Source organism: Sciurus carolinensis, chromosome 4 (genome assembly GCF_902686445.1).
Source record: "Sciurus carolinensis chromosome 4, mSciCar1.2, whole genome shotgun sequence".
NCBI lineage: Eukaryota > Metazoa > Chordata > Mammalia > Rodentia > Sciuridae > Sciurus > Sciurus carolinensis.
In genome coordinates, this window is record NC_062216.1 from 23,826,650 (window position 1) to 24,115,007 (window position 288,358).

At 38.8% G+C, this 288,358-nt stretch overlaps 2 protein-coding genes, 2 non-coding genes and 1 pseudogene across 5 annotated transcripts in view; 1 reads left to right on the forward strand and 4 right to left on the reverse strand.

Moving 5' to 3' along the window:
* Window positions 1-961: 961 nt before the first annotated feature.
* On the reverse strand, window positions 962-162,705 carry Sh3rf1 (SH3 domain containing ring finger 1). Of its 2 annotated transcripts, none has more exons than XM_047549303.1 (12): window positions 162,530-162,705; window positions 160,512-160,999; window positions 55,762-56,037; window positions 54,656-54,751; window positions 37,794-38,096; window positions 33,868-33,978; window positions 26,862-27,046; window positions 24,894-25,064; window positions 22,193-22,452; window positions 20,336-20,697; window positions 12,037-12,395; window positions 962-3,366 (listed from the first exon to the last, which is right to left on the reverse strand). In XM_047549303.1, the coding sequence occupies exons 2-12, from the start codon at window positions 160,902-160,904 to the stop codon at window positions 3,198-3,200; spliced, it is 2,685 nt and encodes an 894-aa protein (XP_047405259.1). In that variant the 5' UTR covers window positions 160,905-160,999; window positions 162,530-162,705; the 3' UTR covers window positions 962-3,197. The 2 variants fall into 2 exon arrangements, with proteins under 2 accessions (XP_047405259.1, XP_047405260.1); XM_047549304.1 differs by lacking the exon at window positions 162,530-162,705 and adding an exon at window positions 162,081-162,484.
* A 60,833-nt stretch (window positions 162,706-223,538) lies between these two features.
* On the reverse strand, window positions 223,539-224,683 carry LOC124984050 (ribosome production factor 2 homolog; annotated as a pseudogene).
* A 15,556-nt stretch (window positions 224,684-240,239) lies between these two features.
* The window catches only part of Nek1 (NIMA related kinase 1), a 223,133-nt gene continuing 175,014 nt past the window's right edge, over window positions 240,240-288,358 (reverse strand). Inside the window, 9 exon segments of the mRNA XM_047550153.1 lie at window positions 240,240-241,448; window positions 246,521-246,653; window positions 246,808-246,938; window positions 247,894-248,099; window positions 251,955-252,106; window positions 271,457-271,704; window positions 272,310-272,398; window positions 273,236-273,353; window positions 277,477-277,653. Of these exon segments, the coding sequence (XP_047406109.1) occupies window positions 241,435-241,448; window positions 246,521-246,653; window positions 246,808-246,938; window positions 247,894-248,099; window positions 251,955-252,106; window positions 271,457-271,704; window positions 272,310-272,398; window positions 273,236-273,353; window positions 277,477-277,653 (1,268 nt within the window). The 3' untranslated portion in view covers window positions 240,240-241,434.
* Trnat-ugu (transfer RNA threonine (anticodon UGU)) lies at window positions 259,928-260,001 on the reverse strand. The gene has a single exon. It is a non-coding gene; the product is annotated as a tRNA-Thr (tRNA).
* Trnat-ugu (transfer RNA threonine (anticodon UGU)) lies at window positions 274,391-274,467 on the forward strand. The gene has a single exon. It is a non-coding gene; the product is annotated as a tRNA-Thr (tRNA).

Consider the following 288,358-nt stretch of genomic DNA (forward strand, 5'->3'; position numbering starts at 1 on the left):
AGTTCCAGCTACACAGGGGGCTGAGGCAGGAAAATCACTTGAGCCCAGGAGCTTGAGACTGTCCTGGGTAACAAAACAAGACACTGTCTCAATCAATTATAGTCAAGCAATCAGTCGATCAATCAAATGGATGGCCTATTATCAAAGAGTAGACAATTAAAGGCATAGCAGCTGGAAACATCACCTTCATTTGTTCCTTCTGAATGCAATTAGACTCCATTACTATATATCATGTACTCTAATAAAGTGAGATAAAATATTTGAAACTAGAGGTAAGAAATTTAATGCCACACATTAAATGTATTAAAATTAAAGTTTCAAAACAGTGATAATTTCTCCTTTGCCTCTCACCTCACCTAATGGGATAGAGAGGTCAGTAATATGAAGAAACTAACAACTGACTTACACAGGTGATTACAAAGGTGGTTTTTGGTAAAGCTACAATACAACCTGGAATTCCTGATTTTTAATTCTGACAAGTCATTTGAGATTCAGCAAAAATTAATGGAAAAATATTTTTTAACAAGAATTATGTGGTCCTTTTATTTCATGGAAGATTAAGATCATGGTAGGTCTCAGGGTTAGATCCCCAAGCCATGTTGAGACCTAAGGGGCCATAAAGTTGGTTGTAAGTCTGCTACTCTTTCCATGGCTTCTAGCACTTACCAGACTCCTTAGTAACCCTGAAGGGGAAGAGGGAGGGGAGCAGAGGTGCTACGCAGTATCTTGTGAGACCCCACAGACTTTGCAGAAGACTTCAAGCTTCTTGGAGGAACTAAACAAATAAGGTTTGTTAGTTGGAGGGGTAAAGTGTGTTATAACTACCAAACCAATTCTTGCAGATATCTGCTGTTTGAGGTGTATGCAAAGAATTCTTATGAAATAGAAATCAAGTCAAAAATGTCCCAGGTTGAGGGGAGGGAAACGACAAAATTTTAAGGATTGACACGGGGGACTTATAAAGGTTGAACATCAAATTTTAATCTTGAAACATTTTATCTAGTCCTCAAATTGTTAACATGAAAAGGAATGATAAATTATAATTTTATCATTACCATATCACTGTGTAACAAGCCCTTGTTACAAAATCCATCTACTGTCTCCAAAAAACCAATAGAAAACCCATACATTATATTACCTAATGATCTATTAACAGATGAAATTTTAACCAACTTTATACCAGGAAACTATTAACAGAGGTACTTCAATCACAAATAGCTTAAAATATGAAGAAAAGACAGGTAAAAAAAATTATCTTAACCTGTAGTAGTCTTTTTACTTTTTAAAATTTTTATAAAATACACTAATTTCCCAAAATAAAGAATATTATGACACATTGGTGTCAACTTACAACAGATGAAAGCTGGTATCAGCTTTTTTCCTAACTAAAGTTCATTTCACCAACCTTTATATATTACATGAATATCCCAGTAAAGTATTTAAAAAAAAATTCCAACACACAGGAACATAATGTACAGTGTTTTATAAAAAAAAAAAAAAAAATGAACTTAGGAATGATTTCATTTTCAACCACATTCTATATCTTTTTAAGACAATGAAACTTCTTGCTATTGCAAGAAGACTTTTCAGTCCACGTTTCTACTTCCCAGCATTAATTCTTAAAAGTGTAAAAAAAAAAAAAAAAATTTGTTGTTTCTTTACTTAGTTCCCATGAGAAAACTGTGGTAACAACCTCACTACCAGGCTGCCTTCCCTCCCTTTGTTCTCAGGACTCCCCAGACCCACGACTGCGTGGCACCGTAATGAAGTCGGTGGAAGAGGCCAATGACATCAAAGAATGGATATAAATATAAAAAGGCAGGCTCAGCTGGATCCTGCCACAATTGTAAGGTGTGGGCACACTAGCTCCCGCCAAGCCTTCCAGAGCTTCCACGGAACAGCTTCAGGAGCAGCTTTCTAGATGAACTCATCCTTTCCATCTGTTTGCTGGGAGGACACAGAGCATTTTTGCTCATGGTTCCTGCGATGGCTGATGGACACCTTAGCCAGAGAGGGAGCAAGTGTGCTCAGCAGACCTTGGTCAGGAGTAGCTTTGGGGTAGAGAATGCTGTTTATTTTACATCTCCTGCATTGGTCAATTCTGAGTGCAAACTAACCTCAGCAGAAAATTGCAACGAAATACACACACCATGCACAGTCCATATCACTGTGGGAATTGGCAACACATGCAAGGCGGTGGAGAAAGAGCCACAATGGATGAAGGTAAACTTTTCACAGTGTTTCTTACAGCCTTTGACCTGAACACGAGCGCATCACTTACCATCACATCTCACAAACGTTTTACTGTGTCCTGGGCATGCAGATCATGGGGTAAAATGGAAATTACATTTCATAGCCATTCTCAGACAGTGAGTACAATGTCAATGTTCCCCACTTTCCAACCAATGAATTGAGCTGCTTCTGTTATAAAACTAAATATCATTTCTGAATACATTTCCAGGATGCTTGTGCTTTGTTTTTCTTATCACTTCACTGGTTTCATTCTAGGGAAATTAAAAACCCATGAAATTAAATTGAGGACTAGGTCTTCAGGTTGATTCCCGATCAAACTAGAAAGAAAGAATCACTAACTTTTCTTCTCTGGAGTTTTTCTCCCTACCCCAGGCCCTTACTGATACTGACTCAATTGTATGTCTGGTTTCCCAAAGAGGAAATCCCAAATTAGAGAATTGGCAATTCTGTCTTAAAGAAGCAAAATATAACGGCGGGAGGGTAGGGGTGAGGGAGGGAAGATGCATTCTACATCGAAATGAATCTCTCGCTCTCAACAGGAGATAATCCAGCTTCTCCTTGGCTCTCATTTCATAAATTAATAATTTCTTAAAATCATAATCCAAAGAATTTATCTATTATAAGAAAGGTTCAAGTTTAAAAAAAAAGCAAATAAATTAGTTAAGCCTTGTAAACAATTGTCCATTTTAGTTATACATCTTTAAAAAAAAAAAAAAAAAGGTTGCTCAGTACAAGGCACACCTTACAGTCCCAACCGAGTGGAGAAACCCAGACACCTGCTCCGCTCTGCTGGCTGGCGCAGTTGTGCTGAGGCTCTGCAGCCACACCAACCCTCTGCTCAGCTTCTGACCCTCTGGAAGTCCACAGATGTGCTCTTTCCATAAAACTGCTTTGTGCTCTTTTGTCGTGTGATGTGATTTTAAGTCTTCCCTGTGTTTGTCTCCTCAGATGTTTTCCACAAAGCTTCCCGGGAAAAGGCCGGTTTTCCCATTGCGTTGTAATGTGCCCTTGAACCAGCCATCCTCTCGCTTTTTATGAACAAACACAATATCTCCTTCTTTAAGTTCAAGTTCTGCCTCACTTTGAGGAGGATAGGAAACCACCACCCGGTGCCTACAAAAGAGAGGGAGACTTTAGTTAAGGTTATTCAAAGCAGCGGTAAGAATGGTGCACTTTGGGTCTGTACGAGCCTTCAAGACAGACAGAATAGGAAATGGCGTGAATTTGTTTAGAAGGGTCTGTAAAAACTCAAAATATAGCTCTTCTCTGCTTTGTAGAGACTTGTTTGGCTTTAACGGTGTTTGCATATGTGCATCTGTCCACTCCTGATGGCCCAGAGTGGTTTGTTTAAATGACCTATGCAAGAGGGCCACTTTGATCCCTCCCAGTGTTTGTATGTTGGCCAGACAGAAGGAAAGTCCTGTTCTATTTCCCAGGAGGAGAACTGTCCTGCCCTCTATTCCAAGAAGACAGGGGAGTATTTATTTGGTGAGACTGGGAGAAAAGCTGAGCAGCTGGGTTCAGGCCTCTCTGAATTGCCTGCCTACAGGCTGAGTGAGTTCTGCTCTGTCTTATGTTGTAAGCGGAGAGGGGTCAGGATCAGGCCTGTCTGCTGGTGGTACATCTGGAAGCCTGTCTCTTTGCTGCCCTTATTCTGGGGCTTGGCATGGGTGAGGCAGGAATGCTGAGGAAGTTCATCTGCTTTACACAGCCACATTCTCCTTTGGGAAGGTAGCTCAAAGTCCAGACATGGAAGGCAAGACTGTGGCCACAGATTCAATCCACTGCCACCAGTAAAGAGGCTGACATTCTGTTAGTATCAGATCTGTGTCTATTTCACCTTGTTTCTCAACTCAGGTATCAGTGGGAAAAGGTAGAGTTAGCATTAGACACTCCAGCAGCTTGTTGGTTTAATATTACCTATTTCCTGCCTCCTTACTGCTGAGTCTCCCTGCATGGGATTACTGTCAGCGGCCAAGGAAGCCAGAGGAGGGTGAGTTATTTTAGGATCTATATTCTTTTAGTCTTTTCAATTTATCCAGTGATATTTCTTTCCTTTACTCCTTTTGCTTTTTCTAACTAAATGGTGGGGGGTGGGAATGGTGGCATATGGTAACTAACACCCCATGGGACTACCATGATCCTTGCCTTCCTGGATTCTCAACACTTGTGTAGGCTTCTCCCACAATGCACAGGGATGACCTGTGTGACTGATAAAATATTATGAAAGTGACAGCGTGTGATTTCTGAGGCTAGATCATTAAAGGTATGTGGCTTCCAGTTTACTTTCTCTTGGATCATACACTGTGGGGAAAAATCACCTGCCATGTTGTAAGGACACTCAACATCCCTGTGGAGGTCAATATATGGTAAGGAACTGAAGCCTCTTTCCAAAGTCAGATCTAGCCAGCTAATAAGTGACAAGAATGAGCCACCCTGGAAGTGGATCCTCCAGCCCCAGTCATTCATATCCATTTACATTTGCAAAGACGATATATCACACTATTATACTATTAAAAAAATATCTTTACAAAGATTAAGTGGCTACCCAAACAATCACTCAGTTCCTTTGGGCACAGAGACCAAATGCTCTTCAACATCTGAAGCAAAAGCACGACACAGAGGTTGGAAACTGTTTAGAAAGAGTTAGCTATTCAGACACAAGTATTTATAAACACATGGGTAAAGGTTCAATCAAGCACAGACTGGAGAAGGAGGCCTGGCACTGTGAGGGAAGAGCTGGCCTAGGAGGGGGGGGTGATACAGTTTTTTAGGGACACATGAGCTGCTTAACTTTGGGTCAGTTATCTTAGCTTTCTCGGCCACAGTCTCTGCATCTGTGGAATAGGACTATAATGAGATGCTTTGAATGAAGCCCTTAGTATGGAAACTGACACAGAGTTCAACCCCAAAACATGAACATATGGCTTACGCAAGAATAGGCAGTACCTAGCATTTTTTGGAGGTGAGGTTTCAAGGGTGGACCTCTAACCAGGAAACTCAGGCCACAAACTAAAGACTCTCCTGATGATGAGACTTAAAGAAACTTGAAAACGATCAGAGTTTTAGAATCCTTTCTCTGACGAACAAGTTTATTATGGCTTTATCTGAAGAAAAGATGCAGATGAGATTTCTCAGGTCTGATGCCAAGGTGCTAAAAATCCAGGTAAAAAGAAATGATGTAGTTGCCATTTGGGGCAAGTTAAAATTTAAGCAAAGCTTTACAATTCTAGAAAAAAAGTATACAAGTGATTCCAAACACATTCAGAGTATATCTCTCATGAGACCCATTTCTGACTGGTTCTCTGCGAGCTGCCTTAAAGGTAAAATGGAACCAAAATAGTTTGAAAAACTTGAAGTGAATTAGATTAATATCTGCATTTTATAAAATGCACTAAACCAATTTTGTCAAAAAAATTTTTTTTGAACTAGAACTGCTGCAGGGCTAAGAACATAATCTTCCTGCCAAGTTCCCAGTGGGAGCAAATTTTCATTGCTCAGTTATAAACCTCTGGGGGGTGGAATGAGAAACTATGTGCATAATGGAAACTGTGACACAATCTTGATCGTATGAAGACTACCAGGTGCAGCAGCGACAGACTCCACTTAGAATTCTTCCAGCTCAGATCCTGGCCACGGGCCTTGAGAGGTGGTTTGCACAGCGTTTTCTAATACAGACTCATGTGGTCAAATTCTGGGCACAATAGGCCAACTATCTCAGGCATTGAAAAGCTTTGCCAAGTAGAATGTTCACAGACCCACAAACAGATGTAAGGCCCAGCTGTGGAGGTCCTTCACATCTGTGCCCCGCCCTCCGCCTCACTTGGATTAGGCCCGTCTTTATATCAACAGGGCTCTGGGGGCAGTTCTGAACCTCAGGAGTCCGTGCACTCCTCTTCATTGTCCCTGTCACCATCCTGGTTGGTGACCTCATTACCATCTACTTCCTTTCTGTCTTGACTCTCTTCCTGTCTCCAATCTATTCTACACATTTAATATTCTTAAGTGGCAACTCTACTTGTAGCTACCCATTGCTGAAAAATCACTACCAGCACCCTAATGCCTGTAAGGTTAATCCTCAGACTAGTCCAAAAGCCCTCAATGATCTGGCCTTAATCTCTATTGCTACAGCTGCCGTTATCGCCTTGAATGTACCAAACACCTCCCTAAGCTGGAACATGTCTCCCAGATATGGTCTCCACTTCTCCCACTCCATACCTTGCTCACGTGGTTCCTTCCTCTGGGAATTTCTTTAACACCATCTCTACCCATCCACACCCTATCAATCTCTCAAAGCCTGGCTCCAATTCCCCCCTGTGAAATCTCTAGCCCCAAGGCTGGAAGTAATTTCATGCTTGACTAAATCCCAGAGGCCTCCATGTATATTTCTTAAGGCCCTTAGCACAGTCTACATTGTATTATTACCATCTGTGTCCCTGTCTCATTTATTCTACCAGACCATAATCTGCTTGAGGGGTGAGACGATGCTAAATTCACTTTATATCTCACACTTCCAAACACAGTTATATATGGTAATTATTGTTAAGCATGGATCATGATGCAAAGTCCTATTTGTACAGTAAAGCTATTTTTTAAATGTATTTTAACTGTTTCTTATAAAGGAATGAAATCCAGACACCTGCTACCACATAGGAGAACCTTGAAAACATCATGCTAAGTGAAATAAGTCGCACACTAAAAATACTGCGGGACACACACTAAAGGACAAACACTATATTACAAGACACCCAGGATAGTCACTCAGAGACAGGAAGGAGAACAGCAGCTTCACGGTCTATGGAAGCACAGACGGGGAGTTGCTGTTAAAGGATGCAGAGTCTCAGGGTGGGATGATATTTCTGGAGATGGACAGTGGTAAACGGTTGTAAACAATCAACGCACATGTACCTGACGCTGCTAAATTGCACATTGATAAATTGGCAAATTTTATCTGTATTTTACCACAGTTCAAAAAATGAGGTGAACAAATGAATAAAAAGAAAGGAAATATTAAAAGGAAGAAAGGGAGAGAGAGAACAAGCTGACTTGTACCATGGCTGCTGGAAAGTTCCCCTCATCTCTTTGAACAAAGAAATCTGACATAGGTGTGGGGTGTGGGGTGTGGCTCAGACCTGAATGGGCCTCTGCCTCTGCAGGGCTGTGTGATGAACTCACCTTCCAGTGACAGTTACCAGGGTAAAATCAGAGAAACAAGTCTTGTTACTACGTGGAGAAATTCCACTCACATCCAAAGCCAAACCTCCTGGTTTGGGCTATAGTGTTCTAGCTTTCGCCTAGACAGACCCTGGCAATCTTTTATTAGTACACATTTTCTATTTCCTTAGTTTGTCTGGCTTCTCTGGTGTTCTCTGAAGTTCATGCATTTTCATTTCTAATCTCCTCTGGTTTAGCCCAAATTGGCCTCCCTGTAACTCTGGGTGCCACTCAATCCATCACCTTGACCTGGGTGAGTAACCACCACTGCTTTCTGCCAGTTGCCACAGCAATCTAATATCCAATTACACATTTCACTCACAAGACCCTGCTAGCTGGCTTGGGGGCTTGCTCAGAGTCCAAGTAAATTATGTCCATCACTTCACCCAGTGGGTTCATTGTCACTGACTTAAAGAAATTAATCATGCTGGTTAAGCCCGACTGCCTTTCTATAAATCTATCTCTATCCAATGTGTTTGTTTCCAAGTGTTTTCTAGCCTAATCCCTGATCAAAGATCATAGGTTCTTTTCCAATTCAGGAGATGGGCTTATAGGTATTTGATTATCAGTTTAATTCCTAAACTTAAAAACACACACACAGAGAGCTGACTTGCTGTGTCTCCCTAAGCCATACATATGTACATATATGGGGGGAGGGGGTTGGGGTGTCACACATTTGCCACCCCTTCCAAAACATTTTATTTCTACTTTCTCTTTGCAATTTCCTAATTATCTTTTCTCACTCCTCAAATACAGTCTAAAATATTTGTTCTATTATTTCTGCTGTCATCAATTATACATTCTCTGCCTCCAGGATAGAGTGCTATTTCTTGCTTGTTTTTCTTCAGTCGCTCTCACAAACACAAAAGAATCCTTTTGTTCCTTAGAGAATTCCCTCAGCTGACACTGAGACCTGTCAACACACTTCAAGGTTCGTCCTTCCTTATTAAGAGACTGCTTAAGTCTTTACCTCACATGAATGCTTCTTTCCATCGACAGCACTGGCAGCCTCAGTCACGAACTTCTTTCTTTCTTTCTTTTTTTTTTAACTTTACTTATTTATTTATTTATTCCTTTTACTTTAGATTTATGAGACAGGGTCATGATTTGAGAGGTTTGGTGCTCGCTCTCATTAAAATCTGTAGGAATCCCTATCTCATATTGTTCCAATATCATACACTAAAAATATTTCTATGAAATTCTATCAATAAAAGTTCTACCAAAAGAAACCTGGGCTTCTGCACTTTGAGAGGGCAAGGGTTGTTGGTGTTCACATTGTCAATCAAGGAAACATAACATCTTCAAATGCTTTCTGAATCATAGTGATATGAAAGTTGATTCTTCCTTCACGTTAAGCAACAAGTACTTTTTACTGTGCTAAAATTTTAAAAATATGCAAATAGGTCATTCCTAAATTATATACTTGGTAGCTTTATATTTTTATTTGGTTTTCCTGGTGCTGGGATTGAACCCAGGGCTTCACGTGCCAGGCAAGTGATTTATCACTGACTACATCCCCAGCTCTCCCTGGTAGCTTTCTATTAAAAAAATTAATTTCTGGTAGATAATAGCACATTTTCTTATACTAACTTCCTTTTGTTTTTACAGTCGGGCAGACTTAAGAAAATAAGTTAAATAAATACCATTCCCATCATTGTATGAAAGTAAAGGGCTTTGAAAAGTTGGTAGAGCTGGTTATTGTATTTAATATGTCATTGAGCATATGAATTATAAAAATATAAACTTGGGCAGGAATCTTCTCTGAAGACCTATTTCCCACTCCTAAAAATTGAAATGGTTATATAAAAAACCTGTGAGAGAAATTCAGAGTGCCCGAGCCCATCTGTCCCATCATTAAATTCTCCATGTTCCCTGTCTGATGTGCATCCCTTGCTCCCCAAAACGCCATCACCTGTCTTCGTTAGTAATTTCTCCTTTTCAGACCCGCTGAACAGCAGGAGCCTGCTGTTCAAAATGAGCCCCTCTAAGAGGAAAGGGCTGGAACGCAGAAGCCACAGAGATTGAGGACATCTGGCAACTGAAAAGGAATGCATAATGGGGTAGGAGGCTAGCAGTGCCTGACTCAGGGCCTGCGGAGAGTCTGGGCCAGTGAACCATCCCTGGAAACAGTCACACAAATACCAGAATGACAGAGGAAAGAGGAGACAGCCTCAGGGAATGCGGGAAACTGCAGATCAACGCCTGGAGGGAAAGAGGGGGCCTTTGTGACCAAAAGAAAGTACACAAGTGATTGGACTATCTCCAGGGACAGAGCCTCCTGTCCCTGGAAAGCAGAGTAACAGCACTGCAAGAGAAAGCCTGGCTCTCAGAAGAAAAGATCAAGTGAAGTCAGGACACAACTTCAAAGCTTTACCAAGAGCACAACAAGAAAGGAAGATTGCAAGTGGAAGGAGGAGACGCCTTTTCAGGGTAATGTCTCATTTCACAAGTGGTTTTATAAGAATCAGAACTATTACTTCACCTCGCTATAAAAACATAAACCGTGTACTTTGGACTTAACGCACACAGGTTGTTTAAAGTTTATTCTTTCCCATTTTTCATAGTGTTTTCCCACATTTTTAAATTGGTGCATTAGAGCTGTACATAATTATGGGAATCTGTTGTTACATATTAGTATATGCACACAATATAACAATAAAATTTGGCCCATATCACTCCCCAGCACTTCACAGTTTATTTTTAAGTAAGAAAAACGTGCTGCAAAATCACATAAATGAAGACTTTAGATTTTGATGAGTATGAATGTTCACATGGCTCTATCTGGGTGGGTGGCACAATGCTTGTCAGGCATGGGTGAGGCCAGACAATCCCCGGCACAGCAATAAATAAATAATTAATTAAAAAATGCAATGGTGAAGTAATTTGAGTCCTTTTAAAGTATAGCACTTTATCCATTCATCTGTTGAAGGGCATCTAGGTTGGTTTCACAATCTAGCTATTGTGAACTGAGCTGCTATAAACATTGATGTGGCTGCATCATTGTAGTAGGGTGATTTTAAGTCCTTTGGGTATAAACCGAGGAGTGGGATAACTGGGTCAAAAGGTGGGTTCATTCTAAGTTTTCTGAGGATTCTCCACACTGCTTTCCAGAGTGGCTGCACCAATTTGCAACACCACCAGCAAAGTAAAAGTGTGTCTTTTTCCCCACATTCATGCCAACATCTATTATTGTTTGTGTTCTTGACAATAGCCATTCTAATTGGAGTAAGATGAAATCTTAGAGTTAATCTGCATTTCTCTAATTACTAGAGATGTTGAACATTTTTTATATATTCATTAGTCACCTGTATGTCTTCTTCTGTAGAGTGCCAACCCCAAAAAACCAAAGGCTAAATGTTTTCCCTGGTAAGTGTGTACACACACACACACACACACACACACACACACACATAATGGGGATGGGGGTGTGGGGGTGAGAGAAGAATGGAGGAACTTTAGATTATGTAGAAGAAAGTGAGGGGGGTATGCGAAAAATGATGGAATGAGACAGATATCATTACCTATGTACATGTATGATTACACAAATGGTATGAATCTACATGGTGTACAACTATGGAAATGAAACGATGTATCCCATTTGTGTAAAATGAATCAAAATGTAGTCTGTAAAAAATTTTTTTTTTAAAAATATAGCACTTTATAATATGATGTCAGTTCTCTAACACAGAAAATGCTATACAGAAGGCAAAAGGCAAGGTTTCCATGAATTAGAAATTTGCTTCATTTAAGAAATGTGGGTCTAGAGGGAACAAAGCTTACAGAAACAATACAAAGGCACTTCAAGCAAAATGTTTATAGGTTTGTATGTTATGGGAAAATAGCACACCACTTTTAGGGCTCTTCATGATGTCTTCCTGGGTAATGAACAGTATTCCATTTCTCAGTTTGTATAATCCAAGTAGATTTTGTCTCATTAAGTGTATTTTCTTTCCTAACACACTCCTAGAACCCCACTGGCTATATCAAACAGAACTTCTCCCATTTGTAATCATTATTCAAGGGCAGAATCACTAAAACAGAGCTCATTATTCTGAGTGTACTGAACCAAGTCACTGGGTCAGGAGAAGAGTCAGAACTAAGACTGAGGACAGTCACACTCTTCTGAGTCAGAAGGAAGAAGGAAAGAATTCTCTGAGCAGCCGAACTCTCTAGCTGCTTTAAGCCGGCAGGTGAGGATATCAACTTTTAATAAATGCAGAGGTTAAATACAGGGAGTGACTGCTGGTGATGGAACAGAAGCAGGAAGAAGGACAGAAATACGAACGAGTTCCTAGTGACTGACAAATTTCATCTGGATACATTCTAGAGTGGTGGACCAGAGAAAACAAAGAAAAAGATGGTAGGAGACCTACCCCACCGAAGAGGCCTGGGGACAGAGAGGGGAGGAGACCAGAGTACACTGCAGCATATGAATACTCAGAGCTTGTTATTAAAAATTCAGCTGAAAATAAGGACGCAAGAAAATATTTTAGATATCAGACTGTGTTTTCCAGCAAAAAAGCTTGTTCCTCAATTCACAGTTTTCTCCTAGAAGGCCAGGGAACTCACCTTTCGCAAACAACAGGCCTAGACTCATTGATGACAGGACCCAGGGAGGAACATGCCTGGCGAGGAGGTGGAGCGATGGGGACCGCAGAGTCCAGGGAGCTTGTCTTCCGATGGAAAGCATCCTGGGCCAGGGCTGCTCCTGCTGGTGCCGCGGTGACCAGGCCATCCCCATCCACAGGGCAGGAGCCGGCCCTGCCGTGGCCTCCCCCAGACGGTAGCTCAGGACCCACAGCGCCCTGCAGGGGCAGCTCTCCACCACTCAGCTCCACTTCCAGGGTGGGCGATGCGGGAGGGGACACTCGGGGCTTCCGTTTGGTGGAGGCACCAGAAAGCAACTTCAGTAAACCCTTTTTTTCTTTCTAGAAAAAAAGAAATAGGGAGAGTAGTTGGAGATGGATGGTGCTGTTGCTGTTGTAATCTAGGGGTCCCTACAGCTCCTGCTTTGATTGGATCTTTTACAATTGTTCCTTGATACTTGGTTTATTGGTAATCTGGCAGCCAGCTTTTGTGCAGTGTTAACCTGACTGTTTGCTGCTGCTTCTCCCATTCAGCCTGAATGCTTTTGTTTTCGACATCCTGTTGTTCATTATCATCTTCTGTGGAGGTAATGAGATAAGTAGATTAAAAAGAAGACATAAACCACACCAATTTATATCTCAGGTTGATAAAAATGCAAGTAGATATTTAAGAAGAAAATGAAAAATTCAGATTATGGATTGCGTTGTCTGAAATTCTGCTTATCCTGTCTCTATTGTAAGGGAGATGAATGAAATGCAAACCCAACAGTATGTTACTCCACACCCATGGATTTGAGCCTTATCATTTATAGGAATGATACCTTCATCAGAGTGAAGGGCTAAACCACTTCTTATGTATCATTGCCTTGAGGAAATTTAACCAGTCGATAATAACAGAAGTCAAGTCATTTCTATTGTGTAAGCACTTCCTTGATTAGAAACCCCAAATGCCATATTTTAATGAAAAGTTTCAGTATATTAATATTTTAAAATCTTTTTTGCAAACAAATGCAAAAGTAACAATTTTCCCCAACAACCTCATTCCCCAGAGGTCACCTCTTGAATTTTTGCCTCTTGACACTTTCCTGCTTTGCTCTGCTAAGAAAGCCAGAGCTTGAACTAGCTTTTCTTCATTCCCAAACTTGAAGTGCCAGTGTTTTTTGATCACCAAGTTTAACATCATTTTAAAATCATTATCTTAAATTGTTTTACTAAGATGTCAACTACATCATTAAGTCCTCTGTATGGAAACATTGCTTGAAAATGGAACATTTCATAGAGAACTATTTCTTCAGAAAGCTCTATAAGCAAATTGGAACTATTAAGGCCCACTAACAGTGACATGAAATTATTAGGACCCACAAGGAAACAAAACACTGAGGAATTTTTCTTGGAAATATGAGCCAGTTCAGATACAGTAAAAAACCCTTGAGGAAATGAATCTGAATCCACAATAACACAATTCCATTAGAGTCAGAATGGCAGAAAGGGGGAGACCAGAGCAATCATTTATCAGATGATGACTGGGAAATTGCACCACAGTCCCCATTTGCTTAATGCTGCTCACAGTATGCATTCTCCCACGGGCTGGAAATGGGAAGCAGGGGTAGGAGGGATAGGGAGTGAGTGCCAAGGTCATTCTGTACCAGCTTGACTTAGGCTGCAGCTGAGCAGAGCCAGATTCCTTCAAACCCTCCCCAAGGCTGAGCAAAATCCTTCTGCATTTCCCCTCTGTTGTGGTTTGGATGTGAGGTGTCCCCCAAAAGCTCACATGGGAGAAAATGCAGGTAGGTCCAGAGGAGAAATGACTGGGTTGTAACAGTCTTAACCCAATGAGTGAATTAATCCCTAGTGGGATTAACTGAAGTGGTAGGGTGTGGCTGGAAGAGATTGGAACTGGGGCATGGCTTTGGGTGTATATTTTGTATCTGGAGAGTGGAGTTTCTCTCTCTCCTTCCTGATGATGTGAGCTGCTTCCCTCTACCACACTCTTCTGCCATGATGTTCTGCCTCACCTGGTGCCCCAAGGAATGGAGTCGGCCTTCTATGGACTAAGACCACTGAAACTGAGCTCTCAGTTAAACCCTTTCTCCTCTACAATTGTGCTGATCAGATCCTTTTAGTCACAGCAGTGAAAAAGCTGCCTAAAACACTCTCAAAGCATGACTTCAACTCATTTACTGGCTTTTCTTCACATATTTAATGTCACATTATCCCACAGGCTACCATATGCGTTCCAATAAATAAACCCACAAATTTGGACTACCTGCTTGAGTGCAGAAACTGTATCTTACACGCCTCTGTATCTTGTTCAGGGCCTAGTACAGAGTCTTTCACCTATTAGAGTTGAGAGGCCAGGACAATACGGGAAAAGGATAAGACCAGCGGAAGGGAGGTCAAATATTTAGGCAGTGATAGGGCTAAGAAGATAAAAGAGGGTTTTGTATTTCCCCAATCCAGAGGAAATAAAATCTTTCCTCTATCCAAAAGTCAATGAAGTACCCTGACTCAACAACTGCCAGTATTGTGGCCCCACTTCTTGGAAGGACTCTGAGGTCAAAAGAGTTGAGAAATAAGCTGGGAAGAATAATGTCTAACAGCTAACCCTTCGAAGGTAGCTGTCAGCTGCAACTTCTAGCTACCCCTACCATGATGTAAGAGGGCACACTCTAATCCTTGGACCCCCATGGATCCACCAAGAACATCAAGTCCATTGATAAATTACCATCTCAGCAAGCCACAGCTAAAGATGTTGCTTAAAAGCCCAGTACCGGGCACTCAGAAGAATATCAGATAACTGAAATGCACTCAGGGAACAGCCTTTAAAGTGATTAAGAAGAAAGATGACTTGGTTCATTGAAAATGATTAAACACATTAAATACAGCTTGCTTTAATGACTTCTAAGGGATGTGTTATCATCATCAACTGATGCTGACTACCCATGGAGCAGAAGGCAGAGGATTAGGTATCATGGCAGGGTGCAGGGGGTATAGGGAAGGGATGCTAACACAAGAAAGATGCAGCCCTCGTTTTTGGGAGCTGTGCTGTTAATTTCTGGTGTTTTCTCTATTAGCAGAACAACATGCCACTTGGGAGAGATAACTTTGCAAATTCAGACACTTATCAAAGGGCACCTTTGTTTTTCTTCAAAATTCAACAGCAGAAATGAAAACTGGAGGAATTAATGCAGACTACACTTCAGCAAAGCAATTTTTTAAATGCAATGTTAGCACACATGAAAAAGGGTCCTGTCTTTTAACATAAACCTTAATAACTCATCTCCTGTGGGTTTTTCAAGAAATTATTCCCAGATGAAATGTTTTTAGAATCATCATTTTTCCCTTCAGAAGGACTGATGATTGAAAACAGCATCACATACCAATAAAACAAACAAGCAAAAAACCAAAACAAAACAACTCTCTGGGTCAGAAAATGATCACCAGATAATCAGAGGGTTTTTTTTTTTAAATATATGAGATAATTTCTGACCATCAATTTAATTCCCTTCTATCAGTCACATAACAATGAGTCTGATGTGGGAAACACCAAGTTGGAGCTCTTTCCCGAGCAGAAATAAACTTTATTTGAACAATGCACAATTAACATCATTCTTCCAGTGAGTCTTCCTTTTTGTTTTTCTTTTTGCCCTCAGACATATGCAGAAATTAGCAAAAAATAGTAATACTGGCCCTAGGCCATCAATAATCTATATAACCAAACTCCCAAAACTCAGAGTCATTCATTGTTCTTAGGTAAGGAATCTCAAAAACTTATTTCATGTGATCGTCTATAGTAATCACTCACACTTTGAACAAGTATTTACAGAGTGTCCAACAGGAAGAAGGCAAAGTGCTAAACTTTGTGAAAAAGACAAAGAATGGCTCACGCTGCCTAGTAGACACAGGAACCTGGCTATAAAATAGGCCCTCTGCCCAAGAATAAAGCCAGGTAAGGGGAGAGTGATGACCTGGGGTGCCTGAGATACAGGGGACCAGGATAGGGGTCTTTAAGGAGGGGCCCTATGAAGAGAGCCATGTGAAATTATAGACATGATCAAAACACCACTAGCTTCAAGAATTTCATTAAAATGCTTTCAGGAGGATTTCTACATTTATTCACAGCAACCTGATGAGGCAGGAATTCATTACTATTCTCGCTGCCTGAAGCTCTCTAAGCTTGCCTAAAATCACCATGCTAACAAGGGATGTTGGTGAGATTTGAATCAAGCCCACGCTCTTCTCTTCTGTGTGTCCAGCACAGGCAATGTCTCTGGGAGCACGGGGGAGTAATAAGAGCAGGCGCATTTCCCAGTCGCCACAGATCACAAAGGCTGCTCTCAGTTGAACTCTGTGTGCAGATCTGCATTGCGAAGAGCTGGTCTGGATCCCAGTTCTCAGCAAGGGCAGGGCAGAGACTGTTCACTTAACAGAGAGGGTGGGCTTCCCTTCCAGAAAACAGAAAGGCAAAACACACAGATAATCTTATTTCTGAGAGCAAAAGAAGAATGGGGAGGAAAGAAAATGGTTTCAGCAAAGAAACTACTCAGCAGGGACTTCAGGAAAAGGGCTCAGAATAGAAGACAATGAACATTTACAAACTGGATAGGATGCTCTGCTTAAGAAAATGAATGGAATTGGAGAATATCATGCTAAGTGAAATTAGCCAATCCCCAAAAAACCAAAGGCTGAATGTTTTCCCTGATAAGTGGTATATAATAGGGGTGGGGTTGGGGGATGAGAGAAGAATGGAGGAACTTTAGATTATGGAGAAGGAAATGAAAGGGAGTGGGGTATGAAAAATGGTGGAATGAGCCAGACATCATTACCCTATGTACATGTATGATTACATGACTGGTATGAATCTACATTGTGTACAACCACAGAAACGAAAAGATGTGCCCCATTTGTGTACAATGAATCAAAATGCAGTCTGTAAAAATTTTTTAAAAAATAAATAATTAAAAAAAAAAGAATAACAGATCCTCAAATGGTAGCTGACTAAAGAAAACCTGTGGTTGGCTCCCTAAGAGAGAATCTTGAGGAATTTGGGGGTGGAGATTTGAGGTACTAAATGTTGATGTTTTATCCATTTTTAGAAAAACAGTAGATAAAGCTGTTAAACTCATGATTATGAAAAATCAGGGATCTCATAGAAGGAAAAATAAGAATGATAGAAGGGTCAGGATTTCATATAAGCAATAACTGAGATTATATTTGAAAATAGAGTTCCAAATACCTATGATCCAATAGAGTACACATGCCAAGTTAGCTAGAGACTTTAACTCTGGGACAAAAATGTAACTTCTAGATATCCCTAAGATTCTGTGAGGCAGGACATCCAAATAAAATATAGTTCAAAAGGAACAGCCCAGGCAGGAAAAGAGATTCTCATACGCTTTTCCCTTGACTTGCTGATAGTTTAATCTCACAGAAAGCTGAGCACACTGCAATTCTGGATCTGATTCTGATAACTGTGGGAAGACAGAGACCAGCCAGGAGCTGGACAGGCTCTCCCAGAGAAGCAGAAATACCAAGAACTTAGAAGAAAGTGCCCAGAAGAGGCTGGAGGGAGGTTTTAACTCTTCTGTTTAAAAGAACTGATTTTAAAAGTTCAAAGAAAATATATGCATGACATGAAGACGCTTCAAGAGGAAAGGGAGGACTCTCAAAATGAAATCCTACCCATACAATTGCAAATTATTCAGGCAGATTAAAATGTAGAGGTGTCCAAAGGTACTGATGTGATTCCCCAGGAAGCAGTCTAATAGGCTCTCTTTTTTAAAAGGACAGAGACAAAAGATCAAGAGAAGGGCCTGTAACAAAGAATATAGCATGGCCCATAGTGAGTCAAGAAGGCTAAAGATCAGAATGAGTTTAAACTTGCCAAAATGCTGAAGACAAAAAAAAAGGGGGGGGCGGATTTTAAAAGTTCTGTTTGAAACAAAAAGAACAAGAAAGACACAGATCTGCTATCTGGGGTGTACAGAGGTTCTCAGATGGGAGGAGCAAAGGGAAGGATAATCTTCATACTGGAAAGGAAGAATAACCCTTGAATAAGAAGGAAATGGATGAAGAGATCGAATGGATACTCTTGACAGGTTAATTCACCTCTGAATGCAGAGAAAATTAACAGGCAAAGTGTAACCAATCATCTATAAGAGATTATGGTGAACCTGGGGATCAAGGTCAACTCAACAGGCAAAGAAGGACATGTTTCAAAAAGAAGACAAGGCACTCTGCAGACTGGGAAATTCTAGAATAGTATTAAATGAAAGGTTTACAAGCACTTAGGAAAGGAAAGGAGAATCTGAGGAGACTCTTGCAGGAAACATTTGCTACCAGTCGGCAACAACAAAAATGAAGGGACATGTGTTTGGATAGAGCCCGAAAGGCATTTGCTTTCAATGTGGCATCTGGCAAGTGGCCCCGTGATTCCCTAGAGGTGATTCAGAGTGTGGGCTATTGACACATAGTGGTGAGGATTTGTGATTATTTAAGTGATGATGATCATGGAATTACTGAGTTACTATGGATGGACTTGAGAAGGGAAGACTTGGAAATCCATGACATGAGCCATAGGTGAAAACAACTTCAAGAGCATGAGCAAAAAAAAAAAAAAGAAGACACAGGACAACTTTGGGAACACCTCAGGGCATCATGTAAAAGGATCCGTAAGTTCCATGAGGCCACCTATAATGAAGGGAGACAGATGTGTGCTCAGCGACCTTCCTCTGAGTTAGGACTGTCTGACCAGGGACCACCCAGAACTGGGGCACTAGAAGTCACTATGGAATCCAAGCAGAGGATTCCTGGATTAGTTGCTGCTATAACATTGCCACTGACTGTGTGTGGAAAAGCAGGTCTGAAAATCAAGGGCGCTGGTAGGGCCCCATTCCTGGACACCATGGAAAAGAACAGATTTCCTTGCTTTTTTCAGGTCTAGAGGCTGCCGGGATTCTTTGGCTTGCGGCCCCTTTCTCTCATCACTCCTACCTCTGCTTCCCCTTCTGCTTCTCCCCTAACCCTGCTGCCTCCCTTTCAGGAAGATCCTTGTACTGGGTCCACCCAGACAGGCACTCTTAATTTACGCACTTTTGCCAAGTGCTTTTTGCCAGCATGGAAAGCTATCCCCGGGTTTCAGAGATTAAGCGGTGGACATCCCTGGGAGCCATTATTCTGTTGAACCATAGGAAACTTTAAGTTTCAGAGATTTGATGAATGCTATACTGGGAGTCCTGGGAGCCATTTCTCATGAGTGACCAGGGCCCTGGGACACACCATGCCCATGCCTTAAAATCTAAACCATAAAAATAAATCTTTTAACAGATATTAACAAAGTTGAATGTGTCGGCTTGATTACAAGTTTAATGTAGTTGATTATAAACACTGAACAGACACCATCTTTTTCAAAATCATGTTAAAAGTTAAATATTAGCTTTTTAGTAAGCTGTAAAGTTTATTTCCTTATAAATTCCTGTTTACAGGCTCACCTACCCATTTAAATCAAGCAACTTGCATGACCACTGAACCAGGAGCTGAGAGTTTATGACTCCCCTACAGCTTCCCAGGATATGAGAACAGTGCTGGCCGCAGTAGCCTTAGGCAGAAATGTGATGTTATCCTGCCACTCCTGTTCACATTTAAGCACCATCAGTTTCTCTTCCCTTCAACCACCTGTCCCAAAACCCATCCATAGGCCAGTCCTTGGAACAATTTTCTATTTGTATTTTCTTTGATATTCAGCCCCAAGTGAAAGATGTGAAAAATGTATATGAATTTAGAAAATCATTCTTTCCCTCTATTTCCTTCTTTCTCTTAAGGAACCATGCTGATGATGTCAGATGTACTGTGGATTAAATAAAGCCACAAGTTATACTTTTAATCAAAAGTTTCAATCCCCTTGTGTCTTCATTTTTTTTTTTTTTTTTTAATGGAATAGTGAACAAGCAAGAACAAGCGAATGGGAAAAATTGAGGATAGTGAAATGATGCAAGAATGAGTGAGCAGAGGGGAAAGAAGATTCCTCCACGGGGCCACTCTGTGAGAGGCGGCAGGCCCGAGTCTTATTCACCGTGGCTTCCCTAATGCCCACAGAGGGCCTGGTGACTGGCGGGAGTCTGAACGCAGGACAGGGTGGTGCCCGGTTTCCTCCCCATTGCGTTCCTGGCCTGGGCGCAGTGACTCGCCCGTGGTAAGCACCCGAAGGACGCAGGCAAGGAGCATCTATCTGCCTTAGCTAGACACCACAGCACTGGCACAGGCAGAGAGGCGGGAGCTCTTACTTTACTGTCCTTGTCCGGTTTGCTCGCTGAGCTGCTCCCACAAGCCGACGACGCGCTGTCCGGAGACGTGGGAAGTCCAGGGAGAATGGTCACTGTCCGGCCGCCGGGCTCGGTTTCCAGAGAGGCAGCAGTGATGCTGGGGGAGGTCAGCGAGGCGGCCGGGGCACAGGCCAGAGGGGCACCGGCTCGACTGATACCAACAGCAGCGGCGTGGGCAGCAGAGCCTGCCATCGAAGGCAGAGGCTGTGGGGAGGCCAACGAATGGTGGGGCAGGCCCACCGAGGCAGGCCCGAGGCAGGCGGCATTCTGCACCTGGATGGGCGTCACCGCGGCCGTGGGGCGTTCTTGGTTATGTGCTGCAACTGGTAGGCGACAGGAGGAAACAGTAAAAGTCAGCTTCTACCAAATGCTCCTGCTGAAACACGAGTCATTTCACTGCATCAGACATAATGAAAGGTTGCTACTGCTACTTATTACAATGCAGAATGGATAGATAGTAGTTTAAATGCAATTAAAATCTTGGCTGGATCCCTAGACGCTATTTTCCTTCCAGGTCAGCCCTGGATTCTGTTGAGAACCTAGAGATTCAACTATAATCCCAAGACCCTTTCCTTAAAGAGAACACCCTTCACACACAGCAGGTTTTTTGATGATTCTCTACTGTGTGGAACCACATCAGCCTCAAGTCCTTTTTTCTATTAACCATTTCTCCTTTCTTAATTTTTGAGTTGGGGGTCTTGCTATGTTGCTCAGTCTGGTCTTAAACTTCCGATCCTCTTACCACAGCCTCTTGAGTAGCTGGGATTATAGACAGGCACGCATCATCATGCCTGGACCATTATTAACCATTTTTCTTCTTTTTGTTTTTCTGGTAGAATTTACAAGCCTTTAGTTTACCCCGCCTTTGTTACCCAAGACTCTTGGTAGGTTTTCAATGCTACAGAATCAAGAAAGCTATTCAAGATTCTACTGGGTTTAAACAGACTCACAGCTAAGTTCATCAACAATAATCAACAAGACAGCAAAGAATCACGCAGTGGTCATGCAGCTAGGAACAGTGAGATATGAGACAATACAATCTTGATTACATTAGTCATATTTTCTTTTTCTCTTTGAGACACGGTTTTACTAAGTTGCCTTGGCTGGCTTCCAAGTTGAGATCCTCCTGCCTCAGTCTCCAAAGTAGCTGGGGTTACAGGCATGGGCTGTTGCACCTGGCTAGAAATTGTAACTTCAGGTTCTATACTACTCTACTGACATCCTTGGGATTAGTTTAATTTCTTTCAGATTTTAGATCTGTAAATCAGGTTTCAATTAACATACAGAGCAGACTTAGCCTAAATAAACAGATATAAAGTGCTACTGACTAATTTGTACCTACTTCTACTCCACTGTGTGTCTATGTGTGTGTTTGTGGGGGGAGTTGTATACTAGGGATTGAACCCAGGGGCTTTTACCACTGAACTATATCCTTGGCTCTTTTATTTTCTTAATTTTAATTTTTTTTTTTTAGTTGTAGATGGATGCAATACCTTTATTTTACATATTTATTTTTATGTGGTGCTGAGAAGCAAACCCAGTGCTTCACATGTGCTAGGGAAGCACTCTACCACTAAGCCACAACCCCAGCCCCAAGGAAGGGTCTCACTAAGTTATTGAGATTGACCTTGAACCTAGGATGCTCCTGCCTCAGTCTCCTGAGTCACTGGGATTACAGGCATGTGCCACCATTCCCGGCTTATTCTACTCCTACTCCTCATTTTAATGTCATACCTACTTTTCTCAACATTTGCCATAAATGATCTGCTATTAGGCAAATTCTTTCCCTGATGTGTCCCCATCTTCTTTTCCTCTTACCTGTCCTCACTGCATTGCGGGCCTGGTTGACTGTCATCTGTCCAGTCATGTGCAATAGGACCTTAGTCTGAGGACTTGTCTGGATGTGAGCTGCTGACACCACAGCCGTGGGGACAACGCTCGGTGTCCCGGCCACACCGTTTCCCTGGAGCTTCTGGACGGGCCCTCCTGCCGTGGAAGGACTGACCATGGTCACCCCCCGGCTTGCCTGACCCGCAGTAGACATAGGGACTTTAGCTTGGGAAGCATTTGTCACCGCCCTGCCAAGACAGAAACAGAAAGAAAACCTAATCCATCAGCGAAATGGGAGACAGAAAAATTAAAGGCAAGAAAAATGACTCAGGGCCTTGAAGACAGAACGTTGTAAAAAATGAATGGAGTTATTTTTACAAAGTTTTAAGAAGAGCAAACTCAAAGAAATGATGGCCCCAAGGCAAAGAAAGGTCTTGAAATTGCTCTGAGTCACCAGAGACCACATGTCATACCCTCCTAAGAACATACAGTTGCTGGGCTCAGTGCTCCAAGTGTGGCCAAGCATCTTCACTGACTTCCAACATCCTAGATTCTCCTGCTTTCACCCACCAGGCAAGCCAGGTGTGTTCCCTTACAATAGCCTCCTTTCCACAGCTTCTGACCTCGCTCTACTTGCTTCAGATGCATTGTTCAAGTACCTGTGTGTACACACACACACACACACACACACACACACGTACATACACACAAGCATGCGCTCTGGGAATGTCCTTTCTGGCTTCCCTTGACCCATTTCAATCTCATTTATGTTTCAAGACCCAGCCCAAATCCCATCATTTCCAGAAGTCTTGCCTGAGGTCCAAGTTTAAGACCCTGTGGTTCCACTGTTTCATGCAGATTCCTTCCTTCGTTCTGTTTTTTGTATTCCACATAGTGTTTATAGTTTGGCCTTTGATTATAAAATGTTATGTCTTCTTTTTTCAGAAATAAGCCCCATGTTAAATGCTGATGACTCAGTGAAAGTGCCTTGAAAGCAGGGCCAGTATAAAAGGGTATTTTTCTGTTCCTTCAGTATTTGCACAGTTATAGGGGAATGGCTAGCTCTAAACAAATTTATTTACTATGAACTTAATTATACTAGGTACAAGGTGATTTTGTATAATGTATTTTTTTCTCATATTCTAAAGTCATTTAGACAATGACAATTCTGTATAGAGCAATTCTTTAGTGGGTAGGGTATTTTAATAGCCCAAACATACTTATTATTTATCATAACGACTCAGAAAGCACTTACTGTAAACAAGAATTGCTCCAGAGTTAAAGAGAGACTTATAATAATCCGTTTTTGAATCTCAGCTTGACCAACTTCATTTATTTACTATTGTTTGTTATAGTTCCCTTATTTATTACTATTACTTTTTTGCACCAGAGAGATTTTTAATCTGCCATTTTCTGGATGGGCTGGATTCTGAATGTCGATTTTAACATATATAGAAGGTCTGTATTGATTAAAAATTTGCAAGTCAAATTAAAGCTAACATTCTGTCACCATCTGCAACAATAGTGATTTTCATTTGATTAGGCTGCTGGCCAATGTATAAATCAAGGCCAACAGCTGACAAACATGTCAGTTCATTAAGCCATTTGTTTAAAATCAGGACATTTGAACAATGATTTAACATAGTTAAACCTAGACTGTTATTAAAAGTCCAGTGGTCAAAACCTGGGGCTTCTTCCATGTTGATTTCATTACTGGTCATTTCCTTTCATTCCTGGGAATAGTTTCCTCAGCGACCAGAAGGTAAATTATCTTTAAATAAAATAAAGAAAAATTTCATATATATAAAGTGTCTATCATTCTGTAACAGGATTTTATGATCTTGGATCAGATTATTCCTAGGTGTGTGGAGGCAGGGGCTGTCGTGCACACTTGCAGGATGTAATAGCATCCCTGGGCTCTACCTACTAGATGCCAACAGCACCCCACACCTTCAGTTGTGATGAAATGCTCAAAAGTCTTATGAAAACTATGTTCAGTTATTGCCAAATGTCCCCTGGGGAGCAAAACTGCCCTTATTTAAAATGGATCAATGCCATATTTAAGACATTTTTACTTCTGACTATAATATAGAAATTGTCAGAATTTGGAGGTAATTGTCAAGTTAATGAATGGATACAGATCCATACTGTGTGGGCTGGAGTCCTTCGACACTGTCATTTCAGACAAGTTATTTGATCTCTTTATGCCTCAATTTCCTCACCTATTAAGTGGGGGATAATAATAGTAACTACATCGATGAATTGTTTAAGGACTACGAGTTGATAAACGTAATGGGTTTAGAAATCGGCATGCCTGGTATATAGTAAGCATTATATAAACATGAAAGTATTAATGATATAGTTCTTATTTTAAACACTACGCCTTTTATTTTCTAGTAGAAAAACAGGGAAAATGGTAGAGTCTTCTAACACATAAATTAAAGAAAATAACTTCCAACCCAATATATTTATTGGTAGAAACCTATAATTTCACACATATCCATGTTAAAAGTAAGCTAAGATCTTAACATTAAAAGGGGTTTTAGTAGATAAAGATATGAATTTTTACAACTTTGGCTATGTAACAGGCAATTATAATGTGAGAAGGAATCTGAACAGGCTGGAAACCCTGGGAAAGAACAAAGCTGCTCTGTTTAGAACTTAGTAAACCATTGATTCAAAACCATACCTTGTGACGGGTGCCACGTAATTGCCAGGGAAAACCCCAATCTTGCTGGTATGCATTGATGTCCCTTTGAACCAGCCATCCTGGCAACGCTCAAACACTAAAAACATCTCCCCTTTCCTCAGTTCTAGTTCATCCTCTTTCCGGGGAGTGTATGGGTAGATAGCCACATACCTAGAATGGGAAGAAAACTTTTGATCTCAGGCTAACAGACATACCCCAAGACGCTCAAAACTCTTGTTTGTTACAAAATCTTGAATACTGTACAAATGTTACTGAAAGTATAAACTTTTAATCTATAAGTAGCATTAGTAAGTCTCTGTTGAAAGAGGCTTTGCTGTCTACATCTTATTTTACTTATTTATTTTTTAGCATGTTTGTTCCTTTACCTGCAGCAAAAAGTCATGGGCAGTAAAGGATGTGACGATAGATCAGCTTGACCCTCAACAAAAACAATAATTTAATTCCAATTTTTTTTTTTTTTTTAGTTTGCAGCTTGTTATTTATTCATTCTCCAATGCTTTTACTCTTTTTTCATTTTTTTATTTTTACAGACTGCATTTTGATTCCTTGTACACAAATGAGGTACATCATTTCCTTTCTGTGGTTGTGCACGATGTAGATTCATACCATTCATGTGATCACACATATACATAGGGTCATGATGTCTGTCTCAGTCCACCATTTTTCATACCCCCCTCCTCCCTCTCATTTCCCTCTAAGTAACCTAAAGTTCCTCCATTCTAAATGGAGGCAGAGGCCTTCCTTACCAAGAGTTTCTCCTCCCAGTGTGGAAGACAGTATCCCACCAAATGGTATTTGCGAGGTGTAAAAGAATTAATGCTGTTTCTAAGAGTGCCTAACTTGCTGCTATGGATTAGGTTCCCACTGGGAAAATTGGGCACTTCAAATGGCACTTGATAGACTTGAGAAGTCGCCTCAAATGAGGACATATGGTATAAAATCCCACTGAGAAGCACAATATGCTGCCTTCTAGACACAAGCTCAACCCAGAGGCTTGGGCTGCGCCTGCTCGTATATGCTCAGTCAGGAAGGAGACCGAATTTGAAAAAGAGGAAAAGAAAGTCTAGGTCCTAGCGAGTACAAAACAACCTTACAATGTAAAGGGACTATGCCTATCAATACCTGGAAACCAACCTACAGTCTGGACTGGGGCTCTAAACTGGTTCATGTATAAATCCACATATTCAGGATTTACAAAAATCTTATTGCATTCTGCTGCTAATAAACACTGTACAGAATAATTAGCTTTTCTGGATAATTATTGCTGGGGATGTATAGTTTTTTATATGCATACCCCACCTAGATCTGATTTTTTTTAATATATTTTTTATTTGTTCTTGATAGTTATACATGACAGTAGAATGTATTTTGACATATTATACATACATGGAGTATAACGTCCCACTTTTGTGGTTGTATGTGATGTGGAGTTACACTGGTTGTGCATTCATATGAGAACATAGGAATGGTATGTCCAGTTTATCCTACGGTCTCCTATTCCATTGTCGAATCCAATAAACTTCTATTCTTCCTTCCCCCGCCCCCTTATTGTGTTAGCATCCACCTAGATCTGATTTGTGTGGAAAACCTTCCTGTTCCTTAATGTACTACTGCAAGGAATGAAAATGAAGACCAAAAACTCAAACAGGAGTTGTACAAAAAAAGGGCAGTTCCCCACACATTCGCTATTAAAAAGAAGCAAAGGGCAGGTTTCCCTCAACTGTGAAAAGCCGTTCTGCAGCAAGGCACGCTGCTGCGTTAGGCTCACTCTGTTTCAGCAGTTTCCTAATTATATGCGTGACCGGGTAGAGGTCTGCAGAACACAAACCACGTGGTGGGCCATAAGCCTGTCAGCAGCTCATATCAGAAAGGTGTGTTTCCACCTCTGCTGTTTGGGCTGAGTTTTAAATGAACGCTTAAGCAGTAATAAATGACACCCTCACTTACACGCTGGGGCGAGTCTGAGGCCGTAAATGTGCAATCTGGTCAGTGGCTCCTGCTACAGGCCTGGGTCCCATTCCGGCAGCAGCAGCGGCAGCAGCAGCAGCAACAGCAGCAGTAGCGCCTGGCGGTGTGGAGGCGAGGACAGTGGCAGCCAGCAGAGGGGGTGGTGGAAGTGGGGGATTCATAGTCTGGTATGGAAGAAAGAAAAGGAGGGGGCAACAAAATATTTATTAAGATCTGCTATGGAAGGTGGGAGGGAAAAGGCATCAGAAACCTACAGCGTGAGATCTGAATGGAACCCACACAGAGCGGAACCAGCAGGCTGCCTGCTCTGAGAGTCCCTCTTTAAAAATTCACCTTAAAGCCACAGCAGTTTTTTTCACCTAACAGGTAAGTAATCACCCTTGGGAGGAGGAAAAGGGGGCGGGGGGAGAAAGAAATGATGCCATGTAATTTTAAGATTAATAGCACTTTTAAGTTCAAACTGAGATAAGAATTCAAATGCCTGTTGAGGGGGCAGCTAAGTCATGCTGCTTGCTAGGAATTAATTTGTGATTGTTTCTGTAACCTGAAACTTAAAACACAACACAAGACAATTTAGCTGCATTATATCTTGAATCACTCCTTTGAAAGAAATTTTCTTTTGATGCTTGGTCTCCAAAAAGCCCAAACAATAGCTGTGCCACAGTCACTGGGCTTTTGTTGCTACTTTTGCTTATTCTTTTCTTAACTCTGCCAGCTTTTGAAATTTAGGACTATCAAGGCTGGTAATCTTTAACAAGTACACTAGTGAAAAGCTGCTGGTTTCTTTATGGGCACAGCCTAATGTGGTTCTGCCTACAGGACTCCATGTCTTTTGAAAATCAATGGAGCAATTGTTACTTGCTGATCTATAAACCCCAGATGATTCTCTAGGGTCTGCATATTGAAACTCCTGGGAAAATAGGCACACAATGATTGCCTGAATACTTACCTCACCCTCCCCAAAACTTTGAAGTCACTAATCATAAAAATTGAAACCAAATAGAAAAAAGGAGACTAACAGATGTACCTACATAGCATAAACGGCTTCTACGTATCAGCATATTAATGTGAAACATTCAGTGACTTCTAAACATAGCTCATAAGCCATTTTATTTCTATTTTTTTTTTGGAATAAAAATTTGAACCTCATCAACATGCGCTTCATCTATTAATGTACATGCTTCCAGAAACATAAAAGAGTAGGGAAAAAAATGTCAAATTTCTAGACACATTCTGCCACTGTTTCTCATATTTAATTTTTTGCAAGCATGACTTTTGGTAAGGATTTTTCCCATGCTGCAATGTTAAGCTGGACAGGGGAAGAGGTTAGTTTATAAAGTTAGAACGCCATGAAAAATTCACACAAAATTCTACACAAAACATGGCTGCATTAAGACTTATTATAGTTCGGGAATTTGCACGTACTGGGACTTGGAATGTCCAAACATTTAAATAGGAGAGGATGGTCAAGCATTCATCTCTTTGGCCTCCTGCAAGACCAACTAGAGCAAAATAAAGATAATCCTGGTAAAATACTCAGCAAATAGGAGCTGAGTGACTCAAAGATAGTAATGTATCAGTGGCTTCGAGGGTGAGATAACAAATCTGCACTATACATACATACAGGGAGAAACTGTGAAAAAAAAACCCTGATTTCCAAACCCAGTCTCAAAACAGCATGGCTGTGGAAAGGCGGAAGACAAATGGCATGTGTTCAACAAGGAAATTAAATTTATCTGTTGTATCTTAACTTTATAGAAAGAGGCTACACTAAATAGGCCTTAAGGAAAAAAAAAAGGCAAAACAAATCTATGGACCTTATATAAAAATAAGTCTAGATTTTAACCACATGTAAAGAAAAGTCATATCTTTTCATTACAAAATACAATAAGCAAATGCTTCATGTACATTACACTTGCAAAGAATGAGTGAGGCACTGAGATATGGCATAAAAGAGGATATTCTGAAGGACCCTGGAGGTTTTGCCTAAGAGAAAAAACAGTTCTGTCTTTCTGTGGTTGAAGCATAGTCAAGTATAGATGTTCTTAATAAAATTGGATGGATTCCCCCCCCCCCCAATACTGAGTAAGGGTGCATACGACCAAGAGAGAAAGCCTGATTAAAATCAGATTCCTAGATGCTGCTTGGCCCTGTGTGGTTGGTAAAATGATAGGGCTCGGCCGAGCCCAGGGCTGGGACACACAAGGAAGTTCTGTGGGTTGCTTTATAAACAACCTAAGCTGAAATATTCTGGTGATGTGGAAGTTCAAAAGGTAATCCACTGTGTATTGTGCTTCAGGCAGTTTGCTATCCTGCAAGACTTGAAATTTCTACAGAGCAAACCAGAGCCTTTCATTCACCAGGAGCGGACTTGGAGACCTGCCTATTATCTCACAGTCTGGTCCAGCCCAAGCACCAGAGGCCAAGATGCACTCTCCCCCACCAAAAACAAACAAATGAACAAACAGATAAAACAAAACAAAACCCATCATCTATGGATCTGCTAGGAACACAGGTCACATTTTGTTTGGAGTGGCCTTCTAATGTGAAATAGCCATCTTTTGCCATTTCCAGGGTCTGTTCCCCTCACACCCCAATTTTTGAAAGGGATAGTTTTGCTTTATAGAAGCAACATGGGTTTTGCAGCCAGAAAAGAAAACAAATTCCAACCCTGGTCCAGCCTCAGGCCAGTCCCTGACTTCCCTGTTTGATAGAACGAGCGGCCAGGGAAGGGGTATCTTCTCTCTGAGGGCAGCATTCCAAGATACTGACAGGCCTCATTTTCTAGTTGACGTTGTAAGTGAAAAGTTCAAGTACGTGGGTGTGAAGCTTTTTCTTTCTGGCACACTCTCTGTCTCTTGCCCTTTCATGCAACCAGCCCAGAAAGTGGTTAGATCTGGATTTGGCCAAGGATAAGGGGAAACATCCAGTAGGTATCGAGCCTGGGCCAAGGGCTGCAGGCCAGTAAAGTGCTTTGTGTTGGAGTTTCAGGCACAAGCTCAACTGACAATAAAAGGATCATTTCCTTTCCAACTGTCTTTTTATGTATGTATCTCCTTCACAAACTTCCTAAGGTAGAAAATGGGTCTCTTGGGCAAGTACCATTTAACATTCTCAATCTCATCATCATTTCTCTTTAAATGTCTAATTTCCAGTCAACTCACTTTTCAACACTACACATCAACATCTCTGACCTTCTGGGTACTAAACTCAGACACACATCAGAGGTTGATGAGGGAATGGTTCAAGCTACTACATCAAGATGCTTCCTTCCTTCAAGGTAACAGTGTTGCCAATTTCAGCAGCATTGCCATCTGTATGCACAAACTATAATTTACTGGTCCACATTTAATCTACAAGAAAGAAGAGAGATTTCCACCCAATGAATTGTGTAAATTATGGAAGGTCCCTATGCCTTAATATACCAATCTGCAAGACAGAGTTAATAATGAGATGGATGGAACTGGAGACTATCATACTAAGTGAAATAAGCCAGTCCCCAAAAGTCAAAGGTTAAATGTTTTCTGATATGTGGAAGTTAATCCAAAATGGGGGGCAGGCAAGGGGAGAAAAAAAAAAAGAGAGAAAGGGGGAAAAAAGTGAGAGGGAATTCCATCAAATTAGAGGAAAGATCAGGAGAGCAGATGAAGAGGATTGAGGAGGAGGAGGAGAAGGAGGAGGAAGGGATGAACAGTGGAATGAACCTAACTAAATTTTCCTATGTGTATGCATGGATGTGGTAGAGAAGGTCCTGATATCAGGTCTACCTACAGGACACTAATTGACATTAATTTAAAACGTAAACTATAAATGGATTAAAGAGGGAGTGGAGTGCGGGGCAGGTGCTGGGGACTGAATTGGAGTGGGTTGTGTTCCATGATTTGTGATTATGTCAGGGTATATCCTGTGGTGTACATAACCCCTCAAAATTTTAAAAAGTAATTAGAAAGGGTTTACGTAAGTTGCCATTCATACCGGGAAGAACAGCAGAAGCTCACTGAATGGAAGCTATTGTCATGATTCATGACACTTGTAAAGTAAGAGACTGTCTCACACTTCTCTGTATTGCTGGCACTTGGCTTTGCAGCCAGAAGGTAAGAGATCCTCCTTGAGCGCTTCATGAACTGGAACACTCGCTGTGCCTCTAACACAGCTCTCATCTGGCACAGAGGATCAGGGATTGTTAATCACTTGTTCTAAATGTTCTGCCAGTGCACAGAAGATATAAGGCTAAGATCTCCACCCTCCTCATCCACAAAATTAGCCAAAAAACCCACGACTCTTAATGGCTTGATGTCTCAATGAGGTAGTTGTAATGCCAGTGTTGCTTATAATGTTAGATATTTAACACTTTAACTGTTACATGTGAAATGTATGGGACATATGCTCATAACTTCATTCTGCATAAAATATTAAAAAGTCTCCATTTATGAAAAAGTACTAGAAATAATCTTCATTTCCTATTCTAGTAGTAGCATTTATTAGCTATAAATCTACACCATAAGAAGTCTGGTTTCTTTTCTACTGAGTTGCATACTATTGCTGTGATAGTACTCAAAAGTCTTCAGAAATTATTTCAATTTTTAAATAGAACACTTGCCACAATTAATGTAAGATGCAGAGGGCATACGCTGTTGAGATTTTTTCCACTTAAACATAACATATTAAATCTGAAACATTTCTGCCGACCTACCAGGGACTTTGAGATCGAGACATCTCCAGGGATGACAGACAAGTCTGTTTATAATTAGTTTTTCATTAAATGGTATTGGCACACTAAACATACTGTTTAATAAATCTTTCTCTTGCTTAACATGCAAGCTTTCTTATATAATCCTAGGATAATATGGTTGAATATAAATTAATTTTTATATATTCTTGCTCTCTTGTGACCTGTCCCATTGATTTGCCCTAGACTAAACCCCCAGCTGAAAGGAACTGGTCATTTACCATATTGTAAAATTTTCAGCTCACAAGGGCTGAAACTCAGTCAGCCTTAGGTCTTTTCCATTAATTAATTTTTCTAAGATGAAAAAGTCAGTCTTTTTTTTTTTTTTTTTTTACTTCACCTTAAGAAATCATGTTAGAATTTTCCAGGCAAGGTGGTCATCTGGAAATGGAAATACCAACTAGTTATGTGTGTGCACTGGGGGTGGGAAAGGATGGGGAGAGTCTCCCCTGGAGATTAGAGGGCAGGATGCTTATGAAATTTGGCTCTAGTCAAACATCCGGGGCTAATAGATTCTCATGGAAACCACATTTAATAAATGTTAACCGAAATTCATCTTCTCCCCAGATGAATCAAGGCACGATCTCCTTCACCAAACAATTACACCATCAAGGAAGCTGTAACCATCCAGGGAACATTAAAAAAAAATAAAAATGGCAAACTTTAACTTCTAATTGCACATTATGAACTCCATTAAAATGTAAGAATATATTTAATTCTATAAAGTTTTCGAAAGTCTGTGTAAATTAGGTAGTAACTGTATTTATTTGTACCTACCTTGTGTCAAAATCACTTTAATTCTTTATAAAATGTATCTTTATAAAATGTATTGAAAAAATAAATATTAGATAAGAAAAATGAAGCAAATATAAACTGAAGGCAATAAAACCAGATGGAGTCAACATTTCAACTAATATGTTGTGAGAGCCTTTCTGGACAGGGTTACAAATTTGGCTCTAAGCTGTCTCGCAGAGAAAAGTAGAATCTTTACAACATATATAAAATCCGCACCCTAAAGACAAACCAGCTGCTGGGAACCCTCCCCACTGCAGACTGCAGAGGAAACCATAACGAAGTGAGCCAGGCCCTCCAAGGCATTCTTAGGGTAAACCAGTGGCGCATGTCGCAGACCCACCTGGCAAGGAGGACTAGATCAGTAATAGCCATTCCACTCTGTGATCTAGTTCTGTGACATACACACCATCCATCCCAATTTATGAATAGGGACACTGAGGTATACAGAGGCTGAGTCACTTTCCCACGGTCATAAGGGGTTAAGGGGGACTGCACCCCAGGTACGTTTCACCCAGGTTCGTGTCTCCATCTTCAGGACATCCTGCTTCTCTAAGAGCATCACAACAAATTACAGGTGTGGGGTGGGACAGGGTGATGCCGCGGTCCAGAATTGTGGCAATCCAACATTTTTGTCTTTATTCAACTCAGTGATGGAACAAATAGTCTGCATGTACAAGCCAAGGTATGTGCCTGGACAAGAGATGTCTCACCATTGCCAGTTCCTTGCAATCGACTGCCTACAATCTTTGGAAGCAGGGACTATTGATTTTCTCTACTGCCTGAGGTCTTGGCATTTGCTTGTTTCTTCTCTTGGCGTTTTCTCTCCAGTGTTCCTCTTCTCTGTATCTATCTCCATTGGCTATTCTAATTTTCCCTCTTAATTTCTCCCATTCAGAGGTTTTTAAGCAATTAGCAATTATTCTACCTGTGGGATGGTATGTTTTCAGAAGGAAAATCAACATAATCTAAGGGAGCCTTCCATGACAGTCAGTATGTTTGGTAACCATAGCTATACACTAGATGAGAAACTAAAGGAGGAATCCTAAATTCAGAGTTGGTATCAGTTTATCGTGTGACTCAAAGCCATCCATGTAGCCTTTGGGATCCATCTCCTCGGTGTTTCTATAAATGTGTCTTTAAAAGAAATAAGCAGGATCTAGAAACTCTAGGGAAATAAAGGTTAAGCCTTCAGGAAACCAGGTTGAACTGTAATAAAATTAAATGTATTTTTCAGAGTTCCTCTAATAGCTTCAGGCCCATGATACTCATTGTTAAAACAATGTTCAGGTTGCCAGCAAGAGACTGTCTAATTTCTTTTTTTTAAAGATTAGCTAAAGATTAGATGAAAGATAGGGATCCATCAAGTATCGGTATAAACTGCAGGTGACAGGAGGTGGAATGTACCAGACCAACATGACAAAATACATACAAGAAAAATAAAGACAGAGAAGCTATACTCACTCCAAGGGCAGTTGGGTAGGGGACATCCGATGGGAAAGTGAATGAGGGGCCAGTTGTCACTGGGCTGCTTGGGGGTGGGGTCACAATTAACCCGGTGGTACTTATATGAACCTGCCCAAAAAAAATAAAAATAAAAAAATAAAACAAGTTATTAAAAAGAAGGAGGTTATATTTTTAAAAATCTGTACCTTCTGCTGTTTTGGGAAGGCAAAACTCCTTTCAGTATATTCAACCCAAACTGACCAATTACCTATTTATACCAGGCATTTGAGTAGACACTGCAGAGGCATGTGACACGTCCTGAACACTACAACACTGTACATGCAGAGCTGAAACTGCCTGGTTTTCACAACACACTGCCTCATTTTGCATGCTACCATAAGTCACACTGCCCTGTCAGATGGTCAGATATCCGGTGCTCCACTAACCTTCTGACGATTTCGTGGAAGATCCTGCTAAGGTGAGTTGTGGCTGATATCAATATGTTAGATCTAGGCAACATTCTTAAATATTTTGCTATCTTCAAGATCATTTTTTGTGACTTCGAGTCAGTTGGGATGCATAATTAAAATCCAGCTGCCTAGACATGCCTACAGCAGGCAATTATTTATAAAACCTTTAAAGGAACAACGTCAAGCCAAATTAGTTGTTTTCAAAGGTGTCTTATCTAGGATACGGCCCAAGATTAATCTACTAGAAAGAAATTGAGTTATTCGGGTCATTTCGTTGCCTGTGTTCAATTACTTGATCAATTTCACTCATGTTGTACAGCAGGTCCAACTCAGAATGCACTGATGCTGGGTGATGCTGTAGAAATAGGGGAGCGGGAGGGTTCCTGAAGAAATAGACTGGTTTTTCCTCCACCATGTACGGAAGTGATGTAGTTTACTGGAACCTTGTTTCTCCAAAGAAACGATGATACATCAAAAATGCTAGGCTTTCAGTGTTGGGGGTGGAGCTCAGTAGTAGAGCACTTGCCTAGAATGCACAAGGCCCTGGGTTCCACCCTGACCATACTGGGGTGAGAGGGGGAGGCGAGGGAAAGCTTGGTATATAATAAAAATGTAATCCCAGCCAGGAACAGTGGTGCACACCTGCAATCCAAGTGACGCAGGAGGATGGCAAGTTCAAGGCCAGCCTCAGCAACTCAGCAAGGCCCTCAGCAACATAGTGAGATCCTGTCTCAAAGTAAAAAATAAGAAGTTCTGAGGATGCACTTCAGAAATATATAAGAGGAAAAGAAAACTGAAGGTAAAGGTGGGCCTGAGTAAAGAAAAGGAAGACAAATCAGGCTGACACCTAAAGGCAGATTCAGCAATGAAACCTGCACACGGGCTCTTTGCTGGGCAGAGGAAAAGTTCAGCCCTGTTTTAGAGCCTCCCGGGGACGTTCCCCACGATCTCCATGGTTAGGAGGGAGCATGTCACATATGCTACACATACTCAATGCTTTATTGTGGACTGTGGTTCCTTCCAATGTACACAGTGCCCAAGATAAGTGGTGTTTTCTGTAAACCTGGGCGGGAGAAACCGGGAAGCACTTCAAACACTTCCCATCCTCTTCTAGAAATAACTTCTCCCTGAGGCAACTCGCTACCACTGAAAACAGAACTGCAGTATGGGAGGAGAGGCCGGGTGGCTGAAGGGGAAAGTGTTTTAATGGAGCACAGAAAGAGCCTTGTTTCCGAAGCTGCTCAAGCCCAAACAAAAAGCCAGCTCTGCTTTTACAGTCCTTACTCCCAGCTTTGGTGTGGCAGGGGCAGACCTGCTCACACCTGGCTGCTGAGCTCTCTGCAGAAGAGGGAAAGTCTCAATTTATCTTTCTTTAACTTTTTTCTACTCCCCCAAAGGCTCTTCTCAGTCACTGTTGTCACCATTCGTAGCAGAAGCTTGTCTTTCATGTCAAGAAAACCTCACTGGGCAAATGTTGCTGGAACATAAGATGGAAATGCAGGGTCAACTTTCTAATAGTGAATGGCCGTCTTGACTGTCTCCTCCTGCAGAACTTATTAAAAAACCTTCTGCTTTGAATCTTTCAAGATTCACCTCACTTGGCACTCTGACCTGCAGTCCGTGTGTATTTTTCACATGGGGAGGATTAGCTGCATGTAAAATAACATGGTTCCCTCCTCCGCCCATTCTTCAACTGATTCATTCATTCAAATATTGACTGGGTGCTCACTAAATGTCTGCCCTATGGGATGTTATCCAAGAACAAAAAAGACCACTTCCTTCATTGCACTCATGTTTCAGTGTGTGTGTGTGTGTGTGTGTGTGTGTGTGTGTGTGTCTAACTTTTCCTTAAAAAGATTGAAAGTCGTGTGGCCTTTCACTTTAAAAAAAGTCAAAACAGCACACTCCCATTCAAGAGGTGAATGTATGTAACTCCCAACACACAGTATGAACCTACAGAAGCAGTGTTAAATAAATGATAAGGGGAAAGGATTTTCAATAAAACTGGCAAGGAAGACCAAAAATTATGCTGTAAATGTTTACTTTGTGATCCAATATCAAACTTCTTGAGGACCAGGACTACTATAAATTTCTTTCTTTTCTTTAAGGGGAAATTACTTTTATTTTTATATTTAAAAAAAAAAAAAACCCAAAGCTATATTGTAGAGTAAAATGTAAAATCTGCATGAGTCTTAAAAAATGACCCACGACTAGAAAGCAATTTCTCTTGCATATGGCAGGAGGTTCTTTGACCTTTAGGTTGAAGGAAATATAACCGTCATCTAATTGGATAATGCTGGTAGTTCTGTGAGGGGGCAGGTGCACAGTCAGGCTCATTTTATAATCCAGAATGAAGGCCTAAGGTAGGGAAGTCTTCTGTCTTATGTATCTTGACATATACCTTAACTAGAAGGGTACAATAATAAGGTACCAATAAGCACTTGCCAAATGAATGAATGAAAGTTTGTAATCAATTGTGTTTTTATTAACTCAAGAATAATGTGTAACTTCCTCCTCCCTCCCCCTCATACCGGAGATTGTAGCCAGAAGCACTCTACCACTGAGCTACATCTCCAGTCCTTTTCTATTTTGAGACATGGTTTCACTAACTTAGCTGAGGCTTGCCTCACACTTGCAATCCTCCTACCTCAGATTCCTGAGCAGCTGGGATTACAGGCATGTGCCACCACATCTAGCTGTACAGTTAATTTTTAAGACTGTCAAGTCTTGATGAATAATGAGCTTTAAAAAAATGCAAAGTCACCTTTACTCAGGGTGCACACCTGTAACCCCAGCTACTCAGAAGGCTGAGGTAGGAGGACTGCAATTTCAAGGTCAGCCTGAGCAACTTGGAGAGACCCTGTCTCCGAATAAAATTTTAAGAGGATTATGGATATAGCTCTGTGGTGCAGAGAGCATGTGTAGCATGTGTGAGGCCCTAGGTTCCATCCCCAGGAGATGGGGGGAAAAAAAACCCCAAAACCCCTACAAAGTTTGTTTCTAATTTAAATTAAACGTTTCTTTCCATCCTTTCTCTTCTTTCTCTACAACTCTGACTGGAAAGTCTAAATATCCAGGTAAGTTAACACAGACGTAAGGAGCTGCAAATGTTTCAACAAGAATATCTTAAATTTGAGGAGAGATAAAATTTAGGCTGACAATATCTTCCAAAGTAGCACTGTGAGAAGGTTTTGGAAAACTGAGTGGCTGTTTAGTGAAACTGGTATTATTGGACCCATCTTGTAAGTGCTGAGTTTTCCTTTGAAGAAGACTCAGTGGTTCTGGGTTGACACACTCACGTTAATTTTCCATTCTCCATTTTTCCACCTATAAAATAAAGAAAGGTTTCATGTTCCAGGAAAGCTATTACTCCAGAAGTCTGAAGTAAGCTGGATTTCCCAGCTAGTGAACAAACAGGCCTGCAAGCGGATCCTTTGGTGGCCCAAGCTCTTTTCCTCCTCCCTGAGGATTTACCTGAGAAGGGGCACTGCAGGAAAGCCCAGACAGTTCGCTGATCCTCGCGGCCGCGGTGGGGTTGCTGGAGCTGATGAGGACAGGAGGGCTGATCTCCATGGAGTGGCGGTTCTGGGACGCCTGGGAGGACTTGTTTGCCATGGTGAGGGAGGTGAAGGAGTGCCGCTTTTTGGTGTTCTTCTTGGTGTCGGAGTGCTTTGGGGCGGTGCTGCTCTGGGTTGCTGCCGAGGTACATTCTCCAGCATCGACTCCTGGCATGGGAGGCTTATCCCATTCTATCAGCTGCTTAGCAGCCGAGTTAAACTACAAAAGGAACCGACAAGCCAACATGAGGTCAGACAACTCTCAAAGTCTCACTGAGATTCATTTTCAACATGGTGTGTGCTAACAAGCCACCCCTTTACGGTGAGCACATACAAGTTATAATTTGTCCCCACGAGACGTCTTTCCTCTTGACACTGGAATTTCCTTGTATTTCTGTCACAGGTAGATATTAAATCAAGAATAATTCCAAGGCAAGACTTGAAAAGGTAAAAACAATTTTTTTTCCTTGAATTTTCAGGCACTGGGGTTGTTAGCTCAGTGGTAAAGCGCTTGCCCAGCATGTGTGAGACGCTGGGTTTGATTCTCAGCCCCACATGCAAATAAATAAATAAAGGTCATCAACAACTAAAAAAAAAAAAAAAAAGAATGTTCAGAATGTCTCATTTTAACATTTGCCAGAAACAAATGAAGATGTATTTCAGTTTGCTGATGAAGTTTAGAAAACAACCAAAAGGTTATTCAGGAATTTGACTGAACACTCTGCTACTCAGTAATGACTGGACATTTGCTCAGAGCACAAATGAACATTGAAAGAGCAACTGTAGGGGTTAGCAAAAACAAGCAAAATGACAAAGAATGAAACCGTTCAGTATTAATGCACATGCTTGCCTCTAAGTATCTTGGGGGAACCTCACAAAAATGTTGGTAGAAATTCTGGATATATTTTTGTCATGTCATTTTATCAGTTATCTTCACATCTGCTCAAATTTTAAATCATAATAGAGTAAGACATGAAATTTGAGTCCTGTTGGCAAGCCAAGCTAACTTAGTCTATTTGAAAAATCCCAGTGTAAAACTCAAGAGTGTGAGGGGTCAAAACATATGTACTGGGCTGATAAGATCAACAAGAAAGGAAAGAACATTAGCTTTTTGTTTTCCCTGAGGCAAAATAAAACATTTCCGGAAAGCTTTAATGATAACAAGCTGCATGTGACTTACCTAGATATTACAGTAATGGAAAAACACTGGGCACACTGCTTAACCTCTTATAAAAAAAAATCTGAGATAAAAAATAATAAACTGTTTAAAGGTAACGTAGGTTACATTAAGGACAACAGAAATTTTCCCATCTCAGATTTACACACTCAGCACTTCAAAATGCCTTTATATGAAATAGCATCGTCCAATGTTTCTTCCTACCCACCTCAATTCTTCAGACCATGTCTTCAGATAAGTAAGATGCCCTACTAGAAGGGAAATCCTGCTAGTCAATATTTAACCAAATAAACTTGCTTAAGCACACCCAGGCTCCTCAGGAAGCTGTTAATTGCAGCTCAACAGCCCAGGTGCTTCTAAGGAAGATTGCAAATTGACTCACAATTTGTTCCTATGGCTCCCTGGGGACTGGAATTCAGGTGGCCTGTCTGATCCATAATTGGAAGGATAAATCTTTTTCAAACAAGAACATCTCTTCTTTCTCTTCAAAGAGTGTTTCCATGGGATAAACTTTCAAGGATAATAGGCAGCAGTGTTAGAATAACACCTTATCAATGCGTGAAGTACCAATGGCAGGAGACAGAGGATCCTGAAGATTCTTGTGGTATGTGTTTAGTGATGAAGGAATGAATGCTATAAAAGGGTGGCCAGACTACAGCAATAAAAAGATGTTAGGTCAGGAAATCCAGAATTTATAAATCCCACCTTGATCAAGCTTTCCCACCTTCTAGGTGGTCTCCAAGAGAATCAAATACCCAAAGGAAGGTAATGTTTTGTTATTATAGTGGGGGAAGCTCCAAGCTCACAGAAGAGCTCTCATGAACTTTAGTGGGCTGAGGCGGGGTAGGGTCTGGAGCAAACAGGAAGCAAACTAGGCTGCTGAGCTACTTCCTATCCCCATCCCAAGTTCATCATTTCTATTAAATGAAAGTCCAGAGCACCCAGCAGTGCTGGAGGAAAAGGAGACAGAGAAGCCTCCTTATATTTTGATGCCATCTCCCGGCAAGGCACGAGCCCTCCAAGGCTGAAGCTTGATCAGTATGCCAGAATCTGACTAATCGACTTGACACTCTTGAGGGAGTGTGAGAACACTTCCTCCTCATCCAGGCCAAAAATACGCCTAGATGAGACTACTGCATCTACTTGGTATGGTGTTTAGATTAATCTGGGGTCAAACCAACAACTCTATTAGCTGTGCTTGTTTTGAAATACTACCAAACTCAGTCAACCATCACTTACAATTAATATTGTGTTAATATTTCCATAGGCTATCCTCTGATATAACTATCTGAAAATTAAATCATTGTTCCCTGTATTTCTTACTATTTTTCTCATAAAAATACTGGGTGCTTCCTTTGTTTCTCTTTCTATACCATATCCTCTCCATTAAAATAAGAACACATTGAGCATCTATTATATGTTGGATAACAGGCTAGATGCTGGAGATCAGAGAAATAGTCTCTGCCCTTAAGGAGCTTATAAACACATATAAAAATAACACAAGTGTTTTCCATAATTTCTTAGGTCTAGCTACATTTGCTCAGCAATATGCTTTTGGAGATTCATCCATATTGTTCCATGAATCAGTAGTTTTCTTCAATGGCTGTGTAATATAGTCCAACATGTGAATGAACTATGATTATCCATTCAACTGCTGATTGAAGTTTGGGTTTTCGTCCTTCTTTTCTCCTCCTTTTCCTTCCTTCCAATAGACTGGATATTAAGAACCAATACAGCCATGAAAATCTAGTACATGCCTTTTAGTGGACATAAGCACACATGTCGATATATCAAGTACATATCCAGGAGTGGGTCCAGTGGCATAAGGCTGGCCATGTTTAGAAAAATAAAGTCACATGCAGAAGCATGCATCTACAAGAAGTTACAGCCTGGGATGGAAGAATCAGCAAACGGAGAGAAGAAGACCACAATTCTAGGGCTAGTACAGCCATTAACTAACTTTGCCACCTTAACATGGACCATTTACCTCTACTGAGTACAGCCTCCTCATCAATAAAATGAGCATGATGTTGAAGCCAATGATTTTTAGGTCTCTTTTAGCTCTCCAAATGTATAATGCATAATCTCACTTTAAACACAGTTTATGTTCCTATTTTATTTCTATTCCCTTAAATAGCCTAGTGTATTTTTTCTGCATTTCATTTTTACACAGGGTCAGTCATATTAGTTAGCAAGATGTCATCATGCTTTAAAATTACTTTTGATTTCTTCTGAAGCAGCAAAAGTTACTCTGAATAACACTGCTCCTTGCTTCATTTTGTAAGGTCCAGAGAAAATCATAAAGTGAAGATCACTAGGTGGAGGCCTCAGGCCTCAAATGGAAGGTGAAAAGGCTTTTGTTGGTAAGTGTAACCTGGCCTTTGGTAACAACAGGAAAGCAAGGATCTCACAGCTTTAAAAGGGATTTTTGACAAAATTCATTTATGAATGTTTGTTTGAGCTCAGTCGTGTGAGCTTTCTGTGACATTTATCTAACCACAACCTTTAAAGTTTAAAGTGGACTCATCACCCACAAAATAAATTTGTACCCTAAAATACCTACTTCTAAGCATTTGATGAGGAACTTGGACAAGACTTAGGTTGACACAAGGTAAAATTCGGTTTACTGAAGCTGAAGGGACTAGGGATTTATTGATCTTAAAATTCTTGTCCCTTTTTGAGGAAAAGCTGAAAATCTATAAAGATTTGTCATTGGGAATTATCAGAAATTTAAGTAAACATGGAAGAAAATACTGATCAAATAATATTAATAACAAGGCATTTTAAGAAATATTAAAATGAGCTTCCTCTGCATGTGGCTGCCCTCTTGGCTAAAGAGAATATGGCCTTTGTAAAAGATGAGACTTAACATTTTTTAAAGAGAAAATAATTTTAGAGATCTATATTTCAGTCACTATTTCATATAAAGCTTTATGGATGAATTCATTTCTAGCTTTTGAATACCAGAGAATACAAATAATAGGTTTGAGAAGAAACCAGTTTATAATCTACTATAGTGTCACTGAGCTAATTGTTTTTTGGCAAAAAGCAGATAAAACTTGAGTAATATATGTTTGTTATTTTTTAAAAGAAAATTAAGTAGTACAAAATATTATGGGGTAAAAAGTCAAGGGTCTCAACCAGATCCCCACATCTGTCTCCTCTCAACCCATTTCCTTGATGTGTTTGCACTTAACAAATCAGAACAAATCCTTCCATACATTTTCTATGTAGATGTCATATAATGCAGGTACTTTGTTAATTTTTCACATGAATGAAACCAGGAAATACATACTATTCTCTCCCCTAACAATAGCTCATGAATATATTTCCATGTCAAAGGGACATGGTATTCCATTATACAGAGATGTAATCATTTAATATATTTTGGCATGCCTTGTGCAAGTATATCCATGGGATAAGTTCAAAAGTTAATTTGTTATATCACAGTGTAAGCTTCAAGTATTTTTTGAAGCATATAGCCAAATTATATCACCTCCTACAATGCCTACGTCTTTGTTTCCCCAATTGTTAACTCCATTAGTGTTACCAATGACTAGTTAAGCCTCTATTAGTTGGAAAGGTAAGAAACATATAGTATTGTTTAATTCACATTACTCTATTTATTAATGAGATTAAACATCTATCCTTTCTAGTATTTGCCTATTCCTACATCTTATCTGTATTTCTATTGGGTTGTTTGTATTTCTCTTAGAGATTCATATTGTAAGTACTCATAAAGTGATCTTTATGCACTATATTATATATGTATAAGTTAAAATATCACTTCAATTTAATGTTTCTATGAATAAAATTTTATTTTGCTTCAAATTTATCAATCTTTTCCATTATAGCAATTTAACATCAAGCCTTAAAAATCTTACATCATAACGATTTTCAAAAAGAAATCTTTTTCTCTAGTATTTAATGGCTCCTTCCTTCCTTCCTTTCTTCCTCTTTACACCTCAGTCTTTGTACTACATGACTGTATGGCTTTCTTTAAAGAATACAGAGGAAGTGCTGTTTCTTCCACCAGTTGTCCTATCATCATAGAATTAACAGTCCATCTTTTCCTCACTTTATAAAGCCATGCTGTACATGTAGTATTTCAACATTTATTACATTTCTAGGTCCAATGTTTATTCCCCAAACAAGTCAGACATTTTGAAGAAAACCACTGAATTAATACTATGGAATAGAAATTCATGTCCACTTTACATCCTCTTAGCAGAAATGAAAATATTTGGTCCTTTGCAAAATGCTTCTTACAACTTGGCAATGAGGAATTTATATTCCCATTAGTATTTCTATTTTTCCCTGCAATTTAGGTAACAAGGCTTTTGTGTTTGGATGATCTAAATATAAAAGGCAAGCTCAGTCTTCATTTATAATACAAGACTCACCCACAGAAGAGGAATAACTTGAGAGACTAAAAGGATTACTTGGGAGTTTTTAGAACTGATACAAAAGCCTCCCTTAGGCAAAAACTCCATTTAGGTCTCTGTAAATATTTGCTGAATGAATAAAAATATTTGTCTCTTGGAATCGTCAGGGGAAAGTCTGCCTCTGGACCAGTACTGTGCAAACAACTATAATATGAGCAATACATACAACTTCAAACTTTCTAGTAGCCACATTTAAAAGGATAGAAAGAATAGGTAAAATTAATTTTAATGATATACTTGATTAAGCCCGACACATCCTAAATATTCCTTCTACATATAATCAATATAAAAAGTTGAAATAGTAGCACTGCTTCTTTGATTACCAAGTCATTGAAATCCAGTGTGTATCATGTACTTATATCACACCTTGGTTTGGACTAGTCACGTTTGTGGGGGGCAATACTGGGAATTGAACCCAGGGGTGCTTTCTCACTGAGGTACCTCCCCAGCCCTTTTAATATTTTTATTTTGAGACAGGATCTCACTAAGTGTCTGAGGCTGTCTTCAAACTTGTGATCTTCCTCCTCTGCCTGCTGAGTCACTGAGATTACAGGCTGAGCCGCCACGTCCAGCAGTCTAGCCACATTTCAGTTTGCTCAAGGGTGACATGTACATTGATAGCTCAGCTCTAGTCTGTATGCACTTCAAGAGGGAAAAGAATCTAAACCACAAAGTGGCTGTCCTCCTCATGCTCACTAAGCACCAAGAATTTGCTGAACAGAGGAAAGAAGTCTGGACTACTCCCCTGACCTCCTGTGGCCCATGCTGCTGAAGCTTCCTGAGCCCTGAAGCAGTTGTAAGACAACAAACCTTACTCACTAGCAGTAGGCTAGGAAGAACAAGGACTCCCCATGTAACTCTATGTCCTGCTGACGCCAGAATTAAGGACAGGTAGTAAGTGTAGAAATAGGGGATAGGGTCAAATCGAGGAAATGAAGCCATGAAGCCATCTGCCTCTGGAAGTTGGAGACTGCCCCTGGAAGAATGGAATGTGGAGGATCTCCGGAGCCCATTGATCACCAAATTTACCTGCCTTTATCAAGGACTGCAAGCAAGGAGCTGCTAATTAATGCCCCCTGGGCTCTTACCTGCCTGAATCACCTTGGCACTCCCCCTGCCCATGGCTTCTCATTTAATGCAAAACCAGGCCTAGTCACATAGGCAGGAAGGAGAGGTAAGTGGGGAGAGAACTGGAGAACAAAAGAGACTTTAACCTATAAAAGATGTAGGGTGCGCTCACTTCTTGGGACTTTAGAACATCAGCCATGGCCCCCTTCTTCCTGCCGGGAGAAGTCTGTATTATTACCTTTAAATAAAACCTGCTTAATATGCTTGCCTTGGCGTGCTTCTCTAGTGTTCAATCTTCAACATTAGAAGGAGCAGAACGGTAAGTGGCGGTATCACTGCCAAGGGAAAAGGTTTTAGGGACTGCCCCCTGCAGTAGGCAAGGAAGAGGACACATTCGTAACTTAGTTCTTCACTTAGTTATCTTTACCTCTGTTGGCCCTTGCTGTTAAAAAATTAATTAGTGAGAATTTTCCTTTCCAGATTTCTAAATTTTAAATGAAAGTACAAAGGGAGGTACACATCATTGAAAGTCTAAAAAGAATATGAGTTTAGGTAAGCTGAAAAAGATACTGTCCAAGAAAACCATGGGAACAGCCCTGCACTGGAAGTCAAAGATTTGGGTTAGAGTCAGGTCTCCACTGGGTGAGGTGGTACCCTCCAGTAATCCAGTGACCCAGGAGGCTGAGGCAGGAGGATCACAAGCTCAAGGCCAGCCTTGGCAAAGTAACTTCAGTAATGTAGCAAGTCTTTCAGCAACTTAGTGAGACCCTGTGTCAAAATAATTTTTTTTTTTTTTTTAAAAAGGGCTGAGAATGTGACACAGTGGTAAAGCACCCCTGTATAAAAAAAGACTCAGGTCTCTGGCCACACTGGAAGGGTAATCTTGGGTGAACTATTTCCATTCCATAGCTTCCATTTCCTTAGCTGTATAAAACAGGGAAGGCATTATCACTTCTGCATACGCCAGTTGAAATGAGTGTAGGTTCAAGTGCCTTGTAACCTATGAAGCACTATACAAACATGAGTAATTCTTCCTTTCAGAGGTGCCCAAGCTCACCATTCAACAGCTTTGTTGCCTTGGGCAAGTCACTTCACCTTGCCTATGCCACCCAATTTCCCCTAGGTAACATGAAGCTGGTCTTCATGATCTATAAAGTTTCATGCCTAGGTACGCAAATAACTTTTCTCAACTCAAAACAAAAATACCCTATTCAAAAGACTCAATAGGCAGAAACTTCTATGTGAGGAATAGTCCTCAGGTCCACAATGACTAGAATCAAACCAAGGGAAGACTTTTACTCATTCAAGTTTTTCTGAGTGACTGTTGTAAGCCGGGAACCATACTGGATGAGGAAACAGAGACACATGCATTCTAACTTAGGAGAAAAGAGAACCTAGAAAATAGCACAGTGGATCCCTAACATGGGTAGGAGGTGCAAATTCACAAGCCTGCAGAACTCCTACAGGTGAGGTCAGGAAATGAACAGTGAGGTCACTCACTATTTGTCAGTTAGAGAAGAACAGTGAGTTTTGGGCATCCTCTAGTGACCCAGGGAGTGTCTGTCCTCTTTCTAGGGCAAATGGCTTGGCAGTATCAGCTGATTTTTTTTTTTCCCCCAAGGAAAGCTAGAAATAAGTCATACGTAAAATTTCCTGATTTTCTTTCTTTCTTTCTTTCTTTCTTTTTTTTTTTTACAGCTAATTAAAACAAAACCACTTTGAAATTCAAATAAACAAGTCACCTGAGGGTCATACTAGGTAGTGATCTCTGATTTAGGAAGGAAAAAAATCCAGAAGAAACGAGCAAGGGTAGGCAAAAAAGAAGTCTTAGGAGGCCTTGCTAAGTCTCCCAGGTCAACCACTCAACGAACTCCAGAAATGAAAGAGGCAAAGGCTTTCGGGAACATGAGAACAATGGCAGATGTTATCAGGAGGACAAAAGAGGAGAGGGCACTTTTGAGGTCTGCAGGGGCCACAGGCTAGCTACAGGGAATAAGAAAGCAGAGGCAGCAAGAGGGGTAAATGGTTCTTTTGAGAATATGGCAGGAAAAGGAAGGAAAGAGTAGAACTTCAATGAAGAGAGGGTAGTCATGGAACAACTTTTTTGAAGGCAGCAAAAGACAAGATCCTTTTCCTGTATTAAGGGAGAACCAAGGGAAAGAGAGTGATTGACATGCAAAACAGAAAAAGATACAAATGATGTGACCAAGTTCCTGGAGGATAAAAGACCTGGAGGAGAAAACAGCAGCTGCAAAAGGACAGCCTTTCACAGGCATGGATGGAAAATGTGCAGAAAAACTTAAAAGATAGATGGAAACAACCCTGAAAATGAAGGCTCATTACTAGTGCCTGCTACTTCTGAAGCAACAGATCTACAATCTAATTATGGTGCTGGGGCAAGACTCTTTTGGATAATTTTGAAACTGGGCTCAGTTTGTGTAAACATCCAGTAGGACCTGACAATACATGAGGTTTTGTATGTATGTTTTTATTTTATATTTGTGAACCAAATGCACATGATAAATCAGAAATGCCTATTAACGAGTATACATTCCAATGATACACTTTATTTTCCAGAACCTCATTACCAGCTGTAGGAATACTACAGAGGAAATATACACCTATCCCAGGAGGTAAAGAATATGGAATTGTCATTAAATTCTAAGCAAAGCCTTGTCAAATGTGAAATGACACACCGACAGAAATTCCACTGTAATGTGTAATCAGTTAATAAATCAGTGAACAGGTTTTTCCCTGGTCTGGGATAACCTAGAGTGTGTTTTTGGGTCGGGGGTATGTACAGGTAGGTGCATGGGAAGGAAGCTGGCACAGGAGGACAGTGCCGAGGATGCTGACCACCACGACTTTGCACCTTTGTCTGAAATCTTCTCCGCATATGGAGAAAATTTTGCCCAGCATGTATGTTAAAGCCTGATGTGCACATTACCACTAACCTTTACTATAAAAAGTAATGTTCTACAATGCTTAGGAAAAACTTCCATAAAATATTCCATTTCATTATAGAGAAGCTTTTCTCCCATTTCACTATAGAGAAGATTTTCTCCCATTAATTTTTAAATCGAAATGCTTCTTTCAAGCCATTTTTATTTTCCATATGCACACAAATACCCACACAGCACAGAACATTCAGCCTTCTTCACAGGACACTAGACATGACTTAAGAGTTGGTTAAATAAAAGGAACTTACTTTGCTTAGTTTAAAAAAAAAAAAAAGCCTTAGTTCTAGCAAAATTCAGGACATGCACACAACAATATAATAAAATTTTAAACAATAAAATTTAAAAGATACTGCTTATGGCCATGATTAAATTGTGATTTTCTCTTAAGAAGGCAACCTCGGATATTTGAAATTGAGTAATGACTCATTTCTGAAAATTAACCTTTTACACGTTACAACTTGAACTGTTTTCATAACGTTTTATGAAAAATCAAAACATCCCATACACTTTTAAGACAAGCTAAATATAATAGTGATTTCATACACTGTTAGGAACAGTACTCATTGCATGTCCTCCAAGGCAAGTACAGGGCAATCACCCAGGGCAGGATGGAGACTACCATTTGCCCCTTAATTATCGGCTGTGTTCCCTTAAACAAGACACTTGTCTAAAATAAAATGACAAAAATAATTAACTAAATTATGGTTTAGCTACAAGAGGGTTTATTATGTAACTCTAAAAACTGATGGTTAGCAGTACTGCAGTTACGTACAGAAGGGCAAAATCATGTATGTAATGTCATTAATGCATAAGGAAAAAGAATGGAAGGATAGTTACCAAAATTATATGTGTTGAGATCTAGGATTATTTATTCCCTTTTCAAGTCCTCTGGAATGAAAAAAGGGTAAATTTTCTACAGGTACACAAAGAAATATCCCACATGAATTTTTTTTTTTTTTGCAGTGCTGGGGATTGAACTCAGGGCCTTAGTGCTTGCGAGGCGAGCACTCTACCAACTGAGCTATCTCCCCATCCCCCCCACATGAATTCTAAAGGCAGCAATTCCAAGGTATGTTTTGCAGGTACAACCAGAAAACTCAGCTGGGACCCTGGTCTCTGCCTGGGATTCTTGGAGAATCAAAGTGGACATTAGATACCGTCCTAGGTCTCTGGTCAGGCTAGGCAGGAGATCTGCATTTTTATGTCCTATCAAACTACTCAGAGAACCGCAAACTGCCCATTTGGGCAGGGAGAACTCAATAAATGTTCACTGATCTTTACAATCTCAGCTCCCTGAATGTCTTCCTTGTGGGAAACAAAAGGAAACTCTTAAATTCTGCTGAATAATAGATGGAGCATAAACTAGCCTACATAAAGTTCCTTACCTAATCTAGCAACTCCTTTTCAGATGGCGTCTCTGGCAGCTGTTGGTGGAACTCAAAGGAGACGTGTCTTTGCTTTTAGAACTTGAGAAGCCAGAGCCCATTTTTCCTTTTCTCTTTGTGACAGAAAGAGAAGTAACCAATTTTTGTATGAAGCTGATTACATTCAGAAAACATGAAACCTGCACCTTGGGACTTGCCCCACAGTACTAAAGACCAACAGGCAAAAGCTACTCAAAAGCAGGTCCAATTATCATCTGCAGGTCAGAACTGGGGAAGAAAGGATGGTGCTGAGTAACACATATTCTCCTTCAGTGATTTCTCAACAGTATCTCTAAAATTTCACTGACAAAAATGAACTTACTTCAGAAGGGGAAATTTGGGCGTTATGCAATTTAGTACTTCTCCCTTTCCAACTTCCCAACAATTGCCCTAAATTTCTTTTATAAACATTGATTATACTTTTTAATTTTAAAGGAAAAATAGCATTCAAAAATATAAATGATAGAGTATCTCTTTATAGAGTTCAATCAACTCTTTGATTATTAGATCAAAGACTATTATTTTGCCCTTCTGCTATCATTATTCTCTACAGAAAAGACTTTCAAGTTAAAAAAAAAAATCAAGTTAACACCGCTATTCTTAGTTCCTGTGAGGGTCACCTTGGCAACTTCAAACCATGTACCTAAACCTCCACTTCTTATTCTTTGGAACACAGATAATATCTTCCAGGCCCCTTACTCTGTAAAGGAGGAAGCTAGCTCTCCCACTCCTAAGGCCACTTGTACTTTCTGAATCCCGCACATTTGATTTTCCATGATCAAAGCTGATAATGCATTCTATTCCTCAGCCAGAGGAACTTATTCCTTCTATCTAAAATTCTGTACCCTTTAGCCAACATCTCCCCAATCCTGCCCTCCCGGCTGTCTTTTCCATATTACAAAAAAATAAATAGCATGGGTTGCCAGACAGAATCCACAGAGTATGGCTACCATTACTTTAGCCTGGGAAAATTCTAAACTTGGCATAACTAAACACTCCCTCAGCCTGGCATAAAATAAAGAAAGAAAGAAAAAGATCTGAGGTCACAAAGACCCAGTGGCTCTGAGGAATGTAACTTCCTGACATAACATGGAGAAAAACCAGTTAAACACATATCTAGGTAGGGAATGAGGGAAATATGAGCTGGAAAAATTTGAGGTGGGCAAAATCTACAAACCTACAAGTTCTTAGGTTGTTCGTTCATTTAAGCAATATTTATCAAGCATCTACAATCAGCAGTTGCTGTGTGAAAACCTCAGAAACTCAAGGTCAATGACAAAGTACTGGCCACTGGGAGCTTACTTTCTAATGCGGGAAGGGAAGGTGGGGAACAGTTGGTAACCACATTGACAAATAACTAGAAATAATTAGAAAAAGGTGCTATGAAGGAATAATAATAATGGTGGTGGTAATAATCAGCCTGCACTTATGAAGCTCTTACAGGGTACCAGGCACTGTTATTTAGTACTACTGAAATTAATATACCCTATATGGAGATGTTTTATTATTTTAAACATGAGAAGACCAGGCCCGGTCACTCAGATAGTTAATGTTGAGGCCATGACCTGAAGCCTAGCTGTCTCACTCCAGGCTTCAAGTTTTCCGCTATGGCCACACCAGAACGTGTTTGAGGTAAGGCAGTGAAGAGCAGAATATTACCTTAGATAAGGAAGTGAGGGAGAACCTGTCAAAGAGTGAAGTGAGACATAAAGAATGAGAACTGTAGCCCTATTTCTGGCAGTAACTCAAAAATAAGAACAGCTCTCTCCTAGGCCACTTCTACACGTTATCTGCACATAAGGAATACTATGTTACATATTATTGATGGCAAAGAAGCAAGTTGCTAAATAACTTCTAGTTATTGAAAAACCCAAGTGATATTTCAAACAAATGATGAGAAATCAAAATAAAATAAGAAACTTAATAAAAATGTACAGTTCACTATAAGCCTACAATAAATACACAACAATGTTTGGAAAATGTCCAAAATCCCATTTTTAGCACACTTCATTCAAACCTTTTGCATGCTAAGAATCATGTCATCCTTGTCCAAATAATTGCTACAAATGAATGAGTCAGCTCCAAATTAACAGGCTTGTTAAAATCTTCTATTCTATTGTACAGACAACTGGTATTTTTGAACAAAGAAAAAAGCAGGCTACTAATTTCTCCTTCTACTATTTTTTCAAACTGCATTCAGTCTTTGACAAATATACCCTTTTTATACATATCCTGGCATGTTGTCTTCAAGGAAATTCTCTCCACGTCCCAGCTAGCTCAAGCCAAGGCAGAGTTTGTCTAAACAGAACCAAATCCATACAATCCAAGTCATGGCCACAAAGAGATGTGATCAGAGAATCTCCAGAGGGGAAGGGTGAGTGGAATCAAAGCAAAAGAACCCTTGTCATGGAGCTAGACAAGGACTCCAAAGGGACAGAATGCAGGGCCATTTATATAGCCATTTTTTTTTTTTTATTCAGTAACCAAAGACAACTCCTCTTCAATCCTTGAAGAATTTTGTGTTTTATTTTAACAAGGAGATCCATATGCAAATCACAAAACTGTCAATCCTCGTATCACTACAATACAGGTGGAGATCAGAGCCCACAGTTACTAGAGGCCAGGCAGAAGAGAGAGGATCATGGAACACAGGAAGGCAGAGCGACCTATTCCAGCAGCATTTTTCACCATCTCAATCCTCCTGCTGCTCACCTCCAATGCTCAGCTTCTTTCAATCTGCCCTACCTGCTCAATTCCACAGCTCCACATCACCTCTGACTGACAGGTTCCACTTCAGCTCTACCCCCAGGCCCATTCTGTTTAGTTTCTGCCAAAAGCAAAGTCCTAGGACATCTCCATTACTAATGCCAACCAGAAGTAGATAAGGGGAGTCTCAGCTTCTGCAAACACTCCTGTGCAAAGAAAGACGTGGCTCTGGAAATTCGGGAATGCTTTCCCTCATCATGCGTGGTGGTGAGGTTCTCTCATTGGATCACTGCTCTATTTTGGCATCTGGTGTAATCAGAGCTCCAAACTACTCTTCACAAGGCACAGTGGTGCTAAACCCTTTGAGATGAACTATCTCATTCCACCTTCTCAAAGACTCTGGGAGATAACTGCCTTTGGCGGCAATGTGAAAAAGCAAAAGCACCTATCCCTGATGGAGCCTTAATGTCTGTTCAAAAGACATAAGAAAACTATTTACAAGTGAATTTTTGTAACGCGGTCTGCTTTTATTTTGGGGACTATCTGGGCTCTTAATGTGGGCCAAATAAGATTAGGTTTTTGAAGCGGGAGAAAGACCATTATTTAGGAAACAGTTCTGGTTTTGGATTGCTAGAATTTCCTTTTCTGCATCTGATAGTGCCCTGGAAGACATTCTGCACTATTGAAATAGGTGGATTTTGATCGGCTGTGATTGAAATTTGCCTCCACTTCAATCACCTAAGGGCTAACCCAGGTGTCACTAATGCCCAGGTGCTCTGCTCCCCACCAGGCGCGTCAATCTTAACATCAAAGAAATGTTCATAGGCTTCTAGACATAAATGAGTTGTTTACCACAACTAGAAAAGATGTGATTCAAATAAGGAAAATGCTCACTTGGAAGGAAAGTGGCAAAAAAATGAAAATGCTTTCCAGTTGGGCAGAAGTTTACCTTTCCAATTTAAGTCAGAGTCAATAATCCTAACGACTCAAGTGCCTGGGACTCTAGACTTGCGGTGGGTGGAGTGTCTTATGACTATCTGCACAATTCTTCACCTGCCCCATAACAAAAATATAACAATACCTTCTCATGCACCACAAACCAAGTATCTGCATGTGATATTGATAATACCTAACAAGTAAAGACAGGCTTTTATTACTAACCTTGTGCTTACTCATGCTCTTTAGCATAACTATTCACATACTTGGAAATGCTTGTAGTTTTCCATGATCCACAGTCAGAATACATAAATAATGTGCAAAAAGGATTGACCGTTTAGAATTTTTTCCTGTTGTTTACTTTCAAAGGAGGGGAAAAAAAAATGCCAATACACATGAAGGATATGGATAAAATTCAAGACTTATATACATGCTTTGAATTACTTTCCCTTGGATATACAGTAGTGAAACTGATTTTTTATGAAAACTCTGGCAATCTGTGTAAGGAAGAAATTGAATGCTGGCTACAATGACATAATTTGTCATTTTAGTCTTCAAAATCATGCCAAAATAAATGCTTCAGATAAAAAGATGGCAAAATAACCGATTTTTCTTTTTTATATACTGAAGATATATGCTTTAATATTTTACAACAGAATTACTTCCAGAAATGCTCTCTCTTACTTTCTGGCTTTTTGCACATGCTGTCCTTCCTGCGTGGGTGTTCTTCTTGCCATAAAATGCACCCTTCCCATCGCTCTTGTGAACCTCCATGTATCCAGCACACAAAAGACCTCACTTCTTCCCGGAAGCTGTCTCTGACTGCAGGCAGCACTTTTGTATGACTGTTTGGGCTGTGGTTGCTTCATTCTTTGAAAATGCCTTTGATTTTGTTTTCAGCAAGAAATGTTTATTACTGAAGGGCATTTAGTTTATAATACACAATATAATGAAAGCCTACTGTAAATCATAACTTCCTAGTTCATTTTTAATTTCTGCTTGTGATAGTTAATATCCTTCTGTGGTATTTAGTGGGACTGGTTAATTTTTAATAAAGATGTACATACAGCTTAAAAAAAAAAAAAAAAAAAAACCCACAAGTACCTGACAAGAACAACTTAAGGAAGGAAAAGTTTCTTTTGGTTCAGGGTTTCCGAGGTTCAGTTCATAGATAGCTGAGTCCATTGCCCTGGGCCCAAGGCAAGGCAGCATATGGTGTGGGGGAAGGGAGAGATGGAGGGAAGCTGTTCCCCTCATGGCAGCCAGAAAACAGACAGGGCATGGGGAGGGGGCTGCATGGAAGATGAACACTTCCAGGGTCTGACCCAGGACCCACCTCCTCCAGCCAAGCCCCACCTGCCTATGGTCACCACCCAGTTAGTTCATTCCAGTTTGACAACCTAGGTTACAGCTCTTGTAATTCAATCATTTCATCTCTGAATGTTCCTCATTAACACAGGAGTTTTTGAGGGATACCTCATATCCAAACCATAACAGCCTTTCTTTTAAATAACAGAACTGTGTTACTTTATACGTGTTCTTTAAAAAAGAAAGCCTGGCCACAAGCGTTCCGAGTAATGCTGATTAAAAAGGGAGAGGGAAGTGAAGGAGTTGCTAGGATATGATAAAGATTCATTCGTTTATTTAACCAATGTTTACTAAAGGCCTTATCTCTGAGTCACTATTTTGCTCTGATGATATGGCAGATAATGAAAGAAATAAGCACATAAACAAATACATTAATCTTCCACTTTACTCAGGAACTTCATTAACTTTCTGATCCTACAGCTGGCAAAAGGAATAGAACACCTGGAAATAGTACAGATGATTGACAGTAAGTGTACAATATCTTTAACCAACACAGGAATGCTCTGAGCGGGAATATGAAGTAAAGAGAACTGAAGGACAGAATGAAGTTTTCCTAATCCATCCAGTGATCCAGGAGAAGGCATTTCTGAGGCTGCTCTGTGCCAGGATGACTCCGTAAGACTCATATTGCATGATTAATATTTACTTACTGAGCTGAACATTAACGAAACTCATGATTCTACAGATTAACTTACCTCAACGTAGGAAATCGGAAATATTCCTATTTTGTCTGCCAACATTCCTTCAGCCCAGTTTTCGTCCACTCTGCGGATCACAGTCAGAACATCATCCTGGAGAAACAACAATCATCACTCTCCCTGATCCCTTTATCAGTTAATTTTCCTTTGCAATAAAAAAACTCAAGTTTCAAGAGTACATGAGTAAAAATGTTGTGACATATCTTTATACAAATTCCGAGTCTTTATGAATTAAATGATAATCACCAGTCAACCTGATGTTCCATTAGTTGGAAAAACCATAAACTTTGACCTAAAACACTGGCCTCTTATTTTACTGAAATTCATAAACTGCAACCTCAAATTCTATCTGCCTGAGCATCTTGAATTTCTGTTTAAATTGATTCTCAGACGCCAGGCATGGTGGCACATGCTTGTAGTCCCAGTGACTTGGGAGGCTAAGGCAGGAGGATTGTGAGTTCAAAGCCAGCCTCAGCAAAAGCAAGGCCCTAAGCAACACAGTGAGACCCTGCCTCTAAATAAAATACAAAAATGGGCTGGGGATTAGTAGCAAAGTGTCCCTGCATTCACTCTCTGGTAACCAAAAAAAAAAAAAAAAGAACATTCTCAGATGCTTCTCACTTTCTGATAATACACCAAAGGTTCAATCAAATGCAATGCATATCCTACTGCCTTTTTTTTTTTTTTTCCCAAAACCATGATATTTTGCTTAAAATTCCAAACCTCTTCATCAATTCAGTAAATATATTGCAGGTGCTTTTTATGCAAATAAACTTACATATAAAATAAGGAAATAATAATGTCTCATCTGTTATTCATGACTCAGTATTGTAAAATCCCTGAGTGGCCCATACACACTTTAAAGTGCCTTAAAATAAATTTAGGCTCTAAATATGAAAAAGATACCATGTAGAACATTAACCAAAATTATCTTTCATAGAAGAAGTTTATGCACAAAATTACTTTCCTTGTGACTTAGAGCAGACTACGAGGTATTTTTAGAAGCACAGTGAGAGGGTTCACACAAAATTCTTTTTCCAAGAAAAAACATCAGCCACCTTCCACGTATAGAAGAAGAGCTGGTAAATTCATTCTAACTTTACCTTTGCAAATGGAAGGCAATCTTTGTCCGCTTCCTTATCTTTCACTTCAAAGTCATAAAGTGCTTTGCACTGAGGTGGGGGCTGAGGTAATGGTTTGATGATCTGCACAAAGTTGGTGGGGAAAAAGCCATGGATGCCGTTGACTTCCCCGTGGTACCAGTTTTCATCAACTTGTCGTCGCAAAATAATGATGTCACCTTTGCTGAATTTAAGGTCTCCAGGCTCCTTTCCTTCGTAGTTATATAATGCTTTGGCACATGGTAACTGAGGTATACCCTTAAAGAAAAAGACAAATTTCAATGAAAGAACAGTCCAAAAATATACATAAAAATATAACTTTACTATTTTTAAGTCAAGGTCAAATTCACATTTTGCCCTTTGAAGAACATCTTACAAAAAAAAAAAAAAAAAAAAAAAAGAATTATGTATCCCATCAATAAAGAGCAATTACAGCCAGGTATGGTAGCACATGCCTGTAATTCCAGTGACTTGGGAGGCTGAGGCAGGAGGATTACAAATTCAACACCAGCCTCAGCTTTAGTGCAAGGCACTAAGCAACACAGTGAGACCCTGTCTCTAAATAAAATACAAACTAGGGCTGGGGATGTGGCTCAGTGGTCCTGAGTGCTCCTGAGTTCAATACCAAGTACTCACCTCCACACATACACACACAAAAGAGCAATTACAAAACAAATATCCATAGTAAGATAAGAACAGCGGGATATCTATGCAACAGCTACAATGTAGCCTTCTATTCCCAAGTTTAATTTAGTAGGGGCCTTTTCCCTGTTTGTCTGGGAATATTATTACATGAAAATATGAGTTGTGAGTCCAACTCTCTGACATGAAATTCAAAAACTTATAAAAGGTTCATATTAAGTATTTTAATCAGAATAAATGATAAACACTGAGAATAAAATTTAATCAAAAGTATAATTCATCAATTTACTAACTGTTCTTAAGCTTGATTGATAAAAATCAGAGCAGACTATGGGCAAAACTTTTCCTGATGCTGCTTTCAATGGGGACAGGAGATTGTATTCCTTTGTGAATTCAACAATATTTATTTAGGGCTTAGCCCATTCCTGAGTCTGGAATGCAATTGTGAGTAGAACACAGTTCCTGTCCTCCCATAGTTTACAATCTGGACATGTTCAGGCACATGGTCTGGTGTAGTTTAAAACCAGTCAACTTTGCTCTCTCCTCATTAGAGAACACTGTTAGGCTGATAAGATAAGACAGGGGGTCTTAAATGTTACTGCACTGCATTATGATTTTGAATGACAGGTTTTTAATGGCGTGTACCCCCAAGGCAATTGAATCAAATGGGTTCAATATGATACTTCCCGAAGGCATTAGTGGGCCCACTCTTGAGCCTTAGCTGTCATTTTAAGATCTCTGGCCTCTCTGGAACACTGCTGCCAATCATTGAGTCAGAGGATAAATGGCAAATCAAACATGTCTATAACAATTCAACGAGCTAGATTATAGGTTCCTGTTTCTCATGTCCCCATTCATTTATTCACTGGTCTAGAAAACACTCCACTGAACACTTTATGAAGCTTTTACTTCTTACCAGGCGATATGCTGATATTGAGGATTTAATGAAAAATAAAGCACAATTATTTTCCTTAAATATAACGACAACACAAAGTGTGTTAAATGCAAAGATAAAGACATGTGCACTGTTTATGGGAGCAGAGAACGTTGAGGTTTGGGGGATGGGAAAAATCAAATACTTCCCCAGTCTTAAAGGATACATAGGAGCTAACCAAACTAAGTTGGAGTAGGGGAATAAAAAAAAAAGTGAGAACATTCCAGGCAGAGGTGAGAGCCCCAGCAAGGACAGGGAAGTGAGAAGCAGCGTGCTGTGCAGAGGGACTGGGGTTTGGAAAGAATGCAGTAGTGTTCTTGTGCGGGAATCAAGGGGCATAAGGAATGTGAGAGTAGGCAGAGGACAAAGTCCATGGTGGAGGGTCTGGAAAGAGACGTTAAGGACTTTGGATCCAGCAGTGCAGTCACCCATGGGTCCAAAGCACACAGATGGACACGGTGTGACCAGGTGCAGACAGGTAAGCCTGGCAGTGGAATGGAAAGTAAATGGGAAGTGGCAGGTGGGCAGAGAGCCATGTGTAAAGCACAGGCCTAAGACAGGTGATTTTTTTTTTTTTTAAGTTTAGTCTTTTCAAGAAAGTACAGCAATAACATATTACTCCTGTTACTTCTTCATACTCCCCCTTCCTCCAAAAAACACAGATCAAAGTTTAATATCCTTGATGTCAACAGAACTTCACAGTACGGTGTTCAGTTACTATTTGGTTCTCAGTCGGAGATTTAGAGAATGGACTACCCATAAGCCAAACTTTTTTGCTAAATCTTTTTGTTTGGCTTCAGAGGAAGAGTAATTCCCACTCTCAAAATGATAATGGCAGTCATTTTGCCTTGGCTTGGTCCATGCAATGCTGTGGTTGGTTAGTTAAAGCTCCTCGGAGGGGTCAATATCCCAGGAAGACGAGAGTTGAGCCTTTCATAAGTACTGATACCCTCATGTGCCCTCTTGACTGTGGACCCTGCCTTAAGATCTGGTCTCTAATGACATGACACCTGTCATTCAGCCTTGACATGATCTTATAAGCAGTTCTGTTGTGCCCTTTGGTTCCTCCAGCAAGGAACTGCCATTCAGGAGCTGATCCCTCACAGTGCCATGAACTTTGCTCATATTTCATCGAGCATCTGTGGAAGGAAGAATTTTTATTTTTGTCTAACCTCACGTATACTTCGTTCCCATCTCTATTTCTTAAAGCCTGGTTATCACGACTTATCAATATTTCCCAAGATAGGTTTAAGGAAATAACAATAAATACATACCATGGTAAGTACCATTATGGGGGAAGAGCTAGAAAGACAATTGACAAAAGAATTAGAGAGTTAAATTAACTCTTGTTGTGCAGCTAAAGAGGTTATGATCAGGCGATAAAGGGAACTAACTAGTTGGGAGCACAGACTCCGCTGCTTGAATACCATCTCAGTGCCTTACTAGCTGTGATTTTGGGCAGGTTAACCTCTCTTTGCCTTAATTTCTTCACCTGGTTGTTATAAGGATTTAGTGAATTCATGTATATAAACCCCCTCAAATGGCCCAGAAGACAGTAAAGGCTACAAGCATGAACTATCGTCCTCATCATCACCATCACCATCATCATCATCACCCAATGTGAAAGCCTGGTCACCAGTGAAATGGGGCACCTGACAATGTGTTTGTCTCTATGAGGCTGGATGCTTTTCCTTTTGGATGGATTCACACAGCAATTACATTTTTAACATATATTCTCTGTATGACAATGCAAAGAATGTTCCTCCTAGGAAGGGCTCGGGATTTTGAAATGTGCATTTCTGAAGCACACATTTGTTTTCTGAGTAGAATCCATTCATCTTCTGGTTGAACAGAAGAAATTACAAATTCACTGACATGCACCGTTTAATAGGGGATGGCATTTTAGATGTGGCTGTAGTTCATCTTGACAGGGCTAATGTAAGGCATTGGAAGCCTGCATGAATTAATTGAAAATCCTATTACAAACTCGGTGACAAATAACTCTATTCACCATTATGGCCTGTTCTCTCGATTTTTCCCCACCTCAATTAGCTCTATTTGGCCCACTCTGCCCAAATTCATGCCAGCCAGATTCATGCACCAAGATACAGATTTAGCACTCTTAGAAACCATTCTGAACTGCTCCTTGAAGAGATCTGTAAAATTCCAAACGACCCACAGTACAGTTCTTTTGTAATATGCTGATGTGAGAACTGAGGGAAGTTATCTCTTTATAGATCACTTCCACACACCAGTGGCCTAATGGACTTATTAACATTTCCACATAGCAGATCTATGAAGTATTCCTACAATCATCACGTAGTCTTAACAGAACGAGCATCAAGGAGAAAACTTATTATGAGAACAGTGACATACGACATGACCAGCCTAGGATTTTATCTCTGCGATACAACCAAAAAAAATTCATTAATTCACACTGACTTGTTAAATGTTGACTGCTATGGTTATTTCAACGATCAATAACCACAGAAACAAAATCATAAAACTTATGGCAATCGAACCCAAGAGCAGACATTTGTGCATCTGGCAGTGTTTTTCTATGGTGTTCTTTTTCAATTACATTCTAAGAGACGAGAAAGTCAGTTTGTGTCAAGTTTCTCAAAAGAAGGCTTCCCACATTAAATAAAATGAATTCTACTCTGATTTCAAATCAAGCCAAGTTCAGTGATCTTTAGAAGTCTTATTCCCACACAGACTGCAGATGATTAAGGGTAAATGGTTAAACAACTTGGAAGAGCAATAAAAGAACACATTTTCCTCTGCAACATCTGAAGGATAAAGCAAAAACAATTGGTTGGAAAAACCTAGTAGTGCTCTTCTGGGTAAAATACGTCTGGGGCCCAGGGAGGCTATGCCTTCTCATTCATCTCCTTAGAAAGGTCTGGAAGCATGTCATTGCCCGGCCCTCTGCCCTCTATGCCTTTAGCAGGCTTTCGAAACTGCTGCTTTTCTTCTGGACCCTCTCATCAGGCCACGGCCCTGGAGGATCTGCAGAGCTTACATTTCACTTGGAGTCTTTCACTTGGCTACACATGAAAGGGAGGCTTAAGGGAGAGAAAGTCAGAGAGAACCTGACACTGCAGTCTAACCTTGGGGGTGCGGCTGTCACTCATGCTGCCAGCTTTATCAAAAAGCTCGGCAATTCAGGCCAAGTATTAAAACAATTCTGCGTCTAAAATAATTTTGGCAAGCAGTGCATTGTTTTGTTCATTTTTAAAAAAAAAAAGGTGAGGCATAAGAGTGGACCAGATTTACTTTTCAAATATTTTTTTGCTTCTAAATTATACATGCAGGTTTTCCTAAGTATAAGACATAAAAATCCTCCATGTGATAGGCACACAAATATTTTTCATTAAATGCTTTACACTTTCATTTCTGTGCCATCAAGTATATGCCAATATATCTGGCAAAATGCTGCTTGATGTTCTAGCTGCTATCCTAACAGGTAAATAAAACATTCACTGCCAATTTATTTTATAGACTCTAAATGCCAATGCCCAGATACGTATGCAAGACAGCTCCTCTAAATTCAAATTCCTTCATGCATTTCTTACTGCTCCATAAAGTAAAAAAGATTCAATGACCTACTAAAAAGAAAATCTAGAAGACACTCATATAGTGGGAACAGCTATAAAATGTGTATAACTTAATAATTTAGTTATATCTAAATTGACACAAACTCTGCCTGATTTCAACTTGACTTTCAAAAACTTTCCAGAAAGAAATCAGAAATAGAAAAGTACCACACACAGGGTAACAAGCAGCAAGATGGACTGAGGAAAGAATTATTTTAAATGTCCTTTGTGCAACAAAATATATGCTGGTTTTTCCTTACAAAGTAAAATATCTATAAACATATAACAATGGTATTTCATGAAAATACTGAGTCTTTAACAGTTAATAAGTCTTGAATACTGTTCTCAGAATGTCTAGGTCAGATGTTTCAATTTCAATATTAGAAATGTCCATTGATTATTTTAAGTTATTTTTTCCAAAGTAATAGCAGAAGGAACTAAGAATCCCATAATCCCACTGTAGTTCATCTTTTATTTGTTCTTTCCTTTAACATTTATTTGTGGGGAATTTTATCTGATGATCATTTTCTTAAGCTTCCATCTCCCACCCACCCCAAACTTGCCCCATAAAAGTTTCCAATCATATTAACTTAAATCTACCAGCACCCTGGAGACAGCAGTTGTAAATAAATAGCATTTAAGAAAAAACATGTTTCCTCACCGCAATTATTCTTTCCCCCCCTTATTCTATTATCCCAGTGTCCCCTCTTTTATTTTTGTATACTCATTTTCTTCAGCTTTCTCTGGTCTTTGTATCTGGACCAACCTTCTCTATTCCAGATCTGGTTCCAATTTTACCCTGGCTCAAGAATGCGTGAGCTGATCAAGGCCATTCTGAGGGGGCACCCAGGAGCCCCGTTTGAAAGCAGTGCTGTAGGTGAAGATGTGGACTATGGGTCATTGTTTAGGAAATGCCTTACTTAGGAGATGGGGGAGGGGGACTAGAAAGCAGGGAGGTAGGAAGAGAACCAGCAAAACATAACCATAGTTGTAAAAATAATTCTTGTCCACACCACCAGTGTCTATAAGCTGGAGATGGTTCCCAATTACCTCTTAAATTAATGTTCTAAATCATGAGTTTTATGGCCCTCCAATTGGATTGACCGTTCCACCTCATATTTTTCACACTCAGCAAGCAAACCAGTCTTCTGTCATCATCTCCAATCTCAAGCATACCACTCTTCCTCTTCCTTCTTGAAAATTCATTGAGAACAACCCATCTTTCCTCTCTCCTCCTCTCTTCAAAGGTCCCTGGTATCTGTAAATATGTATCATTTACATCTACAGTCGGTAATTATGTGGCATTTCTTTCACTTGCATTTCTATCGGTCTAGGACAGCTGCTTCTGTTGTCTGGAAGCAGATATAAATAAGGTTAAGAGCAGAGATCTGATTCTTATATAGGTCAAAAGGACACACTGTTCCCTCAGATATAAGGGCCACTTGTCCTTCAGGACCCAACTCAGGCACTGCTTCACTGAAGAGAGTCTCCCAACATTCCCCCACCTAAGTCTGATGGGGTGCAGCTCTAACGCAAACCCCAAGTCTTACACATGCTACTACCATTTACAACCTGCTTCCCCCTGCTGGAATGCCACCTCCTAGATATCTGGGATTATATGTTATTCATCTTGACATGCAACGTACCCTACCTCAGCATCTGAACACATTCTTGTTGGATAGACAAACAAAAACACAAATGTTATCTCCAGGAGGCGAGCACTAAGGTGTTGATGAACAAGTGGAAAAAAATTTTATATCCAGAGGAAAAGCAACTAAAAAGACAATTCTACAGATAGATCTGCCAATCATTGAATATGTTGCCATCGATCTATACAATTTATTGCCATCATTGAATATGTTGCACAACATATGTGATCATATATATTGTGCTCCTAGGAATCCCTCATGAGGGCAGACTGTTGGTCTGTTCTTACTGCCTCTGACGTACACAGTGCATGACAGACACTCGATTCTGAAACATTTGAGGAATAGGAAAACCGAAGAGAAATTTTATTCCTATTCCCCGAGGCTTCTGGGAAACTACAGTGCTCCAGGAAAACTCTGGGAGATATGAGCAAGTTCTGCTAATGCAAGTCTACTGCCACGGGCCCCAGACACATAACTGAAAACATAAAAATCCTGGACACGGGCACTTGAGTGTTTTATACTAAGAAAACTGCTGGCATTTGAAAAATGTGAAACAAATTATGGAGTAACCACAGTAAACAAATATTTTCCTTACAAACTCATATGGTGGTTATGAGAAAATAGTCATGTAGCTGATATACAGCTTTTTTTTCCTTGGATGGTCTTAAAAAGGGAGTATCCAACTGACAGACAAATCATTAAAGAAAACAAATCTTATGGATTGCTGTAAGGGAAGAGAGCTGTTGAGAACACAATTCACTGAAGTAAAAATGCAGGAAATTCATGTCATTCACTGCCCTGAATATTAGTTTTCTGTTTCATTACATGTTTAATTACAATAGTAGTTTGCAGGGAACAGGAAATGTCCTTGGGAAAATTCCCTACAGTAACTCAAGTTACCAGTTTGAGGACTCATGCAGGATGGGAGTATTTCCTGGTAAAAGGTCATGTTTCTACCTATTTGGAAACAGTTTGACTCCTGGTAAAGAATTTGCCCTTTTCCTGCCCCCACCCAGTGCTAAGTCTCCCACCTGACCCTGGGGTTCGGGTTGTGCAGCTAGACAGGGCAGAATGACCATGTTTAGAAACTACATGCAGAGTTTCTTACCTAATTCTTACAGAAAACCATGAAGGTAAGGAAAATCAGAAATACACAGGAGAAGGGTGTGTGAGAATAGGTTTTAATATTAAAGAGGTCAGGTGAATTACCTGGTTTCTGGTTTTTTTGTCTAGTGTTTTCTGTTAATACCTTGGAGAAAGAACGCTCATATGATTTAAACATACCATTAAGTGTGAAAGGTAGTTCATAGTTTCAGAATTAAAACAACATTGTAATAGGCCCACACATATATGGACAACTGACCAAAGTGCCCAGGCAATTCAACTGGGGGAAAGTAAACATTTTCAAGGAAGATTCTGGAACAATTAGAAACTCAAAGGGTGGGGTTGACTCCCGTCTTCCACTGTATAGAGAAATTAACATGAGATGAATCACATAATCAAATGTAAAAACCGTAAGTTTTCTAGAAGAAAAAAATGGAAGAATATCTTGAGCGATGGCATCAGCAAAACAAAAAACAAACAAGAAAACCCTAACCATAAAAATCGATGCATTGGACTTCCTCAAAATTGAAAAATTCTGTTCATCAAAAGGCACAATGAAGAATACAAAAATATAAGCCACAGATTAGGAAACTATTTCCAACACTTACATTTGACAAAGACTCAAATCCAAAAATAAAAGGAACGCCCACAACTCAACAACAAGCAAAACTTCAACTTAAAATCAGGCAAAAGATTTGAAAATAGATTTCAAAAAGAAAGATAAATGTACTGCAATGAAAGGGACTCAACATCATTAGTAATCATGGAAATGCAAAAAATAACCACAATGAGGTGTTTGTTCACATCCATTAGAATGATAAAAACTGACAACAGAAAATGTAGAGCACCTGAACTCACATGTACTGCCAGCAGGATTCTAAAACTGTTTGACAAATTCTTATAAAATTATATATACATTTACCCTATGACCTAACAATTCCAATCCTAAATTAGCCCAAGAAAAATGAAAACAGTTTGTCTATCCCGAGACTTGTACAAAAATGCTCATCACAGCAGTATTCTTAATTACCATACTGAAAAGAACCCAAATATCCATCGATAGGAGAATAAACAATGGAACCCCACTCAACTATTTAAAAATAAATAAATAAATAAAGATACGGGGGCTGTGGGTTTTAGTTCAGTTACTACAGTTGCAGAGAATTTGCCTAGATGTGTGAGGTCCCAGGTTCAATCTCCAGCACTACAAAACAACAACAAAAACAAATTACTGATATGTGTGAGTGAAAATAATCAGAATACTATATGATCATATTTACGTGACACTCAAGAATAGGTAAGACCAATCAATTGTGATAGACATCAGAACGGCAGTGGCCCATGTGAGATGGGGAATGAGTGGCAGGGCCTGGAGGAAAATTTCTGAGACTCTGGATATATTCTGGATCTTGACTTAGATATTGGTTACCCAGGAATAGAAATGTCTGAAAAATTATTAGATTGTATATTTATGATCTAATTCCCATATGCAAATTTAGCTCAGTATAAAAATGTTTTAAACACATACACCAATAGCAGCAGTTAGGGGAAAATATGATCAACTATAGCAGATCTGTCACTACGTGTGGGGCACAGACACGAAGATACACAAGTATCACAGTGAATTCCAAGCTACATGGGCGATGAGCAGAATGGAAAAACTGGAGAAAGAAGAAATCTGAGGTCCAAGGGTATGGAGATTACATATCTTAAAGATGGCCACCTTTCTAACAGGAAATGCACCTCTGAACGACCCGGATGTGCACACTGTAGTGTCTCTACTGTAACCTAAACCTGCACCTAGCCCAGTCAACCTCCTACCAGATGTCCAGGACACCTTCTGAATCCACAAACAAAAGGAACAGAAAACAGCAGTGTAGTCGCTGGAGAGAGATAAAGATGATGAAATGTGTTGGAAAATATTATGATGGCTAAGTGAATGGTTAGTAAATTTTACAGTGGTAAAATTAAAATTTCAAATACTATGAAAAGGGCTTACACAAAGAGAGTAAGACCAGTTCATATTCACGGAAGAAAAAAAAAATGCAGGCTTTGACAGATGCATGTATTATTTAAGTTGGATAAAAGAGCTTCCTGGCAGAGAGGGTTGTTAAATATTGCAATGGATTATGATATCTCTTTCACTGGAGACCTTTCAAAACAGGACAGTCTCACAAGTTTGGTTCTGCCCAAAGGCAAAGTAAGAAATTGACTTGTGATCTCTAGTAATACTATGATTTCTATGGCAGTCAAATGATTTGAAAAAAATTAATTCTTGATGATATTGTCCTTTGTTTCTCTTTTAAAAGGTGGAGTCTCAAGAATAAAGGTAGTAATAGAGAAAGTGAACAAGAGAGAGACATTTGGAAAGAAATAATAAGAACATGAATTAGTCTATGGAAGTCAAAAAGGCAGTCTCAATCCTTCAGAACTTATCCCAGCTCCCTACAAGGTCATTAGGAAAAGCAGAGACCATTCAGGGCAGCTGGCAACCAAGATGCCTTTTATCTATTTATTTTTGCAATGTTAGAAAAGGAATACACAGGAAGAATGTATTACTGTTACTACTCTTCAGAGGAGTGTTCTGCTTGTCAATGAAATGTGAAGTTATAAAGTAAAGAATGAATAATTACTTCAGAAGAACATCTTCTCACTTTGACACCAACAAAATCCTCCTATACACCTGCATATGCTTTGAGATTGTGGTTTTTCAAAAGGATTAACAGAAAACACTGTAGAGACAACCTTCTAGTTATTCCATCCAAGGTCTTTCAGCTTTGATTAAGTCTGTTGGAAATGATACTTTTATAAATATTCTGTGGTACTAAAGTTGAGGGTTACATGAAGATACTAATTGCCTATATTCTCTGCTTTCTCTATCACCTGACTGCAAGAAATGCTACCAGAAATAAAAAGATGCATCCATTTGCAATGAATAATTTTACCAGTTGGTATATTATTATTGCAAAGAAACCTGTTTTGTTGAAGCTCCCTTCCAAAAAAATATTACAATTTAAATCCATTGATCATTTAAGAAAAAAAAATTAGAGCAACTTAAAGGGAAAGGTTTACAAACTATGCCAGTTCTGACAGGTCGAAAGCTAACTCATTTTCTTCTAAATAATTAAACAGATATGAATTGCAGATTTTTCAATCAAATGAGACATTTATATAAAAACGACATTAGTTTTATATTACCAGGTGATTAAGTATACAGCAAAGAATATAAAATCAAGTGAGAGTTCATGTGCACATGAGACTATTTTTATTAAGCATTTAATTTATATTGCATAAGAGGATAACAGATCATGCCAATTGTATTCACAGTAGTGGAAAATTTAAGACAATTGGCAATCTGAATATTTTTTGGCCACGGCAATATATTAAATTACAGTTCTGAAACACCATACTAGCATATTTTAACTGCATGATTTTTTTTAAAAAATTACTTAAACATTATAAAATATTACAAAAAGTTATTTTAACTAATTATTTAACTAAATACTTTTTAGACAGTGCAGTCAGGTTTTCGTGTTCACAGACTGTGAGCTTCTTGTGGGCAGGAACTGAATCTCATTCATCTCTGTCACCTGAGAACCCACCATAGGACACAGAATCCAGTGGGCGCAGAATACACTTGTTAGATAACTGCTTTACTGCTGCCTCTTACTTTGTTCCACCTTAGATCTTCCAGATTCATCTTCTTAGCTGATCATCTGTCTGATCCATCCCTTTCTAATCCCCTCTCTATCAAATACAGCATAAACCTTTATGGCACTTAAGATCCCTACAATCCTGCCCTAAACCATTTTCTCAAATACTTCACATTCCTCTCCAATAAATATCCCCAAAGCAAACTAGATTCCCTGTGGTTCCTTGATATGCTCCATCTTTTCCCATCTCTGAGACTTTTTGGAGGAAGTTTCTCTATTCCTGTTTTACATTCTCAGTTCAAATTGTTAGTCTGCATCTCATGTTTTACTCTAAAGAATTCTGTTTAGGAAATCAGTCGGGTGATCTGTATGGTACACTTGCCTATAGGAATAAATAAGCAGGTCCGGTCAGACATGGGCGTCTGCTTGTGTTTGCTGTTATTTTACTTGAATTAGGAAAGGAAATCAAAGGAAACAAATCAAGGGACTTGCTTGCAGTTAGGTTAAACATATTTAAATTGTTTTAGTGACCTCTTGCCCAAAGTTATGTTGAAAATACAGATTTTTAAAAATATCAATCTATAGCACTTCTAAAATATAGGGAGAAATACCCATGATCATGCCAGAAATTTTTAGAGACTTCTAGAAGGATGAAAATAGGTAAAATCAAAAAATTCAATGAGCAGATTGAAAATCTATAGGACAGGGCTGAAGACCAAGGTGGTGACCTACCTCACAAAGCATACCTTCTAATACATCGGGAAAACAGAGATGAAAAATGACCAAAAAGTTGAGACATGAAAAGCAGCTTTAAAAAAGTCCAATATCTATGTAAAGCAAGTTTTATAAAGAGAGACTAGAGATAATGAAGGGGAGAATTGTGAAAGAAATGTAGTAATAGAAGCACATTTTCCTGAGCTAAAGATATATACAGTCTCAGCTAGAATAGTCTCATTAAGTGCCAAGCAGGATTAATGAGGAGAGAAAAGATCCACATTCAGACACAGCTCATTACAATTCAAAACTCCAAATATAAGAGAAAAATTATACAAGACTGGGGTCAGCTGAGTTTACTATCATGGAAACAAAATCTGAATTTTTGGCAGTGATATTGGATAAGAGTACAACAGAGCAATGCTTTTAAGTCTCTAAGGGAACATGACTTAGAGGAACTTATCCAGCTAAACTGTTAAATATGTGTTTTTTGGTGGTGTTTTTTTTTTGTTTTGTTTTTTGGTTTTTTGTACCAGGGATTGAACCCTGGAGTGCTTTACCACTGAACCACATCCCCAGCCCTTTTTAATTTTTTATTTCAAGATAGGTCTCCGAAGTTGCTTTGGGTCTCACCAAATTGCTGAGGCTGGGCTTGAACTTTCAATCCTCTTGCCTCAGCCTTCCTAGCTGCTGGGATTACAGGTATGTTCCACCACACCCAGCAAGACATTTGTCAAACACACAAAAATCTCAAAGTTTATCACCTATGCATTTCAAATGGAAAAACACACAAAAAAACTGTATTACTCAAGGAAGTTTTTCTCAGCCTAACCCCCACGGCCTCCCCACCAAAACACAGAAAACTCCTAGAGAGAGAATAGATGATACAGAAAAGACAGATGGATGAACATATTCTAGAAGACACAAATAAAACAGAAAATAAACTTAAAAGAGAATCCATTGCACCTAGAAGTGGAGCAGGGTCTAGTGACACGGGTCACATTTGCTTCTTCATAGTTCCAACCACCCTGCTGTGACTCATGCTTATATAATCATAATACTGCAAATGCTCTTTTCACAGGACTTCCATTTTTAGACTCAATCTCCACACCTAGCAAAAGAAAAATTAATTATAGCTACAGAATAGAATGTTTATAAACTCTGACAATATCAAAATAACAATGCACTGAACAAAAATCACAAGTTAGGCTGAAGGGAAGTTGGGAGGTAGAAGTCATCTCAGTTTTACTACATGGTATCTGAAATTGACACTGTGCAAGACTAAGAAAGCAAGAAATGGAAACATATCATTTAAGGTTGTAATGGTAACCAGAGGAACTGGAGAACAGAAGACACAGGCATTACCTCTGGAAAGCAGGAGTAGGGAGAGAGGAGGGGCACTTTGTGGTTATAGATTTCTTTCATGAACAGGTATTACTTAAAAATGCATAAGAAAAAGGAACAGTGCACAAAATTCTAATGTGCTTGCTCTGAATTTTAATAATTTGGTTTATTGAATAATTCATACAAAGAAGATAAACAACAATATAACTTGAGAAACAAAACATTTTAAAAGCAATTGAAACCTGTATTTTTCTTCACCAACTACACAGTAGATTAGCTCTAGAAAGAATAAGAAAATTTAGGAAGACCCTGATTATTGTACATAAATCCTCACTCTCCCCCAGTCCCACTCCTACACTCTCTTAACTATTCCTGATCAGAATATTCATGTCCACTAAAAACTTGACTCCAGGACTTCAATACAGCATCAGTAAGACACCAGTGAAAGTCCCATAATGCCTGTGATTCCGACACTTTCTTATCATTAATACAGACTTAGTTTCCTATGGCAAGTTCCTTTATCGATACAAAGAAAAAGCAAATTGTACCTAATACATTGAATTGTTAGAAAAGAAAAACAAGACACAAATTGTCTCCACCATCATGCTCCCTGCTTCTGCAAGACGGAGTCACTCAATTAATTGGTGTGATTTCACCTTGAGTGCTTCAGACCAGGAACGGACAACCCAGGAGCCTGGAGGGTTAAGCATGATAGCTTTGGAGAAAATAATAAAAGCCTGAATACCTTCCCTCGATTCAAGAGGGGTTAGTTTTCTGAACTTGTGAAATGTGAGGAACTCACTTGACATGTCACCTTCAAAAATACCTATTTCAAATACAAACAGGAATCTAAGTGCAATGCTGATGCCCAGCTATCTAGGAGCTACATTTGAAGAGGAGGGGATGGAGCTACATTTGAAGAGGAGCTACATTTGAAGAGGAGGGGATGGAGGCAGTGATGACGACTAGATTCACACTTAAAGCAGCATTGCCCTAATGGCACTATCACAACTGGTGCTTTTCAAACTTTAATAAGGACACAGATAACTTGGGGCTCTTGTTAAACACATTTTTCTGATTCAGTAGGTCCAGATGGGGCCAGCGGATCTATACTTCTAACAGCTCCCAGATCATGGGGAGGCAGCCAGGGGAACCACACTCTGGGCAGAAAGGGAACCAAGATCGTCTCCTTCCCAAATTCCTTTAGCTGGTTCTTTACCAATTTTGCCCCAGGCCTCATCTTCTGATTCTCTCTTCTCTTTAAATTGACTCGGAAGGTGAACTCATCTATTTCCTTTTTTTTTTTTTTTTGGTACAAGGAATTGAACCCAGAGGTGCTTAACTAGCAAGCTACATCACCTGCCCTTTTTTATACTTTATTTAGAGACAAGGTCTTGCTGAGTTGCTTAGGGTCTGGCTAAGCTGCTGAGGCTGGCTTTGAACTCGACATCCTCCTGTGTCAGCCTCCTGAGTCGCTGGGATTACTTACAGGTATGCACCACTGCCCCTGGCTGATTTCCTTCTTTTAAAACTATATAAGCCCTTCGCAACCCCGGTTGAGTACTAGAATCAACTAGGGCATTTCTTTCTTCCTTTAAAGTTTTATAACCCCACAACAAAAAAAATTAAATAAAAATCTGAGGTCAGGTCTGAAGCATATGTATTTTTAAATGCTCCTCAATCATTCTTGTGTATTGGGCTATCACCTGTGAATCTAGACCATGACATCTCCCAGATCTGACCTCAGTGACTTCTCACCTGATCTCCAACTACCTACTCCATATCTCCTCTTGAAAATCTCCCAGGTATCTACAAGTTGACAAGTCCAACACACACCTCTTGATTTCCTCCTGCCCCAACAAAACCTGATCCTTTACCACTTTCCCCCATCTCGGTAAACAGCTGTGTTCACCTAGGTGCTTGGGCCATAAGACTGAGCTTTCCCATGATGCCTCTGTTCCTGTTCTTTCATGACTCATATTCAATTCATCAGCAAGTCTGCTGGATCCCAAATCTGTCTGTTCTTATGACTTCCATTGCTACCAGCCTCAGCCAAGTCAACTGCTATCTCTATATTGCCAACCTTGACCCCAGAGTGTTTTTTCCACAATGTCTCTTACCTATTAACCTCTCCATGGTTTTCCACCCCACTTGAAATAAAAGAAAATCCCTTCCCCTGGCTCCCAATGCTTCCCATCCTCAGGCCCTGCTTATCCTCAGCCCTCTCCTAACTCTGCTTCTACCCATAAACCTCCCGCGTCTCCTACAAGGGCCTTGGTGCTTGTGGACAACTCCAGGCTCTTTCCTATGTCAGGATCCTCCTCTTGTTCCTCTTCTCCAAGGTCACTTCAGAGAAGGCGTCCCTGGGTATCTCCACGTAGCCCCACACACCCAGCACGCACCATAACTCCTCCACCTGCACTTTCTGCCCTGTTCATTTGCTTCATGGCATTTATTTGTACTAGTTATTCATTTGCTGGATTATTGTTTCCACTCTCACCAAAATGCTAGACCATAATCTCTTTATATATACATATACATATATATTAGTTATAAATAGACACAATATCTATTTATGTCTTTATTTTTATGTGCTGCTGTGTGGGAAGCCATCCTTATTTAGCAGAATCAGACTAGGTTGAGCCATGGGACGCAGAGGCCTGGCTTCCAGGAACTAACAGCCACGGAGGTCTGTCCCAGATTGCCAGAAAGCATGTGGTGCTGTGTGGGAGTGATTCCCTGTCTCCTTCTGGAATTTTCCCCTAAGAGAATGGCTTCCCCTAACTCTACCCTAGCCTGTCCATCACAGAAGAAGCTCCTCCCAGTCTTGCTCCCTTTACCTGTGTGTCTATAAATAAAAGAGAGTTGGGTTACTCCAGGTTGTTGTTGGTAGAGGCCAGAGCTGGTATGGCCAGACCACTCTCATTTAAAGAGTAGTGGCTCTTGTATTTATTGAGGTAAGTTTTTTGGGTAAACAGATTGAAAAAGAGTCAACATCATCCTCTGGCAGTTAACTCCTTTTCTCATCCATGCAGGACATGGCTGAGAGACGCCCACACTGGTGAGAATTGAACCCAGTGCCTCCCACGCGTGAGGCAAGCGCTCTACCACTGAGCTACAGCCCCAGCCCTAGACTATAATCTCTTAAAACAGTGAATTTGTCTTGTTCACTGGAGGACCACAAGCATCAATATCCATACCTGGCAAGTTGCAGGTACTTGGTACATACTGGTGTTGTTATGGTTTAGATACAAGATGTCCCCCAAAAGCTCATGTGTGAGACAATGCAAGAAAGTTTAGAAGTGGAATGATTGGGTTTTTGAGAGGTTTCGCCTAATCGGTGCACTAATCCTCTAAAAGGGATTAACTGGGTGGTGACTATAGGCAGGTAGGTGTGGCTGCAGGAGCAGGGTCACTGGGGGCCTGCCTTTGGGGTGTATATTTTGTCCCTTTTGAGTCTCTCTCTGCTTCCTGTCATATCCTGAGCTGTTTTCCTCTGCCACGCCCTGCCACCTTGATGTTCTGCTTTACTTCAGGCTCAGAGTGATGGAGACATCTATACACTGAGTCCTCAGTGGAGTCCTCCACTGAGTGCCAAAAACACTTCTCTTCCTCTAAGATTGTTCTTGTCAGGTTTTGGTCACAGTGATGGAAAAGCTGACTAAACAGCTGTTTTGGACTGAATTTTTGTGTTCCTGTCCCCCAACGCCAAATTCATATTGATAACTCCTAATGGGATGGTATTTACAGGTGGAGCCTTTGGAAGGCAATTATGTTTGGGTAGGGTCATGAAGATAAATCTGAGGGGGACAAAACCATGGGAGTAGAGGCTCCCTAAAGGGATTAGTGCATTTAAAAGAGACACCAGAGTGTTTCTTTCCTCTTCCCCTCTTGCAACATGCACTCACCAAATACACCACAGAAAGGCCATGTGAACACACTGCAAGAAGTGGCAAGCCAGGAAGAAAACCCTCATCAAGAACCAAATCTGGGCTGGGGAGATAGCTCAATTGGTAGGGTGCTTGCATTGCAAGCACAAGTCCTTGGGTTCGATCCCCAGCAAAAAAAAAAAAGAACCAAATCTGCCAACATCCTTGATATCCCAGCCTCTGGAACTGTGAGAAATAAATGTCTGCTGTTCAAGCCACTCAGTCAGTCTTCTTATAGCAGCCTGAGATGCCTAAGACATTGATACAATGAATAAAGTGTCTTGACAGAGTCACAGCTGGAGGGTTCTGTGACATGCCCTGAAGTTCTGTAATTTTACGATGTACAACCATTTTATTAATAATCTGAATGAAGGGATAAAAGGGCATATTTAATTTGCTAGCAACAGAAGTCTAGAAGGGAGCGTGAGCTAGCTTATATGTTCATAAGTATGATTTTAGAAGATTTTCACGGATGATCGCTATGGGCCAAACAAAGCAAATATTTACTGAAATGAGCATAAATTTGTATATTTCGTAAAACCACTTGCACAGGTACAGGAAACTACAGAAGACCTGTCTAAATAGCAGACTGAATGATGAAGACTCCAGGCCTTCTGCTGCTACAAGTTCATCATGAGCCTTAGGTAACATAGCTGCTGTAAAAATTAATAGAGACATCAGACCGCATGAATGAAATGCTGACGACAATGACGGAAGGAGACAGTCTTTCCATGCACTGACGGATCGGTGACATCTGGAACAGCTGGTTCAATTCTGTATAGCCTAATTTCAAGGAATATTGATAAAGTGATCTAGCCTGGAAAGGTGAACAGTCAGTCTAGTGAATGGTCTGGAAACCACGTGAGAATATATGTCTGAAGGAGCTGAAAGAGTTAAAGCTTGTGGGGTGAGAGGGGACACCAGCAGTAACACAGTCATCACCGAGCATTTTCAACGTGCCATACATACACAAGCGCATGAACACCACCTGCTTGAAGAGGGTGTCGTCATCACTGCTATTTAACAGAAACGGGCTCAGGGAAGGTGTGTGAGCGACTCAAGATTAAGATCATACATCTGGTAAATGCTGTGATTGGATTCCAGAGCTCACACTCACAACCAGGAGTCTTTAAAAACGTGTAGAGTAGACATATGGAGCGATATTAGACCTTTTCTAGCAATGCCCCCAGCCCTAGACTTACTCTTTAAAGCTCCAGGGCCTGAAATGAAAACAACAGAAGAAATTTACAAGAACCAAGCTCATTATCAAAATGAGGAAGAACTGAAGAATTTCTCTAATAATAAGCTCCTAGTCAACAGCATGTTCAAGTGGAGACTGGCTAGCCATCTGTCGGTGTGCAGCCCAGAAAGCAGCAGGTCTGGGTGGGGGCGCTGGGTCCTCCCTGCTCTCAGCATTATTCCTCAACAAAACCTGTTTCCTTTTCTATCTAAACATCCACTCCAAATCCACAGCAAAGAACACTGAATGGTAATTTTTCCAACTCTTCCAAGTTCTGTTGGTCAGCTACATTTGAAAGGATCAGAAACTATCTGTAAGTATAGCACTTGTACATAACTCAATTATAATAAAATGGACAAGCGATGCTAGTTCATCGTGCCGACTCCACACACACAGCTGCCTGGTAGACACGAGTGGACTTACGATTATGGTTTTTGCTTATGATCTCTTTTGTCCTCCAGTTCTAAATTCTTTCAGAAAACATAGATGTTTTCCTAAAGATTTCCTCAGCCTGTACACTGGAGGATCTTCACTTCATAAACACCCATTTGTGCCAAAGGAAACATTTTTCATTGTCTAATTAAATAAGATATAAACTAAGCAAAGGCTAATATTTGCAAGAAGAGACAGACATGTTATAAAATTAAGCACTGAAAGATCCCCGCACTTACTTTAATGAACATAAAATAAATCTGTAAATGCTATGAAAGTGTATGAAATAAACAAAGATCCTTCATAATTCATTTTGTTAGTTTTTTCAATTAGGCACATTTTAACTCCATGTCTGACTTACTGTTTTTTAAGTAAATGAAACATTAATTCCAATGTTTTTAAATATCACTGTATTTTCAAATTGCTTGCATATATGTGAATAGGTTTCCATGCGTTTAGGAAATCTATAGTTCCTAATATAGTTTCCTGTATATTTGAATGAAAATATTAATAAGTGTATAAAACATGAACACATACACACTTATAAAGCAGATTAAAGGTGCTAAGACCTTGGTTCTCTCAGGCAAGGTCCTTGAGAGTTTAAAAGTTTGTTTTTATGTTTTGGGTTTTTTTTTTGCCCCCCCCACCCCCTTAAGAAACTGTGTGCCTAGCCTCTGTTTTAAAGAATCACAGGAATTTGAGGCTAAAAGAGACCTTAAGGATTATTAGTCCAATTTCCTCATATCAGGACAGAAGTAAATTGAAGACCCAAAGTCATATAAGACAATTAGCAGTAAAGCCAAGACTTAGGACCACAGGTACTTTGGATCTGACATCTGAGAAAGAGGGGACCCAAAGCAGGACAGACAGTAAACTGGGATTTGTGGTACCAAAATTTACATGGTTTAGGCCTTTATTTCCTGATTGTCTAGAGAAATCAGTCCAACCGGACCCAGACAGTGATTTGTGTATGAGTGCGTATACATAAAGGACACATCTCTGTGTTTCTCCTGACCATCTCTGACCTTCCCCCACTTCCCTTTTCATTAAGTACACAAGCAATACAAAAATCTTTCAAGAACAGGTTGTATCCTTGAAAATTATTTTACAGTACTGAAAATTTTTAAGTAACACCAAGCTAATTTTAATATTAATAGCTCAATACTCAGTACAAGATTGAAGTTCTAGGGAAAAGTATTCCACAGGAATAGACCCCACCCATGTATGTTAAGCAGATTAATGGCTCCAGAGATGTCCACATCCTAATCCCTGGAGACCTGTGAATCTGTTTACCTGATGTGGCAAAAGGAACTTGACGCATGTAAAGATCATCCTGAATTACGTGAGTGGGCTCAAGTAATCACAAAGGTTCTCAAGCCAAAGAACAACCCCAACTTAGTTCAGAGCTGAAGGGAGATGTGACTAAGGAAGAATGTTTAAATAGATGCAATTTGGCTTGCTTTGAAGATGGAAGAAGAGTACCATCAGCCAAAGAATACTTCTTCTAGATGCCAGTAAAGGCAAGAGAACAGGTTCTGCCCTAAGGCCACCCAAAAGTAATACAGCCCTACCTACACCTTGATTCTGGCCCAGTGAGATCTCTGTCAGACCTCTGACCTACAAGTTAATAAATGTATTGCTTTAAACTACTACGTAATTGAAATTTGTTACAGCAGTAAGAGAAAACTAACACACCATGTGCACCAATAGCCAACATTCTCATGTGGCCCAGGATTTGTAGCACCCAAATGCCACATGGAAGAGAGAGGGCCTTACATCATGCCTCTCTCTGAGGGACTTCCCAGTCTCCATAGGTTATATGAGGATAACTTCAGGAGAACAGTGCACAGCTTGGCAATAGAAAAAAAGGCTCTTAAAAGTCCCCATACAAAGACAACACTACACGAACTCCGGGTAAGTCAAATTTCCCTGTTTACTTTAGCTCATTCTTTGAACTACATTTGCCTCCAAGTGAAACAAAATTTACTCTGAATAAATTTTACAGTGTTCTACTTGAAACAGCTGGTTGGACTTTTCCAAAAGCATCTTGTCAGAATTATGTATTTTTTCCTAAGACATATTCCTTCCACTAAGTCATACCAGAAGCCCGGGTAATCATGGAAGATGACAGCGTGGATGTAAATCCCTTAGATTTCCATTCTGCAATAAGCTTCTTAGAGGAAGGTGTGAAGACATCAAAGAGCTTAAATGCAATGCTGAAGAAACCTGCATAAACTGTGGCCACATCCACAGCATGGAGGGGCAAGCAGCAAGGAGAGACTTTTAGTTCTAAGTGCTGAACAACCAAAGCCAGGCCATCTGCATCAAGACAAAGGTCAAAGAAGCCAATGTGTCAAATGCAGGCCAGGCTTTAACTGATTCTTTCCAATTTCTAACATAAAGAGTCAATGTGGAAAGTGATTTCCAGTGAAGAATAAAATTGTATGAAAAAGGAAGGAACAAAAAAAAAAGGAAAAAGGGAGAAAAATGTAAACTACAAACCTATAGAGGAAAAAAATGTGCCCAAACCAGAGTCTAGGGGCTCATGTTCCCAGTCTCCCTTATATAAATACTAAGCCTCCGCCTCAATGCATTGTTGACATTACATAATTAGCCAGTTACAATAATAACACTGCAGCTTAACACACTGCCACAACTGGAGGAATTTTAACTACTCTAGTGAATTGCCTGTCACCAGCTACATCTGTGCTGGTCTTCAAAGCAAAAGTGGGGAAATAAAAGAGATGAACGTTTAGTATGCAGACTAACACAGAAGAAAACAAGAGTCTGGCCCATGTAAGACTAGGGTTCTTGGGAGTTTTTATTCCCCTGTTCATTCTTTGTTTTTATTTAGTTAATTCAGCCTTTGGTCATTGCCTACTTAAGTAAATAAGGCCCAGTAAAAGCACCTCAAATGCACTGTGAAATAGTAAAATAGCAATAATAATAATAATGACTTACCTCAGATTACTATGTACCCGAAACCAACTCAGACATGTTTATTCTTCCACTTCATCAACTAACACACAGAAATACTTAAATTCAGCACTCATTCTTTGATTTTTTTTTTTTAAACTCTACATAAACAAATGAAAAAATACCTTAAAAAAAAATCTTCAGATGGCTTAAGAACCTATGAGCATTCCCAGCTTTAGACAGAAAGGATTTAACCTGCCAGGGGTCCTTCTCGTTTCTCTTTATTCACACATTCACTCTACGGACCAGAGGGTGCTGCATTCTTTCCTCAGTAAAATAAATTACATCTGAAATGCAGCCTAACCCAGGCACTGGGGACATTACAGATAAAATTCTTTCCTTAGACACACTGGGCAGGAATGCTTGGTCCTCCCACAGGGATGCCAGGTATTCTCTCCATTGTTTGAGAACACAGTCTTAGGAACTATTACATTTGGAAGGAAGCTTAGAAATGACCTACTTCACCACTGATGTTTTACTAAAAAGAATCGCAATATCTTTTCTGCACCACTGTAATTAACCCTCAAAACCCTTTCTGGTAAAATTCCAGGGAGGGCCAGTTCCTCCTACCACTGCTCCTGGGAAGGCAAAAACAAAGGACTGTGGTGCCAGCTCTGTCCAAGGAGTCATACTGAAAAGAACGGCTTCTCCATGTAACACACCTGTTTCCTCCCTCCCTTATTTGGTACCTCAGCTTCTCCTCATCCCTGTCTGACGTCTCATATCCAAAGTTCTTTGAGCAAACACACACTTTGGAAAGAGTATAGAGGTCACGCTGTTTCAGTGTGTAAAAGCCCAACATTCGTCCGCCTACATCATGCAGATAACTATTATATTCACGTCAATGTCATTTCTTGCCCAATTTTTAAAACCCAACACCTTCCCCACTCATTTGGAACACGGCTGCTGTTGGTGTGATTTTCAATCTTCTAAGGTCGATGTACCAGAGAAGAGTGGATACATGGTCTCACAAAAATGGTTAATTTAGAGGGTGTCCACCACTATCTAAATCCCGATATCTGGCCTTTTCTTTCTTCATAGTTCTTACATTTACTGTCTCCTTATATATGATAGTTTATTGGACACCTATTTTTACTTATTATTATCTGTCTGTTCCATGTTAATGAGGTGAGTGATCATATGTTTCATTTACTGTTGTATCCTCAGTGCTTAGAGCTAGCTGTACCTGGTGTATACTAAGCACTCAATTTTTGTTGAAGAAATAAATGGAATTTTGTGGCTCATGGGAAGAAGAAAATAAGATATTTTGAAATATTCCAGAAAAAATCCCATCATGTGATTGCCATATTTACACTAAACAGTCTTGATTCAATACAATCAAGTTAAAAATTTTAGAGTTACTTGTGGTTTACTCTACAAAGGAAAAGAAAGATAATACATTATTATAACTGACTTATTAGAAATGGCTGGTTTTTATATCCACGTCAGGTAAAACACAATACAAAAAAGGATGACCAAAACCAAACACTACCTGAGCAGGTGCTGGCATAGGAAGGCACAGCATCCAGAGCACGATCCCTGTTTCCAGGAGTCTTTCTTTCCAGGTATTCCTAATTTCTTAATATCACCTAAGAAACTCAAAATTCCTTAAGAATATTATGATGGAGACAGAGTATGGAAACTAGAATTTAAAGTAAGATATCGATCACAGTCTAGTTTGGGGATTTCAGATCCAGTCGTGCTCTGACATAACTTGCAAAGGGCTTACAGGAAAGGCCTTCACTGAACACAAATGGTGAGTTTCACTGGTAATGATTTACCTCCTCTGTCTTGCCTCTCTTCATTTGTAGGCTATGCTGCAAAACGACTTACACACTTCACTGTCCAGACATGGTGACGATTTTACTGTTTCCTTCAAGAGACTATACTCTGAAACAGAGATGTTAATAGGTAAAGAATTGCTTTTTTCTAACATAAAAAGGAGAAAGGTGGCTTTTAGTAGTTTTGTTTTTGTTTTAAACTCTTGAAATCTAAAAAATAAAATGTTAACAGGAAACAAATGAGTTAGGACATGACTGCCTGGTGTAAGCCTTTGCTATAATAACAGGAATGTGGAAAGGGCCTTACTATTCCTATAAAATCATGAAGTTTACGGGACTACAAAGATAAAGCTGACAGACTACCTCCATTGGAAGGTCGGTTTGTTTTTGAAACAGTGATGGCTTGTGTCATTCTTTTAGTTTAAATCTGTTACCTGGGACATGGCAGTAAGGAGGTCAGAGCATGTGAGCAACAATCCTTGGCCACCAATGGACACTCACTTGCATGAGTACCCGAGCGGCACAGGTGCCAGACCTCAGGGCACATGGGCAGCAGGCCGGCCGGGAGCCCACATCCCACCTCTGCAATCCATCAGAGCAGCAGACCTCTTGCAGGAGGGCTACATTGTCAGAACAAATGATCTACTGACAAATTATCTACTGGCTCTTCACTCTTTCCAAAACGACAGTGTTTCTAGCTCAGCAGCAACTCCAGAGCACATCATACATACACATATCGACACAGTCCTGACCTTTCACACTTGATTCTAGAAAACAAGATGGCGAGGCCACACGGCATGTCATCAACATGGGCAGTGAAGTCAGTCAGACCTGGGCTTCAATTCGGGTTGCTCTACCCAACGCAAACTCCTTCACTTCCCTGAGCCTCACATGGGGACAGGTATTCTTCTGACCCATCAAACTTAACAGTGTAATAATATTCTGAAGAGAACTAAACCTCAGGACCTTTATGTTCCATTCACAGTACTAATTAACCATGAGCCACTGAAAAGGAGATGTCTGTTGCAGGACAAAAAAAAAAACTGGTGGCAAATGATCCCTAACTTCCTAAAGTGTTTTATTACTTTTCTGCACATTGGCAAAGTCTGGGCCTTAATGGGTACCATCTAAACTATACCTTGAAAAGCATCATCTACAACTGAACTGGATTAAGCCAGCAGAACAGGGACAGCACTGGACAAGATGATACTTGTCAGCGACTATCTGTGAGATAAAGGGTTTTATTTCCCGACAGATTCTAGGTGCCTCATCTTAGTTATCAAGTCGTGAAGCTATAGGACCACCAAGATAAGTCTCCTTATTCCCACTGTCTTGGAAATGTGATCAGGAGTTAGAGTCCTTTTAGAATGAAGTTTCAATCGAAAGGGACAAATTATAATAGGAGCTTTAAGATTTCCTTCCCTATGAAGATCTAAAAAGTTTTTTTTTTCCATTTTTCTCATTCATCCCACAAATGTTTATTAAATGTTATTATTTAGCACGTGCCAAGCACTGTGCTAAACACCCGGAATAAAAGATGATCAAGGTAGAACCAGCCTCTGCAGTCAGTCAGGGAGCCCATTCCTGAAGACAGGGACAGTGACAGAGAAGCAGTGGAAGGGAAGGTTATCACTCCACTCCAAACCTTCTCAAACAGCTAAACTCTTCTGGATGTAGTGAGGAGAAAGGAAAGACACCTAAAATTTAAAAAGTGAGTTCTAGTCTCAGGGCAATATTTTAGTTATTGAAAGGTAATTACCATCTTTTAGTACCCACCTTCAAAGCTGGGGACAGAGATAAGGGAAGAAGGGGTCAGGGAAAGATGGGTCTACGCTGGAGGGAGATGAGTCACAATCACAGCCACAGCCCCACACTGGAGGAAGTTTCAAGAGCTAAGGAGGGGCTGGGGTTGTGGCTTAGTGGTACAGTGCTTGCCTCGCACATGTGAAGCACTGGGTTCAATCCTCAGCACCACATAAAAATAAATAAATAAAATAAAGATATTGGGTATAAACTGAGGAGTGGGATAACTGAGTCACATGGTGGGTCCATTCCAAGTTTTCTGAGGAAATCTCCATGCTTTCCGGAGTGGTTGCACCAATTTGCAATCTCACCATCAATGTATGAGTGTGCCTTTTTCCCCACATCCATGCCAACACCTCTTATTGCTTGTGTTCTCGATAATAGTCATTCTAATTGGAGTGAGATGAAATCTTAGGGTGGTTTTAATTTGCATTTCTCTAATTACTAGAGATGTTGAACACTTTTTCAAATATTGTTGATCACCTGTAAATCTTCTGTGAAGTGTCTGCCCAGTTCCTTGGCCCATTTATTGATTGGGTTCTTTGTATTTTGGGTGTAAAGCTTTTTGGTTCTTTATAAATTTTGGAGATTAGTGCTCTATCTTAAGTGGATGATGACACATAACAGGGGAGAGGTGGGGGTAAGAGAAGAATGAACTTTGGATTTTGTAGAGGGAAATGAGGTGGGGTGGAGGAAAGAAAATGGAATGAGACAGACGTCATTATCCTATGTACATGTGTGATTACACGAATGGTGTGAATCTACATCGTGCACAACCACAGAAACAAAAAGTCGTATCCCATGTGTGTACAATGAATCAAAATGCAGTCTGTAAAACTAAATAAAATTAGAAAAAAAAAATTTTTTAAGTAAAGGTATTGTGTCCATATACAACTAAAAAAAAAATTAGCTATAGGAACTTGAAGGACTGGAGTTGTCCCTTATAAACTAAGTTCTAACTCAGCCTCTATCCCCCAAGCCTTCAGTGATGTCTGTTGTAACAACAGCTTTGAAGAATGAAAGGCAGGGAATTTCTCCCTGCTTGAGGCAATGGGATCAGAGAGAGGGCAGCAATCACAGTTAGGAAGAACTCACAAGGTAAAGAGAACCCAAAGAGGAGGCAGGATTCCAAGGTCACAGAGACCTGGCCAAAAGGCAGATCACAAGCTTCCTCACACACCTCCACTTACCTACTCGCAGATACTGCCCCTCCCCAGGATCCTAAAAACACCTGGGAGGACACTGGACCTCCCAAAACATAAGGGATGGGAACACAAGTCATTTTACTTAACTGGAAAGGAAGGAGTAATGTCACAGAGCTGAAAGATTTAAGGACCTAAAGTTAATATAGAAAACTTGGTCCAAGAAAAGGTAACTTCTCCAACAAGAGTAATGCTGGCTTTATTTTCTGAATAGAATGACCTGCAACTTTAAGAAGAGTGGCAACTTGAAAGTGCCCGGGTTTACCATTGATTTATTTCAGCAGTACAGGTAGCTCGCTTTATAAAACATGTTTTACAAACAGAGACAGACTATAAAACGATTGCTTAAATCAAATCTTATTTTCTGTTTTGATTATAAAATAGCCTGTTCCTTCAGGTATGAGAAACAGTGAAAATTAAGCTATTACAAAAGGAACTTTTGAATTCATTTATTCCAGAGTATTGTTTTAGAAAATACAATGTTAATAATAAAATGAAATTTCTGGACATATTTTGAGTATTAAAATATACTATCCTCTCAATAAAGAATTTGTCCTTTCAATTAAAATTATACTATCATCTCTAATCCAACTCAAGTTATGATTCTTTTTAAAAACTCAAGGCCTCTATTTGACATGAAAGGATTCCTTCTGATACCTCAAAATATTAGAACTACTAGAACTGTTCTCTAGTTTTTGGCTGAAACACTTTAATTAGTTTGCCCATATAGTACTTTTTATGACACATCTCTTTCAGGTTGTAAGCAACTTTTCAAGCTTATTCCTTTTTTTCATTAAAGTAGTCTTCAGCAACAGCACAGTAATAAAGGTCTTATTAAGATCTCATTATGTTACCAGGTATCTGAATCTATAAATAAAAATATTACAGCAGGCTCATGTCAGATGTAATAAAGGTAGCAGTAAAGGGAATAAAGGTACTTTTGGAACACACAGGGAAGGATAGTTGTACTGGATTCAACAGTGTCTTCCAAAACTGATACCCACTTGGGACCTTAGAATGCAAGATTCTTTGGAAATAGGGTCTTTGCAGATGTAAGCAGTTAAGTCACATTGAATCCAAATCCAATGACTGGTGTCCTTGTAAGAAAGTCATGTGAAGACACAGAAAACAAAGAAGGCCCCGTGATATGCAGGTAGGAAGTCAAGGAAGCCAAGGAATGCTGGAAACTAGGAGGAAAAGAAGAAAGGATTCTTCCCAACACCCTGCAAAAAGAGCCCAACACTTTGATTTCAGACTTCTAGTCTCCAAACTTCAAGAGAATGTATTTCTGTTTTAAGCTACTTGTTTTGTGGTAATTTGTTATGGCAAACGAACTAGGAAAATAATAATCTTTGACTAAAACAGCTTTCCCGAGATGCACTAGTTCATTAAGTGAAATAGAAAGCAGCAAAGACACACAGTACATGTGCAAATTCCTTAACAACACAATCTACACATTTCCTTCACTACTCCCGTTGCAAATCATGACGGTCATACACTCAGGAAGTTCTTTGTGTCCCCAGACTGCTCCAAGGTAAAAGCAAAACCTAACTACGAAATGAAAGGCCCTGTGTACACATGGCTGTTCTACTAGCAGGACCACTAAGAAACGACATATTGTTTCCCCCTAATCATTTGTGAAAACCCTCCCTTTATTTACAGTATAAAAAGTAACGAAAAGGTAGTTGCAATCATTATAATTCACTGAAAATCTGACAGGGGGTGGCGGGGAAGGCCACATGTAAAAACACTGACGCACTCAAAATCTTGAAAGCTTTCCTGGCTTATTTAACCATTTCAACCTGCCTACCGCAGTTTAATAAATTCTAAATGAAAAGCTTTGTGCAAAAGTGGCCCAAACTGGCAAAATAATTTCTTCCATGCTCCTTGTATCAATTTTGTGCGTGTGCTTCAAGCTTTCAGCAAGGAGTGTTAAACACATGCTCTTTTCTTCTCCAATATTTTGGTGGCTGCGTCACTAAGGAAACAGTTTATCAATGTAACTGACTTTTTCAATGGAATTATGTAGTCACCTTGACATCTTGAAAAAGTTAGATATAGCACAAAAGCAAAGATAAAAACCTGAAAATGGAAATTTCTGGGGATACAATTAAACTGTCTCACTCCAGTACAGATAAAACAGCGTTGGCTTGAATAGTTATTCAGAACAGGCTCTTACTGGTGCAAATGGAAGCTTTTCCAAATGTCTACGCTGAAGCACACAGCAGCTCTCTCAATCCTATCTCCATTGATGCAATATTCAAGTGCACCCAGAAGAAAGCAAATGTTAACCACAATAAGCAAATACAATATCCTCCCCGAGTCATTGAAATCAATTCAGAAGAGACTATCTGCAATTAGTCCACTATGTCATGAAGCAGTAAAGCCGTCAGCACCTCATGCTGATGTTTTGCTGTTATTTTAGTCCCATCAAAATGCTTTCCTTGCCTGGTGCAGTAGTAGCGTTCGCCTGTAATCCCCGCAGCTCAGGAGGCTGAGGCAGCAGGATGGTGAGTTCAAAGCCAGTCTCAGCAACTCAGCAAGGCCCTCAGCAACTAAGTAAGACCCTGTCTCTAAATAAAATATTAAAAAATAATTAAATAAAGTGCTAGTGATATGGCTCAGTGGTGAAGCATCCCTTAGGTTCAATCCCTGGTACAAAAAAAAAAAAACTTTCCTTGAAAAATCTGGCATTTCACTTTGACCCATGCCACAAGGGTGGGTAGAAGCTGTAGTGAGTTAGCCTGAGTTTTCTTACTCCTCCTCATTGCAGTGTTTGGGAAATGCCAGAACAAGATCTATGTTAGGACAGGAAAGAATGGGTGCAAAAGTGGGTATGCTACTGTCTCCTCTTCTCAGGACTCCTCTGTGGATCCTTCAAGAGTCACACAGTTTCTTGTTTCCAGGGCCATTAGTGTAAAGTGATAAGTAAAGAACAAAAAAACAAAAAAAAAACAAATCAAACCAACCAACCAATATTTCCCCCTATTGCTAGAGAAAGTAGGGTGCATAGGAAACCAGCCAGCTTTGGGACAGGGAGGCCCGGCCTCCTACTGGCTCCTCTGCGCTCCCAGCCCAGTGCTGCGCTTCCCTCAGGGTGAGTTTCTTCACTGGAGGCTGAGGGGAGATCAAGTCTGTAAGGCACCTACCACCCCTGAGGTCTACTACACTCAATTAGGTTCGTCCTTTTCTTTTTCTCCTCCTACTGCCAGAAAAGCTCAGGTTTAAATTCTGGCTTTCGGCAGAAACGCTGCAGATGTGTCAGCCTCCACCAGACAAAGCACCAGGACTCCGCCCCCGGAGAGTTATTTGGGGGATTTTTTTTTTTTTTCTTTTAAACATAAACAAATGCCTCCAGCTATTCCAAGACTGTTATGTTCTACTTCAGTATATGAAGACTGCAAGTTAAAACTGTCACTCTGAAACTGTTCCCTTTGGGGCCAACAGACTTGACGCTGCTACGGCGTGTCATGGTTTATGGTATGGCTGGGTGATTACGACAGTGTAGGTCCACTCCGGGGCACAACTCACCCTAAGTGTAATGAGGAGGCAAGGTCTCAGGACACAGCCCTACCACTCTCCTGGATTTGGTCCCTTGGCCTGGGAACTACAGCTCAGTTCTCTAGACAGAAGTTCATTCTCTCAATGATGGAAAAGGACAGACTCCGGGTCTTAGGAACAAACTAGCTGCTGTTACATTCAAAATCTGGACAAAAGGGACTGTATCCAGGTTATTTCTTTGATGTTGTGGTATTTTTTTCCTCAGTTTTTTCCCCTCTCTAGATATTTGACATAATTTTTTTTTTTTCAGCTGTTTTAAAGCAACCTAAAGGGTGGGGATTTTGCTCATGTTTGGGACAGACTGATAAAAGGGGACTAGTCCACCCCTGGTAGCCAGCATGAGAACTGCCAGAAAACTATCAAGAAAATCTTCAAAATACATTTTTTTTTTTTTTTTTTAAATAAAAGACAGAGGCACACACTTGGGGAGCATGAAGTTAAGATATTTCTCCATCTCAAATTTGTTCTGGGTGGTGCTCACAATTGCTTGAGTATCTATTTTAACTTTTTACTGCAAAATAAAGCACACACAGATACATGCACAAAAACAAGATGAGCAGAGCAAAGATTTATCACAAAGGGAAAGGCCTGCGTATCCACCGCCAGGCTGAGACATGGCACTGGCCAGAACCCGCGAGCATCCTTGTGGCTCTAGTGTCACCACATCCTCTTCCTCAAAAGGCAACCACCATCCCGATTTTTATTTAGGCACACTTCTTTAGACATTATGGTTGTTTTGCCTTTTTAAAAGTGTTATTTAAATGAATTATACATTACTTTTGTGAAATTTATCCATGTGAATATCCAGTTTTCAGTGTATTCCTTCTCACAGATGCATCCTATTCCACTGTACAAATATGACATATAAATATATATGCATGTGTGTGTATATATATATGTACACACACACATAAATCATCTTTCTTTTTTTTTTTTTTTTTCGGTAGTACTGGGGACTAAATCAAGGGTTCTGCTACCAATGAGCTATATCCCCAGTCCTTTTTTTGTTTTTGGAGACAGGGTCTTGTTAAATTGTCCAGACTGGCCTCAAACTTGTAATCCTCCTGCCTCAGCCTCTAACAGCTGGGATTACAGGTGTGCACCACTGTACCCAGAAACATATGACAATTTATCCATCACATTTTGGTACACATCTGAGTTCTTTCCAGGTTTTCGTTATTATGAATGTGTCTGTGGTTTACATTTCTAAGTATATTCTAAAGAGTGAAACTGCCGCATCATTGGGTACACATATCATAAATTTTGTAGATTATGTCAGTGTTTCAAAGAGGACGGACCAAATCACATTCCACATCAGCTGTATATGAAGTTCAAGAGCCTCACAACCTTACCATACTAGATGGGTATAATGGTATCTCCCTGTGGGATTCTCTCATTTCCCTCTAACATATAACATTAAGCACCTTTTCTTTTTTTAAATTCATTTTTATTGTAAACAAATGGGATGCATCTTGTTTCTCTGTACATGAAGTAAAGGCATACCATTTGTGTAATCATACATTTACATAGGGTAATAGTTTTTGATTCATTCTTTTATTTTTTCTTCCCTCCCACCTCTCTTATCCCTCTATACAGTTCCTCCTTCCTCCATTCTTGCCCTCCTCCTACCCCCCATTATGTGTCATCATCCACTTATCAGTGAGATCATTCGTCTTTTAGTTTTTTGAGATTGGCTTATCTCATTTAGCATGATATTCTCCAATTTTATCTATTTGCTTGCAAATGCCATAATTTTATCATTCTTTAGGGAGGAGTAATATTCCATTATATATATATCCCACAGTTTCTTTATCATTCACCAATTGAAGGGCATCTAGGTTGGTTCCACAATCTGGCTATTGTGAATTGAGCAGCCATGAACATTGATGTGGCTGTATCTCTGTAGTATGCCGATTTTAAGTCCTTTGGGTATAGACCGAGGAGTGGGATAGCTGGGTCAAATGGTGGTTCCATTCCAAGTTTTCTTTCCAGAGAGGCTGCACTAATTTGCAACCCCACCAGCAATGTATGAGTGTACCTTTCTCCCCACATCCTCGCCAACACCTATTGTTGCTTTTATTCTTGATAATCGCCATTCTAATTGGGGTGAGATGGAATCTTAGGGTAGTTTTGATTTGCATTTCTCTTATTACTAGAGATGTTGAACATTTTTTCATATATCTGTTGATTGCTTGTACATCTTCTTCTGTGAAGTGTCTGTTCATTTCCTTAGCCCATTTGTTGATTGGATTATTTGTATTCTTGGTGTAGAGTTTTTGAGTTAACTTTATATATTCTGGAAATTAGTGCTCTATCTGAAGTATGCATGGCAAAGATTTTCTCCCACTCTGTAGGCTCTCTCTTCACATTGCTCATAGTTTCCTTTGCTGAGAGAAAGCTATTTAGTTTGAATCTATTCCAGTTATTGATTCTTGCTTTTATTTCTTGTGCTATGGGAGTCCTGTTAAGTAAGTTTGATCCTAAGCCAACATGCTGAAGATTTGGACCTACTTTTTGTTCTATAAGATGCAGGGTCTCTGGTCTAATTTCAAGGTCCTTGATCCATTGTGAGTTGATTTTTTGTGCAGGGTGAGAAATAGGGGTTTACTTTCATTCTGTGCATATGGATTTCCAGTTTTCCCAGCACCATTTGTTGAAGAGGCTATCTTTTCTCCATATTTTTGGCCCCTTTGTCTAGTATGAGAAAATTGTATTATTTGGGTTTGTGTTCGTGTCCTCTATTCTGTACCATTGATCTACCTGTCTATTTTGGAACCAATACCATGCCGTTTTTGTTACTATTGCTTTGTAGTATAGTTGAAGGTCTGGTATTGCGATATTCCGTTTCATTCTTCCTGCTAAGGATTGCTGAAGCATCTTTTCAAAAGCCTATTTGTCATGTATTTTAACAATGTGTATTTTAAACCCAAAAATCTTTTAAAATATTGTTATTGTCTGATATAGTCAATAGTTATTTCACTTTCTCCACACAGTCATGTTTACAGATGCATTTCTGACCTTCTACCTGGAATATTTTTTCTCCTACCTACGTAATATCCTGTAATACTTTCCCTGGCTAAATTCTGTTGGTAACAAACCTTTTAATTTTGTTTGGCTAAAAATGTCTTTATTCCACCTGCGTACTTTGCAAAATATTTCTAGTGGGCATCAAACCCTGGGTTAATAGTTATTTTCTTTCTACATGTTACAGTTATCATCCCACTGCCGCTGGCTTCTAGTGTGCGTGCTAAGAAGTTGTTGATAATATAATGCCTAGGAAAGAAGTTTGTCATTTGCCTTGAGGATTTTCTTTTTTTTTTTTTTTTGCTTTTATTATCTTTAATAAAATTAATTATCTTTAATTCCTTTTTATTTATCTCTCTTGGAGTTCATTCGATTCTCCAGTTTGTACATAGTGGTTATCAATGTTAGAATCATCAGTCACTGCCTCTTCAAATATGACTGTGCTCTATATTTGCTCTAAAGTCCTTTTGAAATTTTACAAATAAGTATTTTAAAATCTATGAACACATTCTTAGTTTCTCTTAATCTCTTGTCTGTGTTTTTCTTTATTCTCTGTTTTATTTTATATATTTCTTTCACCTATCTTTCAGGGGGTTAATTCTCTATTTGGTAGTATCTAATCTGTTGTTAAACATACCCAGTGATTTGCTAATTTGGGTCACTGTAATTCGCAGTTCTACAATTTCCATTTCACTTTCTTTTATACCCCATTAGCTCTCCTGAATTCATGTTTTCCCTTAAAAATACTAAGCATCATAATTTTAAAGTCTGTTTCTGTGATGCCAATCTATGATGCTTCTGATGCATTTTTCAATTAATATTCCTCCCCCTGGATTTTGCTAATGTTTCTTTCCTCTGGAAGTGCTTTTTTTTTTTTTTTAAGCATTCTCTCTCTTTTTTTTTAACCTTTATTTGTTTTTTTTGTTTTTTTTTTGTTTTTTTTTTTTGTGGTGCTGAGAATCGAACCCAGTGCCTCACACGTGCTAGGCAAGCGCTCTACCACTGAGGTGCAACCCCCAGCCCCCTGGAAGTGTGTATTTTTGATTAATCATCAGATATTGTTTTTGCAAAACTGTTAGTAGAAATAATTTGAGAACTGGGATAATATTATATATTTCTAGAGCAGATTTAAAACTTAACCCCTGCCACATGCCTCTGGAACTAGCACTCCACATTCACCTTACTCTTATGACTACAGGGAATGGGAAATTAGAAACTGGGCCTCATTCTGCCTAACTTTGGCATCATAACTCTACTATCTTATAATGTGTACAAAAGAAGGTTTTATACTTTCACGTGCTATTCTGGTGTCCCTCAGAAGAAAGATTTAGCCAAAATTACCCAGCCCACCATTACAGGAACATGTTCTCCTGGTCTTGTATTTCATTATAATAAATTGTTCTCTATCTCCTCCATCCCTACCCGTAAGTTAATTCATGAAATTAGTCTAGAATTGTGTCATTTTTATTCAACAAGTCACATTATTCTCCATTTGTAAGTCGTTTAATTAGTTTTGACTATTTTACTGTTAATGAGTATGGAACATTCAAAAAAATAAAAAGGAAAGTTCATCCTTAATTCTATCTCTTTCATTTTTAGTTATACAAAGGCCCACCCCAGAATAACCATGCTTACTGTAAGAAAGATTACATTTGACTGGTGAGCTAATTAACCTTTTAAATATAAAAAAACTTACTGACATTTTATCTTAAAGTCACAAATTAATAGACCTGATACTCCATCAACTAACAAATGATGAAATTTCTTTAGCACTGTTTGCCTCGAATAGTATTCTATCTCTTTAAAATATAATTAAAAGTGGATTCTTGACTACTGGACACTGATCAAGTTCAAATTGCTAATCAGGTCCTATAGTCCCCTGGTTTCTTTGCTGTATAAGCAAATTGCTTTGTGGAAAAGAGCAAAACAAGGTCCTCTGTTCCATCTTTCATTTAGTTTTCATAGTAAGAAATTGGTCTTCAGGTTACTGTAGCTTTCAACACTTTAAAACACAAATGAAAGGTCTAATTATTAAAATACCAGCATCAGCACAATGAACACTTTTAACGACCCCAGTTTTATTTACGCTAGTGTTTTGCAGGAAAACATATACCTCTGTAAATGTCCAAAATTCACAGGACTTGCTTTTGCTCCTACTTTCGATGCTAAGTATAACACATAAATAAGTACCAGTACATGCATGTGATTTGTATAATATTTTGAAACATGTTCATGTTATTAGAAATAATGCATTCTCCCAGTACCGCAAAAGGAAAAAAAAAAGAAATAATGCATTCTCTATGGAAATAATCAAATGATCTTTTCTGAAAGCATCTAATTTATATAAATCTTTACAAATATCTATCAATACCTTATTCAAAAGAATATTAAGGTGGAGAAGTGAAAAGAAACCACACAAAGACACATTATAATGAAACTTCAGAACATCAAAGACAAAGAGAAAACTTTTTAAAAGGAGGAGGATAGATCATCTAACAAAAGAATGACAACTGGGCTAGAAGCTTCACCAGAAACAATGGAGGACAAATGTTTCTGAGAACATTTTTAGGGCTGGGATGTAGCTCAGTGGTACAGCACTTGCCTAGCATGCTCAAGGCCCTGGGTTCAATCCCCAGCACCGGAATGAATAAATAAATAAATAAATGTATGAATGAATGAATGGATATCTTTGAAGTGATGAAAGAAAATAAGTCAATCTAGCCCTGAAACAAGATCAAGAAAATGCAAAATAAAGATCTATGCAGACATATAAAAATAAAGAGAATTTATTACCACCAGGGTAGTTTTACCCACTGCAGCTTCTCATGGATGAACTTTGAGAAGGAAAATGACCTAGAAAGCAAGTCTGAATTTCAAAGAAAAGAAAGGTAAGCAAATACACTGGTAAAACAGAAACAAATCTAAATAGTCAGTAAAACAATGATAATTTCTAAGGTTTTTTTGTTTTTTTTTTTCAAGGGCAGTGTGTAAAATAGAAAGGAAACAACTAGAGTGGTGTTACTTGAGACAGGTGTTAACATCAGGTTTAATTTTAGACTCTGGTATGCATGGACTATTTCAAGGGTACCACTAACAGAATAAAAAGCACATAATTTCTACCTGTATTCTCACAGCAGTCTACTGCTTGGCTGAAAAGTGGTTTTCCTCTACACCGAGATTCAAGGACTCAAGTTCATACGACCTTGTGGGAAGTAACCCTTAGAGTCTTGTCTTTTGAATCTAGAAAGCAGAAGGTGAAAAGGGGCATGGATGAGGTTCAAGCATTTCTCAAAGCCTCGGCCCCAAAAATGACCTGATAGCCTCTGTTCACATCCCCGGGGCCAGAACTCAGTTACATCCTGACCTGTAACAGCAAGTGAGTCTGGAAAATGTACTTGAGCATATGCCCAAGAACCGAAGACGAATAAGTGTTGGAAAGTGGCTACAAGTTTCCATCACAGCTTCCAAACCAGTGGGAATAAGGAAACAAACAGAATTCAAGCAACTAAAAAAGAAAGGCAATTGGGGGGAAGAGAGAAGGATAAAAAGGTGAGACAAATGGAATGGTAGGGCAAGATGATAGAAACAACATCAAACATATCAGTAACCACAACAAATGTAACAATCTGCCAGATTATAATGAATTTTCAAATAGCAACAAAATCCAGCAATATGCTATTTAGCAAGAAACTCAATAAAACAGACATGACAGGCTGAAAAATGTGGGAAAAAATACAAAATATGAACAAAGTAATTACTTACACCAGCACCATTTAAAATGGATTCTGCCCTCCAAAAAGGAATAAAGACAGCACCTACATAATAATTAAAAACTTAACAGGAAATATAATAATTCCATATATGTATATCTATTAAAATAACCTCAGGTGTATATACAAAGGTTAATGAAAACACAAAGGAAATAAATAAACCTAACAACAATAAGAGATTCCAGGTTGGGGACATAGCTCAGTTGGTAGAGTGCTTGCCTTGCAAGAACAAGGCCCTGGTTCAATCCCCAGCACCGCAAAAAACAAACAAACAAACAATAAGAGATTCCAATGTAAAGGACACATGTGAAAACCAAACAGTGACAGTAGACATCATTTTCATGTACATATTTTCCAAAACATGTTTGCAAGTGATGAGCCACAAGAAAAGCCTCAATGGATTTCTAAGAGTAGATATTATACAGACCATGTCCCCTAATCACAACACAATTAAAATTAATATACAAAAATAAAATTTAAACACCCCGAGTTGAAAAATTTTAAAGCACTTCCAAATAACCCATGAGTCAAAGTAAAGATCAGAAAGAAAATTTCTCTATCAGTAAGAATGAACTGCAGCTCACTAAACTATGGAGAAACACAATCTTAAGGTTTAAAAAAAAAAAAAAAAAGCTACAGTTCGTGCATTACCATTTTCAAAAAACTTTTCCTGCTTTGTGGTAAAGTATAAACTCTTTTTACCAGGCGAATTAATGATAAACACAAGTTGGTAGAGAAATGGGACAGTGAGAGACACACATAGGTGACCTCCCTGGTGTTGGTGATACATGTTCTGAGTCTTAAATTGAGTGATAAATTCTCCAGTATACATGCAAATTTATGTCATATAAATAGCCTACACACTCTCACATGTATTAAGTATTGCTATCATGTGATACACTGGCACATACATTGTGACAGGTTCAACTCTGTGCTCCTTTTACCATTTTGTTTTTATTTTATTTTTTGGCTGGTGCTAGGGATGAACCCAGGGTCTCATGCATATTTGTCAATCACTCTACCACCGATCTACACCATCAGCCCCTTTTCACCATCTTAAACTCACCTTAATGGAATATTATTCAGCCATAAAGAAGAATAAAATTATGGCACTTAAGGTAAATGGATGGAATTGAAGAATATCATGCTAAGTGAAATAAGCCAGTCCCAAAAAACCAAAGGCCAAATGTTTTCCCTGATAAGTGGATGATGATATACAATGGGGGTTAGGGGTGAGAGAAGAATGGAGGAACTTTGGATACATCAAGGGAAATGATGGGGGTATGAAAAATGATGGAATGAGAGACACCATGACCCTATGTACATGTATGATTACATGAGTGGTGTGAATCTACATCATGTACAACCATAGAAACAAAAAGTTGTACCCCATTTGTGTACAATGAATCAAAATGCAGTCTGTAAAAATTAAAAAAAAAGAATGTTGTGTTGACTCCCAAGGGGTAACATTCAATGCAATGGTTTGAATTCAAGGGAATGTGTTCTTCAGGATAGAAGAGAGGAGCAAAGGAAATTTTCTTCACTTTTCTTATATATTTAGGTGACCCTAAGTATATTTTCTTTTTTGTAGTTTTTTTTCTATTTATATAATTATGTAACTATGTGGACTTTAGTCTGATTCAAATGAACTAATTATAAAAAGGAAAAACATAGGAAAATTTGAACACTAAAAAAAAGACAAAAAACAAAACAAAACAAACAAACTCCATTGCTATTCATCATTTCCTTCCTAATCACAGATTATGAAGATCCCATAGGAGTTTGGTGAGAAAGGTAAGTCACATCCCAGAGTAATTTGTCTTACTAACTAAAATGGGCAAACTGACAAGTTCCTGGGGCTTAGCCGGCCAGAACAACCATGAGGTTCCCTTCTAGAATACTTAGCCCTTTCAAAGTCAAATGACAGTGCTAAGAGAACGGAAGTCCTTAATGTGCCCTGGAGCCAATCTGACACAATGTCAGTTAAACAAAAACACTAGAGCATTCCAAACGCAAAGAAATGAAGACAGCAAACGGCAATGTAGGATTGTCACCACTTTTGATTACTGGAGGTCTGAAACATCTTTTCTATGACAAGGTTTAAAATGTGACCAACATTTTCTAAATAAATGTTTTCTGAAAGAATTACATTTTGTAAAGAGCAACAGAAACATGAAATTCGGAATTAGAGTTTCTACTGGAAAAGTTACGTTTTGGATGTTACGATACCCTCTCCATCCAACTTCCAGAATTGCCTTTAACAATTAACAAATACGATCGCTAACTTATTCTGTAGTGAATTTGTTGATACAAAAACCAGGAAACAGTTTATCTCCACTGGGAATATTTTGAAGACGGGATTAGAGGCAGGCAGGGGCAAGGAGGATCTGTAAAAAAACAATATTTGTTAAACTAAAATCACATAGGCACACATGGGAATTATTTTACTTTCAACAAGTTCTGAAAGTAGTAACAAAACCAGGGAGAGTTAACAGACTAATTTAACACTGATGTTTCAGGAATGTTGAAAGAGACCAGGCATTTAGACTTCATGTTGCTAAATTTGTTCATCTAAAATCTAAAAGGCATTTTCATGACAAGGACTTTGCTATTCCTCAGCGTTTTCTCTCATTAGGCAGCTTATTTCCCACTCAAAGTTATAATGCTGTATTCATAATACCATAATCATTTCCATGGTAACTTCCTGTGATGTCACAGAGAAAACACTGTTGACTTCTCCCTAGGCTCCAATTTCCCAGCTGAAATCATATGTTGATTTTATTCTTTTCTCAAAGTGAATCAAAGATTTACTATTTCAAATCCTGGGGATGAGGTCTGAAAACCAAAACCCTATCTATCACGACTACAGCCCATAGAGAAACCCAGTAGTGAAGGATGCTGGCTAAAAGTACAAGCCCCAGAGCCAGCCAACCTGAGTTCAGAGCAGGTTCCGCCAGCTAGGAGGATACGGGTCTTAAAGTAGCAATGTTCTCCAGTTTTGACTTACCGTCTCTAAATTGAAAAAGTACCTCATAGGCTGTAAGAATTAAAATGAGACATTGTATATCAGATGTTTAGCAGAGCACCTGGTCAATGTCAACTCAAAAAAAAGAAATCATCTGAGGTTCCCCTGGAATGTTCAGTTATCGCTGACCTCAGGATATAAAGTGGAAGTTATCTTTAGTTATCTTTGTATTCATTCAGCAAATATTTGTTGAGTGTCTGCTTCATACCATGCAGTGTTCTTGGTGCTGGGAAGATAAGGCATGGTATTAGTGCCTTGGCCCTTGCAAAAGCTGTTCCTCTGCCCTGCTCCAGGGTAGCAGGTCGCCTGCCTCCCACCGCAGGAAGCTAGTTCCTGAAATGAGATGGACCTGGCTCCCCAGTCCCCTCTACTTTTCTCTATGCCCACACATCCAGGCAAAGAGAGCACACATTGAACAGCCTCCAACAGTGAGCCTCTGCATGGATGAGAACCAGAGTTCAGGCTGGGCAGTATGATCACGGTTGACCCTCTCATCTGAAAAAGCGGATGCAGTTCTTTTTAAGGAAAAGTTAAAATGAATACAAGTCTCAGCTTGCAGTCCACTTATAATTATTTGGGTTTACAGCACAGGGACAACTCTTTGAACCTCTGAAAACACATGGTAGGGAATGCCTACCTTCAGAAACCAAAGCATTGATTAATTCCAAGCCTGGGTAACTACCGATTTCTATAAAAATAACACGATACCTTCGTCTACCAATTTCATGGCAAGTGGAGAAACTGTTGATGACAAAATGAGATCCCAAATACTTCTGAATTCCTTAGATATGCTGTCATCCTAAACTAAGCTAAATCATCAATTGATCAGTAGAAACTCTGGGGTAGTTTTTAATAAAAGGAAGCATGGAATCCTGACAAATGAATGCTTTCTGAGCAGGACGACAATAAAATAAAGAGGAAACAAAGATTCCTCACGTAGATAGTAATGCAGACTCTCTTGGACTCTATTTGGGATACATGGCTCTTGGAAAGACAGGGCATATAAAAAAAAAATTGGTGAATTAATGACTGAATAATCTCCATCCCTCCACCCCTCAATTCTAGTCAAGAGATAGCTCTTCTTTTTTTTTTTTTTTTATGCAGTTCTTAATCTTTTTTTTTTATTGTAAACAAATGGGATACATGTTGTTTCTGTTTGTACATAGAGTAAAGGCATACCATTTGTGTAATCATAAATTTACATAGGGTAATGTTGGTTGATTCATTCTGTTATTTTTCCCCTTCCCCCCACCCCTCCCATCCCTCTTTTCCCTCTATACAGTCCTTCCTTCCCCTATTCTTGCCCCCCTCCCAACCCTAACTCTAACCCTAAAACTAACCCCTCCCACGCCCCATTATGTGTCATCATTCACTTATCAGTGAGATCATTCTTCCTTTGGTTTTTTGAGATTGGCTTATCTCACTTAGCATGATATTCTCTAATTTCATCCATTTGCCTGCAAATGCCATAATTTTATCATTCTTTATGGCTGAGTAATACTCCATTGTATATATATGCCACAGTTTCTTTATCCATTCATCAACTGAAGGGCATCTAGGTTGGTTCCATAATCTGGCTATGGTGAACTGAGCAGCAATGAACATTGATGTGGCTGTATCTCTGTAGTATGCTGATTTTAAGTCCTTTGGGTAAGAGATAGCTCTTCTGATCTGTTCTTCCTGACTTCCTAAGGGTAACAGAGATCTGTGATTCCATGAAATTACATATTTAGGAGCACACTACAGAAGAAAGAACACAGACCTCAGTGCTAAGGTTTTTTTTTTTTTTTTTTTTTTTTTAGTGCTAAGGTTTAAAATCAGTCTTTAAACAGTCTGGTTGTTCTAACTAGCAGTGTGACCTTGTGCGGTTACTTTTTGCAAAATAGGAATTAAAATATTTTGTCCTACAGACTAGGATAAAGAAAGTGCCTGGCATAATCTTGGCATATGTAAGACATTTAAAAAATATATTAGTCATCTCTCTTCCTCTTTCCTTCATTCCAACTTACCTTGACCTAATTTAAGTTCTGAGGAAAAAGGAACTCAAGGGCTAAGTAAAACTTCACAGGGGATTATCAAATGAGATGTGGTAAACCAAAACAAATCCCACACAGCCCTGATCCCAGCACCCCCAACAGGCATTAGTTTCTAAAGACGGTAATGCTGTATCCCCCTAGTGCTTTCCTAGAGGCCTCGAGCACTGTGGTTTCTTTTGAGGTGTACATCTTCTTTTAATCAAACTAATTCAACAAGACTGCCAGCACATAATTTCATTAAAGTCCTATGTTTTCAAAGATTTTATCACTCAACATCAAAACAGTACATTTTTGGGACAAAATAATAACATCTCTTTCTTCCAGGTTCAAATCTTTCTTCGGCAACCCTCAAACTAACTCCCAAAGCAAGCCAAGTGTGATGTTCCACATACACGAAAACAATGAAAGTATGAAGTTGAGAATTTAATACACAACTTATTTACACAATCATACTCAATCTTGGGTATCCCAGGCATTGACTCCCTGTGACACCTGTCATACAATTCATGTGAATATAGGTTCATGTGTATCTTGTTTCTGGCATTTAAACCAATTTCTAATATTAAAATGTTGATTAGCGGGTTACAAGACTTTGTACGAGCTAAAATTTCTTTCTGTCAATCAGTCATTCGTTAACTAAGGAAGGGAGGAATCGATTGTATATTAAAATGGAAATTTACTAGCAATGTGGAGTTACTTGATGTGCTGACAGAGTAATAAGGGAGACCAGGGAAATAGCTTCATTAAACGCACTATTTACGTTCCAGTAAATCCAGTGTTTTAAATTTTTTGACATTTGTTTTGAAATCAGATTCAAATTTAATACATAGTATTTCCCTGTTGGCAAGAGCTACAACCAAGTTAATGCCCCTAAGTCTAGCTTTTTTTGCACAAGCTTTTTGTGCTTTAAGGTATCAGAAGACCCATGATTCAGGTCCAAATTAATACCACGTGTATGTCATTGGAGAAACAGAGATAACGTGTCCGATTTCTATCATGAAAACTAATTTATATTTTTGTAATCCCTCTGATAAAGCAGTAATACGCATGACCAACTTTCCCAAGTCCTATCTCTTTTAATAACTGAGTTTGTGAAAATCAGATCAAATCATCTACAAGTGCAGGCCAATTTCCGGCATGTCAAACGCAACTATCCTGAATGGTGGCAAGCACAGGGCAGTGCTGAGCACAGGCTTCTTGGGTTATTTTTAAGCCATCTGATGTCATCGAAGTATTGACAAATACTCACCTGTCAGAAAAATCTTCCAGCACATTTTTTTACTTAGTAATAATCACCAATAACTCTCAGGGAAGTCCAATGACATCAACTGGACCAATAAATTTCTATCTTTCCCTTTCTTGAAATTTACCAACATACCATACGGACGCTGAATGCAATTTTTCTTACTCAAAAAAAAAAAAAAAAAAAAAAAGAGGAAAGGGAATTCCAAGAATATTTAAAGAATTTCTTAACCACAGTCACAGACACAAAACACAGACCCTGAATTGAGAAAACAAGCAAACCGCATCTAAAGGAGATCTCAAATCCTCCTTGGCAGGGCAAACTGGGCTCTGAAGAAACAGCTGGGGCTCACTGGGGACATTTATTATTGGTCCTTTCCTTCACTGCCAACATGACGAGACCAATGTATTCACATTTTTAATTCGTGTTTTTAAATGGAAAAAACAGTGGTAAAATGGGGAACATGGAAAACACAGCAGTAGTAGCGACAGCTCCCTAAGAAAAGTCTCTCTCAAGTTTGAATATTTCAAGAGATTTACTGACACTAAACGGCATTTCTTGACTATCAGAACACTTCAAAAGATTAAGAAAACAGGAGAAAATCTATGAAATCTTCACTGCTATAAAGGGTAGCACTTTCAAATATTTGAAAAACATAGGTCTATAGACCACACACACAACTCAGTCTACACTGGAGTCATGGCCCCTTGTAATAATTCAGCAACACAAACCTGCAGATGCACAGGGATCTGCAGGCACTGCCCTAGTATCCAACAAGACTGCTCGAAGGATTCAGTCTAAATTACTCAAATTGACAAACACCTCAGGCAAGTGTTTGCTATCTACGGTGCTCATCACTGGCTCTAGAAGGTAGATTATACAGAGAATCCCTGCCCTTAGTTCACAGGATTCCTCAGCTGCATCAAAGGTGCAAACTTTATAGGGTACACAGTGGAAGATACTCAGGCCATGGGAGATTTGGCATTGCTTTCATTTTTACCAGCAGGAAAGGAAGAACCAGTGAAGCCTGGGATAAAGTGAATGGAGCAGCCATCCAAGAAGAAATGAGATCTGCTAACTTCTGGGTATTACATCATCTACTAAACCAAAATTCCTACATTTTCAAACAAGTCGCGACAATATACAGATACCTTTTAGGAGTGAACCCTGGCTTCAACAGTACCCTAAAAGGAACTGAAGAGCTGAGAACTCGGTCCACAGTCTGTGGCCAGCTCCAGAGTGGCCTTCCACACTCCTGGGCTGCAACCCTCCAGGCTCTGGCTGCTGCCAGTTTTGCCAAGAAGATAAACCCAGCTGCAGAATGGGATGGCAGGCCAATCCCTGCCAGTCTATCTGCAGAGGACACTCATGAGAAAGCTTCCCTTTCCCTTACTCCTTGTCTATGTTAAAAGCCACCAAGACTCAGCAGAGGGCAAGAGATGGGGTTGTTTATACAGCTGCCACTTTGCAGAGGGCTCTATCAGGAGCAGCCCCTCTCCCGCAGAGCTGGACACAGATCACAAGCCCCAGGACACCGTGGGGAGCACCAGTAGGGCCTGGGGGAAGCAAACAAAACACAACGAAGTACAGGCTCTGGTCTGATTTGCTGGGTTTTTTTAATGTGTGGGTAAGATTCTGTGCAGTAGGTAAAATGAAACATACAAAAGTAAAAGAACTTCATTTAGAAATGTAAAGATTGGGCTCAGAATTGCTTAGTTAAGGCCTCATGTTTTCTTTTTTCCTAAAAGGAAACCACATTCCTTCACTAACCCTCCTTCATCCCAACCCCGACTGCCTGACCCCAAGTAATAGCAGTTTCTGCCCAGAGTTAAAATGACCTCTGCCCTTCCACCCACTTTATCTTATATAGGAATTTCATTCATCCTTTTGTTTCCCATGGAAACCCATTGTGCCCTCATTTTCCCTAACACTTTTGCTCATATTCCTAAAGAAACTCAACCAGCAATGGAACCAGCCCTGTGGCAGGGGGGGACAAGAGATGACAATTAAGTCTTATAAAGTTACACTTCTTTTTAGTAGGATGAATACAAAATGTCTTAAAAGATATCTTTTATTTTATTATTATTATTTTTTTTTTGGCGGTACTGGGGATTGAACTCAGGGCCTTGTGCTCGCCAGGCAAGCACTCTACCAGCTGAGCTATCTCCCCAGCCCCTTAAAAGATATCTGAGGGAGAGAGATCATATCCAGTCACATATTGCTCTCCTAATGTTTAGTAAAGCATTCTTCTCATTCCTAATCATTAAATTAAGAACACATAACCTAAAACGCTGGTAAAGAGGCTGGGTATGTGGCTTGGTAGTAGGGCACTGGCCTGGCATGCGTGAGGCCCTGGCAAGGGTCCTTCAGTTCTCAAAGGATCCTCTTGGCTCCGGAAGTTCTCCCTCTGTGTCCTGCTTCCCCTAAGGTGTCAACTCTCCTTCTACAGGATCCTCTTCAGCAGGGATCGCCCTGGACCCTATCTGAATGGTTACTGGTACACTTCCCCGCTGGAAAGCAATCTGTGTGAGGACAGGAACTGTACTGAGCTGGTAACTGGACTATTCTCAGTACAAAGTTCACCCCCTGGTGAGAGTCAGTAAATATTAATGGAAAATTAAATCATGTGAGTTTGAACCCTGGTTCAACCATTAACTCACACTGTGACATAAAGATACTTAAGTCTCCTTACTTGCAAAATGAAGATGATCAGATGGACAATACTATACGTGCCAGGAAGTCATGCAGTAACTGTGCACAGCTTGCCTTCTCGTCAGTCCCAAGTCCTTCTACTCTGATGGGTGCCGTCCTCCCTCACTTCCGTCTGTGTGTTTATGCCATATTACCTTCTCCTCTCTGCTCCCGTCCCCTTCCACTCTTCATTTCTGTATTTCTCCAGCTTATTTTAATCTTCTTACCATGAAGGATCATTTTGCACTGGAAACTGTGAACTTTTTACCTTCTAATTCACATTACAACAAAGCATTTTCTCTGACTCTTTGGCTCATGCTCTCAATATGCTTTAACCTTGGAATATTTGTAGTATGATGTAAAAAATGGAAATAAACGCTAATTTTCCAAATTATAATGAAACAACATACAGACCTTAATTTCTAAGAGGTCTAAGCCTCTTTTAAATTAAAAGAAAACCTTTTGAAATAGAACTGTATTTGTGTAAAATATTTCCTTTATACTATGCAAAATTTTACATAATTTTTAATATTGTGATGTTGCTTCTTTCTTCAGAAAGAAAAAGGAAATAGAAACCCTTTCCTCAAAGTAGAATTACTTTCACAAGATAAGTACTAAAAACAAGAGACAAAACCTTGATAGTCCTAAACCTAAAATTCCATGAAAACTCACTATTCTACTGTCCTGCGCGTGGGACAGTAGAATTAGTATTTCTGTTCATTCTCCGAAGAAGAAACTAAATCAAAGAATGCTGATCAGTGGTGACCTACCACCTCTCACTGGAGAACCCAGAATAGGCAGGTCAGCACCTGTCTACTAAGAATGAGAACAGGCAGAACTGGACCTGATCCAATTCAAGTGAAGGTCTGTGTGCTTCCAGCACTTTTTCCAATACTGAAAGGTGGTAAAATCACCATGAACAATTAAAGTCTAAATGCAAATGTGTGCATGTATTTACATGGTTTGTAGATAAAAATATCCTAAAGATTTGTTTCATCACATGAAGGGAACTTGCCAGGTACTGATAAAACTCACACGACATCTTGCTAACCCTATCCCAAGTCACCATCTGGTGGCTGCCATTCCGGACTCCATGTCTTAAGAGGGGAACTCTCAATGTGGTGTTACCTTATGATCTGTTTTACAGTTTACTACCAAAAGCGAAAGAAAAATTGCAAAACCCAGTGTTATATACTTCTTCCCAAATGTACCTAATCTTAGCCTTTTACTGATAACTGCTGGAAGAAATGCTTCTATGAGATCTTGTGTTTCTAGTTTCCAAAAGAGTCTGTGATATTTAACCAATACTAAAGAAAAAGTTTCTAGTTCAAAGCAACTGAGTGACACAATAACCTCGACACTTTTTACTATCTGATCAAATATACACCTCTATATAAGATGAATATTCCTATCCAAAATGTTGGTTATCAGAAGTGTTTGAGATTTTGGAATATCTGGGCAGAATTTACTAGTTGGGCATCATGCCTGTGCTCAAAAAGTTTCAGATTTCAGAGCATTTCATATTTCAGATTTTCAGATTAGAGATGCCTTGCCTATTTTTTTTTCTCTTTTCATCATTTACTTTTAAATAGACTTTGTTATTTAGAGAAATTCACAACAAAATTGAGCAGAAAGTACAGAGTTCCCACAAAATCCCTGACTGACACAAGCAAAGCCTTCCCCATTAACCATATTCCTAACCGGAGAGGTACATTTGCTATAATCCATGAACCAACATCAATATACTTATCACCCAAAGTCCATAGTTAACAACAGGGTTTACTTTTGATAAAATATGTTATGGATTTTTACACATGTACAATCACATGTACCCATCATCACAGTACCATACAGAATGGTCTAAAATGTCTAAAAACCCTCTGTGCTCTTGTCTATTCATCCTCCTTACCCCTGAGTCCCTGGCAACAGTGATCTTTTTACAAACTCCACAGTTTTGCTATAGTCTTGAACTAATTAAAATGCCATCTTTTCAGATTGGTTTCTTTCACTTGGAAATATGCATGGAAGTTTTCTCCATATCTTTTCATAGTCTGATAGCTCATTTCTTCCTACTGCTGAATGATACTCTTTTGTCAGGTTGTTCCACAATTTATCCATTCGCCTATCGAAGGACATTTTGGTTTCTTCCAAATTTTGGCAATTATGAGTAATGCTACTGTCAACATACATGTGCAGGTTTGGGGATGGACATGGGTTTTCAGCTCATTTGGGTAAATACCAAGGAATACAGTGGCTGGATCACATGGTAAGACTATATTTAGTTTTGTAAGCGACTGCCAAACTGTCCTCCAAAGTAACTGTACCATTTTGCATCCCTAACTGCAATGAAAGAGAGTTCATGTTGCTCTACATTCTCACCAGCACTTGATTTTGATGGCACTGTGAATTTTTTGCCATGCTGGGAGATTGCAGTGGTATCTCGTTGTTGTTTTAATTTCCATTCACTAATGATATAGAGAGCATCTTTTCACATGCTTATTTCTCATCGACATATTTGCTTTGGTGAAGTGCCTATTCAGGTATTTTATCCATTTCTTAATCAGGATATTAATTTTATTAAAAAATGAGATTTAGGTGAAATATTTTCTCCCAGTTTACACCTTGTCTCTCATTCTCTCGACGCTGTCCTTTGCAGAGCAAAAGTTTTTAACTTTAGTAAAGTCCGTCTTACTAATTCTTTCATGGGTTGCGTCTTTGGTACAGTATCTAAAAATTCATCGGCAAACCTAATGCCTTCTACATTTTTTCCTATGGTATCTCCTAGGATTTTTATAGTTATATTATGTTTAACTCTGTGACCCATTTTGAATTAATTTTTGTGAGGGGCATAAGGTGCAGTCTAGATTTTGTGTGTGTGTGTGTATGTGTGGTATGTACATGACCAGTTAGTTGTTCTAGCACCATTAGTTGGAAACACTATCTTTTCTCTATTGTATTTTGCTTCTTTGTCAAAGATAACTCTCTTATATTTATGTGGATCTATTTCTAGGATCTCTAATCCATTCCATTTATCCTACTTATCTATTCTTTCCTTATTACCATCCTGTCTTGATTACTTCAGATTTATAGTAATTCTTGATCTTAAGAATCAGTCCACCTGGCTTGGTGGCACATGCCTGTAATCCCAGCAGCTGGGGAGGCTGAGGCAGGAGCATTTCGAGTTCAAAGCCAGCCTCAGCAATGGAGAGGCACTAAGCAATTCAGTGAGACCCTGTCCCTAAATAAAATACAAAATAGGGCTGGGGATGTGGCTCAGTGGTGGAGTGCCCCCGAGTTCAATCCCCAGTACCAAAAAAAAAGAAGTATCGGTCCTTGAACTTTGTTGGTCTCCTTCAACATTGTGTACACTACTCTGGGACTTTTACCTCTCCACATACATTTCAGATCACTTTGTAACATCTGCCAAGCAATTTGCTTGAATTTTAATTGGGATTTTTATGGAGCTTACAGATTAAGTTGGGAAGAATGCTGAACATTTTGACAATATTGAATCTTTCTGTCCATGAACATGGACTATCTCTCCATTTCTTTCATTCATTTTTCTTTTTATTTCTTGCATCAGAGTTTTATAGTTCCCTCATAAAGACCTTACACATATTTTGTTAGATTTATACCTAAACATTTCATTCTTTGGGGTGGCAAATGGCATTGTATTTTTAAAATTTTAATTCCATTTGTTTGTTAATGATATACAAGAAAGAGATGGGCTTTTGCATATTAACCTGCCATCCTTGAATCTTGCTATAATAACTTATTAGTTCCAGCAGTGTTTCATTTTTTTTTTCCAGATTTTCCACTTAGATCATCATGTCATCTGCAAACAAAGACAGTCTATTTCTTTCTGCTCAATCTCTATATACCTTTTCTTTCCCACTCTGTTCTTGTTAATTAGCTAGGGCTCCCAGTACAATGATGACAAGGAGTGGCGAGAAGAGACACCTTGTCTTGTTCACAATTTTATTGAGAAACTTTCTAGTTTCTTGCCAATAAGCATGATGTTATCTATAAGTTTTTAGTAGATGTTAACAAGCTGAGGTAGTTCCCCTTTATCCCGCCCCCCCCTTTTTTTTAAATCATGAATGGGTATTGAATTATGTCCAATGCTTTTTCTACATCTAATGAAATGATTATGTGAGTTTTTCCTCTTTAGCCTGTTGATGTGATGGGTTCCATCACTTGATTTTCACGTGCTGAGCCAGTCTTACATAATCCTGGTGTATAGTTCCTTTCATATATTGTTGCATTTGATTTGCTAATACTTTGTTGAAGACTTTTGCATCAAGGCTCACAAGAGATATCGGTCTATAGTTTTCTTTTAATGTCTTTGTCTAGTTTTGGTATTCAGCTAGTGTAGGCCTCATATAATATATTAGGAAATATTCCCTCATTTATTCTGAAGGAAATTGTACCAGAATTGGTATAATTTCTTCCTTAAATTTTGATAAAATTCACAGCAAAACCATGCAGACCTGAAGTTTTCTATTTTGGAAGGCTAATCATTATTGATTGAATTTCTTTAATGGATACAGAACTACTCAGATTGCCTATTCATTTCCCTCTGTTTTGTTAATTACAGGTGTTACACTAACCTTCTTTCAGAAACCCCAAACTCACAAATTTATATTCTATAAAAATGTAGGCTACTAACAGACAAGTGATGTAGTATGTGTAATATATGTTAGCTACATCTGTAATAGTGTCCTAAAGTGAGCAAAAGATAACAAATAAATCTTCAAAAGTACATATTCTGAAAAAGTTTTAGGAAAATCTGAAATCACACAGTTTAAAATTAAGAGATCTAAGTTTTTTTAAAAAAACTACTCTTTTATTTATGTTCATAAGTCCTGAATTTAAAATGCTAGCTATTTGGGTAGAAAGGAAGAAAGAAAGTAGATATGTAGGTAGGTAGGCAGGCAGTGTTGGACAATGAATCCAAAGTCCCAACCATACTAGGCAAGTGCTCTAACACTAAGTTACATCCTAAGATCCTGAGATACATCTTTTAGCTAAAATCTCCTATAACTGCCCTTGCTCATTTCACTGTTTTTAAGTAAAAATAAAATTTATGTAATTACTGTTATTATCACTACAGATGTATGCTCAGAATTAAGAAATGATTTCTCCTCATGTTTTCACATCAATGATGTGTATTAAACTATAATATATGTGGAATATCTCACAAGGAAAATCCTTGTAGATTATAGCTACATGCACAAAGCAGGTTGAGCCACTGTGTAGTTATACCCAGCAATAATTCTTTTTTCTAGTTTACTGGACACACACATTGGAAGGAAGGAAGAGGGTGGGGGAGGGAGGAAGGAGCTACCTATTTCAGTAAGCTAATTGGGTTTTTCTTATTTTTGTTTTCTTGTGGTACCAGGGATTGAACCCAGGGGCTTGCACACACTGGGACAGCACTCTATTACTGAGTTACATCACCAGCTCTTTTTATTTTTTCATTTTGAAAAATTGCTAAATTGCTGAAGCTGGCCTTGAACTTGTAATCTCCTGCCTCCACCTCTGGAGTCACTAGGATTGGGTGTGTGCCACCATGCCTGGTAGCTTGACGCTTCTTATATGATCAGATGAGGCCTGGTCAAACACTCTGAGTTAGGCCACATGGACAAGAGCAGCACTAGACCTGATCCGGGAGAAAGGAGGGAGAAAGGCAAAGCCCAAAGCTAGCGGATGAACAAGACAAGCTACACCACCAGGGCTCTGGACACAGTTAGGAACTCCTCCCATTCAGGACAGGCTGCTAAACCAGAAATGTCTGAAAAACCTGTTTCTACAGATGGGCAGCATCAATGGTGGTACCACAATGTGCACGCACCTCACGCCACAGAACTATACCCTCTGAAGTAGTTAAAACGGTAAATTTCATGTTGTGCATATATTATTATCCCAAAGAAGTATTATTTTTCAAATGAAGGAAAAATGTTTTCTAGTATCACTGATCAAAGTCACTGGGTCTTTTCAATTTCCCTGAGCACGTTCCTATGATCTCCCAAATCATAATGATACAAAGAATTCTCTTGTGGACTGAACTTTCAGCAAGAAATAAGCTCAAATGTGAATGCTGTCATTCCTGGGGAGAACAAACACTTAGCCAGAGTTTGGGCCAGAATCAAGTTTGATATAGCCATTTTTTATCTTAAATGTGTATGTACGTGTGAGATTTGTGTGTGTGTGTGTGTGTGTGTGTGTAAGAGAGAATATGTGTATAATATCTGCCCCCAAAACGAAACAAAATACTGGCCTGCTATGAACCCTGTTTCACCCATTTCCCTGAAGCTGGGAAAACCTGGTATTGGGATTCAACCACTCTCCTCACAAGGAGGGAAGGTGGCCCCAAAGGGAGCACCCCCACCCATGATCCAAAATGCAGATGAAGCCAAAGTCCCTTATTGTTAGTTTAAGAATGAGAGCAGCTTTAACTGTCTATTTACATGCTGACTGAAGCTAATATTGAAATGCATTTGTCAGAATGCAGAGTGGGTAGTATTGTGCTTACTAAATACATAAATTCATTAATTAAGGGAAGGCAGCATCTAAGAATAAAAATATTAAATAAAGGTAACCTGGAAGTAAAACTTCCCTTCAGGCTATTAGGAATTAACTATTCTTCCAAGGTACCTTGAATATATAGTAATAGACAGTATGTAGAAGGTAGACCTTTAACAGACCCCACCCTGGAAATCAGTCCTGAGCAAAGAAGCAAGGTTCTGCCACTCCAGTGACCTCCACCACTGGCCACAAAGTCACCATACGTAAACCTCAGTACCCTTACTTACATAACAGAATTCGCAGTAAGCTCAGTTATCTGGCTTCTCAACTCACAGAAATAGAAGGAGCTGATAGACACAAGCACAGGAACAGTGGAAGAGGTGGCAGCTGACCTCCAAGGAGACAGGAAAAGAACCAGACTCTGGACCACACCGAGACCCTGCAACAATGGGTGGGCAGTCCTGAATCCTTAGGGAAGGGCTAGCTTATGCCATGTCATCTCTTTTCAATCAATGAAGGTCAGATTTAATGAAAATTACAAAAGCTTGAGAAAGGAGTGCTGGTCTTTTGCGAGACTCTAGTTCGCTCAACATTCACCCATCAGAACACTTTTTTTCCTCACCAATGAAAAATAAAGGAGTCGCTAGTATATTTTCAAGTTTTTCCTCCTGGAAGAAACTATTTCAAAGCTCTCAGAAATTACATGGGGAGAAAAAAAAAAAAAAAAAACCTGATATGTTCTGCACTGAAATCTAAATATTTGCGCGACAGTGTCTAGGGGCAGCTTGTGTTTGTTCTCCTTTGTCTACTGCTTTCTACTTCCTTTAGGCCTGTTTGCAGGCAGAGGGCCAGGAGACAGCTGCTCCCTGACTCAAAGAACTCACACTCCAGAACTCTGTGTTCCTGTGTTCTCGCTGCTGGAACCAAGGCTTTCTAACCTGGGAAGGGGAGGGCATTTCTTTATCTGTGCTTCTCTCATCAAATCATCACCAGAATCAATTATTCACTTGTCACCCTGCATAAAGTCATTTTCTTCACTTACATGACACACTTTTTACCCCCAGATGTTTATTATCTAAGGTGACTGTAATGATACTTGGATAGACAGTTTGTTATTAGCGATCAACTTTCATGCAATCAATTCAAATCAGCATGTGGCAATCTAAATTAGGGGAAAGACAGAAGGGAAGAAAAAGAAGAGAGAAAGGAGGAACTTTGGGTTTCTGCTTCAAATACTAAAATTACTTAAATCAAAGTGAATCATCTGTCCACCAACATGTCTCATTTCTCATTGCTTATCTAACCAGGAGAAAAGTAATTAATGTGGGGAATAATTTTGTTAAGACGTGCATGATTTTGACTGTTCTAATGATGAAATTGAACTTGACGAGTTTTCTTTCTTTGCTATAAACTTTTGATACCTATGACTGGAAGAAAAATGTCAAGTTGTCCATAGCTAGCTGATTCTTCACATGAACAGTGATGAAGAATAAATTTCATTTTAAATACATGTCATTTCACAAGATCTGTGATTAAATATTTACACGAGCTTTCCTCAGTCAGAAGCGAATGAACCAATTGAACTTCTGTTTGATCCTCTCCTCCACAGAATAATTCTCCCTTTTAATAGTACTTTCAGAGTGGCTGTTTTGGTGAGGGTGGATGGTGGAGTGGGACAGGCACTGGGGATAGAGAATATTTGCTTTGTCCCAAGAGAACAGGCACCGTCTGGCACTTGGAGGTTTCCTCAATTCACAGTCCTGAGAGGCTTCCAGAAGTCTGGGACTGGGGCACTCAGCTCCACGGGACTGTCCTTCACCACACTAGACTCCTCTCACCGCCGAGTGCCACTATGCAGCACAAAGCTCAAACATTCGACCTGCCATTATTTATTGCTGGGTAACATACAAAGGAAACTTGACACTACATGAAACTGCAAATCTGGAATAAGAATTTACAAATTCATAGATTTTATGAGGTTTGTACTTACAATCTTCAAGAATAAAGTCATTGAAGAGGTCTGAAGGACAGACTTCTTTTTTCCCCTGTATTGGGGGTTAAACTCAGGGTTCCCCACCTGCTAGGGAAGCACTCTTAAACCGAGCTACACCCCCCCAGCCAAAGGGGTCTTGATGACTTAAAATCAACAAGACTGAAGGTCAGGCGCAGGTTAAATTTGCCTTAAAGGCAGAAACTTAGTAGGGGAACAGCTCGGAAGTGGTCTTTGGAGGTTGGGAGGAGAATAGCTGAACCACAACTCTCCTTCACACAGGAGGGTCTCAAGTGCTTAGTGAGAAACAAGAGGCCACGCGACACGTGCTGTGTTTTCAATGTGCTGACGCATCGTTCCATGCCCTCCGGTGAGCAAGAGCAATCCACGGTGGCACTCAGCAAGGCCGAACACAACACAGTGGGCAAGTCAAGTGCTGATTTTATCCTTTTTGTCATTTTCCTTTCAAGTGTAAGATTCCTAACACACTCTGCTGCTGACAACGTTGATAAACAGAACTCTGAGAAGCATCCGAGCACACACACAAAAACAGTTCTTTCCAACAAACCATGATAGGCAGTCAACTAGCTGAGTCCTCATCCTGCTGACATGGACGAAGATGTACATTTAAGACCTATGTTCCAAAAAATAAAACTTAAAATTGCTGCATGTACCAAAAGCTCTATACTGATTCAATGCAGACCCCATCAAAATACCGATAACACTCTTCCCAGGGCTAGAAAAAACAGCTCTAAAATTCATTTGGAAGAAAAAAAGGTGCAGCATGGCCAAGGTAATTCTAAGCCAAAAAAGAAAACGCTGGAGGAATCACAACACTTGACCTCAAATGATACTACAGAAACTGGGTGCCGTGGCACACACCTGTAATCCCAGCGGCTCAGGAGGCTGAGGCAGGAGGATCTCGAGTTCAAAGCCAATATCAGCAAATCCTAGGTGCTAAGCAATTCAGAGAGACCCTGTCTCTAAAGAAAATACAAAAAATAGGGCTGGGGATGTGGCTCAGTGGTCAAGTGCCCTGAGTTCAATCCCCAGTTGTCCCCCACAAAAGAATTAAAATAAAATAAAATAAAACTACACTAAGACTTCATCTCACTCAAGTTAGAACGGCAGCGACCAAGAACAGAAAGGACAGGAAATGCTAGAGCGGATGTGGCAGGGAAAGCGGCCCTTCTACACTGTTGGTGGGACTGTAAACTAGCGTGACTACTATGAAAGTCAGTATGGCGGTTCCTCAAAGCTATGCATGAGCCACCACAGGATTCAGCTATACCACTCCCAGCTATTCATCCTAAAGAATTAACTCATCACCCTATAGTAACACATGCGTACCCATGTTTACAGCAGCACAATTCGCAACAGCCAAACTACAGAACCAGCCTAGGTGCCCAACGATGAATGAATGGAAAGCCCCTCAGGACTGTGAACTGAGGAAACCTCCGAGTGTCTTATATATACACAATAGGGTTTTATTTAACCGTAAGGAAGAATGAAATTGTATCGCTTGTTTGAAATGAATGGAATTAAAGAGCACTGTGTTAAGGGACATATGCAAAACACAGAAAGCCAAGGGTTGTACTTTTCTCTCATATATGGAAGCTAGAGAGGAAAAAGGAAGAGAGGGAGGATCTCACAAAAAGTGAAGAGAGAGCAGTAGAGTAGAGGAAGGGGAGCAGGGAGAGGGAAGAGGGGAGGGAAAGGGAAATACTGGGGAATGATATTGGCCAAAGATATTGCTGTATTCTCTGCAGGTATAACTACGTAACAATGAATTCCACTATTACGTGTCATTATGATGCACTGATTTTTAAAAAGGAGGAAAAATGCCCAACTTGTTATGTTTGATCCTCACCAAAGAAAAACAATTTCCATTTAAGACAGATGGTTATCAGTTGTCCTGAGAACTCTGTTCTGAGAGAAGTTAGAAACATTAACATTGGAAAAGAAGGCAGGTTGAATGAGACATGCATCAGTTGAAAACATTCTTTATGACAGCATTTCATTTGAACACCTGAACACCATACTCTTGAGACGCACCTTATAATGTACAATTAAAAGCAACATCTTTCATATCTCACAGTAAAAGATAACTGCTCGATGCTAGATGACACGGTACTTCAAACTTTCAGCGCCTATGTGCCATGAGATTTAAAATTCGTCCTTCAGGTTCCATGAGTTCTACAGTCTTTTTTAGGGGGATCTGAAATCTTTATAGAGTACACATTGTGAGCGGCCGAGCTAAAGGAGAACCTCAGTGCTAAAGTGGGTAAACAGAGGTCAGTAACAATAGACTATATGATACGCCCAGCTAAAAGTAAACTCTCTCCACTCATCCATCAAAAAAACTCTCCTGCTAGTTTTCCTTGTGACATTATCAAGTGTGCCTGTCCACTATGTGACAACAATATTTGGTCAATCCATTTGTGTGGTTTTTCTTTTTTTTTAAAGATTGACTGTTCCCCACCCTGGAGGCAAAGACTACTGCAAGACCAAATCATCAATGTGAGTCGGGCACGGTGGTGCAGGTCTGTGATCCTGGTGGCTCAGGAGGCTGAGGGAGGAGGATCATGAGTTCAAAGCCAGCCTCAGAAAATGAGCGAGGCCCTAAGCAACTCAGTGAGACCCTGTCTCTAAATTAAAAAAGTAAAAATGTCTGGAGATGTGGCTCAATGGTTAAGAACCTCTGGGTGAATCCCTGGTACCAAAAAAAAAAAAAGAAAAGAAAAAGAAAAAAAAAAATCAGCAATGTGGCCATTATTACATGCTTTAAATTGTAAATCACTGGTTCCTCTGTATATTTTGGCAATTTCCTAACAGGAATTTAAGATAATCGAATTTAACTTTAACAACGCTGTTAGATAAATACCATAACAAAATAATGAAGTCTGCTTCAATAAAAGCGGAATAGTAATCCGAGGAGAAATTTCAGTCAGTTTACTGCTTCCCTTGTTAATCTCTCACCTTCTAAAATACATTTTACAACTAAAAGTGAGAAAGAACTGATGTTAACGACTCGCTATTTGGTGACACTTTAACTTTCACGGAACATGTTTGTTCCTTCCTGCTCTTGGCCGCCCTTCCAGGGCGAGTTCAGCTGAGAAAACTCAGTCCTCAAAGGGAAGGTTCTGAGCTGCCTGCCCAGGAGGCCAAGGGGACTACTGTAGGTATCTACGGCCTGGCTGTCTCCTCGGGGACACGGTCAGGGTCACCACCTGGAGCCCTTCCTGAGGTTCAAGGACTGCGATATCACCTCCACCTTCCCAGGCACCTGGACATCAGTCCTAAACACGCAGACCTTCCCTAAGGTGACACCCCCATCCAACCAGCAGGCCACGCAGCCCCCGCGTGAGTCAAGGTGCCACACTCGGCACTCACGGAACAGGACGGAATGATTACTAAGCACGACCCAGCAGGGAAGAGTGTGGCACAGATAATAAGGAACACAGGTGGAGTTCTGAGGGTTGGCAAGATCTGGGAAGGTGATGAGGAAGTGACCCCTAAAAGGGTCCTAAACGAGTCGGGGGGAAATGGGAAGGCAGATCCAGGGCACTCCAGACAGGTGAGGAAGAGGAAGGCGGCCTGGTGGGAGGCAGGCAAGGGTGAGCCCGCAGCTTCTCACTCAGAGAAGGCCCCCACGGAACACGAGGATCACGTGCACGGTTCTGGAGGCTGCGGATCCACTGTGAACAAGACAGGCAGCTACTGCCTCTCGTGGAGAAATGGAAAACAGATCGATGCATGAATACAGAAGTGAACCTCAGGTTGTGATAAGTACAAAGAAGAAAAATAAAGCAGCTTAAAGCACAGCAAGTGCAGAGGGGTTTCTATAAGCACAGTCAGTGGAAGGGTGGTACGTGAACAGAGATCTGGATCAAGTGGGGGAAGTGATCCACAGAGAGGGATGTGGTCAGCACAGGCAAAGGCCCTGCGGCAGAACAGTCCACTATGTTCTAAGAACAACTACAAAGCCAGTGTAGCAGAAGTGCAAATGTCCCCAGTTAAAGGCATCCCAGTATGTGATAAAATGGCCTCGTTTCCATCTGGCATCATGGACAGTAATACTGTCCTTGTAACAGAGAAGCCACCACTGATTTCTAAATATTCATGGTGATAGGAATGGGACAAGATTTCCCACTGAGACAGATCCTGTATGGCCCTGATGTCGTAAATAGTTGACGTGATTTTGTTGTGAGTTGAAGGGGGAAGCCACTAGACAGCTGTCAACAGGAAATGGCATATTGTCTATTTCTGCAGAGCCACAATCTAATCTTTATTTTTGAAAGATATCTGTCTATGGAAAACTGACTCTAAGAGGCAGAAGTAGCTGCAGGGCAACCAGATATAGGGGGCCAATGTAACCCAGGAGATGATGGCAGTTTGGACTAGGTTACTGCAGAGGTGTTAAGAAGTAGCATGACTAGGGATATTTTGAAGAAGGGGCCATCAAGATTTGCCTAAGGTGCAGAATTAGTATTGTCAAAATGCCCATATTCTCCAAAGCCCTATACAGATTTAATGCAATTCCTATTAAGGTTCCAATGACATTCTTCATAGAAATACAAAAAGCAGTCACAAAATTCATTTGGAAAAATAAGAGGCCCAGAATAGCCAAAGCAATCCTCAGCGAGAAAAGTGAAGCAGGAGGCATCACAATACCAGACCTTAAACTATACTACAGAGCAACAGTAACAAAACCAGCAATGGTACTGGCACCAAAACAGACATGTACCCAATGGTACAGAATAGAAGACACAGAGACAAACCCACATAAGAACAGTTTTCTCATACTAGACAAAGGCACCAAAAACATACATTGGAGAAAAGAAAGTCTCTTTAACAAATGGTGCTAGGAAAACTGGAAATCCATATGCAGCAAAATGAAATTAGACCCCTATCTCTCACCGGGCACAAACCTTGATTCAAAGTGGATCAAGGACTTAGGCATTAGGCCAGAGACCCTGTACACAGTAGAAGAGAAAGTAGGCCCAAATCTCCATCATGTAGTCTTAGGAACCAACTTCTCAACAAGACTCTTAAGTGCAAGAAGTAAAATCAAGAATCAATAAATGGGATGTTATCAAACTAAAAAGCTTCTTCACAGCAAAGGAGACAATCAACAACAGGACAAAAGAGTCTCCAGATTGGGAGAAAATCTTTGCCACCTGCACTGCAGATAGAGCCTTAATCTCCAGCACATATAGAGCACTCAAAAAACTTAACACCAAAAACACAAATAACCCAATCAATAAATGGACTTAGAAACTAAACAGATACTTCACAGAAGAATCGGTCAACAAATAAATGAAAAAATGTTCAACATCACTATTAATTACAGAAATGCAAATTAAAACTACACTGAGATTTCACCTTACTCCACTCAGAAAGGATATTAGAGAACACAAGCAATAATAAGTATTGGCGAGGATATGGGGTAAAAAAGCATACTCATATTGCTGATGAGACTGCAAATCAGTGCGGCCACTCTGGAAAGCATTATGGAGAATTCTCAGAAAACTTGGAATGGAACTACCATTTTGACTCAGTTAACTCACCCCTCAGCATATGCCCAAAGGACTTAAAATCAGCATACTACAGTGACACGGCCACATCAATGTTCATATCAGCTCAATTCACAATAGCTAAGCTATGGGACCAACCTAGGTGCCCTTCAACAGAAGAATGAATAAAGAAAACACAGTATAAATACACTATGGAATATTACTCAGCCTTAAAGAAGAATGAAATTATAGCATTTGCCAGTAAATGGATGGAAATGGAGACCACTGTGCTGACTGAAATAAGTCAATCCCAAATAATCAAAGGCCAAATGTTCTCTCTGATATGTGGATGCTGACTCACAATGGCGTGGGGGTAGCAGGGAGTCACCAAATTTGACAGGGCAGGGTGCAGGAAGGGAGGAGGCATGGGAATTAGAAAGAGAGTAGAATGAATCAGATGTAACTTTCCTGTGTTCATATATGAATACTCAACCAGTGTAACTCCACATCATGCACAACCACAAGAATGGGAAGTTATACTCCATATAGGTATGACATGTCGAAATACATTCTATCACATATAATTTTTTTAAATTTATTTTTAATGTATACAAATGGGATACACATTGTTTCTGAATGTACATGAAGTAAAGGCATGCCATTTGTGTAATCATATATCTACACAGGGTAATGGTGTTTGATTCATTCTGTTATTTCCCCCCCCACCCCTCCCACCCCTCTTTTCCCTCTACAGAGTTCCTCCTTCCTCTATTCTTGCCCCCCTCCCAACCCCCAATTTGTGTCATCATCCGCTTATCAGTGAGATCATTCGTCCTTTGGTTTTTTGAGATTGGCTTATCTCACTTAGCATGATATTCTCCACTTTTATCCTTTTGCCTGCAAATGCCATAATTTTATTATTCTTTATAGCTGAGTAATATTCCATTGTATATATATACCACAGTTTCTTTATCCATTCATCAACTGAAGGACATCTAGGTTGGTTCCACAATCTGGCTATTGTGAATTGAGCAGCTATGAACATTGATGTGCTGTATCTCTGTAGTATGCTGATTTTAAGTCCTTTGGGTATAGGCCAAGGAGTGGGATAGCTGGGTCAAATGGTGGGTCCATTCCAAGTCTTCTGAGGAATCTCCACACTGATTTCCAGAGTGGCTGCATTAATTTGCAGCCCCACCAGCAATGTATGAGTGTACCTTTTCCCCCACATCCTCTCCAATACCTATTGTTACTTGTATTCTTGATAATCACCATTCTAATAGGGGTGAGATGGAATCTTAGGGTAGTTTTGATTTGCATTTCTCTTATTACTAGAGGTGTTGAACATTTTTTCATATATCTGTTGATTGCTTGTACATCTTCTTCTGTGAAGTGTCTGTTCATTTGCTTAGCCCATTTGTTGATTGGATTATTTGTATTCTTGGTGTAGAGTTTTTTGAGTTAACTTTATATATTCTGGAAATTAGTGCTCTATCTGAAGTATGCATGGCAAAGATTTTCTCCCACTCTGTAGGCTCTCTCTTCACATTGCTGATAGTTTCCTTTGCTGAGAGAAAGCTTTTTAGTTTGAATCTATCCCAGTTATTGATTCTTGCTTTTATTTCTTATGCTATGGGAGTCCTGTTAAGGAAGTCTGATCCTAAGTCAACATGTTGAAGATTTGGACCTACTTTTTGTTCTATAAGATGCAGGGTCTCTGGTCTGATTTCAAGGTCCTTGATCCATTGTGAGTTGATTTTTGTGCAGGGTGAGAGATATAGGTTTAGTTTCATTCTGTTGCATATGGATTTCCAGTTTTCCCAGCACCATTTGCTGAAGAGGCTATCTTTTCTCCATTGCATATTTTTGGCACCTTTGTCTAGTATGAGAAAATTATACTTATTTAGGTTTGTGTCCATGTCCTCTATTCTGTACCATTGATCTACCTGTCTATTTTGGTACCAATACCATGCTGCTTTTGTTACTATTGCTTTGTAGTATAGTTGAAGGTCTGGTATTGCGATAACCCCTGTTTCACTCTTCCTGCTAAGGATTGCTTTAGCTATTCCGGATTTCTTATTCTTCCTGATAAATTTCATGACAAAATACAACACCCCTTCATGCTCAAAACACTAGAAAAAAGAGGGATAGTAGGAATATACCTGAACATTGTAAAGGCTATTTATGCTAAGTCCATGGCCAACATCATTCTTAATGGAGAAAAACTAAAACCATTCCCTTTAAAAACCATAACAAGACAGGGATGCCCTCTTTCACCACTTCTATTCAACATTGTCCTTGAAACTCTAGCCAGAGCAATTAGGCAGACTAAAGAAATTAAAGGGATACAAATAGGAAAAAAGGAACTTAAGCTGTCACTATTTGCTGATGACATGATTCTATATTTAGAGGATCCAAAAAACTCCTCCAGAAAACTTCTACACCTCATCAATGAATTCAGCAAAATAGCAGGTTATAACATCAACACACATAAATCTAAAGCATTTTTATACACAAGTGATGAAACAGCTGAAAGGGAAATGAGGAAAACAACTCCATTTGCAATAGCCTCAAAAAAAATAAAATACTTGGGAATCAATGTAACCAAAGAGGTAAAAGATCTCTACGATGAAAACTACAAAACATTGAAGAAATAAATTGAGGAAGACCTTAGAAGATGGAAAGATCTCCCATGTTCTTGGATAGGCAGAATTAATATTGTCAAAATGGCCACACTACCAAAAGTGCTATACAGATTCAATGCAATTCCAATTAAAATCCCAATGATGTATGTATAATTTTTAAAAATCTCTTTTTAAAGATTTGCTAAGGTGGCTTCACTGATTTGGAGAAGAGTATGGAGGCGTAGTCGAAGATGAGGCTGGAATGGGTGACTGGAACCAGATTATGGAGGGCCTGGAGAGCTGGCTCAGGAGACGGCAATCTGGATCTGTTGGTAATAGGGTACCAAAGAAGGGCTTTGTGCTTTAAGCAGTGATCCAATAGCAGCTGGAAAAGAGGAGAGAACAAAAGAGGGAGACCAGCTCAGGTGCCCACAGCCCTGTGCAGCACAGGGAAGACAGAACCACCAACACAGCCAGGCATCATGGGAGGAGAAGAGGATGTGGGAAGAAAGGTAGCATGACCAGCTTCAGACATGCTGGGCCTGAGTGCCAGCCAACCTCACGGGCAGCAAGGTCAGCTGAACATGCAGGACCGGTGTCCACTCGCAGGTGAAGGCTGGAGATGAGTATGTGGAGTCATCAGCAAGGGGGTGAGCACTGAAGTCGTGAGACTGAAACAGGATCACCACCAAAGAGGAGGCTGGGCTGAGAAAACCAGGGACGAAACCGTGGGGACAGGAGGAAGAGGTCGATTCAAGAATCACAAGGAGAGCAAGGTCAAGTGCACAGATGCAAAGCAGGTAAAGACAGAGAAGTGGATGGATTTCCTAAGAGGGACCTGGCAACTATCAAGAGAGCCACTCTCTTCAAGACAGGAAGGTGCTCTTGCAGAGTATTAAGGGAAGTGAGCCAGGCCCAGGAAATGTGGATGCGGGGTTACGTTTTCAAGGTTGGGTTATAAAGGAAAGAGAGAAAAGGGGTGGTAGCTTGAGGAAGTTAAGGCAGGGCGGTGTGTGTGTGTGTGTAAAGAATTAACTATACACATGGGGAACTTAAAGCGTCCAGTGGAAAGGGACAGCCTGAAATTGCAGGATGATCCAACCCACTAAGGATCAGGAAAAGGAGAAGGGCAGAGACATTACCCTTGGAAAGAAGGGACTTCTCATCCTCTGGCAGACACAGGAATACGGTCAGGCCTGTGACCTCAGTGGCTGCCAGGTTACTGACAGCACCCTCTGACAGAACATAACAGAGGAGACAAGAAATAAAGCTACAGAGAGCAGCACTCCCCTAACCGTCACTGTGAGGGGAAACAGTTTTCTGACTGATGCCATTATTCCAGTTAATATCGTGACATTAGAACAACCAAATGTTGTGACTCACAATTTGCCTCTTTTGTTTAGTGCACTTCACATGAATGAAAGAGGTAGGTGGTTAATGCCCTTGGTAAATGAATGAAGAAGCACCTTCCAGATAATGCAACTCATACTATATATAAGAGGGTGTATTTTGCTTCCGAAATTAATTTAAACTCCCACTTGGTTTGTCTTTGGCAATCGCTTGACATTTACAATTCAGTTTCAAATTCGTAAATCAGGAGGATTCTGCTTTCTGCTGTAATCTTATCTATGTATCATACCACCACCATTACAGAGCAGTAAAAGGCAGAACATACACAATGCCATAAGAAAGAAAAACCTGGTGAAACTTGCCTTAAAAAAAAAAAAAAAAAAGAGGGACTCTGGTGGTGCAGCTCAGTGGGATAGCCTAGCACATGCAAGGCCCTGGGTTCAATCTCCAGCATGTGGGGGGAGAGAGGAGAGAGAGACGAGAGAGAGACAAGAAAGAGAGAGAGAGAGAGAGAGAATGCAGAAGAGATAGAATATGTGAACTAAGCGGTTAATGAGATGATCCATCAAAGCCCAGGCTAACCTCAATTTAACCACCCAGTACTCCCACAAAAAGGGAGATAGAGAAAAGGCACACACCAGCAGTACACGTATTTAGGTCAGTAGTTTTTTTAAATAATTGGCCACAATGAACCATCAATTTTATAAGAGACTACTACAGATAATGAAAACCTATCTTTCTAAATCTATTTTATATCGTCTGCCAAAATTGTCAATGAAGCCAAAGTCTTATAATAACTGTGACTAGGTGATAAATTGAATGAGTTAACTAGCATTAGTCACCCCTAATTCTAAATCTAGGTGGTGCTATCTCAATTACCAGACTGCTTTTAAAAAACACACTGGGGGGAAAAAAATCCAGAGTTTCATTAATTCCCATTAGAAAACAATAGTAATAACAGAAAAGAAGAGAAATCATTACATTGTAACATCAATAAGCTATTTCAAAAAAACTCAGTTGATTAAACACTAAAAAGATTCGAAATGACAAATGAAAAACAAAGAGCTATTCCCTATTTCACATATTTGAAAAATGTTCCTCCTGGATACACTGTCTGTCACCAGATATTTCATCTTTCACTGATAGGTATATGGCAAAATGATTCATGGATACCATCGGTAGACTACAAAAATATGTGGTTTTCATAACAGGTGTTAGGTGTCGAGTTGGAATTTATGCTTTACAACTTGTAATGGAACCACAGCAACATGGTTCTTTTTAAATCCGAATTATCATTTTATATTCTGAAACAACATTTGGCAGGGGTGGCCAGGTCCCTGGGTGTTCCATAACATCCATGCATTATTTATTTTACTATACCACCATATTGAGCTATAATTTACTCTGTGGGCCTTTCTCCACCAGTGAACTGGAAACAATTTGTGAGTACAGAGACACCGTATCCCCAGCCACAGAACCGTGCCCACCGGAAGCAACCCCAGCACTCTGAAGAGGGACGCCAAAATGCAATGGGATAGGAGCAGTGGAATTTCTCACAGGGAAATGTACCATCCCTGGACATGTGAGCAGAACGTACTGCATTCCAAAATGCTTCAATTCAGGAAATTCAAAAGGGAAACTGTTTTAAAAAAAAAAAAGTCATGATAATGAATGAAGGGAACAGTACCAATCATGAAGCCAGGATGTGATTCTGAATCCCAAACACCTGATCTGAATTATATTAAAAATTTTACTTCCTATGAAAGTAATACTTTTATCTCTGCCTTTATTCGAGTAGCTATTTTACTATTCCGTGTTTTGTTACCAGGAGCAATAAGTAGATCATTACTGAATATATATTCTTAATGTATACTTTCAGTAGGAATTAAAAATCCATAGTAGAAAACATTTGCTATAGGGCTGGGGACGCAGCCCAGTGGTAGATCACTTGCTCAGTGTGCCTGAAGTCCTGGGTTCCATCCCCAGCACCTCAGAAGTATATGTGATGGAGGGATAGATGGATGGATAGACAGACAGACAGATAGATGGGCTACGAAGTGGGGTAGTTTGAAAACATGGTAGTCTACCTAAGCAGGTTTCAGAATACACGGGCATTTGTTTCCGACAGCACCTGTAACAAATCAGCACAAACTTCATGTCTCAAGACAACACAAATTTATCGTCTTACCCTCTTCGAGGTCAGAAATCTGAATGGGTGCCTCTGGGCTAACTCCCGGGTATTGGCAGGGCTGCATTCCTTTCTGGAGGCTCCTGGAAGAATCCATTCTCTTGCCTTTCCAGCTTCTGGAGGCTGCCTGCACTCCCTGGCTGGCAGTCCCTCCCTCCATCAACAGCAGCTTGTGTCCTCGTCACAAGACCACTCTGACCTACTCCTGCCTCACCCTTCTACTTCTGAAAGTGCCTTTGATTCCACTGACTCAGTGGGTTTACCAGGACCCTCTCCTCACCAAGGTCACCGACTAGCAACCTTCATTCCACCCGCCATCCAATTCCACTTTGCCGTGTTGCCACACATCCACAGGTCCTGAGATTAGAAAATGGACAGCTTCGGGAGGAGGATAACGAGCATTATTCTGCCTGCCACAGTACACAATCATGTCAGCACACACACCAAATTTTATTTTTTCAGACACACAGGCACTGTACCCCACATAAGAGACCTTGAGATTTCCCTACTCCAGATCCTGAACTCCAGACTCATTCTGCTGAACACTTCTACAAATGTCTCCTATAACTTTGTTGTGTTAAAATTTTGTTTTTTAAAAAAAAAGATCTCTTTAAAAAAAAATCTAAGTGATTCCAAGAATGTAAATCAGAAAATAGTTAAACCTGATTTTAAAAACAAACAAACAAAAAAAACTAGCAGCAGCCCCACCAAGAAAGCTCCTTTGAATTTATAGACAGTTGGCATCAACTCTAATCATGTCCCGGGGAGTTCTGTGCATGGCTGCTGTCCATAATCACAATGCCTCAGCTACAGGAAGCGGATGCACAGCTATACTTTTGTTAAGTTAATGTTACTTTCTTTCAGAAGTGTGAGTTTCCCCAGAAAGTCTAGAGGTCTCCATTGAGTAATCAAAGATAGCTGAACTCTGTCTCACATATCACCACTCTCCAATAACAATCAATTGTGACATTTTAATTCCAAACTCAGTTGTAAGAAAATGGAGCCGTCTTCATGATTTTCCTTCCTTTTTTATTTGAATTTAATTAAGAATATTTCTAATTCTCTAATGAGCATAGAAATAATTTTCCGAATCTTCAAAACAGCAATCACAATATTATTTGCTCTATATGACTTTTTAATATCCAAAGTGTTTCTGAGAACACTTAGAAATATGAATTGGTGTGCTTCAAAAACAAAAACTATCCTAAGGTCATATACATTTGGGAAAGGATGCATACCATGCCCCCACTTTAAGAGGGTCACAATATGCACAAGTTGGTACAAGTCCCAAAGCACTGAAGCCTCTAACTTGGTTTAACATCTCTGTTTCCTAACACCTTTGTACATGTTCTGGGCTGAGGCAGGAAAGTGAGAAGGTAGCAGGAATATACGGTACAACTCCACAGAGTATTATTACTCATATAAGTGGTACGTAGCTTACTCCACAATTTTGAACACAGCCAACCCCAGAGTACAGGGGGTATACAGAAAAGCATTTGCAAATATCAAGGTTGAATCAATGCCAGATTGCAACTATGATTAAAATTTACTTGAAACAACTCAAATGTGAAAAGGTTCTATTGTCTCTATTGTTTTTATATAGACGAAACATTTAAAAAACAATGCTTACTTAATTCAATAAGATGTTCAACAGTGCAAGTCTATACAAACTGCATTATGTTTATAAATAATTCAAATGTATCTCACTGGAAATAACGGCATCAAATAGAACCATAGATGATCCATGTTCTATTCATAAGCACCAGACAATGAATTTTTTAAATTTTTCATTTATTTATTTGGTGCTGAGGATTGAACCCAGGGTCACTTAACCACTGAGTCACATTCCCAGTCATTTTTATTTTTTATTTTGAGACAAGGTCTCCCCCTAAGTTGCTTAGGGCCTTGCTAAGTTGCTAAGGCTGGCCTTGAACTTGCAATCCTCCTGCCTCAGCCTCCCAAATTGCTAAATAGGCTGATTTTTAAAGAGCATCTCAAAGGGATTTTCTTCATTTATTAAATAATTAAAAATAATATTCAAATAAAAGAAACGAAGGTAATTTTAAAAGGATAGGAAATCTTTTAAATGACTTTCCCTCTGTTTTTCCATAAAATTCTGGAAATATTTCAATCAAAATCAAAACTTTTATCTTTAACCTAAAAAGATTAAGTATCAACTATTCAAATATTACTGATTCCCTCTTTTAAAAATTTCTATAAAAACTGGATCTACTTCTTGAAGTTTATAATCATTAAGTATAAATGCCTTAGGCTCAACAGGATGATTATTATTTCAAATGTTATTCATAAATAAAAAGAAAAATAAATTTCTCCTATACCCAAGACTCTAAATAACTAGCATTAAGTTTTACACAAAGCTGCTGCAGTTTAATTACTTCTCCAAAATAACCAAATTACCCAATACCGTTCCTTCCAACTCACTTCAACCATCAACTCCTTTTTCTACTTCTGCCTGAACTGTCTCACTATTATATAAAGTGACTGATTCACTTTATATGTTCATCAAATACCTACTAGATACCAAGCACTTTTTGTCTGTAGACATTCAAATATATCTAGGTATGAGGTGATCTTGATCTAGGAGGAGATGGCGGCAGGAGGGATATTCAACAGTTTTCAAAACTCTGGAAGGAAAATATATCTAAGACGCGGTATTAGTGAAAAGGAAGGTCTGCCTGTGTCCACTGTAGGGAGAGAGTGCCAGGTCAGGGAGCTGGCCAGGTGAGCAGGCACCCCAAGAGGGGGACACTCACAGGAAGGCAGGTCCCAGGACCTGGCTTAGAGTAGCCCTCCCTGGACAGCCAGCACCCACCAGTTAGGACCTGCAAGGCGAGAGACAGGGTCTCACTCTCAAAAGGCTCCTTAGACTCAATAGAAGACGTCAAAGGAACAAAAGGGGGAGTTAAACATTTAGATCCGCATTTGGTAAAGATGCTGGAGTAACGTGGAGAACGAAACAGAGGAAGTAAAAACTAGAAATGCATAGACCAAGTCGGAGAGCATCCCGATTCTCACAGTGCCTTCAAAATCACTTCACGCTTTCCAAAACTTCAGGGACAGTGACTCCCACAGAGATTGGGAAACGGAGTTCTGAAATGATTAAGAGACCTGCCCGAGGCCACATCATAATGAAGAAAAGACTGAAATGAAATGCCCTCTTGAATCCAGGTAGTCTCCATCCATTGGTCCTCTCTTCCCAGTCCCTTGAAGTTAAAAATCAAGGGCAAATTAGGGTCATATCACATTCCAGATAGTATTTTAGTTGGGGCAAACGAACTGAGGTTAACTAGTGAATATTTTCTGATTGCAACAGCAAGAAACACACACAGCCAATAAATAAAATGGAATGGTGCCGTCAATTTTGATAAATGGTGCATTACTCCTGAAAATCGGCTGCTACAAGGTATTTTTCATCACCTCTCTTCAGCAATGTACTTCAAAGCCACAAATAAATTCATGCCAGTCAAACAATTAAGCAAGACTTTGGTTTAATCCCTAAACTCTGAACACAGACTCTACTAACCTGTCAATCAGTGGTGTAAAGTGTCTGGCTATAAATATTAAGCCTTTATATTTGACATATTATAATGAACTTTGATTTACTCAGAACAGCTGAAATGCAGTGTTCTGGTTAATTTTATATGCTGCTTATCTGGAAATTAACACATAGTATGAATAACATAAAAGAACTACTTTTTTTTTAAGAACTAGAATAAAAGAATTTACAACTAAAAATCATACTGAATATTCTTTTTTGTTGTTTTTCTTTTTAGATATACACAACAGTAGAGTGACCATTCTTATCCCTGGTCTTCATTTGAACAGACAATGACAACTAACATTTACTGAAAGCTTATCAAGGGATAGGTACTTTTCTAAGTATTTTTATATCTATTAATTCACTTCATTATATTTAATTTCATCTAACAACGATAAATAAGAATTCTTGTAAGTCTCATGAGAAACAAATCAAGTTATTTTAGATGGTTTTTATTATTTGGCTTCTAGAAAATTGAAAGTTAATATTTCACCACAATAATTCATTGACTGATTTTCTTCCTAGACTCCAGATAATGAGCAGCTTCATCAGTAAAGCAGCTCCCGCTACCCTATTATTGCATAGAACCATTACTCTTTCCTGCTTGTCAGCTCTGCCCTTACAAGCTGACATTTCATTAAGAGAAATAATTGAAAATCTAGCTTTCAGGTAAATCCGAGGGTCTTCCTTCCCCTACCATTTCTCTATTTTTACCCCTGCCCCAGAGCAGCTATAAAATAGCTTCTGTCCCTATTACCATCTGCTTCCCTGTCCTGTATTCTGAGATATCCTGCAACTGCCATTCAGATTCTCTGTGTTCCTTAAAGCTGCAAAGTACTCCTGGTTTGCTGTTGTGGTTTTTCCTTTTCTACCTCAGTCTGTGAACTCTGGGAAAAGCATCCAAATTACACCAACAGTGGATCTCCACTGGGGAAAATTTTGCTCACACCCTGGGAACATGAGGCAATGCCAAATTTCTGACTGCCCCAACTGTGACAATTAATCAGGGGATCAAGGAAGAGTGTGCTACTGGCATCTCATGAGTGGACAACTGGAGATGCAGCTAAACGTTCTACAATGCCCAGGAGTGACCTCCACCCAAATTATCAGGTCCAAAAAGTCAACAATGCAAGACTAAGAAACCCTGATCTAGAATATGATCTCAGACCAAGTATCAAATCACCCAGTTATCACTGGTTGCAAATTATAATTGAACTCTTCAAATACACTGCCCTGGCAGCCTAAACACATTTATTTATTTATTTATTTATTTATTTATTTATTTATTTATTTATCTATCTATCTATTTTTGTTGTTTATTTCTTTTTTTAAATTTCAAAATTCTTCTTAGATATATATGATAGTAGCATGTATTTTGACATACATACGTGGAGTATAACTTCCCATTCTTGTGGATGAACGTGATGTGGAGTTACACTGGTTGTATATTCATATATGAATACAGGAAAGTGTTTTGTCCCGCAGTTTAGCTATTGTGAATTGAGTGACTATAAACATTAATGTGGCTGCATCACTATAGTATGTCTCATTGTAGTTTTAATCTGCCTTCCTCTAATTACTAGTGATGTTGAACATTTTTACATGTTTGTTGACCATTCATATTTCTTCTTCTGTGAAGTGTCTAAGGACATTTTGGTGAAGAAGTTTCATTATACCAGAAGAGTGAAGACCTAACAGCTGTTTTCATGGGTGAGGACCAACACACTTCTAACACTGGACTTGTCATTTAATAGACGTTGCTTTATCTCTCACAGTGCAGCCTGCTTTAAAGAATTGCCTGAGCAGAGCACAGTGGAGCACACCTGTAATCCCAGCTGCTCAGGAGGTTGAGGCAGGAGGATCACAAGTTCCAGGTCAACCTCAGCAACTTAGCGAGACCCTGTCTCAAATTTTTTTTTGTACCGGGGAGATTGAACCCAAGAGCACTTAACCACTGAGCCACATGCCCAGCCCTTTTTATTTTGAAACAGGGTCTCACCAAGTTGCTTAGAGCCTTGCTTCGAACCTGCAATCCTCCTGCCTCAGCTTTGCAAATACCTGGGATTATAAGCATGCACCAGTACACTGTTTTGAATTTTTTCTTAAGGACTGGGGAACTGGAGGGGTGGGGTGTGGATGCAGCTCAGTGGTAAAGCACTTGCCTAAGAGGCATGAAGCCCCAGGTTCAATCCATAGCACAGAGATGGGGGAATATAAGGGATGAGGGTGGGACAACACAAATAAGGGCTGGAAAGGTGCTCAATAGTAGAACATCCCTAAGTTCAATTCTCAGGATCAAGAAAAAAGAATTGCTAGTCAATGCTTGCAAACAGCTTCGTACCAGGGTCAATAGGTTAATGCTATGATATTTACAACAGGAAATCTCCTTGCATTTGGCACTCTAAGGAATCTTCCCATTAAAAGCAATTCAAGGTAAATTGAGTTCTGTCTAGATCAGGGTTTCTCAACGTTAGTACTGAGTGCTGGCATCTGAGACCCATGATTCTTTGCCTGGGCAGCCGACTGTCCTGTGCACTGTCCCATGCATAGCATCTCTGGACTCTACCCCTTGATGCCAGCAGCATTCTTCCTTCCCCATCATGACAATATGTATCCATTTCACCAATATATTCCTCAGGGGCAAGACCACTCCCATAGCCCCATTGAGAACTACTGTTCCAGAGTCTTTTAAAAATTAACTTCTAATTTAAGTTTTCGACATCTAGATTTTGATACACTGGGTTTGCCAGGTACACATGTACTGAATAACTAAATCAATAAGTTATTTATATGGATATTCTTAAAACAGGATTCTATCTATAATCCTACTGTGCAAAAAAAAAAAAAAAGAACCCTAATTGAAATGTTAAACAATAAACAGTACTCCAGCATTATGTTAATCACAGGGATATCCTTACGGATCAATATCATCAAACTTTTTGTTTATAGTTAAGTTTTTAAAGATATCATTTACTCTGTGGTATGACAAAATTCATAATAAAAAATAGTTCACATTTAATCAATGTTTACTATATACTGTGATTTAAGTAGCGTCACCCTCACAAATAGTATTTTTAAAACTCCTTTTGATAACATAATAACTCCTTAAGAGAGGTCCCATTTAAACATGAGGGAGGTGAAGCACATAGAAGAGAAGTAACTTGCCCAGTCCCACAGGTGATCCATGACACAGCCGACATTTTGACCCAAGCAGCCTAATTCAGAGACCGTGTTTTGGGGGCTGGGGATGTAGCTCAGCAGTCCAGCGCTTGCCTAGCACACAATGAAGTCCTGGGTTCAATCTCCAATTGGAGGGTCTGGGGGGAACCTCCATATTCCTACCTGTTAAGTTACACTGTTTCTCATATAATAATGTCACATTAATGTTACAAATTCACATAGTAAGCACATTGGGGGAATTAATTTCTTTTTTTAATTTATTTATTATTTTAGTTGTCAATGGATCTTTCATTTCATTTATTTATTTATCAGACCCAGGGCCTCACACATGCCAGGCAAGCGCTCTACCACTGACCCACAACTCCAACCCGGATTACTTAATTTCTTTCAATAACATTTCTTCTGCATCCAAAGTGACAAGATTGTTCCTGATAATAAACTGCATTTACATACAGTTACAGCCACAGGAGGACGGCCTCTGTACCCAGCTGCCTAGACTCCAGTTTCAGCTCTACCACAAACATGATTCCCTTCTCTCCACATGACAGGCCTGGACTTTCTACCTCCTTTAGGTGGAATTATGGCCTAGCAACCTGTTTTGGACAAGATGACATGAGAAGTAAATATGACACTTCCAGGTGGCGACTTTAAGCCTGAGCTCAACCTGCAGTTCCCTTCCTGGAAGCAGGCACTAAGGTGGAGCCTGTCAGCCTGGGTCTCTGAGTGATTATGACAGTGACAATGAGCAGGCTCCCACCAGACAGGAATCCCAGGTAAGAAATAAGCCTTTGCTGTATTATACCTCTCAAATTTCAGGGTTCTTGGCTGCTGTACCACAACTTAGACTACTGTGAGTCATGCCTTGACTTACTAGTTATATAACCAAGTTAGTTAACTTCTCTGTGTCTGTTTCTTCATCTGTAAAATGGAGATAATGGTAACTATCTCACAGTGAGAATTAAGTAAGTTAATGTACACAAAGCACCCAAAACATGGCCTGGCACGCAGGAAGAACCCACTCTTGATCCTAGATATTCTTACACAAGCAAAAGCATAGGTATTACACTCAGATCATGGGTCTCTAAATTTGAGGAATGGATATATAAATACATGTGTTGCACCTATACTGTCTTTTTATTCTAATAATAAAATGATAAATATGCAGACTCAAATGCTAACATTTACTTAACTGATTAGCATAACAGACTGAATGACAAAACCAAGAATTATCCCCTGCTACAGAGTGACATAAGGGGGACCCAAAAACTAGAAGGCAGAGGCGAGATGACTGCATTTAACTGACTTAACTTTTGCTTTTACCTCATCCCCCTCCAGCAATGCATACATCAATAAGCACAGACATACACACGTGCACACACACATGCACATGCACACACTCCCTTCTCAATGAATAGGTTTAATTTGCCAGTCAACTAGAAAAAGATTCAACAGAAGGAGCCAAGAATGTAGTGCCAACTGGCTGTGTGACCTGCACAGTAATGTCTGCTGATAAGCCAGCCCCTGACATCTACCAACTGGAGACACAGTAGGCACGAAAGGAGGGCTACCACGAGGAAAGTCAACCTGGAACGTTCTAGACACAGAGCAAAGTGACTGGATTAGGAAGCATGCTCAGAATCAGGGAACACTATAAAGGGTCTCGCCTTCCAAAGGTGGTCTTTACCCAGTGCTTTCTTATTTACTTGGGAAGAATTAAATCTGATTTTGAAAGGGGAAATGGTTGTGCATGCCCATTAGGTAACTGGTCAACCACCAGCCTGTGAGGCACACAAGTATCTGAAGTCATTTGTAGACATAATTTTGGTGGGAAAAAGAAACAGATTTTCTTTAAACATGAAGAGATAAGCTATGTTTACACATTAAGAAAATATTCTATCCTATTAAAAAATAAACTGTTCAGAGAGCTGCCATCGAAAAATGGTTTTTGTGTGTGTGTGTGTGTGTGTGTGTGTGTGTGTGTGTGTGGTACTAGGGATTGAATCCCGGATGTTCTACCACTAAGCTGCATCCCCAGTCCTTTTTATTTTTTATTTTGAGATAGTATCTCACTAGTTGCTTAGGGCCTTGCTACGTTGTTGATGCTGGCCTCAAAAAAAGCAATCCTTCTTAGAAAAAATTTGGGGAAAAAAAAAAAAAAAAGGCAGTCCTGCCTTAGCCTCCCAGGTACTTGAGATTACAGGTGTGCATCACCATGCCTGGCTGTATGTGAGATTCTGTGTAGTTTTAAATGTTCATTCAATTACCAGACTCTGAACATGGCTCCTATAAAGGAATGACATCCTCCAGCTGGGTCACATGTAGAGTAATGAAACTGCAATGAGTTAAAGAGAATTTTTAAAATATTTTAAGGGCTGGGGATATAGCTCAGTTGGTAGAGTGCTTGCCTTGCAAGCATCAAGGCCCTGGGTTCAATCCCCAGCACCGGGAAAAAAACACACACACACACACACACACACACACACACACACACACACGTCAACAACATTTTAAGGAAGGATCCCTGAGACCAAACCATTAGTGAGAAGCTTCAAGATATTGAAGACATCCATGTATTACCTGATAAGGAATTAGTATTAAGACGCAGAGAGAGTACACCCTACACTACAGCGTTAAAGTAGAAACAAAAAATGAGCTTTTTGTGGGCTGGGGCTATAGCTCACTGATACAGTGCTTGCCTTACACGTGCAAGGCACTGGGTTCGATCCTCAGCACCACATAAAAATAAATAAATATAGATACTATGACCATCTTCAACTAAAAAAAATGGTTTTTTTGTTTTTGTTTTTGTTTTTGTTTTTTAAATGAGCTTTCTCAAAGACCTATAGGTTCAGTTTTAGCAAGAAACCTGGGCTTGGTCAGTTTGGGGAGAGTCCCCCGCCCTTGGTATCTCCTCTTGGTAATTTTCTATCCCCTGATCCCCTCTCTCTGGTCTTAGGCTATTAATACCCAGTGGTCTTTGCTATCTTCAGAGTTGAGCCCAATCTTTCTTCCCTACTGCCAAAGTCTTCAGTAAAATCTTCCTTACCATTTTAACAAGGGTCAGATCATATTTCCGTTAACATCTTGGAGCATGATCAGAATTAGTGGCGGTCAAGTCCAGCCTGCGCTGGTAAAGCTCAGCTGGGCGAGGAGGAAGAGAGCCTCCAGGTGCCATGGGTTTGGAAGGGTGTGGGGAACCCTCACAGTGGCCAGGTGAAGTGTCGCCTCACACGCCATTAGGAAAAAGAATACAGAGCTGCCAGATACTAGGCCCTCCCAGTTCACCAACGCCTGACTGCTCTGTGCTGAACATCCAGCACATTCTCACCCATCCAGAAAGACACCTGTGAGGTGGGCGGGGCTGAGGATGACGAGCTCTTGTCTATCATTCCCTGCCACTGAATTCAGCCTAACTCAGCGACCACATTGTCAGGGTTCACTGCTCCACAGCACCTAACTGCTAAACAGAAGTCCCCACAGACGGAGGCTCCTGAATGTTCGCGTCCACCAAGGAAACACTTTTCCTATGAGAAACTTTTCATCATTAGCATCTTCCTCTATTTTCTCCACCTTGGGGCCCTGCCTCCCATCACTTCAAAAGCAGCATCTGCAGCGCCTTTATCCTTTTTTCTTTCTTGTTGATTTTAAGATGATCTACTTAACAATTTCAGGCATAAAATTTGACAGGTAAATAACTTCAAAGGTAATGTTGTTCCTCCTTTGCCCTTTCCCAGTCTCAAGGTATGGTGTCGGTCCTCTGTGCACTCACAAAAAGGATGGCCTGACTGCTCAGCACTGTCCTCAGCAGATTCCTAGATACACTGGAAGATACCAGACACGTGTGGATCCTTTAAGTAATACTTCATCTCTTTTTCTTATTTACCTCCCTCTTCAACTTGGAATTTTTGCCATTTCGTAACCATATGTGGGCGGATGTTTCTGCCAAGACTGTGCCAATGAAACTGGTTATAAATCTACCTACTTTGTATAAGGGGATATTATTGTTAGCCCTGCCTATCTCTATTAAAACAAGAGGGGTATGCTGAAGGCCGGGTGGCCAAGTGAATGCAGAAAAAAGGTGATAATGAGAGGCTAATGAAGTGAATTCTGAATCATAAGCACTGTTCAGAAAACAAAAAGACATCTGTGAACTAGTTACCGCTATTCAGCCCACATGTTATTTGTCGCTACTAAAATAACTGTTCAAAGTTAACTTTTATCAAAGATTTCTCTGAAAAAAAAAAAATTAAAAGGAAGAGTCTACAGTTTCAAATGTTTAACCATTTCACCTTCAGCAATACCCAGCTCATTTGCAAACATTTCTATGTTAATGAAAATGAGTTCATTATTTTCAAGAATACTCATAATAACTGCAATGAAATGTTGTTATGGTTTGGATGTGAGGTGGCCCCCAAAAGCTCGTGTGTGAGACAGTGCAAGAAGGTTCAAAGGAGAAATGGTTGGGTTGTAAAAGTCTTAACCCAATCAGTGATTAATCCCCTAAGAGGGATTAACTGAAGGGTAACTGAAGTGGCAGGGTGTGGCTGGAGGAGGTGGGAATTGGGGCATGGCTTGGGGATCTATTTGCATCTGTTGAGTGGAGACTCCCTGCTTCCTGGTCACCACAATGTGAGCAGCTTCCCTCCGCCACACTCTCCTGCCAGGGTGTTTAGCCTCACCTCCAGCCCCAAGAAATGGAGACAGTCTTCTAAGGACAAAGACCTCTGAAACCATGAGCCCTCAAATAAACCTTTTCTCCTCTACAGTTGTGCTGGTGGGGTCACTTAGTCACAGTAACGAAAAGGATGAGTAAAACAGGTGTGAAGAACAACACAAGATATTTCAAACAGAAACTTCTGAAGGCTGTTGCTTAGGACAACCAAATTTCTGAAAGTCCCTTAAAACTTCCCAAGGCATTTACGATAGATCCAGTTTTACTTACTCATTGAAGAAAGTGGCTTGAGAAACTGTGTTCAACTCAGGACACTAATGTTTTTATGTGGGTTTTTTGTTTTTGTAATTGGCATATTTATTTATGGTACACAATCTGTTTTAATGTATGGATACATCAGAGAATGATCAAGTGAGTTGACATCTCTCCACCACCTCACAGTCACGTGCCACAGGATGACATTTCAGTCAATGACAAACTGCATATACAATGGTGGTTCCCTAAGATTATGTCATCTACTAATGCCGCATTCATAGTTTGTACGAGTACACTTTATGATATTCACACAACAAAACTGCCCAAGAATACACTGGTCCTAATCATCCCGGTCATTAGGTAACCCATGACTATACCATTTTGTTTGCGTGTGAAGAGAACATTAAATTTCCAAGCACATAATACATGTTTACTAACCACCCATGCTGCCCTAACCTGTTTCATTCATCACAGAGTTGACGCTACTTGCATAGGAGTCCTCTCAGTACGGTGCTCCATGTATCAGCAAACCCAAATGAACATCACCCAGCACCCGCCTTACTGCTAAGATATCTTTTCAAATAGCACAAAACCTTCCTTTTCATCTAGAGCTGAAGTTTTAAACCTGCTCCGTGTTCAAGTCCACGTGAAATGGACCCACATTTAAACATTTAAATTAATAGATGTTCTTCAATAAACGAACCCTTCAGCAGACAGGCAGTGAGCTTCACCCCCAATTCTGTATAGGATTGTTTGGTTTGATTTTGTGGGAGCAGTGTTTGGGTTCTACATTACCATGCATTAAAGTAAAAGCTCTAGGGATTGAGAAGGTCAGAAACATCGGAGCAAATAGCATGAGCTTTGGCACAGGCTCACGACTAACATCTGGGCTCCTGAACTGTATGTACCCAAGGAGACACTGAGACAGCCAATTTGTACTAAAATAGGGGCGGAGATGCATCACCCCACAAATCCTTCTAGACCAAAAGGAGAATGGGACCGTGGGGCTAACATGAAAAATCAGAAGCACAGGCTGAGATCCTCCTGGATCACCATTTGGAAACCGTGGCCTCTTAACGTGGCTACTGAGGTACATACTACACTCTTTGGGAAACAGAAGTTAGTTTCCTCCTGTAGAATCCTTTGATGCTTGGCAAATCAACCTGGGTTTAACCCCTCTTAGGACCCCTCAGGACCCTAAGTCTGTTGCCAGGTAGTTAAAAGCAGAAAGTATGGCATCAGAAACTGTTTAAAAGATATGAGATAAAGTATCAAGTCATTTGAGTTTCATTTCTATTTTATTTTATGTATTTGGTACCAGGGATTGAACTCAGGGGCACTTGACCACTGAGTCACATCCCCTGCCCTGTTCTGTATTTTTTCTTTAGAGACAGGGTCTCACTCAGTCACTTAGCATCTCATTTTTGCTGAGGCTGGCTTTGAACTTGCAATCCTCCTACTCAGCTTCCTGAGTCACTGGGAGTTTTAACAGGCACACACCACCTCACCCAGCATCATTTATATTTTAAATAAAATCTTAAGATTATATGAACAGGGGCTGGACTTGTAGCTCAGTGGTAGAACACCTGCCCAACACAAGGAGGCACTGGGTTCAGCACCACATGAAAATAAATAAATCAAAGAAAGGGGGGCTGGGGAGATAGCTCAGTCGGTAGAGTGCTTGCCTTGTAAGCACAAAGCCCTGGGTTCGATCCCCAGCACCCAAAAAAAAAAAAAAAAAAAAAAAAAAAGAAAGGTACTGTGGCCATCTATAAATAAAAAAATAATTTTAGGGGCTGGGGAGATAGCTCAGTTGGTAGAGTGCTTGCCTTGCAAGCACAAGACCCTGGATTCAATCCCCAGCACCGCAAAAAAAAAAAAAAAAAAAAACGAAAAAATAATAATAATTTTTAAAAATTATATGAATGATTATATGTCAATGGATATTATAAATAGGATCTTTTGGGAAAAAAGAATCCATAAATTCTTAATCAAATCTTTTTCTATTTCAATTTAAAATACAAATACAAAGTAAAAATTACAATGCTAAATTACTATCTTTTTCACTCTTCCTCAATGGAGAAATAGTCTGTCTAAACCCATTCCAATCATTAATCTGATGTATAATTGAATCACAAATATAAAACTACTTTTACATGAAAAAAAAATTTTTTCACCATACCATTATCAAGCAACACTTTTAGGATAAAATATCTCCAAAATTACAGCCAAAGGAAAAAGAGATTTGCAACATTAAATTCATAGGCCCTAAGAGCCAAGATTTGCCCTTATATTTTGGAAGTGTTTTTCTTTAACCATTAGTGTACACAACAGTCTCCTGGGAAACTGGCTCAAAATGAAGATTCCTGGATCCCAGCGCCAGGAAACGGGATAGAGCAGGTGTGGTATGGGGCTGGCTGTGTGCATTTTATCACACCTGGGGTTTCTGATGCAGGTGGTCCTCAGAAAGACTGAGAAACAGCACTGCATGGAAGAGAAGTCATTCCAAGATAACTGTCCAATCTTCCAGCCCCCTCTCCCATTCCATGCTTTTTTTTATTGTCTCATTTGACAGCTTGTAAACAATCCTTCATTGGATTACTGTATTTCAAAGAAAATCTGTGAAATGTTACTCTCACAATACTACCAAAAGGCGAGGCATAGTTGAATAAGAGAAAACTGAAAAGCTTGGGAGCTCTAAGGAATCATTTAAAATTAGATCTGGATGGGATCTTGATCATTCTAGGCTAATTCTCTCATTACAATCTTTAAATAATATTTTGAGCATTCCCCTGACTATTAATTTTGTTATCTACATTCTCCAGCTACCTCATTCATGCTAGGAAGTGAGATGATGCCTGAAATTTAAATCAGTACTCATCAGCCTCTTGCAATGGCTTTTCAAATAGCCTTGCTTTCAGTTTCTGTGTTTCCTATTTGAACTTTTTCAGAATCAGAATTCTTTATTAGCTGTATTTATTTCATTATTTTCTAAAAGATGACCTAAAACCTCTGGGAAATTCCCACCTAACCACAAACGTAATTTGTTGCACTGACTACAGTAAACTTATATTTTTAAGTCACAAATTCAGCTCTCTTTACTTAAATAACTGCAGACATGGCAGGCTACCCTGGAGTTGCCAAAGTCAATATGTTAAGTCTGTCTCTAGGGCAACAGACTAAAGAGTAGTAAATGAGGTTTGGAGCTGCATTCCTGTTCATTTCTGATTTAGCAACAGGCTTCTACATGCTCCCATTATGCTCTGGCCATCCCTTTGTCTGATCTCAAAATTACACGGAGTAATTTTTTTTTTTTTTTTTTGGTTGTTCTGTTGTTTTTTTAAGACACTCCATTTCAATTTTTCTTACTGTTCTCGCACATAAACTTCTAATTTTCACGACCACGTCATTGTATTTGCCTGCCCCACACAAACACACAAACGTACATGCACCCCTCCACCATTTAAAATCTTTTCCATGTGAATTGAGGACTGTAAGCATTCAGCAGCTTAATTAAAAATCTGCAAACCCCTCTACACAATGGACCAGTGCTGATTCAATAAGTACTTCCTGCTGCTTTTGTAAAAGCTCTTCCCAGTTTTTTATTTTTTTAAAGCCACTACACAGATGATCCCTTTCTACCCAATCCTAGAGTTCCACAAAACATCTTTTCTGTGGACTCAAGAACACATTACATCTCTAAGGCAAGAGTGTCAATCAATCTAAATTCTCCTACACCATAAATTAATAATTAAATTCATCTAACTATAACTAGCATTTCTTGGAGGGGAAGGACACAAAATTCAGTGTCTGATTAACCAATTGTGGACAGGAATATTTAAGATACACTGATGTCTAATAAAATGACACAAAATAATGATATTTTAAGTTGCGCATGTAGAACTGAGAAACAATGACAATCCCAAAGTACTGAATTTTTCTAAACTTTATCTGTATTTTTAGGTGTTGTTACAACCAATGAATACCTTTTATACTTTAAATTGTACAATTACTTACCATTTTACTAATGGAAAACAAAAGGGACGTACCTAAGGCTCTGTGTAAAAGTGAAAGGTAAAAAGTTTTTCTCATTTTTATTAGTGCATTATAATTACAATAGAATTCATTATTACATATTTGTACACATACACAAAAGAAAAGAGCTAAAATATAACAAACTAAAAATACAAGACACTCAGTTTTTGGAAAAAGTTTTGCAAAATACAAAGTTACATATTTATACTGATCACTTAATGTACGCAGGTAAATACGCAACACTAAACACACCCATATTATGTAAGCAGATATTTCATCCTAGTAATGGCATGATTGGCATCAGACATCTCCAAAAATAAAGTGGCCTAGATTTTAAAAGAATTTGCTTATGTTTACATAAGAAGAGTGGTTCATTTCAGACAACAGAGGGAAAAAAAATCAACTTTACCAACTCCCACAGGACAACCTCAAAGAAGGAAATAAAATGGAACTTCTTCCTCTGAACAAATCTTAGACTGATGCCTGTGTCTATGAATGAACTGTGAAGAGAAGACCCCAATGACCGTGCATACTAGCCACATCATAAGCCGAGTGACCAGTAATATATATATTCAAATGACTGCCTCAAGTCTCCAAAGTTTGTCTATACTCCACCTAAACCCACTGTATTTTGAAGTAAGCTTATGTTCTGATACCAGATTAGCAAAAATAGTACATTATATACAACTGTCTATGCACTTCTGTCTACCCTCAAGAACCTATTCTTGCCTACCAGGGGAAAACCACAAAATCCAGCTACAAATGTATCAATGATAGTAAACCTCAGTTTCTGCTACAAGTAACACAGCCAGAAATATGCAAATACAGCTGAAAGAAAAGCAAAATCGCTGTGGTAGGTCAGTAATAAAGACTAGTCTTATAACTGCAGGATATCCTATAAAATGAAATGTAATTTGTAAATCATTTTTAATGTACAGGAAACCAAAGGAAGGGCAATAGGGGAGTATTTGCACAAGACCACCTTCAAAAGCTTCTTCCAATAAAACCCAATCTACTGAAGAGAAAAGAGGTCACATTCGTTTTTAATGAAAGGCAAGCAAAACAATCAAACACCTGTGCCCATTCACTTGTGCAAATATGAGTTGCTTAAGTCTAAAAGAAAAACAGTTTGTCAAGAGTGCCACATTCATCTTAACCTGCAGCAACTGAAGGCTCGATGGTTATCAAACTACTCCAGCAGCCCGAGGACACTTCACCTGGCCCCTCTGCATGGTGTGCCCGAAACCACCTAGATTTCCTGAGAACGAGATCACTAAGACTCACTTTGAAATGTGTAACATTCAAAATAGGACTCAGCTATAGGTCACTTTAAATTGGAGCATATTTTGGAGAGAGCTCAAAAAAAAAAAAAAAAAAAAAAAAAAAAACACGTCCAAAATAAAACAAAGGTTGACCAGAGAATGTAAGTTTTCCCCAGCATATCTTAAAGTTCTCTAGGTATGTTGCACTGACACTATCACTGACGTATCAAACTCCAGCTCCAGCTAGGAGCACATGCAGTCCTCCTAGTCTGCATTCTGTCACTTTGTTCTGCTCCACAGACACTGAAGAGGTCATGCTTAATGGCCAAAAAATTCACTACGTGCCTAAAGGAGAAAGTAGAAAAGGATAGGCAGGCCTGAGGGTGTGATTATCTATTTAAGCATGCAACTGTATTTTAAACATAATTAGACTAATTGCCTCCCAGTCGTAGCTGATGCATCTGCACATGCAATTAATTAGAACTGATTTTTAAAGCCCTGTTTGGAATCCTTTGTTTCCCACTCCCTACAAATCAAATTACCAAGGAACAAATTTAATTTTTCAACTTTTATTTTAAGAAAGACACAAACTTATATTAACTGGGTCTGATCCACTAATATAAGTCATTTAACTGGCAATTATTTTATTCTGAAACTAAAAGCCCATTCAGATTTTTTCGTCTATAAAATAATTTCCGGGTAAAGATGACAACCTTGTAAGACTGCTGTAGGGAAAAAAAGAAAAAAAAAAAACTACTCAAGTAATCTCATAACTGTTCATCTTCAAAAGGAAGGTAGAAAGAAAGTTCCCTTTTCTAGGAAAATGAGAGAAGTATATTATTAAAATCTGCCTTTCCCCTATTGTTTTATTATCCACTGGCTTTTCTACCCTAAACAAAAAGTAGTTAAGGAATTAGAAAAGGTGCTATTTTACCAGAGGAAAAAGATGTGATTGGGAAAAGGGTGAGGACTGAAAAGGAAGGTTCAGACAATGGGCCTGGAGACGTGGGTAGGCAGCTGCAAGGGAGGGACAGGAGGCGAACTAAAAGTGTAAGGAAGGACAAGCATGATAGGCTTAGAGACCACAAAGGCGGGCAGACTCCCCGCTGAGGCATCTTCTCCCAGACAGTATTTACAGAGTGGAAGAACTGTGCACAGCATCCTCACTGAGTGGAGGACCAGGTCCGAGGGAGAGTGACTAACATGTGACCATGTAAGGGGCACCTGGGAGCTGCATGAGGGCCTGGAAATGTGAGGCAAGTCGCAGGGTGTGAGCCGGAGTCTGGAGAGGGAGAAGACAGAGGTGCAGGCTGAGGACCGCCATAACCTGCGCCTGCGTGCAGGAGGAAGGCTGGACTCTGGAGAGGGGAACAAGGTAGTGGCACTTGACTAATAATGGTAACACATCTGGGGGAGGCACAACCTTGTGCTAGGGGCCAGAGGGAACAGTGTTCCTGTTCTGAAGACAATAAAGGAATTTGGGGCCTTGTGATCCCAGCCCGAGGAGGTTATCAGGACATTCCTGGAAACCTGAGCTGACCACAGGAATAGAAACAGGAAAGGGGCACCGCCCACATGGACAGACCACCCTGCTTCCTGAGGCGGGGCTTGCAGCACTCACCTGGAAGGAGTCTGGACGCGCCTGTGGCAGGCAGCAGACCTCCTCCAGCCGGAGCTGCCATGCTCACCTCTGGTGCCCTCGGAACTGCTCAACACAGTGGGCAAATCCCCATGCTATGGTTTGAATGGGTGCCTTCCAAATTTCAGGTGTTGCCAATGTGGTGATGGTATGAGGAGGCAGGGCCTTTGAGAGGTGACTAGGTTGGTGGGGGGCTCTTCCCCATGAAGGGGATTAAGGCCCTTGCGAGAGACTTCATGTGGCAGCAGGTCAGTTTGCCCTTCCACCTTCCATATTCCTTTCTGAGCAACCACCTTAGAAGCACAGGGCAACTGTCGGCCAGGGACCAAGGCTGCCAGAACTGCTGGTATCTTGGTCTCAGACTTCCCAGTCTCCAGAATTGTGAGAAATAAATTTCTGTTCTTTATTAATTACCCCACCTCAGGTACTGTGTTAAGGTAGCATAAATGAACTAAGTCATCCTGTTGGAGGAAAGGGGGCACGTTCTAATTCTACAGGGGAAGTAGCCCATGTACCAGTGCATGTGTAAGCACACAATCATCTGATGGTGAAAATCACAAGCATCCGTTCCCTGTGTGTGTTGGGTCACCACAGGCCACGTTAGGAAGGATCTATTTTCAGCAAACTGTGACTCCCTAAGTCAATAAGTTGGAGGAAGCATGTGCAGACTTAAGTATGCTAACTGGTCAAAGATGCAGTCATGTTCAGGAGTGCCTCCGCAGGGATGCTTCAGGGAATTTTATTATACATATACAATACGTGTATTAGAAAAAGGAAATTCATTTCTTACCATCATCAGGCTCCAGACGCTCAACAGAACCAACCCACAATGCAATTGTGAGATGCTGCCAAGCGGGAAGAAGCAAGGATATCTGAAGGCTAATTTGAATCCACGCTACATCATATGAGGAAAGATGCTCAAGTCACGACACAGCTGAGATTAATAGGTGCTTCCACCCACTCCTTCAACAGTTTTAGGTACAAAAAACAATGTCACTTCTCTTCCCAAGAATACCTTAAGCACAGAAGTTTGCAGAAATACATGAAAAAGTGTTCTTCTCTAGGCTTTCATTATCCAGCATTCTGGGTTGCTTTTAAGAGTACACCAACGCCATCAGTTACAAAGGATTTGTATTCACTTCCAAGAGCTAAAAACAGAGATGCTGCTATAGTTTGCAATCGTGTTGCTCATCTCTCTCTCTCTCTCTCTCTCTCTCTCTCTCTCTCTCTCTCTCTCTTTTTTTAACCAAAAGGCTCATGGCAAGATTATTTGTTTAAATCACTCCACAATTACCTTCATAAAACAACGCAAAGTGAAATGCCAAATAAGCATACATGACACTTTAATTTACTCCCCTATGAAAACACTCAATCTAACTTAAACATCAGAATGACTAACAATCACTTTCCTACTTGCTACATTTTTTCAACATGAGGTTTGCAGAATAATTAACACCAACACACAGCAAGTAAAACTCATTCACTGATTTTATTTGTTATCTTAGCAAATTCTTACCAAGAGCAGACTATGTACCAGGCAGTGTGCCAGCTGTTGGGGATACAGACAAGCACAATTTTAGTCAAAGTTCTAGCCCTCAAAGAGCTTACTGTCTACTGGGGTGGAGTAGGAAACAAATGTATAACATGATTTTAGATGGACATAAGTACCACGAAGAAAAATAAACCAGGGTAAGGCTGCAAGACTGATGAGAGTCAGGGGCTTGTTTGGAATTGGTGGTCAGAAATGACCTTCGTAAGGAAGTGACAGAAGAGAAGAGACCAAACTGAAGTAAAGGAGCAAACCATTCTCCCAGGTAGGACAAGGAGCAGGTGCAAAGGCCCCAGGCCTTCAAGCTTTTGTGAATGGCAAGAAAATTCTGGTGGCTGAAGCAGAGGTGGAGGAAAAGATAGGACTTGGATGTACTGCTGAAGTCTAATGACCCAATATATAATATAGCTTCGTATAGGAAAAGACACGTGTCACACTAACTGAGGTGTAACTAGGTGTAACTAGAGGGCCAGGAGTCTAAGGCCAGCCTGGCAACACAGTGAGATCCCATCTCAAAACATAAAACAAAAGACATGAGGGGAACAATAAATTTAGTTAGGAGACGGTTTCAACACGTAGACCTTAATCTGGTACTCCTTAAATGTTTTTACCCTTTAGATTTTATGAGAGGGTGGGAAGAAGGGAGTTACTCCTTAAATTCCATTCTACCTAAAGAAAGAAATACAGAAAGTTTTATACACTCCATAACCCACATTCCTCTGGGTGACTTTATTAGTCAGAATAATTGAAAACTATTGTTTCAAATAATCTCAGTCAAGCAGCCTTAAAAGTCATGCACAAAACAAGATAACCATCCTCCTGCCTTTTATTATAACTACATGAAAGTCATGTAGGAGTGAATAGTTCTTTTGTCCTTAAACAGGCTATTTGAAAAACAGAAGCATACTGTGTTTTATTGTCAATTCATGGTTCACAAAGCCTGAGAGGTTGGCTTTCGTCCTTCAAAAGCTTTTAATGGACAGGTACATTTAAGCCTTATTTTACAGACTGTGAGAAAAGGAATGCACTGGGAGAGGTCCACATCTCCCTTTTATGAAAGGAGAGAGATATCAGCACTGCAGGGTGACCTCACCTATGAGGAATGCATCAGTGACATGGAACAAAGGTGGCTTCCTTCTTAAGGAAACACAATCTGTTTCAGAAAACTACTTCATTACTTTTGAATGATTTGGGGCTACCCAGCCTACCAGAAACTGTCTCATTCTTTAACCTCTATTTGTTTTATTAACGAAACTGTTTTGAGATATCATTCTTTGTTCAAATGTTAAAGGAAAAAAAAAAAAAGCCTTGTGCAATCATTAATCAAAACAATGTATTGTTCAGATCACCTTTGATCATAAGTGTTTGTGCCAAATAAGTGTGTTTATCAGTTGGAGACTGTAAAGGACAGACTGTATGCCTACAAGGGTAAGGACTCTGGTATGCTGTCCACATGAGATGTGGTAGGGAAAAAGCAATTAAATCCATGTGCAGGCCACAGTGCAGAGGGACTGCGTTTTCACATTTTAGAACATGTTACATTTTTCAGTTTATGAAATTTATCACAACTTCCTTTTTCAAACAGTGATATCAATGCAAAACAAGTTCTTTGAGAACGGAGTAAATTCATTCATGACTAACCTAGATGCCATGAAACGAATGGAACACAGAGTTGCTAAAATAATACTTCATTCTTTCAAGATGACAAACATTTAGTTACATTTCCCCCCCCACCCAAGATAATGTGTTAGGAACTTACTCTCTGACCAGGCCCAGTAGTACATACCTGTAATCCCAGCAACTCAGGAGGCTGAGGCAGGAGGATCACAAGTTCGAGGTCAAGTTCAACAAACTAGCAAAGCCCTAAACAACTTAGTGAGACACCCTCAACCCTCCCCCATCTCAAAATGAAAAAATAAAAGGGGCTGGGAATGTAGTTCTGTGGTATAGTGCCCCTGGGTTCAAACCCCAGAACCAAAAAGAATTCACTCTCTAAAGTCAGATATACAGAGTTCCATAAAATCAGCTCTTAAATGTTTGCATGATCATTAAAGTGATTCTGCTATCAAACTATACAATAGCTACTGTTTTCATCCAAAAGCTACTGATAGATCATTGCAGTATAATTACTCCCAACTGAGCAGATTGTATTATCTAGTAGTACATGGTTGCTAATAATTAGCAACTATGTATAATTGTCACTTAACACTTAAATGACTAGGAAAATTTACTTTCAGTACCTAATTACAAATCAATTTTTGCCTCAATTTATCTTTGACCCACCTATTTTGTTCTTTGGCTTACTATCCCAGTATGCCTGGTAATACTGCCAAGAAATGCTGGACTTTCAGTACAGGCACGGAAAATTACTGTGTTGAGGGGCTGATGCGTTCATGAGCAAAACATAAACTCTTTTTCCATATATTCTAAATTTCAACATATATCACTGAACATAGGCAGCTTAAATTCTAAACTGGCAAGCACTCAGTTACAGGCAGGATGGGGGCAGTCAACAAAGACAAGACAGCAACTGTTAATGATGAGAACTGACCTGGTACCACTAAATGGGTACCAGGAAAAAAAGCCACAGGGTGAGTCTGGGGATTCTGAGAAATTTACATAGAAGATTAATGTGAAAAAATAAATGTCTTAATCCAAGAAAAAAAAAAATCACGTTTAGATCACAAAGAGAAATTTAAACCTAGCAACACGAATTTACATAATAATAACTATTCACATAGAATTCCCACTCCTTCCACAAAGCTCTTCATTCGTAGCATACCTAGAAACCACAGCACAGTGTTTCTTAAGTTCTCCTCTGGATCTGCCATTCTCTTTAATCTATAATGCAAACGGTACGTAGATCTAGTGTTCCTTATTTGTAGGTATCAGATAGCTTACTCCCCCAGGAGAAATAATAACTCAAGGTATTTCTATGCATATAGTTAAACAGTTGATACATTAACAATCACAGAGAATCAGCCTTGCAGGTATCTGCACCAGAGAGCCATGGGCCCCTGTCATGTTTTATATCACAGCTGGCTGGCTTATGATGTGAGAATTGGAAAGGATCCCTAGGGACTAATTTATTCTTCTAACTGCCCTTTTCTTCCCTCTTTCCGCTTCATTCTCAAGAATTTTAATTTAATTTTGAATGTGCATGTTGCTTCTCATGGGATTTAAAATGAGGAGGTGCTATTGCTAACCACAGCATTACTTGTGCTGCTGACCATCCACAGGATTACTTAGCACAGGAATTAGTGCATAGAGGATCTGCATCAAAACAGGGGCCTTTATTAAATGTAATATTCTCATTCCAAAATTAGATTTGCAAGCAAACAAATCACAAGGTGATGGGTAAAAATCAACATGACCATTGGATAGTTAATTCCCCTTGGTCTATTTCATTTTCCTCAATGTCAGGATGATGTGCCTCAGGGACAAGAGATAACAGATCACATATTTTAACTTTTATAAGGCTTTTGAATCAACTCAACAGCACATTTTTTTCTAATAAGCTAGGAAAACATGATTTTTAGACCACCATGGTGGGTGCAACACAAATGTTTCAAGAGCCACTCTCAGGAGCATTGTTATTCAGGATCCAATTATAGTCAAGTTTCATAAGGGTTTATGCAGTCTTAGGGTAATACTTTCAATGCTGACTTAAATAACAGAAAAATGTTTGGGATTAAGCTCACTAAAAATGTATGTGTGGTTAGGCACTGTCACTTATGAAGATATGAATGTGTCCAAATGGATCTTGAGATTCTGGAACATGAGCAGTCATCCACCAATTCCATCAAGGAACAGTCACTGAAGCCAAGTGTGATGGCCCATGCTTAGAATCCCTGCAGCTCAGGAGGCTGAGGCAGGAGGATCGCAAGTTCAAAGTCAGCCTCAGCAACTTGGCGAGTCCCTGTCTCAAAATAAAAAATAAAAAAGGGCTGGGGATATGGCTCAGTGGTTAAGTAGCTTCTAGGTTCAATCCCTGGTACCAAAAAGAAAAAGAAACAAAGAAAGAGTAAGTGAATTACCTAACCCAATACCTAATACTTCTTCCACAGTAAAGGAACAGAAAGAGTTGGGGGGTGTAACTCAGTGGTGAGCACATGTTTAGCAAGGGTGAAGCCCTGGGTTCAATCCCCAGTGCAAACACACCAGAAAAAAAAAGGTATAAAAAGATTTGCTCCTGCTTTCAAGTTCCTTATACCTTGGTACAGAAGACAAAACTAAAACACAGAGAACAATTAAATACCAAGTGTGGGCAGAGGACACTCAAAAATCAAAAATGTAATAGACAAGCTATATATGTGTTTAAGATCAAGCGTCCATGTAATTACAAACATTTACTTTAAAAAAGCATTTGGATTGACAGTTTTTGATTCCTGTTAATAGTTGCAAATTACTGACACTACCATAAGGACTACAGAAACAGCGGGAGGCAGTTTAATTTGGGAAGGTGGTAAAAACTATAACCACTCAAATAAAAGATGGAAGAAAATTAAAGGGAAAATCTGAAGGTGAACCAAAGTATGAATCAGCAAGGTAGTAAGTTATTTTTAAAGACAGGTAAAATCGGATGTAAAAAACAAGCAGCGCGTTCAGAAGGGTCACGTGACAGCCCTTGCACAACACGAAGCCCTATTCAGAAGTTCACTACCGCGCTAAGAGCTCTTCAGGACCTGAACCCAAGCAAGATGAGCAAGAGCTGGAGAGCGTCCAAAGGAGAGCAACTGAAATGATTAAAATGTTCGGAAATGAGTCCTAAGAGGACATGGAAAGCAAACACAGTTATTTAGTTCAGATAAAAGGTGGCTGGGGAGGAGGTCAGGGCTGCACAATAGCCAGCAAGGTCAGGAGGAAGAGCGGACCAGGGAGCACTTCTTTTCCATTAACATGGGACGAGAAGAGGAAGGAGATTAAATTGCAAGGACAGGGATTTACACTTGATACAAAATGAGAACTTCCTGGCTAGGAAGACCGAAAGGCATGAAATAAGTTGCCAGAAGCTTTGAAATATCCTTTTTAAGACACTCTTTTAAAATACAGTAAATGACAGTTTTCATAAAATGTTCACCCAGTGTCCTCTCTTACTCTACAAAATCATCAGTAAGTGGTTTAGCATAAATTAGAAGACAGTTAAAAAATAAATAAATAACCTATTTAAAGCTGAAGCATAGCAAGGTTCCTTCCTTCCTGTGGCTGAATTTCCGAAATTCATCAAAAAGTTATCAGTCACAGAAATGCATTTGTTTCTGTACATGACTAAAATCAGAAATGGTTTCAGTCAATTAACGCAACCAGTTGTTCCAGATCAAAGAGACATAAAAATAGTCAAAACTTGGTCAAACTGACCAATAATATTTACATTACATAATCTTACTGCTATGGAAGTAGCAGGAAAGGTGGGAAAGAGTGGAAAAGGCAAATAAATACAACACACACAGACATACATTCATTCTCTCTCTTCCTCATTCATACATATGTGTACATATATGCATACAAACATGCATTCACATGAGTTGCATTCAAACACCATATGAAGGCAAGATAATCTTTCCTAACGTTAATTTTTAAAAGTTACAACTGCACTGCAACACACACCTAGTTTCCCTTATAGAAAGTCTACTGCCATAGATTGATCCTAAATGTCTTCCAAAGGCCATGTGTTGAAGGCTTGGCCTCCAGACCGGGGAGCCTACAGGAAGTCAAGTCATCGGGGAGAGGTCCTTGAAGGGGATATTGAGACTCAGGTCTCTTCTCTCTCTTTGTACTTCCTGGCCACCATGACATCAACAGACTCCTCCACCACACCATGAGGTACTGTGCCACCACAGAGCCAAAGCAACAAGGCCAAGCAACCACGGACTGAAACCTCTGAAACCAAAATAGACTTTTCCTCTTTTGTGCTGGTTATCTCAGGCATTTTGTCACAGAGAGATGACTAACATAGGGAAATAAGTCTTTTCAATACTAAAGAAAAAACTAGGAACTGGAGATATAGCTCAGTTGGTAGAGTGCTTGCCTCTCATGCAGAAGGCCTGGGTTCAATCCCAGCAACACACACACACACACACACACACACACACACACACACACCAACTAAGTCAAAAGGTATGTATATTAAACTCTTCAAACCTCGATTTTCCTACACAGGGAGGAAGGAAGAAAGGATAAACAGTCACAGACGTTATATGATGAATTCCACTGATAAGAGAGGAAGAGGAGGTACAAGAGATAATATTGCTTACCATTTCCTGTTACAGATTAAGTACACAGAAGCTGATTTAACCAGTATCATACTGTAATCAGTGGTAGAACGAGGACTAAACTACATATATAATACCATCTGTAGTTTCCAACTTATAAACTGCCTGGTTACCTAAAGTTTAAGTTTGCTGTTTAAATGCTATGAAATGTCCTATAGCATTAACAATGTAAGTGTTGGTTAATTAAATTACCAGGACCCAACCCCACCGCCACACACACATGCCATTTATTTAACATGGCTGTGATGTGGTACTAAAAGTTCTAATTTCTAGCAAGTGAAAACTGAAGGTACTAATGTTTATTAAGCAACTACTAGATACAGAGCACTGAGGGTTCCTTCCCTCATATGACCCTTATGGACTTAGAAAACCATTTTACAAGTCAAGATGTTAAGGAAGTATCTTGCCCAAAGCCATATATATAACAGGAAACAGAGAAGTTCTCCCCAATGGTAAACTCCTGCCTTTTCTCTGTATCACATTTTCTGTGCAGTAGGAATCACCAAGTACACAAAAAGAAGTATTCAGAGGACGAAGTCAATTCCTCTGCATTTCCCTTGAAAATTTTTTGAAAAAACTTTGTTTTCTTTGGCATCTTCCCTACACTTGATGAAACCTTCTTCTATATCCTGGACTTACTCATGCTATCCTCAGTGAGGGTGATCATATGGCCCTATCTGCCCCAGTCAGTTCTGGCCGACTTCTGTTGACTCTGCAAGATTACCAACAGCATCCCTGTCCACTCTCCAACATGTCCAAGTGTGGAAGATAAATTCCCTGGTCATCCCCACTAGAACTGCCCCCTCCAGACCTGCTGGCCCCAAAGAAACTTAACTGCCTGCTGCTATAGTTTAACATGTCCCCCAAACTCATGTGTTGGGAAATTAGGCCCCAGTGCAACAGCCTATTAATAAGATAAGATTTGACTGCTGGAATTTCACTGTGTGAGAATTTTTACATGAGGATACTACTCATGCAGAACAGAAGTAGGTAACAGTGGGTAGACAAGACCTACAGAGCAAACCAGCTGCACCTGGGCCTGAGATTAAGTCAGGCCCCTACTCTGTCCTCACTTCAAAACACCACAGAGCTGGGCACAGTGGCGCATGCCTGTAATCCCAGTAGCCTGGGAGCCTGAGGCAAGAGGATGGAGAGTTCAAAGCCAGCCTCAGCAATTCAGCCCTAAGCAACTCAGCAAGAGCCTGTCTCCAAAAAAAATATGAAAAAAGGGCTGGGTTGTGGCTCAGTGGTTAAGGATCCCTGGGTTTAATCCCCAGTACCAAACAAAAAACACACCACAGGTTTTCTCACAGTTCACCTGAAGGTTCCATGGCAGGCAGAGTGTGGGCTTAAGGGCCAGCAGAGGCAGACTACTGCTGCCCAGGGAGACTGAGGAGACACATGTTGTCTCATCCTACCAAGACGATATGGAGATACCCAACTTGGTTTGTTCTAAGTGTCCAGTATCAAAGTTGGCCTTTGCTAGGGTAACTATGCTTAAAAATTTCTGGTCTGCAAAGGATCTCAGGTATCAGGTAAGCCCCATTTGATAAATGAGGAAACCAACTAAGGCCTACGGAAGAGAAAGCACTGGCCTAAAATCACAAAGCCAGGTCTGGAAACCAGGCCTCCTCACTCTTTCAACGGTCTAGATCTTCGACTTCCGCACATGATACATTTTCATGCCTCACACATTGAGACCCAATATTTTTCTGATGACAGACTTGGACTTTCTTGAAATAGGTGATATATAAACATTTCAAGCTGTCACATGACAGTGCCTTTCAACCAACACTTCAGTTCCAGCAACATCACAGCCTTGGTGCAACAGTGTTAAAACAGTCTCAATATCTTCTAATATTCTGCACATCACAAAAATGAGAAAAGAAAAAAAAAAGTGTCACTATTAGTACAATCAAGACTTGAATGAAAATAATTAAGCCTCTCAAAAATGGCAAAAAATATTTAGCCTCATAGATGTAAGCTCTTCAGCTGAGTTCAACTGTTGAGGGGAGAGGGTAAGAACATATGAAATGCCGGAAATAATTCATCAAAGGCCGTGCTTCAAAAACAAGTTTTATAATGGGGAAAAAAATGAAAGATTTGCTAACTAAAGGTCACTTTGAATAGGCTGAGCAGACAATGAAAATTTGAAGTTTGAAATTTAATTGTACTACATTTATTAATGTTTAATCTATGTGTTCAAATTGTTCTAAGTGTCTAGTATCAAAGTTGGCCTTTGCTAGGGTAACTATGCTTAAAAATTTCTGGTCTGCAAAGGATCTCAGGTATCAGGTAAGCCCCATTTGATAACATATATATAACATATATATAATATGCTTGTGTTTTTTGCAGTGCTGGGGTTCAAACCCAGGGTGTCACGTATGCTGGGCTAATATGTGTTCACTGTTTTGTTCTTTAAAGATTTAAAAACCAGGCAGCTGGGGCTGGGGTTGTGGTTGTGGCTCAGTGGCAGAGTGCTCACCTAGCATGTGTGAGGCTCTGGGTTCGATCCTCAGCACCACATGGAAATAAAATAAAGGTATTGTGTCCGCCAACAACTAAAAAACAAAAATATTTAAAAAAAAAAAAAAAAAAAAAACAGGCAGTTATGTACATTAAAATGCAGGAATATTTCTAGCACTACAGGAAGTAAATCTCCTTATTACATACCTAATGTTCAACTTTAAACCACTGGTGCTCACACAAACTTCCAGGGATCTTATATAAATGCCAGGGCTATTTGTATCCTACATTGATATTCTTACTCTGTTGCTACAGTATCACTTTGGGGGAGCTTTACCTAAATTAAAACTAGACATGGCATATCCTACAGCAAACCTTCATTTCATTTCTGTATAATTCTTCATTGCTTAGGACCACTCATTACATTTTAAAATAATGAAAATTCACTTCTGTTCATGCATTTCAAAACAATTCTTTCCTTACAAAAAAAAAAAAAAAAAATCAGTTTAAGGAATTTACTTCCTTAGGCTAACAAAAAACCTTGACAGCCATGTCTTTCTGCACTGTATTTAACTTAAAAAATTCATTTGCACATCCTCCTACTGCTCACTTTTTCCATGTTTCACAATGCAAATAATCTACTACTTCACTGCTACTGTCAGCCATCCGAAATGGCACCTCCATTCCCTTCCCAGCTACCCTGAAAGAGCCCACTCACACATCTATCTTTAAAATGGCTGTGTTTACAGCTACCCATATGTTGCCATTCATGAAGCAACTGCTACCACCCTGGTGACTAGGCATTGGCAGTAACATACGCTGGAAAGGGACCCACGTGAAGGGTGGCCAGAGTTTCAGCGATTTTTTTTTTTTTTTTTTTTTTGAGGTTGCTACTCTCAGAAGTCCCTGAAAAAAAATTAAGTGAGGATGGGAGTTATGCATATTCTTCGTGCTAAGAGCTTGGGGAAGGGAGTCTCAGTGGCAAATCTGTCTCCAAGCACTCAATTTCTACCATAAGTACCCCTCACTATACTCTGCTTCCATGCAAACAGGGCTTGCCTGCTAGCTGAGTTCCTCCCTGTGTCAACATGTGGAATATTTCCACCTTGAGTAAACCTCGCCATATGTACTAGATTGCTATGCTCGGGATCCTTGTGAACAAGCCTGCTACAGAACAAACTGCAAAGTCATTTGCCTTTTGGCCTTAAGATCAAAAAGATCTTCACAGATCATCTTCGTTTGCTTGAACCACGTTAAGCCAACGACTAGAGAGGGGAAGGATTAATCAAATGGATCTGCCTAGAGTGTGGAAAAAGCAGGCATTCTCCCTGTGAGAGATGATGGAGTTGTGCCCAGGGGAGCCAGGGGACCCTGGGAAGATGAGGAAGAGACAGTGGACAACAGAAGGGCGGCAGGGACTGAGGACTGCCCCTACTCCCATACACCTTTTGAACTTCTGATTTGAGTCTTCCCCTCCTCTGAGACCATTAACTAATTATGGGGCAAAAAGAGCAATTTGGGAACACAACCTGGGAAAGCAACTGAAGGAAAGGAAAGGACCCTTCTCCCCCACGCTCCCCTTTCAACCCCTTGGCATACAGACCACAGCTGCAGAGCAGTACAGGTGGCTGGGAGGCAGGAAGGTGAACAAACCTTGAAGTTCTGCACCTGATGATGCAGAAGCCAGGTGAGGAGCTGCAGCTAAAGACGGGGTAGAGGTGGAAGCCTGTCCTCTAATTTTCCCTTTCCTTGCCCAGCCAGCAACACTGAATAATCTTCTCTCTTCTTCAGTCACCCAAAGGAGAATTAAAAAAAAAAAAAAAAGGGCTGGGGCAACAGTGATATATAGCGATGTGCAATTGTTTCAGTCAAGGTCGGACTACATATACAATAGGGTCCCTAAGATGATAACGGAGCAGAAAAATTCCCATTGGGTAGTGACATCGAAGCTGTCACAATGTCACACTGCAAACATCACTCACGTGTTTGTGGTCATGCTGGTGTAAACCAACCAACCGCACTGCCAGTCATAAAAAAGAATAACATAAACCAGGCATGGTGGCACACACCTGTAATCCCGGGGACTCGGGAGGCTGAGGTAGGATTGCAAGTTCAAAGCCAGCCTCAGCAACCTAACGAGGGTCTAAGCAACTCAGTGAGACCCTGTCTCTAACAAAATATTTTTAAAAAGGGCTGGGGATGTGGCTCAGTGGTTAAGCACCCCTGGGTTCAATCCCTGATACCAAACAAACAAAAAAAGAATAACACATATTATGATGTACAATACATAATACTTGATAATAAACAACTGTGTTGCTGGTTTACGTACTTACTATATTTATCATTATTTTAGAGTGTTCTTATACTTAAAATAAAATGAGTTTACCATAAAACAGTCTGTGTGTTACACTGGCAGTAGCCGCATCCATCCCAGGTTCACCATGTTTCCTGATTACACCAAGAGGTCACTTCTAGTGCCTGACCTATGCCAAGCAGGTCTGCGTAAGTGCCCTCCAAGATAGTCTCACAGGGACAAAAACGCCCAGCAACACGTTTCTCAGAACGTGTCCCAGTCATTAAGCGACACAAGACTGTAAATAAAGAAAATGAGGAAAGTAACCCCCAGGTGTGGCCAAAAAGAATGGACGCTGATCATGCTGCTTGTCATGTGTATGTGACCAAATAACTGAGCTCCCATACTCATTGTTGGTAGCTCTGTATCAAAACACTATCCATTTTATGATCTTTTCTTACCAATCACTTATGTTCTCGCCACCCAAAACAGAAATATTTTCCTCCTCTGTGAGGAAGACAATAACTACTTTTATCATAATAGTAATAATTGTTACTATTACTATTATACATCCATTTACATAGTCTTTACAATCTTCCAAGTATGTGTACATCGATTCTCGCATTTATCCATAAGAATTCATTAATAGGCTAAGCAAGTATTATCCCCACTTTACAGTGTAAGGAAACAGCACAAAAAAGAGGTTAAAATGTGGAGAGAAAGTATGGCTTAGGGTCCCTAGAGAGTGACCAGCGGCTCCCTCATTCACTTAGCAAGCCTCCTTTGAGCGCATCAGACACTACAAAGGGTTCTGAAAAGTCAAAGATAAACCTAACTCAACCCACCCTCCTCCAGCTTAATACTTCCAACATCTCTGCAATAAAGCTTAGGTCACAGACATATTAAATTAACTGGCAAGTCACCAACTATGCCTGGTATGAAGTTCTATTTATAATAAAGAACCAAAATACTATATGCATACACCTATAAATGTATATGAAAAGATCTAGAAGATACACCCTTAATGACATACACGTCTATAATGCTGAATTTATTTTACAACCAAAATGTTATATACTCCCTTTGAAATTTACTTTCTTTCCCATTTTTAAATACTACTACCCCTCAAGAGGAATTGGGAAATGTATATGACTATAGTTCCATAAAAAGTGTGACATATTAAAAAAAAAAAGTTACTAAGCATTTCTCTTTTTAAATTACCATATGTGCGCCACAGTCTCCCTTCTCCATTCTTGCCTTCTACCCCACTCAAGATGCCAGAGTCTGGGGCTGGAGGTGTGTAGCTCCATGGTGGAGTGCGTGCCTAGCATGAGTAAGGCCCTGGATTCAACCCATTACCACAAAAGCAGGGCAGGCGGCCAAAAGAAAAAAAAAAAAAAAAGTCATCCTGACACCAAAGATGTCACCACTGAGCCTGCTAAGGAATATAAAGGTCAGGGGTAAAAGAGACACAAGGCCTGGAGTAGGGATCTAGGATGAAATGAATGAAATACGTGGCCAAGAATATCTGCAACCAATGTCATTTGGCCCAAAAGACCCCACTCTCCTATTTTAATTCAGTCATTCTAAAAAATCAAAAGAGCTCCCTTATCCAAACCACCACGTTAAATGTCCTGCCTAGCTCCAGTATGAGTTAACATAGTCCTTCATCACCATCTACGCAGACATCCATTTCTTTGACAGTGTTTAACCCTTCCACACAAGGGAGGCACGTTCTGACCACTCTAATCCACACTTAATCCACCCTTGACGATGCATTTCATCCAGGGAGAACTCAGCACAAACCTCATTATATAGACTCATTCTCTTCCTTATTCCACCAGTTGGAGCTACACAATATGCTGACTTATTTGCCATTTCTTATGCATTCCGCCTTCCCAGAATGCAGACTCTCTGAACAAAAACACACACTGATGCCACCTGTCCTGGCATGGTACATAGATCGTGGCACAGAACTGAGCCTGAGAGATCTCCACAGATCCAGTAGGTCCTGCAAAAGCACTTTGCCGGACTCCAGTTAGAGATGAATCCAGTTGGTTAAAGACAGGAGAGTAGCAGGAGTTCTCCACTCTTGATATTTTTGTCCCTTTCCTCCAAAACTTTGTGTATTTGGTATATTGCAACATAAGCCTCAGTTTTCTTTCAGCTTTCCTATCTACTTTATTAAACTCTAACAGGCAACTGGGGCAGCTGAGGTGGGTGGGAGAGTCGGAATATTTCCCAAGGGTATTCCAACTCAGAAGAAAAGACACAGATGAGTAGGCATCACAGGTCTCTGGGGGTAACAGGGGCTGAAGGGACTGGCAGTGGACAAAGAGGTCACTCAGGGGCTGATCTTTAGAGATACACACAGTCAGCTGAGTGTGGATTCAACAACACAGAAATCTGTTTTCTCAGTTCTAGAGCGTGGAAGTCTGAAATCAAGATGTTGGCAGGGCTGTTTTCTTCTGACGTCTCTCTCCTTGGTTTACAGGTTGTCTTCTCCACGTGTCTTCACATAGTCTTCCCTCTGTCTGATCTTCTGTTCTTATAAGGACATTAGTCATCTTGGATTAGGGTCCATGCATGTGACCTCATTTTACCTTAACCACCTCTTTAAAGATCCTATCTCCAACAGAGCCACATTCTCAGGTACTAGGGATTAGTATTTCAATTAGAAGAATTTTGAAGGATACATTCCACCCCGTAAGAGTAATAAGAAACTAGAAAAGGGAAAGGAGGTGAGATTGTAGCTATGAAGAAATGAATGCATACTTGGCGCTTGCAGGGCAAAGGGAATTTCACCTGTGTTCCTTCATATTTAGATTTCTCTACTGTTCCTCTGTTCCAAACCTTTACCACCAAGCTGCAATCCAGGTCAGTTCTAAATCCCCGCTCATCATCTCAGTCCCAGTGACCCATCTTTCCAATCCCAAGTGAAGAGTCCTTACTTCCCTATCACCCATCCGGCCCTTAACCCCATGAAGCCCTTGTGGGGGTTCTCAATGCCTTGTAGGTTAGCAGACTTAAGACTTGTCTTTATCCCTGCAGCTTAGTTCACACATGCCTCTGTCCATTATTCCTAGGAGTCAAGCCCCTCCTGCTGTAGGTCAAGGTCTTTGGAATGCTTTTCCCTTCTGTCCCTTCTCCTGTTCAGCCTCCACTCACAAAATTAACATTATTTCACCGTTAAGATCTCACTCAATGCCTCTTCCTCAAGGAAGGTTTTAAGACCACCCCCCCCACACACATATACACACTTTTGGGGGACTGAGGGCAATAACCAGGCACTGAACCTAGGGGTGCTTAACCACTGAGCCACATCCCCAGCCCTTTTATATATTTTTTATTTAGAGACAGGGTCTCACTGAGCTGCTTAGGGTCTCACTAAGTTGCTGAGGCTGAGTTTGAACTGGCAATCCTCCTGCCTCAGCCTCCGGAGCTGCTGGGATTATAGGCATGCGCCACTGCAACCAGCTACACATTTATTTTCACATGAAACACAGGTCCTCCTGCCCTCTCCTCTAGCTCTCTGTCATAGGACTTATCACCTTTAGTTACATACCTGAATTATGTTATTAATGTCTCTCCTGAGAGACTGACCCCACACTCAAAAGTTCAAGAGCAACAAGCTGGGGATGTATGTAGCTCAGCAGCAGAGCAGTTGTCTAACATGAGCAAAGACCTGGGTTTGATCCCAGCACCCACCCTCCGCCCACCAACCAAAAAAAAAAAAAAAATTTCATCACCAGGATCTTGCTGTTCTGCCCATCCTTAACTATTCAGCCTCTCATATAGAATTTGGCACCCAGTAAGTGCTTAATAAATACTTGTTAAAGAAAGAACAAATGAAGAATAAATTAGTGTCAGTCAGTGGTCATGTGATCTATTTTTGCTGAATAAATTCACTGTGAGGCGGAAATAGTGTGAAATCATTAGGTAATGATATCTAGGGTGGATGGATACATGCACAGATATTAAATTTTAAGCTAATGGAATTACACATAGAAAGCAGAAATTTATTCTATTAGGTCACAATTCTATAGGAACTACTTAAAAACTTCTTCAACATGTTCTCCATATCATTCACACTCACACACACACTCACATATATAATACAGAGAGGATTAGATAGATACCAACATTCTGCAAGCACCTATTTTAGTGTGTTGAAACAGTATCTGCAGTCTCCTCCCTGTGGCTCATTCTGCTGTTGAACTCTAACCAACAACCAATAAGAATTCTTTATCCCAGGTAAAGAACTGGCAGATCCCATGGTGACTCCAATCTAACACTTACTCTTTCCTTTTCTCCTTCATATTAGACAGGAAACACTAAAATTCCGGGAACAAGATGTGTGTCACACATTGGAAATGTTCAGATCTGCTGATAACATTCAACCTACCCTGGCTAAATGCATGAGGAAGCCACATGGTCACAATCTAATGTAACACAGAACGTAACTAGTAAACTGAAGCAACATTCCACGTTATCACTTTCAGCTTTGCACAGCATGTGGAAACAGGCTTACAGCACCATTTGGTTGTGTCAGAACATCTGAGGGAGGAGGATGCACATTTGGGATTTATTACCCTGGCTCACCTCGGGGTAGTGTCCAAAAGAGTATATTACACCGCCATGTGGCTATATGTTACAGACTTTCTACTTTTAAAAAGAGTATGTTCTAGAGATGTATTTACTTTCAGGTGCTTGGAGTATATGGGTAGACTGGGTTATTCTGAGTACTTGCAAGCAAAAGTTACCAGTAAACGCTAAAGAGAAACAAAAAAAAGTTGTTCTTTTTATAGGTATTTTACATTTGCTTCAACCCAACTACCCGCAGTAGTAGTACAAGACACATCTGTTTGATTCACCTCGACTATTTTACATGAGTTATAACGCTCAGATTCAGCTGAGTTTCTTGGCAACTCATTTGTCTCATGCCAAAGAAAAAAATGGAAAGCAAATTAGGAAAATCATATAAACCAGAAAAAACAACAACACCATAATCAAAATCTCCAAATAACCTAAGAAAAATGAAGTTCAATTTTAGAAGTAGAGCAGTTCAGATCTTTCATTTAAACAGCATTAAATGGTCAATTTTTATGTGAGAAAGAAAACTTAAAATGTAATGGAGAGTAAGTGGAATGCTTGAGATTCTCCTTTTTATCAGTGAAATTCCTTTTTATCACTCAATGCATTCCTCACAACAGGTAAGGTGTGTCAACAACCAAGACACTCCTCCTCCTCACAGCCGGAAGCCATGCTTTCCCTAGTCTAATTAAGAGGGAAACCAAACCTCTCCCAAGATGCAAATCTACCTCTTCATTAAGGTAAACAGACCTGAGTCTGGTGTCTTAGAAATTATCACTTGATCACTGGTTCTGGGGTAAAAATATTTATGAATCCATACATACTAATCAAGATACCAATGAATGTCATAAAATTAAAGTAAAAAGGAAAGCAGTAAGCAGGTCAATTTCACAACACGTGGGCTCCAAATATGGAGAGCTCCCCTTAACTCAAATTTCTCCCTATTTGTGTGTGTGTTGTTGTTGTTGTTGTTTTTACTGGTGACTGAAACCGGGTCTTCTGCATGCAAGCCGAGCACTCTAGCATTAAGATACATCCCCAGGCCCTTTTTCTTCTTATTTTTTGTTTTGAGATAAGGTCTCACCAACTTGCCCAGACTGGCCTCTAATTTACAATCCTCCTGCCTCAGCCTCCCCAGTCACTGGGATCACAGGCGTGCCTGGTTTTCCCTATCTTAAAAAAAGAAATTATATATGAAAAGAAACCTGATAGCCAAATGAGGAAACTGTTCTCTAATGATCCAAACAATTTTCTAGTGATTAAAATGCTTCACATACTTTACAATTAGTGATGTAAATATATTATATCATTTGTTAAAGATGAGCCTGAGAAGGAAGTAAGAAGACTACTACTCAGTTGCAGCTGTCTGATGTTCACATCTGTGAATTCATACTATAATGCTATTCCAACAGGAAGTTCTATATTAAATGAAAGAAGTCAATTTTGAGTTTTGACTATGAGCATTTCAAAAACAAAATTCTAATACAGCTTAACTGTTTTTTAAAAATAGACTTACCACTTTGGCCAATTACCAAAATTGCTTCTTCCAAAAAAATGGAACTGTTTTCATTATCTGATGGCCGTGACTATTTTCATTTTTGCAAAAAATGACAAAAGACCATCTTATCAGGAAGCCAGCATATGCAACATAATTTATATTTATGTGGAATACTCCACCTTCTAGAAATTTAAGTTGTAACAACTGTGCAAATATTTAACTTCACCTAAAATTACTTCAGCCCAACCCCATGAAAAATCATTTTGATGGAAATATTTCATTTCACTGCCTGTAAAGCCCAATATAAAGCTAGATGTTTCAGCATAGTCCTAAGTGATATTCTGTTGCTATGGCAACGAAACTCTACTACCTGTGGCCATGATTTGTTAAGAATTCCTCCAACCAGTAAATTCTGTGCTGTGCATTCATAAAATCAAGAGAATGACTCTAAGCAACACAAAAAAATAAGGATCGATTTCCTACTTATGATCTATCCACACGCATATTTACCACATAAATATGCATATGTACACATGCACACAATTATGACTCCCAACTCCACCAAAAGGCGAAAACCGTCTCAAATTTCATTTTAAAATAGGGACAAAAACTGTTGTTTTAGATTTCATTGAATAAATGTTACTGTTTCCCAAAATATATCTTAAAAGACAATGAAGATTATCTGGAGAAAATTTGAAAAACCATAAAATTATATTATTTACATCTTATCTCATTTCCAGATAAAAAAAGAAAAAAATAAAGACCATGAGGTAAAGAGGTATAATCTCCTATCTGTTCCAGATAGTGCAGCTGCTTAAGCAATGAGCTAATTTAGAAAATATAAAGCCAAAAAGTACAGAAAAATGTGGTCATTACAACGTTTATTCACCAAATTGCCTCTGCAGGCTACTCACCCTCACTGGGGGGCTCCAGGCTTGCACCCGAGGCTGCTGTCCACACTGGGAGCTCTGCAGCTCTTTTGCGCTACAATTAGCCACAGTGCTGCCCTGAGCCCTTAATGCATTTGTGCAGTTGGTCCCACTGCCCCCACCAGGGCTAGGTTTCCAAGGCCTCTGCTTGATGCCATCCAGAAGTCTGACCAGCAGGATGTTACTGGGAAGCTCCTCAACACCAGAGCCAACAAGAGTCCTGCATTCAGGACATCTGAGTTCATTCCGGGAACCTACAATACCCAGCAAACATCGTTTGCAAAATGTGTGCTGGCAAGGCAAGACTTTTGCAGAAGCATCCAGGCGTTCTAGACACACAGGACACTCCAAAAGATCCAACAAGGCAGATTCATCCATCTTGATCTACTTTATTGAGAAAAAGGCTTCAGAAATGTTCATAGTTGTGTGCAGCTCTTAAAATGATTCATGTAACATCCATTTCAGACTTTGCTCTAGAGTCATGGGATAGAAGGAGGAAAGAGAAAATTAGTGTTATCTGGAGAAAAGTTCACAGAGGAGCCAAGAACCAAAAAGTATACAAAAGTGCTTCCTCTGCATGGTGTAGCATTGCTTTGGAATGTGGTTCTAAACTCCAAAGTCAACAAAAACAAAACAGGCTTTTTAAACAATTCAGAATTAATCCCTAATGCTATCTAGGCCTTTGCTGTGCAGAAATGGCCATCAATTATTTTACAGGACTCCTGCAATAAACAGGATATATAAAATGCAGTAAAGAACATTTTTTTCAGCTCTGAAAGTTGCCTTAGTACAGTCTTCAACTCACAGGAGAAGCTGAACAGAAGCAATTGAGTTTTCTCTACCTGAAATTACTTTTAAATCTAAGTTACCAATTTTTAAGCCACTTCAGAGTTTAAGAAACCAAGTCTCAGGTGATCCTTGTGGCAAAAGATTCCAATATTAAATACATATGTTTCTTCTCTGCCTTAAAAACAACTGTTTAATCTTGCCCAACCAAGAGCTGAAGATTGACAATTCTGAAGGATAGAACTAAGACGTGCTTGAAAATAGCTAAGACATAACAGCCACCCTTCGTGGTAGTGGTTGACAAACTCCGAAACAGATTTCTGAACGGCCTGTCCTAATCCCATTCAGAAAATCTGGCAAAATTATCACCCAAAGAATTCGACAATGGAATGCTAAGCTGAAAACTGTGAGCATAATATGAAAAGATGGGGCCCATTCAGGAAAAAGCATCCAAGCCAGTTACTGTACCGCCCTCCCGCCCCCCCGCCACCACCCCTAAAACAGATGTAAATGCGAGTGCCTAGGGAAAAAGGGGCGAAAAGATTGGGATGGCAGCACCAACAGCTGTTCCTGGCCACGGCGGGCGGGGGAGCCCAGGGCTGCGCCCCGCTTGCACGCGGCCGAGCACAGGTAGTCCCGACCCCGCAGGGAGGCGCGCCGCCGCCGCCGCCGCCGCAGACACACCCGGGCCAGGTGTCGGCGGCGGCGGGCAGAGGACGGTCCCGGGCGGGGGCCGGGGCCGGAGGGGTCCGGGAACGGGGGTCTCACCCAGCAGCCTCATCTCGGTCTCCCACTAGGTCAGGCTGAGGACGAAAATTCCCCACACGACTGCTGGAAGTTTTCAAGGACTTAAAAATAAACGTGCAGCCTTAAGTTGCGAAACTCAGTCCCACAAAGTGCCACGGGACGCAGATCTGTCGCCCCGCAGAGATGAGGCGACTCCACGGAGAGCCAGCGAGCCATCCGGGAAGCGGAGGCGCTGGGCTGCGCCCGGGGAAACCGCGGCACGGAGCCCGGGCAGCTTCCTGCCCGGAGAAGGCAGAGAGGCCGCGGGCTCGGTTCCCGCAGCGCCGGGTGGCCGGCCCAGGGGGACGCGCGGGCGAGGGGACAGCGGCTGACCGGTGCGGGGGTGGGGGCGCGCCGCGACCTCCGCCGCCCCCGCGGCCCGGGTCTGCCGACGCCCGGTGCCCGGCCCCCGCGCCCGCCGCGCGCCCTACCTCGCGCCTCGGCTCCTCCTCTTTGTTCGCGGCCCCGCAGCGGCGGCCGCGGCCGATGCAGATGCGGCCCCGCCGCGCCCGCCGCTCGCTGTGTCGCTGACGCCGCGGTGGCACCGGGAGACTCCTCTCTGCTGCCCCCCTCACGCGCGCACACACAGCACGCCGCCGCCGCCTCCCACTTTCCCAGCCAAGGAGGGCGGAGGAAGAGGAGGAGAAGGAGGCCGAGCCGCAGCCGGCGCCCGGGGCGCGAGGGGGCGGCCCCGCGCCACAGCGCCTCCCCCCGGAGCGGCCGCCGCACCTCGGGGAGGCGCCGGGCGCCCAGTCGCTCCCCGCGCTGAGCTACCTGCGCGCCGGACCCCGCCGCACCCAGGGGCAGGGTGGGGGCGGCGGCCGGCGGAGGCGCCGCAGGAGCCCGGGGCCCGGGAAACCAGATCCCCAGGGGGCAGCGACGAGGGAGGTTTGGGGACAGACGCCTGCTCCCGGAGGAAAACGCGCCTGGAAAATGGAGCTCCCGGGGAGATGGCGCTGGGAGTGGCGGCTGAGTGAAGAAGGCAGGAGCCCGGGGCGAGGGCTGGCCGCGTCCTCCTCCTGCCTCGCGGTGCCCGGCGACCCAAGACCGACTGCTCCGGACACGAGGGCCGGGTCAGAGGAAGGGCGGGAGCAGCCCTGGCGGGAATCGATCCCGCTCTGCTTGGCGCCTGCTCGCCCAGTCCTGGACACTTAGTCCGTAGGGCCATTGCGAAGTGCTTGTTGCCCCCGAAGTCCGGGAGTGGCGTGCTGAATCGGTGGGGGACAGTCCCGGGGCCTCTGTCCAGTTGCGGGATTCCAGCAGGCATTTCTCCCCCAGGTATCACCCTCCCACACAACCCCGAGCAGGTCTGGACCATTGCAGACCCAAAAACTCACAATCGGGGAGGAGGAAAACAGGAGGGCGAGCTTAAAACCCAGACTTGCAAGGGCCTCAACACCTGCCCTAAACGGGGAGAATCCCAAGTCTGACCTCAGGTGGGCTGGAGCCGAGAAGCTCGCTGGGAGGCACCTCTTTTATCTGAGCCTGGGAGGCAGCCATCTTCACTACTGTAATCTTTGTTTTGGTTGCCCCAGGCACACACCTGTAAACTCTGAAGCTTAGACTTGAAAAACATGGTGTCCAGAGGCTTGGAGGTTTGTTTTTCAGACTCGATTCAGAGGGAAAAAGAGTTAAAACTGTGTCATTGATCTCAAAGTTATTATTTTATTTCACCTAATTAAAAAAAAAAAAAAAAAACTAAACACCATTTCTCAAAAGTGGGCAGAAACTAGGCAGAAATAAGGAGAAAGGGTTACAGAGATTAGGCAAGAAATCCCAGCCAGGCCTCCAACCAGACAATTTGAAGAAGAGTCTCAGATTATCCTCTGGTCTCCAGCCAGGGTCATGGCTAAACCATTCAAGACAAATGAGGATCACTTAAGTAAGCAAAAATTATAACAAGTAACAATTATCATTCACTGCAAGCCAGACACTGTGCTAAATACTTTACATGTATTAATTCAAGTCGCACAGCAACCCTTTATGTCATCCTTCCTCAGCTTTGTTCTAAATAGATTGATGTGTTGAGAGTCATATTGTATGAACACCAAAAATAATAGCCCACTTCCCTCTCCATTAGAAGGGAGGAAATGCACATGCATTTGAGAAAGACAAGGGAAGGAAGGAATAGATGGGTTGGAGAATTTTTTATCTATCTGCAAACAAGGCATTCTGAAAATGAGTGTTAAGTCCATTGCAGTTCTGCATCTGGAACTGTGCAGATGAAGATCAGACTGACTGGAAAATTAGGTCAACAAACAGAAAAGGATTTTTGCGTCCAGTTTATAGTTACTAAAACTGAAGTTCAAGGGGGTTAACTTCCTTCCCAGATCACACAATAAGTAATGTTGAACCAAGACTCAATCCAGCTCTCCTGATTCCAAGTCCAGTTTTCTTACCATCAATCTAAAGCTCTCTCTTTTGCATATCATTGTGATATCCTTCACCGAAAGCAAAACTAAAGACAGCTCGTCTATTCCCAAGGGAAAGAAGAAACTGTTGATCATGTATTTACACTGGGGGAGTTTTGTTTTGTTCTTATTTCCATTTGTTGTTGTTGTTGTTGTTGTTGTTGTTAGAGCATCACACAAGATCATAGGTAGAAACTCCAGGAAATTAACAGCCATTTTCAAAGAACTAAAGATACTGAGTCCCAAGACGGCAGTGATGGAAGAAACCAGCACATACATTCCATTGAATGCCTCTGGTGCATACTTACTCTATTTTTTAGGACATACTTTTTTTTCCCTGGTGTGGGGGTGGGGGTTGTACTGGGGATTAACCCAGGAGCATTTCCACCACTGAGTTACATCCCCAGTTCTTTTTTAATTTTTTTATTCTGAGATGGGTCTCACTCTGTTGCTGAAATTTGCAACAAATTTGCAATCCTCCTGCCTCAGCCTCCAGAGTCCCTGGGATTACAAGTGTGCCACCATGCCTGGTTTAGGATGCAACTCCTTTAGTGGTTCTACTTAATCTAGCTGTTAAATGAAGGCTTAAGCAAGTTCTTTAATCTCTTGATCCGTTTTCTGTCATACTGTAAAAAAATCTTAGAATGGTCTTGGTCAAGAAGATGAGATAATGTCCTGATTCTTTTTAATCAGCACATCTTTATTAAAGTAAGCTATCATCATCATTATCAGCCAAGAATCACCCAAGCAGAGTGATATTAGTTATCCTTTCTTTCCAGGGCCTTAAAATACTAGCAAATGAAAATCCTGTCAAGAGAATATCATAAGGAGAGGACAGTGGAGAAAGAGAAGCATATTAATTTTCTCATTTTTCTGAGAACTGAAGGGAAGGAATGTGTGTTATGCTTATGACCCCTGTGACTTTGAGCAGATACATGAAAAATATAAACACATTCTGTGACATAATAATGATAACTTGGATGTATACAGTTCTTATCCTCTCAAAACTTCAAAGTCCTTTCATATATATTATCTCATTTATCTTCTCAGCTTCCCTCTGGAGCAGTAAAGACAGATATAATTATCTCCAAGATGCAGAATGGGGGCGTGGGGAAACAAGGAATAACAGACGTTATTGCTCTTCGTGGTAACACAAATCAGACTTTAAAAACCCCAGTCCCGTGTACTCTTCAATAAGCTCTGGTACCAAGCTTACACATGCATGCACATATGCATCTGATTATCTTTTTCCTTCAAAACTTGTTCCTCCTGCAGTCGCTGCCATATTGATAAATGGCACATTATTTATCCAATTGCTCAAACGAGAAACCTAGGCATCATCTTTGACCTCTCCCTTTTTCTCTTCATCCCATTCTGTCAACAAGTCCACTGGACTCACTTCTCCCAAAATATCTTTCCATCTCTATCCACTTCTCTTTGCCTCCTACTATGGTTTGGGTGTGGTTTGTCCCCTCCAAAATTCTCCTTGAAATTTGGTCTCTGAATTTCACAGTGGTGAGAGATGGAGGAGACTTGAAGAGATGTTAGGGTCATGAAGATGCCACCTTCAAAGGGATCGATGCCTCTCTTGCGGGACTGAGTTAATTCTAGAAGTGAGTGAGTTCTTTCTCCTGCATGACTAGATTACTGAGAGCAGATTATTATAAGCAAGGTCACTCCTCATGCTGTCTCTTCATGTGCCCGCTTGCCTTCCACTTTTTTACCATGTTATGATGTAGCACAAGGCCTTAACCATAAGCCAGAAAATACCAATACCATGCTCTTGAACTTCCCACCCTCTAGAGCTGTGAGCACAAATAAACTTCTCTTCTTTATAAGTCATCTAGTCTCTGGTATTCTGCTAGAGCAACAGCAAATAACTAAGCCACCACCACCCATTGCCTCTGGTCCTCCTAAACAGCCACTCTGGCTCCATTCTTATTCCTGTGGTCTTGTCTGGAAAGGAGTGGCATTCAATGTGAGCTACAAAAATCTTGGGGGGAGCCAGGTGTTTCAACATGTGATATTACTTCTTTGCTTATAATCAATTTCTTCCTATTATACCTGAAATGAAAACTGAACATCTTCCGTATCTTACAAGATCCTTTGAACCCTAAACTATCATGTTGTCCCAAAGCATTTATTTATCTCTTTTATAGTACTTTTTGCTAATTTTTCCATTATTTATTTCCTATGTCCTTTACCTGACTACAAGCCAGGGACTGGGTCCACTGAGAATTCCACTGAGAGTCTTTGTTACAATCTATCAATCAATAAATTTTATGTAGGAGATGAGAACACAATTCCTCCCCATGCATTTCACAGTGAAGCTGGAAAAACAGCTAAATAAATGCCAGCTCTTTAACACAGAATGTAAACGCAGGACCAGTTCATCTTCATTCTAGGTCTTAGTTAATGGTGACACCACCTACTTAGTTCCCCAATTATGCAAGAAAACGCAGTTATCTTCACCTCCCCTTCTCTCCCTGATCCCTCCCCTTCTCACCTCTCCTTATGGACAACACAGAGATCATCAGAAGTGTTTGGTGAATCTCTCCCAATCCTTCTTTCAGGCCTAGTTGTCTCCCACCTGGACAGTTACTATCTGCCCTGTTCCTAGTCTCTCCAGGGTACTTGATTCTTAGAGGTCAAAGGCTATGCTCTCTCTAACTTGACCTCGGGCAAGTTCATCTACTGTGCCTGGAATTTCCCCTTTACAGCGGGCATAATAACAATACCTTAGGGTTTTATGGCAGTTTTACATAATAAAAACAAAATGGTTAGAACTATGTCCAGCACATTGTAAGTGCTTAATGTATGATTTATTGTTTTTATTAGAACACAGATTCAATCCTGGATCTACTGTTAACTGAATGACTTTGCAAATTTCTTTAATTCTCTGAGTTTCAATTTCCTTATCGATACAAATGAATATAAATTATCTACTTTGAAAGCTTGTTGAAAAACCCAGCACAGCAATTTTGGGGAAGGTACTGGGAACTCAATGAAATGGTTGCTTCTGCCTTTTTTTCCCTAGGTATCTGATTGCACCTGTTTTCATATAATTAGGGAGTGGCTTGGATTATGTTTAAGGTTCTTTCCAGCGTTTATTTCCAACCTAATTGCATTAAGGACATCTAAGGGCAGTGGAATTCCCCTTGGATAAAGCCCAGTGGTCATGAGGCACCATAGCTGTCATGAAGCAGGGCTGGGAGTCAGGCAAGCCCAGAAAGACTATTTTGATCTACAGTAGTGGGAAGGTGGTGTCTGGCAAAAACTCTGAGCAGATGGAGTATTTATAGGCACTTCCCGAGGATTTCAGTTCAGTCAGAGAGGATGCTAGGGAGAAAGTTGGATGGTGAGTGGGAAGCAACTGAGCCGCTTCTTCTGCCAGCCTTCCTGAATCGTGTCTGAACATTTGAGGAGCTGTGTTTGACAGCGGAATACCTGGGGAGAGCCGGAGCTCTCTAAACAGACTAATTCTAATCCTGTCTTCAGGGAGTGTTCTTGAAGTGTAGCTCAATCAGAATCACCTGCAAAGCTTATTACAGGTGTGGCTGCTCTCACTTAGTCCTTGGAGATTCTGATTGAGAAGGACCAGCCTAGGTTCAAGAATAGGAGAACCTGATGTCAGTCAGACAGGAACTACCATTAGAGAAAGGCGAACCTACACGTACCCAGAGTCGTATTAAAAAGGAAGTAACCAGGTACTGACCTGGAAAGCTGATCCAGAAAGGGCACTCCAGGGCTTTGGCTTAATTGAGAAGAATAAAGGATCTTAGAACCAGAGCTACTTTGCTAAGGACAATATGAGAGCATGGCATTAATATTTCTGTTCATTCCACTCTGCCCCCAGTCCCCTGCCCACCCCATCAATGAATGTTGGACAGATAAAAGGAAATCCATTTTGAAAAGAAGCCAGAATACTAGCCTGCCCAGAGAAACACGTGACTGGCCCCAGATTCAACCCAGGCCCCCACAAGTAGACACATCACTCATATTGCTAAGTACTATTCAATTTCAATGAAAACATAACTGAAAATTAGATGTCCCTAATGTATTTCTGACCCAAGTTCACCCAAAGATAAATTGAGGCTATTTGGGGTGAAAAAAACAGGATTGCTTCCTTTCTATTAAAAATACGTTATCTTGTCAAATTCCATTATCATTTTAAAAGCTTAAACCTGGAAGTAGTCTTTTTTGCTTCTAAGCAAACTTTACCTAATCCAAACTATTGAAGAGAAAGTAGATAAATGTCCCTCACTTTATCTAACCGTCTTTAGGAAATGAAATTTCGTAATCTTTCTTAGCCACCCATCTTTATATATTAAAGTTTATTTATCAATTTTCAGACTTTTTCTTTCTGATCCAGTTGAAAGATAAAGGGAGACTTTTTAAAGGCAGTTACATAAAACAGCTTAAAAATACACACACAAGGAAAACATGTATGAACTCATTAGAGACTCAAAAATTATGACCCAGGCTTCTCTTTTTTTATCATAGTATCAAGCAAAAGTTGTGGGCTCCTGTCAGTTGACCTACCCTTATTTACATGTACACACAAGTCAATCAAAGCCTATGTTCCATGATCCTCTGAGTAGAAATGGTACCATCATAACATTATCTTCTTTCTCTAGCTCACTCTTCACCTTTTTCTTGCTCCTTAATAAAATGTATGTTTATTCATGTTCATACAAGCATAATAATCTTCACACCAGGTACCAATATGACCATAGTTAAATCTTGCTTTCCTAAAAGTTTGCCTGAATTCATTGTTATTTTCCTCCTTTCACTGAAACCAGTTATTATTTTTCCGTTCCTCTCAAAAACCTAGATCACAAAACTTGCACCTGATCATCAAGTGATTCCTTAGGATTTCTGTCCTTATACCTACTTGCACATTTTCTTTTTCATTTTCTAAACTCTCACACAAAGTGCGACTCAGGCAGGCAGATCAACGTTAAAAGAGCAATTTGAAAAACAATTTCTTTAAGTAAAAAACATAATTCTAAATTGTTTCCATCATCATTTTATGCCATATAAATTGAGCTTATGGAAGACCTAATACATTTATTATAAACCATTTCCCATGTAAATTATATAGTATGTAATAAAAGAACTCATTCATCAAAAAATATAGTAATGGTTGATGTTACTGAATTAAACCGACATATAACACAGAAAATACTTTTAATGACACAATCAAAATAATCTCTTTTCCCTGTAATTCCAATGAGTGACTAGAGAGTTGGGGCTTTTTGGGGTTTTTTTTGTTTTAAATAGGAACCCAAGATGGTATCAGTCCGGTTGACATTCTTTCTCTTTGACAAGATTGTGGAAGACTAAAGATTAAGATAATTTCCTTGTTTTCCATGATGCTTTTATGCAAAAATGATGATTTGCATAATTTCTTTTCAGTCTCAATTGAATTTCTGAAGCTATTTTTCAAGCAAACTTCCACATGTCTCCAGTGTACACCATCTGTCTCATCTCTCTTTCTCTCTTTTTTTTCAAGTATTACAATTATCTTGTAACAGGAGCTGTCAAATCTTTATTCCCGAAGGATTCTTTTCTTTTGATAAATGAAAAGGAACTGTATATATTGTTATGTGTGGTTGTACGAACGTGACGGGGGTTAAGGAAAGGTTAGATGTTCAAAGCAGTTATGGCAGAGTTGATATATTGGAGGAAATGTGATCAAGGAAGATGGTTGGTTAGACTTCAAATCAGATTCTTTACTTTTGGAAAATAAAGGAATGTTCAGTCCAAAGGTTGGGAAGAGGAGGGGCTCTTACAGCATAGAAGAATTTGCAAATTCTTAGCTTTACTAAGGGTTCTGTGGCCCATACTACAAAACATTAGAGGAAATATGGAAGTAAAGAGGGATGGCCTTCACAGGCTGCAAATTGCTTATAAAGTCTATCGGCATTTACAAGCCGTTGTTGCTTTAACTAGGGGAATCAAGTTTTATGTTTACATAGTAAGTGTATACTCAGCAGGAACTTCCAGGAAATCACATGAATTGCCAAGAAAAAGTCCATATTGAAGTATTATTTAGAAAAAAAGTCCTGCCAAAAACACTAAAGAGGCTTTTCTAAATTGAAGTTCACCAGGAAGTGCAATAGATAGAATTTACGCAGTTCTCAGAATTTACAACCAATAAATTTTATAGCATTTCATAAAAATTTTAGTTGCAACTCAAATTAATTTGTAGCACACCAATTACTGAAATCTAGTAAGAAGCTTCAAGATACAGTTTAAGCTTCATTTATCCAAAGTCGTTCAAGAATGAGTTACTCTGTTTTTTTTTTTCTGGTACTGGGGATTGAACCCAGGGGTGCTCTACCACGGAGCCACATCCCAGCCCTTTCGTTTTGTTTTGAGACAGGGTCTTGCTCAATTGCAGAGGATGTCCTGGAAATTGCAATCCTCCTGACTCAGCCTCCAGAGTCACTGAGACTACAGATGTACACCTCGGAGCTCTGCCAAAACCAATGTTTATTTAGATAAAAAAACATTTGAAATATAGTATGTTTCCCTGACTTTTGAAATAGAAGACACCAAATCAATTAACATTTATCCTCCAGGCCATCATTATAAATAACTATTGAGTTATATATCCCCTGTACTTTTTATTTTTTATTTCAAGGCAGCAACTTGTTAAGTTGGTCGGGCTGGCCTCGAATTTATGATCCTCCTGCCTCAGCCTCCCAATCCATGAAATGCATACTTTTAACGAGTGCTACCAGATTTTACACTACAAAAACTAAACACTTTAAATATTTATCAGCAAGGTACGAAAATACCTATTGCACATCCCCAAACTACCATTGCTGGACATTACTCTATCAAGTTTGTATCATTTTGGTCAGTGCCTGATACCTGATCAATATTTTAAATTGCTTATTCCTGCCTGCCACTGAAGTAATCTCTTTTTACTTGTTCGTCATTGGGATGTTCTCTTATTTGAATTTGTTAGTCTTCATTTTTAATGCGAGCACCAGGTTGTATTAACCCCCTATGTGATACTGACATGGCTAATATTTTTTCCAATCAGTATTTAGTCTTTTCAATTTCTCTATGATTTTTTTAAAAAAAATTTGAACAATATCAAACTTAAAGAAAAGTCACAATTTTACCACAAAGACTTTCCCTTCCCCAAACCATCTGAGAGCAATTTGCCAACACCATACCCCATCAACTCAGACATAAGCAAAATATCATCATTAAAATTGGGACATTACCATTCATATCACCACCAGTAAATTTTGCCAATAACAACAATAGTGAAGTCCACTAATAATACCCTTTAGTGAACCATCCAGTTCAGAAACATGCATGGCATTTAGGTATCACAAGGGTCTTTAATCTCCAATCACTTTGGAAATCATGTCTCCTTCTTGAGTCTGTTGTTGTTTATAAACGGGATAGTCTGTGGAATTTGGATTTGAACACATTCCACGTTAGAGTCAAGTTATCTATCTACCTTTGAGAAACAAAATCACAGCTGATGCTACATTCCTTTCCTGGCTTCCTACCAGATGGCTCATGACTTCGATCTGGTGTCATCCAGTTTGATAACTTGTTTAAGATGATATCTTCCCAGTCTTCTGCCCTTGAGGTTGTTTTCCCTCTGTTGCTTTCCTTCTTGGGAAGTACCTTGAGACTAAGGAAATACTCCCTTATCAAACTTGGCATTTCTCTCTCAGTATACGCTGACGGTTTGCAATTTTATTCAAAGGACTGAGTGTTACTCTCCTTAGTTGGTCTGGTGCTTCATTTCTCCCAATCCATTGAAGGAAAATCCAGAAAGAGCCAATGGACACAGCATGCGGCCACCTTCTTGAGCTGGCTGAAGTTTCTCCCACTCTTTCCTCACGCATTTTCTGTCAGAAACTTTTCCTTGCTCTTGGTAACATTTCTAGTAGATTCCATGGCTTTTCAGTCACTTTCTGATTCTAAGGACAGGCCCTTATTTAGACATTATGTAGTTTGATCCAATCTAAGTTAAAACTTCAGTGTCGTATCCAGTTCAAAGTTTTTCCTCTCTGCTTTCTAAACCAGTGGTGAGGAGGGGTACGGTTGCCCACGTTGTCTACTCCCGCAAAGCTCCCCCAAAGCTGGGTGGGGAGCGTTTGGAAAGGACTGCTCCAGAACATGCTATCCGAAGTCTGTTTCTTTCTTTGTGGACAGCGGTTGAGTTTTTGGAGATTTCCCTGGGATTTGATCTGTGCAGCTGAGTCTTTCAAAAGATTAACTTTTAAATATGTTTATCCTTTTGACTTCGTTTATTTTCTGTCTATTATCTTTCCTCTTTATTTTCTCTTCCAATTTTTTGTTGGTTCATGTTATGTTCACATTCTGATTTTTCTCTTTTTTGTTTCTTTTTGTTTGGGTGATTGAATTCAAGAGTGCTGTACCACTGAGTTACATCCCCAGCTCTTATTTTATTTTATTCTATTTTATTTTATTTCGAGATAGGTTCTCACTAAGTTTCCCAGGCTGGCCTCAAACTTGCAATCCTCCTGTCTCAGATTTCCAGGTTCTAGGATTGCAATTATATACCACCAAGCCCACGGTCCTTCTAATATCTCAAACTGAACTTTAATTTTATTCTTCTCTTTTGTCTTTATTAGTAACATATTTAAGGCTATGACTTTCTAAAAGGAATAATTTGAAGTGTCTCATGTATGTTTCCTGTTGCTGTTGTTCTTTTTAGATAAACATGATGTCATATATGTTTTGGAATGATGCTTTCTCCATTGTTGCTTTTGGAGTTTGATTTTTTTAAACCACACTGACAGTTGTCAGTAGATATTATCCTGTTTTCTGATTTCAGAGTTGCAGATAGCATCTAAAGCAGTCTGATTCTTTTTCTTCCTTTTCAGAAGACTGTGGAATTTTATCAATATCTTCAGAATTAGAACATGTACTGCAATCTCTGCTGTGTTCCTTTTTGGGTGCCTATTTCCTTGGAACTCAAAGAATCCTTTCTATTGGAAAATAAAAGTCTTTCTTGGCTCTGTAAGGAAAAGAGTCTTTCTTGACTCTTTTTCTTCACCTATTTGTTTAAATATTGTCTCCCCTCTTATAGCTTTTTTCCATGAAATTCCTATTTATTTATATATTGTAACTTATGGATCTATCTTTCTGGTCCTCTTATATTTATTCTGACTGTTTCTGTCTGTAAATTTTTGCTGGGTTTTTTTTTTTTTTTTTTTTTTTTTTTCTTTTTGCGGTGCCGGGTATTGAACCCAGGGCCTTGTGCTTGCAAGGCAAGCACTCTACCAACTGAGCTATCTCCCCAGCCCCTAATTTTTGCTGTTTTGAGAGGTTTTTTTCACTTGTCCTTCTTGACCCATTCACTTCTCAATATTTGCCATAATTTTTTTCAATATATCTGCTGTATTTTTAAACTTAAAAAACATGTTTTTAAGTTGCAGCTGTAGCAATTATATGCTCTGACTGGAGCCCCCGATAGCACTAATTACTTCCCTGTTCAAGTTGCCATGCACACCTCTAGCCCTTCTATTTTCTTTTTTTTTTTCTTTTTTTTGTGGTGCTGGGGATCGAACCCAGGGCCATGTGCTTGAGGCAAGCACTCTACCAACTGAGCTATATCCCCAGCCCTAGCCCTTCTTTCCTGCCAGCAGCTTCCTGTTCTGGGTACTGTGTTTGTTCTTCCACTTTCTGGCTGTTACTTTGCCTACCTGCAGTATTGTTCACCCTGAAGCCCGGTCTTAAGCAGCAGCCATCCTACAGAAACAGGGGGCTCAGTGGTCTCCCACCCTGTGGACCAACAAGTAATTAGGGGGAAAATTTATGTGGAAGCTTCCGGGCTCCCCAGTTCCTTTAGTTTTGAAAGTTAATTTTCCTCCCATTCCTAAAGATAAAGAAACTTGCTGGGCTCAGTGGCACACACCTGTAATCCCAGCTGCTCGGAGGATGGGGCAGGAGGATCTCAAGTTTGAGACCCACCTGGGGAACTTAGTGATATCCCATCACAAAATAAAAATGTAAAGGGCTGGAGGTGTAGTACAGGGATAGAGTGTTTTCCTAGCATGTATAAGGTCTGACTTCAATCCCTGGTACTTAAAAAAAAAAAAAAAAAAAAAAAAAAAATATATATATATATATATATATGAATTTTAGGTTAACTTACCAGTTACTCCTTGAGGGCCAAAGAAACCAGATGGTCCTTTCTTGGACAGTTGAGGTAGCTATAGGGTTATCATAAAAAATATATTCCATAGGATAGACTTTTGTGAAGAGATTTATCCCATTGATCTGAAATTCAAATTTAACCGGATGTCCTGTATTCCTCGTGGTTAAATCCAGCTACCTTAGCTACACTATTCTCTCTCCTCTTTCTTTGTGACTCTGGATCTCATGCGCCAAACTTTCACCAGTAAACAGAGATCTCTGACCCTTGCCTCAAGGCCCCTCTCAGGCATGAGCCTAAGTAAAGATGAAATAAAAATGTTTACTAGTGTAACTCCACGTCATGTATAACCACAAAAATGGGAAGTTACACTCCATGTAATAGATGTCAAAACACATTCTATTGTCATGTATAACTCAAAATAACAAATGAAAAAAAAATTTTTAAAAGACTGAAAAAAGTAAATAAAAATGTTTATTTTTCTTGTTTTTAATTGACCTAGTAGATGACAATTTGTTCAAAATAATAATAGCAACACAAATACATTATTATTTTATTTATGTTTGCTTATGGATATGGGTAATTAATGACAATAATGCTATGAGGGACAAAAAGGAGGAATTAGGATTATTTTGTTATAAGATACTTGCACCATCCATGAATCAGTTTAGCATTATTTGAAAGTGCAGTGGGATTAGTTTTACTTTTAAATGTATATTGTAAACCCCAGGATGACCAAGCAAAAAGTATATATGAAAAAAGCTAAAACATATGCTAAGGAAGGAAATAAGATGAAATAATGTAAAAGACTCAATTAAAATCACAAAAGGCAGAAAAAGAATAGGAGACAAAAATAGGATGAACAAGGGCATAAAGAGGAAATAGTAATAAATAGGATGGATATTAATATAACTATATCAGTAAAACTTTGAACATCCAAGTTCTAAATAAACCAGTTAAAACACAGAGATTGTCAGAATGGATCAAAAAACAAGGTCCCCAAGGCTGGGGCTGGGGCTCAGTGGCAGAGTGCTTGACTAGAAAGTCAAATGTGAGGCCCTGGGTTCGATCCTTAGTACCACATAAAAATAAATAAATAAAATAAAGGCATTCTCTCCATCTAAAACTACAAAATAAAAAAGTACAAATTTATGTTGTTTCCAAGAAACCCAGTTTATCTACAAAGATATATATGCTTAAAAGTAAATGGATAGAGAAAGATACACCATGTTAACATGAATTGAAAGAAAGCAAGAAGAGCTATATCAATTTCAGATAGCACAAACTTCAGAGCAAGGAAAGTTATCAGGGATAAAAAGGGGAATTACATATGATAAAAGAATTAATACTCCAAGAAGGCATAACTATCCTTAATGTGTAGGCCCCTAACAGAGAATATCAAAATACGTGAGGCAAAAACTGATAGAACTGTGAGGAGAAATAGAAGAATCTAATATAATCAGAGACTTCAACACTTCTCTCTCAGAAATGGATAGATTCAACAGCAGAAAATCAGGACACAGTTGAGCTTAACAACCACATCAATCAACCAGAAATAATTGACATCTACAGATAACTTCATCCAACAACAACAAAATGCACATTCTTTTCAGTCTCACGTGGGACATTAACCAAGATAGACCTCATTCTGAGCCATAAAACACATCCCCGCAAGCTTTAAAACTGGAAATCTTACAAGGCTGCTCTCAGAACACAATGAAATTAAAGTAGAAAGTGGTAGCAGAAAGATAAATATCACAGTACTTAGGGAATGAGCAATATACTTCTAAACAACACAAGGGTCAAAAAAATAAATCTCAAGAGAAATTTAAAAAAAAAATTTTTCCAGTACTGTGAGTTGAATGCAACCCAGGGGTACTTTACCGCTGAACTATATCCCCAGTCCTTTGTTTTTGAGAGAGGGTCTAATTTGCAAAGATTGGCCTTGAACTCACTATTCTCCTGCCTCAGCTTCCTGAGTAGCCGGGATTACAGGTGTGCACCACCATGTTCTGCTTAAAATTATATATATACATATGTGTGTGTGTGTGTGTGTGTGTGTGTGTGTGTGTTATATATATATAAAATATATTGCAGAGAGCCCTAGGATGGCGGCTGGCGTTGAGCCAAGAGGTGGCACATAATTAGTGTTAACATGGTGTGATCTACTTTTGCCTGATTAGTTAATGTCTCCTCTGCACTAGTGGTCAACAGATGTTCCTCATTCTTAATTGGTACTGTGGCGCATGCTCCAACCGTGCTACTTAATCCTAAGTTGATTGGCTGTCTTAGGTATATAAGACACGCACCTATAGGAAGCACCTCTGATAAGCAGCACCTCTGATAGATCGCAGAATGAAGATCGCAGATCACAGAATGCAGGACTAAGCAGACACCTCTAGGTCGCAGATCGCAGAATGAAGATCGCAGGTCACAGGACTCACCACTAAGAAGCACCTCTGATAGAAAGCACCTCTTATAGCACATACCTCTAGCACGCACCTTTAGGATGCAGGATGCAGGATGCACCTCTAAGAAGAAGCAGTAGACCTTTGATAAGTGTAGCCTCTCTGAAAGAGTAGCATCTCTAAAATTAAGCAGTCTCTCTTCCTCCAAGCAAAGTCTCTCTTCCTCCAAGCAAAGACTCTCTTCCTCTAAGCAAAGCCTCTCTTCCTCTAAAACTAAAAGTAAGCAAAGCCTCTCTTCCTCTATAAACTAGTGAACAAGCAAGTAAGCAAGGAAGTAGCCCAGATAAAGATAATAGAAGTAGTTCAGTTCCAGTTCACCTCCGATTAATTACTGTGGGTTGTTGCTGCGGGCGGCAACAATATATTATATATAAAACATATATAATATATATTTTTTTGTACTGGACATTTAACCCAGGGGCACTTTATCACTGAGCTACATACCCAATCCTTTTTATTTGCTTTGTTTGTTCTGAGACAGGGTCTTACTGAGTTGCTTAGGGCCTCCCTAAATTGCTGAGGCTGACCTTGAATTGCAATCTTCCTGCTTTAGCCTCCCAAGCTGCTGGGAATATAGGCATACACCATGGCACCCAACCTAAAAATTGTTTTCATATACAAAAATACACTTACCAAAAATTGTGAGAAACCTGGCACAGTGATACATGCCTGTAATCCCAGCAGCTCCGGAGGCTGAAGCAGGAGGATCATGAGTTCAAAGCCAGCCTCAGCAATGGGGAGGCACTAAGAACTTAGTGAGACCCTGTCTCTAAATAAAATACAAAATAGGGCTGGGGATGTGGCTCAGTGGTTGAGCGCCCCTGAGTTTAATACCTGGTGTTAAATTTGCAAGAAGCAGTCAAAGTCATGCTTACAGAGGAAGTTATAAAACGGAATACTGATATTAGAACAGAAGAAAAATCTAAAAGTCAATCATTGATGCTTCCACGTTGGAAACTAGAAAACGAATAGTAAATAAAATCCAAAGGAAACAGAAGAAAAGAAATAATAAAAATTAGAGTAGAAATCAAGGATAGGGAAAACAGAGCTGGGGATGTGGCTCAGTGGTAGAGCGCTTGTCCAAAATGCACAAAGTCTTGGGTTTGAGCCCCTGTGCTAGGGGGTGAGGGAAGAAAACAGGAAAAGAGATAGGGAGAAAAGAAAACAATAAAATAATAGAGAAAAACCAATGGCATAAAAAACAAGCTGGCTCTTTGAAAAGATCAATGAAATCAATAAGCCTCTAGCCAGGCTAACTAAGAAAAAAGAGAGAGTGTACAAAATATTAGTAACTGAAATGAAAGAAGGAACATTATTACAGAAAGCAGGACATTAAAAGCACATAATCAAGGAATATTACGAATAACACTATGTTCACCAATTTGATAACCTAGATGAAATGGAGCAATTCTTGAAAGGCACAATCTGCTAAAAGTCACACAAGCAGAAATGGACAATTTTTTAAAGCTTTTTAGTTGTAAATGGACACAATATCTTTTTTTAATGTATTTATTTTTATGTGGTGCTGAGGATTGAACCCAGTGCCTCAAGTATTTGAGGCAACTGCTTTACCTACAGCCCCAGCCCTGAAACAGACAATCTTCATAGGTCTATATTATTACAGAAATTAAATTGATTAGTTAATAACCATCCCAAACAGAAATTACCTTGCCAAGATTGGTTTACTAGTGAACTCCATCAGATGCTAAGGAAGAAATAATGCCAATTCTCTATAATCTCTTTCAAAAATAGAAGCAGAGATTAGTTCCAAACTCATTCTATGGGCAAGCCTACATTACCTGATACCAAAACCTAAGGCACTTCAAGAGAAAGAAAATTAGGAAACAATATTTCTCAAGAACACAAATGCAAAAATCATTACCAAAATGTTAGCAAATCAAATCTAACAGTATATAAAAAGAGGTATTGATCACAACCAGCTATGCAAGCCTGGTTCAACATTTGAAAATCAATTAATGTAATCCACAGCATCATCAGACTAAAGAAGAAAAATCATAGGATCATCTCAGTACATGCAAAAAGAACAATGGACAAAATCCAACCCATTCATAATTAAAAAAAAAAAAAACTCTCAGTAAACTAGGAATAAAAAGGAACTTTCTCAACATGATAAAGAATATCTACAAAAGACTTACACATAGCATGATACTTCATGGTGAGAAATGTGAATTTTTTTCCACTAAGTTCAAGAACACGGCAAAGGTGTCCCCTCTCACTACTGCTTGCCACCATCATAATAGAAGTTCTAGCAAATGCAATGAAACAAACAAAAAAGAATTTAGGGGCTGGGGAGATAGCTCAGTCAGTAGAGTGCTTGCCTTGTAAGCATAAGGCCCTGGGTTCGATCCCCAGCACCCCCCCCCAAAAAAAAAGAATTTAAATGTGTACAGATTGGGAAGAAAGAATTAGAACTTTGTTCACAGATGAGATGATTGTCTATGTAGAAAATTCAAGATACAATTATCTTGAATTTTTAAAATTCCTGGAACTCATAAGCAATGATAGCAAAGTTTCAGAATTCAAAATTAAAATTTTAAACACCAATCACTTTCCTATAAGCCAGCAATAAAAAAAGGAATGTTTGAAATTTTAAAAACACCCAATACCATTAGCATCCTCTAAAATGAAACATTTAGGTATAAATCTAACAATATATTCAAGATCTATTTAAAACACAATGAAACTCAGATGAAAAATAATCTGTGACACACTTAATGAAGAGATATTCCATGTTCATGTTCAGAATGATCCGCTGGTCAGTTCTTTCCAACTTGATCTATAGATTCAACACAATTACAATCAAAATTGAAGCGAGTTGTTGCATGGATATGGACAAACTGATTTTAAAGTGTATTTGGAGAGGCAAAAGCCCCAGGAAAACCACACAAAAAGTGAAGGACAAGAACAAAGGTGGAGGACTGAAACTATCTGGGTTCAAGACATACTATAAAAATACAGGAATCAAAACAGGATAGTACTGGTGAACGAACAGACAGGCCAGTAAAACAGAAGAGAGCCCATAAACAGACTTACATAACTGTAGTCAAATTATCTTTGACAAAGCAGCACAGGTAATACAGTGGTGAAGGCTTATCTTTTTAAGAAGAGAGAATTTAGACATAAGTCTTATGCCCTTCACAAAAACTAACTCAAGGTAGATCACAGGCCTAAATGTAATACACAAAACTGCGAAATGCCTACAAGGTAACACAGCAAAAACTGTAGATGACCTTGGGTTTGTCAATGACTTTTAGATACAAAACCAATGGCAAATCCATGAAAGGAAGATTTGACTAGCTGGACTTTCTTTTCTTTTCTTTTCTTCTTTGTATGTGTGTGCATTGTTATTTTACTGGAGATTGAAACCATGTGCTCTACCACTGAGGTACATCCCCAGCCCTTTTTGATTTTTATGTTGAGACAGGGTCTTACTAAGTTGCTCAGAATGGCCTTGAACTTGCTCTCCTCCTGCCTCAGCCAAGTTGCTGGAACTAGAGGGTGCACCAGACTCACAAAGAACTCTTAAAGTTCAACTTTAAGGGAAAAATATTTTAAAAACAGGCCATAGACCTTAATAGACACTTCATTAAAGAAGATAAACAAATGGAACCACCATTTGACCCAGCTATCCCACTCCTCGGCCTATACCCAAAGGACTTAAAATCAGCATACTACAGAGATACAGCCACATCAATGTTCATAGCTGCTCAGTTCACAATAGCCAGATTGTGGAACCAACCTAGATGTCCTTCAATTGATGAATGGATAAAGAAACTGTGGTATATATATATACCATGGAATATTACTCAGCCATAAAGAATGATAAAATTATGGCATTTGAAGGCAAATGGATAAAATTGGAGAATATCATGCTAAGTGAGATAAGCCAATCTCAAAAAACCAAAGGACGAATGATATCACTAATAAGTGGATAATGACACATAATGGGGGGTGGGAGGGGTTAGTGTTAGGGTTAGAGTTAGGGTTAGGGAAGGGGGCAAGAATGGAGGAAGGAAGGACTGTATAGAGGGAAAAGAGGGGTGGGAGGGGTTGGGGGAAGGGAAAAAATAACAGAATGAATCAAACAACATTACCCTATGTAAATTTATGATTACACAAACGGTATGACTTTACGCCATGTGCAAACAGAGAAACAACATGTATCCCATTTGTTTACAATTAAAAAAAAGAAGATAAACGATGGCAAAAACATCCAAAAATATGCTCCATATCATGTGTCATTAGGGAATGCAAATTAAAGTGAGATTTGCGCCTATTTTAATGGGCAAAATAGAGAACACCACATGCTGAGATGCATTAGTGTTTTCCAGAGAAACAGAACCTGCGAATATTAAAAGAGATACAGGCAGGCACAACGTTGTGAACCTACAATCCCAGTGACTCCGGGTTGAGGCAAGCAGAATCACAAGTTTGAGGTCAGTCTCTGAAACTTAGTGAGATCTTCTCTTAAAATTAAAAAAAAAAAAAAAGCTGAAATGACTGAGGATGTAGTACAGTGATGGGAGGGAGGAGGGAGGAGGGAGATTATGAGACTTATCACAGAGAACTGGCTCACAGGGTTATGGAGGCTAAGGAGCTCTGTGAGCTGTGCTCTGCCAGCCGAAAACCCAGGAAAGCTGGTGGTACAATTTATGCATGCCTGAAGGCCTGAGAACAAGGAGAACCAATGAGGCAGGAGATGATCTGAGATGTCCTGCTGCAGCAGTGAGCTCTCAACAGAGTGGACCATAGCCAACACCTTGTGGAGGGGAGTCTGCTTTACTGAGTCCACTAATACCTGCTACTGTCATTCAGAAGCACCTTCACAGAAACACACAGAAACGACGTTTAATCTGGTGCCTCTTGACCCCTTTAAATTGACACATAAAATTAACCATCAAGTATACCTCTGTCAACTTGGAACCCATAAACCTCTCCTTAATTCATACTTAATCTCCAAATAAAGACAAAAAGAAGGTCATGTTTCTGCCTAATATAATACAACCATCCTGCATATAATTAAAAACATACTTGTGAAGATGCTGGGGAAGAGTCACTTTGTAACAGTTGTTCAGTCCAATATTTAAAAAGTGGGAGGAAGACTTCTCAGTGGAGTGGATGACTAAGGGAATTCACTGACATTCAACATTGGACAGTCAAATTCTCATAGACACAGAAAGTTGGACACTTTGTATATAATATAAGAATAATACCTGAGAGAGACACCAGCATGGCTGATGTCAGCGTCCCCAGCTCACTGTAGAGGGAGGGTGAGCACAGGCAGAAAAAGAGGAAATCTCAGTGAAAAAAAAAAAAGGCTTGGGGCAACCTGTGGAGTAGAGAGGGAGACCGATTTTAACTGACCCAGAGACAGTGGGGGAAGAGGTTGAGTGAAAAGCAGTTAAAATCTCTTGGCTGATCAGCAGAGTCCAAGCAGAACCAGAGTCCTCACAGTGGAAGGGACCACTTTCTGAGTGTCTGTGCAGTAGCAATCAAAGGCTGGAGATTGGGAATTCATAAAGGAGGTTGCCAGTCTGACCCATCAGTCAGACAGGACAGAATTATGGGATTCTGGGTGTGCATGGACTGAAATAGGCACAGAGTGACTGAAATAGGCACAGAGAGGACTGGTTAGGGCAATACAGGCTGAGGACACCAAGAAGAGAAGTCCTGACATTGAATAGGAGCATCTGGAAAGATGCCAGAAACTGATCAGACAGGTGTGTCTGTACTCCAGGTCTGACCCTGGGTGATTCATAACCACGGAAATAGAAAACATGTAGTCTGTCAAAGTTTAGACTCCTCACCCTAATAGTGAAGTTTTCTGGAGATCCCCGAGATCCAGACATCCAGCAGAGATTGGCATCTCCCAAGGAACAGGGGGGTGTGGAGCAAATCTCAGATACCTACCGACAGAGTTTCAAAAGCCAGATAAGACCACACCCCAGCTACTGGAACTTCCAATTTTGAACTCTATGTGAGCCCCACTATAGGATTACACTACTCATCAAGACTCCCCAGTCTATCCCATCCTATACTGGAAGATGGGACTCCTGGCCACAATGATTGGCAGCTTGGTAAGAAACAGAGATGTGGGACTTCACAACCGCCAGCCCTTGACCCAAGTGTTACAGAACCCAAAAGTAAATACAATAAATGGCACAACAGCATAAGCAATGAACGTCCATCCTTGCCAACAGTTTTGACCAGCTCAGTGAAAATAAGTCCTTTATTTCTTATCATGAAGATTTTTTCCAATCCTCCCTTTTTCCTCTTTTTAAAAATTTTTAATTTTCTGCCAGGCATGGTGGCACACGCCTGTAATCCCAGCAGCTCAGGAGGCTGAGGCAGGAGGATCATGAATTCAAAGCCAGTCTCAGCAAAAGCTAGGAGCTAAGTAACTCAGTGAGACCCTGTCTCTAAATCAAATACAAAATAGCACTGGGGGTGTGGCTCAGTGGTCAAGTGCCCCTGAGTTCAATCCCTGGTACCACCCCCCCCAAAAAAAATTACTTTTCTTTTTACTTTTTATTATTATTTTCTTTTACTTTTTTTTTTTTTCAACTTTTCTCCATTCTATATGATTGCATGTGTGTGTGTGTTCTCATGGTGGGAATAGTTTCAAAACTACACATGCATTCATAAAATTTTTCTTTCATTTTAATTGCTCTCTTCTTCACCCATTTCCTTGTTTTCTTTCTCTCTTTCTTTCTTTTCTTTTTTTTTTTTTTCTTATTTGTTTGTTTTTTGTTGTTGGTGGTGGTTTTTTGTTTTGTTTTGTTTTTTGGTACCGGGGATTGAACTCAGGGGCACTCGACCACTGAGGTACATACCCAGTCCTGTTTTGTATTTTCTTTAGAGACACGGTCTCACTGAGTTGCTTAACTCCTCACTTTTGCTGAAGCTGGCTTTGAACTCATGATCCTCCTGCTTCAGCCTCCCAAGCTGCTAGATTACAGGTGTGTGCCACTATGCCAGGCATCTAGTTACTATTTAGGCTTCATTTGACTCTGATGGGGTAAAATTGGACATGGGTCTGATTTGTTGATCTTTTATTTGTTTACTTGTTCTTATATTGGTGTTTGTTCCTCTTATTAACCTTTCTTCACTCTCTTCCCACACAAATAATCAGTTTTTCCTGTTCCCTTTTCCTCCTTATTTTATTACTTTATTTACTTTTTAATTCCTCCATCTTTATAGCTATCATCTGCTACCTATTTACTTCTCCTCTGTTCACGTCTTAAATATTTCAAACTTTCTCCTGCCTTCCTATTGTATTTTCTCTTCACTTAAAGAACTGTAATTCCACAATCTGATTGAATTATGTAGTAAATATAATTCTTACCCCATTTATGTTGTTGTATTAATACAGTGGGTAACATAGTAAACTCCTGCTGTTTAATGTCTGATCTATTTCATGGTTATTTATTGTTAGTGCTGATGTTAGATGCTGACCCCACCATTCCTATATAAGTGATAATTAGTGTTACAGCTGTAAAAGTAGACACTGGACATTTATTTTAAGTTTATGCATCAGTTGTTAACATTATTGCTATTCCTTGTTCCCTCTTTCCATAAGAGGGACTAAGAAGTGATTGGGACACTTTGAGTTCACAGAATAGAGATCCTCCCACCAAGAAACATTCACAACTCATCCAAGGAACAATGAACCTCACTCCACACACAAAGTAGACCCCCTTGAGCCTCAGCAATACTTTATCACATAGAATAGGAGAGAGAAAAACTCCAAACCAACAACCAGGTCCCAAGTGTAAATAATTGGAGGGGGACCTTAGAGCCTACTGAACATCTCCTCATTTGTGAAAAACAGAGAGATGTCCCTAGAACAAAAAAGATATCTATACACCAAATGACACACATATAAAAAAGGAAGAGGAATTCATCTGAAAGGATGCATATGCTGAGACCTCTGAAAATGTAGGGAAGCAAGCAAACAGTACTCCCTCCACATTCATAAACCCCAACAAAGGAAACTACATATATGGAAGTGGGTGAAATTCTAGAGAAAGACTATAAAAACATAATATTAAGATGAACAATGAACTACAAGAAGCTCTAAGCAATTAATTAATAGAGCAAATGTAGGAAATAAAAGACCTTTTCAATAAAGAAATAGAGGTACTGAAAAGAAACTAATCAGAACTACTGGAAATGAAAGACACAATGAATCAAATAAAATATTCACTTGAAAGTATCACCAGCAGAATAGACTGCATAGAAAATAGAACTTCAAACCTTGAAAACAACACTTTGGGCCTTGAAGACAAGGTATGTGAACTTGAATATTCAGTACTTGATGAATGAAGAAGGAAGGAAGGAAGGAAGGAAGGAAGGAAGGAAGGAAGGAAGGAAGGAAGGAAGACCAACCATGATCAGAATACACAAGAACACCAAGAGATCAGACCTGAGAGTCACTGGAGATACAGGTTAAGGACATTAAGAACCTCTTCAATGAAATAACAGCAGAAAGTTTTCCTTACCTTAGAAATGAGAGAGACATCTACATACAGGATGCATATAGAACCCCAAATAGATAGGATCAAAAAGAGCCTCTCTAAGACACATTATAATTAAAATGCCTGACATAGAAAATAGGGAAAGAATATTAAAAGTGGCAAGAGAAAAACATCAGGTCATATTTAGAGGCAAACCAATAAGGCTCACTTCTGACTTCTCAACTCAGACCCTAAAATTGAGGAGGGCCTGAAATGAGATAGTCCAAGCTTTAAAAGAAAACAATTGCCAGTCAAGATTATGAGAGCTGGTAAAGCTCTATTTCAGAATCTATGGAGAAAAATTTGCCATAATAAGGATAAACTAATAATTCATGACCACTAAGCCAGCACTACAAGGCAAAACAACAGTTTAATGATATGCTTCATACAGAAGAACTCAAAAACAAACCCCAGAGTTCCCAAATAGGTAAAATTTACCAGAAGAGCAACTAACTAAATGAAAATCAAGACAGAATTAACTATAGCAAACAAACCAAAATGGCAGGAAATAACAAACATCTATCCATAATAACCCTGAGTGTAAAGAATCTCAAATCCACAATTAAAAGATAGGTAGGTAGAATGTATTAAAAAATAAGATCCAAGTATATACTGTTTGCAAGAGACTGGTCTCATAGGCAAATAAACTCATAGACTGAAGGTAAAAGAATGGAAAAAATTTTATATGCAAATGGAGTCCAAAAACAAATATGAGTAGCTATTTGCATGTCTGACAAAGCGTAGTTTAGGCAAAAATTAATCAGAAGAAACAAAGACAGCCACTACATACTGGTAAAGGAAACAATCCAACCAGAAGATATAAAAATAGCTAATATTTATGCCCCATATATCAGTGCACCTAATTGCATAATAAAATATTTCTTGACATTAAATCCCAGATAGACTATAATACAATAATACTGTGTGATTTCAATACACCCCTCACCAATAGACAGATCATTCAAACATAAAATCAATACAACCTAATAATATTATGAATTGAATGGACCTAACAGACATCTACACTACATTTCTCTCCTTCTCTCTCTCTCTCTCTCTCTCTCTCTCTCTCTCTCTCTCTCTCTCACACACACACACACACACACACACACACACACACAAACAAAAAAAAATAACTAGCTAAATTCACTTTCTTCTCAGCAGCTCATGAAACTTTTCTGAAATAGACCATAATCTAGGTCACAATGTAAATTGCAGTAAATACCAAAAAAATGATAAAAATCCAATGTATCCTATCATAATGAAATGAAACTAAAAATTGACAGCAAGAAAAATAATAGTAACCACATAAACACATGGAGATTGAAAAAAACTCTTTTAAATGAATGAATCATAGAATAAATGAGAGAAGAAATAAAGAAATTCTTAGAAACAAGTGAGAACAGAAATACAACATATCAAAATCTCTGGTGAAGTATGAAGGCAGTTGTAAGAGGAAAGTTTATACCATTGAGTGCCTAAAAAAAAAAAATAGAAAGATCTCAAATAAATAATTTAATGCTACACCTTGAGGCCTTAGAAAGGGAAGAATGAATTAACACCAAAATCATTAGTAAGACAGGAAATAATTAAGATCAGAGCCAAAACTAATGAAATTGAGATTTAAAAAAATACACAGGATCAATGCAACAAAGAGTTGGATCTTTGAGATGATTGACAAATCCTTAGTCAAACTAACCAAATGAGAGAGAAGACCAAAATTAACAAAATTAGAGGTGAAAAGGAAGATCACCACAGACACTTCTGAAATCCAGAGCATCATAAGAAACTATTTTGAAAATTCGTACTCCAATAAACTGGAAAATCTAGAAGACAATGACAAATTTCTAGACACATATGACCTGTCCAAATTGAGCTACAAAGATATAGAAAACATAAACAGACCAAAATCACACAAGGAAATTAAAAGAACAATTAAAAGCCTTCCAACAAAGGAATGTTCTGGATCAGATGGATTCTCAGCTGAGTCTACCAGACCTTTAAAGAAGAATTAAAAGTCTTCCTCAAATTATGGCATGAAATGGAAGGGAGGGACTCCCAAATATATTCTAAGAAAACCCTGATATCAACATCAGACAAAGACTCATCAAGGAAAATAAACTACAGATCAATATCCCTGATGAACACAGATGAAAAAATCCTTAACACAATATTAGCAAGCTCCATTCCAAAACACATCAAGAAGTTAGTCGACTGAGATGAAACTAGATTCTCCACTTCTTCTGGCAGGTGGTGCCTGCATAAGTTGCAGGTCTCTGCAACTGAGAAAGCCCATTTTAGTGTTAGCAGCTAATCAAGGCAGGGGATGCCTGCCAGCATCAGCTCTGAGGGTTGTAGCCAGCAAAGCTGATTCTTCTCCACTACTATTGAGGGGCATGTTGCAACTTGTAATGGTGAGCTATGTGCTCCAATGTTGTAGCACCCTCCAGCAGCTCACTGACCATTTCTTCTGCTGGGTTATTGTCTCATAAATTTTAAGAATGAAAAACACAGATGAGGAAGAGTGAGTGTAAAGGAGTAGGATTTATGGAAATGGGAAGTAAAGAGACAGAACTCTTACAAGGTAAGAAGGAACCTGACGGGGTTGCCACTTGTGTGTACTAGTCTAGGGGTTTATATAGCTCTTGGGTCAATGTTGGTTCAAATTTATGCTAATAAGATTTGGGAAAGTATCAACATTATTGGGGAGCCCTTGAGTATCTTTCCTGAAATTTCCATTTGGGTCTTCCCCCACTTCCATTTTTCCTCTACTCATTGGGAAATGGGAGGTTGAGGTCAGTCGATGGTATGCTTAGGGGTGTGGGGCTGTGGTGCTCTGTGGAGTGGGCATCCACAGTGGGCCCAGGCTGGGCTACTGTGGTACGACAGGACAGGTTGGCACACCCTGGCTTGCCTTGGCCTAAGCTCTCTGTGCCTCTGACCCACACTAGCATGATGGGCTCTGCACTAGCATGATGGTCTTCACACTGCTGTGGCCTGTGCTCACTGCCCATGTTCCAGTCTGCCTGAGCCACTGCTCCACTGCTACTTATACTTGGACAGGGACTTGGATTCACTATGATTAAGTGACTTTCATTCCATGGTTCAATGTTGGTTCAACATAAACACATCAATAAATGTAATTCACTACATAAATAGAATTAAGAACAAAATCATATGATCATCTCAATAGATGCAGGAAAAGGCCCTTAATAAAATCTAGTACCCATTCATGTTAAAAACACCAGAGAAACTAGTTAGTTTCTATTCCTATAGAAGAAACTAACCTCAACATTATAAAGGCAAATCCAAAAGGCAACATCATACTGAATGGAGAAAAACTGAAACCATTTCCTCTAAAATCAGGAACCAGAAAAGGATGTCCACTCTCACTGCTCCTATTCAATATAGTCCTTGAAAAAACAATTTTTTTTTTTTTTGTGGTACCAAGGATGCTTAAGCCTTGAGCTACATCCCCAGCCCTTTTTAAAAAATTTTATTTAGAGACAGGGTCTCCCTAATTTGCTTAGGGTCTCACTAAGTTACTGAGGCTGGCTTTGAATTCACAATCCTCCTGCCTCCGCCTCCTGAGCTGCTGTGATTACAGGCATGCTCCACTGTACCCGGCTAGTCCCTGAAACTCTAGCCAGAGCAATGGGGCAAGAGAAGGAATTAAAGGGCTACAAAGAGAGAGAGAAAAAAAAATCAAATTATCTGTTTGCTGAAGACAAACAAAAAATAGACCCCAAAGATTCTACCAGAAGCCTTCTAGAGCTGATGAATTCAGCAAAGTAGCAGGATACAAGATCAACATTCATAAAGCAATAACTGAGGTACTTGTCAACAGAAGCATGGATAAAGAAAATGTGGTATATATGTATATACACAAATGAATTTTACTCAGCCATAAAGAAGAATAAAATTATGGCATTTGCCAGCAAATGGATGGAAGTGGAGAACATCATGTGAAGTGAAATAAGCCAGACTCAGAGATTCATGTGAATATTGTTTGATTTCATATACAGAAGTTAGAACAAGGTAAGAGAATAAAAAGGGGGAGAAGATATCATAAAGATAGAGTGAATATCAGTGAAGTAGAAGAAGGAGATTTAGGGGGAGGGAAGGTGGACAGGAAAGGGGAAGAAATGCATAATAAATTTGACAAAATTACACTATGTGTATGTGTAAATGTACCACAGTGAAATATATATATGGTGCCAATCAAAAATAAATAAATAAGTAGAAGGTAGACCAGCAGAGGAAAGGGAGTAGGGGGAAGGAGGAGGGGAGGGAAAGTGGGTAACCTGGGAATAAAATGGAGTAAATTAAATTCCATGCATGTATGATTGCATCAAAATGAACCCACTTATTATGTATAACTATAATGTACTCATAAAGAAAAAAAAAAAACCAAAAATATTACTTCTTCCACAGAAGAGAAGGCAAAGTTCTTCAATGATACTTTTCTTGATATCTCATAACTCAAATGCTATGATATAAAGTTAAAGGACTTAAATACTACAATATAAAACCAATACATCTTACGTTACATGGTAAGGGAATAAGGCAGAAAAGAAAACAAAGTGTTGTCTGTCTCTCTCTCTCTCTCTCTCTCTTTCCCTCTCTCATTTCAGTCCTTGTTTGTGTAATTGGTCATGTAGTCATGGGCATGGCTAGAATTTATAACCACCTCTACTACTCATACTGCATTCCTCTGCCTTTGGTAAGTACCTCAGCTAGCCATGTTTCTTTCTTAGTGTGGTGACCCAAATCTTCATTCCTAAAGGGTCTGGGTTATTAGTAATCCTGCCTGGATTGAGTTGCTACAGTTTTTCATTGACCTTGATCACAGGGCATAGTAATACTGAGAGATGCCCTGAGGGACTTCCTGTATTCCAGACTTACATTTCCTTGCCTCCACTGCAGAATAGTAATACAATTGTCCTCTGGTAGTCAGGAGCAATTACACCAGTCAATGTCATTACTCACTTCCAAGAGGAGACACAATGATTCCACAGAGCTATTAAGACCCCTGCAACAGGAACTCTCATCTTTTGCTGGTAGAAATGCAAAATGGTACAGCCACTTTGGCAGATAGTCTGGAGGTTTCTTACAAAGCAACACATGCTCTTAACATACAACCCAGCAATTGCCCTCCTTGGTCTTTAAGAACTTGTATCTTATTTCCACACAAAAACCTGTACCAAGATGTTTATTGCAGATTTATTCATAAAAGTCCAAACTTGGAAGCAGCCAAGATGTCTTCCAGCAGTTGAATGGATAAAGGACAATGGAATATTGTTTAGCAGTAAGAATAAATGAGCCGTCGAGCCATGAAAAGACACGAAGAAGCCTTAAGTGCATAATGTTGATGCATATTATTAAGCCAAAATAAAAAGGCTATATATTTGTATGACTTGAAGGTATATGACATTTTGGAAAAGGCTAAACTATGGAGACAGTTAAAAGATCAATGGTTACCAAGGATTGTGGGGAGGGAAGAATGAATAGGTGGAGTGCAGAGAATTATTAGGGCAATAAAACTACTATGTACAATACCATGATAATAGATATATGTTGTCATAAACTTTCCAAAACCCATAGAATGCACAACAGCAAGAGTGAACCCTAATGTAAACTGTGGACATTGGATGGTAATCACAGTCATTGTAGGTTTATCGTTTGAAATAAATATACCACTCTGGTGGGGTGTGCTGGCAGTGGGGGGCAGTAGCAGTGTATGAATAGGGGTGTGGGGCCCATGAGAAATCTCTGTACATTTCACTCAATTTTGATATGAACCTAAGAAAAAACAAAGTCTATTAAAAACTACTTTTGGCTCTTGAGGGAAAACCCCATGTGTGCATTGTAGGATATGTCCACATCTGTTGGTATAAAAGCCAAAATTTTCAAAATTTTCACTTGCCTTAGTTTCTTCATCTGTTAAGCGAGGTCAATAATGGTGAGGGCCTTAAAGGAGCAAATTTCAGTGCTAGCAATTGTAATTAATGAAGGACAGCAATGCTTTGTTTATTGGAAAAGTAAGATCAAGTGCAAATTGTAATAGGCACATTATAAACTTCTAATTATCATAAAAATTATACTGCTACACAGACAGAATGCAAAAAATAAAAAATAAAAACAAAAACTCCCTTAGCTACTGTAACTTGGTAGAAACTGTAACACCAGTACATGCTTGATTGACATCTACTTGAAAATTGTGTACATCAGTGTAAACTAAAGAGAAAACTAATAGATTTTGGGGTCATTTTGTTCAAAATAGGGAAATACTTTCCAATAAAGCACTATATTATACTGCAAAAATAAAAACTAAGATCAAGCCAATTATAGACTCATACAAAACACAAACTAAGAGAAATTTTGTGCTGATACAACATGTGACCACCTGCTTCTGGGGCAACACGCCCAGGGCCCTGAAATCCTACGAGCATGAGGTTTGCTCGAATAGTGAGACTGTCCCTGTGACCTCATCTCGATTCAGAGCCTCTTGTTTATTTCTGGGTGTAGTCATGCCTCAGCATAATTCAAATGCTCAAGGATATTTATCATACTTGTTCATGTTTCCAAAGAGAAAGGATTTGCTGTTCCCTGTGGTGGGCTGGGAATACAGAGCGAGGACACCTGCTGTCTTTCCCGTGCCAGAGGGAGCACCTGGCATTTCCCAGGCTATGCTTTTCTAGAAGACAGGATGATGTGTCTCAGGTCACAGGTGGCCTAGCCCACAGCTCTGTTGGGCCTGCCGGCCATCAGGCAGTCTGGAACCTCTCTTGCAGGTCCAGTGTCCTCTATGTCTTCTTCGCCTTCTTCTCCCTTCTTGCAACTAGGAGGATGAGGCCAGCTTGTGGCTGCTGTGTAAGTGAACCCAGTGGCCCCCAGGTCTAGATTTCATGAGGGAGTGGATGCACCCACAGGCTTCAGTTCTAAACCTCGTCCTTCAACAGCTTCTCAGAAACCCTGCTCATCCATTAATAAAAATGGTGCCCTGCTCCACATTGGACCAGTGAGCCTTAGATTTAGTATATATATATATATTTTTTTTCTTTTTGGTACCAGGGATTGAACCTGGGGGCACCTTACCACCGAGCCACATCCCCAGTCCTTTTTATTTTTTTATTTTGACAGGGTCTCATTAAGTGGCTTAAGGCCTCACTAAGTTGCTGAGGCTGGCCTTGAACATATGATCCTCCTGCCTCAGCCTCCTGAGCACTGGGATTACAGGCATGGACCACCATGCCAACTTAGTCTTCCTATTTCTGAAAGTATTAGAGAGGAACCACTAGAAGTCACATAGTCATTAGTAGTCACATGCCTACTATTTCACCTACATAAAAATTTTTACATAAAACATTTGGATGGGGAAGGAGGGATAAGGAGTTAATGTTTAATGGGCATGGGATTTTGGTTTAAGAAAGTGAGAAAAATTCTAAAGAATGGATGATGGTAGTTGCCAACAATGTGAATGTACTTATGTTAACTGAATCATACATTTTAAAATGGTTACAATGGTAAATTTTATGTTTTTTACACTTTGCCACAATAACCAAAAACTCAGAACAACAGCAACATTGTAGAGCATGCAACAACACACCCAAATTTAAAAATGTATTTTTTCATCTGCTAGAATGATCAGGGTGACAATAAATTTTCTCATAATATTCCCAACATGACAGGTTGAGTCAGACAGTCCCAGATCTGAATTCTAACTGTGCAACCCATCAGGTATACGACCTCAAGCAAGTTACCAATCTTCTTCAATTACAGTTTCCTGATACTCAAAAGGTATAGAGTCTTATACATGCCCTCGGTTTTCAATGAACTAATGTGTAAAGGACTTTGAGGTAGATCGGGCAAAGAAAGGACATTCAAGTGTTCCATGCAGGTGGGTCTACAAGCAATGCCCGCCTCTGTAGAGCTTGTGCCATCTCCAGGTAGTTCCCGGAGTTCTGTCTGGTCTGTGGAAAACCCAGTCCGATTTTCTGTCTCCAAGCTTATCAAAGGCCAATCCAAGGACCTGATGGGCTATTTTGTAGGAAGACAGGAGCTACACCTATTCATAAATTTTTGAGATAATTGATGACCTCCTGGAAAAAATGCTTCTAGTTTTAGAACCACTGGACACCACCCCAACAAGAACTTCTTCTATTGGGATGGACTGGTCTTGTGCCTAGAAGACTCCACCTTAACTCGTCAGGAGCCGAATTGTCAAGATGGCAGTAAAACCGCAAAACAGGTACCATAAAAATCTAAACCGTTAGGTTGATCCATCAGGATGACTTCAGAGAGTCTCTATGTACCTCCTCAGGTTGGTATGAACATGCAAGCATGAAAGCAAATTAGTCCAGAATCTCTTCAAATTAAATAATAATGTAAACCTCTTCTATGAGTCAAATTATGATTAACAGCTACTTTATTGTCAGGGTAAGATAAACTGTGAAAATTTGTATTAAGAATGCATGAATGTGGGGCTGGGGTTGTAGCTCAGTGGTAGGGTGCTTGCCTTGCATGTGTGAGGCACTAGGTTTGATCCTCAGCACCACATTAAAAAATTATAAATAGAGACATTGTGTCCATCTACAACAACAACAAAAAATTTTAAAAAGATACATAAAAGTAACAATCATTCTGTGACAGTTTGAAGATACTTCGGGCTTTACATTCTGTAAACCTAGGCCTCTCTGCTATCTTGGAATTCCATTCATAGGTGATTAGGTTTAAGGGAACTAGCTTGTCTCCACTGTTGAGAAAAGCGAGGTCACTATAATCTGTCAACACCGAAGAGGGAGGACCTTAACACAAGGACTGCTGAGGTTCAGGTGTCAGCGAGTGTGTGGACGTGAGGACAAAAGCCAGCGGGCAATGAAAACCAGCTGGAGACAGATGGGAGTCAGGCAGCTGACACATTTTGTAACCAACTTGCTCTCCAGGCCAGATCGGGTATGTCACACCACTCACCACCAAACAAGTCACTCCTGAAGGTTTTCTATGTCCATGGTGCCCACCAATTGCATCTGTTTGAAAACCTTTTCCAGATCAAAACTATTTCTGCCCTTGCTTTATGGTGAGGGACTCAGAACTTCAGAGTAACATTTGTTTAAAATACTAAGGTGGTCCAGAGCTGTCCCTGAAAAAACAAATCTATATTTGTGTGACCATTTTCTGTAGATATAGGATATCTTCCTACTCTGTCAAAAATGAAGGCCAAGGGTTGGGGTTGCGGCTCAGTGATGGAGTGCTCATCTTGTACCAGCAAGGCACTGGGTTCAATTCTCAGTACCACATAAAAATAAATAAATAAAATACAACTTAAAAAAATATATATATGTATATAAAAAACTAAGATCCATGACTTTTATATTTGAAAAGCATCTTGCACAAAGTTCCTCCTTTGTTTTCCTAAAAAAATAGCCCCACAGAGGAATGTTATTTGGGGACTGTCACAGGAACAAATTATCTAGAATTCAGCAGTTCTAGGCTCTTTAAATTTGACCTTCATTCAAGTTAGTCCACTAAACACGAAATTGTAGACCCCATTAACTCTGGGCTTGGTGCTAGGATCATCTTGACTGGTTTATACTTCAATGTTTAACATTCAGATTTTATTGAAGAGATTTGTAAGTACCACTCCTCGAAATTTGTTTTTGTATTTGTGGCAAAAAAAAGAAGAAGTAAAAATCCTACAGAGGACACCATTTATTTCAGTGACATCTCATTATGCAAGCATTTCACTGAGAGAAGAAGCCATTCGTCCTTGGACAGTGAGTAGGGAGTGGGAAGTAATGTCAATGATGTAACTTAAAATAATATAAAAATTACATTTTGCATATGTTCTACTTATTCCATACTGCATAGTTCCATATATGTTATATTTATGCAAGCTTCACTTTATGGACACTAGAAGGAGTTTTACAAGAGTCGTTTTGATTAAATGTAATTTTTCCTTGTACCCTAATCTGGAACTTAATGTGGAAATCCTGTCATTGTTTTCTGGACCTGTTGCTGGATGTCATTAGTTAAGCCACAGACTCTGGCTTGGCGAGGCCCCTAATTCATGAGCAAGGGCCCACCTGAAAAGCTGCCCCTACTGAGAGTGGTGGTTTCCAGCCTCAGCCCAAGTGTCCTGGCACCTCCCACTGCCTGTCAGGTAGCCCTGAGTTCAGCCCACTTCCTAGACCTGAGCTCCACCCGCCTGTTAATGTTGCTGTTCACCAGCTTTTTTTGGGACCAGCTCCTGCGTCACTCAACCGTTAACTGCTTTGGAGTAGGACCTCTCTGTTTCAACAATCTTTAGTACAGTATCTGGCATCTAGGAAATGGCAAATAAATGTGTTGGAACAGAACCTGCACATGGCTTCGCCATTGCTCCTGTGGCTTCATTCCTGAGAAAGGAGCACTAGCAACAACCACCCTTCCAGCAGGGATCCTTCTGTACCAGCCCTGAAAGCAGCTCTCACAGTAACCTAGGCATCTTGTCTGTAGCAAATCCCAACCCCAGGGAACTAGTATATTTACCCTCCTCCCAAAATGAGAGTGTTGGAAATTATTCAGTCTCTCTCCCCATCCCCGGGCCCCCAACATTTGCCAAGACCTTCAAAATCTACATCGTGTACAACCATAGAAATGAAATGATGTAGCCCATTTGTGTACAATGAATCAAAATGCAGTCTGTAAAAAGAAAAAAATATAAAAACAATAAAAGAATTTAACTTTTTTTTTTTTTTTTTTTTTGGTGGTGATGAGAATCAAACTCACCCATGCTAGGCACGCACTTTGCCAGTGAGCTCAGCTACCACTGCAGCCCTCTTCAAAATAATCTTAAACTCAATCAGAACTAGCATATCAACCCTATTGGTTACTATTTTTGGATGCTTTCTCTTTGATCCTGGTTTTCAGTTTGGAGATTCTATTGCAGTTTTTCTCTGAGTGTCTCCTAGAACCACTGGCTACAGAATCCCTATCATTTTATTTGAAATACTTATTCCTCAGCCCCTCAACAGACTTATTCATCAGAATCTCTAGAGGTGGGATTCCGGAATTTGCATATTACACAAACATCCCAGGTATTTTCATGCTCAGTGAAGTTTGAGAATCCCTGACTCTTTTTATATGTTATTTGTTATAAACACCCATATTCTTGGGAAAAAAAGGGTGTTTAGACAAGTGGTGTAATCTAAGAAAATATCCTAAGTAATATGATGATGATGATGGCCTTCAGTCATGTTAATAGCATTACTTAAAATAGTTACAAATATATTATCTTCATTTTCCCTTGACCTCTGTACAATGTGTGTGAAATGATTCTCTAGCAAGATATATGTTCACAATGTTCTACAAGTGCACTGCAGTGGTATTAAGTGGGCGTATTAAGTAAAACAAGAAATTGGTGCCTAAGTGCTAGAAATAGATGATGATCTATACAATCAATAAAATATTTATTGAGGGCTGCTATACATCAGGAACTGCCCTCAATCGGGGAGACACTGCAATGAGCAACACACAGTCCTGCCCTCAGGTTGATCATGGTCTAGTAGGAAATGTAGACAGATAGGCAGGTGAAACTACTCCCTTGTGCAGGAACAAGCCACGGACAGAAAGAAAATCATCTTACTGTCAGTCACACTGAATCCAGAAAAAGATACAAAAGCAATTCCTTACTCTCCAGAGAAAGGAATCTTTGTAGTCCATACAGGAGCGACCGGAGAGCCCCCCAGCATCACTGTGCCCTGGGCTTCCTCCCTGTCCCCACTGTAAACAACCATAGTCCTGGCTCCTTGTAAGAGACCAGTCCTGGTGGTCCATGCTTGTAATCCCAGACTCTTCAGGCTGAAGCAGGAGGGTTGCAAGTTTAAGGACAGCCTTGGCAATTTAATGAGACCCTGTCTCTAAATAAAAACTAAAAAGGGATGGGGATGTAGTTTAGTGGTAAGCCACTCCTGGGTTCAATCCTTACTACAAAAAAGAGAGAGACACAGGTCTAACAGACTGCTCCTTCAAGATGGTGTGGAGAGGGTGCCTGTCTCTCTGAATCTTCCCCCTGGAGCACCTAAAAGATGTTTTATGGAAACTGTTTTTCCCCCAGGATCAGCTGGCTCACACAAAGTCTGTTTTATTTAGCAAGGCCCCTAGCCCTGGGATGTGTGGACAGACTGGAGAATGGAGGAAAGTTCATGCCACCCTGTGCCACTCAGGCCATTCAGCTCCTTGGGCGAGCACTGGGGCACTGGGAGTAGCTGGACCTAGCAAGAGTATAGGAAGGACAGGCCTGAGTCCTGTGACCAATCACAGAAGCCAGAGGTGGCCCAGGGAACAAAGGCAAGGAGGAATATTCATGGCAGAGGGACTGCATGTGTACTGGCCTGGAGACCAAAGAGAACACCAGTACTCAGGGAATTTCTAGCCATTCTAAATCCCCAGAAAAGTTGTGGTTTTTGTTTTGATTGTTTGTTTGTTTTTTTCCTGGGGATGATACTAGAGATTTGACCCAGAGTACTCTACCATCCCAAGGGGTTGAGCTACATCCCCAGCCCTTTTTAGTTTTAATTTTGAGATGAGGTCTTTTTAAGTTGCTTAGGGCCTTGTTAAGTTGCTGAGGCTAACCTCAAACTTGAGAACCTCCTGTCTCATCCTCCTGAGTCTCTGGGGTTACAGGTGTGCACCACCACATCCAACTCAGAATAGTAAACTTAACTCCTACTCATATTTCAAGGTTTCACTTAAATCACACCTTCTCTAGGGATCTCTCTAGTACCTTCCTACTCTCATCTGTTTCCTTCCTAAGTATCTACAATATCTATCATTACATTGATGACTTGACATTTCATTCTGTATTCACTATTGTGGAATTATCTGACACAAGCACTGGTTCACTTATCTGACATGAACATTCTGGTTCCCTCAACTAGACTGTAAGCCACAGGAGGCAGGGACCATATTTTATAGTTTTATTTTTTAGTAATAACATTATTGAGATATAATTCATAAGTCACACAATTCCGCCATTTAAAGTGTACAGTTCAATGGTTTTAGCATATTTATAAAGTTGGGCAATAATTCTCACAATTTTAGAACATTTTTATTATCCCCCAAAGAAACTTGTACTCACTAGCAATCACTCCCCACTTGTTCAAACTACGGAGTGTTGGACTGTGTCCTCCTAAAAGATATGTATAAGTGCTAACCTCCAGAATTTATAAATGTGACCCAGTTTTGAAATAGGTTCTTTGCAGATGTAAGCAAGTTAAGATGTGGTCATCCTGGATTAGGATGAGTCCTAAGTCTGATGTGACCAGCGTCCTTTTCAGAAGAGGGAAATTTGTATGAAGGGACACGGACACAGAGAGGAGAAAACCACATGAAGAGGGAGACAGAGATTGGAATGACACACCTGTAAACCAGGGAATTCTGAGAATTGTGGGCAATTATCAGAAGCTCAACAAGCCACGGAAGGTGTTCAAGGTTCATCCATGTTGTAGCATGTATCAGTACTCTATTCATTTTTATTGCTAAACAATATTCCATTATATGAGTATACCCCATTTAGTCTATCTACTCCTCAGTTGATAGACAGTTGTTGGACTGTGTGAATAATGTTGCTATGAAGACTCATGTACGAGTTTTTGGGTGGATATTCTCATTTCCCTTAGGCATATACCTAGGAGTGTAATTGCTGGGTCATATGATAACTTTATATTTAAGAATTATATTTGAGGAAATTTCACACTTTTTTCTGAAGTAATTATACCATGCCACATGCTCACACTCCTTGGTGTATGAAGATATGAACTTATTGCAAACACTTGTTATGATCTGTTTTTTATTTTTTATTTTTATTTTTTTTGCTATGCTGGCGATTGAACCCAAGGCCTCATGCATGCCAGGAAAGCATTCTACCGCTGACCTACACCTATTTTTAAAATTTTATCTATCCTCATGGATATGAAATGCTATTTCATTGTGATTTCAATTTGCATTTCCCTGATGACTGGTACTGTTGAGCGTATTTTCACATCTTTCTGGGCATCTTCCTTGGAGGAATATTTATTTAGACCTTTTGCCTGTCTTATAACTGGGTTACTGTCTTCTTCTTGTTGATTTGTAGGAGTTCCTTATATATTCTGAATATTGTCTTTAGTATTGTGTTATTTTTATATCTTAGAGTTTTTAAGCATTTCTCAGTATGCCTAATAATACTGAGCACATGATGGGGGTTGTTTGTGTCTTGGACATTTCTGGTGTCTGAAAGATAATTTGGTTTTTATTTCATGTTTAACGAATGGACTGGAATAACATCATCCAGAATTGTTGGGTCAAAATTGTTTAGGGAGAAGAACCTAGTATTTATGGGCTACCCATCAGGTACCATTACTGTGTGATTCTCACCATAACCAAGGAGGTTCTGTGTCATTATCCCCAGTGAGCAGATACCCACAAAGACTTTCAGTAACTTACCAGACACCTGCTTTTGTCTCTAGAACCTGCACTTTTAAAACATCCTGTCCCTTTTACCCCCTTCACAAGAGTTATCAAAATCAGACTCACCTTACAGACTTCTAATGCATGTAAAGTATCAGAAGGTTAGGTCTCATCCAAGGAACTAGGAAGCAGTTTATATGGTTTTTCAGTTCATCAATTAGTAAAATCCATTCAAATACTTCCCGGAAGTGAAGTATAAGAATAGAGAAAAAAATTGTAAGAATAAGATAAATTGGCCATGTCAATAGTTTGAATTATTTTCAGAGGGCTGTCCAAACAGTGATTTTAAAAAAGAAATTATTTTGTCATGAGACACCTTAAATCATCCCTGGGAAAGAGAGCTCACAAGAAAATTTAGCTTCATCTTCCATTCTTCCCAATTCTTTCTTTAAAAACCAAAGCACAGAAGTGGGAATACATCTGCAGTTACCAAACGGGGAAAGAAAGAACGTGTGATTCTAGAGTTTAGGTGGGGAGTGTGTAACTCTGCAGAAAAGTATGGGCTTGCTTCAGAACCTACCAGCTCTTTCCAGGCAGTACAGAGTGCACGTGGTTTCTGCAGCTTGTGAACCTGGCTCCAGGCCAGCTCCTTGCTCTCTTGAATTGCAGCCAAGTACCCTGGACTCATCGCCTGAACATGTGAGTGAGTGGCAGGCACGTGTTCCTGCCGCATCCTGTCCTCTCCTGGATGGCCACTGACATCTAATTCTCAAGCATCTCATTTCATTTTTTTTATAGACAAGTGTCTTCACCCTTCTAACTCTAAAAATAGAGGTGAGAGGAAGACATAGTTTGGAGGGTCTTAGAAGTTCTATATAAAGTCCTCCAAACATTAAGAATCCTCAGATTCATCTCTGGGACACAGCACGTCAGACTATTTTAATTAACAGCCTATACTGGAAATTTTTCTTCTAGGAAAATAGCTACTTGCAAACCATTCTTGTTTGGTAAATATGGCATTTTCCTAAAGGTCAAAGGAAGACATCTGAAAACATAAAAAGAAACAGAAAGTGGACTAATTTCTTGAAATTAGCCAAGTGAATTATGAACAAAACAACCTATGGTTCTGAGAAAAAAAAAAAACCCAAGAATGAGATTAATTAGCCATCTCAATACTTTGGCTTATTTCCACAGGGCTGTCCAAACAGGGACAAAGAAGGGAATTATTTTGCCACAAGATAAGACTAACATACCCCTGGGAAAGGGAATTCTCAGGAACATTTTTGCTTTTGCAAGAAGGGCCGTGTCCACACTAGATGCCTCTTTGAAGTTTTTCTCATGTCACATGCGCCTGTGTAGTTCTGGACCTGGTTCTGTGTTGGATGCCCCACTCCCCGCAAAGCAGGCTACGCCCACATCTGCAGCAAACTATTTCTTCAAGAATTCCTAGGCAAAGTGGACAATGGGAATTTGCTTCCTTGTCTTGGAAAAGTGCAAAGAAATTTCTGTTTTTCCCAAGGGCCACTTGAGAAATATTCTGTTGCTCCAGAAGTTCAGCCTTTGACTTTCCTCACTGCTGAGAGTCCATCAGCACCTGCGGGTCCTTGCCCTTCCTTGATGACAGATGGGTGTAGTTTTGAGAAGTCCCTGGGCCTTATCTCACCCAGCCCTTTGAAGCCTTTGACAGCTGCTGCTACTGACACTTTCTTATCCCTAGAGAGGAAGTAGCTTCTGAAGGCTTTGAGGCCCAGTTCACAGTAGGGGTGTTTGAAGGGTGAAAGGTAATTTTAATGTGGTTTTTCGATTTATGTAATGCTTAGGTTTCTTATTCCGTATTTCCAGGGCAGACATGGTAATTAAAATTGTCCTCCTATGGCAAGTAGGGATGAAGGTTGATGGGAGATTTTCCTCTGATTGTTAACATTCTACCTTTTCTTCCCCCCCCCCCCCACTGAAGTGTCACCAAGCTTTGTCTCTCACATCCGAAAACCTAGTTTGAACTTCAAAATGGGTTGAGAGGAGCAATTGAAGGACAGATGTAGTTTTCTCTTAGAAAATGTCTTCAGTGAGTGCTAAGAATTGAAGGACTTATTTTGATTGAATTGTTGGTGTTTAGTGAGATTAAATACATTAAGTCTGGTAAGAATACATAGACTGCGTGCAGAAAAGCATGTAAAATATTAAAATATATAAAGTAATTATTTTAAATATAAATCTGTATTCATGATTCATTAAAAAAAACTGAACATATTGATGAAAATAATGCATTTTTGTTTGTTTTTGAAAAATACAAACTCACCAGATTAATCACAATAGTACCTCTGGAATAATGATACTCATTTATTGAATATTATTTTTTAAGCACCATATTGGTCCAATATTACAGATGAGAATTTATTGATGAGAAGTTTAGAGAGAGGTAATTTGCCTAAGAACTGAGTCCCACAAATTGAAAATAAAGTCTACTGGACTTCATCAGACCAAGTAAAGTGGAAGTTCCTAATGAGAACACAGTAAAGGACACAGTTAGTTAGGATGAATATAAAATGAATGATATGCACGGACACAGGAAACCCAGCCATCTGACCACTTAAACTATGAATTATCATCCTGAAAATACACGCACCACTGCATTACCCCCGTCTTTGCAAATAGTCAAAGGTATGAGGGGTTGAGAAAGTGAGGTTCTTACAGAGAGTATGTAACAGAACAATGAAGTACAAGAAGATGGATTTGAAGGATTAACTTTAGGTAAGATTTTGAAGGTCCTGAGTTCTAGGAAAGGACTTTTTACCCTGTGGGTGAGGCCACACAGCTACTGACATCTGAATGGTGTTTGCCTTCATTCATGTGATTACACTTGACCCTGAGAGTGTGAGAGTTGGTATTTCCAGAAAGGAAACTGCTAGGCTGGTAAACAGTGGAGGTACCTGTTTCTACAAAGCTTGGGTTTTTCCTACTTTTTCATATGATTTACTAGCTTCTAAAATATGTAATCCTTTGGGATTATAAATTACCATCAAAAATTACGAGCAAAAAACAAAAGTATTTTGCCTGGCATGGTGGTGAATGCTTGTAATTCCAGCAGCTCAGGAGGTTGAGGCAGGAGGATCACAAATTCAAAGCCAGCCTCAGCAACTTATTGAGGCCCTAAGCAACTGAGTGAGACCCTGTTTCTAAATAAAATATTAAAAAAAGGAAAAGGGCTGGGCATAGGGCTCAATGGTTAAATACCCCTGGGTTCAGGAAAAAAAAAAGAAAGAAAGAAAGAAAGGAAGGAAGGAGGGAGGGAAGGAGTGAGGAGGAGGGAGGAAGGGAGGGAAGAGGGAAGGAAAGAAGCATTTTATATGAGAGAATAGCAAATGGCCAACTCATTATTCTGTTAGCATGGATTATAATACTTTTCCTAGAAGAGAGCTAAGTCCAAAGGAATAGAAGTTAGGAACAAGTAAAGAGTTATTTATGAACTTTTTCTTGCTAACAAAAGTATTAAATATTTTACTAAAAAATAAAAATAAAGAAAAGAAGAAGACAAAAATCACCTATAATTTTACAACCAATAGATAATTTTAACACTTTGGGAGCATTTTTTGGCATACTCTACAACCTGCATTACATCCGACCAATCCTAGTCCTGTGACCTATCTTCTGAATACATCCCCAACTCATCTGAGTGCCCCAGCCTCCGCCCTCATGGAGGCCACCACCACCTCTGGCAGGCTTACCCTGCTCTCCTCCACACCATCTCCTTCGCTCCAGTCTGGCTCATCTGCTCCACTTTCATTCCCTACCCTGAAGCCAGAGCACTTTTTTTTTTAAAATGCAAACTGCTTAACTGTTTTGAATGGCTTCCCAAAGCCCTTTGGGTAATGCTCAAATGACTCACCAGGCTCTCAAGGCGCTTGACGGCGTGGGTCCCAGCTGGTCGACTCAGGCCCTCATGCTCTGCCCACCAGGTTGACACGAACCTTCCAAACCAGGCTCTGCCTCTCGCAGCCCTGGCACTCGCTCAACCTTAGCGCTCTTCCCCAGCCTGTTCGCCTGCTTTTCAGCTTTCAGACTGCAGCTCCTTTGGGAAGATTTATTTGACTCCTGCCTCTCTCTGTACTGGATTAGAGACCCCTGCTACCGTCTCAAGTCTCCCTCCATTAATAACACTTCTCAGTATATTCTCACCTTTGTGTTCAACAGCTTACCTCCTCCACTAGATAGTAAACTGGGAGAGCAGGGTCCTCCTCACTGATTCCCCACCCTGCACCCTGCACAGTGCCTGCAGAGGGTAGGCGTGTGCTATTATCCAACACACAGCTGCATGTGGCGGAAAGGTGCTATGTATCAATACATAGCATATATATATATATATATATATATATATATATATATATATATGCACCATGTGAACCATTTAATAAATTATAGTTTTCTTATAGATTTTATTCTGTGTTTGATGCAGAAATTAATATTATTTGTGCATAATGATAGTTTAGTTTCTTCCTTTTCAGTCCTTATCCCTTCTATTTCTTTCCTTGTCTTACTTTACAGTTAAGATCTCTAATGCAATGTTGAATACGTGTGTTGGTAATTTTGTGTGTGTGTGTGTGTGTGTGTGTGTGTGTGAAGCATTGGAGATTGAATCCATGCTAGACAAATGCTCTACTTCTGAGTTATGTTCCCAGACTCTCTTTAAAAATTTTATTTTATTTTGAGACAGGTTCTTGCTAAGTTGCCCAGGTTGGCCTTGAACTTGTGATCCTTCTGCCTCAGCCTCTAGTGTACCTGATTTTTAAAAGGGAAGATTTACCATTTCGACGTTAATAATCAAGTACTGTATAGATTTTAGAGTGTTAATTTTCATATTTTAAGAAAATTACCTTCTAATCTTAGTTTACTAAGTCCTCTTTTTATAACTTATGAGTGAAATTGACCAAATTGATATGTGCATGTTCAAATATGTAACAATTTCCACTAATTATAATGCACTAATAAAATAAATAAAATTATGAATGAATGATGGATTTTGTCTAATGTTTTTCTTTAGAATCTGCTAATGTGTTGAATTATATTAGATTATCTAATGTTTAAACTCTTTTACATCCTTAAAACTGGTTATGATATTATATTATACATTGCAGGGTTTGATATACTAACACTTTAGTTATTAACTCTATTTTTATTAGTAAAATTGGACTGTAATTTTCTCTTGCTGTTCTTGTCTGGTTTCAATATTGAGAATATTTATACTTTTGTAAGACAAGTTGGGGAAATTTCTCTTTTTTTATTTTCTAAAACAGTGTATACATAATGGAGATGATCTGTTCCAAAATGTTTGTGAGGATTCATTTTTAAACACTTTCTAGACCTAATGCATCTATATCTGTATCTATATCTATCCATTAATCCAAGCTTGTCAGTTGTTTCATTCAAATCATCTGTGTCCTTATGACTTTGTCTTTTAAGAACTCCTAAATTTGTCTTTTAAATTTCAAATTCAGTTTTCTATGCTGTTAATTCTCCTCTATAGTGCCTTCAGAAGTACTTTGGTTGTGTTTTACTATTGTTTCATCCATTTCATGAAAATTTATTTTTATCTCAACCTGCATTTTTCTATCTTTATATGTATCTGCCATATCGCAAGCCCAAAAAGTTTATTTTGGCTCATGGTTTCAGAGGTTCAGTTCATGGTTGGCTAGTTTTATTGCTATGGACTTGAGGTGAAGCAGAACATGGCGATGGGGTGGAGGAGGGGCTTCTCAACTCAGGGCAACCAGTAGTTGGGGAATGGGAAAAGGGAGAGGGAGGAAGGGGGTAGGAATAAGATGGAGAAGAATCCGCTTAAAGTGAATATTTTCTTATAATAGGGATCACAAAGAAGTTACTTTACAAGGTCAACTTCCATTTTTATGCTGTAAATCTTTCAAAGTAAGCATTTGTATTGCATCTTTAAGGATAGGCTTTTTTGTTTTTTGAACTTTTATGTTCCTATAATTTTGTTCAGTTTATTCATTTTTAAATAAGAAAATGTGGCTGGGTATTGTGACACATGCCTGTAATCCCAGTTACTGGGAAGGCTGAGGCAGGAGAATCACAAGTTTGAAGCCAGTCTTGGCAATTTAACGAGACCCTGTCTCAAAATGAATAGGGCTGGGAATGTAGCTCAATGCTTGCCTGTCATGTGTGAGGCCTGATTTCAATCCCTAGTACTGAAAAAAAAAAAAGAAAAAGAAAGAAAGAAAAAGAATTCTATTGGAATTCAACTGGATAGCTATTAGATATCTATTACCTTCAAGGTTAGAGAGGTAATGGGAAAATACCAGAAAGATTACTTATCTGTGTTAGTCAGCTTTCTGTACTGACACATACTTGAGATAATCAACTTATAAGTAGGAAAGGTTTATTCTGGCTTATGATTCAGTCCATGGTTGCTAGGCCCTGTTGATTTGGGTCCTGTGGTAAAGCAGAAGATCATGGCAAGGAGCAGAGGGTGGAGCAAAGTCACTCACCTCATGTTGGCTGGGAAGAGAGACAGAGTCTGGCCTTTCACCATCTCCTGCAAGGGCATGCCCCCACTGACCTAAGACCTCCCACTAGACCACACTTCTTAAAGGTTCCACCACTTTCTGATAGTGCCAAGCTAAGGACCACTCCTTTAACACATGAGCCTTTGGGGGACATTCCAGATCCAGATTGTATAAAATAACGCACATCATCGCCATCGGGTAGTGTGCATATGTTATACAACGTCTTAAGATGGGCATTTCCCACAATGCTCAGTGCTTGCCACAGCCCCACAGAGCACAGGCCCACCCTGATTTTTTCAATCTTATGAAATCTTCATGCAATTTTATCAATGAGAATTTTACTCATCTGGTTCTCCCTCTCCAGATTAGCCAAGGCATAAAAAACAAACAAAACAGGGAGAGAAAGAGATCATCAGTTAATTGTCTTGTGACATCCTAGCTCTGAGAGAACTGGGTCTCTCACATACCAACTCCAGTTGGTGGGGAGTGGCTGCCTGAAGCTTGTTGAAAATGATCCTGATGCTCTTTCTGGCTCAGTGGGAAAGAGCACTTTGATATAGCGGCTAAGGGCCTGGGAGTGGGGCACGGCTGGATGAATACCACAGATTCGCTGCCCCTATCCTAATGACTGTCCATGGGTGTGACATAAAACAACAATTAACAGCAAGCAATGTTTACAGGACCCTGGCCTCCTTAAAGCTTATAAGGGACTCATTTCCACATGACCCAGTGGACTTGGCTTGTGAAGTGCTTGCCCCAGACATCAGTGATCTGAAATTGGGCCCAACTCGGGAGACTGGCAGACTAAATCCAGGCCAGTGAACTGCATGAGCACTGATGTGTCTCTGTGTGAACGCACCTAACTTCGCAGCCGTAGGGCTGTGTCTACAGAAGGGGCGTCTGTTGTCAGACCATCCCCCACACTCCCATCCTCTTCTTGTCATCCTTTAGGGCAGCTTAGTCTTCCTCATGCCATGTAGAAGTGGTGAGGCCACAGTGCAGAGGATTAGGCACATGACCCCTTACCGCCCAGCAGTAGTTCAGAAAGTGGTCCCCAAATGGGCAGGTGGCCCAAGCTGGAGCCAAGAATCCCTCTCTTAGATGTTGTGTCTGAACGCTTGAAGGAAACCACTTTCTCTCAGCTAGAGTATCGCCTGCGCTGGGATGATAGAAGCCTGGAGCTCTCTGATGTCCATCATGGTAAAGACACCTACATGCAGTGAGGGAGAAGGAAGCTAATGAGAAAAGCAGAGGCAGAGACACAAAGGGAGAGGGGACACCTGCTGACATCGTCAGTGTTTCTTGAACCCTCGTTTTGTATTACACCCGACTTTGATATCTTTTTTTTTTTTTTTTTTGCACCAGGGATTGAACACCCAGGGGTGCTTAACCATGGAGCCACATCCCCAGCCCCTTTTTTATATTTTATTTAGAGACGGGATCTCCCTGAGCTGCTAGGGCCTTGCTAAGTTGCTGAGGCTGGCTTTGAACTTGCGATCCTCCTGCCCTAACCTCCTGAGTTGCTGGGATTAAAGGTGTGCGCCCCTGTGCCCGGCTTGGACTTTGATTACTGAGTCAATAAATTCACTTTTAATGGAACTATTTTGATTTGGGTTTGTGCCTCTTGTCTTGGTCTTGATAAATAGAGTACTTACTCCTTTTATTAACTGTCCACGTAAGTTGGGACTGGTTAGTTTTTCTCTTTATCTTAGAAGGGATTAGTGAGCAAAGGCTCCGTCACTTGTATTGCCACCACTGTCCTGAAGGCTTTCCAGGTGTCCCAGACATTCACCCTCTCTACCCTCAGCTATATGGCCTGCAGGAAATGGGTACATGTGTAAGGAGGTGTCCTGTAGGCAGGTGGCACAATTTTTGTGCCTGAGAGTTCCATACAGTGTGGTATGGCCATCTGGCCTCTGGTTATTACACCCTCCCTATGCCAGGATAGGGGAAGACTGTGGCAAGACCCTTAACCTTTTCCTGCTTCCATATTGCCCTTTCTCTTTCCTCAATGCAAAGCCCAGAGTGTACACAACATAGACATTTCTTAATCTCAATCCAGTTTCCCAGAATTTAGATATGGCTGTCAGTCTATAATGTTGCCCGTAAATCTTCTGGGGCTCTCCACGAATGAGTTCATTAGAAAGCAAGAGCAGATGAATGGGGTACTGTGGGTTTGCAGCAGTAATAATTTGGAAATTCCCAGACAGATATGTTTGGATGGTATTATGGGGATTCCGGGAGGACCAGAGCTTTGGCACTGGAGATGACTGCCTGAGGCAGCTGGGAAGTAGCCTGAAGATCTGGTGAAAGGTGTTAAAACGAGAAAAAGAGTGGACGGTCCTGCAGACAAACTTAAACAACTTCATCACTTTGGCTTTAGCCGGCCCTGACTGGCTGAGGCTTGTTAACTAAAAAAACCGCTTCCTATCTTTCTCCTGCCTGGTTTGGAATGATGATAGCATTGTTGATAAGATGCATTCACTACATTTAACCACAAATGGCACCAATTAGTTATTTCATAAAGTTTAGCCTGCACCAGTACAATGTCTTGTCTTAGCTATCTGGGGTTGGAAGGGGCAGACCAAAGGGATCAGAGTGGAATATGTGTCTCTAGCCTGAAGAAAAGTTGTCAACAAGTCAGCTCTTCGTCTAATTTGAGGTGACAAGTGGGGATGATATATTCTGACAAAAGAATGCTTGACTCCATATAACTATGTAAAGATAATAAAATGTGTTCATGTTCGTATGTTCATCAATGTCTCTACTACTGGACTTGGCTGTTTTTCAGATGCAAAATTTTTCTTCTTCTTATTCCCCTCCCCTCTCCCCAAAACATGAGATGTCTGTGGGAAAAATTCTCCTAACAATTTACAACATAATCTCAAGCAGTTCTGGAGGTGAGGGGTTTGTCGGCTTAGCCATGCTCCCTCCGAAACCTCTAAGGGATCCCCTTTCCTTGCCTCTTGCAGCTCCTGGTGGCTCCAGGATTGTGGCTGCATTTCTCCAATCTCTACCTCCATCTTCACACGCCTTCTCCTCTTCTCCCCTGCGCTACCCCTCTGTATCTCTCTTTCTTTTCTTGGCAGGCCTGGTGCTGGAGATTGAATTCAGGGGCACTCCACCACTGAGCCACATCCCCAGTCCTATTTTGTATTTTATTTCAGGATAGGGTCTCACTGAGTTGCTTAGCACCACGCTTTTGCTGAGGCTGGCTTTGAACTCTTGATCCTCCTGCCTCAGCCTTCTGAGCCACTGGGATTACAGGCATGTGCCACTGCACCTGACTGTATATCTCTCATCAGGACACTTGTCATTGGATTTAGGGCTCAAATAATCCAGAATGATCTCATCTTGAGATCTGTAATTTAATTAATGTACAAAACTCTTTCTGAAGTGAAGACACATTCACAGGTTCTGGAGGTTAAGACATGGACACATCTCTTTGAGGGCCATCACTCAGACAAATTCTCTCAGCTTTTGGTAAACTTTCCCATGAATGCAGCACTCCATAATCCATGGTGATTAATCTGAGAGACTAAGACCAAATGCACTCAATTCACCCCAAACAGATCTTAATTAAAGTGACTATGAAGAGGACTCTAAGGATGAGTTCGGTTTACAGTGTTGACCTCACCCATACCTCTCCAGAGTCCCAGGAGTGTGTGGAAACCAATTCTAGAAACCCTTAGGGTTCACCTTGGAAATCCAAGTTTTGGCCGGAGGCATTACAATTCTACCATCAATAATAATCCTGGTCAGTGAACTGAAGTTATCTGAATGCTTTCCAAGGCTGAAGTTTTCCTTTCTTAAACACCAGGAGCTCTTTTATGACTATGGATACCACCATGCTTCCAAAAGGAAAACTGGTTTCCACATAAGAATTATAGTTTCTGAGATGCAAACATAACTTGAGGGAAAATGTTGTTTCCAATTTTCAGTACCCCTCAACTGGACATACATGGGGACCCAGATCTAAGGTGCCTCACACAGGTTTTCCTGACTGACAGGTAGAACTAGGGTTTCCAGTGCAGGAGAACAACTAAAAAAATCTAAACAATGAGAGAGAACAATCTAAAAATGCTTGTTTTTTGAGAGACTGCCTAAGAGCACTCTGTCCAAAATGTCCTTTTTGTCTATGCCACCAGCTAGGTGCCACTTCTTTGCTCCATGGAATGACTCACTGATGCCTATAATAGTGGGAATGGGAAAGACATTCAGAGGTGTTGGCAAGTGTGTTACTTGGAATAGCAAGAACTCGGGCTATTCCTGCAGCTTCCATTAGATTTCTTGATAATGTTAAGGGGAATGGAGATCAAATCATGGTTAGAGTTGTCTGGTGGGGAATGGCAGACCCAGCAGTCAAGAGGCAAGAAAGGGCATTTTCTTTTGTGGGGAAAAATTCAGAGTGATTCTGAAAGACAGAAATTTTCAATGCCCCTACCCTGTCATGGTTTCCAGGGGTCAGAGTTACACCAGGTTCCACCACCACAAAATAAGCATGTCCATTTCAGTAGTTAAAACTTGTTTCTAAGTATCTCCTACTTGTACCCAGACCTTTTGTCTAGATAGGTTAGGTGCAAGAGGGACAAGGTTGAATATATGAAACTTAACGAGACCTGTTATTATAACCTTCATTTTGACCCTTGTGAGCCAGTATAGGGAGACTCAGTGGGCAATGTACTCAACCAGTGGTCATTATCCTGGTGGTCTAGGGCACATCAATCCAAGAGGAGAACCCACAATTCCCAAAGTTGCATTTTAGGAGGTTGTCACACCCACACATTAACAATGGAATTCACAAAAATAGTACATTAAATTGGCCCAAAGTATCCTCTACTTTGGATACTTTGCCTCTTCTGCCTCTAGTCTGGCAGAAGACTACTTTAGCTTCCCTCTGCCTCTGCAAACCTTGCCCAAACTCTGTCATTTGAATTGGTAACCTCTTACTCTCACAGGACCTGTTACGATAGGGATTTTGGTACCCAGATTCAATGGAATCATACAAATTTAACTCCTCCTTACCCTGCCCCCACCTCCTACAAACACCAGCAGGTGAGCACCACCTGTAATTCCCCTTGTGGAATTTGTTTTTCTCCTTAAAGTGGTCAGGATGAGGGTAGAGGAAGAGGGAGGAATTGGGACACGAAGAGAGAGAGAGCAGCAATGTCCTCATGGCCAGTACCATTTATTACAAAAGCAGGAAGAACCTTCTGCATATCCAGGGTAAATTGTGGTACTACTTACTACATGAGGCTACTGCCAGATTGGTAAAGAGGTCCTCCATCTGGAGGGTGGTGAGCAACAACAAGGGCACTGTTTGGGCAGCTGTCTTTGATCCCACCTCCTGATATTCAACTGCAAACACCTTTCCAATTTCTCCCGATGGACAGGCAATAGTGTGGAAGGCACTATTGTTGACCTGGTGACCATACAATTTAGTCAACATGCTTCCTACTACCTCCTGTGGACTTCCTCCTGAAATCACATTAGCTGGCTTAAAAGATCCTCATCCATTTTATTCCAGTAATGCACATCTCTGTCTAACCTTTTCACCAAAATTGTCAAGAATTTGGAAAGGTCACTGTGGAAAGGTGAGTTAATACATTAGCCTGGTACAGTTTCATAGATGGGTATTAGAAGACACGAGATTCCTGGACCAGCGGCAAAAGACAACTTATTACTTCTAGCAATAGAAGTAGCCTGAGTATCACTATTTTGTCATTGGTTCCCTGAGTCACAGTTCCTACAGAGTGATACAAAGTCCAGAAGATACCTGCACATGCTGTGGGTTGTGTTATGTGAGAGAAAACCTGAGCTTAGGGAACCTATGTATTTCCAAATGGACAAACATACCTACTCTGATCTGAAGGGAGACACTCTAGTTTCTAAGGTTCCCTGAAGAGTTAGTCCAGAACAAAGGGCAGTTAGCCCCTCATTTTCAAGATGTGCAGACCTGGAAGAGGCCCATGAGGAATCACTTCCCCAAAGTGCCTGCTCTCATTTGACAGAATACTGTGCCAAGTGTTCACAGTTATTCTGAATAAATATTACAGAAAATGCAACAAAATTTTTTGCCATTAAAACCATTAGGAGAGAATGTTAAATATTTGCCTCCAGAATGACTCTGAGGATAATGATGAAGCCTCTCTGCCAGTAATGCACCCAAGAAATGGCAGGGAAGCATCTTTTAGGTTTTTTTTTTTTTAAATCAAAAATTTTAGGGCTGGGGCTGTATCTCAGTGAGAGAGTGCTTGTGTAGCATGTGAGAGGCCCTGAATTCAAGCCCCAGTACTGAAAACGATTAATTTCGAGATAAATCTGGATTCACATGTAGTCATAAGAAACAATATAGAGAGATCCTGTTTACCCTTTACTCAATCTTCACCAGTGGTAACATCTTGCAAAATCATAGAACAAAACCATAATTGGGATATTGATATTGGCATAATCACAATGCAGAACATTTTTATTAGTGCCAGGATCCTGCATGTTGTCTTCTTAGAGTCAGCAATGGTGTTTAAACCTTCCTAGTTCTTTCTAAATATTATTTTCTTGGATAATCCAAACCTTCATTTAATCTGTGAAGACACGGAGTCTTAAGCAACCCATCTGTCTGGTTTTGAGGTAAAGCAGCACTTTAGCTAATTAGACTGATGGCCACAGACCAAAAGGATAGGATGTTTCATCCCTATAATGGAAAATTATTATATATATATCCTTTTTGAAAATATAAAGAAAGTCGTTCATTATAGAACATTAAGAATGCATGAAAAAAAAGTAGGAAAAAAATAGCTACCAATTATCTTTTTTCTTTGCTGAAAGTGAGAGAACTATATTTATGTATCTATATGTCTATCTATGCATAAATATATTTTGCCACTGCTATGCTTTGAATGTCCCCACCAAAATCACATTGAAATTCAATCCCCATTGTGAGGCATTAAGAGGGTACAGATTTAGCTGGGTAAATTATGGCACATGCCCATAATCCCAACAACTCAGGAGGCTAAGGCAGGAGGATTGCAAGTTTGAGATCAGTCTCAGCAACGTAACAAGGTCTAAGTAACTTAGCAAAATAAAAAATAAAATGAACTGGCAATGGAACTCAGTGGTAAAGCACTCTTGGTTTCAATCCTTAGTACAAAAAAAAAAAAAAGTGGAAGCTTAATCTGACTATGATATTTGGAGATGGGACTTTTGGGAGATAATTAAGACCATAAGGCTGGGACCCTAATCCAAAGGGACAGTGACTTTCTAAGAAGAGGGGGAGAGATCCGAGCTAGGACAGTCTTTTTTTTTTTTTTTTTGTACGAGGGATTGAATCTAGGAGCACTCTCCCACTGGGGTACCCCCCGCCCCCAGCTTTTAAATTTTGAAGTAGGATCTTGTTAAGTTGCTCAGACTGGCCTCAAACGTGCAATCCTTCTGCCTCTGCTTCCTGAGTAGATGGAATCACAGGCATGTACCACTATGTCTTATTATGTGATGGCCCACATGGCTTTGGACCCTGTAAAATCTTCACTCGCAAGAAGTATCTCTTAAAGTGCAGCTGTCAGACCTTGAACTTCTCAGCCTTCAGACCCATGAACCAAATAAACCTCTATTCTTTATAAATTACACAGTCTCTGGTAATTATTTATAGCAACAGAAAATGTGCAGAAACAGTTATGTTCTTGAAATTAGTAACATCAAAAGAAGGGGACAGAAGATTCTTGTACCCTTTTCCTCTCGTCTTCACTAGAGAGACAATGGTTGAGGCAGCAGGTTCTATAGCCAGTATTTCAGACCTCCCTGGCTACGAGGAACTCCATCTACCCTACAGAGACTACCTGTCAGTGGGCAGATGGCCAGTGGCTTCTGAATAAGCTGAACAAAGAGCAAGCCCACTGGCTTCTGGTTTCTGGGAAACTGGACAGATGAGGAAGTGGTTGCCCTCCAGAGAGGCAATTTTTTCAATCATCATTAGGTTTATGATAAAAAGATGGTAGAAAGCAATAGTGCAAAATGCGTAACTCTCTCCCTGGAGGTCAGAGCATGAGTCACCGTGAGTTTGGCAGTCAGAGGGTGGCTCTTTTTTAAAGCACTGAACCCAGTCATCAGCCGCTGACATTGTCTCTGAATACCCCTCCCCCTTCAATGCCAGGCCCTAACCACAGATCTGGTGGTGCTCAGGGAATTCTGCCAACAGTATCCCAAATGCCAGTGGGCTGATTGGTCAGTGCTTACTCAAACGAGCCTTCCCAGCGAAACTGTAATTACCTCCCACTCCCCGAATAGGATTTACAAATGCAGTTATTTATGTATGATCCTTTTACACATGATCTCATGCATTTTACTCCTGCTAATGAATATTTCCCATGAGATTTCATGTTTCTTAGGAGACTTTACTCTCAGAAAATTCCTCTTATATTAATGCCATTATAAATAACTTATTGGCATAAAAAAGAACCTTGTTAACCACAGATTGCCACGAGGGTAAAAGTGTTTATCCCTTCATGCAATAATACATTTCTCTTATTTTAAGAATGCTTTCTTTCATTTGAGTCATGAATGAGGCTGGGAATCAATTAAGTTTCAAGTGCTGAGACACCGGATATGATTTCTAAAAATAAAACAAAATGATTTGGATGTACTTTAGTAGTATATCTAATAGGATTTTATTCAAAAGCTCCCAAATATAACTATGTGACCTTATAAAAATCTATCTGAACATCTATTTCATCATTTATAAAATAGAGGTAATTCATGCCAATGTCACAAAGATGTTTAGATTCAATAGTGAGGTTTCTCTTATGTGGTGGTTTCAGAAGTCCCCAAGACAGATGCTTCCCAGTGTCCTGATTTAGCCTAGAGAAGCCCTGATGGTAAAAATCTCAAGTTCACATACTGACCCTGGTCCTTATCAGGAAAAAGGGGCTAAATTGATGCTTTGAACTTAATGTCATTAACCAGATGGTGCTTGTGAGCAAGGCACAAACTCTCCAAGTCTCACTCCATCTACAAAATGAATGTGGAGTACAGTTGGGGAGGCGGATAGCAGCTAGGCTGGATCAGAGGTATTTAATCTTGACAGCACATTAGAGTCATCTGGGGATATTTTAAAAACGCTAATGTCCAGACCACACCTGAGAGCAATTAAATTAGAATCTGTGGGGTTAAATCACATCAATGATTTTTAAAACTCCCTAGGTAGTTACACAATACAGCCAAGATGGAGAACCACTAGACACCGTCCAACTAAAAAACTCAATGATTCTAAATAAAACATTTAGTGCTCTGAAAAATAAGACCTTATTAACGTTGTCATTGGTCTATAACATTCCAATTCAAGGGTCACAGTATTTTCCTGGGTTAAGGTTTTTAGAGGTGGACACAGTGCTTATAAGAGATTAAGACTTTTCCTAGGGGAACTGGACCCCACCCAGTCCTCAAACCTGCTTCAACCATTATTGTCTTAGACCACATGTTAGTCAGTCTTTTGTCACTGTGACCAAAATACCTGACAAGAATAACTTAGAGGAAGAAAAGTTTATTTTGGCTCACAGTTTCAGATGTTCAGTCCATGGCTGGCCGACTTCATTGTTCTGAGTCCAAGATGGAGCAGCACATCATGGTAGAAGGATGTAGCAAAGAAGCGTTGCTCCACTCTTGGCAGCCAGGAAGCAGATAGAAAGGAAGGGGCCACAGGAAGATTAACCTTTCCAGGGCTTGCCCCCAGGGATCCACCTCCTCCAGTCACATCCCACCTGTCTACAGTTACCACTCGGTCAAGGTTACAGCTCTCATAATCCAATCATCTCGCCTCTGACTATTCCTGCACTGACACAGGAGCTTTGGGGGAATGCTTCATATCCAAACCATAACAGATCCTGATATTGAAGAGAAGTCTATCATAAGGTTTGTAAGTAATTGTGGTTGCCAATGCCACAGCATGGCCTTGGGCAATCAGTCTCATCTTATTAACCCTGGCCCTCCTCTGTAATTGGGGGCAGTGTGGACTAGATTATATATACTGTGGTTCACTTTTAGGAATTCTAATGTTGTATTTTTTCTTCTTTTTATTTTTTATTTAGAGATAGGGTCTTGTTAAGTTGCTCAGGGCCTTGTTAAGTTGCTGAGGCTGGCTTTGAACTTGTGATCCTCCTGCCTCAGCCTTCCAAGACACTGGGGTTATAGGTGTGAACCACCACATCCAACTGTTTTTTCTTATAGTAGGAAATTAAATGTACGTGCCAAAATACTTTTCTAGGGGAAGGTACGGAAATGTGACTGGTAATTCCAGTACCATATAAAGAAATCAGAAACCTATTGTATTAGATTATGGAGAGAATTTTCAAGAGGAAATTTTACTTTGCACACTTAGGGATGTTTGCTATGTTTTTTGAAGTATCCAGATACCTTAGAGATATGTCATCTATACCTTAGAGATAGATGTTATATTTCAAAAAATTATCATGTGTGCAAATTAAACATAGCTTTATGCTGCATTTTGAACACATGATGCTGGAAACTCTGCTTATTGAAATTTTATATGCAAAATAGGCAAGACTATATAATTAAATCACCAAGAATAATGAGATCATAAATTCCAATAAAACATAACATTCTATCAAGAGCAAGCTGCAGTTCAGACTTGTAAAGTTATAGCCATATTTGCATTATTACTAGGATGTAACCCAGAGGCAAAGTTTTGAAGTCTATTTTTATGTGTGCACAAACTACTGGAACACAAAGGTTCTATATTGATAAAAATTTCTCTAGCTTGATGGATAGTTTTTCTGTAGAATATGTAGGATTGATAGTACTTCTTTTTAACTACATGTTATACATTTTGGCTAAGTGGAAAGTTTTTCTGTTGCCTACATTACTGCATATAAGTTGTGTTATTGATTGTGAAACATGAAAAGGTCCATCAAGGTTTTGCCTAAACTGGAGAGGGAGAGAAACTGTTTGTAGCGATTGATAAAATTGTTATATCTCATTAGGGAGAGGTTAAATGTATTTCTTTGCTGTGTGTTTTGGTTATATTTTCACCCTTTTTAAAAAATGTTAAGTATGTTAAAAAGAAGGTGTGTGTGAGTGTGTGTGTGTGTGTGTGTGTGTGTGTGTTTTGCCTCTTCAGGATCTGACTGAAGCTTCTTCCTATATTTGGGAAATTCTCCTCTGGATGAGAATGGAAAGGAGCAAAACCTTTAAAAATTTTTTTTTCATTAAAAAAAGTTGAAAATATTAGATGAGAAAAAAGATGAGACAATGTCACTATGGCATCCATTATCCAGTCTCCCCGGCAACAGGGGAGGGATGCTATGACCTGGCAGAGCCACTGAGAGGATTCTACCCACAACTTTGGAGCTACACTGTGATACAAAGAAAAGGAGGCCAGGGGGATCTGTCTGTGGACAGCAGTTGCAGCCACGCCCCCTTTTGCCGGGGCAGCGGGGGCAGCATCCTATGCTGCAGGGGGACAGGATGCTCACAGAGGTGTCCACAGTTCAGAGTGGCAGCCGCCTCCTTTCTCGCTCCAACTTTTCACTGTAGTGGCTGCTGCCTGGCTACACCTGAAGACTTCCTGCGTCTCCAGTACTCCTGGTGATTCTGTAACCTACCCGGCATCCTCTAGTAAATTCCTTCTCCACTTGTAATCAAAGGCCCAGAATAGCAAGGCTATATAAACAACTTTGATGAGTATACTTTGGGTGGAAAATAACACAGAGAACAAGGAAATCCTTCATCCTTAGGTTTTGTCAAAGGAAATGGACAAGATGCTTTGTTCTTTTGTTTTTGTTTTAACTTTCTTTTCCAACTGATATATAAAAATAAATGAACTTACTTTCCCAACTGGTGTGTGTGTATCTATTATATATACACATATATATTCTTTTCCATGGGGTTTAAAACACCTTATAAAAATATATCAAGACCCCTTTAAATTTAGATAAAAATGTTTCAAAGGGGGAAAATTGATAGAGACATAAAATAGAGCTCAGCATGAAGTTCATGCCCAAAGATATACAATGAAGTCCTATGTACTCGTTAAACATTAAGCAACAAATTTGATTCTAAGTTTTCCACCAGCTAAAAGGAAGAAAGAAAAGCCACCAATCACAATTCCTAGCTAGAAAACTAAGTAGTTGCTTGTAAGAAATGCATCTATTTTTAGTACAGCAGGCTCCTCTTACCATGGCTTTGCTTTCCTCCGTTTTAGTTACCCATAATCAACTGCAGTCTAAACATATTAAATGAGAAATTCCAGAAATAAACAGTTTTAAATTGCATGCTGTTCAGAGTCTTCTGATGAAATCTCACACTGTCCTGCTCGGCCCTGCCTGGGACGCCCTAGTCCCTTTGCCTGTACTCGACAGGCTACCTCCCTGTTGGTCACTTGGTAGCCGTCTTAGTTATAATGTCGCTGTAGGGGTGCAGGGCTTGTGGTCAGCTACCTCAGCATCCTTGTCTAATGCCACGTCCCAATGCCTGCTTCCTTTACCTCACTCCATCTCACTGGTCCACACTTTATAACCTCATATTATCACAAAAAGCAGGATGGGGACAGCACAGTAAGGTATAGTGAGAGAGACACATCCACAGAGATTTTATTGCAGTATAATTTTCCTATTTTATTAGTTGTTGTTAATCTCTTACTGTGTCTAATTTAAAAATTAAACTGTATCACAGATACAGAAGTAGAGGAAAAGACAGTATATACAGGGTTCAGTACTGTCTAGTTTGAGCATCCCCAGAGGGGGGTCTTGTGCCCAGTGGGTGAGGGGGAGTACTCTATTCAGACTGGGTCATGGGATGGGATTGTAGCTTGGTGGTAGAGAGCTAGCCTAACATGTGAAGCCCTAGGTTCGATCCTCAGCACCGCGTAAAAATAAATAAAGTACAGGTATTGTGTCCAGTTACAACTAAAAAATAAAAATAAAAGAAATGGATCAAAGTTTTTCCTAAGGATCTTAACTAGCAGGGTATAGTGTAATAAAATGAGCACAAATCTCAACAAAGAAGAGTTGTAGGATATTTTTAGTGCAGTAAGTAGCTATGTTTTGAGTGACCAAGTTAGGGAATCTCTTTTACTCTTTTTTATTTTGCTAATATATTTGCAACCATGTCATTTGCACCAGGGTTATTCAAGAAGAAATTTGAAAAAAAAGGAAAAACATCTATTGGTTGCTTACTATGGGCTAGACACTATGCAACGTATTATATATGTTACCTTAGACAACCTCAACCATACTCAGAGGTGGTCCCATTTTATAGATATGCAGACTGAGAGGTGACTTGGGTTAGGGCATCAGGCTAGAATTCACTTCATTTGGGAATTTTCTAAGGAATTTCCTTAGGGCACACTTTTGCTTTTATGTAAAAGTTGATGACCCAAGAGCCTTCTTATTTGTATCAACTACTTCAAGAATATTAATAAAACTTGAACAAGTTTATGAAGTTCCATGCTAAAAACTTCAGGAAAACAAAAGGGAACTCTATATAGTCCATTCCTCTCACCAGGGAACTCATGACTTCATATGTTAATCTTTCTGATATTTCGAATAGGTAAGTATATATTTCAAGTAAACATGAGACGTCTGCTACAAATTTCTGTGCCCACAATTCTTTATTCTGTGTTTTCTTACTTATTTTAAAGTCTATTTTGTTTTGTCATGGCCTTTGGTTAAAATAATGAATTGATTGACTCCTTACATTTTAAATCTTCGAAGGAGCAAAAAGATCCTGTGGTGGAAATTGATTACCAGACAGAGGGTACAAGACCTAAATCCCTTATGCTATAATTCAGGGGCCCTTCCAACTAACCCTCCTCTCCAGGGTCCCTCCCCCACTGATCTGCAACTGGGCAGGGAATCTAGAGTTTCTTCCTTAAGCAGCTTTAAGACAACTTCAGAAAAATTGACCATGACCCAGTTTACATAGATAAGAGATTCCAAACTGCCTGGACATCACTTTGAGAAAGAGAAGCATGATTTTCATAAGTAGAGAAGACAAGATGAAGGGCTGGAAGAGTAGCTCAGTGAGGCCCTGGGTTCTGTCCCTAGCACAAAAAATATTCAGAAATTAAAACACATCCCCCGTACCCCCCAAAAAACCAGGACATGCAGGACTACTTGAGGGTGGGAGTCAGGGCCTAAGCAGGCAAGGACCACTGTGAAGGTGCTCACTATTCGGAGAAAAAGTCAGAGATGTGAGTAGAAGAGTCTAGAAGACAGAGTCCACTTTTGAGAGAAAGGAACAGTGGGTAGTATGTGGGGGAACAACAAGATAGCCTCGCTGGGAGATCAGAGTTGGACGGGGAGAAGCCAAAATCTGAGAAGCAGAAACTTTTCCCATGTCTAATCTAGAGAAAAAGCCAAAAGTATGTGTTCTATCCAAGCAGGTTTTTTCTGCTTTCCTGAGTATCTGTAGGTCACCTTTAATCAGGTACATTCCATAATAATTGTCCTAAATCTCACTGTTCTAAGAAGCATTGTCGTGCCATCAAGAAACAATTGGTTTTTAAGTCACTGTGATTCCGTCAGACTGCATGACTGGGCACTTGGAAGCAATCGTGGCGACGGGTGTATGCAGCTAATTAGCTGATGACCTCTTTGGAGTGACGTCAAGGAAGGGCATAACCAGATCCACGGAGCCTGCATTTGGCAGGGCAGAGAGGCATGACTGCCAAAAGGTGCTGTTTGTTGAAGCGTGAAACGAAACCAGGGCAAGATAAAAGGAGCTTAGTCCTTATAAAAATAGTATTGTTTTTCTTTAATGAGCTCTTTTTAATCAAGCAGTCTTAATCAAGAAAGCTTTTTCTCAACTGAAGTTTTAAATTTCCATTTTCAGGTGAGATCCTTTCTGTGCCAAATGTAGACGTTATCTGATGAGGCACAATAACCTTTAATGGCATGCTAGAGGGAGTTTATCATTTTAATTGTTTTTTCTAATTAATAAAAGATACAAACTTCATACTGAAGATAAATTTTTTTCCCCAGAATTTCCACAGGCTATAAAAAAGTCTTTATTCACTTAGTCAATAAACATTTATTGAATACTTAACTGTTATCAACACATTTTGCCAGACTCTAGAAATGCAGAGGTGAGCGACATTTCTCAGGCAAAGAAGTTCACGAATCAAAAAATTTTAGGCGTTGTAAGAAATGCAAAAAAAAAAAAAAAAAATTGTCCATGTGTATAAATTGTGGAGGGGTTCACAGAGAAATGGGGACTTGGCATTATCTCAGGATAGTAAGAGGGCATGGAAAAATGTCAAAGCAGACCAAAAAAGTGACATCACCAAACCACCTGTTAAAACGAAAATGAACATGCAAACCAGCATGTACCAACCTCACTCATCTTTGACTAATTTAATAATTTGTATCTTATCTATATATCATTTACACCTCACTATTTACTTGATATTGTTCTTTAAAATGACTCACTTAAAAAAAACTACATTTTTCTAATAATATTTGCACTGGGCAATGTTCCCCTTTCTCTTTTAAAAGATCACTTTTCACATTTTTTTGCACTTTCTCCAGGTTTTAGCGTGCTTTTCTTCCAGCAGTCCATAAGTGACTTTCCTTTCACCACCTGCCTCCTGCCTGAAGCTACTTTTGCCTCGTGTGCAGAGCTCAGAGCCCGAGGACCTGGGACCTGAAGTCCCAGGATGTCTGACAGGTTTGACCTGTGAAAGCTCTGTTCCCTTTCCTTGAGTTTGGTCAGGTTGCCAGAGTCCCCCTGCCAGAGATCAGGCTGAAGCTACTCTTACATTGCACCTGCACCTCCTCTGGGCCAGTCTCCTCTGGGGCACTTCCTTAATATATCACTTGCATAAAAGTCCTTGCTCTGTATTTGCTTCTGAGGAACTTGATTAAAGGCCATCCCACCGCCCTCTCCACTCCTGTCCAACGCCCACCCTACAAGAAAAACATTCACCCTTGTATTCATTCACAAACTGTCTGGTCTTCCTGACTCAGCAGACAGCAGCTTGGGAAACACCAAGCTGACACAAATATATGTAATTTCATAGAACAGAAAATTCTTGGGAGTTCTAGGGCAGATACTTTATATTCCTGTCCAAGGTGGGGCTGTTTTAAGAGACTGACTTGTTAGAAAGCAGTCGTACTTCTTAGCTGTGTCGTCTATTTAAATGTTTGTATCAATTCTTTCACTACCTGTTAATGTCTTCTGCTAGTCCTCAGCCCAAAGGTCCCGCCTGCTCCAAGCCAAATCTCTGATTCTCCTTTCTCCACCGCTGAGCCCCATTTTCACGTGCCTACTAGTCTTTAAACTGGAAAATAAAATAAATCCCTGCCTCCTCCTTTTTATCTATCTATCTATCTATCTATCTATCTATTTTGGTGGCACTAGGAATTGAACCCCAGTCCTCATGCATGCTAAACAAGCAGTCCACAACTAAGCTACATCTCCAGACCTTTTTAAAAAATGCCTTTGTTTTATTTATTTATTTTTATATGGTGCTGAGGATTGAACCCAGTGCCTCCTCACACATGCTAGGCGAGTGCTCTACCTCTGAGCCACGACCCCAGCCCTCCCCAGATCTTTTAATCTTTTTTTGAGGCAGGGTCTTGCTAAATTGTCCAGGCTGGTTTTGAATTTACGATCCTTTTGCTTGGCCTTCCCGGAAGCTAGGATCAAAGACGTGTACCATTGTACCCTGCCATCTTTAAAATGATTGTCTAAAACATCTTTTGTCAAGCTTCATTAACTCTTTTTTTTTTAACAGTACAAGTAAAAGGTTTACTTTATATTACTGTTCATAATATATTGTAAGTTATCATGTTATAAAAACATATGATACAATTTTTTTTTGGTGTGTGTGTGTGTATGATGCTAGGAATTGAACCTCCTGCATGCTAGGCAAGTACTCTACCACGGAGCTGCATCCCTAGCCCTATGATAAAATCTTGTAAGAAACTGAATGAACTGAAGCTTGACAACTCCTTTAAGAGACCAGAATAAAACTGCAGGGGCTGGCTAAGTTCCACTAATTTCTTTTCATTTTCTTTGATTTTTTCTCCTGATCTTCAGTTATCCTTCCTGCAGGTCGCTTTTTCAATCCCTTTGTTTTCCTAGTTTGTAGTTTGCTTAGGTCTTGTTTCTGCATATGAATCCTTCCATAAGTTGTACCAAAAGTATCATGGGAGATATTTTTCTTCTTCTTTGGCTTAAGGGCTTTTGGCATTTTCACAGATAATTTATAAAGGTCATCTGATGCCAGGTGTGTCCTCCTCACGACCAGATCCAATGAAGGTCCCATCTCTTCCAATTCAATCCGTGGTGTTCTGCAACTAGATTTCTTTAACAGCAACTTAGAGCTTCGAAAGTAAATCTTCCCCTTCAGTGCAGTGAAATGCAGAACATACTCTAATCCAGCCAGGTGAATATTTGATACGGTGGGGCCTCGGAAAAAGTCAATAAGAAGACTTTTTAGGCTTCTATAGTCTTCAGTTGCATCAAAAGCATCACCAGCAAATATTAACATGGGTTTTGTTCCCTCGGGACATTTACTATTCTGCAATCCCAGCTACGAGGGTGGTTGAGGCAGAAGGATTTCAAGTTCAAGGCCAGCAACTTAGTGAGACCTTAATATCTTTGAGAGACACAAACTTCTCAATACCTAATTCAATCATATCCAGCACATGGTAGTCATACATGTGACCTATTACTAGATTATTTGGCCGCTTCTTGTTATGGGAGCCAAACATGAATAAAGAACAATCTGACTTCTTTGAAAAGAATTCCAGTGATGTCTGATCCTCAAATGGTCTTGTAATATTTTTCTTTTTATAGAGAACGCCATATGGTTTTTTCAGTGCATACAGTGAAATAGACCTTCTGAAGTACCCAAACTCTTGAAGATTCTTCTTATCCAAATGTTTCCCACATCTTTAAGTACTTGTGTCACTGTTGCATTTGCATTTCCCCCTTTAATCAGCATGGCACTTTTAATATTTTCACTGAGCTTCGGTTCTCTCTTCTCAAGGAATCTCTTGGCCCTTTTCGTTTTGGGTTTTTTACATAACTCGATCCAAGGCATCCATGGCTACTGCAGCCCCAAACTGGTCAAAAGTGGAAACCGCCCGGTTAAGCCAGATAGGCGCGTGCACCCCTCTTCATTAACTCTTACGCATTATTTTTTATTACTCTTGTTAATCAGATTACAGATACCTGAAATCATTATAATATATATTTGTCTTTATTTGGTTATTCTTTCTTGACCCTACTAGAAATGAAGCTCCAAAGGGTAGGACTTGGGTTATACATTACAATTTTTTGAGTATTTTTGTGTACTGAGCATGACCCAATTTGTAAAGAAACATAGCACACAAAAATTTTTAAAAATTTGTTTTATAAATTGTGTGGCATTTTACCAGTCAGAATGGCAATTATCAAGAATACAAGTAATAGTAAATGTTTGCAAGGATGTAGGGAAATATGTCCACTCATACATTGCTGGTGGGACTGCAAATTGGTATAACCACTCTGGAAAGCAGAATGGAGATTCCTCAGAAAACTTGGAATGGAACCACCATCTGACCCAGATATCCCACTCCTTGGCATATACCCAAAAGACTTAAAATCAGCATACTACAGTGACACAACCACATCAATGTTTATAGCAGCTCAGTTCACAATAACTAGGTGCCCTTCAACAGATGAATGGATGAAGAAAATGTGGTATATATACACAATGGAATATCACTCAGATATAATGAAGAATGAAATTATGGCATTTTTCAGTAAATGGATGGATCTGGAGACTATTGTGCTAAGTGAAATAAGCCAATCATAAAGAACGCAGACTGAATGTTCTCTCTGATATGTGGATGCTACCACACAATATGGCATGAAAAGGGAAGAACAGAAATTCAATGGATTAGACAAAGTGGAATGAAGGGAAGGGAGGGGAGATGGGAATAGGAAAGACAGTAGAATGAATTGGATGTAACCTTCCTGTGTTCATACATGAATACACAACTAGTGAAACTCCACACCATGTACAACCACAAGAATGGGATCCTAATAAGTTATATTCCATGTATGTATAATATGTCAAAATATATTCTATTGTCATGTGTATCTTAAAAGAACCAAAAATATTTTTTTAAAAAATTGTGTGGAGGACTGGGGTCGTGGCTGAGTGGTAGAGTGTTTGCCTAGCACGTGTGAGACACTGGGTTCCCTCATCAGCACCACATACAAAAAATAGTAATTAAAAAAATAAAAATTGTGTGGAGTTTTAAAAAAACATAATTCCAAACTTAATTTTCTATCAGAATTCTTCCTATGATTATTGAATATACCTATATATGTCTATTAACTTAGTATAGGTAGACTTGTGACTCTTTCATTAGATTAAAAAATAGGGAGATGTTTCTGAGGATTTAAAATCTTTGACAAATCAACTTTTACACCCAAAATATTTGTATGTGCATAATTCCATTTTACCACCAGTAAAAGGTCAGACAACAGACTCAAGGTGTCTGAACTTCTAGCACATCTGATCATCCTGTAGTCCCATGTGAATAATTGGAGAGGAAATGGAAAGTCCACAGGTATCCTCTCAGAAGATTTATGTTTGAGCCTAGGTTTGCCTCAGTCTTGTGCATATCACAGATACTCTGAGGATTAATTTCCTGTATTATAAAATAAAATAATAACAATCTTGTTAATTTACATAAAAGCAGGCACAAATTGTTAGTATTATACAACTACTAATAATTGTACATTTTTTCTGGAGTCTTATACACAAACTGCCTTCAGTTCATGTACATCTTTCCACTTGCAAATATATTTCAAACAGAAGTAGAAACTATATTATTTAAGAAAATAATAATTGAAATTAAAAACTAATTTCAACCAAGTAGTGATGAGAATATAAAGCAACTGGAACAATTATTCAGTATTGTAGCAAGTGTGAATTTGGTACAACCACTTTTGAAAACTGTTCACAAATGGAACATATGCACATCTTAAGACAAAAAATTCATTTCTAGCTTGGGTGTGGTGGTGCACATCTATAACCCCAACAACTTGGGAGGCTGAGGCAAGAGGATTGAAAGTTTGAGGCCAGCCTCAGCAATTTAGCAAGACCCTGTCTCGAAATTAAAAAAAGGAATGTGGCTCAGTGGTAAAGTGTCCCTGGGTTCAATCTTGAGTTCAAAAACAAAAAACAAAAACAAAACTATTCATCTCTAACTTCTCTAACTATACACTCAACAGAAACTTGTGTATATGTTCACTAAAAAATATGTTGAACACTTACCACAGCTGTATTAAAAATATTAAAAAACTGGAAATAAACTGTCAACAGTACAATGGACACATAGTAGAATCTTTTCCAATGAGAATGAACCAAATAAACAATCTACACTAAATACAACAACATTGACAGATCTCAAAAAACACAATTTCAGGCAAAAGGGAGTCAAACACAAAAATTTCAGACCATATAATTCTGAGTATATATATTTTGAAACAAAACTATGGTGTTCAAAGAAAAGATAATAGTTTTCCTTGAAGGATGTGTTAGAGAAAGATTTCTGGAGTGCTAGTGGTGATCTCTGTCTTTACCCATGTGCTGGCTGCTTCAGTATTTTAGTCAGCTTTTTTCACCACTGTGACCAAAAGACCTGACAGGAACAATTTTAGTGGAGGAAAAGTTTATTTGAAGGTCATGGTTTCACAGGTCTTAATTCATAGACAGTAGGCTCCATTGCTATGGGCCTGAAGTGAGGCAGAACATCTTAGTGGAGGAAAGCAGCTCAGGAGTGCCCGCCCCCAGTGACCCACCTCCTCCAGCCACACCCTACCTGCCTACAGTTATCACCCAGTTATTTCCTGTGTGTGGGGGTTGGTTAATGAACTGATTAGCTTAAACCTCTCCTAACCCAATCCTTTCAGCTCTCAACTTTCTTGCACTGTCACACACATGAGCTTTTAGGGGACAGACACCTCATATCTAAACCATAACAATGAGTATATTCTTTTTGAAAAGCAACTGAGCTGAACAATTATGCTTGGATATTTTTCTGTAGTTATGTTTATATTTCAATAACAAATTTACTTAAAGGAGAAACTATTTAATGGAAGGAAACCATTAAATGAAGAGTACATCAGACTGAGTAAATTGGTTTTCAGGAAAACATAAAAAAGCCTTGATTTGTAACATTTGCCAAATTCTATTATGTAACTTCTCTTTCAATGTTTAGCTTGTCAATGATTTAACAATTATCCCATTAAAGTCCTGAATATTTAACAGTCAGCTCTCACTGGAATAAACCAGTTCTAACACACCAAGTAGACAAACTGCTGAGAGAATTAACTCTAGGAATGCCTTGTCTCTTACAGTTAACTAATGCTCTTTGATTTCTAAATATGCTTTCTGCATTATAGTTCTCAAAAGAAAATTATTATCATGCAAGTTTAATTTATAAGAATGTTATGCACCTAATAATACTGCATCAAAATATGTAAAGTAAAAATTGGACAAAAGTACAAGAAGAAATGCATATAAATCCATGGTCATAGTGAGATATTTTAATACATCTTTTTCAGTAATTGATAGAAAATCAATAAAAATCAATAGATAATAACAATTGAATAACACTAAATTGAAATGTTACTAATGGCTATGTAGACCCTGGATCCCCACTTCTGCATAATGGACATCATTTTAGGAAAGAATGCACCTCAACAAATTTCAACTAATTGGTATCATATGGTGAAAAAAAGGCGGGGGGCCAAAGTCAGCCCACTGTCTTTTGTAAGTAAAATTTTGTTGAAAAAAGTTGTGTTCATTTGTTCACTTATTATCTAGGGTTGCTTTTGTGCTAAAATTAAAAGGATGGAAAATAATCCATAGTTACACTAACTGAAGGAAAACTGGCATGGCTTTATTAACATCAGACAAAATAGACACCAGAGCAAAAAATATTAGGGATAATAAGGGTCATTTTGTAATGAAAAAGGGATTAATTTATCAAAAGGATATAATGATCCTCAAATATTTATATACCTAATAATAGAACTTCAGAAACATAAAAGGAAAATGAATATAACTGCAAGGAGAAATAAATACAAAATAATAGTGTATTAGTTTTCTGTTGCTACATAACAAATCACCACAATGTAGCACCTTAAAACACGATCCATTTATTATCTCATAGTTCGGTAGGTGAGGAGTCTGGCAATGCACAGCTGAGTTCTCTGCTTAGGGTTTTTCCAGGCTGAAACTAGTTTTGGCCCACATGGTCTCTTCTCTGGAGGCTCTAGAAAGAATGAACTTCCAAGCTCACTCGGGTTGTTGGCAGGGAGGGGCGATTTGTAGTTGTTAGGACTGTTCCTGTCTCACTGGCTGTCAGCCGGGGGCCCCTCTAGTTTCCCAAAGGCCACCCCAAATCCTCATCACCAGGCTCTCTCCGGCTTCAAGCACACTAAATTCTTCTCACATTTGGAGTCTGATTTCTTCTTCTGTGACCAAAGGAAATTCTCTCTTTTTAAAAGGCTTATGTGGTTAGAGCAGATTCCTCTTGGATAATCTGCATTTTTCTATGGAATGTAACATGATCATAAGAGTGCCATTTCTTCATATCATAGGTTCCACCCACACTCAAGGGATGAAGGGATTATACAAAGATGAGGATCATGGAAGTCAGTCTATGATAAGTCTTTCCTCAGACTCTCAATGACTTACAACCATCCTACGTTAAAATACACTTACCTCTATTTCAAGGTCCTCAAAAGTCACATCCCATTTTAGCATTGATCTCTAAATCCATATTCTCACCGTCAAAATCATTTCACCATCAAAGTCAGGTATGGATGAGGTCATGAGTATAACCTGTTAAGTACAGTTCTTAGGGCACAATTTATCTTTATCTGTTGTCGGCTCAAGAATTAAAGAGGCAAATCATCTGCTCCTTGCTCCCAAGATATGATGGCATGACAAGCAACTAGCCACAGTGGTGTGCACCTGTTACCCTAGCTCTCAGGAGACTGAGACAGAAGTTGGAGGCCAAGACAATACAATGAGATACTGTCTCAAAAATGACTTACATATATTTCATAATTTCAGATAATTCATAATTTTGAAAACATAGATTGATACAAACACTTGTTTTCTCGTTAATATGAACGCATCTGGTATTTGTGACTTCAGACCAGAATAGAGTTATAGCCAACTTCAAATGAATTAAACAAGCAGAACTACACATTCCACCAGTATGACCTGTGAATATAGAACCATCTATTGTTCTTAGCTCATGTCAAGCAAGAGAATACTAAGACCACCTGTTTCCTAAGGTTACATGTGTACCCTCTTGAAGATGTTTATTCTCTTGAACTTTGACAATCTGTATTAACACAATGGTTTTACATGGAATATTTTTCCAAGAAAGAAGAAAGAAAAATATTGAGAGTAACAAGGAGAGGAAGAAGGCAATCACAGGAAAAGTGATGACAGATTTGAGATAGATCGAAATAGGAAATTAAATGAAGAGTTGGTCAGAAGAAATGTATATCCCCAGAAATCCCAGAAAGCACATGCTGAGTTTTCCATAGCACCTGGAATGAGGACCCAAGCCATTTTATTTAAATATTGAAAGAAGGCATTTATTGAGTGCCTATTGTATGTATAGGCCTAATACCCAATGTTGATAATGAGTCTTATTTCTCAATGCCATCCTTTTAATACCTTTTATATTCCAAATATTCTTTTGCTAATCCCTATAAACTTAAACATCCCTATTAATGTGGTGAATTTCATTTTAGAAAGAAGGTAATGACAAGAATAGTAGAAAAATTAACCTTTTGGAATTCTATGCTATCTCAATAGCTAAACACACCATTTGCAGACAAAGGAATGAACAATTCTAAGTGTATAGTTTAATAAATTCTGGCAAAGGTAAACTCTTGTGTAACTAAATAAGTTACATTTTCTTCCTTCTCAGTTATTTAACATCCTCTCCCACTTAGTTCTAGGCAATCACTAGTCTATTTTCTATTACTATAGATTAGTTTTTTCTAATGTCAAATGAAAGGTTTGGTTCAATTCTACAGTTGTTTCTACTTTCACATAGAACATTTTTGTACTAAAACATACTGTATCAATTGCTCATTCTTGTTTGTTGTTGAGTAGTATTCCATTTTATGGATGTACCACAATTTATCTATTCTCCAGTTGATGAACATATGGGCTATTTCCAGTTATTTGGTTTATTATGAATAAACATGTTATGAACATTTATGTGTAAGTCTTCATGTGGACATATGTTTTCATTCTTATCAAGTTAATACCTAGGAAAGAAATAAGAGGGATGTATGCGTAGTGTACATTAAACTTTTTAGGAAACTGTCAAAGTGTTTTTCCAAAGTGGTTATATCAGTTTTCATTTCCACCAGCCGTGTAGGAGAGCTTCTGCTATACCACATTCTCAGTAGCCTTTTATTTTAGTCACTTTATAGATTATCATATCTAATGTAATTTGTATTTCCTAATGAATACAGTTGTCTCCATTTGTTCATGGTTTTGTGATTCATAGCTTCAGTTACTCATGCTTAAAAGAAGTCTGAAAATATTAAATGGAAAATTCCAAAAATAAACAATTCCTAAGTTTCTAATTGCATACCTGAGTAGCATGATGCAGTCGCATGCCTCTGCCGGGTCCTACTCTGTCCTCCCTGGGGTGTGAGTCATCCCTTTGTCCAATGTATCCACACTGTATATACCACCCGCCCATTAGTCACTTAATAGTCACCAGATTGACTCTTGCTGTATGCAGCCCAGGTGTTCAAGTAACCTTTATTTTACTTTATAAAGATCCCAAGTCACAGAAGTAGTGAGGCTGACAACTTGGATATGCCAAAGGGAAGCCATAAAGTGCTTCCTTTAAGTGAAAAAGTGAAAGGTCTTGACTTAATAAGGAAAGAAAAAAAAAAATACTCTGCTAGTTGCTAAGATCTGTAGGAAGAATGAATCTTCTGTGAAATTGTGAAGAAGAAAAGGAAATTCAATATTGTGAACATAATGCATAGTTAAGAAGGAAGAGGCATTAAATTTTGGGTGGAAGAAACACAATACGCATCCTGAGAGACAGAATGGTTTGTGCCAGAAAGTATTGAGACTATATGAAGACTTAAGCAAACGATCCTCTGAAATGCATGACAGTAAGCCATTTGCTACGCAAGTGAAGGATGGTTTCACAGATTCTGTCATAGGTTTGGCCTAAAACATATAAAAATAATTGGAGAGCTTACCACAGGGTGGAAAGGGGAATGGGGAGAGTGGATGGAGTGAGTCTGGTTAACAGGCACAAAATTTCAGTTATGTAGGGGAAATAAGTTCTATTATTCTATAACACAGTAAGATGACTATAATACTATAGCTATAAGAGAAGGTTTTGAATGTTCTCACCACAGCACCCCATAAATATCAACAATTATGTGTGGATTAAAAAATAAGAATTTTTTTAAAAATAATTTTTTACCCTGCAAAAACTGGAAAGGCTGCATCTGCTGATGAAGAAGCTGCTGCCATATTTCTGGCAGCATGGAAGAAGTTGGTTAAGGGGAAAGGATATCATCCCAAACAAGTCTTCAGAAAGTGATGACAGTAGGCTGTTCTGGAAGAAGATGTCCAATAGAACCTACTTCACAAGTGGAAAGAAGGTACCAGAGCAGAAATCATGGAAAGGCAGATTAACTCTGGAGCCATGTAACAATGCTGCAGGACACAAGATAAAGGCAGGCAGAGTTTATAAAGTGAAGAATGCACGTGCTCAAAAAAAAAAAAAAAAAAAAAAAAAAAAGAAACCAAACAAACCAGAAATTGCCTCCTCATGTTCTGGCAACATAACCAGAAAGCCTGGGTGACAACCACCTTGTTTATGAATGGTTTCACCAATGCTTCATCCCAGAATGAAATAATACTTTGACAAGGAGGGATTGGAGTTTAAAGTCCTATTAGTAACAGATAATGTGCCTGGTCATTCTGAATTTGTTTGATATGAAAAGTAAAATGTTGAAGTTGTAATTTTACCTCCAAATACAACCTCAATGCTTCAGTCCCTTGACCGTGGCACTATTGTTAGTCAAGGTCACATACATCCACTTGGGACTTGATCACACTGTATAAGCAATTGGTGCAGAACCTACACCGGACATGATGCAGTGCTGGAAATGATTCACCACTGCCGATGCAACAACATTCATCAAAGCTGCAGCGAACGGACTAAAACCACACTCTGTGAATGTCCGCTGGAAGGACACAGGAAGCTAATCAAAGGCTTCCTGGGGATTGATGGAAGTGAAAAAAAAATCATTCATGCTACAAGGTGAGTTGGTGGAGAAGAATTTGCTCCCACGGTTGATGAAAAAGTGGAAGAACATATTGAAGGCCATCAAGAAGTATTAATGAAAGAGGAATTGGAAGAGCTTGACGAGTCACCTACAAAGAGGAAGATGAAGAAGGATCTGAAGCAGAATCAGCAATGTGGATATTACCGTAATTTGCCCGAGTGTTTTTTAAATTTGTTCTCTTTAGATATACATGAGGATAGAGTGTATTTTGACATATTATACATAGAGTATAACTTTTTCTGACTAGAATTCCATTCCTGTGGTTGTACAGGATGTGGAATCTCACTGGTGGTGTGTTCATATATGAACATAGGAAAGTTATGTCTGACTCATTCCACTTTCTCTCCTATTCCTCTTTTCCCTCCCATCATTCCCTTTGTCTAATCCACTGAATGTCTATTCTTATCCTCCCCACCTCATTGTTGTGTGTTAGAATCCACATATCAGAGAGAACATTTGACCTTTGATTTTTTTGGGGGATTGGCTTATTTCAGTTAGCATAATAGTCTCCAGATCCATCCATTTACCAGCAAGTCATAAAGTCTTTCTTATTTATGGCTGAGTAATATTCCATTATGCGTGCGCATGCACGCGTGCGCACACACACACACGTAATATATATATATATATATATGTATATATATATATATATATATATCCATCTACTGAAGGGCGCCTACGTCGGTTCCATAGCTTAGCTATTTTGAGTTGAGCTGGTATAAACATTGATATGGCTGGTCACTGTAGCTGATTTTAAGTCCTTTGGGTATAAACCAAGGAGTGGATAACCAGGTCAAATGATGGTTCCATTCCTAGTTTTTTGAGGAATCTCCATACTGCTTTCCAGAGTGGTTGCACCAATTTGCAGTCCCACCAGCGATGTATGAGTGTACCCTTTTCCCCACATCCTCACCAACGTTTATTGTTACTTGGATTCTTGATTGTTGCCATTCTGACCAGAGTGAGGTGAAATCTCAGTGTAGTTTCAATTTCCATTTCTCTAACCACTAGAGCTGTTGAACATTTTTTCATATATTTGTTGACTGATTGCATTTCTTATTCTGTGAAGTGTCTGTTCAGTTCCTTAGCCCATTTATTGATTGGGTTACTTGTTTTTTTGGTGTTCTTTCAATTCTCTATATATCCTGGAGATTAATGCTCTATCTGAGGTGCAGGTGGCAACGATTTTCTCCCATTCTGTAGGTTCTCTCTTCACATTCTTGATTGTTTCCTTTGCTGTGAAGAAGCTTTTTAGTTGGATACTGTCCAATTTATTGATTCTTGATTTTACTTCTTTTGCTTTAGGAGTCCTGTTGAAGATGCCCAAGTGTTTTGAATTGTATAAACATTAAAGGACAAAATTATGAAATATGATCCCTGGATGGAATGCAGCATCTGATCACCAAAGGATTTCTTCAGCAATACTTTGGTAAGTTAGAGAGACAGCTTCTAAATACAATGCTCTTCAAAAGTTTTTGGCAAAAAAGCTTCAACTACTGAGGAACCCAGTCAAAATCTACTGCTAACATCCCACCATTGATTTCATCATGGCTCAATGAGCCAGGGTCACCAGAAGCAGATGATCCTTCTGACATACTGTCAAAAAGCCAATAGTAGCCTAATGCTATGTTGCAATGAATATTTTGCTTTACTTTACCTCATCACATAACCATTGTATCATTTCATATCACCACAAGAATAGGTGTGAGAATAGTGTAATAAGAGAGAACACATTCATATAACTTTTATTATATTGTTATTTTATTATTAGTTATTATGTCTAATTTATAAACTAAATTTTGTCATAGGTAAGTATTATAGGAAAAACTAGTGTTCAGTATTATCTGTGGTTTCAGGTATCCCTTGGGGGGGTCTTGTGACAGAACACCTGAGACAATATAGAAGGATTATATATATATTTACACACACACACACACACACACACACACACACACACACACACATACTTTGGCTGACATTTTCAGAGGTTTAAGTCCATGATCTGTTGGCTCCATTGCTTTTGGGCCTCCGGTGAGTTTGTACATCATGGCAGGGAGTGCATGATGGGCAGAAAGCAAAGAGAGAGAAAGGGAAGGGGCTGTGGTCTCAGTACCTTCAAGGGCATGCCCTCAATTCCCAGATTCCTTCCACTGAGTCTACCTACTAAAGGTCCACCAACTCCCAATAGTGCCACAGACTGCTGACTAAACCATTAGCAAATGGGCCTTGGGGGACATTTAATATCCAAGTCATAACAAGGAAGGACTACTGTTTTCAACTATTGTAGTGAGTATCTTTCCATGAGCTTGACATTCATTTGTCTTCTTAAGTGTTTCCAAATATTTTGTCCATTTTCAAACTGGGTTGTCTTATTGTTGAATTATATTGTTGTTTACATAATATATGTAAGATTTTTGCCATATTTTACAAACATCACCTAGTCCGTGACTTGACTTCTTTATTTTTTAAATAGTACTTTTTGAAAAGTTTGTAATTTTGATGAAGTCAATTTTTTTTTTTTGTGGTTTGTACTTTTTAACCTATGATTAGGGAACTTTTCCCAAACCTCAGATTACCAAGATTTCACCTATGTTTTCTTGTAAATAACATTGTATCTTGGTTCACAAACAGGGTATATATATTTGCCCATGTAAGTTTTCTTTAATTACTCTCACCAGTATCTTACAATCTTCAGTGTACAAGTTCTACACAAATTTTTCAAATTTATGCCTGTTTTGTATTTTTAATGCTATTATAAATTATATCTTCAAATTGTTTTATTCTTGTATACAGAAATCAATGCTTCACATTGACTTTGTATCCTGCAATCATGTTAATGTTTTTTTCTTCCATTTGTGTAGATTCTTAGCATTTTCTACATGTTATGACTACTATGTCCTATGTGAAGTTTTTCTTTCTTTTCAATCTGTTTGCACTGATTTTATTATTATTATTTTTCTTTTTTTTTTGCATTACTGCAAAGGCTAGAATCTCTGGTACAAAGTGTAATGTAAGTGGTGTAAGCAGACATCCTTGTTCTTTTTTGGTTTGGGGAGAAAACTTTGTTTTTGTCATTAAGCATGCCAGATGTAGGTTTGTTTACTTTTTAGGTGACCTTTGTCAGATTGATGTGTTTCCTATCTATTCCCAGTCTGCAGAGATTTTATGGGAAATGGATATTGGATTAAAAAAGTTTTTTTTTTTCTGCACCAATAGAGAGGATCATGGGCTTTTTCTTTTTTAATATAATATAATGAATTACAATGATTTTTTTTTGAATGTTAAACCAATCTTGCATTCCTGGTATATATTCTACTTGGTTATCATGCATTCTTCTTTTTTATGTATTTTTGGGTTCAACTTGCTAAATTGTGTTAAGAAATTTTTCATCAGTGTTCATGAGGTTGGATGAGTCTATAGTTCTCTTTAATTATAATCCCCCCTTTTTTCCTGAGTTTGGGAATAGATAATGTTATGCTCTTAGAATGGAGGGAAAATGTTCCCTGCAGTCCTATATTTTGGAACTGCTTGTATAAAATTGGTACTATTTCTTTCAGAATCACTCAGTACAATTCATCATTGAAGCCATCTGGGCCCAAAGATACCTTTGTTAGAAGACTTTAAACTTCTATTTCATAGTTTGATATAAGGCTATTCAGATTTTCTATCTTTTGGGTGAGCTCCCCCCAAATTCATGTTGAAGCTTTCATCCCCCAGTTTGGCTCTCTGGGAGAGAAGGGGCTTCTAAGGAAGTAATCAAAGTTAAATGACATCCTAAGAGTGGGGTCCTGATCCTACAGGATCAGTGTCATTATGAGAGACAGCAGAAAGCGTACCTCTCCTCCCACGCACCACGCAGTGAGAAGGTGGCCATCTACAAGCCAGGAAGAGAATCCTCCATAGAAATCAAATCAGTCAGAAAGCTAATGTTAGATTCTACGCACTAGAACAATGAGAAAATGGATTTTTATGGATCAGTTAATCAGTCTATGATTTTTGTTATGGTAGCAGATCACAGGTAGTTTTTGGCTTAGGAAAAATACACTTTAACTAGACTTTCAAATATATTGGCATAAATTATTCACATTTTCTTATTACCCATTTACTGTCTCTCAGATCTGTAGTGACTAACCCTCTCCCATTCCTGATGTTTCTAATTATGTCTTATGTCTGTCCTCCCTTCTCTCCCTGTGGTACTGGGGAGTAAATCCAGGGTCTTGCACATGCTAGGAAAGCACTCTACAACTAAGCTATATCCCAGTCCTTTTTTATCTTATTTGGAGGTAGGTTCTTGCTAAGTTGCTAAGGTTGTTCTTGAACTTGTGATCCTCCTGCCTCAGTCTCCCAAGTAGCTGGGATTACAGGTGTGCACCACAGCCCCCAGTCTCTTAAGTATTTTTCAGTCATGTTGGACATTTGTCTGTTTTATTGATGATCTGAAAGAACAAGCTTTTGGCTTGTCTAACTTACGCTTTATTGGTTCTTGTGACTTAAAAACATCATTTCCTCTTTTTTATCTATTTTGATTGTGTTCTCTTTCACATTTTAAGATAGAAGCCCACGTTTATGAAATTTTTTATAGTATTGTGTTTAATGTAAGGAATTTCACTGATCTCTGCTTTAGACACATCTCACAAATTTGAATCATTTTAATTCATTTCAAAATATTTTCTAATTTTGGTGTGATTATTCATTTGATGCACAACTCCTTTAGAAATATATTTGATTTTCACATACTTGGGGATTTTTAAACTTCATCATGGTCAGAAAACATACTTTGCATGACTTGAATGATTTAAAATTTCTTGGTACATTTTTTAGGCTCAAAACATGGTCTATCTTGGTAAATGTACTCTGTGGATTCTTGCTGCTTCAAACTCTAACTAAGCTCTAACTTTGTATTACTGTTTTGGGGAAACCTCTAGCTTTTTATGATCAGTCTCTCCTGGTTCTAAATTCTTCAGTTTTTCTTTCCCTACAATAATTTCAAGTTTGTTGATCATTTTTTAAACACAGGCATAGCTGTTTTACAGTATGTCCAGTATCTAAAGCCTGTGCAGATCCTGGTCCTGTGATCTCCCACTTAGCCTGTCTTGATTCTTGTGCGCTATTTTCTTTGACTCTATATCTGTATTGCTTTTGAAAATTTACTATGGTGCTTTTCAAGATGTAGAATAAGTGTGCCCACCTTCAGAGAAGCACTGGACTGGCTTCTGCCAAGCTCAGGAGACACTACCAGTTGGGGAAACACCCTAAATTGTATTTCAGTCTAACGTTTCCTGGCCCACCCAGGTTCTGGTGCTCAAGGTTCAAATCACTTGAAGGCTAGTCTGTGGGTACAATTTTGACTTTTTTTCTTTTTCTCTTTTTATAATCCCTAAGTTTGGGAATGTTTTAGTCTTAGTTATTCTGTATTGTAAGGATGTAACCCTTTGGGGTTCTTCCTTAATAGAAGGAGGAAATTCCCTAACATGAAAGGCCCTTGGCTAGTCTTTAACTTGCTTTGCTTCAAGAGTCCACTATACCAAAGTATAAGGTAATACACACTCTTTCCAGTCACCAGTGGATCTATTCACTCCACTTATCTCTCTGGCTTGACACTTTCTTTAAAGCTTTGACCTGGCAATATACTATCTTTTAACCTCTTCTGTTTTTCAGATTTATAACAAATACACAATCTTGAAAGATCCATCAATAAAGTGATGAGGGTTAGAATATGTGTTAACCTATGGGGGAAAAACCCTAACTTTACCATTTAAAAAATATTGTTAGCAGGGAAGTGTGTTATTTCCAGAAACAGGAAATGTCTAAGATTCTTTTTTTTTTTTTCCTTTTTGCAGTGCTGGGGTAAAATTCTTAATGTATTAATCCCAAGCATATTTTTTCCTATCCTTGTTTTTCATTCTTTAGAGAAGTTTGCTTCCTTATTTATTTATTTATTTATTTATGGTGTTAAGAGATTTAATGCAGGGGCACTCTACCACTCAGCTATAATTCCAGCCCTTTATTTTTAATTTAAGACAAGTTCTCGCTAAGTTGCTGAGGCTGGCCTCGAACTTGCAATTCTCTTGCATCGGCCTCCAGAGTCCTTGGGATTACAGGCATGTGCCACCCTGCCCAACTAGAGAAGATAAATTAACGTGCAACTTAATACTTAAGTTATGGAACCAACCTAGGTACCCTTCAATGGATGAATGAATAAAGAAAATGTGGTACATATACACAATAGAATATTACTCAGCCATAAAGAAAAATGAAATTATGGCATTTGTGGTAAATGGATGGAAATGGAGAATATCATGCTAAGTAAAATAAGCCTATCCCCCCAAAATTAAAAGCTGAATGTTCTCTCTGATATGTGGATGCTGACTCACAATAAGGGAGGGGAAAGAAGAAGAGAAGTTTATTAGATTAGACAAAGGAGAATGAAGGGAAGGGAGAAAGGATGGGAATAGGAGAGAAAGTAGAATGAATTGGACATAACTTTCCTGTGTTCATATATGAATATACAACGAGTGTAACTCTACACCATGTACAACCACAAGAGTGGGAAGTTATACTCCATGTAGGTATAATATGTCAAAATACATTTCATTGTCATGTGTAACTAAAAAGAACAGATAAAAAACTTTAAAAAGGGAGAATGTGCAACTAATAGTATATCAGGGAAACTGGCTTGTCTCTGACCTTAATGTGAGTGACTTAATTTCATGTTATACCTCAATGTCCTTGCCTGCTAAATGGAGATAATACAATTATTATCCTCATAACCCTTTATTAGCTCTAATGTTCTATGAATCTAAAATGTTTCCACAGTTTACAACAATACCTATAATAGACTTTCCTCAACAATAATAGTCTTGCCCACTGACACAACCTTTCCATAACAACACTCCAGTCATTCACTACCAACTGACTACAAAGGAAACAAATCCCACTTGTCATTCCTATTCCTGTAAGTATGACATCTTTTGAAATATGGGTACAAGAGCTTTTTCTATTGTTAAACCACTATTTGCTTTTCTAGTAGTTGGAATAGTTTAAGAATTAACTAATAATCCCCCTCCCCCAAACCATTCCACCTTTCAGGACTATAGAGAATTAAAGTGCAGAATTCAAATATTCTTGCATTAAAAAAAAGTGTGTGGGAATTATCAGGTATGAAACCAAACAATAATTCTCAGCTCTGTGTAAAAGCATCTTATTGAGAATACTAACAAAAGACAATCAACAGTATACTTCAGGTAGATAATAAAATTTAATAGTAATATAAAATAAACATACAAAAATCAACTGTTTACTTTTGGATGTTAAAATAATATACATAATAAATTTGACATAGTATGAGTGCTGCAAGATAAGATTTTATTTTTTGAATTATAGATCATGCCAATTGGGCTGCTTTGTACTCAGTGGTTCAGAAGTTCTGCTTTTATTACTAAAAACATCTGGACTGTAGCCATCACTAATACCATGATGTAATACTTGGCATATTGTACCTGAAGCCATGTGACCTTAATCTTAATGACCTAACTCCTCTCACGATGTAAATAAGTAAAAGAGGCAAAAAGTTCCCCATACTAGTTACCAAAACAATCACAATGTTAAAAACAAAAAAAGATTCCTTTTTCCTTTTTTTCATCTCTTACTGCTATTGAAGTACACGCATGGAAGAAGTTAAAAACCAAAGGGCAACTTTATAATATATGCTAGGTCATTCATAGTCTTGTTTTTAGAAATAATATTCCTGCTTCTAGTCCCTAAAGAGAAACAAAAGTAATTAACCAACTTTTTAAATATCAGGAAATATAATTTTATTATTTTTTCATAATCAAGTCTTTCAGTGATTTCTAGGACTGTTTCCACTGAGCTAGTTCAGGAGACACAATGGTTGAAAAATGACTTAAGAATATCAACTTCAAGGCTAAAAATACCACTTGAAAATGTAAAGATTTAAATAGAGCCCTTGACAAGTTACTTAATGCAGAATTGCTGGTCAGGATGAAAACAAGCCTTAAACAGAAAGAAAGGTCATGCTTAAATACTTAAACAAAAAACCTCAGGCAGGTCTTTTGTGACATTGGTAATTTTTCAATTTAAAGACATTTGCTGAAAGTCAAAGTTCTTACTGCATGGTAAATCTTAAAAACCACCAAGTCCAGTTCTAGATCCTTGCTTTGGCTGGATGATTTAATCAAGTATATATTCTATAGATTTTGACTACAGAATTCAAAAAAACAAAACAAAATATATAATGCTAGGATCTTAACTGAAAAATTGCATGTTTCTCTGTCTTTTTCATGCACTAAGCATGCCCATCTTAAAACTGGTATTTCTTATAAATAATCTTTGTATTTCCCACTGAAGCTTGTTATTCTGATGAGCCAAATTCAAATGCTTTCATACACTTGAAGATTAAAGAATGTCCTGAGGATTATTCATCATTATCTATAGAAAAAAGGAAAAACAATTAATCCACTTCATTTAAAATCAAGTTGTGTCTACTCAGTACAACAATATCAACAAATTCCCACATTCGTTCTTTTGCACACTAAAAGAAGAGATTTAATTCAGGTTTTTCTTCTTCTTCTTCTTCTTCTTCTTTTTTTTTGCAGTCCTGGGGATTGAATGCAGGGTCTTGATGTGCTAGGCAAGTGCTGTACCACATACCCAGCCCTTAATGCATTTTAAATGTAATTTGTTTTGTAATAGCACATACTCATTGTAAAATATTGAAACAATATATCAGAGAACAAAGTGGGAAGCAAAAATCATCAGAGAAAAGACAATCAGTGTTAAGAATTATACATAAATTTTCCAAGATTGCTTTCCTAGGATATTGCTTTACACAAATGTCTCTCTTTTTTTTTTTTTTTTGCGGTGCTGGGGATTGAACCCAGGGCCTTGTGCTTGCAAGGCAAACACTCTACCAACTGAGCTATATCCCCAGCCCTACAAATGTCTTTTTAAAAAATCATACCAAAATGTAGTTTTGAGACATGAGTTTTGCACTTAAAATACATAATTCGTGGAAAGATAGATAAATAAGTGCAAGCAAGATGATAAAGATTATAAAGCGGTAATGGTAGAATCTAGGTGGTGGGCATACAGATAATCATTATAAAGTTCTTTTAACTTTTCCACATGATAAAATTAAATTTTTTTTGTTTTAATTAGTTATACATAAAAATTTGAATAAAATGAATAAAGTGTTGTAAAAGAATAAGTCAATGAGTCATACACAGTGGCACATGCCTGTAATTCCAGCTATTCACAGGGCTGAGGCAGGAGGATAGGAAGTTTGAGGCTAGCCATGGCAACTTAAGTGAGACCCTGTCTTGAAAAATAAAAAAGGGCTGGGGATATAGCTCAGTGGTAAGTGTTGTACCCAGTACCAGAAAATAAAGAAAATAAATTATGGATATATTCCACACTGATTTTTATGCCTGCATAATATTATTTTATGAATATGGCATAATGACCATTCATATTCATATATGTTTTGGTTATCTTCAACTTTTCTTTATTCTATAAAGCAAGATTGAATGAATTAAACAGATTTCTTAAAGTAATCTTTCAAAACAAGCATTATCTCTTACATTCTGGAAAGAGTGATATTCATTTAAAGTTCAAGTGTCATGTCATATCACTGCATAGCTTAAAACCCTTTGCTAGCTCCTTACTGCCTCAGAATAGAATGAATCCATACTTCTTTCTTTTTTTTTTTAAATATATTTTAGTTGTTGATGGACCTTTATTTTATTTATTTTTATGTGGTGCTGAGGATCAAACCCAGGGCATCACACATGCCAGGCAACCGCTCTTCCACTGAGCTACAACTCCAGCCCGAATCCATACTACTTAAGGAGGACTGCAAAGCTTTTCACTACTCTAGTCTTAACATTTAGTCTCCATCTTCCCCAGTTGCCCCCATAACTTACTCTTTAGTAACACTGAATTGCTTATAGTTCCCCTACAACAATTTATATCCCTGTATGTATAAGTACTAATACTGAATTCATGTCAAATTTTCATTCCTCTTTGAAAATCCAACTCTGATGTCTTCTCCCTAGGAAGACCTACCCTGCCATCATTATATTTCTTCCAATGGCTGGATCATTGTTTTATGCAAGTTATATACATTTAAAATTTTTCTAATGTTATACTTACCACTCTGTATAGTTTACCCACTTTTACAATTATAAAACATTTAGAATCATCAGAAAATTAATGAAAACACATATACTTGGTACCTAGAAATAATAAAAGTTATCTTTGACTCTCTTAGTTTAGGCTATTGAAGGAGAAACAGAGAGTACCATTTTCTATCCTTATTTGCCTTCTCTTCTTCCCCAGGAGCACTTTCAGTACCCTGAAATTAGTGTATATTCTTCCTTCTCATATCTTTTCATTTTTATTAAATACATTCACAAGTAAATAAAATTGTTTTAAAGCATTATATAAATGGTATCACATGTTACTTATTCAACATTGTGTTTATGGGTATATTCATATGGAAAGCTGGAAATCTGATTTAATAATTTTAACTGCTGCATAGGATTTCATTACATAAACACAGCATAGTGTTCCATCCAAAATGAATGTGGAGAGAAGATATGTGTTTCCTTTTAAGAATCTATAAGCTTGCACCAGATATGGTGGTGCAGGTCTAATCCCAACAGCTTGGGAGACTGAAGCAGGAGGATCACTAGTTCAAAGTCAGACAGCCTCAGCAACTTAGTGAGACCTTGTCTCAAAATAAAAAACGGAAGGGCTGGGGATGTGGCTCAGTGCTTAAAAGCCCCTAGGTTCAATCCCTAATACCAAAAAATAAAAATAAAAAAATAAAATAAAATCTATAAGCTTAGGCTGCTAATGCTAATACTCAGTGTAAGGACTTATGCTCCCTGTCACTCTACCACTGGCCACGGTTATACTCCTCCCCTTGTGAAGGAGCTTACTAGGAAATATTTTAAACAGTTTACAAATTTTACTAGCTCTATCAATAGCTGCAGTTATTGATGCTTACCAAACCTGCACTGTAACAGGATCAGGGGAATGAAATATGAAGCTGTCTTCTCAGAACTCAGGTAATTTCCAGAGAAAGAGAAGAGAAATGTATTTGGACAACCTTCTTTTTACTATATTCCTTAATGACTTGATACCACTTTTGAGTGAGCTGGATAAGATTTTGCCACCTCCTCCCTTCTCTCCCTATCTACACACCCAACACAAGAGAATAAAATTGTGTAGGCACCACATGTAGGTGACATTGTTTTATCCTTATTGCCTAAATATGAACTAAAAGACAACGATCTCTAAGCAGCTAGATATGGGATCTTAACACCTCCAATAAGAAAAGCTCCAAAATAGATATTCTAAATCTAGTTGGTATAACAGTTAACTTTCTGATAATTAACCATGAAAAGAGCAAGTTAACTTATTCATATAATGCAATATACATTTTTAAAAATATTTTTTTAGTTGCCAACGGACCTTTATTTTATTTATTTATATGTGGTGCTGAGAATCGAACCAAGTGCCTCACGCATGCTCGGTAAGCACTCTGCCCCTGAGCCACAACCCCAGCCCTGCAATATACATTTTACACCAGTTTACTTAGTGGCTACATTAATATGTTATAACATTTTATGGTCTATACTAAGATTTTTTTTAAAAGGTTGCCAGGATGTGTGTGTATTTAAAGGTAGCCATTTGGTTTTTGTAATTTTACTTCCCCCATCCCCAGGCTAAAGAAATTATGCCAGGTCCTGTGATACAGAACACCAGGGTTCTGGTTTCCTTTGCATTTGTGTGCTAGAGAAGATCTGATATTGCTGCTGCTGTTTCTTCTTCTTCTTTTTTTTTTTTACTTTAAATCATCTGTTTTCTTATTTGTTCTTTTTAGTTTACATTACAGAATATATTTTGACATATTAGTACAAACATGGAGTACATCATATTTTAATTAGGATCTCAGTCTTGTGGTCTGATATTGCTTCTTGAGGCCTGATTCTTGCCTTCTTCAGGGCAAATGATCTATGTAGGCATGCATCCTTTTGAAGCCACTCAGTTGTCTAAAGAGGGTGTCAATTTTACCTTGTGGCTCAGCTGATTGTTATAGCTCTCCACTTGAGGAGGCAAAGTAAAATAAAAGCTCTTCAGATACTTGTCAGGATGAAATGAAGCCAAGCATATTGCTGCTGATTACTGTGAAAAGCTCTGTTACAATAGTACTTATGATGAAGTGTTTGAAGGATGAACAGTCTATATGTGAACAGAACTGGTTTGATACTCCACACAGATTTGCTTAAATGGCATCATTCTCTGGCCTCATGGTATCAAATTATACCATGAACATATTACAAGAAATTTTATGACATCCAAATATACAAATTATTGAGAATATTTTTCATTTAATTATAGCACTATTTTAGGGGTCCAAGATCTCAATAAAATCAGGAATCTATAAGTTCCTGATAATGTTTAAATTTTAGATTATCATTTTGATGATAAAATAATGTTTTAATATTTGGAAAAATAAAACATCTGTTTTATAGTAATAATTCACAACTGACAGAATTTTCAAAGACTAACAGTTGAGTATGCACTGGTGTCTATGGACCTTTGGATTCTTGTGCCTGGAAAATCCTTTTCTCCTTAGAGGAAGCCATGTGTTACTCTAATTTGAGGGACATCATACGATAGTTCCCTCTTTTTAAGAATCATAGGATATTTTTTCATTGGTCAATACCCAAAATGGCCACCCTCTGAGCAATGAATATGCTTGGTCCCATGAACACTGTGACTTATCCAATTAAGTTTCCTGCTTTGCTAGAAAGATCTGTGTTCTATTTTCAGAAAATGTAGAGACCTGAAAATAAACTTTGTATTCTTTTTCATTCCTGGCTTCATATATTGTTGTACTTATTTGACCAAAATGCTGACTTACACAAATACTTTTAAAATTTAATTTTATCTCATACCTGTATATGTTTTTAAATGTAATCTGAAACATTTTTTGTAATAAGATGGAAAATAAAATTCTATGAAAATTTATATTACTAAAACTAAGCATCAACATTTAAAATCCTCTGTTTTGGTCTATAAATTAAACTTTAAAGAAACAGGATAATTTTTTTGACATTCTAGAAATGAATTCCTGTTCAAATTTTTACCTATTTCTTTATACAAGATTACACATAAAGATTGGTAAGACTTTTTCTAATTTCTAGAGTTGCCCAATTAGGAAGCAATTTCATTCAAATATTACTATATATAATAAAAAGATATTGACTTAAAGAATCTAAGACAATAAAAGTATATGACAGTGTTAATTTTACTTAAAAGTGGTCTAATTTTATCAATTTACATTTTTCATGTCATTTAAACATCAGCATTCTTTTTTTTTCAGTGTTGGGGATTGAACCCAGTGTTCGGGTGCATGTTGAGCTCTACCACCAAGCTATACTCCCAGCCCTCACATTTTTTAAAAATACAAAGACGTGAGAAAATCTTACCTTCTTGATAGGCTCCGTCTGCCATGACTAAATGAAGAATCTTGGCATAAAGATGCTGATGTTCATTTCCCAAAATATTCTGAACTATTGTTGAACAAATCTCAATATTTTCATCTTCATCTTCATGAATAACCTATACCAAATTTCCAAACATTAAAATTCGAATAACTTTCTTTAATTGGAGGCTTCATTTATTATATAACAAATCTAATGACCAATAAAGATACTCAATATTCTCTAGTAGTCAAACAGTCAAAAGTAAATATTTTAAATGACATTTTATTTACCTTTATTTTCTCATAAACCTCAAAGAACTTTTCAAAGCCCATTTCTTGCTCCAGGTGAAGTCTCAGTTCCTCTAAATGGTTAAAGACACTATCATATTCACATTCACTAGTAGTCTCACCATCACTGTTATCTAAAAAAGCATAAATAAGACATTTTATGATTAAAAATACTTAATAAAAAAATTCTTACCCAAATCAACTAAAATTCCATGACAAGTGAATAATATCACTGAATTACACTACTTCTAATTTCAATGTAAACAGTTGCTGTTATAATATTTGTCAATTATATAGGTAATCAAAGCATATATAAATCTGACTTAATGAGAACATTACTTTGGGAATTTTTTAAATAGAATTAATCTTTTATTTTATAGAATCTTTTTTTATAGTGAAATGGATTAGAAAAAATTCCTAGAAATGTAATTTAATTTAGGAAAAAAAACATACTTCTATGTTTTGCATTGAAACAACCAACCCTAATTACTATGTTTTAAAAGTTGATGATAAACTTGGCACACAGATGCAAAAGGCAGGTGACTTATGACACACATCATAACGTTTTAGGAAAGTTCCCAGAAAGTTACAAATACCTGATATTTTTATCACATACATGCTAGAGATATTTGGAAAAAAAATTATTTAAAAACTTTTTTTTCACTTTAGTTCTTCCCAAATAAATGTAGGAGATAAAATACACAAACTTATCATGCACCTTAGGGGTAATGCTATGAACAAAAAACGGTTTCAAAAAGAAAAGAAACAAAAAGAGTGATAAGAAAACTAAGTTATTATCTTTACTACTGGAAAATAGGTCAAAAAAATACCAAACAAATAACTGAATAAAATGTGTCAAAAAATCCCAGACATAAATTAATCAGGAAGAAATGAAATAAGTGTGGATATACATTTGAGTGAAAAGAAAAATAATGAAACAAGGGCAGACACACAGAAACATGATGCTTTATTTAAAAGTAGAAATGGCTTGTAACAGATATCAGAGAAATACACTCTACTTTAAGTGTTCATACACACTGAAGAAGAAAAGGCCCATCTTGATGGGCTGGGTCTACTGGGGCCACACACCTGAGTGCCATTCCTCATTCAGTGCACTTTCACTGCTGGGATTGTCATCATCAGCCAGATCCGTCCCATTTGCAGTCTGCTCTACATCACTGTTCTTTAGGATGGACTCTTCCTCCTCGCTGTATTCTTCACCAGGTTGTTCCCTCAGTAACTGCTCCATTGAGGCCTGAAGTTCTTGTAAATCTGTGTCAGTTTCTTCAAACACACTGAAATTAAAAAAATCAAACTAAATATCATCGCAACTTTACCTTATTTTTACATGCTATGTCACCTCAATATGTATGTGCCCCCTTCTACTTAAAAATATTAATCACAGATTAAAAGAAATTTTAAAATGCTGTATAGTTTGTAAATTTTTTTAGTTGTCAATGGACCTTTATTTTATTTATTTGTTTGTTTGTTTGTTTATTTATTCATTTATTCATTTATTTATTTATTTATTTATTTATTTATTTATATGTAGTGCTGAGACTCAAACCCAGTGCCTCACACATGCCAGCCAAGCCCTCTACCACTGAGCCACAATCCCAGTCCTAAAATCCTATACAGTTTTTAGTCAAGGAATGAATACAATTGATAAATATAGCACATTACACAAATTTGGAAAACATAAGCCAGAAGACAATTTGTTTAAAATGATACCAATTTGTCAAAAAGAATCACATAACTCAATATTATTTACTGCTTAAATTTTGAAACGATGTTTTGATATTTTAAGAGGGCAGATTAAAAGATATTTTTCACCTGTTTTCCACAATAAATACTTAATACTCAAAAATTTTAAATGTAATTTTGAAAGTTCATTAAAATGTTTGTGTGACTATATAATAGTTCTAACACCATCTGAAAGGCTTCCCATGTAAATGCCCACAAGGTATTTGAATATTTAGAAATGTAAATAAGTAAGGAATTATACGTTTAGATTAACAGAATAATCACTGAATAAAATGTTTACCAGAAACCTTATATTAGGTGTGTTTTCTTGAACATGTTTCTAAAATAAGTAGACTTTCATGTGTAATTAGAGAACATACAAACTATCACAATCTTCACTGGAGAGTCCTGTTTTCAAGGCATTATAAATGCTGGAATAGACTAATTTATACAAATTTATGAAGTGTTTTAGCTTTTTAAGCAGTTTTATTCTATTATTTTAATTTTTTTTTTTTTTTTTTTTTTTTTTTTGGTGCTGGGGATCGAACCCAGGGCCTTGTGCTTACAAGGCAAGCACTCTACCGACTGAGTTATCTCCCCAGCCCCTATTATTTTAATTTTATCCACACCGAAACTCATGTAAGAGACATGGAAACTGTAATCTAAAAATTTAAATGGTTTGTTCAAGGCCACATAATAAATAAATGATAGAGGATTGAAATCTAAGTCTCTTGAGTACTTCTACAATACTCAAGAAGCATATTTCAAGGCTTTTTGTCTCTTATGACTTGCTTCTTTCTCCTAAAGTGGCATACATGGAAATGTTGAATGCTAAGTGAGTTAAGTGAGGTTTTAGGTATATGAAGATGTTTGAGAGAGATTATGGACCCAACTTGAGGATTTCATCTACTAGAAAAATAATACTAAATAAGACACAAGGGTTGACAATGGCCTTCTAAAAGTTCAGACTCAAACTAGTATTTACTGAAGAATTAAAAGATAATCAGTATTTTATACAAGATTTTGAATATAGCTTACATTAATAGAAAAAGAAAATAGTCTTTTCTTATGCAGAAATATCTTTATTTTGTACTTATGTACATATACTCAGGCAATTTGACTTTATAGCAGCTATAGAAAAGCAAAACTCTAATCAGAGTAGGAGTGTCTAATCTTTTTGATCATCCCACTAATATCATTTAACAGTATCTCTAAGAGCAGCTTACCACGTACAGCTGCTATGTCCTATTGCTACTATGATGAAACACTGTCCTGTTGACAGCATCTTCTAGTGGCCAGCCTAGAGGAACTGGTGCCCAGTGCAGCTGGGAGTCCAGTAAGTGAGGCTGTTAAGGCTGCCACTGTTAGAAAAGCATGAGGAGATTACAATGTTATGAAATGAGCACTCAAAAACTGTTCAAGATACTTTAAAATTTGGTCCTGAATTTGGCTTAGTTGACTTTCTTATTATAAAAACCTTAAGTAAAGTGGGGACCAAATAAACTTCCAAAGACAAATGTCAAGTGAAATTTTCCTACATTTTAAATAACATTAAAAATAAGTTTTTGGATTTTTCAACTAATACTGGAGGCATCTATCTATTTACCTACCTACCTACCTACATATGGGTGGTACTGGAGATTAAACCCAGGGGACTTTTTCAATGAGCTACATCACCAGCCCTTTTTATGTTTTATTTCGAGACAGGGTTTTGCTAAATTGCTCAGGCTGGCCTTGGACTTGATATCCTCCTGACTCATTCTCCTGAGCCTCTGGGATTACAGGTGTGGGCCATCACAATACTGAAGGCTTCGAACTTATATTTTAAAATCAAATTCTGTCATTAGTTGGTAAAAGAATACAAGCAATACATATGCTATAGTTCACTTAGATAAAAAATGATAGTTTTATTAAAATTCTGGGTAGGAAAAAAACCCCAGTACCTAGCAATTTGTCAATCATACAGGTGTTGAAAGTTGTGTTCACCAACAGAGGTATTAAAAACAAAAAAAAGTGCTTAATGACCATGATCAAATAAAAGAGTCAAAGATAAAAGGTAACTTTTCTTATAAATTGTGAGGTCTAGTAAAAATCTGTAGTACTCTATGAAAATTGAAAAAAAATGTATAAAAACTTTAATCTTTTAAAAATTAAGTTTTATTAGAAGTTTAAAAAACAAAGGACAGGCCTGGCACTGTGGTGCACGCCTGCAATTCCATTGGCTTGGGAGGCTGAGACAGTAGGATCACAAATTCAAAAACAGACTCAGCAACTTAGTAAGGCCCTAAGCAACTTGGCAAGATCCTGCCTCAAAATAAAATATAAAAAGGGTGCAGATGTGGCTCAGTGGTTAAGTACCCCTGGGTTCAATCCCTGGTATGAAAAAAGCAAAAGTAAAGAAAAGACTTAAGAAAAACAAAATAAAATTTGTCATATGCAATGATCCTGGATCATGTGTTATAGCAGGAAAAATTATGACACTAATAAAATACTTTTAATCAGATAAAAATTCTAGGGTTTTTCTATTTAAGGCAGAGGTAAAAAGCTGAAACTTAAGTTTAAAAAAATCAAAAGAAATCATATGATTCTAGTATTTCATAATTTATTCTTAGAGTAATTTGAATATACTGAATGTTTTCAAACACTTTATTCCAGGATATTCTGGTTTTATTTCACTCCCTCTAAGTTTACAACATCTGTCTGAGTTATTGAGAGGTTTGATTAATATTGAAGAAAGTGTAGGAGGATTTTTATCTAAGGGATCACCACTCTCCACAGCTCAGAAGTGTTGTCTGTTAAATTCCCTCTTGAAATCTAAATTCCCCTTGAATCACAAAGAAAATAATTTTGTGAAAGCAATCAAATCACATGCAGAACACATTCCACCCCCACCCACTCCACACATCTGTGCAGGTACTTTTCTCCCCTGCCAATTTCCCTTTAACATGGACTTAAAATCAAACATGGTAAAAGACAGATGTAAAGCTTTCTGATAATTTTCCTGGGGAAGTACAGAGTATTATTTACTTCAAAATTTCCCATTGCAATCCTTGTATCATGTGGTATACCACTATTAAATAGTCATTATCCTGTTAACATTTATTCATTTAACCAATATTTATTAAGCACTTACTATATCCAAGGCAGTGTGCTGGATACTACTTGATGAATATGACAGTGAACAAAATTGAAACCATTTTCTTATAAAGTTACTATACTATTCAGAGGCAGATATACATTCTCAAAATTTGCAGGACTACACTTTAAATAAGTTATAAAAAGTTACAAGTAGTAAAAGCCAGTTATAGCTCACTTAAACTGTCTAGTCAACCTCTCTAGAACTTTTTAAAAATCCTCAATTCAGAAATTATACTAATGTTAATATTCATTAGTGGCATTATGCTTACATGTCTTCAGAATCAGAAGGACCTTCTTTAATATGCTCATCTTCAATTTCCTCTATCTCAAGATTGTCTTGATGAACATCTCCTATAGTGGGAACATCCATTAGGGTTCTGAACAGCTTTGAGAGATCTGGCAGTGAACATGTCCTCAACATCTAAAAGAAGTTGACAGATTACTTATTTGAAGTAAAAGAATTAAAAATGAGAGACAACATCAGAGTTAATAATTTTATATATAAATCATATATTTTTTCACAGAGGAAATAAGTTATGTTTGAGTTTTAATACACAGAAATTCACTTAAATCACCTTTAAAAGGCAGGGAAAGGTATTTAGTTCTGTAAGTGAACTGCAAGTGGAAATCTATCAGGATTCAGGCAGTTCTAGAAACTTCCCATTCTCTCTTTATCACTCATGGCTTATACTATTCCCTCTTTCACAGTATTTCTAGGAGTTCTTACCTTCCTAGGGGGTCAACTCTCCTCATACTGTCTTGCTGAAATTCTGCAGCAAATTCTCTTAAGGGTGGATAAGCACAATTACACATAATAGTATCACTTAATCATAAGAGTTGCTGGCTAGTTAACATTGGTTAAATCTGGAGTCTCAAATCAGTGTCAAAAGAAGCCTAACACTGCTTGCCTGGACATGGGACTGTGAATGGAGCCTGCCTACTCAAGTGGAAGGCTGGAGAACAAGCGCTTTGATGTCAGTGCTGAGAGTCACTTGTAACAGCAGAGAGGAGGAACTCAGCCAACTGTGTTGAGAAAAACACAGTGCACAGTTTGAGGTGCTGAAAATTTAAATTTGTGATGGAAAAGATCAGGGATAACAGGAATAGCCTCTGTTCACCAACCTTTCAACAATGAGAATGTGATGAACAGACAGGGATATGAAACAAATAACCACATACATAAGTCTCTGGACTGGGTCAACACTAAAGGAATTTGTGAAATTTGAAATATGACTACTAAGGTCCTGATAAGAACTCTACACCAGATGGAAGACTTTGAAGAAAACACAGTGTTTAGCATATTAATGAAAATTTATATACTTGGCCAATTTTATTAGTACAATCTGTTTTTGAGAATGATGAAGGACAGATTTTCATTATTTGAACATAATTTACATATTATAGCACTCAAGGGAAAAATGGTTTTGAACTACAAATTGGCAAAGATGGTAAAGATGATATACTGTTTTTAAAGCACTTAATAATGGTACTGAAAGTTTTTTTTTTTTTTTTTTTTTTGGCTGATTTCCCACTGCCAGCAAATTTACACTTGACTTTTTTTTTTTTTTTTTTTTTTTTTTACTTTATGATTTGAACCATGTATATTATAAACTAGCAGTATGCAAGATAGCACCCAGTAACAATTTCCTTGGCTAATTGCTAATCAACAAAAATAGGCAGCACATATGCTTTATCTACCTAAATTTGAGGGGTTTACATGAAAGGATGTGATACTTTTTAAGTTGAGAAAAATTTGAGCTAGCCCTGGTAAAATAATTTCCTCTAACTAATTAAAATAACTTTCATAACCTGTCATAAAATAATATAGTTAGAACAGTTTCAAGTGGTCATGTAATTTGACAACCTACCTCTTGAACAGGCTTATATTAACCCACTAATCCAAGAGACATCAGTAGGAAAAATTCTTTATTTCTACATCGCTCCTTGATATGCTTTGTTTTAAATATGATCTTCATTTTTAGTTACAAAAATTTTATGTAAGGACTCCTTCCTTCCTTCCTCCCTTCCTTCCTTCCTTACTTCCTTCCCTCTCTCCCTCCTCCTTGGCCCCAGGCCTGCAAACTACAATCTACCACTGAGCCACACCCAGCCTCCTTTCAGCTTTATAATTTGGGTTCTCCTATTTTTTCACATTGTTTAAACAATATTCCACAGTTTTAACATCCACAGAAAGAAGTCCTCCCCAAAATGTTAGCTCATTCATAACATGCTGCTTGAGATCTTCGTTTATAGTTTTTCCCCCTAGATTCTTTGTACCACAATAATTTACAGAGTTAGCATTTGGAACCACTGTAAAATCAAACAGGAAAATAATGGTTTAGGAAACCTTCAAATTATTTTTTTAAATGTATATTTTCTTTAGTTTTGGTTGGTTAGTTTTATTTTTCTCAAAAATAGAGAACCACACAAGATAGCAAATGAATTAAGTACTAGCTTTATTCACAGATTTTCATATCAAATTCTACTTAGAAGAATTCTGTTAACTAACTTTTTCATCTATAGAGGTTTTCATGTAACATTATGAATTAATACTGTTTTAGTTATATTATGAAATGACATATTATGAATCAAATAATGGGCACATTTATTTAACTCTGTTCAGTGCAATTAAACTGTAACACTGCTCTTTCAAAATAACTTCCACACATTACTTCAACCCATAAACCCATAAATTTCAACCTATAAATACATTTAAAACAATTAAAAAGTATTAACCTTTACCAAAGGCAAAAGTCACAGATATTATATAAGAATGGATACTTTAGCAAATCAAAAGAATTGATGTTTGCGGTGGGGCTGTAGTTCAGTGGCAGAGCACTTGCCTAGCATTGAGCACTACTTACGAATGTATATTAATCTCCCCCCCCATTTTTCCCCCTCCATTTTTCTGCATTTGCTATAACAAGAATTCTCAAGTTTTCATTGAGATGTTTTCCACTTCAGTTCCCAGAAGGTAAAAGTTATCAGCAAAACACAACTGTCCATTTCTATTAGTTATCCCCTAAAGTGAGAACGAACTGGCTCAAGACAAATGGAAGAGAAGGCAATGATTAAATAAATAAATAAATAAATAAATAAATAAAAGCACACGCCCTTCCTGCTCATTCTTAGATCTGCCTGCCTTGAAGGATATGTTTCTTGCTTCCCTTCTGCTGCTTTATGGTAAGCACATACAGGTCAGGCCTGCCTGCCTTCTGGGGGCAAGATGGGTTCAACCTTCCGTTTCCCCCATTAAGCTCTTGCTTAATGGGTTTAAAAAATCATTAGGGGTTAAGGAAGACTCTAAGGTTGTTTCCAGGACTAGTTAATCACTGGAGAAAAATACTGAGGAGCACAATTTTGGACAAAAATCTAATCCAAATTTTCTGGTTAGCTTGATCAGAAATAAAACCTATACTGTGATCTTCATCTGACTTTTTATGTGGGTCTTCTTTCCTGGCAGCAAATTTGAAATGCAGCTAATAGGTCATTATCTATCTCAAACTCCCTCAGTTTTCATGGGATTACAAATAGAATCCTGAAACTGTTACTATTTTTAAAAAACTGATGGGAAGAAATATGTTCATAATTTCCTTTATAAAATCATAACAAATTCAAAGTTCTGATTTATATCTTTACATGCGTAAGCTGACCTTGGCTACATTATGAAAGAATGCCCCCAGCCAGGAGCAACCTCAGAGGAAGAACTCTCAAACCTAAGCTCATGGAGAAGGAGAAAGGGTGCTGTTCATGCAAATAAACGCCGTTTATCAGCCTTGCCTCAGTTTTTTCAAAAGTATTTACCAGTACTAATATACAATATTTTATCATCTACATTCCCCAATTAGAATATAAGCTTCACAAGCCCAGGATTTTTGTTTCTTTTATTCACTACTATAACCCCAGCATTCAGAATGGTACTTGGCATAGTAGATCTTTAATAAATATCTGTTGGCTAAATAAATCTGCTTAGAATAGTCTGTCACAGAGTTAGAAACGGAGGGTAGGGGGACTCCACAAATTTATTCTTTATCTACTTGTAAGGACAACCTAACATCCTTAAACAGTTTATACTTTTTTATTTTAAAAAATACTTACTTTTGGTGCCAGGGATTGAACCCAGGAGCACTTAACCACTGAGCCACATCCCCAGCCCTTTTTAAAAAAATATTTTATTGTATTTAGAGACAGCATCTCACTAAATTGCTTAGGGCCTCGCTAAATTGCTGAAGCTGGCTTTGAATTCTCAAGCCTCCTGTTTCAGCCTACTGAGTCTCTGGGATTACAGGCATGTGCCACTGCACCTGGTTTGTATTTCTAAATAAATAACTGTTCTTTAGAGGAGAATAAAACTCACTGGCTTTAAACTGTAATTACCTCTTTACTAATTTTTGTTTCTTCTGAAGGTATGATGGAGTTTCCCCAAACTGATTTTAAATTTAAAAGACTCCCCATAGCAGAACTGGGGAGATAGCTTAGTGGTAGAGCATTTGCCTAGCACGTGCAAGGTCCTGGGTTCAATCCCTGATACAAGAAAAAGAAAGGGAGGTGGGCTTTTAATCAAAACTCACCACTAAAGAATTTCCCTTAATGGGACAGAGAAAAAGAAAGTTGTTTGATAGAGAATAAACTTTTAGAAATGCTTTGGCATTAACTTTTATGGTTGGACTCCTTTGCTTGTATCTTTATTAAAAGAAAAGTTGTATTTGGTAAGGTATAAAGTTATAATGTGTAAAACAAAGGCTCTGATGAATATATTCTATCCACAGATTTTTCAGCAAATATTTATTCAGCATTACCATGTGATAGACACTGAACAAACATTGGTGGTAGAAAACAGATCCAGATATTGCCTTATGATATTTTCAGTGTAGAAAAATATCGTGACTGAGAATTAAGAATCTAGAGAAGCTCTCCCCATGAGATCAAAGGACATCTGCGTCTGCAGAAAGGATTAAAAGTATCATCTAAATATCATGAGTCATAGTTCTCTGCTGGAATGAGACTGAGAGGTGAGAAGAGTGAAGGAGGAGGAGGAGAGTGAGTAGTCAGAGAAATGTCTTTTTTCAATGGTGCTCACTGAACATGAACAAATAGAAGGACCTAAACTTTCCAAGACTGTTCTAGTTTATGGGCGAAAAATTTTGCTAATGTGTTCTGTTCTCCTTAATTAATACCACACACATGTTAGTTTACTCCATTATTAAAAAAAAATCCTCTCTTATCCTTCAAATTGTATTTATTAATTTTTTAAACATTACACACAAATTTTATAGCACTTTCCCAGGCCAGTTTTCACATAAGGCAGCAATGGCAAGAACTATTTCACCACTGACCAATGTTATTTTTATGGCAAAATTTGTGATAAACCAGTTAGGAAAGTACATTTTTTAGTGATTTTTAACCATTTTTGTCTCTGTGTAAAGAGACTGGATTAATCTAACACTGACTTCATGTTATTAATATGTCCCTCAAAATCTATCCCTGACCTATGTATGACATGACCCTTCTTCATCTTTATTTCCTCATGTGTATTGTGGAATAATAGCACTTATCTCATAAGGTAATTGTAAGAATTAAATTATTATATGTAAAGCAAGTTAGAACAGTAGCTAGAATACCACAAATGCTTGATAGTCAGTTACTATTACATTAATAATTAGTGTTGGGCTGGGGCTGTAGTTCAGTGGTAGAGCACTTGCCTAGCACATGTGAGACCAAGGGTTTGATCCTCAGCACCACTTATAAATAAATAAGTAAAGGAATGGTATATAAAAAATTAGTGTTATATATTTATTAGGTACCTTTGTAAAATCCAAGTAGGATATTTCCCAAAAGATAAAATAACGATACAGTGCAAAGTTGTTTTCTGATCTGAAGTCTATGTATTTTGCTTGAATTTTAGTGAGAAGTATGTACCCCTTTTGCTAACAACAGAAAGTTAAGTATAGTCTGTATTACTCAGATAATGTGGTCTTATATTCACAAACTGGTAAAGGACATGATTATAATTTGGTAGTTCTGTTGCTGTCAGACAGTGAAGTAAAAATCACCTTAGCAGCCTCTTTCCACAATTTACAATTGGTTTCTATCCAATAATTCAACATAGAAAATTAACTTGTTTAATATTTATGGATATATTTGAGAAGATGTTCATCATGGCAATTCATCAGAAAGGCATTAACATTCAAAACTGGACATCACTTTGGAGCATTATTGGTATTTTTAATAGCTAAGCAGGATGATACTTACCATGCTTTAAACACTTCAGGCCCTAATTAGGTTAACTGTGCTCTGTGGCAATGTTTCTCAAGTGCAGAGGTGGATCACCAGATCCAGAATCACTGTCAGTGCATGGCAATAATGTCAGTTTCTGACCTCTGCTCCAGATACATTAAGAGACACCCTTGAGTGTATAGTATAGAACAAAACATCTGAGACAAACATGCCAGATAATGCCCATGTTAAAGTTTAGGATTAATGCTCTATGGTTCAAAACAAATTGGTCACTAATCACCGCTGAATGAACCAAAAAAAAAAAAAAAGCTTTCTTGAAGAAGCTGTAGGTCTGATTGGTAAATATTGAATAAAAGTGGCTTGCTACCGATCCAGACTAATGTCTAAGTTAAATTATAGTCATTTTTCTACTATAGTTACCAACCTTATCATTTCCTTATTTGATTCTAAGTTACAGAGACCTTTTATCAACCAGCAATATACATGACTTTGTAGCACCATCCACTGAGTGATTGCTGTTAAAAGCCACACTGCAAAATGTGATTATTTCAAAAACAAGCAGCTTATTCATTTGGTAACACAGACTCTGTCCTTATGTAAGCAAGATAATGAGAAAAAACACAACTTTATATTTTTTAAAAAATTTTGACCTTTTGCTAACTTACTTTCAGGGATTTCCATTTAATGTTATACCCTCATTTTTATCAAGTCACTATTACTACTACCTTAAGAAATATGCTACTGTATTTATAGAACTGGTACTGAAGTTATCATATATTAAATAATTATACAAAATCCCCAAAGAGAAATCTTTTATAGAGGGAAGATCCAAAGTTCTCCTCATGAATGACATATTTTCTCTCCTTTGAGAAATATGGCAGAGTTTGTAACACTTTTTACTTGACTACCACATAAATCTTACACTGACATTAACAACTATGTATAATAGTTGCTAATGCCTTACTGATTTGTAATGTATGTTCATTCTTACAATTTATATATTTGGATATAATCTTTAATTGTTTTTGTCTGGAGTATAAATAATGTAAAAGGAAGGAGCAGTCTTTGTTCCAGGCCATTGTTTATACTTAGACCCTTTGATGGATGGTGGCAATCAAAGCATTATTCTTTTTTTTTTTTTTTGGGTGCTGGGGATTATTCTTATTGCCTGTCTTAGAATGATCAACTAAACCACTAATTACTATCTTTATCAGTGCTCAGACATGTAATTCCGTTTACTATCATTACATTTTGATTTCTGCAAAAGAACCATTTAAAGAACATTAAAAGAATGCCCTAGTATCATGATCCAAGGCACATTTCCATAATCCTAGGATTCTATAGATTTGTTTGAGGGGCCGCTTGTGAGGTGGAGAATGGGGTAAAGGCAAGAGTGCAGGGAGAACCTGAGTAAGAACAGCTCCTCTTTTATCTCTTTAAAACATTGAGTTCCTTTATTTTTGGAGAAAAAGACTTCTGAAGAGCAAGAAAGGATCCCACAAATTTGAAAACTACTGCCTAAGAACAAGAATGACTGGAATTCCACTCCTTTCACACTTTAGTAACAAAGACGGGTTGATCCTCAAATACACCATGCTGTTCCACGATTCATGCCAGTTTCTTTTGCTTTAAATGTTCTCCATGCCCACAACATGCACGCTTCTCCTTCAGAACCCTATCTTTCTTTGTTCTAAGACAGAAATAATAATTACCTCTTTAGTGGTCCCCCTATTACATGATTCATCTCTCCATTACGGGAATTACCAAAAGCATTTTCACTACTTTGTTCTCTTTTATAGCTATGAACACCTTATCATAAGTGCAAACTTAACACCTATCATAAAGTAGCACTTGATAAATATTGATTGAATTAATGCTAATGATTACTTACACCCGTAAACACTTGATAGAAATAAAGTGTAGTAGACAACATTTGTAACAGCATTCTTAAGGTTAAAAAAAAGATTTAATGAAGAACTTTTTTTTTTTTTTTTTTTTTTTTTTTTGGGGGGTGCTGGGGATTGAACCCAGGGCCTTGTGCTTACAAGGCAAGCACTCTACCAACTGAGCTATCTCCCCAGCCCCCAATAACTTGTTATATTTTCTATAAAAGCAAACTGAGGGCAGAAGGGCATACCAATATACATCTTATTTAAGACAAATCTTTTGTGTCCTAAATAACAATTCTCACATTAAAAGTCACAGATAAATAGATTTCTTGATGTAAAACCTTTTAGCCCAAATATGATTTTTCAAAATAATGCCTTTAAGAAACCAACTTTTCATCTATATCAAATAATCAGAGATTAATAAGCATATTCAAAGAAATATTTTTAGTTTTTTTTAAAATTTTTTTTATAGTTGTGTATGGGCAGAATACCTTAATTTTTTTTATTTTTATGTGGTGCTGAGGATTGAACCCAGTGCCTCAAACATGCTAGGCAAGCACTCTGCCACTGAGCTACAGCTCCAGCCCATTTTTAGGTTTTTGTAACCACAATTTTTTAATATATTTATTTTATTCTTTTTAGTTAGACCTGACAGTAGACTATAATTCGACATATTTATACAAACATGGGAGTACATCTTATTCTAATTAGGATCCCAGTCTTGTGGTTGTACATGATGTAGAGATTCACTGGGGTGTATTCATAGATGCACAGAGGAAAGTTATGTCTGAATCATTCCACTGTCTTTTCTATTCCTATCCCCCGAAAATTTATTTTTAAATTGACACATAAAAACATAAAATTATACATATAATGAGGGACCATGTAATGTTTCAAGACAAGTATACACTGTGTAATGTTTAAATCAGGCTAAACATAGCTCTTCAAACATTTATCATTATTTGTAAAGGAGGGTTACTGGGCATAGGGGCACTTTACCACTGAAGTATATCCTAAGCCTTTTTTATTTTTAATTTTGAGACAGGGTCTCACTAAGTTGCTGAGGCTGGCCTCAACTTGTGCTTCTGCTGCCTCAGCCTCCCGGGTTGCTGGTATTACAGTAGTACACCACTATACCTGGCTATGTTCCCCATTTCTTTAAGGTGAAAACATTCAATATCCTTTCTTCTAGCTTTTTTTGCGGGGGTGGGGTGGGGGTAGGAACTGGGCCTTGAACCCAGCCAGGGGCTCTTTACCACTGAGCTGCATACCCAGTCCTTTTTATTTTTTTTATTTTGAGGCAGAGTCTCACTATGTTGCTTATGTTGCTGAGGCTAGCCTCAAACTTGCAATCCTCTTGCCTTAGTCTCCTGAGTGGTAGGGATTACAGGTGTGCACCATCATGCCTGGCTTTATTGTAGTTTTTTGAATTGTATAATACTCTATTATAAATGTACTATTATAAATTATTAAATGTATTCATATAAATTATTATTTATAAGAATATAGTTTAAAGTCACTAAAATAAGTGAAGCTGAAAAGTTAATAAATACTATATCTGAGTTTCTTGCATCTACTAAAATAGCATGTCCTATAACTAATTTTCCAACCTGACAACCATGATGATGGCATCTAACTTACTGAGCCCTTAAGTAATGCCAAATATGACATAGGTACTTCAGAGAGACCCTGCGTGTAACAGGAGAAAAAGTAGACCCAATTCTTCTCACATTGGCTTAGAACCTGACTTTCTTAACAAGACTCCTAAAGTGTAAGCAGTAAAATCAATAATCAATAAATGGGATGAATTCAAACTAAAAAGCTTCTTCTCAGCAAAGGAAACAATCCATACTGTGAAGAGAGAGAGCCTACAGAATGGGAAAAAACCTTTATCACGTGCACCTCAGACAGGACACTTATCTCCAGGATATAAAAAGAACTAAAAAAACTTAACACTGGATGACACATAATGGGGGGTGGGAGGGGTTAGTGTTAGGGTTAGAGTGAGGGTTAGGGAGGGGGGCAAGAATGGAGGAAGGAAGGACTGTATAGAGGGAAAAGAGGGGTGGGAGGGGTGGGAGGGAAGGGAAAAAATAACAGAATGAATCAAACAACATTACCCTATGTAAATTTATGATTACACAAATGGTATGCCTTTACACCATGTACAAACAGAGAGACAACATGTATCCCATTTGTTTACAATAAAAAAAAAGAAAAAAAAAAACTTAACACTGAAAAACCAAATAACCCAATCAATAAATGGGCTAAGGAACTGAACAGACACTTCACAAAGAAAGATAAGCGATCAACAGACATATGAAAAAATGTTCAACATCTTTAGCAATTAGAGAAAGGCAAATCAAAACTACTCATTTCATCTCACTCCAGTCAGAATGGTAATTATCAACAATATAAGCAATAATAAGCATTGGTAAGGATGTGGGGAAAAGATACACTTATTCATTGTTGGTGGAAATGCGAACTGGTACAACCACTCTGGAAAGCAGTAAAGAGATTCCTCAGAAAACTTGGAGTGAAATCACCATTTGACCCAGTTAACCCACTCCTTGGCATATACACTAAGGACTTAGAAGTCAGCATACTACAGTGACACTGCCACATCAATGTTTATGCCAGCTCAATTCACAATAGCTAAACTGGGGAACCAACCTAAATGCCTTTCAACATATGAATGGATAAATAAAATGTGGTATATACACAATGGAATATTACTCAGCTTTAAAGAAGAATGAAATTATCGCATTTGCAGGTAAATGGATGGAGCTGGAGAATACTGTGCTAACTGAAAGAAGACAAACCCCAAAAGATCAAATGTTTTCTCTGATAAGTGGATGCTGATCCATAATGGGGGGGTAAGTGGTAGGAACGTTGGATTGTGCAGAGGGGAGTGAAAGAGGGAAGGGGTTTGGGTAGGACAGTGGAATGAGATGGACATTACTACTCTATATACATGTATGACCAGCGTTGACTCTGCACCATGTACAGACAGAGGAATGAGGAGTTGTGCTCCATTTGTGCACAGTGTATCAAAATGCATTCTACTGTCATGTATAACTAACTAGAACAAATTTTAAAAAGAGAGAACAAAAATAAGTTCATTCCAGACCAAGAAAACAGAAGCACAGGAAAGGGTTTGGTGTATCAGACGAAAGAAAGGAAGAGAGAGAGAGAGGTTCTGAGTTGAGGCACAGATAGCCATATCAAACCTGTAGACCATGGTAAAGATTCTGAATATAATTATAAGAACAGTGGAAAACCTTTGAAGTCTTAACATGACAGTGAATTAATGATTCGTAATGTTAAAATTAATTCTGGTTTGTATCTGGATAATGGATTTCAGACAGGCATGAACTGAGGGAAACTAGTTAAGAGATAACTGGTTGAAAGGTTAGTGGGTTGATGGAATAGATAAGAGATCTGTAAGAAAGAGCAGGAGAAATGAAGTTATTAGCATTTAAATGACATTTAAGGTCAGGGATTTTCTGGGGAACAGAAACTACTTAAGAGATTTCCTGCTCTACACATAATGAAATAAGGACTAGACCCAACCTTCCACCAAAAGAGAAAACTGGACAAAATATAAGAAACATAGTTCAGAGACTGAACAACAGACAGCCAAGAATGATCCCTTACAGAAGGGCAAGAAATGAGGTAAACTTACCACTAAACTGGCTGCCTGTCTGGAGGAAAATATCTGAATTCTGTGTGTAGCCTTACTAGATTAATGAAACAAAGATCAAAAAGGAGAGAGGAAGAAAAGGAAGAAGAGGAGGAGGAGGAGGAGGAGGAGAAGCCGTATGTTGTGGCACATGGCTATAATGCCAGCTGCTTGGGAAGATGTAAGTTCAAGGACAGCCAATGTGGTGAGACTGTCTCAAAAGAGAATGAATGAAAGAAAAAAGAAAAGGCTGGAGCACTTCCCTAGCAAGTGTAAGGCCCTGAGAAACTCAGGAAAAACAAACAAAAAACCATGCAGAAAATTCATTACAAAGTAATTGGTAGTTTTTCTGAGATGCTGAAGAAGAGCAGGTCATGTATGTGTAGAGTTGCCTGAAACTCTTACAGAGTTAGGCAAAAATAACTAGGGCGCTCTAGAATGAAAGATGTTCAGAACTCATGCAGCTAGAGAAAATGATTCAAGTCTGACCAGGAGTAGGGAGTTTCCTCAGTGATCACCTGGGGTATACAGTGGTGGTCACAGAGGGTCATAGGGTAATAGCTCTAGAGGAAAGATGAATCTATATCTGTCCCAGCAAAGCTGAAAAACAAAGTTTGAAAGTATAAAATTAATCCATAAGTAACTTGATGTCTAAAAAAGCCCAACATACTTTAAAGGAAGTTTAAAATTCAGCAATATAATATTCACAAGGTTGAGCTCAAATAAAGAATTACAGAACATGTCACAATGCAGGAAAATATGACCCATAGCCAGTAGAAAAATCATCTATTGACCCATAGTCAGTAGAAATGGATACAGAGATAAGAGAAAAAGCAGAACTGGATGCTGGACTTGTTAACTGAGTATTTAAGGGAATATAAAAATACAATGAGAGAAATAGAACAGAAAAATAGTTTTTAGAAATAAAACAAATACTGAAATTTTTTATTGAATCAGATTAATAGTATATTACTGCATAAAAAATGATAAGTAAACTTAAACACATATTAATAGAATCGGAGGAGATCCAAGATGGTGGACTAGAGGGTGACTCCATCTCCCATAGCTCCAGAACTCAGGATTCAAGAAGGGGAGGTACTGAGATACTCGAACCAACATAGAGCCGCGAGGTGAGCCTCTCCCACTGGGTGAAGCTCGGCTGGGTGGCAGGCCCAGACAGGGGCAGCTTCTCCGAGCAGGGCAGAGCAGCGAGACTCTTCCCCAAGAGGCCCTGCTCTCTCCGGGGGCAGGTTCGATCCACAGCCAGCTTCTAGGAGCGGGCCTGCCCAGTGACAGCTTTTCTGCACACAGCCAACCCCAAGCCCTGGACCCAGCGGGGGGCCCCTGGCCCGCAGGCAGTTTCTGGGGCCAGGACAGGGCAGCGAGAGACTTCCCCAGGCACCCCTGCTATCTCCGGCAGCAGGCGGGGACCACAGTCAGCTTCTTGGAACAGGCCCACCCAGTGAGAGCTTTTCCCCACAGAGTCAACCCCAAGTCCTGACCCGGCGGCGGCCCGGCCTGCAGGCGGCTTCTGGGACCAAGGCAGGTCAGGGAGAGGTTTTCCCAGAGCAGTCTGACTCCCTCAGGCACGGACAGGCCCTGTCTATAGCCAGCTTCTAGGAGCAGGACCACCTCGTGAGAGAATTTCCACGCAGAACCAGCCTCAAGCCCTGGACCCAGTAGCGGGGTAGGGGCAGCTTTCTTCGGTAGCACTGCATTATCAAGTTCCTCCAAGACTTCAGGCTACTGAAGGCTGGGAGGTGATATACTGGAAACCTACCAGGACACTATAAGCCAATAGAGGAAATCTGCAATATCTCAGAGTCCCACTGACATCTGACCAATATGAGAAAACAAGGGAAGAAAATGTCCCAAACAAACCTAGATACTGTATCAATAAAACCCAATGACAGCACAGCAGAAGAAATGTCAGAAAGGGAGTTCAGAATGTACATAATTAAAACAATCAGGGAAGCAAACGAGGAGATGAAAGAGCAAATGCAGGCACTGAAGGAGGAGATGAAAGAGCAAATGCAGGCATTAAATGATCGCACCAATCAACAGTTAAAAGAGCAAATACGGGAAGCAAGAGATCATTTCAATAAAGAGTTAGATACTGAAAAAAAAAAAAAAACAACCAGAAATGCTTGAAATGAAGGAAACAATAAACCAATTTAAAAACTCCATAGAAAGCATAACCAATAGGATAGAACACCTGGAAGACAGAACCTCAGACATTGAAGACAAAATATTTAATCTTGAAAACAAAATTGACCAAACAGAGAAGATGGTAAGAAATCATGAACAGAATCTACAAGAACTGTGGGATATCATGATAAGGCCGAATTTAAGAATTATTGGGATTGAGGAAGGCTTAGAGAAACAAACCAAAGGAATGAACAATATATTCAATGAAATAATATCAGAAAATTTCCCAGATCTGAAGAATGAAATGAAAAACCAAGTACAAGAGGCTTATAGGACTCCAAATATACAAAATTACAATAGACCCACACCAAGGCACATTATTATGAAAATACCTAACATATAAAATAAAGACAGAATTTTAAAGGCTGAGAGAGAAAAGAATCAAATTACATTCAGGGAGAAACCAATAAGAATATCACCAGATTTTTCAATCCAGACCCTAAAAGTTAGAAGGGCCTGGAGCAACATTTACCAAGCCCTGAAAGAAAACGGATGCCAACCAAGAATCTTATACCCAACAAAACTTACTTTCAGATTTGACGATGAAATAAAATCTTTCCATGATAAACAAAAGCTTAAAGAATTTACAAAAAGAAAGCCAGCATTACAGAACATTCTCAGCAAAATATTCCATGAGGAAGAGATGTAAAACAACGATGCAAATCAGCAATGGGAGGAATTAGCCTAAAGGAACTGTCAAATAAAGGAGGAACCAAATCATGTCAAAAAACAAAAATGAGCCAAATGACTGGGAATACAAATCATATCACAATAATAACCCTGAATGTTAATGGCCTGAACTCATCAATCAAAAGACATAGACTGGCAGATTGGATTAAAAAGAAAAAAATCCAACAATATGCTGCCTGCAAGAGACTCATCTCGTAGAAAGAGATACCCACAAACTAAATGTGAAAGGATGGGAAAAAACATACTATGCACATGGACACAGCAAAAAAGCTGGAGTATCCATCCTCATCTCAGATAATGTGGACCTCAAGCCAAAACTAGTCAGAAGAGATAAAGAAGGACATTACATACTGCTTAAGGGAATCATAAATCAGCAAGATATAACAATCATAAATATCTATGCCCCGAACATTGACTCATCCATGTACGTGAAACAAATCCTTCTCAATACCAGAAATCAAATAGACCACAACACAATAATACTAGGTGATTTTAACACACCTCTCTCACCACTGGATAGATCTTCCAAACACAAATTGAATAAAGAAACCGTAGATCTCAATAACACAATCAACAATTTAGACTTAACGGACATATACAGAATATACCATCCAACAAAGAACGAATACACTTTCTTTTCAGCAGCACATGGATCCTTCTCTAAAATAGACCATATTTTATGCCACAAAGCTACTGTTAGCAAATACAAGAAGATAGAGATAGTACCTTGTATTCTAGCACATCATAATGGATTGAAATTAGAAATAAATGACAGAATAAAAAACAGAAACTTCTCCAATTCCTGGAGATTGAATAATACGTTATTATATGATGAATGGATAACAGAAGACATCAGGAGGGAAATAAAAAAATTCTTAGAAGTAAATGAGAACAAAGACACATCATATCAAAATCTCTGGAACACTATGCAAGCAGTACTTAGAGGAAGATTTATTTCATGGAGCGCATTCAACAAAAGAAGTAAAAATCAACAAATAAACGACATAACACTACAGCTCAAAGCCCGTGAAAAAGAAGAGTAGACCAAAAGTAGTAGAAGACAGGAAATAGTTAAAATCAGAGCTGAAATCAACAAAATTGAAACAAAAGAAACAATCGGAAAAATTAACAAAATAAAGAGTTGGTTCTTTGAAAAAATAAACAAAATTGATAAACCTTAGCCACACTAACAAAGAGAAAGAGAGAGAAAACTCAAATTACTAAAATTTGGAATGAACAAGGAAATATCACTACAGACATGAGTGAAATACAAAACATAATTAGAAGGTATTTTGAAAATCTATACTCCAACAAAACAGAAAACCTCGAAGAGAGCAACAAGTTTTAGAGACATATGAATTACCTAAACTGAACTGGGAGGACATATACAACTTAAATAAATCAATTTCAAGTAGTGAAATAGAAGAGGTCATCAAAAGCCTACCAACAAAGAAAGTCTGGGACCAGATGGATTCTCAGTTGAGTTCTACAAAACCTTTAAAGAAGAGCACCTTCCAATACTCCTCAAAGTATTCCATGAAACAGAAGAGGAGGGAACCCTCCCAAACTCATTCTATGAAGCCAATATCACCCTGATACCTAAACCAGATAGAGACACATCGAGGAAAGAAAATTTCAGACCAATATTCTTAATGAACATCGACGTAAAAATTCTCAACAAAATTTTAGCAAATCGCGTCCAAAAATATATTAAAAAGATAGTGCACCACGATCAAGTGGGTTTTATCCCAGGGATGCAAGGTTGGTTCAACATCCGGAAATCAATAAATGTCATTCACCATATCAACAGACTTAAAGTTAAGAATCACATGATTATTTTGATAGATGCAGAAAAAGCATTTGATAAAATACAGCATCCCTTCATGCTCAAAACACTAGAAAAAATAGGGATAGTGGGAACATTCCTCAACATTATAAAGGCCATCTATGCTAAGCCCATGGCCAATATCCTTCTAAATGGTGAAAAACTGAAAGCATTCCCCCTAAAAACCGGAACAAGGCAGGGATGCCCTCTTTCACCACTTCTATTCAACATTGTCCTCGAAACTCTAGCCAGAACAATTGACAGTAAATTAAAGGGATACGAATAGGAAAAGAAGAACTCAAACTATCCCTATTTGTTGATAACATGCATATATTTAGAGGAACCTGGAAATTCCACCAGAAAACTTTTAAAACTCATAAGTGAATTCAGTAAAGTAGCAGGTTACAAGATCAATGCTCATAAATCCAATGCATTTTTATACATAAGTGATGAATCTTCAGAAAGAGAAGTTAGGAAAACTACCCCATTCACAATAGCTTCGAAGAAAATAAAATACTTGGGAATCAATCTCACAAAAGAGGTGAAAGACCTCTACAATAAGACTTACAGAACAGTAAAGAAAGAAATTAAAGAAAATCTTAGAAGATGGAAAGATCTCCCATGTTCTTGGATAGGCAGAATTAATATTGTCAAAATGGCCATACGACCAAAAGTGCTATACAAGATTCAATGCAATTCCAATTAAAATCCAAATGACATACCTTACAGAAATAGAGCAAGCAATTATGAAATTCATCTGGAAGAATAAGAAACCCAGAATAGCTAAAGCAATCCTTAGCAGAAAGAGCGAAGCAGGGGGTATCGCAATACCAGATCTTCAACACTACCACAAAGCAATAATAATAAAAACGGCATGGTATTGGTACCAAAATAGACAGGTAGATCAATGGTACAGAATAGAGGACACGGACACAAACCCAAATAAATACAATTTTCTCATATTAGACAAAGGGGCCAAAAATATGCAATGGAAAAAAGATAGCCTCTTCAACAAATGGTGCTGGGAAAACTGGAAATCCATATGCAACAGAATGAAATTAAACCCCTATCTCTCACCCTGCACAAAACTCAACTAAAAATGGATCAAGGACCTCAGAATCAGACCAGAGACCCTGCATCTTATAGAAGAAAAAATAGGTCCAAATCTTCAACATGTCGGCCTAGGAACAGACTTCCTTAACATGACTCTCATAGCTCAAGAAATAAAAGCAAGAATCAACAACTGGGATAGATTCAAACTAAAAAGCTTTCATTCAGCAAAGGAAACTCTCAGTAATGTGAAGAGAGAGCCTACAGAGTGGGAGAAAATCTTTGCCACTCATACTTCAGATACAGCACTGATTTCCAGAATATATAAAGAACTCAAAAAACTCTACACGAAGAATACAAATAATCCAATCAACAAATGGGCTAAGGAAATGAACAAACACTTCACAGAAAAAGATCTACAATCAATCAACGGATATATGAAAAAATGTTCAACATCTCTAGTAATAAGAGAAATGCAAATCAAAACTACCCTAAGATTCCATCTCACCCCAATTAGAATGGCGATTATCAAGAACACAAGCAACAATAGGTGTTGGCGAGGATGTGGGGAAAAAGGTCCACTCATACATTGCTGGTGGGGTTGCAAATTAGTGCAGCCACTCTGGAAAGCAGTATGGAGATTCCTCAGAAAGCTTGGAATGGACCCACCATTTGACCCAGCTATCCCACTCCTCGGCCTATCCCCAAAGGACTTAAAATCAGCATACTACAGAGATACAGCCATATCAATGTTCCCAGCTGCTCAATTCACAATAGCCAGATTGTGGAACCAACCTAGATGTCCTTCAATTGATGAATGGATAAAGAAACTGTGGTATATATATATATACAATGGAATATTACTCAGTCATAAAGAATGATAAAATTATGGCATTTGCAGGCAAATGGATGAAACTGGAGAATATCATGCTAAGTGAGATAAGCCAATCTCAAAAAACCGAAGGACAAATGATCTTGCTGATAAACAGATGATGACACATAATGGGGGGTGGGAGGGGTTAGTGTTAGGGATAGGGTTAGGGTTAGGTTTAGGGTTAGGTTTAGGGAGGTGGCAAGAATGGAAGAAGAAAGGACTGTATAGAGGGAAAAGAGGGGTGGGAGAGGTGGGGGGGAAGGGAAAAAATAACAGAATCAATCAAACAACATTATCCTATGTAAATTTATGATTACATAATGTACAAAACATGTATCCCATTTGTTTACAATAAAAAAAAAAAGAATTGACCTACAATGAAACACAAAGAGAAAAAAGACTAACAACAAAATGACCACAATCTCAAAAAAACTATGGAATAAGACCAAGCAGTCTAACATCTATGCAATACTCCCAGGAAAGCAAAGCTGGGTGTGGTGGCACATGGATGTGGCTCAGGGGTGGAGTGACCTTCAGTTCAATCTCCAGTACTGCCGAAAAAGAAAAGAAGGACTAGCCCCAAATTTTTCCATTTGATAAAAACTATGACCCATAAGGCTGAGGTCATCAATGGGCCCACCGGACCCCAAGCAGGATAAAAATTCACCCCACCAATAAAACACCTTACCAAAGTGTTTCAGAGTCAAATTGTTGTAAACTAATAAGAAAAAAATTTAAAAAGAATTCAGAGGAAAAAAGAAACGTTACATATAAGGGAAGATAAAAAGAATCACAAACTGGGCATGGTAGCCCATGCCTGTTATCCCAGCAGCTTGAGAGTCTGAGGCAGGAGGACTGAGTTCAGAGCCAGTCTCAGCAACTTAGGGAGGCTCTAAGCAACTCAGGGAGACCGTCTCCAAATAAATTATAAACAAGGGCTGGGGATGTGGTTCAGTAGTTAAGTAGCCCTGGGTTTAAACCCAGTACCAAAAAAAAAAATCACAAATTTCTTGTCATAAATAATACAACTCAGAAGATAACATAATTCTACATATATGCTTGTTTGTATATGTTTTTAAGAGATTAAAAATCAACATTATGGGGGCTGGGGTTGTAGCTCAGCAGTAGAGCATTTGCCTTGTACCTGTGAGGCACTGGGTTCGATCCTCAGCACCACATAAAAATAAAGATATTATGTGAATCTACAACTAAAAATATATATTTAAAAAAATCAACATTATGGTTTATCAAAGAAAAGTAATCAATAAGAAATATTACCAAGCAGATAACATTTTCCTTTTGAAGACCATACTTGCCTTTGGATTGTTTGCATCAAAAAGACCTGTTGAAAGTCCAATCAGCAAGGAATTCTTATTTTTATTTTTTGGTGGTGAATCAGAGTGAGATCGAAGTGGAATGGATTCTTCTGGTGAAAACTGAATTGACTGAACTTGAGAGAGTAAATTCAGTTGTTCAGAATGAACCACTTTATGGAAACATGGCTCTGGTTGTATAGATTTATCTATATTACAATTAGAGTGCTGAGAATCATCTATTCCAGGTTCTGTGGTACAAAGGAGAGATTATGTGATAAGTCTAAACAGTATTTAAATAAAGCTTTAAATGATTTCGACAAGGCATAGTATTTAAAATGAATTAAATAAAAAAAACTCACATCTAATGGGAAAACAAAATCAAAATATGCATGAGTATGCTAACTTCTAAATAATCTTTATTATTATTATATTGGAAGCTCTAAAATATAGACACAAATCCAAGCAAATATGAAAAACACACTGAACAATGGGTTAGGTATTCATGTTTTTTCAGTGTACCTTTGTTCTTATAGAAGAAAATTACATTTCTCATATTTTAAGTAATACTATTTTAAAAAGAGGAAAATTTATTTAACGTCCTTAGTATATTGGTTGTTTTGGCAAGGAATTCTTTCCATTTTGAACATACAATAAAATAATTTAACAATTTTTATTGCCTATTTTGCTATAAAATTCAGGTTTATTAATGCAGATTCCAGTGCTCTATGCACATTACATTTTAAAAATGACTATGATGACTGATGAGGAATGTTCTGTATGTATATATTGCCCAAATGAAACAAGTTGGTGTTAATCTTTGAGAAAGAAATTGGACTGCTGCAATGATGCTTACCTACATGACCCTCACTAAGGTGGTCCACATTCCTCAGGATTCCATCTTCAGAAACCTCATTTTGCTGAATGGCATCCCTATCTTCCAATCTGCCACAGATGGGTACAACAGTTAAAAAACAGTTTACTGGAAATACAAGTATTCTAATATAAAGAAAATGGGATACAAGTTCATTAACATCCTATGATCTCTTTCAAATATTTTTTAACTTTTATATTTATTTTCTCTTAAAAGCACATCATTTTTTTCACTTTGTTCAAACTTATCAATCTTTATCAATCATTCATACACTCAGAATTCAAATTGATATTACTCCTGGGAAGAAAAATAACTGAATTACAAACGCAATCTTTAGAAGTACAATTACCCAGCAATTATATTTCTACATTTTTATCTTACAAATACACAAAAAATGGCCTTATGTTATTCATTGCAACATCATCTGCAATACTGCTGAATGTCCATCAAGCTGGACACATGATAAGTTATATTATCCATACAATGAAACACAAAAGAAAAGGAAGACTTTTATGTACTAATATGAAAAACTTTCTCACATGTATTATTGAGTAAAAATAAACAAGGTAAAAAATATTGCCTTATATTCATAACTATATTTAAAAAGGAAAGAAGAATGTATATTCATTTTTGTTTATACATACTAAAAATTATCTGAAAGAAGGAAAGATTGTAAATGGGTTGGATGAAAATGGAAGCAGGCAAGACATTTTACTATATTTCTTCAAATACTTTAAGCGCTTGTTGATTTCTGAACCATGTGAATATCCATTAAGAAATTAAATTATTTTATGGGGTATTATAATATTAGGATATTAAATTATAATATTAGGTCATTACAGTAATTTTTAAAAAGTATTATAAAAGGGATCTAGATCTTGAAATGTAAGAAAAAAGGTAAAACATACTTAGTTTCCTTTGCTCCTTTTTCTTCACTAATCCACACATCAGTAACAATACAAGGCAAGCTCCTATCTTTGTTTTCCTTACTTGGTTCTTGTAAAACTTCTATTTCCAAATCAGGTTCTGCAAAGGAAAAAGAACAAGAAATGGGTCAAAGTACAATGTGTTGAAAGAAAATGAATAAACATTTTATAAATTATTACGATTTTTAGACTAATAATCAATTATAATAGAAAAATCAAATATTTTATCTATCGGTCTTTATTTTTGTTATTGTGTTAATTCTCCACTTATTTCTGAAAGACACACCAATCTTTCTGTATTTTAACTGTAATAAAAATACTCCAAAGAATATTTTACATTGTATTTTTCGCTGTTACATAAAATTTTCTCTTTATTAAAATTTTAGTACTATGTAAATTGGTGTAAAGAAGGTATAAAAACTAATTGGAAGAAAATGGATATCTGTGATTGTAAGTATGTAAAAATAGACCAAGATATTACAGAAGAAATTTTAATCTTCAAAATATTTCAAACAAAATAGAAAAGAAAAAAAGTAGAACAATTACTTGGACTTCCTAAAGACACTGAGAATATAACTGGAATATCTTCCTACAAATAATTAATAACTAGGGTGCTGCTTCTGTTGTTCTGACAGTGACTCATTTTTTAATCAAGTCAATATTTTCTGAAAGTAAAAAGTGATCAAAGTTTCTTTCTTTATTTGCCTTATTTTTTCTTTTCTAATTAAAATTACATACTATCTCTTTCCCCCTGCCCTGGAGTCCAGACACACTTTCCTTCTTTATTTTTAAAACTTCAAATTCTTTGTCCTGTTTTGAAAGACAATTGATATTGTATAAATCTTCATAGTATTTATCTTAATTTAAGTGAATTTTTTGGTCATTCTTACAAGGTAAGAATTTGAAAGTAAAATTCTTATTTTACTTTTTAATGTATAACTTTGTTTACTAGTAACTTAAGTTATAACAGTATCAACTCATTCTATAAACTTGATTCTCTTTCTTTTTTAAAGTAAAGGTACAATATACTATCTTAGTTTAGACTGTTAAACAGAGTATTACAGACTCAGAGACTTAAACAAGAAAAGAGATCAATGGATAAAGAAATTGTGGTATATATACACAATGGAAGGGACTGGGGAGATAGCTCAGTTGGTAGAGTGCTTGCCTTGTAAGCACAAGGCCCTGGGTTCGATCCCCAGCACCCCCCCCCAAAAAAATACACACAATGGAATATTATTCAGCCATAAAGAAGAATAAAATTATGGCATTTGCGGTAAATGGATGGAACTGGAGAATATCATACTAAGTAAAATAAGCCAATCTCAAAAAACCAAAGGCTCAATGTTTTCCCTGATGAGTGGATGATGATACATAATGGAGTTGGGAGGTAAGAGAAAAATGGAGGAACTCCAGATAACGTAGAGAGAAATGAGAGTGGGGAGGGGGTGGGGTATGAAAGATGGTGGAATGAGACAGACATCATTACCCTGTGTACATGTATGATTACATGAAAGGTATGAATCTACATTGTGTACAACCATAGAAATAAAAAGTTGCACCCCATTTGTGTACAGTGAAGTGAATCAAAATGAAGTCTGTAAAAAAAGAGAGAGAGAGAGAGAGAGAGAAATTTAATTCTCCTATTCCCAGAGTTTAGAGAATCCAATGTCAGGTGCCAACATGGTCAGTGCTGGAGTTTTTTCTTGGTGTGCAGACAGCCTTTTCCTCTATGTGTCCTCACATGGATACAGGTACTCAGGCCTCCTCTTATGACACTTAGGCCATCTTGATACTCCACCCTCATGACCTAATTACCTCCCAAAGGCTGCACCTCTAAATACCATCACATTGGGGATTAGATTTCAACATGACTTTTTGAGGAACACACTTATTCTGTAATAGGTATTAGTAACTATTATTCTAATGAATAAAAGTATTTAAATTCTTGTGGTGAATTAAAGATGGCCATAGGATGCAAGGTCTTTAACATTCTTCCTATCTAGAGGGAGCTGTTTCTCCTCCGCTTTAATTTCAGTTGGCTCTATGATTGCCTTGACTAATTGAATACAGTGGAAGTGACACTGCCAATTTCAGGCTAAACCTTTAAGAGAAATGGCAGCTTCTGCGTGGTATCTGGAAGCCTGAGCCATCAGGAAAGAAATTCAACTACTTTGGAAAAAACACATGGCAATCCTCTGAGATTAAAATGCAGGAAAGGAACCCAGCTGAGTCCCACCAAGAAGACAGGCACAAGAGTTAGATAAGCCCAGCTGACAGCTTTAACATCAGTGAATGATATTAGCCACATGGAACAGAAGAACCTTCCCAATTCCTGGCTCATAAATGTATGAGATAAAATAAAATAGCCATTTCAAGCTACTAAGTTTTAGGAGTAATCTGGGTTGAAGAAATTGATAGATAACTGAAACAATTTCATATCTGAAAGTAGGGGGCTGATATAAAAGCCTAAAAAACGTACACTGGCTTTGGGGCCAAGTGGCAGGCATAAGTTGGAAGGGATTCACAGACTGCTGATAGGAGACTGGCCAGTGGAAAAATGCTATTGGAGCCTGGAGAAAAAGGGATTCTTGCTACACAGAAACAGGAAATTTGGTACCTGCAATAATAAGGAAGATAGAAAATGTACTTTGTGGATTTAGTGACCTAGTTACGGAGTTAGTTATCAAGGCTGAACACTGAAGGTACACCAGCTACCTCCTTCTAGCAACCTCATCGGAGTACAAGATAACATGGCTTAACTGAAGGAAAAACTCTTTAAATTATGAACAGAATTTAGAAGAGAAACAGAGGGCCCAGGACGATTCCTTCCAGGTAGCAAAAGCATCTCAAAGGAAGACATATCAAGATGAAGAGTTAATACAGGACAGTAAAATGTGGCCTCAGGGCAAAGAAGAAGTCAAGGGTATGACCATAAGCTCTTCTGTTTAGGCAAAGGAATATTAAAAGACATATCTTACAGACCCTTTTTGCTAGGCAAAAGGATTTCTAAGGACTAAAGAGTACTGTCTCAGAGCAATTCCATAGACAACTCAAGATAGAGAAGGTCCTGACTCAAAAAACAAGTGGCTTTTTTTTTTTTTTTAATGTAGTGAATATCAGTAACATTCACAAAGACTCACAAAATTATCTAGAAATTCTACTTGTGTATGTACACCAGCTCAGACTGAAAAGGAGAGTCATTCAGAAAACGGTCCTTAAGGACAGTGTTTGGTGCCACAGAAGCAGGCTGACAATGCTCTTGGCTGGATGGCAGAATTTCCATCAGCCAATGGCAGCTATGTGCTTCCCATCTTCCCTGATTTTGAAAAGAAGTCTTTAGGCCTGTCTCACCATTGTATGTTGACCATGTAGAAGGTAGTCAACTTTTTAACTCATATGTCTCCAACTGAGTGTATCTGAAGAATTGTACCCAAGAAAACTCAACATACCAGCCTGACTCTGGTAACATCATCCTAGGCTCTGAGCTACTGTCATAATGAGATGAGGCTTTGAGAGAGCTGAGTATATTTTGCATATGGGAAGAATATAAAAATTTGGAGGCAGAGGGCAGGCTATGGCAGATTAAACATGGCTGCAAATTCTTTAACGCTCTTCCCTCTGAGAAGTGAGTCCTATTTCCCCTTGCTTTGAATGTAGACTGGCCTGTGCTGGTTATGACTAAGGGAGCATGACAAGTTGATGCTGTTACAATTCTCCAACTAGCTTTTCAGAGCACTAGCAGCTTTCACCTCGGCGTCCGTGAGATGGCTGTACATTCTTTAACACACTTCCCTTGGGAAGCGGGTCGCGCTTCTCTCTGAATCTAGCTCTGGGCCCTTGTAAAGAAGTCAGATTACCCTGCTAGAAAGGAGTTCACAGAATGGCCCTGAGACTCCATGGAGAGGGAGAGAGGTCCATCAGCCTTCTAGCTGCACTTTACAAAACAGCAGTAAAGCCATCTTGGATCTTTCAGATGGCCTCACTGCCAGCTGAATACCAAACCAAGTGATCACTGAGATAAAGACAAATGAATTAGAAAAATCACATCAGCCAAGCTTTGATTTAATCCCTGGCACATAAGATGATAAGCCATGGCCAGGTAATAAAAGTACAAAACTAGTGAACCTAATTTGAGATGAATTATCCAAACATATAAACAAATTTAGAAACTTAAGTATGAGTAAATCAAATTTAGTTTATTTTGAGTCATTAAAACATACCTTCTATATTTCCCTCTGGTTTCACTGAAGTCTGTGGAGTTGCCTCATTAAACTTTGGACTTTTTGTATCAATGGAAGAGTCAACAGAAGCTGATGGGTTTATTTCATGTGCAACACACTGTATTGTTTCCTCTCCAATGATTAAGGGTGTGTTCTTTGCTCCTTCAGAAGAAATCTCTGTAGAAACAAAAAATGAAAAATCATGCTCCTGAAATGACTTAAATTTTATTTGTTATGACTTTAAGAGCTAAGTTAAAAAAAAACAAAACACATTCTTCCAACAGGTACTAACTAGATAAGCTCTGCTACAGATTGGAAATTAATCAATGATTAAGATATATGACAAATTTAATTTCATTTGTATATGATTTCTAGGGTGGTTAACAAGATTGAATTTTTTTTTCTTTTTGGGTAAAGTTAATACATGTGTAGCAGAACAGCATTTTGTTTTTGTTCATATGTAGAACTACTCGTTACTTCTAATTGCTCTGGAGCTCCTCATACTGTTACTGGTGGGAGGAGAACGGATTTACCACATAATAACTTATTTCAGTTATCTACCCTCAGGGCATTTTGTTCATTTATTGAACATTTTCCTTTCTGGCTCACCATCTTCCCCATACTAATTCTGTCATAACTAATTAATAATTTCTACATTCACATCAACAATCCTTCCAATATCTAGACATAGTTTGTTGAATTTCACTGTACTTCAGTTTTCCCTCTAACTTGGGCACACCAATGGTTACATCAAAGAGATTTTATCATAAATTAAAGTTCTTCATAATTTCTAGTTTTAAGTACTAAACTCTCCAATCTCAAATATTCCATTTTTCTAGTTATCTTCTTCAACTACTCCAACTCTGAAAACATTTTTACCCTGCAACTGCCTACCATGTGCTGATCCAAACATACTGTCCTCCTCCATCTCCCCCATTAAAATCCAATGAAAGGTCATCATTATAATTATTCTTTTGCATATATCCTCAACTCACTGTAGTTACTTTATTGTACTCAAGTGGCAAAAACCCATTCCTGCATATATGCAATTGTGTGCCTACCATATCTGCATACACCTGCCTGGCTGAAATGCTAGGAGAAAATAGAAAACAGAAATCCATGCTCACTGGTCTCAGCTTCAGCTTATTTCTTTATGTGGTTTGGATACGGTTTCAGTATATCCCCTAAAGGTTCAAGTATTGAAAACCTGGTTTAGAGTTAAGTGTTAAAGAGGTTAAATGTTAAGTGGTGGTAGGACCTATAAGCCTAAGGGGAGGTCACTGAGGGTGCTGTCTCTGGAAGGAGTTGATTATAGTATGCCTGAAATCCAGGTCAAGATAGTGCCCCACCACTGAGCTACAACCCCAGTCCCATGTTGCTTGTATTCTTGATTGTTGGCATTCTAACTGGAGTGAGATGGAATCTCAGTGTTGTTTAAATATGCATTTCTATAATTGCTAGAGAAGTTGAACACTTTTTTCATATACTTATTGACTGTCTTTATTTCTTCTTCTGTGAGATGTCTGTTCAGTTCCCTTGTTCATTTACTGATTGGGTTACTTGTTTTTCTGGTATTACTTTTTTTTATGTGATACACTTTTATTTTCTTAAATGAGAATATTAAACACGCCTGACTTCATATTTAAAATAAATCTAGAAATTAAGGAGAGAGTGAATAGAAGCCAATTGTTATGTTTCAGTTGTTAGAACCAACAATCTTATCTTTTTTAAATTAGTTTTTTAATTTAGCTTTTAATTTTTTACAGACTGCATTTTGATTCATTGTACACAAATGGGGTACATCATTTTGTTTCTATGGTTGTACATGATGTAGATTCATACCATTTGTGCAATAATACATGTACATAGGGTAATGATGTCTGTCTCATCCCACCATTTTTCATACCACCCTCCCTCTCATTTCCTTCTACATATTCTAAAGTTCCCCACTCTTCTCTCATTCCCCACTCCCCGCCCCCATTATATATCATTCTCCACTTATCAGGGAAAACATTTGGCCTTTTGGTTTTTTGGACTTGGCTTATTTCACTTAGCATGATATTCTCCAATTTCATCCATGGTGTTAGGTTTTTTGAGTCCTCTAAATATTCTGGAGATTAAAGCTCCATCTAAGGTTTAGGTGGCAAGTATTTTCTGCCATTCTGGAGACTCTCTTGTCATGTTGATTGTTACCTTTGCTGTGAAGAAGCTTTTTAGTTTGATAACATCCCACTTACTGATTCTTGATTTTTACTTCTTATACTTTAGGAGTCTTGTTGAGAAGTCAGTTCCTAAGCTGACATGATGGAAAGTTGGGCCTATATTTTCTTCTAGTAGGCACAGCATCTGATCTAATGCTTAGGTCCTACAACTACTTTGAGTTGAGTTTTGTGCAGAGTGAGAAAGAGAGGTCTAATTTCATTTTGCTACATATGGATTTCCAGTTTCCCCAGTACCATCTGTTGAAGAGGCTATCTTTTCTCCAAAATGTTTATGGCACCTATGTCTAGTAAGAGATAACTGTATTTATATGGGTATGATTCTGTGTCTTCTATTCTGTTTCACTGGTCTTCATATCTGTTTTGGTGCCAATTCAATGCCATTTTTGTTACTATAGTTTGGCAGTATAATTTAAGGTCCTGTGATGCTTCCTGCTTCATTTTTCTTGCTGAGGATTGCTGAGGCCTCTTATTTTTTCAAATAAATTTCATGACTGTTTTTCTTTATTTCTATGAAAAATATCACTGGTATTTTAATAGGAATTGTAATAAATCTTCACAGGGTTTTTGGTAGTACAGGCATTTTGACAATATTAATTCTGCTTATCCAAGAACATAGGAGATCTTTCCATCTTCTAAGGTCTTCTTCACTGTCTTTCTTTAGTATTCTGTAGTTTTCATTGCAGAGATCTTTCACCTCTTTGTTAGACTGATTCTCATTTTTTTTTTTTTGAGGCTATTTTGAATGGGATAGTTTTCCTACTTTCTCTTTCAGTTGATACATCAATGATGTATAGGAACACAGTTGATTTATGAGTGTTAATTTTACATCCTACTACTTTGCTGAATGTACTTATGGATTCCAGAAGCTTTCTGGATTTTTTCTGTCTTCTAAATAATAGAATCATGTCATCAGCAAATAGGGATAATTTGAATTGTTCTTTTCTGATTTATAGCCCTTTGATTTCTTTCTACTATCTAATTGCTCTGGCTAAGGTTTCGAGGACTATGCTGAATAGAAGTGATGAAAGAGGGTATCCCAGTCTTGCTCCAGTTTTTAAAGGGAAGGCTTTCAATTTTTTTTCATTTAGAAAGATGTTGGCCTTGGGCTTAATATATATATATAGCTTTTACAATGTTGAGGTTTGCTTCTACATCCCTAGTTTTTCTAGTGTTTGGAACATGAATAAATGCTGTATTTTTTTTCTTTCTTTTTTTTTTTAATCGTAAAAAAATGGGATACAACTTGTTTCTCTGGTTGTACATGAAGTAGAGGCATACCATTTGTGTAATCATACATTTACATAGGGTAATGATGTTTGATTCATTCTGTTATTTTTCCTTCCCCCCACCCCTTCCACCCCTCTTTTTTGTCTATGAAGTCCCTCCTTCCTCCATTCTTGCCTCCCTCCCACCACCCATTATGTATCATCATCTGCTTATCAGCAAGATCATTTGTCCTTTGGTTTTGGGGATTGGCTTATCTCACTTAGCATGATATTCTCCACTTTCATCCATTTGCCTGCAAATGCCATAATTTTATCATTCTTTATGGCTGAGTAATATTCCATTGTATATATATGCCACAGTTTCTTTATCCATTCATCAACAGAAGGGCATATAGGCTGGTTCCACAAGCTGGCTATTGTGAATTGAGCAGCTATGAACATTGATGTGACTGTATCTCTGTAGTATGCTGATTTTAAGTCCTTTGGGGATAGGCTGAGGAGTGGGATAGCTGGGTCAAATGGTGGGTCCATTCCAAGCTTTCTGAGGAATCACCACACTGCTTTCCAGAGTGGCTGCACTAATTTGCAACCCCACCAGCAATGTATGAGTGTACTTTTTTCCTCAGATCCACACCAACACCTATTGTTGCTTGTATTCTTGATAATCACCATTCTAATTTGGGTGAGATGGAATCTTAGGGTAGTTTTGATTTGCATTTCTCTTATTACTAGAGATGTTGAACATTTTTTCATATATCTGTTGATTGATTGTAGATCTTCTGTGAAGTGTTTGTTCATTTCCTTAGCCCATTTGTTGATTGGGTTACTTGTATTCTTGGTGTAGAGTTTTTTGAGTTCTTTATAGATTCTGGAAATTAGTGCTCTATCTGAAGTATGAGTGGCAAAGATATTTTCCCACTCTGTAGGCTCTCTATTCACATTGCTGATAGTTTCCTTTGCTGAAAGAAAGCTTATTAGTTTGAATCTGTCCCAGTTATTGATTCTTCCTTTTATTTCTTGTGCTTTGGGAGTCATGTTAAGGAAGTCTGATCCTAAGCCGACATGATGAAGATTTGGACCTACTTTTTCTTCTATAGGTGCAGGGTCTCTCTGGTCTGATTTCTATGTCTTTGATCCATTTTGAATTGATTTTTGTGCAGGGTGAGAGACAGGGGTTTAGTTTCATTCTGACGCATATGGATTTCCAGTTTTACCAGCACCATTTGTTGAACAGACTGTCTTTTCTCCACTGCATGTTTTTGGCACCTTTGTCTAGTATGAGATACCTGTATTTATTTGGGTTTGTCTTTGTGCCCTCTATTCTGTACCACTGATCTACTTGTCTATTTTGGTGCCAATACCATGCTGTTTTTGTTACTACTGCTTTGTAGTATAGTTGAAGTTCTGGTATTGCGGTACCTCCTGCTTCACTCTTCCTGCTAAGGACTGCTTAAGCTACTCTGGGTCTCTTATACTTCCATATGAATTTCATGATTGCTATTTCTGTAAGGTACATTATTGGAATTTTAATTGGAATTGCATTGAATCTGTATAGCACTTTTTGTAGTATGGTCATTTTGACAATATTAATTCTGCCTATCCAAGAACATGGGAGATCTTTCCATATTCTAAGGTTTTCTTTAATTTCTTTAGTGTTCTGTAGTTCTCATTGTAGAGGTCTTTTACCACTTTTGTTAGATTGATGCCCAAGTATTTTATTTTTTTTCGAGGCTACTGTGAATGGGGTAGTTTTCCTAAATTCTCTAAGGATTCATCACTTATGAATAAAAATGCATTGGATTTATGAGCATTGATCTTATATCCTGCTACTTTACTGAATTCACTTATGAGTTCTAGAAGTCATCTGGTGGAATTTCCGGGTTCCTCTAAATATATAATCATGTCATCAGCAAATAGGGATAGTTTGAGTTCTTCTTTTCCTGTTTGTAACCCTTTAATTTCTCTGGTCTGTCTAACTGCTGTGGCTAGAGTTTCAAGGACAATGTTGAATAGAAGTGGTGAAAGAGGGCATCCCTGCCTTGTTCCAGTTTTTAGGGGGAATGCTTTCAGTTTTCGCCATTTAGAATGACATTGGCCATGGGCTTAGCATAGACAGCCTTAACAATGTTAAGGAATGTTCCTACAATCCCTATTTTTTCTATCGTTTTGAGCATGAAGGGGTGTTGTATTTTATCAAATGCTTTTTCTGCATCTATCGAAATAATCATGTGATTCTTGACTTTAAGTCTGTTGATATGGTGAACTACATATACTGATTTTCAATAACACAATCAATAATTTAGACTTAATGGACATATACAGAATATTCCATCCAACAAAGAGTGAATACACTTTTTTCTCAGCAGCACATGGATCCTTCTCTAAAATAGACCATATATTATGCCACAAAGCTACTGTTAGCAAATACAAGAAGATAGAGATCCATTACAGATCATAATGGATTGAAATTAGAAATAAATGACAGAATAAAAAACAACAGAAACTACTCCAACACCTGGAGATTAGATAATATGCTACTGAATGATGAATGGATAACAGAAGACATCAGGGGGAAAACAAAAAAATTCTTAGAGGTATACAAGAACAAAGATACATATCAAAATCTCTGGGACACTATGAAAGCAGTACTTAGAGGAAAATTTATTTCATGGAGCGCATTCAATAAAAGAAGAAAAAAACAACAACAACAAATAAACGACCTAACACTACAGCTCAAAGCCCTAGAAAAAGAATAGATCAACACTAAAAGTAGTAGAAGACAGGAAATAGTTAAAATCAGAGCTGAAATCAATGAAATTCAAACAAAAGAAACAATCGAAAAAATTGACAAAATAAAAAGTTGGTTCTTTGAAAAAATAAACAAATTTGATAAACCCTTAGTCACACTAACAAAGAGAAAGAGAGAGAAAACTCAAATTACTAAAATTCAGGATGAACAAGGAAATATCATGACAGATACAATTGAAATATAAAACATAATTAGGAGTTATTTTGAAAACCTATACTCCAACAAAATAGAAAATCCTGAAGACATCAACAGGTTTCTAGAGACATATGATTCACGCAAACTGAATCAGGAGGACACACACTATTTAAATAGATCAATTTCAAGTAGTGAAATAGAAGAAGTCATCAAAAACCTACCAACAATGCAATGGAGAAAAGATAGTCTCTTCAACAAATGGTGCTGGGAAAACCGGAAATCCATAGGCAACAGAATGAAATTAAACCCTTTTCTCTCACCCTACACAAAAGTCAACTCAAAATGGATCAAGGACCTTGGAATCAGACCAGAGACCCTGCATCTTACAGAAGAAAAAGTAGGTCCAAACCTTCAACTTGTTGGCTTAGGATCACACTTCCTTAACAGGACTCCCATAGCACAAGAAATAAAAGCGAGAATCAACAACTGGGATTGATTCAAACTAAAAAGCTTTCTCTCAGCAAAGGAAACTATCAGTAATGTGAGGAGAGAGTCTACAGAGTGGGAAAATATCTTTGCCACTCATACTTCAGATAGAGCGCTAATTTCCAGAATATATAAAGAACTCAAAAAACTCTACACCAAGAATACAAATAATCCAATCAACAAATGGGCTAAGGATATGAACAGACACTTCACAGAAGAAGATCTACAAGCAATCAACAGATATATGCAAAAATGTTCAACATCTCTAGTAATAAGAGAAATGCAAATCAAAACTACCCTAAGATTCCAACTCACCCCAATTAGAATGGCAATTATCAAGAACACAAGCAACAATAGGTGTTGGCGAGGATGTGGGGAAAAAGGTACACTCATACATTGCTGGTGGGGTTACAAATTAGTGCAGCCACTCTGGAAAGCAGTATAGAGATTCCTCAGAAAGCTTGGAATGGACCCACCATTTGACCCAGCTATCCCACTCCTCAGCCTATTCCCAAAGGACTTAAAATCAGCATACTACAGAGACACAGCCACATCAATGTTCATAGCTGCTCAATTCACCATAGCCAGATTGTGGAACCAGCCTAGATGCCCTTCTGTTGATGAATGGACAAAGAAACTGTGGCATATATATATATATACAATGAAATATTACTCCACCATGAAGAATGATAAAATTATGTCATTTGCAGGCAAATGGATGAAACTGGAGAATATCATGCTAAGTGAGATAAGCCAATCTCAAAAAACTAAAGGACGAATGATCTCGCTGATAAGCGGAGGAGGACATAATGGGGGGGTGGGAGGGGTTAGCATTACGGTTAGGGTTAGGTTTAGGGTTAAGGATAAGGAGGGTGGAAGAATGGAGGAAGGACTGTATAGAGGGAAGAGACGGGTGGGAGGGGTGGGAGGAGTGGGTGGGAAGGGAAAAAAAAATAACAGAATGAATCAAACAACAATGCCCTATGTAAATTTATGATTACACAAATGGTATGCCTTGACCCCATATACAAATAGAGAAACAACATGTATCCCATTTGTTTACAATAATAAAAAAAAAGAAAAAACAAACAAACGAACAAAAAACCTACCAACAAAGGAAAATCCAGGACCAGATGGATTCTCAGCTGAGTTGTACAAAACTTTTAAAGAAGAGCTCATTCCAATACTCCTCAAAGTATTCCATGAAATAGAAGAGGAGGGAACCCTTCCAAACTCATTCTACGAAGCCAATATCACCCTGATACCTAAACCAGACAGATACATCGAGGAAAGAAAATTTCAGAGCAATATCCTTAATGAACATTGATGCAAAAATTCTTAACAAAATTTTAGCAAATCGCATACAAAAATATATTAAAAAGATAGTGTACCATGATCAAATGGGTTTGAATGCCATATTTTGTTAAACAATTTTTCTTTATATATTGAGATAATCATGTGATTTTTGTTTTTAAGTCTACTGATGTGATGAATTTCATTTATTGATTTCCATATGTTGAATCAACTTTGCTTCCCTGGGATGAACCCCACTTGATCATGGTGCACTATCTTTTAAATAGGTTTTTGTATGTGATTTGCAAGTATTTTTCTCAGGAATTTTTGTATCTACATTCATCAGGGATGGTGTGAAGTTTTCTTGATGTGTCTTTGGTTTTGGTATCAGGGTGATAATAGCTTCGTAAAAAGAGCTTGGAATGATTCCCTCCTTTTCCATTTCATGGAATAATTTGAGGAGGATTGATGTTAGTTCTCTGAAGGTCTGATAGAACTTGGCTGAGAATCTGGTCTTGGGCTTTTCTTTGTTGATAAGCTTCTGATGGGTCTTTACTGTCATTGTTTGAAATTGATCTCTTAAAATTTTGCATATCCTCCTGATTCAATTTAGGTATGTCATCTGTCTCTAGAAATTTGTTGAAATTGGCAAGATTTTCTATTTTATTAAGAGTATAAATTTTCAAAAATTTCTGATTAGTGTCTGTATTTTAGGAGTGTCTGTCATGGGATTTGCTTTTTTATCATGAATTTTAGTAATCTGAGATTTTACCTCTATTTCTCTGTTAGCTTGGCTAAGGATTTATCAATTATATTTATTTTTTCAAACACCAACTTTCTGTTTTGTCAATTTTCTAATTATTTGTTTCAAATTTACTGAATTCAGTTCTGATTTTAATTATTTCCTGTCTTATACTACTTTTGGTGTTGATTTGTTGTTCTTTTTGTAGAGCTTTTTTGTAGAGCTTTGATATGTAATTTTAGGTTATTTATTTGGTGATTTTGTTCTTTTTTTTTTTTTATTTTCTGTTCTTTTAATGAATGAGCTCAATGCAATGAACTTCGCTCTTAGAATTGCCTTCACAGATTCCCAAAGATTTTGATGCTTTTGCTATTCTAATTTACCTCTAAGAATTTTTTTAAATTTCATCCCTGATATCTTCTGGTATCCATTGGTCATTTGAATAGCATATTATTTGGTCTCTTGGTGTAGAGGAGCTTCTATTTTTTATTTTTTGTTGATATCTAATTTTGTTCCATTATGTTTATATAAAACACAAGGTATTATTCTCTATTTTTCAAAATTTCCTTAGAGTTGCTTTGTGACCCAAGATATGATCTATTTTAGAGAAGAATTTGTGTGCTGCTGAGAAAAAAGTGTATTCAGTAATGAATGGATGAAATATTCTATATATGTCAAACAGTTTAAATTATTGTGTTTCTTAGCTCTATAGCGTCTTTGATTAGTTTCTGTTTGGAGGATCTATCCAGTGATGAGAGAGGAGCATTAAAGTCACCACATATTATTGTGTTGTGGTCTATTTGATTCTTAAATTGAGAAGGATCTGTTTGATATATGTAGATTCTCCATTGTTTGGGGCATAGATATTTACAACTGTCACGTCTTGTTCATGTACATTCCTGTAAGCAGTATGAAATGGCCTCCTTTGTCTCTTCTGATTAACTTCGGCTTGAAATTCACTCTATGTAATATGAGGATAGAAAACTTTGCTTGTTTATGAGATCAATATCAGTAACTTATTTTTTCCCATCCTTTTACTTTCAGTCTGTGGTTGTCTTTGCTTATGAGGTGATTGTCTTAGAGACAGCTTATTTTGGGGTCTTTTAATTAAGTAATTAATTATTTTTAATTCAATCTGCTAGTCTATGGTTTTTGATTGATGAGTTTAGATCATTTATGTTCAATGATAGTATTGAAAAGTGGTTTTTATTCTCTGTCATTTTGATTTATTTCTGGTTTTATTTAAATTAGTTTATCCTTTGATTGAGTATTCTTCTAGTGTAGTTTCTCCCTTTGTTGGTTTTCTCTTATTTTTAATTTCTTCTTCATGAAATATTTTTCTGAGAATGTTCTGTAGTGCAGGGTTTCTATTTTTGAAATCTTTTAACTTTTGTTTATCATGGAAAGTTTTGATTTCAATTTTAAGCTTACTTTTTTAGGATATAGTAGTATTTATGACTCACTTCCATTTTCTTTCAGAGTTTGGTATATATTATTTCAAGACCTCCTAGCTTTCAGTCTGGCTTGAGAAATCAGCTGAGATCCAGATTGGTTTCCGTCCAAATGTACCCTGCTGTTTTTCTCTATCCTTCTTCTGTGTTTTAGGTATTTTCATAATAAAGTGCCTTGATGTGGATCTGCTGAAATCTTCTGTATTTGGGTCCTATACGTCTCCTGTGTTTGATTTTCCTTTGCATTCTTAAGGTTTAGCAAATTTTCTGGTATTATTTTATTAAAAGGATTGTGCATTACTTTGGTCTGTATCTCTGAGACTTCATCTATCCTGATAAATCTTAAATTTGGTCTTTTCAGGTTATCCCATATTTCTTGGAAGTTCTGTTCATGGTCTCCTAACATCCTTTCCCTATGGTCAACTTTATTTTCAAGATTATATATTTTGTCTTCTTTGCCTCAAACTCTGTCTTCCAAGTGGTCTAATATGTTACTGAATCTTTCCACTGAATATTTA

Bases quoted from the DNA above. Each gene is read 5' to 3' on its own strand.
- Sh3rf1 (XM_047549303.1), bottom strand. From the start codon at position 160,904: ATGGATGAATCTGCCTTGTTGGATCTTTTGGAGTGTCCTGTGTGTCTA. The intron at 25,065-26,861 runs GTAAGTGAGGGT...TTCCCATTCTAG, and splicing joins CCTCAGACTCGCCCCAGCGT to GTATGTGGCTATCTACCCAT. The intron at 12,396-20,335 runs GTAAGAGCTCCC...CTTTTTTTCTAG, and splicing joins AACCGGACAAGGACAGTAAA to AAAGAAAAAAAGGGTTTACT.